The sequence below is a fragment of the Nyctereutes procyonoides genome, unplaced genomic scaffold (assembly GCF_905146905.1).
Source record: "Nyctereutes procyonoides isolate TBG_1078 unplaced genomic scaffold, NYPRO_anot_genome, whole genome shotgun sequence".
Lineage (NCBI taxonomy): Eukaryota > Metazoa > Chordata > Mammalia > Carnivora > Canidae > Nyctereutes > Nyctereutes procyonoides.
Genome location: NW_026575135.1, coordinates 8,504,612 through 8,730,522, shown reverse-complemented (window position 1 = coordinate 8,730,522; position 225,911 = coordinate 8,504,612). Strand labels below are relative to the sequence as shown.

General features: G+C 40.3%; 1 protein-coding gene across 4 annotated transcripts; it reads right to left on the bottom strand.

Moving 5' to 3' along the window:
• Positions 1-49,216: 49,216 nt before the first annotated feature.
• On the bottom strand, positions 49,217-181,337 carry LPAR1 (lysophosphatidic acid receptor 1). Of its 4 annotated transcripts, none has more exons than XM_055302735.1 (4): positions 180,634-181,337; positions 125,947-126,106; positions 104,439-105,186; positions 49,217-51,681 (listed from the first exon to the last, which is right to left on the bottom strand). In XM_055302735.1, exons 2-4 carry the CDS (start codon positions 125,989-125,991, stop codon positions 51,380-51,382), a joined length of 1,095 nt encoding a protein of 364 aa, XP_055158710.1. In that variant the 5' UTR covers positions 125,992-126,106; positions 180,634-181,337; the 3' UTR covers positions 49,217-51,379. The 4 variants fall into 4 exon arrangements, with proteins under 4 accessions (XP_055158710.1, XP_055158709.1, XP_055158712.1 ...); XM_055302734.1 differs by lacking the exon at positions 180,634-181,337 and adding an exon at positions 179,781-180,055; XM_055302737.1 differs by lacking the exon at positions 180,634-181,337 and adding an exon at positions 179,845-180,055.
• Positions 181,338-225,911: the final 44,574 nt, after the last annotated feature.

The following is a 225,911-nucleotide window of genomic DNA, read 5'->3' as shown; positions in this document are numbered from 1 at the left end:
GCCCCGGGGACCCACCCGGGACCCACCCACCCACCCAAAGTCAAGCTCGGAAAGGCAGACGGAGGGTGCGGTTCCGCCAAGAATGCCACGCCCCTGGGTCCCCGAACTGCAACTGCGGCGTCGGCGTCGGATCCAGAGCTTCGTGTTTCAGTTACCTCCTGGCCGTGGTGAGAGCCTGTGACTTTCCGGAGACCTGCAGGGACGGTGCAGCGCTGCGAAGGGAAAACCATGCATTGTCTCCCCACCTGAAGACGGGTGCTGGGGTCTAGTTTTTTTTTTTTTTAATTGATTTTTAAAAACACACATTTATGCATAATTTTATATTTGTTTGCATTCTACAGAGTTGTGCTTATACCTTACAGATAGGGGGGCTTCGAAGAAATAAAATGAGGAATCAGTAAGGCTATGTTCTTACTGTGATTCCAGTTTCCTTCCCTGTCTTGGTGCTGCTTCTCCTGTGGAAGATTTTCCTTCGTGTGCGCTTGTCATAAATTTAATCTGCTTCTTTTATTCCTACAGGTTTTCTGGGGGAAAAAAAATGTTACTGTCTGATTTTTTTTTTCTTTGAAATTTTTATTGGTATCTTTTCCTTTGCTTTAATTTTATCTCTTTCCCTTTCCAGGACTTTTTGTCCTTTTTTGGTTATGTAACTATTTTTTTTTCTTTTTACCTCATATATACAAAGAGGACATAACTTTTAGAGTAACATGTAGACTGCTATGTACATATAATCTTTGCAGAGTAATACCATTTTCTTCTATACTTGCTTCTGACGCTACGCATATCAAATTTGTCATCCATTAATTTATTGCCACAGTCTATTAAATCTCTTAATCCACAGTTTACGAGATGTCACAAGTTGGTCTTGTGGCTCCGAGTTATTTAAAGCTTGATGTTTTTGTGCATTCTGACGTTTTCTACTGCTAGAAACCAATTCCATGCGCAGTAGAGTTAATATAGTGTTGTTTGTTGACTTTTTGCAGGGCTATTAACCCAATCTTGTTACATTTTGATTCTTAAAAAAGAAAAAACAAAAAAACCTCTCTGGAACTCAGGTCCCTGGTGCACTGTTTTTCAAAGGACCTCCACATGGTATATCTTTTTCTAAGGTCAACGTGAATAATATGAATTTATTTCTGAAATGGCATGAACCCAAATTCTCCTGAAAAGCAAATAAACAGGGAAGGGAAAATTACAATCTACTGTAGACCAACTTACTTTAATTCAAAGTAATTGGTGGTTAGGACAATGGAGAAATGGTCTGAATTCCTAAAAGCAGATTTTCAACCGTCTGCTCGAAGAATCCACCTGAAATCTCCAAATGGGCCTTCATGCGACAACACCTCATCTTTGCTTGAAAACCTGCCATTTCTTGTTCCTAGCCCCTCCAGGCAACCAAGACAAAAACATAGGGATTATTCAGGACTTTGCCTTCCCCTTGCCCCCTGACATTCAATCCATTTCACTTTCTAAAACCCTCCTGCTCCTATCCTTTTGCTCTTAAGTCAACGGCCCATTATACTCAGACTCTATCACAACCTTCCTTCCATTTCGGGCCCCAGCAGATTCCATGGCTTCGACAATATGAGGACATGCTTATTCACAGTTCCCATTCATCCAGAGAAAAGTCACAATTTAGGACTGAGACCCAGAGAGGTGCTTTAGGTGAAAAGTCTTGATTGTAAGTCCACAATTAAGACAGTCATGCAAAGGGCTCGTTGGAGAATAAGGTTGCAGCGTGTGCCCAAGACAAAAGGCTGAGAGGCCAACAGAGCAGAAAAGCGAGAGAGGGCCAGGATCCCACGTGGATCTTTCGTGTCGATATCCATGGCATACTGTACGTGGTTCACACGTGTGTGTCATAGAGGCTCTGCAAACTTCTAAAATGTCTTTAGGTTTCCCCAGCTGTGAAAGTTTTATTATATATATAAAAAAGACACGTGGCTTGTGCTGCAGGAATCATGCTGCCCCTCACAGCCACGTGTCCGTAGCCTTTCTACCATCTGCCAGTTTGATCGCCTCTGGTTTTCTTCCTACAGCTGAAAAACTGCCCTTTACCTTTCCAGGCTCTTCCTCACGGCTTCCAGAGCCTCATGGATTCTCTGTGTGTTTTTTAGGCTCTGATAATCAAGATCACAAAGCAAATAAATCATAAAGATAGCAGGAAATTGAGTAAGCCAGTCAATATTATGGAAACCACTCAATCTTATTAAATACTTAGAGTAACTGAAAACTAAAACAAGCAGAAATCCCATTATAATATGGGAGGAAGAAAAATAATACTATCAGCCAGTATTGACTGTTTACTGTATATATTCTGAGGCCTCTAAACAGATTAATTGTAATTGTACAATATCCCTGTGATGTCAGTACTATCGCTATGCCCATTTTTAGGTGAAGACACAGGCAAAGGGAGATTGTGTAAGTGACCCAAGCACACTGAGCAATAGAGCCTAGTTCGTGACCAAAAGAGGCTGAGCTCGCAGTCACCGTACTGTGATGCTTCCGATGAGTATAGACAGCACAAGGGAATCTAGATGGCTCTGTGGAGGGGGTTTGTAATCTCCATGTGACTTGCATCAAAGCACACACTATACCCCTTATGCTGTTAACTTCCTCTCTAAATCTTGAACAGCAAACAACGGAAGAATATTCTGGAGCTGCAGATTTAACCAAAAAGGTAAAAAAAAAAAAAAAAAAAAAAAGGCATGTTTATTTTTTGTTCTTGTTGGTTCTAAGTACATTTTCAAGTTATGTAAGGTTATTTCCTCCACAGTCACAGTAAGGTTCTGTATCTCAGGAACAGACCCATTACTTACCAGTACCATTTTCTTTGTTAAATATAGATCCTTCCCACTGTAAAATCACTGTATAAATTCACCAGGAGAGGTGAGAGAAACACAGTACCATTGTTACCAGGTGCTGGGACAGGCACCAACAAGCCATTTTGGGTGGTTCAATATCAAATGTGACAAGAGCACCAGAGCGTTCCATGTGGCACCAAAAGAACACATTCCCTTGGTTTGTGATAAAGCAGAAAAAGAACACTTCTTTCCACATCGCAGTATTCTATAAACTGTTCCATGTCCTTAACTATTCTTCTAAAAGTCCAATTTAATTTCTGAATGATACTCCAATTTATGGCTATACCATAATGTAGTGAATTTAGTTTTGAACATTTGAGTTTTTTCTAATTTTCACTATTATGAACAATATTGTAATGGTCATCCTCATTTGCACATGTCCATAATTAACTCTTCATGGAAATTCTGAGAAAGGGAATGTCTAGGCCAAATGGCATGCATAGCATTAAGGCTTCTGTTATGTATTATCATATTATCTAGAAATATTGTTCCTGTCTGCATTGTACAAGTGATCTCATAGCCCTAAACATTTGCTGTCACAGAGAATTCTCTAATTTTTAGAAGACTTGTCTATTTGGTGATAGAAAAAGATTATCTCATTTTGATTTTATTTTTAAAATTACTAGTGAGGTTGAATTTTTCTTGCTCCTAGGTCATTTATGGTTTTTATTTTGGAAATCATCTATAGCCCGGTTTTCTGCTGTTGTTCATTTTTCTGATTGACTTGCAAGAGTCATTTTATGAAAGGAATATTAAACCTTCATCATACTTTAAACAAAAGGGAAAATATATGCATACTTTTACCTTAAAATAACATTTACTTTTTGTATTGCAAAAGCAATACTTGTTTTTTTTCAATATTTGCTATTTTAAACAAAAAATAAGCAATATACACTATAATATGCAATGTAGAGTAGAGAAAATGAAAAAAATACCAACCAGTGCTAATTAACATCATGATAAATACTGTTCCAATTTTTTTCAGATAGGTGCATAGGTAGGTAGGTAAAAAGATAAATGATAGATAGATATGTAGGTATAGAGAATCATTTTTAAATTAAAACAAGATCATACTATTTTGAGCTTTGTTTTTTCACTGAATGTATCATAAACATCTTCCATTTCAACAAGTATTCATGTGCAACATCACTTTTGATGAATAATATTCTATCATATGGACCTATAATATTTAATTATTATTCCATTGTTGAACGTTTATTTTTATTTTTCATTATAAATATTTTAATTATTAATCTTATTGCTAAATTTTGTGAATATTTATCTCAAGTGATTAGCTCTAACTTCTAGAAGTATAATTTCTAGATCAAAGGATATATATGTATATACTTTTAATGTTTTAATATATTGAAAAATTATCTTCCAGAACTGTTTTATCAATACAGACATCTTCCAACTAGATGAGAAAGTGAGCCTGTTTCTTTCAAATTGTCCAGTATTAAGCATTTTAATAGTTGCCAATATAATAGTTTAAAATCTTTATTTTGTAGCTCATGCTTACATTTCTTTAAATGAAGTAAGGTTGAATATTTTTTTAATGTTTTGGGGACAATTGATTTACTCTGTGACTTGCTTCCTATTATTTTTCTATTGGGTATATCTTTCTTGTTGCTTTGTAAAAGCACTTTATATATTAAGGAGTTTAATTTTGTCATACATGTTTCAACCACTCGTATCACATCAAAAATATATACCTCTATTTGTCTTTTACTATAAGAATTTATTAACTGGGAAAGAATGTTGAATTTTCAATCTATTGGGATGATTATGGCTTTTTCCTTCATTGGTCTGTTAATAAGTAGAAATGTATGAATTGATTTCCAAATGTTAAAATATCTCTATGTTCTGGAAATAAACTCTCTTTGGATGTGTCACATCAATCTTTTAATTTACTACCAAGCCTGTTTTGTTGACATTTATTTGCATCAGTATTTATAAGCTCATAAAATTAAATGTTTATCATTTTCTTCCTTGTTAGAATTTGGTATCAGCATTACGATAGTTTCAAAAACTTACGAGTTTCTTCCTCTATGATCCTGGTTAATTTTAAAATAATGGTTACTTAGTAATAGCAATACACACACCTATTTTTTAAAAACACTCCTAAGAAGGGTACAAAGAAAAAATAAAAGATCCCCTCTTCTGATTTATCTGTAGTCCTGGCCTAAGTGCAAACCACTTTACCCATTTATGGTTTCAGTTCTTTTAGTGATTATCACTGCAGAATAAATATGCTTACTTTCTAACAAATAAGCTTTCTGAATCGATCAGTTGGAAAAGTAATGCAGTATCTCCCTTCATAAAAGATGGCCAGTTCAAAACACCTTTACTCAAACTCAAGTTTCTGAGATATGTTGATTAACTTATTATCAGTTTATATTATTTTCATTTTACTTTTAAAAATACACTTAAAGATCCACCACTGATTCTGGACTATGTAAGAAACAGCTCCCACACTTCCACTGCTTTTTCCTTTCCTTCTGCACGCAGTCAGCTGTGCACCTGTTGCTGTGCAGTCCAGTGTCTATAATATTTGCATTTGGGTCTGCAACAAATTAAGATTTAGCGTTGAAAATAGGTTGATTCTAATCATGAAAACAATAAAAGCAATATCTACGATAATGTGATTATGTGTAAATATGTGTTGCCAGATAAATAATGATATTCAATTATTTTAATTTTATATTTCAATATCCATTAATTCTTCTCATTTCCTCTATCTACTGGATAAAATATTTAAATATCACAAAATTTTATGTGCTCTTTTGTTCTTTATATTATTTTTTTTCCTCCTTTCTTCTAGCCTCTCCTCTCTCTCGTGGTTTTGCTTTCCACAAATATCTGGTGATCATTGATTGAACACACATAATTACAAGTGGAGAGTTATTCTGATTCATATTGGTAGCAGGAGTGGGCTTCCTCTGCAGATCTGGTGGTCTGTTTATGCAGCAGGCCTCTCTTTAATGGGGTGGCCCCCTATGGGCTCTGAGGATGTGGCTCGTGGGGAGGCCACAAGCAGGCCGAGTTACAGCTCCCACACTCGCCAATGTAAGTGATGAAAAGCCTCTACTCTGAGGAGAGAATATTTCAGTATATTTCATTTCTGGGGCCAGCTGGTTTCCCTTTACTCCTTTTATCCCCTGTGAGAGTCTAAGCTTCTTCCCATATTCTACTGTGCCTCTCTACCTAGATTCAAAACTCACGCCAAGGGCCTCTCCCAGGCAAATCTTCCAATCTACTCAGAGAGCATTTCATGGGGCTCCAGCTGGTGGTGAAGCCTCTCAGTCCACCTGTTCTGTATGCAAGCCTCTCGCTCACCACCCTGATTGACAACCCACAGCCCATCCCTGCTCCCTGCTCGCTGTATCTGCTGACTCAGAGCCTGGAGTCTTTACTCTAGTGATCTCACTTCCCACCTCCCCTGACAGCTGGCTCAACTGTACTGCACGCTGCGGTTTACTGTTTCCTGTGCTGCGTTATTTATGAATCAAGAATATGAGATACCTTCCCGCCTACCAAATATTTGTCAAAGTGATGGCACTTAGGTTGGTTTCAGCAGGTTCCTGCAGCTGTATTCTTATTCATGTACATTTACTGTCACATCAGTGAAATTTGGGGATGAACGAAAAGGGTTCAGATCTACCATTGAGATCAAGAAGCCTTTCTGGAATGAGGTTAATAGCTCAGAAATCACCTGCTCCTCCTTCATCTTCTTTGTTGGATTTTTCTTTCCTCCCTCTTTGCCCAGCCTCTGAATATTGGAACATGCCACAGCCCGATCCTTGGGCAGCATCTCTCCCTCATCTGTACTCTCCCCCAGTGATCTCATCCAGGCCTCACATGCGAGGCTATAAATACCACAATATGTTGAAATTTTTATCTTTAGTTCCATCCTCTCTCCCCAGCTTCATACTCCTATTTCTAACTACTTGTTATAAATGAGCTTTAAATTCTTGGTGTCCCTCCCTCCCTGCTCTGTCTCTGGGCCTGATCTAGGATCAAAGCTGAAAACTGCTCCACAGTCTGTGATACTGCCTTTCGTGTCAGGGAGGAGTCTCAGAGGCCTTCCAGAATGAGTGCACACTCAGTGTCCCAGTGCTGAGGATCTCAAGAGGGCAGACCTGGCCTCTTTTAATGATCTCCAGCATCCTCACCTGTTCCCATTACAGCTGGCAGAAATGCACCAGTTTCTTGTATGAACCTGTCACCCATCCCTGATTTGCAGCACTGATGTGCAGCTTTCCTTTTTAAGTGGTGTGTGTGTCGGTCTGTGGGGATTCAGGAGGAGACCACTTGACGCTGTACTCAATTCACCTTTTTTTTTTTTTTTCCAATTTACCTCTTTAGCCACAGTCTACCTTCCTGTGGGAAGGATTTGCCTATGCTTGGCAATTCCCATCTTTACAGCAAATGTATTTCAGGCCACTATTCTTTTATTTATTTCAGATTTACTCAAGTAGCACTCTTCCCAAGATGCACTGATAAACCTTAACTTTGGTACAGATCACTATAGACATAAGTAGTTTTTGGTATATTATTTCAGTATATTATGTAATTATAAACAGAAAACATTAGCGTCTAGATATTTGCCTTACCTTCTAAAAGATCATGTCATCTCAGTATAAAGCAAAACAAAGGTGAAGAAAAATGATTGCATGACTTCTAAACCTTTACATGTCTTCCTTCATGAGTCCCTCTTAATTAAAAACTTCTAAGAGATTCACAGAGGCTGCATTTTTTCTTACAAGCTTCGTCATCATACCTGTAATTACACAAGTCACCATCATTACTCTTCTCTCAAACCACAGCCTCTGGAAAGTATATGCCATATTTAGAGTTGTGCCCTTAAGAAGAGGAACCACCTGCACTATCTAAGGTTATGTCAGAGAGATGTTAACCACAAAAAAACCCTGGACTTAGATAGACACTATCATTTTCTGGGTGTGCTCTTAACTATTTAGAGCTGTGATTAAAATTAGAAGTGTTGGCGTGACACCACTTTCTTTTTTAGTAATGTTAGCACCATGGTAGTGAGTATGATGCTCCTTATTTCAGTCGATGCTTTACGGAAGTGTGGACCAAACATATGATTTGATGTCAACTCCATTTTTGCTACCTTGCTTTTTAAAATTATTAGGATGTGTTACATTTGAGGATCTTAAGAGAGTCCGTTAAATGTCATGTATTCATTCACTTTATCTTTATTCTTTTAAGACACTCATTGAGTCTCTTAATGATCTGGGAAGGAGACTCTCAAGATAATCCTGTCCTGTATCCTTCTGTTCAGGTCACTTTGTTCATGGTAGCCTGAAAAAAAAGAATCACCCCAATTTCAGTCTATTTCCCAAGTCTTTCGGAAGGGATAGGCAATGAAGAATAAAACCACTGAAGAAGCAAGACCTACAAAGGAGTGACATTGAAAGAGCAAAGAATCATGAGTAAATTCAGTTTCTAAGAAGGCAAAGGAGACAAGAAATGCATAAGAAGTCACAGTTTTTTAAGATAATTTTTAATAATAAGTCTCTAATATTTTAAGGAAAACATACTTATCTCAGTTTCTATGGCTGACAAATCTAGTTTCCAATTATGAGATCAGTTTTGCAAAGCTTTATGGAAACAATTTTTAATATTAAAGTACTTATGACAATTTTGGAAGGAAATAGGTATTTACTCATCCGGTGTTAGAGAAATTTGGAGAAAATTCAGTTTTCCTGATGAAAGACCTCTTATTGCAGTAAATGTGAATTTATCTGGCACTTGCCCAGAACTTATCATTACTAGGTAAATCATTGCATCTGCAACACAATCAGCAAGATGATTCCAAGGCACCACAGCGCTAAAGGAAAAATCATGTATCCTCTGCCATGAATCTTTTACATTTAGATGCTGCACTTGAAAAATCCACATGTATAGGGGGACCCAGGTGGCTCAGTCAGTTAAACATCCTTCTCCTGGTTTCGGCCCAGGTCCTTATCTCAGGGTCATGAGATCAAGCCCCACATCAGGCTCCGCACTCATTGTGGAGTCTACTTGAGATTCTCTCTCCCTTTCCCCGTCTTGCTCATGCTCTCTCAAATCTCTCTAAAATAAATAAATGAATTTTTTAAAAAAAAAAAAATCTACACTTCTATTTTTCCTCCAAGATTGCCTTGTTATTTAGTAACTTGCCAGTGTTCCATTAATAATCAATTTGGAATATATTTTTATATTTTAAATATGAACGTTCACAATATTTTAATGGCTGTAGAATAAGCCATTGTATACATGTGACATAAGCATTATCTAGACTGTCGATAGAGTGGTGGGAGCCGTGGACCCAGGCACTAATTCAAATCCCAGCAACTGACTGAATCCCTCTGTGCTTTAGTTGTCCTCATTTAGAAAATGAGAATGATAATAACACTTCATTTAGGTTGTTGGAAGGATTAAATGGGTTACTATGTGGACATAGGTTAGGAAATGCCTAATCCACAGTAACTCCTTCCAAGGGTTTTGCTATAAAATTGTCCAATTTTTACTATGATATAGAAAGCTGCCATAAACCAGCCTATAGCTAGATCATTGCTCATCTCTTTTCCCTATTTCCTAAGGAAACAATAATAGAACTAAAATGTTGGGTCAGACTCAATAAAAATTTTTAGGAGTTTTAATGTATATTGTAAAATTACTCTCCAGATATTTTGCAACAGTTTATACAACCAATAGCACTGTGTGAAAGTATCCATTTCTCATACTCTGGCTAGCTGAGACTGCCATCAAATTTTAATATTTAGCCTGTTTGGTAAGGGAGAAAATTTGTGTCTTTGCTTTGATTTTTAAAAAATTCCAGAATATGGATTTTTTCACATATTTAAAAAAATTTTTTTTGTCATTTTGTGAATTGTCAAGTATATTCCCCAATTTCTTTCCCACTGATTGTCCTTCATCTGTTCAGTTCTGGTTTTTTGGAATCCCTCTAAGAATGAGTGTCACCAGATGGCCCTTCATGTTCAGTATCTTTACTATCACTATATTAATTTTATATAATTTCCCTCTGAGTTGGAATAAATGCCTTAATTGATTTTCTAATGCATTACATCATTTATCTAAAGGATCCAATCCATTTTTTACTGTTTCCATTGCATTCATTTTTATTTAATTATTTTAATAGGTAATATAGTCACTTGAGTCAAAATCCAAAGGTTATAAAAATCTATACAGCAGACTTCCACTTCCAGGAAGACAGAGTAGATGTGCTTTTCCCTGTACCCACTAAATACCTCTAAAACTCATGAACATAGTGTACAAAACCGACATAAAGAGATTATAAAGGAGAGAAGAAGGCAGATCAGCTAAGACAGACCCAAGGTCTAGGGGGGGCCTAGTTTTGCTTTTTGCTACAAGTAACTCAGACTTGGAGCTGAAAAAGTTGGCAGCCCAGAAACACTAATGGACATATACCAAAAAACAAAACAAAACCAAAAACAACCAAAATCCCTAAATAAAGCCTGTTCTTTTTATTAGCCAAAGGACCAGGAAAAGGGCAGCCTAGCAAGACAGAAAATGTTTAAACAAAAACTGTTCTACTTCAGCCAAACACCGCAGCAACACTGACCTCACCCCTCCCCAGGCCAGCAAAACCCAAGTGGAGGCCCGAACTTGCACCTTCACCGGTTCATAAGGAGGCAATCCCGCCCTGTCCAGGTGGTGTCAGAAAAGTCTGAGTTGCTGGGAGCTAAGGCTTTCATCCCCACTGGGTTCTAAATGTATGTAGAGGAAGTAGTGAAGGGAATTATACTATAAACAGGGGAGGCTAGACAGATGGAGGAGGTGGCAAAGCTTCTACACTTCATTTGATCTGGTGGGCGGTTGGCACCAGGAGACTAAGTTGCATACATACAATGTCATACCTAGAGCAACGAGAGCGAAGCTATACGAAGAGATATACTTAAGAACATTATAAGAAAAAATAAAAAGTCATAATTAAAATTTAAAAAAAACGTTATAGATAAATCAAAATGGGATTTTAGAAATTGTTCAGTTAGGGAAGTCAGGAAAAAGAAAACAGAAACAAAAAAACCAACAAACAGAAAGTAACAAATGGCATGGAAGACTTGAGCCCTAACATATTAATAACTACACGAAGTGTTTATTTTTTTTTATTACACGAAGTGTTATTATTGTGGGATCTTAAATGTTCTGATGAGCTTCCAGTTCAAGATGAGAGAGGGAGCACATGGGTTTGCTTCACCACCCGGGCCTCAGATTTTGATACATTTCCGGAAGCCAGAAAGTAGATGGAGTCACGTGGACAGAATATAGACAGAGCAAACAAAAGAATGACACAGCGGAAGTAGAAAGCAGTTTTCTTGGCTAAACCCTTGAGAAGCTAAACAGAGACTATTCCCTGAGATCTACTAACTGAAATGTTACCAGCTGGCAGGAGGGGGACTCCACACCCTACGGATGGTGATTGTGCGATTGGCAGGACCTGGGCCTTCTCAGTGACTATTTTGACCCCCACACCTAATAACCGATCTCCCTTTCAGCCATTCTTTCTTCCAACCCATCTATGAAAGTTTTACTCATTCATTTAGCCAATGGTCACTGACTAGCTACTAAATGCTAGGCACCGTTGTAGCTATGGGGAAACCAGAGTGAAGAAGGTGGACAAGGTCTCAGATGTGGTGGACTTTTCGTTCTGGTGGAGAACAAGCAAAAGCATGAAAACAAAGATTTAAACAAGATAATTTCAAATAGCAATGGGCGCTGTGAGGCCCAGACGTTGCACAAACTAGTGTATTTGCTTCCACTTGCTCACCAGAAAGAAATTCATTAGCAATTCTGCTGCTACCATACCAAGGGCTGTCCATGCTGTGCCCACCCCCAAGGGACAGGGTCCTTGCTGCTGTCACTGAGGGACCTGAGCCCAGGATCCCGTCCTTAGAGGATGCACTCCAAGGTCACTATTTGAAGTCAGGTTTCCTGGTAGCCAAGCCTGAGGTGAGGATGCCTGTGCCAGTGATTTGTTGAGGGAGTGTTCTTCGGGGAAGTCCTTAGGGAGGGAGGGAAGCAGGATTGGGCAAAGTGGTGGTTTCAGCTAAAGTGTAGCTCAGCTTGACCTCACTGGGAGTTCTTGAGCATGAATTATATCACACAGGTTGTCTTACCCGGAGGAAAAAGAGACTGAACTGGTAATGCCTGTGCTCTGGCCAGCCTCTGGCGAGGGGTCAGGGCAGGGGCAGTGGGGAGGGGGTTGTAGCAGGTAACTTTTCAGGCAGCACCATTTAAGACAGTTCCTGTCATTGGAGGACAGTCCCCTAGAGAAGGGTATTGGGTTGCAGCTGGGGATGGATTTCTGGGCCTGGGAAAGGGGAGGTGAGTGGAGCTTTAAAGCATCTACTATACCACTATCATCTTCAGCTCTGCCATTCTGGGTTAAAGGAGTCCACAGACTTCTGTGGGTTGAAGGCCTTTTTCTAACTGCTTCTTGAACAGTCTTCCATCATGAGCCATCAACCCAGATTCACCTACTCCTAGTTTACAAAAAAAAAAAAAAATCCTCAAAGTTTCTAACTTGTAGCTAATAACCTTCCCCAGTTTCCATTGCTAATACTGAGTTCCCTCTCACTGGATTTTTTTTCCAATGGACTCCATCAAAATATGGAACAGGGGAAGGCATGAAACGGTATGCTGAAATCACTGTCTTGAATTCAACATCTGAGTTCCTTGACTCTGAAATTTTCACCTTCAAAATATTCCTCATTATCGGGTGTTTTTGTGGCTGCAATCCACGTTAGAACCATGGCACATCAGCCTTTTATGTGGACCACCTCCCATAGGGCTGCTAGCAGATATGGCATAAATCCTGGTAACAGCATCCATCATTTTTGGTTGGTCCAGGACCCTGCCTTTTTTTTTTTTTTTTTTTTTTTTTGGTCAAAACAACAGCTGAACTTCAAGGAAAGAACAGACTCTCCAAATTCAATCTGAGCTGCCTACCAAAGAAATGAGATAGAAACCCCGTGTTCCATCTTTTCTCTAGATGACACTAACAGCACACATCATTCATTTTTTCATTAATTAAATCTTCCTCCCTGCAAGAAAGCTACTACTGATTCCTGGTCAGGGGGGCTGTACATTTTCCCAGGCTTTTGGAGCCCTCAAAGTGTCACAAATGCTGAGAAGAGACAAGGAAAGAGGAAGGAGAAGAGGCAGGGAGACAATCTTCTATCTTCTTTACAATTTACAAACCATAGCGTGTCCCTGATTTCTATCATGGGTGCAGGCTGGGTTCTCAGCACTTATGAAATCAAGTTTTTCCCATAGCTCTGATGAAGAATATTCCTGGAGGTCTATGCCTCCAATGTGCTGGAAATGAGAAAGGGAAATTTGGTAAACCATAATTCTTCCCGTTGTCAAGGACTTCACATCTTTGCTCACACTTGGGAATACCACTGTCACCCTCTCTCTGCCTCCCTTTTTCCCAGCCCCTGGCAACCATTAATCTGTTCTGCATTTCTATAATTCTGTCATAATAAGAATGCTATATAAATGAGATCATATTTTACATGACTTTTGGGGGTTGATTTTTTTCACACAACATTATTTCCTGACAGTCAACCAAATTGTTTGTGTTTTTGCATTTTGAAACATTTACATAAATGACACAAATGTCATAAATGTCATTTTTTTTAATGACACAAAATTTTGGTGACCAGTCCTTCAGGTGGTTCCCGTAATCACCATTCCCTTGTATTTATACACTTGTCTAATTTTTCTTGTGTGTAAGTTAAGTGAGAGCTGCAACTTGCTAACTTATGAAATGAGATTTTTAAAAAATAATACAATATATGTGATCATGTTAATGTGATTTTGTAAGAGTGTAACACCATCTTGTTATTTGTCAATCATATCCCAATAAAGGTGGAAAATAAAAAAAAAAAAAAGAAAGTTCTCAAAGCTGATCTGGATAGGGTGGGGGGAGCCAATTTGACAATATTTCACAAACACCACAAAAGGACTTGTTCAGCAAGGAAAATTCTAAGCTTGTCATTGTAATGTAATCTATCAACTGGCACCAGTGAGTCTCACTCATCATGAATAATCCACAGACCAGTACCAACAATAGACCTGGGCAGGAAGGGGCCCTGACTTAGGCCCCACAATTAAGAGGGCCTCACTCTGGTCCTTCTCCAGCAATTACTCTATTTATGTGATGAGAGGTCCCAAGGAGCCACAGAGACTTGCCTACCTAGGGCCTGTCCAGCTCCTCATAAACCATGTTAGAGTAGCAGGTACCCTAGAATTTCAGCACTGTCACGGACCCTGTCCTGAGTCCCTCTACCCCAGAGTGGACTGTTCTGGTATGCATACCTCTCTGCTGGGGGGCGGTTGGTCAAGGGGCACTGCAAAAGCATCTGTGGCAAAGGAAACAAAGCCCTTAAAACTGGGAACAAGATCGAGAGGGAAACTATCTTAAATATTTCTAAGTTTTCCAGCAGCAAAAAGAAAATAAGAAGTAATATTTCAATAAACCACCATATGGGCAGTATTTGAGTTGTTATACCTTTTGCATTATTTGCATATTTTAAATTGCAATATAAAAAATTCATTGTATATGTGCCTCTCTTTCCTTGAGATGAATTTCAACTACCAGCAACAGGAGATATCGCTTGCAGGGCCTGGCTTTGTTAAGCAAATGTAGAATGAGGTCATTCATTTCAAGGCTGAAAGGCAAAGGAGAACCTCTTGCCACTAGATGGAGTTTGCTTTTCCCAGAGACACCTTAATACATATACCCTGAAGTGGGCCAGACTAATTTCCAGAAAGCCAATGGTTTCCTGGAGGGAATTCAACTCCTGATGCTGAGATTCAAAGTTAGAGAACTCGTCAGAATGGATTATGCTGGTCTGACCAAGTTCTGCTCACAAAGAATAGCACAGCCCCACAAAAGCACTAACCAGAAGAAAGGGGAAGCGTGTGGGATGTGCCGGAGCTCAACACAGGGGTATGAAATGCGGTAGGGGAGAGGCTGGTTCTTTAACAGCATGAGGGTGAAGTGACAAGCACCTCTGGACCAGTGACCCATGCCAAGGCCTGTCGGTCTAAACCCACAGCACAGGGATGCATGTGGACTAGCAAAGACATCACCGCAACAGGGGACAAGAGGAATCAGATGTCTGACAGCAACAATTACAGCAGTAGGTCTGATGGACTGATTCATCCAGTTCCCGGATTCCTCTGGAAGGTTACGGCAGAGCCGGTCTCCTTTGACTGAGGTCCTTCCTTGGACAATTGAGGATATAGAAGGAGAGAACTCAAGAAGAAGACTTTGTGAGTGTTTAAATTAGCAACTGGAAAAACAAGAAACGTGAACACATTTGTATCTCAGTCTGGAGAAATAGGTCATTCAATACACTATCAGAGTCACGGATTTATCCACACCATAGTACAGAGTAGATGGAAGCTTTTCTACTGCTTCTTCATGTATTCCCACCTGCTGCATAGAGAGGAAACCTATGTTTTTGTTGACCACAATAAACTTGGTCCCCTAACCTTATTAATTAATTAATTTATTTATGTGAGATGGGGCGGGGCGGGGGGGGGGCGCGGCAGAGACATGGGCAGAGGGAGAAGCAGGCTCCATTCAAGGAGCCTGACGTGGGACTCGATCCCGGGACTCCAGGACCATGCCCTGGGCCGAAGGCAGATGCCAAACCACTGAGCCACCCAGGGATCCCCAGTCCCCTAACATTATTTAAACAGTCCTTTAGGAACTCCATCATCTCATCTGAAATTCTCTGGCTCTCAGATGGATTCACTCATCCTCAATCCCTTTCCAGGATGGGATCTGGGTAAGCGGCAAAGCATTCCGGCTTCATGGAAGTAAGTAAAGGGAGCCCAAGGTTACATACAGTGTCCCTGGATCCTTACTGGTCCCTACAGAAGAAAGCTTTTCTGTGGGTCTCCTGCACTGATGACCTCTGAGGCACACACAACTGGTTACATACTAGTGTATACAACTGAGACCATGGTGTAAGCTACATGGCCTCATCCCAGACTTTCTACCTTATACCTGTTGTAAACCAAAAACAAAACAACAACAAAACCCTCAACTGAAATAAAAGAGTTCAATTGGAAATAGTTCAAATATTGGAAAATACTGAGGGTGTGAGATTATCCGCAGCCGTGTTACAATGAGAATGTACGTATATAAAGGATTATTTAGTGTCCTGTATGGTTTTTTTTCCTCAGTGTGTACTGGTTCACTGGAGTTAATAAATTCCAAAACAAGCCAAAATGTTTCCTATTTAAGTTCTAGGAATTGTAATTATATGCTTTCATGATTCAGTGGGCAAACAAAATTCCAGCCAGAGATAAATTGCCAGTGTTCTGGGGAAAGAAAGGCACACTATTACGAACACCATTAGCACCATTTACAAGGACATTGTAAGCAGTCAGGATTTTCTTCTCATTTCCCCAAGCCAAAAAAAGAAGGCTCCCACCAACACTTCAAGGCAAAGAGATAAAAGAATTGGTCATCCTCCCTAAGTCTTAAATCTTAAAGCTGGGGGTAAGTAACTAGAGGTTTGTGCTGTTGGATAACCCCTGGCTGCTGACCAGGGTGCAGGGTGGGCAAGCTGCCTGAAGTACTTGTGAGCCCAGAATCTCTTGGGCAGAATCATTGGCGTGAGAACAGTGTATCTTCAGGAAATTTCTTTGCTGGGGGCAGGTGGCTTGGTGGGGAGGAAGACGAGGAGGGGAGGAAGAGGCGAGGGGAGGAGAGGCCAAAGGGTTTGGTTTACTTGCGATTTTTTTTTTCAGCAGAGAGATTTCAAAATAATCATTATTCATGTCTAAATGTGTCTTCCCCAGACAGATTAAAGACATTTCCAAGAGCCAAGGAGCAGTTTTAAGGGAAAGACTGTTCAGTTTAAATTAGATTAAGCCTGAAACTGCTTTGCATGATCTGGCCCTGGAACAACTAGCACCAAAAGGCAACTGAGAGTGGGCTTTATGAGAATGTGCCTTTTGAAAAGAAATCCTTAAAATTAATATCCTTTTTTTGTGACAAAGGAAAAATTGAACCACAAAGTGCTATAAATGATAGAAAATGGACATTGCTAATATAAATCAGTTTGCTTATATCCCTTAACTTGAGGATTTCATGTTTGGATATCTTAATTTGGGAAGGGTTTATGGTGAGGTGGTAAAGGTTTAGGTGAGCTTCCAGTTCAAGACAAAAGAGGAAACACGTGTGTCTCTCTCACTATCCGGGGCCTCAGTGGACAAGAGATTTGATAAACTTCTGGAAGATAGAAAGGAGACAGCATAATGTTGACAGATAACATGAGAGACAAGAGAATGACACAGTGAGGATAGAAGCCACTCGCCTTGGCTAACCCCTTGGCCAGGCAGAGGCAGGTACAAAGAAAGGGACAGAAAAATAGAAGTCTCTTTCTGCCAAGGCAACAGCTGCTCCTCTCAGCCATTTGCTCCTTCCCCAGATGCCTGGCCATGCAGAAGGATGGGTGGCACCAGCATGGAGCCTCCAACAAAAACTAGGGGCTATTCTCTAAAATAGCCACATCTAAATATGGATAGAATCAAGGTTGCCTGTGTGGATACTGATACCACAGAGTAAAGTGATCCTCATTTAGGTATTTGCCTGCTTTTATTCTCTAAATTAAAGTCTGCCAAGTACACCCAAACTGCCGGCAGCTCTCCCTTGCAGGGGAGAGGCCAGTTGGAAGAAAGACGTATTGGAAAAGCTCACAGCTGTACCATCTGTTAATCAACCCAAACCTTCACAAGAGGGAACAGAGATCCAGGCATCAGCAGACATCTGAGACAAATCACAGCACCGGTGAGAGGGACCAAGATGAGCATATTCTAAAAAAAAAAAAAAAAAATGACCCCTAAGGAAAAACCAAAACAAAAAAAAGCCACATTTCACAGAACTAAGAAAATCTAGGGAAAAAAAAATATTCCAATTTGTATCCTCCAAGAAGTTTAAGAAGATCCCAAGAGACTGAATCCAAAACTAGAAGAGCAGGTGGCTGTGCACATGGAGAGCGAAACTACAGTAATGAACCCATTTTTTATTTCACCTCTGACTTTATCCATCTCCTCCACTGTTTAACAGTGTGGTACCTCCCCTCTTGGTCTCTGGGTTTGTCCACGCAAATTCCTTCACCAGTATTGCTAGCAAATGTGGCAAAATCTGGAAAAACGTGTTCCCTTCCTTCCACTTCCACCATTGCCAGAGAAGTGCCTGAGCCAGGATTCTGGAAGTACCTGGAGGAGAGCCCCAGCCTGCAGCGTGCCAGCCCTGAGACACACTGTGGGGCCCAGGAGACATCAAAATTGCCTATTAGCGTCTCAGCTAATGCTTCCCCTCAGGGAGGCTTCCCCTAACCCCCCATCTAAGGAGCCCCTCCTTAGCAGTTAGAGCCACCCCCCTTTATCCACGGGGATGCATTCCAAGGACTCCCGTGGATGCTTGAACCGGGGATTGTACTGATCCCTACAAATAGTGTTTTTTCCTAAACATACATGCCTATGATAAAGCTGAATTTATAAAATAGGTGCAGTAAGGGATTGACAACAGCAGCTGATAATAAAACAACAATTATAACAATATGCTTGTAGTAAAAGTCATGTGAATGCGTTCTCTCTCCCTCAAAATATCTTAGTGTCCTGTACTCAGCATTCCTAGGTGATGTGAGATGACATGCCCAGGAGAGGGGACCAAGGGAGGTGAACGATGCAGGTGTCCTGACGTGCAGTTAGGCTGCTATTGGCCATCTGATGATTCGTCAGAAGCAGGTGTATCTGCCTCCCAGCCCCAGCTGACGTGGTAACCAAAACTGCTGAAAGGGAACCCACAGATAAGGGCGGGACCCCTGTACCTCATTAGGTTTATCCTGCCTTCACAGCACCCATCACTACTAAACCATCACGTCTACATCTTTGAGTTCGTGGTGATGGTCTGTTCTCTCCACTTGAATGTAAATGCCACCAGACCAGTTGTCCATCAATAGTCCATCAAAGTCACTCGTGTTTCTCTGGCGTCTACAACAATGCCTTGCACTCAGCAGGACAGAGGTTAAGTATGGGTTGAGTAAGTTTTAAAATGAATGAATGGGTTGGCAGAATGAATGAATGAATGAATGAATGAATGAATGAATGAACTGGAAAGAAGACTGGTTATTAGGAGTGATCATTAAAATATTTACCAACTGATGTGACCCAGGCACTGAGAGATTAGAAAGGTCGCCATCCAAGGAAGGCCTCCCTCTTGCTAGATGAGTAACACTTCAGTTAGTGCATCTGGGGAAGACCCGGAGGATCCTGGAAGTATTTTAATTTTTTAACAACTGGGTTGGCCCCTGGTGCTTACCATTTGAGGACCACTCTGCTGGTTAGAACAACCATGCAATGGGCAATAGTAACAGAGTCCCGTAAACTGGACAAATCCAGCAAGTGACTCATTTTTGAGTGCTCAGTAGTACCACTTTAGTGCCCCCACACCACACATTGCTATGGTTGGACTTCATATCTGTGCATCCACAGACTCTGTAAAAAGAGCTTGAATGTCAAACTCTCAGGCATCCTTCTGGCTTCATGGGATTGAAGTCATTTAAGGAAAAAGAATGAGATCACTTACACTTCTTAAAAACTCCGGGACTCTCTGAGCTTCCCACCAGCCCCACTCACATTTCTCTGAAGTCAGTGAGGCACCACTTCTGCTTGCCAACAAAGAGCTGCCCTCTCTGATTTCCCAATGCCCCCCTCCACCGCCCCCCCAGGCTTGGCCAAAATAATCTTTCCCAGACAGGGACATTCAGAAGGAATAGAAGTCTCCAGAAATGGGAGGAAGGGGTGGGGGTGGGGGGGAGCGGGGGGGAATCCCACAGAAAAGGCCCTGGCAGTGCTTAGTTAATGAATTCCACATTTGGCTAGGAACCAGCAGCTGACACACATATGAGACGATCGGGAGAGAATGTGTACTGGAGATTTCACCAAAACAAAAAAAAAAAAAAAAAAATTTTTTTTTAATTTCGGGCTATGGAGAAGAACACCAATTGAAAGAATAAAGCAGTTAGTTTTCCCTACAAAATAATCTGTTCACTACAGATGGCAAGTTAACGACTGACCAAACTAATCGACGTCATAAAATTTCACTTGTTTGGTTGAAAAAAGGAGGCCTGCTAATCAGAGCCAATGTTTAAAGAGAGAAATGAGTTTATTTCTCTACATGGCCTTTTAGTGAACAAATAAGGGTAAGTACTAATAGTCCTCTGGAAAACCTATTGAGAATGCATGAGAACAGTTTTAATGACTTCAAATTGTTCTATTCAGTTGCTTCTAGCATACATAAAAATAGATTATTATCATGGTATTAAGTGTCCGGTCTGGTTTCTCAGAGATATTTTCCCCCATACTTGTTAACATTTAAGACATCAGCCCATGCCATGGTATGGTGATTAAAACCACAAATAAGTTGGACATCAATTAATGAATTTTTCCATTTTTAGAAAAACAGAAGCATTATCCCAGAAAGGCATGAAAGAGTTGCAAATACACAGCTCTTAACCCTGCCTCCTGCTGCCAAGGAGCTGTTAAATATTTGTAAATAGAAAGCAACCATAGAAGAAAGGCTTTCGAATTAATGAGTTTCTCAGGAAATGTCCAACTTGAAAGATATTCTTTTCCCTGCCTAAAGCTGAAAAAGTCTCCAAACCCTCTCCCACTATAGTTTCGAGAATTTTTTAAATGGTTTTCCAGAACCACTAATAATTCACTAATAATTCAAGTCACTATCCTGTGACTAACAGGATATATCCCAGTGACACCCAGTGACATGGTGTCCAGAGAAGACAACTGTGGTAGTGATCACTCCACATTCAGAGTTTCACCTAATAATAAGAACTGGTAACTAACCATAGAGACATATCATAGATAAGCCTATGGAGAGAAAGGGGAATGGAGTAGCCAGTGATGACTAAGGTTAGTTTTAAAAAAGTACTACTCTTCATTCTATAGTTTGGATGACTCATTGTTTTATAAACTCCCAAGCTGAGTCACTTCATTATCATAAGCCAAGAAAGATGAAATGAGAGACTAGGCTGGCTTGCGTCCTTACTATCTTAGGGCAGAGACTGGCAGCCCCAAACCAGAATGATGCCTGAACAGGCCCTATTTCTCTTTCAAGTAGACCCCACACCAAAACTGGCACAAAGTGACTTACACACTTACCCAAATTATAGAGAGGGCCAGTAATTTTTGAGAGTCAATGTGCAATCAAAAAATTATTTAAAAAATCAATTATCTCCATGTTGAAGTAGGAATTCAGGCAGTTTATCTAGTGATACAATGTCAGATATAGCTTATTACTAAGGCAGTTGGAACAAAGCTTGAGACCAAGGTCAGACCAAAAAAGACAGAATGTTGAAACATCAATGTTGAGTAAAAGATGAGGACAGAGTCTAAAATTAAGAGGTCAGAACACCAAGGTGGCCATTGAGGGAAGCTTAAACACCATGGGCAAAGAGGCACATTCAAGATCAAGGACATAGAATTTGGAGATGTGGATAGGTGTCAGAAGCCCCACACAGTACCTCTGAGAGCCCAACTCCATGGCAAGAACAAACATGAATGACAAGCAAGTGCAGGTAAGAAGAGGAAGAGATGCATGGAGCGGGGGGCAACAGGGGAGTCAAGACCTGAGTCCTTAATGCCCCATGTATCCTGGTTCTCACACTGTTTTGGGTTTTTTAAAGATTTTATTTATCTATTTGAGAAAGAGAGCACAAGTGGGAAGGATAGGGAGAAGCAGGCTCCCCGCTGAGCAGGGAGCCCCATGTGGGACTCTATCCCAGGACCCTGAGATCATGACCTGAGCCAAAGGCAGCTGCTTAAACGACTGAGACCAGGCACCCCAAGTTCTTATGCTGTTTTAAGGCCCAACTGCAACTCTACCTTCAAACTGCCTGTGATGATGCCATAGTCTTTAAAAAAAAAAAAAAGGATGAAGTTTCTTATAAGTCAATTCAAGTTGCTTCCTGTTACTTACAAGGGAGGAATTTTAATTAACATAGCACTTATGCATTATAAAGATCTCGAAGTATATTGCCAAATTGTTCCCCTGTGAGTTCGTAGGGACTCATTTATACAACAACAGGGTCTTGTTTTTCTCCACTCCTATTAACTCTGGATATTTCCATTCTTCCAAATCTTTACAGATTCTCTTTCATGTTCTAATGGCTGGCATAGTCAGAAATAGCTTCTGAACACCATGGCTTTGCCACAAAAATATAGAAGGAATGGATAGCAGGAAAAGATTCTAGACGCAGAGAACAAGTGCTCCCATTGATATAAATTTGTGTTCTCTTCCATTGGGAAGATCGTGAGATCATTTGCGGCTAAATACAGGATAGTAAGATCATGCCAAGCAAGGGAATCTTGGAAAGAATGGCGGAAGCGTGGGTGAATGTGTGCTGCATCACAGTCTGGGAGGAATCAAACACAGAACATACCTCTTGATCTCAAGAAAACTGCCCAACCCATAAGGATTTCTTCTTCCCATGATCCCACCTAGATGATCCTTCAAAAGCATACCTAATCCACCATACTGTACTAATGATAACTACACAATAAGGCAAGATGTAGTGTAACTATTAGAAAGGAGGAAGCACCATCACTTTATAGATAAAACCAATAGCCTGAGTAAGAGTAACTAAAGATTATAAGAATTTATGAAAGAGTTCAGGAAGGTAGTTAAAAATTAAACATGTACAAATCAATATATTCCAGATAAAGCTAGCTAAAATCTACAATGCAGATTATGTCACTCTCAACCACAAACAATAGAAAATATCTGGGGACTGTCATGAAAATAAATCTGTAAGATCAATATCAAGAGCAGCCACAACAAAAAGCTGGATATAAGGACTGCTTAAGGGGAGAGACATAGGTTTCAAGATGGAACTATTTAATACTCTAAGATGTAAGTTATCTCCTGAATTCAATCAAAATTCAATGAAGATATATTTAGAACTTAACAAAAACACTCATCTGGAAGAAAAATTCACGAGGTTTATAAAATGTTGGACTCAGGGGCACTTATCCAAAAACATATTAAAGATTATCCTCAAGCAGTAATCAAAAAAGGGTGGCATTGGCCATAGAATAGAATAGGGGAAAAAAAATCAAATAAAAATAACAACGTGAGGCAGAGACACATGTGACCTGCCCACTGCCCTGGGTGTCCTAGAATCCTGCTATAGCCACAGATCAATAAAGACAGGAGACTAGGAAAAAATTTAAAAAATTTTTTTCTTTAAACAGACAAAGATATATATGAATATTTGGCTTATGATAAAGGTTACATTTTAAGTCAGTAGGAAGAGAATGGATTAATTAACGAACTATTACTTGGGAAAAATAAAGTTAGAACCATTATGTATCTATCACATTCAGTTGCAAAAACCCAGTATCTTCTCCAACTAGTTGAAGCAGAAAGGAATTTATTGCATAGTACTAAGATGCTTACCGAATCACTAAGAGGACTGGAAAAAAATAGGCTATCGGCTGAATTTCCAGGAATGACTCCAAATTGGTGGTCCAAATTGCTGAGTTGTTTCTACAGGATCTGAAAACATACTGGTTTCGGTAATTTCTGTATCACTGAAATAGAGGTTATATACTCTCTCTCCCCATTCAACTTACTGGCAAAGTCAAGTCTTTTTTTTTTCCCCCCAAAGTCAAGTCTTGCATCATTACACTCAGTTCACAAAATCTAAATCACATCAGTAATGTTCTTTACCTGACTGTGCAGGAGCTGCAGGTTTTAGCTTTCCTGCATGTGCAACGCAAGAAGGTACATTAGATCAGTTCACACAAACCAAAATAACCCTCAGATAAATTATACATAGAGAGCTGAATTACAGAGAACAAAATATCAATATTTGTAAGTATTCAGACTAATTTTAAATTATAGCCACATTTTGCGAATTATCCTTACAAATTGGGTTATATGCATTAATAGATATATGCATGTAATATACATATTTAATTTATAATACATAATGAAACACATATGTACACATATTTATCTGGGACAGAGAGAAAATGAGCCAGAAGCAAAAAGACTATGTCAAAATGATAGCAATGACTATCCCAGAACAATGGGATTGTGAGTTCATCTTATTTCTTTTTTCTTGCTTATAATTTCTTAAATGGATGAATAATAACATAATATCTCCTTTATTACAAGAGGTTATTTTTAAAAAACAAAAAGAAAACTATAATTCAGAATAAAGATTTTCAAAATCCTAAGTAAAATATTTACTAACAAATATTTTAAATAAAAGTTAACCCTTCCTGGGAACTTTCTCCAAGATACCGTTCTTAGTGCTTTAATTGTATTGATATTCAGGTATTCTTTATAACATCCCAAGAGGTAAATACCATCGTTATTTTCATTTTACACCGGGGAAACCTAAGATGCAGGAAAGGTTAAGTGACCTGCCTGAGGTGGTGCAGCGGGGAGGTGGAGGAGCTGGGAAAGGCAATCCTACTAGAGAACCCAAGCTCTCACTTGCAACATGAAATACTGTTATAATTATTAATATTATCAGTAATGTAAACTGGGTATCAACGTACCATACAATTCAGCCATTTAAAATGTATTATTCAGGGCACCTGGTGGCTCAGTTGGTTAAGCATCTGACTCTTGATTTCACCTCGGGTCATGATCTTGGGGTGGTGGGATCAAGCCCAGCATCAGGCACCTCACTCAGTGGGGAGCCTGGTTAGGATTTTCTCTCTCCCTCCCTCTGCTCCTTCCTGCCATTCATTCATTCTCTTTCTCTCTCTCTCTCTCTCTCTCTCTCTCTCTCTCTCTCTCTCTCATTCAAAATAAGTAAATAAATCTTTTAAAAAACAAAATGTACTACCCGATGGCTTTTTAGTATATTCACAGAGGTGTGTATCCATCACAATTAATTTTGGAACATTTTCATCACCCCAAAAAGAAATTCCACTCCTCCTAGCTGTCACCACCCACCCCTCCCCAGGCATCCTAGGCATCATACAAATACTTCACTGGCATAATCTATCCTGATAATAGCCCTATAGGGTAGGGGCTCATATCCTCACTGTAAAGATGAGGAAACAGAGGCACAGGGAGGTTAAGAAATGTGTGTAAGTTTATACAGCTAGTAAATAGGGGAACCGAGACTTAAGTTCAGGCAGTCTGCCTCCAAAACACTTCTCTTAACTACTGTGTTATCCCACCATCAACATGGTCTATCACAAAAAGGAAAACTTATGGGACACCTGGGTCGCTCAGTTGGTTAAATGTCTACTTTCGGCTCAGGTCATGATCTCAGGGTCCTGGGATCAAACCCTGTATCAGGCTCCCTGCTCAGGAGGGAGTCTGCTTCTCCTTCTATCCTCCCCCCCACAACCCCACAACCCAGCTCATGCTCTCTCATGCTCTTGTAAGCACGCTCTCAAATAAATAAATAAAACTCTTTTAAAAAAAAATGAAAACGTATGGCCAAGTGAGAATTATTCCAGGAGTTTAAAAATGGTTCAATTTAAATAAATGTAGTAATTTGATATAGGTTTTTAATTATAGTTAAAAAAAATCATGTGTCAAAAGCATTCAGGAACATTCAATATCTATTTCTAGAGGAAAAAAAAAGGTAACAAAAAGACAGGTGAAAAGCCCTAAAGGATAGAAGGATGCTGACACACCTACCTCAAATAGCGATAGTACATGACAGGGACACAGATGAAAGCTTACCTGAAAAACAAAGACAAAAACATGCCTATTGTTGCTACCTTAACCTGACTTTACTCTGGCACTTTCAACCCATGCAATAAGTCAGTAAAAAGGAAGGAAAAAAAAAGATTTTTTTTAAAAAGAAAATGCAAAGTAATTATTTCTCTGTAATAGAGTACATAAATAGGAAAATACTAGAAGATCAGCTTCAAATCATTTTCAGCAATACAACGTTCCAATAATCTAATAAATTGATTGAGAGACTGTGAAAAATAGAACAAGATAAAGGTGTGAGGGAGGAGCCAGGGGAGGGGGTGAGAGCCCAAACCCGTCTCTGAGGCCACACAGCCCCCATAAACTGGAAATCATTAAGTCTTGCTTCAGCTCCCAAGAATGCATACCCGTTAAGATTCTTTACATTCTTTTCCCTTGCCTATTTTGCCTGGAAAAATACTTGAAACCACAATATTGGACAGATAGTTTATTTTTGTGTGTCAGTATTTTAACTGGCAGGAAAAAGGGAGAGGACTTTTCATGGATCCTTAGGTTGCGGTGATTTGACACTTTATTACTTACAGGATTTATTGCCCACGTGGAAAAAGGAAGAACTTCCGCAAAAGGGAGGGTGGAAAAGCTAAGGACCAACATATTGTATCCCCTCCTTCCCCGACCGGGGCGTCAAAACCTCCAGTCGCATGGAATAAGAAGAAAGAGCCCCAGAGTCTTTTCATGTCCTCGAGGATGTATGGAAATTACAGAGTGGCCATGTCGCAGAGCATGTCCCAGGCTGCTGGGGTCACCGGGGACCAAGGCCGAAGGGGATCCTCAGTTTTGCGGATGCAGGAGCCCAAGTGTATCTGCTCTACCAGGGCCTAAAGGGATATCTGCGAGCTGTAGCTTAACAAACTTAGCAGGTACTTTTTTTCTACAACATTCTTTTATGCATCTTTACCCCCCTCCTACCCTCCAAGACTCTGGTGGTGAAGAAGTCCAGACATTAGTTTCTCTTTAGAATTGGATCAGTAGCTGAGAGGTACCAGAGGAAAACGGATGCGGGACAGAACCCCGGTCTGAACCCCGGATCACCCACATAAGGACTGTGCCTGACCTTGGTTGAACCACGCAAACCATCATTCGCCTGAAGTCGGCCTCCTCGATGTCGCCTTTAACCTGCATGTCCCAAGTCCAATAGACCTTTTTTTATTAAAACCTCACTTAACCTCTTTATGGCTTTGGTGCCTGCTGATTACGCTTCTTCGTTGGGCTTGCAGAACACGACCCTTCTGGGTTTCCTCCCACCTGGCAGGAATGGATGATTCTTCTCCTTATTCTTTAGCTCACTCCTTGCATCTAGGCTCTGACTTCAGTACTCAATTATTTGGTACTTCAGTTTTTTGGGTTTAAATCCCTTTCCATGGGTGGCCTCATCCAAACCTAGAGTCAAGATCCAGACCTTTCTCCTGAGACCCAGAACTCTACACAGGCCCTCTCCCCTGGAACAAGCCATAGAGACCAAAGAGTGATAGACTCCAAACCGGGCTACACATCTATCTCACCCCACCCTCACCCCCACCCCAACCAGAAAACGAGCTCCTCGTGTGAACTTGATACTATTAGTCTGTGCATCACCCTTTGAGAAGCAAGGCTTCTTTTCAGTTCCAACAACTAGATCAAGTTTGGTGGATTCTATCTTTTACGCCCCCTTTGTTCTCACCTCTGCTGCTTTCATTCCAGATCTTATGACATCACCTTCCACGGCCTCTCTACTCTCTCTACTGGTCTCCCTGACACCTTTCTGGACCATACCAGTATTTCCTACATTCTTCTCCCAGAATGACCTTTATCAAAGACAAATCTGAGACTCTGGGCACTCCATGGCCCCAAATTGTGAAAGCTCCTTTGCTTTGTATGCAAGGCCCTTTGTGGCCTGGCCTCATGCAATTTGAGACCTTCATCTTCAGTCACCTTCCCCCATTCCTCAACCAATTACTTCCATTTCCCCCAATACATCCTGCTGCTCCAAGTATCCTTGCCTTCCCCCTTCCCTTCTTTCTGCTGGCATGTCCTTCCAAACCCCTAAGCTTACTCCCCCTCGAGCATCCAAGGAGCAGTTCATTGGTCACTTTCACAGGAAGTCTTCCTTTATCCTCAGTGTGACCAGGTGCATTAGTGGCCACAATTCTTCGCCACTCTCTGCATTTCCATTTTTGCCATGGCCTTATCCTGAGCAAAGTACACTCACCCACACTTTAACTTTGAGGTTGGCCTTGTGCCTTGCTCTGGCCCCTAACACAGAAGCACAGAATGATAAGGTGCCAGTTCCAAGTCCCTTACATAAACTTCTGACATCACCATGAGGAGAACACATGATCCTCCCCCACCGCTGCCGCCACCCACCCCCAGAAATAGCATAAGACACTCACTGAGTACACCTTCTCCAGGGTTGAAGTTGATCCAGCTTTGACTAGCTCCCCCTTAGAAGACTCACAGGCATGTGGGATAAAGGCTTATTGGCTCAGTGGTTGCCGGGCAGGTGGCACACTGCCGATAAAGGATGCAGCCAACGTGGGTTATTTGTCCCTTCTCTGCCCTCCCGTTGCATCCCTGCATGTTGCCACCCAGTTTCTCTCCAAGGCAAATGAGAAAGCAAAGCTGGCATGTGTTCCCGCTGCTAATAATACTAAGCAGATCACAAACTTCAGTCATGAGGGTGTGGGGGGACTCTCCATTCTAATAAAGCAGTTTTTAATGGCAAGAACACTCTGCCCAGCACTATTCCCCCAAATAAATAAAGCTAGAGCACTTTCCTTTAGGTTACTCTCTAACCAAAACAAGTTTACCCTTGACTTTTACAAGACTGATGTCGACACGTTTATGTGAACCTTTTTGTACAGATGGCCATCATGTGAAGAAACAGGTTTTTCTGCCAGGAACAAGCTAACCTAAGTTATTTGAGGAGCCCAGCTCTCTTGAAGTCTGGAAGGGCTTTAAAAACTTTGAGAAAAAAAAATACTTTTCTGTTTCCAATGCTTTTATCTGAGGTTTTCTTTGTCACCAGCAAAGGTGCTGGGCATTGGGCCCTGTTGGGGTTTCAATATTCCAAAAGCTGAGGTCTTGTGAGGGTAGTGGTAGGTCAGAGATGTGTCTGTGAGAGCAGAAACCTGAAAGGCACGGTCTTGGGCTATGGTCTAAGTTCATCACTGAAACTGGATGACCAGGCAGGTAGAAAAACCCCTTTGTGGCTCTGGAGAAAGGCAAGTTGGGTGCCCACGTCCTATATTCACGAAAAGTACCTCTGCACCTGCTCAGAGAGCTATGCAGCCCCAGGCACAGGGGAGGCCCCTGCTGGCCCCAACATCTATTGTAAAACGTTTCCCGTGGTCGCACAGAAATTCTGTATTTCATTCTTTTGTGTTGTATCTCTCGACAAGCCTTGTGATACTTGTGCAGAGATATTAAAAGTGCTGATTGTGTGTATGACTTAGGCGTGTGGGACATGCTTCTGATAGGAGGGCAACCGAAAAACAGAAAACAAAATTGTTAAAAAAAAATTGTTTGCACACCGTTCTTATAATACATGTTCCTAGAAAAGCCTGGAAAAAAAAAAGACCTGCCAAAAATGGTGGTTAAGTGAAATTGAGTGATTTTTTGAAGTGTTTCTATTTTTTAAAATACTCAGTGTAGAAATGGAGCTTTGAGACGAGGGCAATAAATGTCTCGTATAAAATAACATCGACAAATAAAACCTGGAAGTTGAAAAAGAAAGGTTTCTCAGTGAGCACTGAACCAGAACAAAGCAGTACGTAAACCCCCCTGGTGTCTCCCCCAGAGAGATAATCCTATCTCGGGCTCCACTACTCATTCCAGTCTGCACGGCCCCTTCTCCAACTGGGCTGGAGATAAATGACTCACTCTTTGGCTCTCGGTTTCTAGACTCCACACAGACTACCGTCCTTCCAATACATTACAATTGAGAAAATTACTGTTTACTTCAATTATATGCCAGTTATATATTCATGCTTGGGTTTTCTGGATTAAACACGGGACGTACCTTGGTCTTTTGCTGAAGGCCTTGAAACAGTTCAGCAGCAGAGGTGTTCCACTTCTTTATGGAGTGTGGAGTGTTTACATACATAAAATAGAAGGTTCACTTTCATTTCACCTTCAGAGGATAAATTCTGAGGCCTCATCTCCAAAGCCAAGGCCGCCTCTGCTTGATGGCCCCACACTCTACAGCCTGTTCCAGTGAGTGAAAGAAGCTGGTCCCAATCCTGTTTATAGTAACCCTTCCCGTGCTTGAGGTTAAAACTGCCCGCCCACCAGCTTTTATTCAAAGGAACTCACCTGCTCTGTTTGACTTTACCTCTGAACTTCTGTTGTCCAGGAAAGAAGTGAATTTTTTCTGGATACTTGTGAAAATCTCTCCACTTGACTATCTCCCCACTGGAATTTAATTGAAGGTTTCTAAAAAGGATTTGCGATGTTGGTGCAAATATCCCCAGCACTGCTTTTAACTGTAAAGCAAAAGGCAGGGTCGGGGGTGGGAGGAGGAAGCAAGCGAAGATGTGTTTTCTATCATCAATTTATTGCATGAGGTGTCACAGGGACACCTGGAGTGGCTCAGTCGGTTAAGCGTCTGACCTTGGATCAGGTCATGATCTTGGGGTCCTGGCATCGAACCCGCATCTGACTTCCTGCTCAGTAGGGAGTCTGCTGCTCCCTCTGACTCTTCCTCCCCACCCCTTCCCTGCTCATACACACACACTCTATCTCAAATAAATAAATAATAAATAAAATTATTTAAAAAGATTTTATTTATTTATTCATGAGAGACAGAGAGAGAGACAGAGAGAGGCAGAGACACAGGCAGAGGGAGAAGCAGGCTCCATGCAGGGAGACTGACATGGGACTCGATCCCAGGTCTCCAGGATCACACCCTGGGCTGAAGGCAGTGCTAAACCGCTGGCCACCTGGGATGCCCATAAAATCTTTTTAAAAATAAGAAATCACAAAGACATATGATGCTATGTAGTAAATATTAATACAGTTTCTTCCTACCATAGAGCCAGATAGTCAGATGTTCATGTGCTAAGGCTTGGAGACCCATTTTAAGAAAGAGCCAAAATTCTGAATTTTGGATTAAGAATAGGCAGTAATAGGGATATGGGAGCAAAGATGAAAGCTGTGACCATTATGAATCTTGGGCAGCAGTGCTTCTGGGTGATGTCACATTCAAAGACACGCAGTCAAAACAGCCAAAGATAATAATTTCTTTTGAAAAAAATCCATCTTAAACATGCAATTCAAAAACCATTAAACGGTACCCAATTTGAAACCCTTGTCTTCCCTCTGACTTACACGAAGAGCAGGTTTGTATCTTTTTTTTTAATTTTTATTTATTTATGATAGGCACACAGTGAGAGAGAGAGAGGCAGAGACACAGGCAGAGGGAGAAGCAGGCTCCATGCACCGGGAGCCCAACGTGGGATTCGATCCCGGGTCTCCAGGATCGGGCCCTGGGCCAAAGGCAGGCACCAAACCGCTGCGCCACCCAGGGATCCCAGGTTTGTATCTTTTCCCCCCATCTCTTCTCCCCCTTCCTGCATCTTTTCACTGTTCCTAGGAGCAGTGGAGGCAGAAAAAAGTGCTCTCAGAGAGCAATGGAGGGGAATAACCAAGGCGGTAAAAGAGCTTTCTCATGTGGAAGGTGGGATGCTAAAACGATTTCCATAAATTAATCACTGTCGACTACGTCTCCCTGCCTCTCTGGTCAAAATTCGCCCCCCAACACACACACACACACACACACACACACCACATTCCTATGTTACATGGGGATCCCAGAAGCTCTTTTTATTTACAATCTAGATTCCCCCCCCTCTTTTACTGTGGTTATCTGAAGCCCTTGGATGTCTTTCAAGTCAGCAACTGTAGATCCCCTTTACCGAACTTAACTCTGACAGATGGACAAATTTCTTTTCTTTTTAAAGATTTTATTTATTTATTTGAGAGAGATGGGGGGGTACAAGCAGAGGCAAAGGGAGAGGGGGAAGCAGACCCCCCCCCCCGAGCAAGGAGCCCTTCATGGGCCTCCATCCCAGGACCCCGGGATCATGACCTGAGCCAAAGTCAGATGCTTTAACCAACTGAGTCAGCCAGGTACCCCTGGGTAGGAAAATTCCTGAGAAGCAAACACAATCAATTGAGAATTTAATCAAATGTCACCCCTGGAGCTCTGTCTCAGGTGTTTGGCATGGAAGTTGTATCTCTGGTAACAATCCCCCTGGTTGCAGACTACCAGTAGATGGCCCTCTTCCCCTTGACCTGAACAAAGGTGTCTCGACCCCAGCTGGGATCTGTGACCAGAGGGGAAATGAGTCTTAGTGTGGACAGAGCCTCTCCATGAAGAATGAGAGGCAAATCAGAGTCAGAACTTGGCTGTCTTGGAGATTCCCACTGGCACCCCTCCAGCAGGTGCTCTGTTTTAAGGAGTGGTCATGTGTCTGCACACTCAATCCTTGCCTCAAGTTCTGAATGTCATGATGAAATCCTGTGCCCCCGAAGCTTTAGATGTTGACTCTTTTCCTCCTTAACCCTATGCTTCACCAAAAGTGAGATTCATACAAGGTCTTCAGAGTAACTGTGAAGTTGTGTTGTGTCATAATTCCTGATTGTAAATTGAAACTGCATGAGTTCCAGAATCTCCATCCATTTACCATACCCAGAGAAAAGCTTGTTCACAGACTCTTCCGGTCAGTGGTAACTGGTCAGGTTGAGCCTTACTCGGGACACCAAAAAGTAGCACAAGTATTGCTAAAAGGCTCAGATGAGCTCCAATACTGATCAAGATGAAATAAATTTAAAATTTTTAAAAATTACATTAAATTTTAAAAAGATATCAAAAGTACTTTGCCATAGAGAGGATCACTAGCTTAGTACTGAGCTCTTCTTAGAAAAATAGAGTTGGCCAACATAGGAAAAGTATTTTTGAAAAATCACAGTGTGTATTGTCAGGGCAATTTAATTGACTTTAGGGATGCATAACACTTCTGTAGGGCGCTATGGGAAAACCTACAGTTAGAAAACAAAAAGTTCCTGTGGGGAAAAAAAAGGTGATTTATGTAATTTTTAAAAAAGATTTTATTTATTCATGAGAGACACACAGAGAGAGGCAGAGACATAGGCAGAGGGAGAAGCAGGCTCTGTGCAGGGAGCCCGATGCAGGACTCGATCCCAGGACCCTGGGATCACACCCTGAGTAGAAGGCAGGTGCTCAACCACTAGCCACCCAGATGCCCCTGATTTATGTAATTTAAAAATAAATAATAGAAGCCAAAAATAGTAGGATGAACATTGGACTGCTGAAAACAAGTTAGAGTAGCACCCCAAGAATTCACTTGCATGTTCAATAAATATTACCTAAGTCCCTCTTCTGTTGTCCATTCTCGCTCACATCAAGACACTGGGGACAAAACAAGAGGCAAACCAATCCCTGCTCACAATGGGCTTTCATTTTAGTGCGAATTATTCAAGAATTTGGAGCAAAAGAGACATTGATATAAATGATAAGAGGAATGGCCAGTAATATGTGTAATCGATGAAGCTGATCCTACATCTTCATAATTAGGTCTTCCAGAAAGAGACCAGAGAGCAAATGAAAAAAAAAGGAAATAGAAAATTTTTTCTCTGAACTGACTGAGGTTTACATTGCAAGAACTCACTGAGTCCTGATGAGAAAAATTAAAGAAGCATTGAATTACATTGATAGCAAATTTTAAGTATTAAGTTTAAAAGCACTATTAGAGGTAACAAGGACCACTTTGCATTATGGTAGGAGATTTAATTCACTAGGAAAACAATTTTAAACATAAGTACTCCAAATAAAATAGCCCCAAAATATGAGAAGTAGAAATTCATAGATCCTCCAAGGAAAAAACGACAAATGGCACCATCAAAGTAGATCTCAGGATGTCTGTCTCAGTTGTTAACAGGAAAAACAGAAAAACAGCAAAATAACAACAGGTGCCAAAATGCAATCAGTATGCTTGATCTAATGGAAACATCCAATTTTGCTTCCAGCCATTACTAAATATTAGGTCTTCTCAAGCATGCAAGAGACGTTTAGGGGGAAAATACCAAGTTAGAGACTTCTGATTTCTGAATTCCAAGATTAAATGCTACACTCTGAGAATGTGCCAGACTGGCACCATTTATCACTCCTGCAACATTCAACACTAGAGACAATTGAGCAATGTTAAAAATTTCTTAAGAAAAAGATTATTACCCAAGAACTATATACCGGGCCAAAAAATGTTCATGTGAGAGGAAAACTGAAACATGTTTCCCCACATACAAGCAGTCACAAAATATGCTTTTTGGACGAAAAAAATCATGCATGGAGGCCAAAAGAAAAATGATTCTGGGGGGTCTGGATGGCTCAGTTGGTAAAGCATCTGGGATGGAGCCCCTCACATGGAGCTCACTGCTCAGTGAGGAGTCTGTTTCTCCCTCTGCTCTTCCCCCCTGCTCAGATCTCTCTCACTCTCTCTGTCAAATAAATAAAATCCTTTAAAAAAAGAAAAATGATTCAGCATAAAGAGAAAAGAAAGAGGAAGATATGGCATAAAAAATCCTAACTGGCAAAATAATCAGCAGAGCAATCTAAGGACTTACTGGCATATGTTAGTAAAGATCCTCCAAAGAGAAATTGCATTATGAAAAAAGGATCTGAAAATAAATACGCCAATTTTTAAGATATATGAAGAATTTTTTGGAGGAAAGGGTAGGAAGGAAGTAAAACTGATAAATTTCTGAACTTGAAAAAGGGAAATACACAGAGGTGTTCTTTTTTATTGATAGAAGCTAAGCTATTTTTGGAAAATACTTCTTTAACTTAATTAATTTATTATTTTCAGGTGACAGCAGCGTGCTTCATCTTGTGATGCTAATAAGGTAGCAGCCTCTCAGATGTACAACCAGGTTGGATTTCTCACATGTTTCTCACCTGGTTTCAAATCCTATCCCACCGGGTTCATTTCACTTAATTCCACCAATTCCTCTCTCCAGGAGCAAACACTCCCATTTTTCTAAATTCTTTTTCATAAGTTTCAGGTCTGCAGCAGGCAGTTCAAGAGCCCAGGATGCAGACTCGGCAGGAACCAGGTGCTGTGCAGGATGCAGACACCAACATGCCCCTGAAAATATGTTTAAATGTGTTTCTTGCAAGAAATTGAAAAAATAATTTCAAGATGGAAAATTAGGACAAAGAAATTAAAGATACACAAAGGCATAATAAAGGAAAAAAAGAGAATAAACTTAGTAACTCTACCATACATATTGAGGAATAAATAGTAAAGCAAAATCAAGCTTTTGGCTGTTGATAAGCTATATACCTGAAACAAAATAATAGGGAACCAGAAGATGAAAACACAAAGACTTTCTTCTTCGAAAAAACAAAGGTACATCTCCACTTCTTATCATACTCAAATTGCAGTGAGATTGAATACTTAAACACTGAAAAAAAAAAAGAAACACAAAAAATAAATAGAACAAAAGTCAAATACATTTATAAAATGGAAGGGGACAAAGCATTTCTAATTTTGTTGTAAAATTCAGGAACCATAAATGAAAATAATATAGAATTAGGGGAAAATGAAGAACTTTTATGTGGCCAAACACATTGTATTCAAAGCTAGGGAAAACATTCACCATATATAAGAAAAACAAGGGGCCATTATAACAAATAAAAACATTCCAAAATAAAATGACCAAGAACTCATAAAAAAATAGAAAAAGAGTATGCAAAGAAAAATAATACACTTAGGAAAAAACTCTCAATCTCACCCAAAAAAAATCAAAATTAAAATAAAGAAGAAGAATAAAGACATACCAGTTTGGCTAAGAATCAAAAGATTGCTCAGTACCAATAGTGATGAAAGCATAAGGAAAAGGACTAATAACTAAAAATCTTCAAGGTCACCCAAGAAGTAGCATCAAAAATTGAACACGAAGAGTTGCTGTATAGGCAATTTCACTTCTAGAAATTTATCTTAGGGAAGTAATTAGACAAGTGCACAAAGATACGTGATTCTTATCTCAGCATTTTTTTGAGGGAAAAATTATAAACACTTTAATGTTCACCCGGCTTTATTTTACTTACAGTACATGCATGCCTTGGAATATCATGCAGCAATTTAAAAGTTGAGATATATGTGTATACAAATGTCCAGAATAAGGGGAGAAAAAGCCAAATTAAGACAGGATATCTATGCCAGGATCCAGTTTCTGCATGGGATAGTTAAAATTTATAGTTACATCCTGGAGGGATAAAAATGTGACTTTATTTTGTTATAACTGAATTCAATCTTTTGAGGTCTAGTTTCAATTATTTCAAAATATAGTTTATTGAAGTTTAATTCAGTCTCCTCTGGGAAATTCCTCCTTGTTCCATTTTTTTCCTTTATTTTATCTCAGAAACTTCTCCCTTAAGACATCTGGCTAGAGAAGGAAGCTCCAGGATACGCTGGACAGAAGAGGTGTGGTCTGAGAGTCACAAGGATTGCAGGCTGGTCCCACGTGGTGTCAGAGGACTGGACCTCGGGGTCTGCCCAAGGGTAGCGGGTCCTGTCTTGCTTTTGTGTGTTTGCAGCAGGCATTGCTGCTGTCTACAATTCCTGGCACGTCCTTATGCCACAAGCTCATGCACGTTCTTTCTCCTTTCAAGATTCTCAGCCTCTTTCCACCACCAGGGCTTTCAGCATTTGTTCAAAACAACATGGTTTGTTTTTGTTTTTGTTTTTGTTTTTTGAGGGGATGAGAGTGCTAGGTGGTCGTTATTATTATTTTTTTTTAGGAGAAGAAATCTTGATTCTCATAGAGAAAGAAAATGAAAACACGGCAAAGATTTAGTTTCACTCATTAATTAATAAGGGAAGCAGTAATGTTGCAACCCAGTTCAAAGAATTCAAAGACCAGGATCTGGAATTCTTCCCATCAGTGTTGAGCTGGAGTAGGACAACTGCCACCAGGAGGCTCCAAACTACAGTTGGGAGGGGATGGTGTTGGGCCCACACAGGCAACCCCAGAAATCTCAGAAAGTCACTGCTTCCAGTTTGCCTTAATCATCTCATTGACCTTTAAATAATGTGCCACCGGGTTTAACGTGATTAAATCTACCAGACTTCACTGATTGTATTATTGGTGGGGTTTACTATATTTGGTTGAATAATTTCTTGTTTCTCTAAAATCTAAACTTATTCATCAAAACTAGTGCAAACAGGTGACGACTTTCTTTTCTGTAGTGCCTTTCTGTGCATCATTTTATTGTAAATCAGTTTCCTTTTCTACATTTTCCATTATATTATGGCTACAGAATTACATAGGTTTTTTTTTAATTATGAATTAGGTGTATTGCATTATCTAAGAATCTCATTCCATGATAATAATTTTTTGTTTTTTTTTTTGTTTTTAAATTTTTTATTTATTTATGATAGTCACACAGAGGGAGAGAGAGAGAGAGGCAGAGACACAGGCAGAGGGAGAAGCAGGCTTCACGCACCGGGAGCCCGACGTGGGATTCGATTCCGGGTCTCCAGGATCGCGCCCTGAGCCAAAGGCAGGCGCCAAACCGCTGCGCCACCCAGGGATCCCCGATAATAATTTTTAAACAGAAAATTGCCAGTAAAGGTAGGTATTGGCTCTGGAGAGTCTTGAGTGCCACTGCATTGCATCATTCTGCTTCCTTCTTGAGACCTGTGCTATGGGCATTAAGGAGAGAAAATATCTCCAATGGAGACGGTGACAATTGGGCTTCAGTTGGGTTTGTCTTCCCTATAATGGTGAGCCGTAGGAGTCTTCCTATAAATGGCCTGCTTGGGGCTGATGCCTCATTAAAATAGATGATACTTGAAGTTTATAGCCCATTTCTGTTCCAATATATGTGTATAAATTAATGCAGTGAACACCGAGGGTACTTCTTAATGAGTATTATTTCCCAAAGCACTTCCAAAACTAAAAATATGTTTAGTTATCTGCATAATTCTATACTCTGAATATATCATTCCTTTCATTATTATTCTGTTTGAAAGGGTAATTTCAATTTTACATGATGGATTTTTTAAAATTTATTTTAGAGATAGAAGGAGCATGCATGAGCAGATGTTGGAGGAGAAGGAGAAAGAATCTTCAAGCAGACTCCCTGCCGAGCCCGAGTTCAACGCAGGGCTGGATCCCAGGACCCTGGATCATGACCTGAGCTGAAATCAAGAACTGGCCTCTTGTAAATTGCCCTGGGTAACATTGACATTTTCACAATATTAATTCTGCCAATCCATGAGCATGGAATATTTTTCCATCTCTTTGTGTCTTCCTCAATTTCTTTCAGAAGTGTTCTGTAGTTTTTAGGGTATATTTTGAGAACCATTTGAATGGTAAATGGTTCTCCAACCTTTTATTTTCAGGTTGTAGGTGTCCTTCTGTCTAAAATGAGTCTCTTGTAGACAGCAAATAGATGGGTCCTGTTTTTTTATCCAGAGACTTAGAACAAATTATTTTAAGATTTGTGTGGAATCAGAAAAGACCCCAAACAGCCAGGGGAATTTTAAAAAAAGAAAACCATATCTGGGGGCATCACAATGCCAGATTTCAGGTTGTACTACAAAGCTGTGTTCATCAAGACAGTGTGGTACTGGCACAAAAACAGACACATAGATCAATGGAACAGAACAGAGAACCCAGAAGTGGACCCTGAGCTTTATGCTCAACTAATATACGATAAAGGAGGAAAGACGATCCCCTGGAAGAAAGACAGTCTCTTCAATAAATGGTGCTGGGAAAATTGGACATCCACATGCAGAAGAATGAAACTGGACCACTCTCTTGCACCAGACACAAAGATAAACTCAAAATAGATGAAAGATCTAAATGTGAGACAAGATTCTATCAAAATCCCAGAGGAGAACTCAGGCAACACCCTTTTTGAACTTGGCCACAGTAACCGGAGAAGGACAAACAGTGTATGTTCTCATTCATTTGGGGAATATGAATAATAGTGAAAGGGAATATAAGGGAAGGGAGAAGAAATGTGTGAGAAATATCAGAAAGGGAGACAGAACATAAAGACTTCTAACTCTGGGAAATGAACTAGGGGTGGTGGAGGGGGAGGAGGGTGGGGGGTGGGGGTGAATGGGTGACGGGCACTGAGGGGTACACTTGACGGGATGAGCACTGGGTGTTATTCTGTATGTTGGTAAATTGAACACCAATAAAAATTAATTTATAAAAAAAAAAAAGAACTGGCCTCTTAACTGACTGAGCCACCCACACGCCCCTACATGATGAATTAATCTTTAAATTAAAATTAAAATTAAAAGTTAAGTTAAATTGAATAGATGCTTCCAAATCTGAATTTAGGATTCAGGGTAAATTCACATCTTTAAAATGTTTTGTGGGGTGCCTGGGTGGCTCAGTTGATTGAGTCCCCAACTCTTGATTTTGGCTCAAGTCATGATCTCATGAGAATGAGCCCCACGTGAGGCTCCACTATCAGTGGGGAATCTGCTTGAGATTCTCTCCCTCTATACATTCTCTCTCTCTCTCTCTCTCAAATCTTAAAAAAAAATTTAAAGACTTAAAAAATAAAAATGTTTTGTATGTGAGTAGAGCATTTAATTCACATGTCACAAAATAAGGCCAGGCTATCAAATAAAATGAACAAAAATAGAATCAAGAATTAAATTCAAATAGAAGAAGGTAGTAGGATGAATAACACAACCCAATAGCTATTGCTTGGAAAATATTAATGACAACCTCTACCAAAGACATAAAGGAAATAGTAATGCAGCAATAGTAAGAAGGGAATATAATTAATACAAAAGTGGTATCTTTTACATTTTTAACAGATTTGTACTTTTTTTAAAAAAAATGAAAGTTGCTAGTTCTGCTAGACCAGATTGAGCAATCATTATTTTTTTTTAATATTATTGAGGATTGGGATCCCTGGGTGGCGCAGCGGTTTAGCGCCTGCCTTTGGCCCAGGGTGCGATCCTGGAGACCCGGGATCGAATCCCACGTCGGGCTCCCGGTGCATGGAGCCTGCTTCTCCCTCTGCCTGTGTCTCTGCCTCTCTCTCTCTCTCTCTCTCTCTCTCTCTCTCTCTCTCTCTCTGTGTGTGACTATCATAAATAAATAAAAATTTAAAAAAATATATTAAAAAATATATTATTGAGGATTTCAGAGGGATATCACCAATAAAAGTCTAAAGTATATCAAGTATTGCCCCCAAAAGTGACATCTTTTAATAAGACAAACATTAACATACATTCAGTCCTGTGCTTCAGGAATAAACAAACCTCCTTGTAGAAATCCCAGACATAGCCACTACCAAACACACCTGCAAATGAACTCCTATTCTTCATCTTACCCTCACCCCAAATCTGTTCCTTCTCTAAGTTTTCCTATCTCAGTAAATGGCACCACTACCATGCAGTGGTTAAGTCGGAGACAAGAGAACATTATTATTCATTTCCCCTTGCAACACACAGTCCATCACATTACTAAATCCTGACTGCTTCCATCTCTTACGTACATCTAAAATATTCCCACTTTTGTCCATCTTTACTGCCAACAGCCTAGTCTAAGCGAATATCACTTTTCACATTAGTGCATCCTGCTGACCTCCTTCCATCCACATGTACCCCCCCTCTCAACTATTACACAGTCAGTAAGCTTTTGAATCAACACAGCCCATCACTTCTCTCCCTGCCTTGAAACCCTTGGGTGGCTCCCTGCCCTTTACTCAAAAGAAAAACTCAGCACAAATTACAGGATTCCACTTGACATAGTTCCTAATAATCATCTTACTCTGCTCCCCTTTTTCATGCTCCATGTACATAATATTTCAGGTTGAGGGTATGCCTTAAAACTTTTATGCATGATGTTCCATAAACCTTTCCTGCCTTCTTTTTCGTAGATGATGTCTACAGTCCTCGGCTATGAACTTTAAAGGGATTTTCTCAGGGAAACCTTGCTTGGGCTTCATCCCTACTCTCAGACAAGGTAAAGCCCCCTTCCCATCATATCCATCTCACTTGTAATCATCATTCTCCCAATGGCTTCTCTCCCTTCTGGATTATAAACTCTGTGAGGACATGCTACATCCTCCCTGTTGACCACACTTTCTCAAATATGTGCCATAATGTTTAACCCAGCACATGCTTAATAGGTGCTTCCCTGGAAAACAAAAAAAAATTTTTTTAAAGGAATTAAGGAATTCAGAACATGTAAGATGAAGTATGATCCTATTTTTGAAATGTTCACCGTTAAGTAGAGATACTATGACATGATCCAATGAATACGTAACTAGAAATACATTCAGCTGTGAATAACAGAACCCTGAAAAACAAATCAGGGCTTTCATTTTTTTCTTACATCCTGAAAACCCTTAAGGTAGGGAGTCCAGAGTCTGTGCAGCAGTCACAGATAAAAATTTAAGAGCTGTCAGCTTACAGATGTTTTTAAGATCATGGAACTGGATGACAGTATCTAGTAAGAAAAGATAGGAAAGGAAGAGAGAGGCACAGGACTGAGTTTTGGGGCATCCCAGCCGAAGAAATTATTCAATAATAGATTCCAGTAACACCAAAGAAGTGACAATGCGACATTTCCAAAGCTGGCGTCATAAATGTGATGCCCCGCCGGTGAAGACTTAACAGCGAAAGAAAAACAGTATTGGAAATTGAAGGCAAAGGGATCCTTTTAAAACAGGAGCAGAACGTTTAGAAACACTGACACCTACATCACAGGAAGTAGAACATGGACCAGTGAACTGGGTGGTTTAAGTACGTTTCCAGGTAAAGTGTTGGAGATTTTGCTTGTCTTCCTTTTGTCATTTATAGTAAATGACAACAAGGGACAGATGAGCTAAAGAAAGGACTGTTAAATATAAAGGAGCCAGAATTGTTTGAAACTGTCCATTTCTAAAAATGGCAAATGATGCCAGGCTTCCGGCATAGAAGAAATTGAGCGCACAGTCAGGAGAACATGATCGAACAATGAAGCTCAGCTTGTGACTATAAAATATTTTCCTCAGATATCAGAAAGATCTAAGTTGGTGCCTCCAAGGACTGTCTGAACAGCAGGGCTTCTAAAAAAAAAAAAAAAAACTAAAAAAAGTGGTATCTCTGCTATAAACTTCCATCCATGTGCAGAGTTTTTATGTGGACAGTTTTCAGTTCCTTTGGGTGAAAATCAAGGAGAGTGACTGCTGGGTCGTATGCTGAGATTAAGTTTAGTTTTGTAAGAAACCACCAATCTGTCTTCCCAAGTGGCTGCACCATTTTGTGTTCCTGCCAGCAATGCGTGAGAGTTGTGATGACTCCATAGCCTCAGCAGAATGTGATATTGTCAGTATTGTGGATTTTTGCCATTCTAATGGGTGTGTGGTGGTCTCTCATTTCTCTTTTACTGTGGAATTCCCTAATGGCAGAAAATCGGATCTTTTCATATGCTTGTGTGCTACCTACAGAACTTCTTTTGTGAGGTGCCAGTTCAGGTCTTTACCCCACTTTTAAATTGGACTAATTTATTGTTGAATTTTAGGAGTTCTTTGCATATTTTGGATGACAGTGCTTTATCAGATATATCTTTTGCAAATATTTTCTCCCAGTCTGTGGCTTATTTTTTCATGCTCTTGTGTCTTTTATAGAGCAGATGTTTTTAATATTAATGAGGGCGAGTTACCCATTCTTTCTTTCATGGATCATGCATTTGGTGTTGTGTCTAAAAAAAATCATTGCTGCACCCAAGGTCATCTAGACTTACTTCTCTTCTAACGTCTAGGAGTTTAAGTTTTGTGTTTGACATTTAAATCTTTGATCCATTTTGAGTTCATTCTTAGGAGGGGTATAAAGTCTCCCTGTGTCTGGATTCAGGTTTTTGCCTGTGTATATACTGTAGGACTCTAAACTGGTATGATTTTCTTTTTGGAATGTATTTTGGTATCCTCTACCAAAGTTAAAAAATTTAAATGTATCTTCCTTATGACCTAGAAAAGATTCGAATCCTAATATTCATCAAAATTTAATACTATTTGTCAACGTAAGTTAGGTTATGTGGCAGTAACAAATGAACCGCAAAAGCCCACCGTAGACACAGCAAGTGTTTATTTCTTGATCATGCTGTACATTGGGTATGAATTGGCAGGGGTTTTTCTCTGCCTCATCAGTCAAGGTCTCAGGCTGATGGGGACCTCAGTCTCTTCATGTTCATGTCTCCATGTTTGGCTTTCGGCGAAAAGATCTGGAGAGTAGCACAAGGGCTTTTTAGTTTCTCGGTCTAGAAATGACATTTGTAGCATCCACTCAGTCCGCTGGCCATTAATCACAAGGACTTGCCTAGCAGGTAGGTAGTTTTCCAAGAGCCTTGGAAGGAGGGGGAAATAAAATATAGATAAGCTCTAAAAATGTCTACTTCAATTACACGTTAAGGTAGATACATATTTACCAACCTTGGAGATTATATATATATAAAATCTGTTACCAAGTAAAAACCCCAAATATGTTATAGGTAGCTAACCTCATTTTGTTGACAAGAAATCTCTCCACTTATTCCTGGATAATATTTTCAGATATCAAGTTCTGCCCTTTTATTTCTCCCTATTTCCTTCCTTTTCTTTCTTTCTCTTAAACATATCAAAGACTCTGTGCTTCCTGGCTTGAGGAGGAATGTGGCTGGACGACAGCAGAAGACATCGGACTCTAAATCTGGATCTTCAGGCCAGAGGGGTACCCTGGGCTTCGTGTATCACATGGCCACTTTGCTACTGCATCGTTCTCCTTGGGCAGCTCATGGCTACCTCAAATTTTACTCATTATCGCTTTCCAGTAAACTTGCTCCTCATCTGTGTTCCTTACCTCACCACATCACATCCCCATCCATCTGGGGGCCAAGGTCATTGCTTAGGACCTTATCCGCACAATCTCTGGGGCCAAGCCCTCACAAATCCAGCCGCCTCCTCCTCTGCACCTCCATTACCACCTTCATCTTTCATCCCAGCGAGTGAGACAGCCATTGATCTTGTCTTTTGCCTCTGGGCTTCCTTGTCTTCAGTTTATTCTGAAATGTAAACCGGACTGTGCCACTCCTTAAATCCTTTAACCCATTCCCCATAATTATCAGGACACAATGACTCTCTAAATCGCTCAAGACATCATGGCTGCCTCCTGCCTTTCAAGCCTCAATCTCACAGTCTATACTTGCTCTTCTTTCCAAAATGATATGCAATCTCCTACCAAGCATTTGTGCATCTTGCTGGGAATTCTTATCTACCTATGCTAGGTGGGTGCCCTTTTTCTAATGGGTGGTTTGGGTGTGCACAAGTTCCCAGAGTGGATTCAGGTTCAGGAGTTTCACAGAGTCACACCTTTGTGCAACTCAGGCCCAAGGTGAGGATTTCGAGGGGACAGTTACTATACTAAGATGGAGCCTTTCTAGACTATTCTTTAAAAAGCAGTCTTGGGATCCCTGGGTGGCGCAGCGGTTTAGCGCCTGACTTTAGCCCAGGGCGCGATCCTGGAGACCTGGGATCGAATCCCACGTCCAGCTGCCGGTGCATGGAGCCTGCTTCTCCCTCTGCCTGTGTCTCTGCCTCTCTCTCTCTCTCTCTCTCTGTGTGACTATTATAAATAAATAAAAATTAAAAAAAATAAAAAGCAGTCTCTCTCCCTGCCGTCTTTATTCCTTTTATTTTCCTTTCATTTTTGTCATGCCAGAGTTTCCTTCACAACTCAATACAATTTGTAATTTTATTTTTAACTTGTGTCTCTCCATTTTCTCCCACATTCCTACTAAATTCTAAGCTCCTTTTAAAGATCTTGCCTATCTCATTCACAGCAGTACCATACGTGCCTGGTATAGGGAGGGTTCTCAAAGAGGCCTTGTGAACAAGTAAAGAATGAGATCATATCAACTATCACATCTAATTATGGTTTTATAGTTCTCAATAAAGAACGATTAAGTAAATGGCACCATCTTTGTAGTTTTGTTCCAGTAATTTGCATCATAAAAAGGCATAAAGTACAAGATGATCTCATTCCCAAAGAATTTATAATCTAGTTTGTGTTACAGTCATACCTGAATGCCTATACAAGCCTAAGCACCGCACAGAACGAATCATGCACCTGTTTATGACCTGTTACCTTCTATTTCTTTTACTGTGCCAAGTTCTTTAAAAGATAAAAATAATGCAATACATCTTACCCCTCAAGGAACTCAAAATTTGTTTGGGGAGCCAAGATAAGGACGTACGAGGAATTACGGATTGCCACATAGAATAGATGCAATTATGTTGAAATAATTCTTTTTTTTTTTGAAATAACTCTATAGACAACAAATATTAGGTCCCTGATTTTTCCTCTGAGACCCAGTTTCTTCATGTGGAAGAGGGGTTTTGCAAAGACCAAAATACAAATTATGTGTCTTCTGTAAGCTGCAGATCACATTACAAATCCAACGTATACCAATATTAAAAATCTTCCCAAAGCATGTCAAGGTAAGCTAAACAAGACACACTCAGAAAGCACAAACTAATATTGATAAAACATTAATTTGAAAGCCCGGACCTTGGTACTTCATTGTTCCTACTTACTTTTAACTGCAGCATTCTTAAATGGCAGGGAAAACCTTTATCAGGTTGTGGAAGGGGACACCTGGGTGGCTCAGGGGTTGAGCGTCTGCCTTTGGCCCAGGGTGTGATCCAGGAGACCTGGTCTCAAGTCCTGCGTCGGGCTCCCTGCATGGAGCCTGCTTCGCCCTCTGCCTATCTCTGCCTCTCTCTGTCTCTCTCTCTCTCTCTCTTTCTCTCTCTCTCTCTCTGTGTCTCTCATGAATAAATAAAATCTTTTTAAAAAAGAAAAAAAGATTCCTTTCCCGAAAGTTTCAAGAAATAAGATGCAAACCAGTTATAAACAATATTATATCAAAGCAAAATGAACTCTGGCTTCCCTGATGTCAATGCAAAGATACTGAAAGTTGTAATGAATATAAGATCCCTTTGTAAGGGTCTCTTTCTTAGGTAATGCAACAGAGATCTGTGGTCTCGCTTCCACCCGTGAGGCGAGATTTTTACTTTCTACTTGATCCATTTCTGTATTCCTTGAAATAGTTATGTCTGTGTAATTTTGATACTCACAAAACTCTGTCTCTGAACAAGTACACACATACAGAAGCTGTAGGGAAGTATCAGGCCCTCCAAGTTGCAACCATTGTTTTAAAAAAGTACTAGAAGTTTCAGTGGGAAAATGTTAAAATGTATTTGATGAATTGGAGAACAGATTAGCAGTTGCTAGGGGTCAGGATGCGGGTCAGGGAAAGGACTGTGGCTATAAAAGTGTAACAGGAGGGATCTTTGTGGTAAGGGAACCACTCTATACATCGTTATCAATGTCAATATCCTGGTTGTGCTTTACACTGGTTTGGCAAGATAGTACTATTGGTGGAAACTGGGTAAGGGATAAAAGGAACCTCTCCAGATTATTTCTTACCACTGCATGTGAATCTACAGTTACCTCAAAAAGAAAGCTTAATTTTAAAATGTTAGCAACATTACAACTACTTGAATAAAATTGGAATTATGAGCCCATACTGATATAAGTAAATAGGAGAGGACGAAACTTTTTCTTACAGTAGAAAGCTAACCTGAAATTCAGAGGAAAAAAAGATTTAGAAATTCATCATTTAGGGGCACCTGGGTGGCTCATAATTGAGCCCTGCCTTCGGCTCAGGGTGTGACCCCAGGGTCCTGGGATCAAGTCCTGCATCAGGACTTCTCCCTCTGCCTGTGTCTCTGCCTCTCTCTCTGTGTCTCTCATGCGTAAGTAAAATCTTAAAAAAAAAAATCATTTGGCAAACATCGCAGTAATGATTCATTCATCTAAGGAATACCGATGGATGCTAAGACTAGACATTAAAATTCCATGAGGAATAGAATATTTCTTACAAAATGCTATTACAAAGAATTTTAAAAGCAAAAAAATTAAAAAGTAAAAAAGTAAAAAGAATGGTTTTCTTCACAGTGGAGAAAGCTGACAGGCAACACTTGAATCAAGTAACCAAAGTTGATATCACCTGTAATGGAACAAATCAACGTCATGGCACTTGATAGGATGCAGTGAGAAGAACCACAGCAACACGTCTGTGTTATTTTTATCAAAGTAACATGAACCTAATCATAAAGAAATATTAAACCCAAATTCAGGGCCATTCTACAAAATGACTAGTGATCTTGGGTCATGAAGGTCAAGGAAAGACTTGGGGATTTTTCAAGATTGAAGAAGCCTCAAGAGTTGTGGTAATTAAATACAACCAGTGATCCTAGACTCGATTCTTCTGCTGCAAGGAACATTGGTGGAAAAATTGGTGAAACTTAAACAGGGCTGTGAATTAAATGGTAGTTTATCAGTGTGAATTTCCTGATTTTGATGGCTGTATTTGGACTGTGAAAGAAAACGTCTGCAGGACACAGCATTTGAGGATGATGGGGCATCATGTCAGCAACTTCCAAATGGTTCAAGAAAATGTTCTGTAAATTTGGCAAACTTTGAGATTGTTTCAAAATAATGTTTAGTATAAAAAATGCAATTGATAATCGTTTCTGCAGTCTAGAGCTCAAGAGATCATAGGATGCCCAACTTCTCCCTCCCCCTTCCAGTAAACAATACACTGTCAAATGAGGAGGGCAGCATGGGTGAAAATGAAATATCTAAATCAGGAGTTGGCACCGTTTTTCTGTAAAGGGTCAGAGAGTAAGCATTTTAGACTTCAAGGGATGATCTCTGTTGCAACTATTCAGTTCTGCTATTGCAGTACAAAAAATAGCCGGAAACGATATACTGACGAGGGTGGCTGTATTCCAATATAACTATTTGACACTGAAGTTTGAATTTCACATAATCTCCATGTGTTACAAGATAGTCCTCCCCTGTTCCCCAATCATTTAAGAATGTAAAGCTCATCCTTAGTTCATACAAAAACTGGTAGTCTGGCCAATGGGTCTTAGCTTGCCAATCTCTGCTTTAGATTTTAAGATGGCCTTTAGATGTCACACCATTAAACAGATTCGTAAATAGTCTGGAAGTATTTACAAGAAGAACTAGAGAATTTTATGGGGGAGACTATCAAGGTATAGGTGAATGAATGTTACAGAATGAACACACCGTGTTGGAAGATCACTGACCCATTTTGGCTCTCAGCTATACGCATTTCTTCTCTCAGGTGATGCCTACATCCAAGCCCACCCCAACATACATACAAACCCCCATCCTTTGGAGGGTTTGGGGTCAGGTGAAGCTCACTTGATGTTAAAAGTAAGTAATTTGTTTCAAAAGTCTTGCCATAAAAATGTTCTTACCTTGGTGTAATGAAGGAACCTGATACAGATGTGCTTCTACAGTTTTAATCTAGCAAGAATCACCAGTTGGGTTTTTAAAAGAGGGCTAGAGGAGCTCAGTTAGTTAAGCATGTCCTTTTGGTTCAGATCATGGTCTCGGGGTCCTGGAATCAAGTTCCGCATCAGGCTCTCTGCTCAGCAGGGCGTCTGCTTCTCTCTCTCCCTCTACTCCTGGCTCATGCTCTATCTCAAATAAATAAAATCTTTAAAAGAAAAAGGGCTAGAAACAATATCACAAAATTACATTTCAGAAGTTTAGGGACTAGTAGAATTAGGAGGAAGACAGAGTGGAACCTAATAGTTAATTGGAAAAGAAAGTGAAAAAACAAGTAAGACCCATTAATTGTATATCAGCTGAGGTTCGGAGTCTAGAAAATGATGGCTTTGCTAATTTAAAAAAGGCAATATGTAAGGGGTGGTTAATTTGTGAAGAAGAGTTCTAAGATACCTGATTTCTAACAATCTTAAAATCACCTAAATTTAAAGATTCAGAACTCTTCCAAATACTCATTGGGACATTTGAATAAATGTTTTATCTTCTCCAACATCTTAGCAATATATTTCAAAGAATATAATTGGCATATAATTGGAAAATACCTATGACTTTTGTTAGTAATTAAAATCAACAAGCATGAAGGGGTACCTGGGTGGCTCAGTCAGTTAAGTGTCCGACTCTTGGTTTCGGCTCAGGTCATGATCTCATGGGTTGTGAGGTCATGCCCCGCATGGGACTCTGCACTCAGCCAGGAGTCTGCTTGAGATTGTCTCCCTCTGCCCCTCCCCACCTCTCTAAAATAAATAAATAAATCTTAAAAAAAAATCAATAAGCATGAAGATCACTGTGACTTTATAAACTCCTAGTGAGAGTTTTTCATGAAGTCACCATAAGGTTTTCATAAAAATCACTTTTCCCTTTCTTTCCAAAAGAAACTCACACAAAGAATGAGACTTATTACTGACATTGGAAAGCAGCAGTTCTGAGGTGGGAAGCACATGGTGGCTTCACCTCAAGAGTTCAGAAGCCCTGGTGGCAGGGAAATTAAGTTGTTCACAGAAGAAAGGCACTATGCAACACAAACTGGAAGAGAAACAGCACTGACCACAACCACGCACTGCCAAACTCTGAAAATGAATTTATTAAGGTCCAATTAGTAAGTTTCTAATTTCAAAAAGTCCAGAATATACTCACATGAAAGTCCAAGTTCACTTCATTCACTTCCCACATAAAATGCTTTGTATTTTGTAAAAAGAATGTGCAAACACCTTTCTAACTGGCTCCCCATGTTCTTTTCACTGTGGGCACCTTACAAGTCTGCCCTCTGCTCAAATGCTTACTGAACGCACTTCTTCCTTCCTAGACAAAACAATTCTTCTGGACATCTTTCTCTTAAACATACTCCCAACGTTCCCATACCTGCTTCATGACTGGGACTTTACTGGTTACTTATTATAACAAATTGATGCAATAACTAGTTCATCTGGACAATCCATTGAACAGATATCACCTACGATGGTGGCAGTCTATTGGAGGTGATTCCGAAGGAATACACAGTATCCAGTCACATACCAACACACTCAACCCGTTTGCTACAGGAGGGTCTCGAGCCATTTAATATGAAGATCCTTTATTCACTTGGTGTGTTTCATTTCTTTGCATTGTCTTCACCTCTACATTACAGTTGTGGCTACCAAGAGCTGGAAATTGGCTCCTTGGACGAAATTTGGGATTGCTAGACATATTAATTAGGGCGTCCGAGTTATTTGTGACAACTGTTCCCAGTCCATCTGTGATATAAAAAGAAGTCACTCTCAACTCAAGTGACCACTGCATTTCCTATGTAAAAAGGCAACTTAAGTAGCTTTCCTCTCAACTGCCACTCGTGTGGTGCAAAGCAGGAAATCCCTTTTTAGAAAAGGTAAGAGCATAAAAAGACATTTCACATTTAAAAAAGAAAATCCTTCATGGGAATATGTCCTAAGTAAATAATCAATTATATGGACAAAGTTTTATGTACACAGAATTTCTGCAACATTATTTATAACAGCGAAAATTAGAAATGTCCTAAGTAGCCAACAATGTGGGAACGGTTAAATAAACGGAGTTGCATCCATTAAGTGGAATATTGTATAGCCATTAAAATTATGTTTTTATAGAATTTTTAATGCCATAGGAAATTGTGACAACTCTGCAGTGGAAGAAAAACACTGGTTATAAAATTGTTTACGTATGATGCCAATTACATAAAAAGGTATATAATATACATAGAGGCATACACAAGGGGAAAAGCTGTTAACGGTGGTTACTTCTGGGTTGTGATATTACCAGTAATTATTTTTTTCTCTTTTATACATTTCTGTATTTTTCAAGTTTTCTGCAATGACTATGTATTATTTTATAATACAGAAAAACACAGGCTATTAAAACATTCCTCTGATGTACTGATAATTAGAATGCACTTGGATACTATAAATATGTGGGAACAATAGTACTGCATTTCATCTCCGGTAACTTTTTTTTAGAGTACATATTCTTTGGGTAATAAATTTACATTCCCGGTTTTAGATGTGTTATAACACTTTGATAAAAAGGTAATATTAGAGCACTGTTTCAGAGCCTAAACAAATACTGGCTTTGACATCTAGGTTCTTCTATGTCCTAGAAGATTTAAAAATTTTAATACCCTTTTTAACTTTTTAAGTAAGGCATACTGCATACATACATTACATGCATGCTTTCTAAAAAATAATTCTAATTTACAGTTTCCCTACTTAAGGAAAAAAAATGGAGTTAATGATAGTTTAAAAACAGCCTATAGTCTTATCCATCACAAGCATGCTGACAGGCATAAACATGTTTATTAAATGAAATGTATCGTTTAGAAATAAAAAAAAGGGAAGCCTGTATGTAGAAGAAGTTGTGGATTCAATTAGTCAGAATTTATTCTGACTTGCACCAAACCACACAAAATCTTTTGAAGTCTAGTTAGTGTAGTCTAAATGGACACTCCAGAGTCTGTTTATGAATTCCATTGCAAGATCTTCACTTTCTACTTTCAAAAGGAAGGGGGATCAGGATGAGGGTGGTCACATAAGCTAATTTGCAACATCTCTCAAGTCTTGTTGGGTCTAGGAACAAATACTGCCATTGGTTAGTGTTTAAGTACACGAGTTTATTTTTCCTCTCTCTCTCACACCCCGCACCTTGCCCTGGCATCTGGGCGGGGGGAGGCTGTTCATCCCTCAATCAAGGATGGCTGGCTTCTCATCTTAGTTGCCTTTCTAAACCACAGAGTGGTCATTGCTGTGAACTCCGGCCAAGATGGTGTGGTTGAGGGAGGAAGCTGAGCGGTCAGAGCCTTCCGTGGGGCCGCTGGTGCTGTCACTGCGCTGGCAGCAGAGGATCTGTCTGAAGGTGGCGCTCATCTCCTTGTCGCGGTAGGAGTAGATGATGGGGTTCATGGCGGAGTTGAACTCAGCAAGCAGAAGGAAAAACTTCTCGTAGGCCAGGACATCACACTGAGGACAGCACACATCGAGAAGTAACAGGACCAACCCAGGAGTCCAGCAGATGATAAAGGCACCTACAAAGACAGGGATCAAGAAGATTTTCAAAAAGAAGAACAGAAAAAAATTCATAATTATGAAGCAAGCAACCGTAATGTGAAATGACTTCAGTTCAGTATAAAAATGCTGAGATTCAAAGCCACCGGATCATCATCTGAAATGAAATGCTAATTTTCGGGGTGGGGGGGGAGAACAGAAGAAAGTTTTAATGTTAAAATAATTTATAAAATCTCACTGATTCAGACCCTACTAAAATTTGAGTATTTACAAGACAATGATGATCATTACTTTGAGCAAAGCTTAGCAACTGAGATATGAATGACTGCATTGGGTATACACACCTCAACACCTACAAGGGTGGGGTTTTCAGCAGTATAAAGTTGTTTGAGGGCAAAAAGTAAGCCTGTGACAAATGCCCCTTAATGTTTAATTAAGGCATATTTTCTGAATTCAGGTTGAATGGACCCAAATCCTTGCTTTGTTATTTAAAAAACTGGATGATGGGGCACCTGGGTGGCTCAGTGGTTGAGTGTCTGCCTTTGGCTCAGGTCATGATCCTGGGTCCTGGGATCCAGTCCCGCATTAGGCTCCCTAGAGGGAGCCTCCTTCTCCCTCTGCCTATGTCTCTGCCTCTCTATGTCTCTCATGAATAAATAATCTTAAAAAAAATAAAAATAAAAAAATAACTGGGTGAATTTAGGCAATTATTTTCTTCCGTTTTCTGATGTGGAAAAAGAGAACTTATATTTAGCTCATCAGGTCTGGTGTAAGGAGTAAATGAGTGCTAAGAAAATAATTGCTAAGTATGTATTTTAGCGATGACAACAATAATACTGTTTTTATCTGCTCAGCATCATATTTCCAACAATATGACGGATGTTTACTTTTTATTCAACCATCCCTTAAAAGATGCTGTTCTGTATGCTTTAAAAATACTAACTCACTGAATCTGCACAACACCATATGAGAGAGAAACCATTATCCCTTCAAATGAAGGGACTGAGAAAACACTATGTTGCATTTCTGCTTCCTGGACTTCATAAAACCTAAATTAATTAATTAATTGATTAATTAATTTTAATGATAATTTTATTTTTTATTGGTGTTCAATTTGCCAACATACAGAATAAGACCCAGTGCTCATCCCGTCAAGTGCCCCCCTAAGTGCCCGTCACCCATTCACCCCCATCCCCCGCCCTCCTCCCCTTCCACCACCCCTAGTTCGTTTCCCAGAGTTAGGAGTCTTTATGTTCTGTCTCCCTTTCTGATATTTCCTACCCATTTTTTCTCCCTTCCCTTCTATTCCCTTTCACTATTATTTATATTCCCCAAAATGAATGAGAACATATAATGTTTGTCCTTCTCCGATTGACTCACTTCAAACCTAAATAATTTAAACCAAATTTTATGCTTTAGCTGTTTCATTACTTTAGATCAACTTTTCCTTTCCTCCGAACCATACTGAATTGTTAAGATCTTACTAGAACTGTCCAAAAGCATGGAAATACAGACTATATTCTTAATTTCAGTTCACTTTGTTCCTAAAATCACTCATTTGGCTCCCAGGGAAAATGGAAATTGTGAAACAGCACTAAAATCTACCTTGTTATTCCAGGATCTGCTGTCGGCCAGGAGGACACGGGTCAGCAGAACCGGTGGGCACCATCACCTCCCCTTACAGCTTCACCCCATATATATAACCAGACTCCACGGGGAACACACGGTGAACACGGATGACCACTGAAGTGCAACTGCATCTTCAGACTGCAATGGCATTGGCCTCGGTAGATTCAGGCTTGGACTGGGGTCATGGATTTGGACTAGCCTCAAGGAGTGAGTTTTGTAAAATGTAAACACATGAGATTTAGTCTCCAAAAACCGCCCCGTTTTAAATGCGAGCTTTCTTCCTTGAACCTATTCCGCAGGGAAATGAAAATAAAGGAGGAAAGTACCCTCCTCAAGCTCTTTGTTCGAAAACACAAATGTGTATTGGTTTTCAACTGCTGTTCACTTTGAAGACTGTCCAAGGTGCTTCATTTTCTATTAAATACAATACCTTAGACTTGCCTTAGATAGAAAGAAAAAAATATTTCAAATATCAGGAGATAATAGCCAAGGACCTATTTGAACTTCAAGTAAAAATGTTAATAAAGCATTCATTCCAAGTCCTTGAATTTCCTTGCTTGAAAATCACTCAGAAAGCTAAACATAAAGGGAAGTCAAAGGCATGCCTCTTGGGTTTCAGAAATAATGCATTATTCATTGAGAAGCCAGGAAGGGAATGATTCTCAGGGTGGAAAATGCTTGGATGGAAAATGCATGGTCCCATTATTCCATTTACTTGGAAACTAAAAACACGCAGGCCCTTCATGAATGGGAGAGCATTCTTGCAAGTTTCCTTTCCCTTTCTTTTATCAAAGCTCTAATTGAACTCAAAATCAGAGCTTGATTAGATACCAGCAACATGCATCTCAACAGATTTATTTTAAATAAAATGATCTTTTTCTCCTCCCGGGCAGCAGAAGGGAACATCCTTATTCTCATAGACTTTAAGTGACTGCATTCAGCTATGGGTCATTTGTTGTTTAAGAATTTCTTCCAGTTTTTAAATTAAAAAAGAGCAAGATCTTTTCAATAAAAGCCAGAGTCTCAGAAACTAACCCTTGGGTCTTACTTTTAGACCAAAATAAATAAATAAATAAATAAATAAAATAAATAAAATAAATAAATAAATAAATGAATAAATAAATAAATAAATAAAGGAGGCAAGAAGACTTGCTTGATCAGAGACAGGAAGTGGGAAACACCAGGCTGATACAGGAGCTAATATATGCGGACACTTCATTGAGGAACTTGGAATCATCTCCCTTCTTCACTGAAAGGAACTGTTTTTAGTACTGTGATCAAGCCCAAACCACAGTCCCAATACTCTGGTTCTTCAAGACTCGATTGAATCATTTGAGGCTACTCACAGTACAGGCCTCAAAAATCAACATCTAAAACCAATCACACAGTTTTCCAGTATTTTCTCTTCCCTTCTCTTTCACGGAGGTGCCAAGGACCAAACTGACCAAAAGTGAAGATGGACTACGGATATGGAACAAGGGTGCTGAGGCTTCTAAACAACAGTGAGTGGGGGTGCCTAGCTGGCTCGGTCAGTAGGGTGCAACTCTTGATCTCGGGATTCTAAGTTTGGGCCCCACGTTGGATGCAGAGATTATTTAAAAATAAAATCTTTAAAAAAATAGACAGTGAGTGAATGTTACAAAATCAAGTTTGCTTAAAGTGTGGGTTTACCCCCAGGCTTCTAAAACCAAAAACTACACAAACCCAAGCCCCTATAAGTAATAAGTAGCCAACCATAATTCAACTGGGTGATAGGACTTGAGACATGGATTATGGACCCTATCAACTTAATCTGTAGAGACTCAAGTGCATACCTGTAGCAGGTTAGTAAGAGTAAAAAGGATTTCCATCTCCGTGTCGGTAAAGTAGAAAAGTGACAGCACCCTGTCTACTCCACAGGGTGTGGTGAGAATCACATTAAGGCAAGACATGTAAAAGCTCTCTATACACTGTGCATCTACTTGACTATACTACCTATAGCCATTGTGGGTAGCATGAGAGAAGGCTGATGGAGAGCACACTACCAGAACAGATTTCCTCTAAGGGCAGAATGTGGAAACACATTTTAGACTGTAGATAACCTGGCATTTCAAAAGTTCTAATGACACCACCTCGACTCTAAGAGATTCCAAGGACTTGCTGTTGAGTATAAGGAGGATAAGAAGAAGAAAAAGAGAGGGAATGCAGAGAAGTATGGGAGCCCTAAATCACCTTGGAGGTTCTCATGTGTCAACTCAATGCCTATACCAAGATGGCAAATGAAATGATGTGATGCTCAGTGGGGACACTGCTTTCCAGAACATTTCTGATGGACATAGTCCCACAGACCAAGGCCTAAAACCAAGGTATCATATGCAATAGTAGGAAAGTAAGAGGAAGTATAAGTAGTTTATGGTTATTGTAACTTCTGTCATGAAGGCCTGTGTATCTGGCTAAGACATTTGAAATTTCTCCAGGGTGGCACACTAGTTCTCAGGCCCGGCCACATTTTGCAACAACCCATGGGAGATTATAAGAACCATCTCCACCTACTTCCCCCATAAGATTTTAATGTCATTGGCCTCACTGCAGAACACAATAATAGAATGGAAGAAGAAAATAAACTGGATTGGAATCAAGACAGAAACACTGGATGTTTCCAAATTCGAGAAGGGAAATGATGAAAGCCTGAATCATGGCAATGGCAACGTGGATGAGTAGGAAAGGATCAGTAGAGTATTTAGGAGATGGAGTGCATGAAATGGGTAAGGTACAAAGAGTCCCAATTTCCCAGGGGGGTGAAGGAAAAACAATGCTACCTTTCACTGAAGGAGGAACCACAGGAAAAAGGGCTGATCGGGGTTTCTGGGGGAAGATGAGGAGACTAGGGATGATGATTGTGAGTTTCCCCATCTGTGGTCTTGAGGCACCTGCCAGACTTCAGATGCAGATGCCTTAAGGGCATGGTAGGCTCATGGCAAGTTGAGTCCTGGAAAACTGTCTCCCAGCCTGCTGAACAAGAGTAGTTACATTCTGCACTATTTGTCCATGTTACAAGTAACTCGGGTAGATGGATACTCAAAAAATATCTGTGGGTTAGAATAAAATAGCTGAAGTTACTCTCCTCTTAGAACGAGCTTCATTCCTTTCTTACGCATCTGTCAAATCCATCTGTGAGGGCTCCGATGCCCACAAAGATGGAAGAAGAGGTGCTGGAATGTAGACGTGAAAGTCAGGGGGGAAGGAGGCTGTTTTGGAACAACAGGTCACAGCTGCAGAACCAGATCACATTACCACACCTTCCCTCAAATCTACACAACCTCACCGGCTGAATAATGCTTACCATCTGGTCCCACAATTAGAGCCTTTTTTTCCTAGAGTGACTTTTCCCTAACGAGCTGAACTTTGCTTACATATGGAACATAAGAATCAACGTAAAAGAGAGAAAACCTTTGACAGAGAAGGCGGCTAGGGAAAGAGCCCAAGTTTTTGACAAAGGAAAACCAGAAAACATTTCCAGTCTGGCTGGCAAATTTTGTGTTTTTACCCCAAAACCAGACATCCCACAGATCTAAAACAAGTCAAGGTTAATCCAGTCCCATACCAGGGTTGCGTTCAAGTCAACTTCTTCGTCGGCCTCTCTCTTCTTGTTTCTCCAAGGATCTAAGAAACAGTCTAATCTCAGAGGCTTGTGGTAGAGGCTGAAGGGGAAAATAAGTGTTCGAATACATGCACTCCTTCCATTGCCACTAAATTGTGCATGGGCAGTATCTTGGGATCCCCAAATTCCATCCAATTTCTGTAGTTATATTATGATTTCTGCTATTAAGGTACACATAAACAATATGGCTAAGAAATCCTTCTAAACTATGTATCATCTTAAAAGAGGCTGTTAGATAACAGACCACAGATAAAAAGGCTTATTCTGAGGTCTAGCAGTCGAGGGGGTCACTGCAATTGAGATGTAAACGACTTTCTGAAATTAAAGTTTTTTCTGAAAGAATAAACTCGACCCTTTATAAAATCCATTTCCTAGAACACCGAGAAGATAAAATTAATACACTTCTGCTTCTTCATGGTCAAAGCAAATGCTTCATACATTTAAAGCTGCATGATTTCATTCATCGTGCGAGGTATTCCAATGTTTCCTTCACTCCCGAGAGCAACATTTATCCTTTAAGGAAGGATATGAGCAATATACAGACCTCGGGGTGCCTGGCTGGCTCAGTGCGTGGAGCTTGCAACTGTTGATCTCTGGGTTATGAGTTCGAGCCCCACTCTGGGTGTAGAGGTTACACAAAAATAAAATCTTAAAAATAACAACAGCAACATATAGCTCTCAAAGCAGAATGTATTATTCATTATGTCTTCTTTTGAATATTGCTGGATAAAAGTTTTAGCTAAACTGTCTTTAGCAACACAACACTGGCTCTCCCATACACAGAGAATGCCAACACTGCTTCACTTGGAGTATTTTACAGTCTCCTTCACGCTAAACTACTGAGTACCATACACCTACCTACCCGCCCCCCCCCATCCTACAACAGACTGTCAATCTCATCCTGCAACTGGACATGGGAAAGCATATGCTGCAGCAGCTTGCATGCCAGTGTCACCTCTTACAGAAGAACATCTGTGCTTGACAACAGTGAGTAGAAACCACTTCTCCATGGCTACAACCCTAGCCAAGTAAGCAATACCTTTCATCTGCCTATTGCAACAGGCTCCTAACCAATTCCTCTTCCTCCATGTCTCTTCCCTAAAGCTTGCACAGAAGAGCCAAAATGATCTTTCATAAGTGTAAGTCAATTCATATTATCACTTTCCTGCTTAAAATCCTACGAAAGCTTTCTTCTTGAACCCCTTACCGTGACCTGTAATGCCCCATAGGACTGGCCGCTCATCCCTCATTGACTAGATTCTAATCACACATGCCAAGTTCATTCCGGTCTCAGGGCCTCTGCATTGACGCCTCCTTTACCTAGGAACACTCCTTCTGTAGATCCTCACATCTACTTACTTACTATTAAATATTGCTTCCTCAAAAGCTAACCCTGGTTATCCTAATGCTGCACACCTTCCCCACTACACTCTTTCCTATCTTGTCATCTCTGTATTGCTATCTATAGACCCAAAATTCTCTTATTGATTTAACATGTTTATTTTCTATCTTCCTTCAATGAGAATGTCAGCCTTGTAAAGGAAGTAAATGCCGTCTCCCTCACGTCTGGATCTCTTGCACCTAGAACAGTAGCTGCCTACGGTGGACAATCAATTTGTCTGTCACACAAAAGTCACATGTAACTGCCCAAGAGACGTATCCAAAACAAGGAAAATTAATTAGCAATAAGGTCACTGAGTAAGGTTTGGAAAATAAACACTGATGCCAACAGGATGCAAGGTCTTTCTCTGATTGGGTTCTACAGTGCATTCAAGAGGGAATGAGGTGGACCCAGAAGGCAAAAGTCTTACCACATATGCATTTGTTACTGTAGCATAAAACTAGTCAATTGCTAACAATCCTGATGGATACCAGATTATCTATCTATCTATCTATCTATCTATCTATCTATCTATCTATCTATTATCTACCAGAATCTTCTGAGTTCTGGAGAAACATGTTGGGTTTATGCATTGGGTTAACGCATTACCCATGTTGCTGCCGCATCAGACCCTGGATCCTGCAGGAGCTACCTAGAAAAAATCACTAATCAACCTGGCCCATCTTTGTGTTAATCCCTCAGGATTCAAAGTTCCATGTAGGAGCATAAGAGAGGCCATGATTAAGTCTCATACCCACACCCTAGCTATCAGGGAATAGGGAGAGAGAATATATTCTATCCCTTGGCATATAATGTCTTACTATCCTTCTTATACTTCTAATCACTAATCATCATAATCAGCATTCATGCATAATACTCAGTGTGAATATTCACAACACTTTTCCAAGTGTCATACCTGTTTTGGTGTGTTGTTTTCATATGTTTGTGTCCTCATAATTTATAACAGGCTGCTTACCTCAAAGAAGATCCATAATTTATGAGAGGATAAGGATAATTCTCATTAACCTAATTTTTCTTCCCAGCATGGTATATCAGCTGCTTTCCTTTCAGCGATTGACATCTAAAGAATGGTCTGAAGCTAATTCCTTGAATTATTACATCTTTTTTTCCCTTTATGGAAAGTTTGAAAAATGTAGAAAAATATAAATAGGAAATTTTAAAAATTACTTAGGAGTCCTGCAGTCTAGAGATATGTGATCTTGTACTTTTATTAAAGTGTTGCTTCTTTTAAATTCTAAATGTGTGCCTTTTTTTCTGATGGCATAGGAAATTAACATGGAATGACTGTTTATTAGTGATGGGGAAGCGAATTAGATCTTTTATCTTTAGGAACATTATTTTGTTATCTGATTGGTGTTTATATATAGTGATGTGCCCTAATTTGGTCAGTACAATGTCCTCTTGAATCTGTGAGAACATTAACTATAATTTATTTGAAGCTGTTTTGTGTTTCCTGGAATACATCTGTTTCAATGTAAGATACTGCAATAAATGCAAAATCCACTGCAGGGACACCACACTTCAGGGAATGTGTATTTATGATGCAGAAGACTTTCCTGAATAGGGGACTCCCTTGGGAAGTAAATTGCCATCAAAGCCAGCTTTGTCCTAACCCTAAAATACCCAGTGATGCCATCTAATGGGTAGGCTAAATACCGTGTTAAACAATCACATGGGGAGAAGCGTGCTTCTCTGAACGTTCTCATCTATGAACAGTGAATACGAGGTTGCAATGTTTAAATAATACAGAAATAGCATGGCCATCTCGTTAGCTCCAAATTCTAAGGAATCAAGAGACAGCTAGCAAACTAAAAATGCACTGAGTTATATGTCCTTACACATCCAAGGCCATAGCCATAGCCATACCCCACTTCCAGCTATAGCTAATATTCTCTAAGAGTAGTATACGACCCATCAGCACACAAAACAGGAAATGGTTAAATTTACTTTTAATAAAACCAATACATATTAAACTATGTTAAAATGGATCACCATCTCTCCCTTTCCTCCCTAAACATGTTTTCTGATTTTTACCCAGCTCTTTTCTGGAGTGAACAAGCCGAGGATAAGACTGGCTCACCAGAGCACTACCATAAACAGTGCTCCTCCAAACCCCTACCAAAGCATTTTCTTGTGAGTGCTTACTATTCTCAAATGACAGATTTTAAGCTTATACAAATATAATTCATAAATATGCACACATGTATACTATGAATGCATACATAACACATGTGTGTATATATGTGTGTGTGTGTATATATATATATATTCATACCCACATCCGGAACAGTCACTGCATTTTAGTGTCTTTAAAAAAAAAGAGAGATTTATTTTCTTTTAAACTTGAGACCCAAACAAAGAAGGATGCCACTAAACATATTCTTTACATTGAAAATAATTCACCATTCTCAGAACAGTGAAATCTGTTTTGCCTTCTGAACCTAATGGTTGCAAATTTTTTTAAAAAGCAAACTTCACCCCTTATTTTAAAAATAATAAATCTTAAATCTCACTGAAAATCAATGTTGTCAACTCCAGACCAACATCAACTAACTCAGAAAGTGATACTAAACATATCGCATGACTGTGGTCCAGCTGTTTCCAAGGTAATTTGAATAATATTTATTCCTTTAAAAAGATAAATAAAATCCACCCCCCAGAATCTTTCCCTAGCAAAAGTTCAACATAAACAAGGAATTTATAATTGGTTTTACAACATAAACAGGGATTTATAATTGGTTTTGCAACGTATTTAATTTTTAGCTATGAGTTAAGATTCTCCCAAAATGACGCAAGTCTGAAAAATGAGTACTAAAATCTGGTTGAAAATATTCACAGAATGTAGCTGATGATAGAATCCTATGGATTTTATTTCTTTACAGTTCATGAACTACTGGCACGGATCAGCAAGATATGTATTACTCAAGAGACAAACTCCGAGGACAAAGAAATGTAATAACAATTTCATTTATAATTCACTTCCTTACAAACAAAATGGGGGAAAATATTTAACCTAAAAGCAAATTCAGAAAATTTTGTGAAATATTCTTGCAACCCAAAATGTTTCAAAGTTATACGTATATATGGGCAGCCCGGGTGGCTCAGCAGTTTAGCACCACCTTCAGCCCAGGGCGTGACCCTGGGGTCCCAGGATCGAGTCCCACGTCAGCCTCCCTGTATGGGGCCTGCTTCTCCCTCTGCCTGTGTCTCTGCCTCTCTCTGTCTCTCATGAATAAATAGATAAAATCTTTTTAAAAAATTATACATGTATAAATATATATTGTATATATACTTTTTTTAAAAAAAAAGTCAAACAACATGAAAAGAAGAACAGCAGAGACCGTAAATATAATTGTTCTTTTTAATATTGGCTAGCCCTCCTACAGTGGCTGAATGTTCTGGATTGATATTTATGAAGCACAGATTCTTGGCAGAAGAGGAGGGAGACACAGTCTGTTCTGCTAGAATATGATAGCTGTGTGCCTATGATACCTCTCATTATCAAAAACTTTTAAGTCTTAAAAACAAGCTGTAAAAGCAATCACTCAATTGGGAAGCGGGTATTTAGGTTAAAGAGCTCCAGATTTAAAATCATAAGCATATTTTCCTACATGAATTTCAATTATTTTAACGACATATCCAGAGCAAAACATTGGTTGCTCGAAACTAACAAAACTAAGATTAAATATCACAAAGCAAATTCTAAGACATAAATCCCAAACAAAAGTTTATCAGTTCTAAAGCATTCAAAATAAGCTGCAACAGGGATCCCTGGGTGGCGCAGGGGTTTGGCTCCTGCCTTTGGCCCAGGGCGCGATCCTGGAGACCTGGGATCCAATCCCACGTCGGGCTCCCTGCATGGAGCCTGCTTCTCCCTCTGCCTGTGTCTCTGCCTTTCTCTCTCTCTCTCTCTCTCTCTCTCTCTCTCTCTTTCTGTGACTATCATAAATAAATAAAAATTTAAAAAAAGAAAATTTAAAAAATTCAAAATAATCTACAACAATATCACTTCTGGGAATTTGTCGCACAGACTTACACACAATTGCGCATGTGCAAGGAATTATTTGCAGCATTATTTTTCAGTTTAATTCCAGTATAGTTTGATTCCAATATAACATACAGTGTTATATTAGTTTCAGGTGTACATTATAATGATTAAAAAATTCTATACATGACCCAGTGCTCATCGTGGTAAGTGTCCTCTTAATTCCCATCTATTTCATCCATCCACACCCCTACACCCCCTCTGGTAATCATCAGTTTGTTCCCTGTAATTAAGACTCTATTTCTTGGTTTGGTTTGTCTTTTTTCTTTCTTCGTTTTTTAATTTCACCTACAGATAAAATCGTATGGTATTTATCTTTCTCTGACTGACTTCACTTAGCATTATACCCTCCACCTCCATCCATGTTGTTACAAATGGCAAGATTTCATTCTCTTTCATGGCTGAGTAATAGTCTATTGTATATATACACACCACATCTTCTTCATCCATCAATAAACCGATGGTCATTTGGGCTGCTTCCAAAATTTGGCTACTGTAAATAATGTTACAATAAACATAAGGGGGCATTCTCTTTTCAAATTAGTGTTTTCATATTCTTTGGGTTAATACCCAGTAGTGGAATTACTGGATTATGTGGTATTTTTAGTTTTTTGAGGAACCTCCATACTGTTTTCTGCAGTGGCCATCTCAGTTTGCATTCCCACCAACAGTGCATGGGGGTTTCTTTTTCCCCAAATCATCACCAACACTTGTTTTTCAGTGTTGTTTATTTTTAAAAATAAGAAATAGTCTAGGTCATCACAAGTAGAAAAGTAAATTATATTGTATTCATAAAGTAGAATCCTTTTCAACTTTTTAAAGTTATTAAGATATTCTATCCTGATACCAAATGATCTCCAAGATATGTTGTCAAGTAAAAAAAAAGATAAAGAAAAATATGTATAATATGCCATCAATTGTGCTTTAACAGCAACCAAAAAAGCATGTGCAAGCTCAAACACAGATACCCTATAATAAGATCCAATTAAAGCTACCAATAAATTTAAAAAGCATTTAGAACATGAAATTATAAAAATGATGCTTAAATGTTTTATTTGAACTCAAAATACCAATATGTATTCATTTGCCAATCCTTTAATATAGAGCCAAGACTTTAGATGTGAATTTGGGTCTGCTAATTGGAGCTCTGTAACATCTTCCACACAAAGCCACACCAGTAAAAGCATCACACATTACTTCCAAATTGGCTCCTTCAAAGTGGAGTCAGAACTTTAAAATTCTTGTAAAGCAGTTTGAGTACAAAAATCTTGCAGATTTTTTATGGTTCCTCCAAACTTAGAGTTGTTCTCATCAGCAAATCTAAAGCAATTTCTTTTTGCAACTTGCTGTCATTAAATATTAACAAAATATCCACCTCAGTTTTCCCAGAAACATCTTGTTGTATTCATTTTTATTCAATACTGTAATACTCAATTAGTTACACTATTATTAGAATTACTTGGCATAGGGATCCCTGGGTGGCGCAGCGGTTTGGTGCCTGCCTTTGGCTCAGGGCGTGATCCTGGAGACCGGGGATCGAATCCCACGTCAGGCTCCCGGTGCATGGAGCCTGCTTCTCCCTCTGCCTGTGTCTCTGCCTCTCTCTCTCAATCTGTGACTATCATAAATAAATAAATTAAAAAAAAATTCCCCCCTGGACTGTTTTAAAAAAAAAAAAGAATTACTTGGCATAAACAGCATCAGGAGCAAAAATGAATTGGAGCTGAATTACTTGGTTTTGAGGCTACAGTCTACTGGCTTTTTTATTCTATGTGTGCGTACTATATGCCAGGTACCATCCTTGGTACTGGGGATGCCACAGTGAATCCGGAAGAAAGAAATCTCTCCTCTCATTGAGCTTAGGTTTTAGAAGGGATGTGAAAGAAAACAAAATACACAAAATCGCTTATAGAGGGGGATGGCATTTGTAGACTGGGGGAGCAGGTGCGGAAGCAAGGGGTGCAGCTGGAGGCTCATATAGAAATCTAGACAAGAGACAATGATCGCTTTGAACATGGGAAGGTGATCACAGATGTACGCTGATGGTAACGCTTATCTATGTTGCTAAGAGAATGGATGCGGGATTGAGAGAGAGAGAGAGAGAGAGAGAGAGAGAGAGAGAGAGAGAGAGGAGTCAGAAAGCCTGCAAGCAACTGAAATAAAGGACTGAGTGCCAAGGAGGTCACTGATAATAGGTCAGTGGGTCTTGAGAATGGAAGACTGACTGGAGTAGATTTGAGAGCTAACAGGAGAAATTGGATATGGCAGGCTTAGACAACACTTTTACACAGTTTTGTTGTGAATAGGAGAAAAGGGACTGTTGGCATTAATATGTTTTACAAAGTTTTTGTTAACTATCATGTTGGTTAAGATGGAGTTACTGGGTCTATACTGTGTGTGTATATACATATGTGCATACCCACCCATATATATACATATATATACTCATATATATAAGCTCATATATGTACAGAGTATTTTTAGAATGCTACATCAAGCATTGATTACTATCAATTATATATAAAGAGTATGTGCTTTAAATATGTGCAGTTTGTTATATGCTAATTAGCCTTCAGTAAGGGGAGAAAAATGGCTGGGAAGGAGGAGGAAAAGTGATTGAGATTGAGAAAGAGATTGACCAAGACTAGTACTGACCATCTTTAGTTTCTTTTTCCCATCCACTGGCAGGAAGCCTATGTCTGGCCTGCTCAAGACCATGCAGTCACCTATGTGGCACAGGCTTCATCCCAGGGTGGCCCCTGGTGGTCCAGCACTGTCTGTGGCTCGGTGGGTGAGCTTTCTGATCCAGGAATGAAATGTTAGCAAGCCCTTCTGACTTCAAAACGAAAGCACATCAGTGTTAAATATGATGTTCTTATCTTAAAAAGAATAGCTAGCAGACTGGGGGAAGATTTAAAACCCTATTAAAGACGGGATGAGTAATAAATAAATGGGCACACCCATGCACTGTTGACAGGAAAGTCACTTGACAATCTTTTTGAAGGGCAATTTGGCAATGCCTAAATTTAAAATGTCCTCTTCTCTCTAACAAGTCCAAACTGTATCAACCAGAAATACTTGAAGCAGCAAATAAAACTGAATATTTGTGATGGTATAAAATCAGCAATTTTGACCTCCATCAATAGTATACATAAGTGGAGTAGTAAACAGCCATCACACAGGCATTGCTGCATGTAGGTATTTATCCACATAGGAAGATAGGCCAACTATACACCCATAAAGTTCTAGCACACTCTGTTCCATTTAGCATAAAGTTCCAAGGGGTACTTACGTGCATTCATACTCTACACACATTACAAAAGGTCTAGAAAGACACATGTCAAATTGTTAACAGCGGTTCCCTCGAAGGCTCAGGGTGGTGGTAGTGCAGATTTTAAATTTTAACGGAAATATTTTTGCAATTTTCAGGTTTTTTATAAGGAGCATATTTAATAATTTTTTTAAAAGATCTTATTTATTGATTCATGAGAGACACAGAGAAAGAGGCAGAGACACAGAGGGAGAAGCAGGCTCCCTGCAGGGAGCCCGACGTGGGACTTGATCCCGAGACCCCAGGATCATGACCTGAGCAGAAGGCAGACACTCAACTGCTAAGCCACCCATGCATCTTGCATATTTAATAATTAAGGGAAGAGGTGCCAATATTCAGGCTTATTCCCCTGGCACTCAAGAAGTTAGCTCTTGGGCAGGAACACAGATTGAAGTTTCTTTGGGATAAAACTTTTTTCAATCTCCCAGGCTGTGTGACTTGGAGGACCTGAAGGGTAGATACCCATAGTACAGTGGACAAAAGAGATAGGCTTGAGGTCGCACAGGGTTTCTTTCCCTGACTAGTGGTGTGATGTTGGGACAGCTTCTCCAATTTTGCAGAGTCTTAATTTCCTTCTGTGTCAAATGGGGAAAACTACTTTCAGGAGAACTGTGAGATCTGAAGGAGCCTGCCCGCCGACCAATAGGCCACTCTTCCTCCCTCCTGCAGGAAAAACCCAAGAAATAGAGATATTTGCAATGAACTATTATTGGTTCTCCAGGCCTGAAGTAGCAAAGTGGGGAGCTGCATCCCCTGTTACGTCTTCGCTGTAGCCAGAGAATGACCACCAGGCCAGAAGACCGTCACCCCCGTCCTCCTCCTCCTGCTTGAGAAATTTCTGAAGGCACCACACCACCATTTTTTAAAAAGATTTTATTTATTTATAAAATAAATAGTGTTCTCTCTCCCAAGAGCACAATTTCTTGAGAGAACACAAGCAGGGAGAGCAGCAGTAGATGGAAAGGGAGAAGCAGGCTCCCCATTGTGCAAGGAACCCAACTTGGGGCTCGATCCCAGGACCCTGACATCATGACCTGAGCTGAAGCCACTGACTGAGCCACCCAGGTTCCCCCCACCAGCATTTCTTGATAGGCTCTCACACTTTAGGGCCAGTCCTCCTTTTACTTTAGGTTGAAAGTATTTTCTTTTAGTTTCTTACTTTTAGACCCTATCTCATTTGAAAAAGAATCTGAGCTAAGAGACAAATGACTACAAATTAAAGGATCTTTGCTTTTACTGGGCTTCAGACAGAGAACAATGGCCATACAGTAAAAACAAAAAACAAAAAACAAAACAAAACAAAAAATCACCTCAGCCTGCTATGCTGTTCTAGGGTTCTGGAAAAAGATGAAATCCTGGCTCTGGAGAGCCTGAGAAGACAGTAAAAAAAAAAAAAAAAAAAAAAAAAAAGTGCTGTTCTGCTCTGAGCATGCTCAGAGCTCTGTTGCAGGGGCAGCTGCCTACAGCCCAGCCAGTGGAGCTTCTGAGCAGCTTGCTCCAAGTTTCTCTGGGGCAGACACTGGGGCCAGGTTACTTGACAGTGTGGGCCCACAGTCAAGACAAGCAGGACTGAGATGACCCCCTTTGTCACCCCCTCCACCCCCCACCCGCCCAGTTAAAGCCTAAGACAGAGGCCAGATTCCTAGCTGGGAAACTGGAGGAGACTGTTTTTTAATGACAGGGTCTGACCCAGCTGAGCAGTTTGAGGTAAACAGATAAGGCAGGGAGAGAACTTCTTTAGGGAGTGGACATAGGCCTCACATTTCTGTTTTCTCTCAGGTTACAGTTTGGGAGGGCATGGTGGGGACTTATTAGGCAGTATAAGCCAGGAGTGTGGTGCTTGGTGTAGGAGGTGCTCCAGCCCCCTCTGTGGGCTTGAACCCCACCCTCCTGAAACAGTCGGGGCGGCTGGCAGCGGGTAAGTGCCGAGGGAATTCCAGCCCAGGCTAGTTTTGGCTAAGGGGGGGGAGGGAACAGATAAAAAATAATTTTCCTAAGAGAGCAGCAGCAGCATCCAACCAAATGAGGCTGAGAGGGGGTTCATGTTCACTTTGTTGGGAATGGAAGAGAACCTTTGAACCACCCTGGTGGACCCTCCTCTTGTTCTTCCCACATTTACCCACCTACTTCATAGACATTTCTCAAAGATCCTAATCAGATAGGCTCACAGAGAGAATAATGCCATCAGAGAAGATACAAGCTGTGTCGATTCATTTGCCTACCTATAGCTCCAAAGAGTTATTAGTCAGATGTCTGCCTCCAGTTTACCCTGGAGAGAACAATGGGCTTTTCCAATTTAATTCAGGGACAGGATGCTAATGAGGAGCCTCAAGTCCAATTTGTAATTCGTCTTGTTACCACTTAAGATTTAAAACTCTGCGGATACCTTCTAGGGCCCTCCTTTTTCATAAATGTTACCAATCGCTTCCTGTTAATAAACCTTTATTTTTCAGACACCTGCTATATTTTCCGGTCTTTTGTAGTCTTCTGAGCTTAACTACGTAAAATGTTTGAGGTGCAATTATACCTTTTAAATGTATTTTTACACGGGATCTTTTATAATGCCTGATTGAACTTATGAGGAGCAACGCATGCATGGAACATTATAAAGGTATCTCAGAATGTGAAATAAAGTATTTTTTTTAATTCCCCATCGTGTACCATGGTACAATGTGGAAAGTAACTACATTTAGGCAGGGAAGAAAAACAAAGCAAAGTGTCTGCAAGAATTGCACAGTAAGATGGAATAATACAAGACTAGAAAGTTCCAAATAGATGAAACTATAATAGTAAAACAAGAGTGAGGTTGGCAGATTGAAGGCTTCTAGAGTCTACATGAATATTTAACAAAGACATAATACATTTAAACATGGCTTAGAAGTTGGGGGTTGGGTTCAGTAACTTGTATATCAACATGCAACTTTTTAATCAGGAAGAAACATTTTTCCCTACATCCCACCTTCCCATCCTATAACACCCTTAGCATGTTTACAAAGCACCAATGGATCAGAATTGCAAACAGATCACAGAGGGAGAAAACTCTGCATTAGTGCCATCTGTTTGAGAATGGAAGGTCATTTGGTTTTCTCTTCCATGTTATGGGCACCTGTGTTCTTCAATGGAGAGCATTACCATCACACTTTGAGAATCAGAAGACATAGGTAGAAGCAAAAGACAACTAGAGAATTAATTCTAGCAAGACAGTGACACTGAGGATACCTAGAAAGAAAAAGAACTTGGTATTCACTAAAATCAGCTTTTTTTCTTCTTCTTCTTCTTTAAGCAGATACCCACACTACACTCACCAATGATGCAATTTCTTTTTTTTTTAAGATTTTATTTATATATTCATGAGAGACACAGGGGGGAGGGCAGAGACACAGGCAGAGGGAGAAACAGGTTCCATGCAGGAAGCCCAAAGTGGAACTGGATCCTGGGTCTCCAGGATCACGCCCTAGGCTGAAGCTGGTGCTAAACCTCTGAGCCACCTGGGCTGCCCAGTGATGCAATTTCTATACCACAATTGTTGAATTTGACAACTTTAGAATTATTTCATAAAGATAATATAGAATCTTCAATCACAAATTTTTTGAAGGGTGATTTAATGGGGAGAAACAAGAGATTCAAGAAATCTTAATCAGACTTGTAGTCTTAGAAAAGCCATATCTCCCTGGCCTCACACATACATTTCAGAAGCTGAAATAACTGATAACTGATAACTCTTAATCACTTCTGTGACATCAACCCCTCAAGAGTCTGGTCAAAGCCATAGCCCCTATCCTCAGCAGGAATAATGTCCTAAAACAACATTTTGCTTATAAGTCTAGGCAATCCATACAAAAATCTCTGGACCAAATTATTTTTCCCAGTGCTAGTTACACTTTCAGGGATTAAAAAAAGGGGGGAGGGGTTTAGTTTTGTCTAGTAGCTGTCAATTGCAGAACTATGACATCAAAGAATTAATATAATTTGGCCCCTGTATTCATCTACATGGAAAGTAAAAATTCTTTAAGTTGATATGTGCAAAGAAACATTAACTTAAATCTAACTTCAATACTAGTATTGTAGTAAGGGCTTCCACCTCTCCACCTATTTACTCCTTGCTTCCCTCATCCCACCCCGCCACAGACAGAAAGAGTCCACAAGAGAGGCAGTATAAAGCTATAAAAAGAATATTACATTTAAAATGAAAATAGCTGGATTTAAGAGGTTTTAAGAGTTATGAGGCACTCCAGGATCACCGCACACTTATGAGATAAAGATAATGAAGTCTCCAAGAGAGGTCTTCAGTGTTGCCCTTTCCATAAAATACAAGCCAAAGGCCCTCCTTCGTCTTACTCTTAACTTCTCTGAGTCTCCGTTTCCTTATTTGCAAAAGGAAGATCACTTACAGCCTGAATAGTCTAAGGCTAATTAAACTCAAAGTTTAATTTTCTCCTTTTCTATAGAATTCTTATTTATGATATAAGCTACAATACTCATAATATCAGGCCTTCCATGTGGTGTATGTGACCTTAACTCCAAAACAACCTACGAATGTTTTCATCGCATTAGTGCAAAGAAAGAACAATTCCTTGTAGTCTTAACTGTCATAGAAAGTAACAGATTTTGATTTATACCAAAAAACCTGATAACCCTCAGGTGACTCAGACAAACATTAGGCAATTTTTTTTAATGCAACACAAATTATTCCATCACAACAAATGATGATTCTGGAGATGTTTGCAATTAATATTAAGAATGGAGAAGGTTGGGATCCCTGGGTGGCGCAGCGGTTTGGCGCCTGCCTTTGGCCCAGGGCGCGATCCTGGAGACCCGGGATCGAATCCCACGTCAGGCTCCTGGTGCATGGAGCCTGCTTCTCCCTCTGCCTGTGTCTCTGCCTCTCTCTCTCTCTGTATGACTATCGTAAATAAATAAAAAAAAATTTAAAAAAAAAAAAAAAAAAAAAAAAAAAGAATGGAGAAGGTTGGGGGGGTACCTGGGCAGCTCAGTTCGTTGGGCATCTGGCTCTTGATTTTGACCTAGGTGATAATCTCAGAGTGTTGAGATCAAGCCCTGTGTCTGGCTTTGCACTGAGTGTGGTGCCTGCTTGATATTCTCTCTCCCTCTTCTCTTTCTTCCCAACCCCTTCATGCACACTCTCTCTTAAAACGAAAAAAAAAAAAAAAAAAAGGAAAACCAGACACCTGAGTAGCTCAGTGGCTGAGCATTTGCCTTTGGCTCAGGGCATGATCCCAGGGTCCAGGATCGAGTCCCACATCAGATCAGGCTCCCTGCGAGAAGCCTGCTTCTCCCTCTGCCTGTGTCTCTGCTTCTGTCTCTCATGAATAAATAACATCTTTAAAAAAAAAATGAAAAAAAGAATGAAAAAGGTTTGCTACATTCCATTACAGAGAAAAATCTGAATATGGGATACATACATACATATGCATTCTCTTCTTCACATCATGAAATCACTAGCAACCTTCAATTCACTACGAAATTTTCAGTGGTTTGAAAAAGCTGGTTTTTTCATAGTTGAAACTCTAGGAAATGCCCAAATTAAATTATAAAGTAAAAGATGAAAATAGCCATTCTTCGGGTTGAAAGGAAAACAACCTACACTGTTTGGAAATTAGTTCAACAAAATTCAAGCCAGAAACAATAATACCAAGCAGCTATTTTGTGCAAGACGATGTGTTAAGTGTCTTTGCAGTTGGAATGCAGAGATGAAATAAGACATAGTTCTGGCTTAAAGAGCTTAGAAACAGAGGTTGGAAAGAAGTCATTTATGTGACTAAAAGAGAAGCAGCAGAGGGAGGAACATAGAAGGAGAAGAGAGAGGAAACAAGGAAGCAAGAGAAAGTCATGTAGCAGGGCACTTTTCAAATTTACACATGCATATGAATCACCTGAGAATCTTATTAAAATACAGATTCTAATTTAATAGGTCTGGGGTGAAGCCTGGGAGTCTGCATTTCTAACACCTCCCAGATATTGTTAATTTTATTTGTCCACATATAATTCCTTGGGTAGCAAGGGTCTAAAAGACCCTGGCACTCAACAGAACTTTCTGTGATAGACAAGTTCTACATCAGAGCTATCCAATATGGCAGCCACAAGGCAGTGTGACTAGTGAGCACTTGAAATATGACAAATATGACAGAGAAGCTATTTAAAATTTGTTCAATTTCAATGAATTTAAATAAACACATGCCTTATCAAACACCCTATTGGACAGTGCAGGTCTAGACTTAGCAGTTAATTTAGAGCAAACTGCATGGTGCAGCCTGCTTTGAGTAGGTAAATCAACCTAATTCAGGATTTCTCAACCTGAGCTAATAATATTTTGGATGGATAATGCTTTCTTGGGCAGGGGGGCAGGGGAGTGTGGAAGTGGTCTTTCCATTGTAAGATGTTTAGCAGCATCTCTGGACTCTACGCACTAGGTGCCAGTAGTATTCCCCAGTCATGAAAATAAAAAATCTTCAGACACTGTCAAATGTCCTCAGGGGGACAAAATCAGTGGTCTAGATCATGCTTTTATACAGAAATTTATAGAAGATGAACAGCAACATCCTTAAAAGTAACCCAGTATTTCTATTAATTTTTCTATTGCTGCCATGACAAATTACTGCAAACTCAGCGGTGCAAAATAACACAAATTTATTATATTATAGATCTAGAGGTCAGAAGTCTGAGATGGGATAAAATCAAATGGTTGGCAGGGCTGGCTATCTTTCTGGGGCTCTAGGGGAGAAACGGTTTCCTTGACTCTTCCACCTTTCAGAGGCCACCTGTGTTCCTTGGCTCATAGACCCTTTCTCCATAACCAAACCAACAAACAATCTAGCATGATTGCTTCCTTTTAAGGTCCTTAATTTAATCACAACTGCAAAATCCCTTTTGCCATGTAAGGGGGACATGTTTACAGATTCTGTGAAGAAGGGTATGGATATCCTTGGTGGGACACTTTTCTTACTACTATAGAACTAAAATGAAAGCTGAGAACATTAAAAATCTCATACCTAAAATAATTTAAGATAAAGTCTTCCTCTAATGTCCTACAAAACTGTGACTGTATTCTGTGCTGAAAACACTTTCCTATCTAGAAATAGCATTTTCTATTTACATAAAGATTTGTCGAAGTATCAAAATTTTCCAATATTAATGTTACAGTTCTCACATACTGCTTCATGCCTCCCTGACCCTGTTGAGATCATTAGTATAAAATTACATTTTTAATAACCAAATAAGTATCATTCACTTCTAAATCTGTGCATTATGTCTAGAACTTGAGAATTCTATTTGTGTATGTATATAGTTAGGTCTTAGTCCACTGTGACAAAATACCACAAGCTAGGTAGGTTGTAAACAACAAAAAATTATTTCTCATGGTTTTGGAGGCTGGAACTTCAAGATCAGGGTGCCAGCATGATTAGGTTTTGGTGAGAACCTTTTTCCAGGATGCAGATTGCCAACTTCTCAATTGTATTTTCATGTGGTAAGAGAGACTAGAGAGCTCAGTGGGTTCTCTTTTATAAGGGCACTAATCTCACCCATGGATGGAGGCTCCATCCTTATGGCCCAAGCACCTCCCAAAGACCCCACCCTCTTAATACCATCACCTTGAGGTGGGGTGGATTTCAACACATCACTTTGAGAAGGGCACATTCAAATTATAGCAGTTATATTTCCTACCTCTTTAAATACCCCTAAACTTTTTGTCATTTCTCTTAAAAGGAAAAGGAATATTTGGTTATGTGAACCCTTATCCAAAATGTCCATCAGCAACTTTTTCTGTATTTTTTAGACTTTTGCTTATATGCGCCAAGGGCTGGGGCATCTTCACTTCTAGAACAACTAGTGACTAAGGTAATTAGTTATCATTCATAAAAATTGTTAAACAAATCCTTTCTTCAATCTGTTCTTACAAATTGCTCTTCAGAGTAAAAGCCTACATCTGCTCAACTGTTTCTGAAATAGAGGAGTGGTGAGGAATAAACAAAGCCAGATGGCATTTACACTTAAAGTTTCTTTCCCTTCTTGAGTTTGATGTACAAGATTCAAGGAATTGTCTTTAAAAGCCCATTTTCCCAGGCTTGAGAAGTTAAGTGTGGTGAGGTCAACAAGAGGCGATTAGGAGGAAGGTAGAGGGAGAAGTGGTGGCCTAAGGATGGAGCATCTGCTGACTCACTTTCCCACCACAAAGAGTGGCCAAATGAAACTGAGGCTTCGATTTAACTGTTCTTCCACACTCTCAAAAGTATGAGAACTTCCATTCACAGAAGCCTATGATGGCAGCATGATTACAGAAGTGGAGGGGGGTGGAGAGAGGATAGATTATGTTATTTCATTTACAGGGAACCATGAGAGTCAGAAATGTAAAGAATAAAGTACTTTGGCAGAAATGAAGCCACTGACCAAATTCATTTTTTCTATTACAAGTAGTCTTAAGGGGTTCCTCCCAACCCCACAAAGTCCCCTAGTAAGACTTCTGGTCCGGACAAGGTGGCATACACAATTTTCTCCCTGTGGCTTCCAGCTAAGTATAAACACAAACCCTGGGGGGAAAACCCTAAGAGGCAATAATTAAAAAAAAAAGAAAACTAACAACAACAATAAAAAAAAAACACCTCTGAAATGCAGGAAGAGGAAAGTGAACTGGTTAGAGACCCTAAAATTGAATGGACTTACAACCTCCCACCTAACAGGAGAAAGCCAACCAAATCCAGGTTTTCCACAGTCCCAACCTAGCAACAGAAGGCAGCCCAGCAAGGATTGAACAGAGTCCCAAGGCCACCAAGCTAACCAGCGGCCCTGGCGAGGGGATGAATCAGAAGCTCCATGGACAATATAGCCAAAATGTCCATATACAATGAAAAAAAAATCACCCATCATACCAAAAACTAGGAAAATCACTACATGATTGAGAAAAGAATCAATGGATACCAACAGAGATTAATCAGATGTTAGAATTATTGGCATCCTTGTCAAAGCAGTCATCAAAAAATGCTTCGATATACAGCTACAAATTCTTTAGAACTCTAAAAATAGAAACATCACAGCAAAGAACTAGAAGTTATAAGAAAGGACTGAATTGAAGTTATAAATATGTGATAACAAGAATAAACTTAGTGGGTTCAATGGTAGAGATGACAGAGAACAGGTATCAGTGAGCCTGATAATCAATAGACTCTGCTGAATTTGAACAACAGAGAGAAAATAGACTAAACACAATAAAACCAATGGCAGGAACTGGGATAATAAGATGCAACATTATTCTATATCACGAGTCCCAGAAGGACAGGACAAAGAGAGTTTAAAAGACTATTAGAAGAATCAGTGGGGACGCCTGGGTGGCTCAGTGGTTGAGCACCTGCCCCTGACTCAGGGCGTGATCCACGGTCTCAGGATTGAGTCCCATGTCAGACTCCCTGCCTGGAGCCTACTTCTCCCTCTGCCTACATCTCTGCTTTCTCTCTCTGTGTCTTTCATGAATAAATAAAATCTTAAAAAAAAAAAAGAAGAACCAATGGTTTAAACTTTCCAAACTGCATGAAACTAGGAGAGAATAAACCCAAAGAAATACACCAAGACATTTCATCACTAAATTTTGAAAACTGAAAAAACAAAACAAAACAAAAACATGTTGACAATATCCGGAGATAAATGACATATTATCAGTAAGGCAACACCAATTCACATTACAGTAAATTTCCCATCTAAAACTATGGAGGCCAGGAAAAGCCACACATTTTCCAACTCCTAGGAAAAAAAATCATCTTCAAATTCCGTATCCAGCAGAACTATCCTTTGGAATGAAGAGAAAATAGAGACATCTCCAGATGCAGGAAAAGGAAAAGAATTTGTTGCTAGCAGACCTACCCTTAAAGAATGGCTGAACAACAATTTTCAAACAGAATGGAAATGGCAAAAGAAGGAATCTTGGAACAGAAGAAAGAAGAAAAACAAAAGGAAGAGAAATACGGTCGCATAAAGTAGACAATCCTCCTCCTGAGTTTTATGAAGCATATTAGGTATTTGAAACATCAGCACACCATGTTAAGTCACACATGTATACTGTAATAGCCAGACCAACCATTAAAAAACAACAACAAAAACCCAAAAAACAGACACATTCAAAAACACCACAAATAAATCAAGATGCAATCCTAAAGGCCCCGAATTTCTACTTGGGATTCTTTCTGCACGTCAGATAAGTACATGTATATCAAAGTATAGAGTCATTCAGGGAAAAGTCCTGGGCTAGATGGATCTATATCTGAATCTAACTGGGAACACAGATCACCAGAACTTACTGGGCCTCATTTTCCACACCCCTGAAAGGGAAGTGGCTGGAGAGGTACGTCTATTAAGACACATTGGGCCATTTCCACTGATAAAATTTGATTACTCTATAAATTATGAATTCCCATTCTTCTCATTTACTCTGTGTTATTCTTTATGATTCAGATGTCTCTAAAAGTGCTCTGAAAACCAAAACAAACAAACAAAAGGTATTTGTGTGGAAAATATTCTTAAAACATGCTTAAGAGGAAAAAATGGGAAAACCCCATTAGTCTGTTATTGGTTATTTCCCAAAAACAAATAAGCAAGGGACCACTGATGGGAGACTGAATTATTCAGAATAGGAAAAAAAGTTTAGCCTTTATCCACTGTAGTATAACTGTCTTAAAAGTCCATTTTAGCTTTTCCCTGAAATCAGAAAAGTGGTAAGGATAAGCCTTTCCCTTTTTTGATATGAAAATTTTAGAACAATTAAAGAGATACATGTAAATCAGAAATCTCAAATATTCTTTGAAGAGCAAGTCATTCTTCTACTCTCTGCATAAGTCCTGCTTTAATCTCTGAGTTATTATAATGTTGATTCCCTCCATTGTAAAGGAAATATATAATCAGCACCAATAACACAAATAATGCAGCTATTTGGCGTGGATGGCCCAGGAGCCAATGGTGGGCAAGGGTGAGTGGTCTGGGGTGAACTTCCCTTCTCTCCTCTCCAGAGTCAGTCTTCTGGAGGTAGTCAGCATCTGCTCTCTGGGGTGATTAAGGGTTTAATCACTGCTTAGGATTCTCTCCCTTTTTCTAAAAAAACAAAAAAAGTCATCTCTATAATTTTAGCCTGTAGTAGAGATGCAAGCTTATCTTCTCTTTTTCTAATACCAACCCCGTATACGCCAAAATGGTCACCTCAAAAATATTATCTAATAAAAGCACACATTCCAATCATTCTGTGGTAAAATTTTTTTCATATTTAAATATTTTTCTTGGATTTGACTTTTATAGCCTTTAGAGTTGTTAACCTATTATCAAGTACTTTAAAAAGTTTTCTTCTGAAAAAAAAAGTTTTCTTCTAGGACAACAGTTTTCAAATTATAATGCTTTTCTACGTATAATGTATAAATATATTCAGCAAATAAAAAACATAACAGATATGATATATAAATTATAAAAGTAAGATCAAAGTTTCTGTAGTGGTATTGGAATCACTTTAAAGGCCAACTCAAGAATAAAGGAAATTTCTAAAAATCATGATATGAGGAAATCTTTCACTGATGCAAAATAGATTTAGATTTTTTTTTTAAATTTTTTTAATTTTTATTTATTTATGATAGTCACAGAGAGAGAGAGAGAGAGGCAGAGACACAGGCAGAGGGAGAAGCAGGCTCCATGCACCGGGAGCCTGACGTGGGATTCGATCCCGGGTCTCCAGGATCGCGCCCTGGGCCAAAGGCAGGCGCCAAACCGCTGCGCCACCCAGGGATCCCAGATTTAGATTTTTATAATTTTGTAATTCAAGAAAATTAAGAATAAAACTTCTATAAATATCTATACAGTGTCTGTTACTACAATACAGACACCTAGTCACAACAGTGAATATGTTTGAAAATATTAAAAATGCACTGAACTTCTCCCTCTCACAAAGGAGAGAAAAGGAGAATACTAATCTAATAACTCTTATAATCTAAGAGATTAAAATATCATTTAAGAATTTGGTGGCAATGATGTCACAGACAACAACTGTTCTTGATAATACACTATCCAGTGAGTAACATCACAGAACTCAGGGAGTACTCCAGGGAGGGGTAGAGAGAAACTAAGACTAACAGACATGGGTGGAGAACCACCCAGAATGATTCACTGGAGACCTGGCAGGCATCAAGGCACTGACGGTTCTAACTCCCTTCACACTGAAAAAAGGTGAGGGGTGAAGGTCCAGGCTTCCAATGGAAAAGGCTCTCAGTTGGAAGAGAGTACAGAGAAAGGAGCATAAAGATAAAGAAAGACTCACACAACCACTAAGGCCAACAAAATAGATTATCCATAAAGGGAGAATAATCCGGTTGACCTTAGACTCTCCTAAATCAGGGTTCTTGTAAGGTAACATCTGTAAGCGTTTGCAGGAAATATCTTGATCTCTTCTTTATTCTCTCCTGTCATTCACATGCCAGGACAACAAAGTCCTTCTCAGATAGAGAACATGATTGTCTGCATGATGGGACTGTAGATGACTATTTTATTTCTTTTTCAGTATTTCCCAATTTATCTTACAATGTTATAATAATTCAGAGATTAGAGCAGAACAGGACCTACAGAAAACAGAATGGCTTGCTATTTAAAGAATATCTGAGATTTCCTATTTCTGTGTATCTGTGTAATTGTTTTAAAATTTTCATACGAGAAAAAAAAGAAAGAATCATCCTTAAATTACACACACACACACACACACACACACACACCACTTTTCTGATTTCAGGGAAAAGCTAAAACGGATTTTTAAGGAAGTTATATTACAGTGGATAAAGACTAAACTCTTTTCTATTTGAGTAATTCAGCCTCCCATCAATAGTCCCTGATTTGTTTTTAGGGAAATAACAGATCTGTGTTTTTTTTCCCATTTTTTTCTCCCTAAGCGTATTTTAAGAACATTTCCCATTTAAACTAGGAATTAAAGTACTACTTATTTAAAATATCTACCATTTAAATATTTAAGAAATATTAAGCTATTTTTAAATCTTTTTATTATTTTAAAATATTTTAAGGCATTAAATAATTTCAGAGTGAAAGCTATTTTTACTATTACACTTTGCTATTAAAATCCCTTAATAGATTAATTTCAATTATTAAAGCTTTGAGTTAGAAACCTCCTAGATAAATTAATGCTTTGTTACATAATATCTTTGAAAGAAACCCAGAGGGAACTATAAAGCAGAATAATAAATAACCTAAGTGGATAAATACGTTTTAAGCAACTGCATTGAATAGAACATTCTAGTCTGTCACAGAGAGACTCATTGGGTAGTCAGGTTAACCAGACACTCTATCAGTCTAAGGAAAACCTCGAAGGCCTAAGAAAGCCCAGAGTGGGAGATGTAGATGGACGGATGAAAAGCAACGGGGTCCCTGTGGACTATGGAAGGAAGAGAGGAAAGCACAGAAGCAAGGCAGAAATGAAATTGTTAAGTCACGGGTTTTAAATACTTAAAAGACGGTGGAAGGAAAAACTCAACTTCTTTCCAAACACAGCTTGCTCTTGGCCACCCACAAGGCTGGGCTGCTCCCCTGTGCTCCTCTCCTCCTGAAGGTGAGTACAACTCCCCATCCCAGAACCAGCAGATTGGAAGCTGGGAGATTGCCAAGAAGCTCCCTCTTTCCAAGGCGATGCTTGACTTCCTCACAGATGCAAATGTCTGATCCTAACCCCAGAGAAAGAATATAAAACCCTGAAAAAGGAAAACTCCTGTCTTTTAACGACAGGTTACCCAAAAAAAAAGGGGGGGATTAATAGAGGTCCAAGGCCTTTTTTTGCTGCCAACAGAGTTCTCCTTTTATTTCTAAAAGCAGAGATAGAAGAGGCAAAATTAAATGAGCTTCTCCTTTCACAATGAAACTGTTTTCAGATATTTTTCATTCAGAGAGCCCTGAAGTCTTATTAATGGAGCTAATGCTTAGATGCTCAGGTTTTCATCAACTATAGGAACTGGAATAGTCCAAATGTGAACCAACTATTGCCATACAGCCGTAATGTCTCTCATGAGGACAATGTCCCAACATCACAGTTGTTTTCATTATGTAGCCACCGTCCAGAGGAAAGGGCTGGAGATTCCATCCTAAATGCACCTGGATATTCCATCCTTCTTCACCCTCCCCATGAGAGGGCTGCTTTCAATGCACAGGGTGCTAGGATTAGCACCCTCCTGCGGGTTGCCTCGACAAGTGAAACCGGACTGAGCAACTGGTCAAACTTGGCATCATCAGATTTTCAGCCTCCAGGAGTTCTGGCACAGAAATGAGGCAAGGGAGTTAACAAGCACTGGATGAGGCCTTCACAGCAGACATCTTGCGTTTACCCTTCAACACGGTGTGGGAAGTAGGATCCGTTTTCCTGTTTCCCAGATGAGGAACCTCAAGTTGATGTCAATGAACTTGTCAAGACACCACTCACACTGAAGTCTGTGTTCAAGTCCAGGTATACCATTATATTCCCAGACCCAGGAATTCATCTAGCGTACAACAGGTGCTACCTGTCTTTTTATCTATCTGTATGGAAGTAATGAGGTAAACTACCTGACTCAAAGGTAGACCATGGTATATGGAAAATACAGACAGAGCAGCCACTACATTAAACATAAGTTTGTTCAAGTTGCCTTTACCACTATGCCACGTCAGTTCTAGAGTCAAATCAGAAAAGTCCATCCCAAGAAAGTCAGCACCAACTTGTCATCACACACATACACCCCCCCCACACACACACACACACTTGATTCTGTAAGTCTTTAAGTCCAAGTTTTTGCAAAAGTAGTGATGAAAGGTTTTTGTTAATATATTTTAAGCAAGTACATGCACTTTTAGCTTTAGCTATTACAAGCCCATGGAATCAGCAGACTGGAACAGCAGATAACAGCATGATCTGCCCAAGGATCAATAGCCCATTTTGGATGGAACACAGCAAGGAGAGGGGAATTATGGGGCCTGAGTCTCCAGAAGAGGCTGCAATGTGATTCTGGAAGGATGAATATGTTAGGGTAAGAGATTTCAGCTTTCCTTCTTAGGCAGTGTGGATCCATATGAATCACTGACTAGGAAGGTCACTGTGACTATCTTGCAGGACAGAGAGGAAAGGTAAGATGCTACAAGTGGAAGGAGTGGCTCTGACGTTCAGCTGGGCGCCTGCTATACTCCTCCCCGGGGAAGGCAGGCTGTTACTAGATAGTCTTAATGAGACGCGTCCAAACTTGAAGAGTATTAAGTCCTTTATCTTTGGCAGGAGATAAAGGACTAAAAGAAGTTCCCTGTTGCTTTTTCCTCTTGTTCCTGCCCACAGAAAATGCCATCATCTCACAAGTTGCCTCTTCCCAGGAGAAGGCAAGCGCCACACCCAAGAATTTACAAAGCTCTAGCCTTTTCCATCGCCACACCCAAGAACTTACAAAATTCTAGCTCTAGCCTTTTAGAATTAGCCATTCTAATCACTTTTTCCTTTATTTTCTTATGCAGGTATCTCCCTAACTTTTCAACTGTTTTATCATTACATATAGAGTGTCTTTAACAACTGTGCTTCTACCGAGCTTCAAGAACAATCTTGTTTGTGAGATGGTTTCCTTCTTCTGAGAATAGCACTCCCACTGTGTGCTTTACAAAGGAGAAAATTGAGGTTGAGAGAGCTCGAGAAACCTCTTTGAGCAATTCAGCTAACAAATGGTGGGGCAGAGGCCCTCACTCTGAGTCACAAAGCTAATGCTGCCACAGGAAAAAACACACAGGATAGAAATATGTCAAAATGGTGGTGGTCCAATTCAGGAGTTTTGTGTTCTTACTCAAACATTTCCATATGTTATAAAACATCCACACTAGAAGGGGTTTGCTTTGATAATCAGGAATAAATTAGGGATCCCTGGGTGGCTCAGAGGTTTGGCACCTGCTTTCGGCCCAGGGTGTGATTCTGGAGTCCCAGGATCGAGTCCCGCATTGGGCTCCCTGCATGGAACCTGCTTCTCTGCCTGTATCCCTGCCTCCCCCCTCTCTGTGTGTGTGTGTCTCTCTCATGAATAAATGAATAAAAAATTAAAAAGGAATAAATTAGTGGTTAATAAATAAATATAATACACAGTCCTTAGTCCCTTGTGCTACAAGACATCCTTCATTGTTATCCAGAGATCCTTGCCTTGGCCATGGGTTCTCCCTTTCCTTTCTTTGAAACTGAGTTGGAGCAGTTTCCAAAGGAGGCAGATGTCTCTTGAAGCTCCGCAGGTTTCTCTAGAAAATGTTAATTACCATCCCCGCCCACAATGTACACACATACACACAAAAAAAATCCACCGACTTCAACCAATCTATACTTCACTAGAGAAAAAAAGTGTCATATTATGGAGAAATATAATCTGAAAAAAAGACTTTAAAAGGGCTATGAAATAATATGCATGGTGAACTATGCCACTCAGTCTTCCACATAAGCTAAGATTAAAGATTCTTAATGGCTGCTGGGGAAAAAATCTAGACCATGTAGGGCTATGTGTTCATTCTCAAGAGTGTAATGACTTTACAGTTGGAAGATAAACCAAACTCACTTCAAAACATAATCCAAGGAATGGAAAGCAAAATTTTAAAGATTTCTTAAACTTTTGGGTGCTGGGCAGTTAAGTGTTGAAGAGACTAAGACGTACTGTGCTACATTTCATTCCAAATTGAGTCAACCGGTATTTTAGAAAGTCAAGCACCCTACAGCAAGGCTTTCACTGAATTGCACTTTGGCAGCAGGCCACCAGCCTTGGTGGACAAATATTATAAGAAATGGCCTATGGGCCATGGCACTCCACGTGAACACCATAAATTGTCCGGCACATCACACCATGGCCAACGTGTCCACCTCAGATAATGACCCACAGGAGGAAAGTCTCTTTGGGCTCATTATTCAGATGCGCCATTTCTCCTGATTTTCCCTTACCACCACCAAATCCTGAAGCTTTTGTGTTTACGTCTGCATTAACTGCTAGAAAGTTCGTCCTTACCCGACTCCACGTCACTTTGACATTGATTCGTCCCTATTTCTCCTTCTTGCTTATTTTAGGTTCAACTCTGTCCTCTGAACTGTATGCATCTTTTTAAGCTGCCTTAAATCCTTTTTCCCCCCACAAAATATAAACAAACACAGGCAGCGACTCTGCACACGTCTCTAAGACTGTTTATATAATACCGCTATTAGAACATTAAAACCACCCAGCATGAATGAAACCAGCATGTCTCCTACAGGCCAAAAAGGAGAAAATAAATTTTCATTTCTATTTTAATAGTGTGATCTAAACAAGCCTAAGGTCCTACCCCCACCCCCCACCCCCAAATCACCCCACCAGGCCTTTCGGCAGACACTCAGAATGCAACCTGACCCCAATGGAGCTGCTGGTTTAGCAGCAAGGTCACAATTACACTGTGATTATGTGTTTCTGCGCCGCTGCACAAAGGAAGTGGTCAGGGTGTAAGACTCCCAGCCATCCTCGAGGTGGGTGGACAAAGGCAACTGTCAGGTTAGAGGTGTGACATTGCAGGAACAGAGTGCAAGGAAGAAGTACAAGGGAAGGACTGCACCAGGAGGCAAGAGAACCAGTGAGGAGTAATTTCTCAGCCACCGAGGGGAAAGAAAAATTCAGTTCATTGATGGGCTCTGTAAGGATGTGTCGTCCCTAACACTGATTCCTTCTAAAATGGTGCTTTTCAAAAGTCAGTTTTTCTTCCAACTCTAATCCTATAAAAACACATGGCACATCTCTGGTGGATGCCCTCCCGAAGGGGTCCCCCAGTGCCCTCCCCTTATGTGTCAGAAGAGCCTGTGACTTGCTTCTGACAAAGAGAGTATGGCCACGGTTATAGGAGTCACTCTTTTGATTAGGTTCTATCATATGGCAAAGGTGAAGGGATTTTCCAGACATGATTAAGGTGACTTTAAGTTGATCGAAGGAGATTATCCTGGGTCAACTGCACCTGATCACGTAAGCTCTTTTAAAAAGAATCTAGAGAGACACCTGGGTGGCTCAGTGGTTGAGCGTCTGGCCTCAGCTCAGGTCATGATCCCAGTGTCCTGGGATCGAGGACCACATGGGGCTCCCCGCAGGGAGCCTGTTTCTCCCTCTGCCTATGTCTCTGCCTCTCTCTGTGTGTCTCTCATGAATAACTAAATAAGATCTTAACAAAATAATAAAAAATAAGAATCTAGAGGCCAGAGATTAGAATGGAAGCAGCAGGGACTCCCTCTCTTCCTTGCTGATTTTGAAGAAGCTGCCGAGCACTCTACAGACAAAGAGAGATGAGCTCTGCTCAGAAGTAGACCCTCCCCTAGCCCAGCCTCCTGAGTGGAACAGAACCCAGCCAACACGTTCACTTCAGCCTGGTGAGACCCTGAGCAGAGAACCCACGGAGGAGTGCCTGGAATTCTGATCAGCAGGAACTGTGAGTTATGAAATGGATGTTTTACCATCGAGTTTGTGGCAAGATGTTGCGAAGCATGGAAAACAGATCCATCATCTCAAGAGAGTCAGTTTGCATGGCAATTGCTTATAGTATCAGCCAAACCAAAAAACAAGTGGAATGGAGACTTTAGACTCTTCTCTCAAGAGTTTCTAGGTATATATCATTTATATTTTTTTGTAGCTTTAATGTTTTTTAAACCACTTTATTGAGGCACGACTGCCATCAGACTTAACTGTTCACACCATGTTCAGTCGAGCTCTTTCACATCAAATGCTGCTGATACTTAAACTAAAGCTGCTACCACCATGTCCATGACACTCGTCTGAAGACCACCACAGGGTGTCCCCCAAGAAACCTGCCACCAGCAGGCCAGGAAATGGTTAGCCTGGCCGACCTGCGACTTCCACAGTTTCCTAGGCAGCGATGCAGAGAATCAAGCTACGTTTTTATCTTACCATGATTCAGCACATTCAAGCCAATGCCTTCAAGCCTGAAGCTAGAAGACCATTTTTCCCTCCCTCATCTGCCATTTGGATGTGAAAAACACCAAACAAGCACAGAACCAGCAAACTTCTTACAGACCAGAGAGAGGGAGCCTGGGTTTTACTTCCACTTTAACACTGAAATCAAAACACAGCCTACCACCAAGCTATCCAGGGGAGACTTGGTTCTATAATAGCATGTTCTCTCTGCTGTGTGCAAAATTATACCCTGATGATGTATTTCCATGCCGCTGTGCCCAACAAGCGGTTAGGCAGCAATGGCTCTAGCATGGGTGAATGGGTTAGGCATGTGAAGATTTGGGAAAAAAGAAAGATAGGGAGAGGACAAAGTTGGTCTCTTTTTCTGAGGCATTTTTCTGTTGATCAGAAACTGAACTTAAATTTTTATAAAGATTTCATTTATTTATTTGAGAGAGAGAGAGCCCAAGCAGGCGGAGGAGCAGAGAGAGAAGATGACTCCCCACCGAGCAGGGAGCCCGATATGGGGCTTGACCCCATGACCTTGAGATCATGACCTGAGCTGAAGACAGCTGCTTAACCGAATGACCTACCCAGGCACCCCCCATATTATATATTTGGGGGGGGGGCGAATACACTATTTTTGGTATGCAGTTCAAAGGCCAAGCATTTTCTCTTCTGAAATTATTTCTAGCATCAAAGCATTGGTGATGTTCCCTCAAACTATCGTGATTCCTTTGCACCAATTAAAACCACTATCACCCAGAGATGTACTGGACACAGCAGAAATGGCAAATTTTCATTGCTTACAAAAATCATGAGTAACTATCACCTTTTTTCTTTCTTTCCTTCCCTCTTTTCTCCCTTCCTTTTCCATTTTTTTAACTTTTGAAATATTATCAAGAAGCAACAGGGGCACCTGCATGGCTTGGTCAGTGAGGTGTCTGCCTTCGACTCAGGTCATGATCCCAGGGTCCTAGGATCAAGCCTCGTGCTGCATTGGGCTCCCTGCTCAGTGGGAACCTGCTACTCCTTCTCATCCCTGCTCATGCTCTGACTCAAATAAATAACCTTTTAAAAAAAAAAAAGCAACATAACAAGTATAGGGCACTAGTTCTGAAACTACAAATCCCGAGTGAGGGTGTGGACTCCAGCAAACAGTGAATTACCTTCAGCAATAATGAGTGAATAATCTCTTAAGACTCCGTTCTATCACCTCTACAATGGGAACTATAATACTTGCACTGTCAAACCTATGACATATATATGTATAATGTCATGAGAATGTTTTTTTTTAAAGATTTGAGAGAGAGAGGGAGAGGGAGAGAAGCAGACTCCATGCTGAGGGGGGGGGGCTAGAGAGGGAGCTCAATCCCCCAACCCTGAGATCATGACCTGAGCTGAAACAGAGTTGGACACTCTTTTTTTTTTCCTATAACACCTAGGCTTTTTTGTCTGTTTATTTTTTTAAATGGGAGTTCAATTTGCCAATAGGACACTCTTGAGACTCTTAAGGGCTTATACAGGTTTATGAAGATATTTTACAACATAAAAACCAAACGTTACAAGAATGCAAAGTGCTTCTTCATTTTAATGACTGATGCTTTCTCTCAGAAAGTGGCAAAAAAGACAGTCACTAAATTTAAAAAATGAGTGGTTACTTCACCCCTAACAAAATCTGAAATATTTGGAAGTAAATTTCATAGTTACTGTTGGAAAAAAATATCAGTACTGGTTAACATTTATTAAGCATTTTACTAACATTTATGAAATGTCAGGCATTGCAGTAAAAGCACCACACATTTTCTCACTTGATTCTCATATGAATTAAGACCTATTATCATCTTTATTTTATAGAGGAGGAATATGGAGTTTCGGGAAATGGAGCAGTAAGTAAACCTAGGACACAAAAGCAAGCAGTGTAATCCAGAGCCCACAAGTAACCACAAGCAACTGTTTCAAATACATTTTCTGGGTTGACAGGCCAAGAACAGCAGCAGCGAGATGTGGTCTGGGCAGTTCTTTGTTGCTACAGAGCAAAGACTGGCCCTGAGGAGCTGGGAGGTCTGGTGCGGAGGGCATGTCCGCCCACACCAAGGGACAGTGCCACAGATGGACCCTGAATGATAAGCCACATCACTGGCCTGCATTTAGGCAGCCTACAGCGGAAAGGACGCTCCCCCGGGTTGCAAACTGAAACAGTCCTCTAAGGTTTAGAGACCCATGACTGACCTCAGCCAGCGACCAAACCGATCAGGACCTCCAGGGCTGCATCTAGGGCCGCACAGGGCCAGGAGCGACCACACAGACCCCTGCTGCCTGATGGGACACTAGACAGAGGATGGTCCTGTGCAAAGGGGAAGGAAATGAGGCAGCCAGAACCAAGAAATAAATAAAAACAGGAACTGGAGAACAAGAGGAGGCAACTAGCCAGAAACAAAACCGAAGTAAAAACCAGAAAACAGAAATACGGTATGGCCCTGGTTCCCAAACTGCACCCCCAAGGCACCTTAGGGTTCCACGGTTAATTTAAAAAGAGCACTGCTGGGGATCTTAAGTTTGAGAAAATCAGTGACACTCAACATCTGTCAGAAACCGTGTGAAAGCTGCCAGCTTGAAGCAGTTCACAGTTTCAACATTAGATGGCATTAAATTGCTTTCTGTGACGTTTTTGCACTATTGTCTGCTAGAATAAAAATCCAATATTGCCTAAAATTCACTGCGGAACAGGAAATGAGGATGGCAGTATTAGATCCGAGTCCAGGTTTTGAGAAGTCGCATGGTGCCCAAAAGGTGCACACCGCCCTTAGTGGTCGCTGTTACGAATTAGATAAAAATGATCTTTTTCTTTCAATTTATTCTTGCTGTTGTTGCTGTTTTACAAAATGGCTGCTAGTTTATTGGGAACTGTGCACTTTTAAAAAAAGATTTATGTATCTGAGGGTCACCTGGGTGGCTCAGTGGTTGAGCATCTGCCCTTGGCTCAGGTCATGATCCCACAGTCGGGATCGAGTCCTGCATCCCCACAGGGAGCCTGCCTCTCCCTCTGCCTGTGTGTCTCACATGAATAAATAAAATTTTAAAAAAAGGATTTATTTATTTGAAAGAGAGAGAGCACATACACACAAGCAGGGGGAGGGGGCAGAGGAGAGGGAGAGAATCTCAAGCAGACCCCCTGCTAAGCATGGAGCCCGACACAGGGCTCAATCTCAGAACCTGGAGACCACAACCCAGGCCGAAATCAAGAGTCAGCCATTTAACCAACCGATAGTGCCACCCAGGCAATGTACACTTATTAAATTGACTTCACTGCTTAATAAATTAAACTCTTACATATTTATTTGGCACTGAAAAAATAGGAATAAGGACACTGAGAAATTATGGGAACCTCTGCATTAGGGACTAAAGTCACTGAGGGATCTCAGAGCTGAGCTGTTTCCAGAGACTTTCAGGATCCCAGTCCAAGGGAAACCTCTCCCACTGAGTCCCAAAAGCACAATGGGTCCTGATCCTTCTGCTCTGCTGCTTCTTCTCACAACATAATGAATAAAGATCCACCACAATAAGGATTAATCCAGGGACTTTAGGGTTCAACACAGCAGTATGATAATTCTATACAAACACCAAGTTATGTATTTTGTAAGAGTATCTACCACATACATTCCTGGCATCTTATATAATCATCTTACTTAATCTTTTGAGCCTTTTTTATTTTTGCCCTACCTCCCATTACACAGACAAGGAAATGAAAGCATGGGGCAACTGGATCCATGACCCAAGTTGACACTGCTGTGTAGTAGGGTCAGGATGAGAATCCAGGCAGTAGGCCCTTTACAGGTAACTTCATTATCCCTGTGTTATACTGTTCAGTTATGCCTTCAGGTTTCTAGAGAAATATACATTAGACTTTTATGGGGAACAAGGTACTTCAAAGTGGTACAGATACCTAAATGGGACTAAATGCATTCCTATTTTTGTTTATTCTTAGTTTCTCAATCCTGGAAAGGCTTCCATTTCTTTTCCAGGCCTGCTAATGTCTGTGCTCGTGAATAAAAATAACGTAAACGGTTCCAAGATGGCACCATTCAGAGGGAAAAAAAAAGTCCAGATACTGGCACGAATGTAACAAAACAGTCTCACTCCTTTGTGTAAGAATGAAAATTGGTGCACCCTTTATGGAGAACACTAGTAATCAAGATTCATAAAGTCCCAGTGAGGAGAGTAAAGATTCACATTAGAATATATTTATCTCAACGTTATTTATCATAGCAAAGAGAGACAGATAAAACCTCAATGCCCACTGATCCATCATGGGATGTCTGAAGTCCGTGGAGAAAACTCAGGTTGTCGTACAGATGACCCAAACACACGTGAAAAGATGCTCAACATCACTCATCATCAGGGAAACGCAAATCAAAACCACAATGAGATATTATCACCTCACATCTGTCAGAATAGCTAAAATGAAACACACAAGAATAACAAGTGTTGGTGAGGATGTGAGGAAAAGGAACCCTTGTCCACTTTTGGTGGGAATGCACACTGGGGCAGCCACTGTGGGAGGCAGTATGGAGGTTCTTCAAAAAAATTAAAAACACAACTCCCATATGATCCAGGAATTCCAATACTGGGTATTTACCCAAAGAAAGCAACAACACTAATTTGAAAAACATATATAGACCCCCATGTTTACTGCAGCATTATTCACAATAGCCAAATTATGGAAGCAACTCGGGTGTCCATGAATGAATGATGAATGGATAAAAGAGATGTAGTTTATGTGTACGCGCACACCCACATACACGCACCCTCGAATATTACTGAGCCATAAAAAAAAAAGAATGAATCTTGCCATTTGTGACAACATGGATGGACCTAGAGGGTATGATGCTAAGTGAAATAAGGTAGAAAGGCAAATACCATATGATTTTACTCATACACGGAACTTAAGAAACAAAACAAAGAAAAAAAGAAGACCAAGAAACAAGACCAAGGGACAAAACAAAACAAAACAAAAAACAGACTCTTAACTACAGAGAACCAACTAAACTGTGGTTGCCAGAGGGGAAGTGGGTGTAGGGGTGGGTGAGATAGATAAAGGGGATTAAGGGTATACTTCTCTTGATGAGTGCTGAATAATAAATAGAACAGTTGAATCACTATATTGTATAGCTAAAAATAATAGAACACTGCATGTTAATTATACTTCAAATAGTAAGAAAAAGAAAACTCATGTTTTCAAAGATTACTTAATGGCATTAACAAGCACAGGGCAGTTTTTTCAATTGTGCACAAAACTGTACCATATAATCACAATTGTAAAGTACTCATTAAAACAAAGAACTAGAAAGAAACTGTATTCATTTTAGTATTTTGGTTTTTCTCTAAATGGTTTCGAATTCTAAATTTTCCTAATTTTGATTTTTTAATTTTCTTAGTCTTTCCTTCTTTCCCTCCTGATGAGTATGTTACTTCGGTAATCAAGAAAAAAGTCATAAATTTTAAAAAGGGATTCAGGATCTAAAGAGGTAAATGCAGTCCAACAAATACCTCAGTCCTCCACCATCACCTACACTGGAACATACTCAAAAAGCTCATTTACGTAAAGTTCTCCTGATTATACTACTGATTGGATTTTCTCCTTTTGCTCAATTTTTAGATAGCTTTATCTGTACTCCTTTTTTGGTATTTTTGTCACTTCCTGCCTTTTACAATTATCACCTATATATACATGGAATTTTTCCTATTGACTGTGGACTTTAGGATGGCAGGGCCATATTCGCTTCATAACTGCATTTGTCATCAACTTTACTGCCATCCTACCCTGTAGTTGGGTCATATTGTTAAATGGGTAGGGATTATACATCTTGGTATTTGTTATTCCAACACACAAAAGGCAACACAGGTCATTTGAACTGAATTGGTTTATACCGAATTAGTTTGTAGTGTTCTTTATAGCACTAAGGGGAAATAACTAGATCCAGTGAGAGGTACCCCAGAAAACAGTTCCATCCCAGAGTGTGAACTAAATATCTGTAATAGTCCATCTATATCTGAGGACAGACTGGTCTCTATAGGGACAAAAGCCTTCTGTGCGTCTAAGATGTTTGAGCAGAGGCTGAAAGACCACGTGTCCTTCCAGCTTTAGAAGAGGATGTAAACACCATGATCCTATATAAGTCTCATTCCACACCAAGATTTTAGGATTCCATATTCATTGGTTAAATGAATAATTAAGGGATGCCTGGGTAGATGAATGAACAAACTGATGGGCTGAATCCCTATATAAGGCTCTCAGCTCCATTTCTATGGGTAGATAGTAGGAAAATGATAATATAGGCCTATAAAAGCAGCTATGTGGCTCCAAGGAATGACCATGATGGGAAAACAGTTCAAAAGATTAACTGCTGCCACCTGTGGCACTTTCATGAATGCAGAACAATAGGTAGAGCATGCTCTCTCGCAGAAGTGCCAGACAGCATTTCTAAGCACTTCATGTATCTCACTTTATTCTCAAAATAACTTCCCCATTTGAGGAGCGACAAATAATTCTCTCCCCCCAATAGTGAACAGAAGCTGTGAAAGGTCAAAAAATATTGCCCAGGGTCAAAGTTTTTATGTCAGCTGAACTGGGATTTGTAACCCATGGACAAATCAATCCTAATCCCACGCTCTTTATGCCATGCTGCCTCCAGAAGAAAATGAAGGAACAGCAGGCACAGAATATTCTTTACGTAGCCCATGAACAACTAAATGATCAATCTGTCCTTCTCTATAAAGGTCTCCATGTAGACACACACAAAACTGCATCAGGTTAACCACCCAAAAAAGAATATGGCTGCCCTATTGCTTCTCTTGGGGGGATAAAAATTTTCTCCTTGGAACAGAAAATTGCATGCCTACCTGAAAAAAACATCTTAGACATGCCATGATTTCTCAAGGGAACTTTATAATAAGTCAGTTGCATTTTCAGCCATAAATTAAAGGTGACAAATTTTCCTTGGGTGATAACAGTTAACTAGTGTGGATATTTCAAATATTTTGAGAGTAAAGTCTATTTAGTGCAAAAATACCAATCATCTTTAGAGTGAGCTTTTCAAGAGCCAAGAGTCTTGTCTTGGGAATACCATTTTCTCCCTAACTCCAACTTCTATTACATTTCTCTCCTCATTCTATTGCTCGCTTTGCAATAGAGACAAACACATAATGTGGGGGCAATCACCAGTCTTAACCCACTGTGTAACTGGTACCCATAATGTGTCTGTTTTATGCAGGAAAGGTGAAAAATAGATTTTAGAAATGAGCAAGGACAGGTTTAAGGCCAGGTCCATGTGACTCAACTATGGGTGACTGGATGCCACACAGAGATTCCTGCTTCAATAGGTCTGGGCTGGGACCCAGCCATCAGCCTGTTCAATAAGCAGCCCAAGTGATTTACATGCTGGTGGTCCTTGAGACACTGACACAGTGAGGCCCTTCATGGTACAGAGGAAGAAATGATCATAACGGTTAAGTGGCTTGCCCAAAGTAAGTGGCAAATTGGAAGTCAGAATATAGTTAATGCCTTTGCAACCACACTACATCGCATTTCTTGCTTAGCATTCCAAACTTTTTTTTTGGTCACTGCTCTATATAAGCAGCAGCTGCAAAAACATTCATAACTTACATTTATGTGACACTTCCTATAAAAAGAGCTTTCACAATCATTATCACATATGATCTTCACAAAAATGTATTATACATATTTGCCAGATGAAGGAATTGAAATTCAGAGAGATTAAGATTATTGCTTGAGATTTTTATATCATATATATTTGGGGCAAAGTAGTAGGATTTCATGAGTCTTGATCTAGAAAGCCCTCAAATGTTAACCATTATTATCATTGTGGGTTTTTTTTGTTTGTTTGTTTTATGGGCTTTTTTTCTTTTTTTTAAGAAACAAAACCATAAATATTGACTCAGGAAAAGTTAAAATTGGTAAAAAAAAAAATTAAAAATAAAATTAACAGCCAAGTGTAATAACTTATTACTAATTAAACCCCTCCAAATATTTTTTTTTAAAATTTAGCTATAAAGTAAGGCTGAGGATAAATCAATGTGAGAGCAAAAATGAAAACTCGAAATGGTAGACATTTTGTTACAATCTGAGATGTTCAAAAAAGCTGATAAATTAAGTCGTTTTACAATCTATACAAAAACAATTGGTTGTCCTAAAAATTGAAGATTTTGAGGGATGCCTGGGTGGCTAGTGGTTTAGCACCTGCCTTCGGCCCAGGGCATGATCCTGGAGACCAGGGATCCAGTCCCATGTCAGGCTCCCTGCATGGAGCCTGCTTCTCCCTCTGCCTATGGTCTCTGCGCCTCTCTCTCTCTCTCTCTCTGTCTCTCATGAATAAGTAAATAAATTAATTAACTTTTAAATTTTTTTTTAAATTGCATATTTTTAAATCTGAAAAAAAGTAGCAAACTAGAAATGCTTTAACTGTGCTATACATTCAATTGTTGAAGGAATTAAAATGGACTAGTTATATGCACTCCAGAAAATACCTTCTCAACAAAAATGTTACTCAGATTTAAATATCTCTATTTTTAAAGACAGTACAAAAATGTCCTTGAGGTCTACACAAAACGATGGGTCAAAATATCCCATAATCTCAGTAAGTTATGAAGTAATAAAGCCACCTCCAACGCTATTATAAAAGCTGTTAAGTCTGAATGCTGAGGGACATGCAATGTATTACACTGTAATAGTTAGATCACTTATTATGTGATGTATTACAGACAGATCAACATATAAATTAATGTACTTTCTAATTCTGTTTTTAATGTTTTCTGTTCCTGCTTCTAAATTTACGTTAAGGCATTAGCCTTAAAAGAACCAAATCAGACTGAACTACGATATTAAGAAATTCCATTATAGAATTATAGCAGTCTTATTATCTTAGACTTACCACTCAAATTTAGTTTCCACAGCATTCTCTTGTGTTTTAAGTAAACTGTTGTGATGTATTGGTACTTGCAAATAATGCTAGAGTACAAGCATGGTACTTCGGAGATGATGTGTTGTTGCTGTTGGTTTTTTTTTTTTAATGAAAATATCTTCGCTTGCCCCTCCCCCCAACTAAGACATCACAATTTGCCAAATTAAATAAAGCCAGCGCTTCTAATCTCTACAACTTTTGTGTATTTGATCGTTACATGTGTACTCTGTAGAATGTCCAAACACAGACTCCTGTTTTTGTTCCAAAACTCACTAATTCCAGCTCCTCAATTTATAGCGCAGCTTTTCCTTTTCCTTTGGGGCTGGGGTAACACAGAAAGGAGCATTCCAGGGCACCACGTGCTCAGCAAGGTCCCAAATCCCTGCAGCATAACACGGTGAATCACTTGCTGGCTGCAGCAAAGGCTTGTCAACTTTTCACTTCATTCAGTTTCCTGGGCAGGTCCTGCAAGGCTGGGCCCCTAAGTGTATCTTCCCTCTCCTAAAAGAAAGGAAAATAACTCGAGCAAATGAATTCATGCCGGGCCCATGAAGAGAAGCTTTTTGAAGTGCAGAAAAACCCATTCAGAATGAACTCATGGAAAACCCTGCTTAAAATGCAGTGTTCTTTGTGTCAACAAAGGTCTGCTTGGGCGGGATAAATAGGTGAAGCCATGAATTTCCAGTCTCCCGATGCCAGATTAAATCCCACTGCTTCAAAAAAGACCCTGTTATTGCTGTGTCACCCTAATAGAACTTCTTATTTGCTTTGGATCATCACAATAACTTCTCTATTGGCGGAGGAGACCTGCCAAGGTTTAAGTAAAGCCATGACCACACTCAGTCTAGACACTATCATCTTCACTAAAATACATGAATAAAATGTAGCTTCTCAGAGGCATAAGGCAGGCTGTAATTTAAACCTCAAAGAAAAAATACCAAAGGTACAAACACTAGAAAAAAAAAATCCTTTGTTTATATGGGAAAACAAACTTCGTTAAAATACTTTTTTCAAAGAGCGTGATGAAGAATGTGTAAAAAGAGAATAATTCGGTTTAGAACTGGATGTATGTAGTACACAGTATGTTCATAAACCTATGTAACTTCTGAGGCACAAATATAAGATTCTATAAGCCAGACATGTCCCTTTATTTTAGACAACTCAAAATAAAACTCAGAGAAATTAAGTAAGTGAAACCCTTCATGTACTTCAATTGATCTCAGGATAAATATGGAAACCCTTAAGACAGAGGAAGAAAATCTACACAGAGCTGATTGCCATCTAAAATGCTTTACTTCCCATCCACCACTGTGTGCCAGATAAAATAGATCGTGCCCAGTTGAATTTGACTTTCAGATGAACAATGAGTACTTTTATTAGTACGTCCCATAAAAATTATTTTTATTTGCTAAATCTGGCAATTCCCATGCACGTATGTGTGTTTATTGTAAGTGTAGGTGTCAATATTTCCTGGCAAGAATCTTTCAGGTCCTGAAACATACATGTCACTACAGAGCCCTTCTTATTTCCCCTGCAAGATGTTAATCTGCATATGTAGAATTTTTTTCTTTTTTGCATATGTAGAAATTCCTCCGTTTCCTTAAAGGTCAGTAACAAGTCAAACTCATTTACTTCACAATTTGATGTGAAACTGCTAATTGTGGCCAATTAAAAAAAGTGTATTTTATCAGTGCAAAAATGATGGCAAAAAAATGATAAGCACAATATTGTCTTAAAATTATGCAAGCCTTCTCTCACCTCCAGATTTGCAAGCCTAATGGGAGTTATTGTCCTATCTAAGTGACATGTTAATTGCAAAACATGGAGGTGTTTTGAGGGGACTGAATATTTAATTCAGAGTACCAAGACTTACTGAAATTATCTCTTTGCCAAGGTTCACATGGCAACTCCTACAAATCATCTAAGATGTAATTCCTTATCATCATCATGAAGCCTTTCCTGATACTGCCCAATCAGAAGACAGCATCTTGCATATTTTATTTATCATACTATATTGCATTTATTTAATCTATCCTGATCCACTAAAATGAGAGTTTCTTGAGAACAGGATCCATACTTTCACTGATCTTTGCATCCCTACTTCTTAACAAAGGGCCTATGAGACATTCAATACATGTTTGTTGAAAAAATAAACTATTATTAACAAGCTCACACTGGAACTCAGCCTAAAAAAATGTCCTTGACAGGCAGGATGTGGAACTGCCTTATTATAACCACCTTATAACAAATACTCCTTTGAATGAGGCTCATTATTAAACTACGTTGAATTTCAAGCTCTACAGGTATATTTCTATTGTTACTAGAGAGCCTGTAAAATTCTATCCAGAACATTCATTCAACAAATATCTAGAGTTTGCTAAGTGCTAGGCCCTATTCTAGGTGCTGGGAAATAAGACAAAGACCTGCCGCTGTGGAATTCCTATAATGATATTCCAAGGAGACTGATGAAGTAGTAGGGAGAGATTAGAAGAGGACCTAAATATTCTTTATCCTTTTCTTTCCAGGTGAAGAGTGATGAGGCCTCAACCAAAGTAAGCATAGTTGGTCACACTGTAAAGCTGGGACCAAACAGGGAATAGCAATAAGGTGTCATGACCCCATCCTCTGGCTATTTTTCCATTTATGACCAAACATGGTCCTTCATTGTAGGTCAAAAGCAAACAGAATGGTGGCCTAAAAGGTGGTTGGGATGCCAGCTGTGCCCTAGAACAGCAGATCCATTTGAAGGACCTGAGAAGCCTTCTGTAAGATTTGAGAAAGAGAGAGAGAGAACACACAAAAGCGTGCAAGCAGGGTGGGGGGGGAGGGAAGGGGTAGAGGGGGAAGGAGAGGGGAGGGGGAGAGATTCTTAAGTAGACTTTGCACTGAACTTGGAACCTGACGCGGGGCTCAATCTCACTACCCTGAGATCATGACCTGAGCTGAAACCAAGAGTCAGATGCTTAACCAAGCCATTCATGCACCGCCTGATGACTCTTTCTAATAGATATCAGCAGAGTCACCTGTTCCATTTCAAAATTCATTTTTTTTTCTAAGTTCATTTTAATGGTTAATGCCATTTAATCTTCAGAGAGTTACCAGGTCAGAACTGCCATTACTGGGATGCCTGAATGGCTCAGCGGTTGGGCATCTGCCTTTGGCTCGGGGCCTGATCCCAGGGTCCTAGGATCGAGTCCCACATCAGGCTCCATGGAGAGAGCCTGCTTCTCTCTCTGCTTGTGTCTCTCCCTCCCTCTCTCTCTCTCATGAATAAATAAATCTTTAAAAAAAAACTGCCATTATTTTTGATGCTAATGGGACTTTCAATACATAGAGCTGAGGCTCAAGAAGGAAGACGCAGGCCACTGTGCAGTACAGATGTATCTTTGGAAGAGAAAGGACCACCCCGAATAGAAGGTACAGCCCCTTAATGGAGGAGCCAAAGCTGCTAAAACACAGTGGGAATTTTACACCACATCATAAAAAGGAAGCACTACCTCAACCACTAAATCCACTGTTGTACATATGCTTGTCTGTGGGCATGTCAGGAGAGAAAGGAGGCAAGTGCATCTGCTGACAAGACCTAAAAGTAACAGAAATTTGCTACCACGTAGCATTTTACATTAGCCAGACCCTGTGCTATCTTTGCTTCACCTGAGTCAGCTCAGCAAGTGCTGCTGATCACTCGAGAAAGATGTTAACATCCTATTAACTCTGAAACTGAGGGGCGCCTGGGTGGCTCAGTGGTTGAGCATCTGCCTTGGGCTCAGGGCATGATCCCAGGGGTCCTGGGATCGAATCCTGCATCGGGCTCCCCTCGAGGAGCCTGCTTCTCCCTCTGCCTGTGTCTCTGCCTCTGTGTCTCTCATAAATAAATAGAATCTTTAAAAAAAATTCTGTAACTGAGGCTCAGAGAGATTAAATCATCCACCCATAGTTATGAAAGCAGTGAGAGTGGAGTCAGAACTTGAATTCTAAACTCTGGTCTATTGCATTCCAAATCTAAGCTCTCAGGCCCTAAGCAACAGTGATTCCCAGTGGTCACCACACACCATTCAAGGAATCTTTGCGATCTTTTAGGACCTTCAATGATAAGGACAAATGTCTGTGCAGCATTCACATGGGGTCCGACAGGAGCGTCAGAAATATAGTCTGAAGCAGACCTAAAATAAGAAAGAGCTTCGTGTTCTGACTGTTCTGTTCACACCTCACAAGAAACTCTGTGAGGTTAATGCGGTATTTTTGTGTGTTTTTTTGTTTGTTTGTTTCTGTTTAAAAGTCTCTTCTGAGTAAAAATATTTGAATGAAGTTGGGCAACAAAAGGGCATAAAGAACTGGTATTTGAAAGTTGTTTTTGCTTTCGACCAGGGCCCCGGATTCGGAGTCTGGGCAGCACTGTGGGGTTCCTGTCGAGTGTCTCTCTTGACCACACCCATGGTGCCAAGCCAACCTCATGGCTGGCCAGACAATCGGGGCTCTCATGAATATTCTCTTAGGTTCCACCTCAAAGAGGTCTTAACAGGGATGCCACAGGGACCTTAGGAGACTTGGGGTGGCTCTGGTTCCTCCACAGAGCAACAGGATGTGCAGCTGGTCACCAGTGGCCAGGGAATAAGAGCCTCTTGTATCCACTCCTTTTTTTTCCAACAGTGGGGAAGCCTTCTCTTCCTGTCACTGAGCTCTCTATGGGAAAATAAAGCAAAACAATTTATTTGAGATTATCTTCTATAAATGTGCCACTCCCTTTAGTGGGGAATATATATCTAAAGCTAGTCATTAAAGAAGCTGATATGGAGAGAGCTCATAAGCCCTTGTTATTATTCCATTTCTATGTTTTCTACTAGAAAATTCTACATGGTTGACCCATGATGGTTATGTCCTTATCATTTTATTTATACAGAGTAATCAGCAGAACTGTAATCTTGGAAATCATATTAGCCTCCTACAGATGAAAGTACAGAGAAATGAATGCATAGAGAAAGTAACTTGCCTAGAATCACCCAGATGGTTAATGGCTGAGTCAGAATAGATCCCAGAGGCATTTACCTTGATGAATATTAATTGAGAAAACACACACACACACACACACACACACTCACCCTATTGGTAAAATTAACTTGATAAAAACACAAAGACAAATGAGAAAATAATACAATTACTGATAAGAAAGCAGACAGGATGCTAATATGTGTAAAAATTATATACTATGAAAAAAAACTACATACTGTGCAAGTAATTCAATTTCCAATGACTTTTGTCAAAGTTCATGACAGAGGTTACCAGGTGGTTATAGTTGAGGCCAAATTCAAGGTGGCCCCTTCTGTGGGTGCCAAGGTACCTTTACAGCCACAATGTTTACACCTATCCAGGCTAATCACATAAATACATGCTGATGTTCAAAAGGAAGAAAATGGTGGAAATTGTGGATGAGAATGAACAGGATGGAGACATATACAGGAAGAACAGACCCTTTCTGGAAGTCAGCAAACGCGACTTGGGCCACCAGATGACTCTGATGGCCTTGGCTTGGGCCACCAGATAACTCAGATCTAAATTTCTCAATGAGTGTGGGAGTTTCAGTCCCTTTCTTTGTAAGGAGAATGTTGAATGGTGTAATTTTTTTGGTTCTAGTTGTCATGTACAAGGACTCTTTTGGCTCTAAAATTCTAAACCTGGACAGACCCTTGCTTTAAAACAAAACAAAAACAAAAAGAGAAGTTATCATCTATATAATGGATCAAATACCATCTTGAAATGTGCTTTTGGAAATCCAAAAGAAAATGTAAAAAGAATATAAACAAACCAACAAAAAGCAGAATCTAGAAGTAGATGACCACACATCCTGCATTGACCAGACTTGGTTGCTGCCTGTTGCTCCTGTGCCTGTTTTCACTACCAAAGCATCTTATTTTGAATGATAAATTATAGGGTAACTCCTATAAGGAGTTGGTGTTCTTTATCTGGGGGGAATCCCTCACACCTTTGATCACCTACAGGCAGAAGCCTAAGTATTAGGCTTTGGTATATTAGGTATATTAGGAAGGCTTTGACCCTCCAGTCAAAACTCTCCAGCATCGCCACCATATGCTAATCACACCTGCCTATTCCAGTTCCCCAAAGGTGAGGCGCGCTGCTCCCGCTATTGCTTAGCTTCTCCACCCCCATCCTACAGAATGGTGAGCTCCTCCACATGTATCAAGACGTCAGCTCGGTATTGCCTTCTCTGGGAGGCCTCCCTGCCCTCCACCTGGGATCACTCTGCCCATATCTCTCCTGGCACATGAACCCAACTGTTTCCATAGCTCTTTCTCTCCTCTACAACACCCTGAGCTCTGTAAGATGGAGTTTACCATCTTTGTCTTTTTATCCCTTAGCATATATAATTAGTGCCATATAAGTATTTGATGTGTTTGTTGAACTAAATTGAGAAGTATATAAAGATTTGCTAATGGGATATTAGCTGAATTATCTTCCATCGGAGTGAAAAACAATGGGCTTCTACTCATCTGGCCACCATCACTATTATTATCACCAGTAACAGTTTCTTGTATGGTGTGTGGAGAGCCAGCGTCCTATGATGGTAGGTCATGGTCTGCAGCCGCCTTACAGCTCAGTTCCACCTCTGCCACTTACAAAATGAGTGATCTTGAACAAGTTCCTTGCCCCATATTAACCCTGTTCTCTCAGTATAAAACAGGGGAAATACAACTTTCCTTGGTGTAATACGGTGCATGAAGAGTGGCGTCAAGTATTGACCCTGGCACAGGGGACACAGGTAATAAGTAGTAATCTGGCTTCAGAGGTGATCACTTCCAACCAGAGCAAATGGAATTAGAAAAACCATGACTCCTCCTTGTTCCCCAAAGAGATAAGCCCCATCTGGATTTATTTTGCTTTCTGTCCCTTACTTTCTCCCAGGACTAAGATGCAAAGGCCTCCACACAGTAAATATTATTCACTTTGCTTTTCTAATTGTCCCCAACACAAGTGTCAACACGAGGCATACAGCATGAAAGGCGTAGACTTAAAACTCAAGATAGACTGTGGTCAAATAAGGAAGAACTTCTTGACCGCCACTGATTCAACTATGGGACGCACTCAAAAGGAATTCTTGGCAAAATGTCAAGTAAGGAGAGCTCAAGCCCAGGGAAGGATGACAGGGCTTCTTGTTGGAACCTCTAACTCTCAAGTTAACTACACCTTAAGCAAAGCACTCCATCAATCAGAAGCGCTCGGTGACTGGTACTCCCAACACCGAGCAGTGGAAAGGGGCTAGTGAAATGAAGGAAAAGGAGGAAAAGAATGTTCCCTTGGAGATTTCTTCATCACAGGAAACAAGGCACAGGCAGCTAGGCTGTATCAGTGGCAACAAATGGGATCACAATGTTTCAATTAAATACCAGAGCTGTTGGAACTTTTCAACAAAATACAGTTTATGCTGGTAGTTGTTTTTATTATGGAGAGGCAGGATTGCACCCGAGGTAACAGAACAAAACAAAAACAACCCCAGAAAACCACCAAAACACATGGGCTCTGGAACCAGAGGGCCTGAAGTGTATTTTCTAGCTCCTGTCCTTAACTAGCTGTGTGACCTTGGGCAAGTTACCTAATCTCTCTGTTCCTCAGGTTTCACCTCTGGAAAATGAAAATAAACTGATAATTAGGTACCATTAGTAGGTAATGAGTAGATACCTACTCCGTAGGGTATTGGTAATAGTATTTACAAATACTGATTTTTCAGGTAGAGTAGTGCTGGGGACATGATTAGTGCCATATAAGTATTTGACAAATAAAAATATTAAGATCCAGGACTCAACTCAAAAGTAGCTTACAGACAACCTTGTGCTGAGAAATGGCTATGGGTATTGCCATGAGAAATCTCAAAGATGTCGTTACGTTGGCTCCTAGGAGTCTGACTTGTTGACCAGCATATCGTTTGCTGATCATGGGAACTGAACAGGTCTGAGCACAGAGGTCATTCTGACATGGCAAAATGGAAACTGGAGGTTTTTAACAAAATTAATTAAACCTTAATCACCCCCACAGTAAATGAAAGTAAAACAAACATATTATTGAGGCATTTCCCAAAACTGTTGTATTTGATCAGAAGGTCCATAACGTGATAGGAGTGTAGGTAGGTGTGGCTTCAGCCACAGAGCTCAACACAGTGGCATTAACTTAGTGAATTCACTGTGGCTCTATCTGCTCCCCAGTTTTGAAGGCTCAATGGCTTGGTTTGGTATCACTCATTCACTCAACAGTTACTCAATCAGCACCTACTTTGTGCCAGATACCAGGACAGGCAATGTGGACCAAACAGACAACAAGTCGCTACAGCCCCTGCCTGCCTCCACAAAGTCTGGCAGAAAAGGACAATGTTAAAAACCAGATGTGCACCCACAAAACTTGACTGTCAATAAACTAACTTACAGCAAGAAGAGTTTCAAGTAGACTGCATTTGCTTCTCTAAGACCAAGTCACGGCTTTCATGCAATAGTTATGACTACCCAAGATTCCAGCAGAGGAATACATGGATGGTATGTGAATTCCCTATTCTAAGCTTTCCAACCACCCATGCCCTCACCTCACCCATTCTCCCATTCTTGCTGCTTTTCTCAAGAAGACTACAATCCACTTATTTTATTTCTCCTTCCCCTATTCCAATCACACACACACACACACACACATCTTGCTTCACCAAATTTCTTCACCTATTATTCTGATTGCAGTTTTCCATGTTCTAAAAGTTCTTCCATCACACACATAGAGAAATAATGTTACTTATTCCAGAGATAGTTACCCATATTCAGTCTTTACAGAGGCTACTAGTTTAAACCTCAGAGGGCAACATTATTTCTGTTATTTTCACATTTGGGGTTGGCATGGTGGGGTGGAAGGGGCTCTGAAGGGCAGATCTACCCTGAAACTGTTGCCCCATAAACCCTCAAAATAATTTTCATTTAACCTGTAAAATATCCAATGAGGCACAAAAGTTAATTTTATAAAGATTACTAAAGCTCATTACATACCAGAATGTGCTAGGCATTATACAAAGGGCAAAATTAAAACAAGAACTTATAAGGTTCATGGCCCAAGGTCAGCAGTCATTCTTTACTGGTGTTTCTATGAACTGTAAGCAGCACTTGAGATAATAATAGAAGGTGCAACCATCAGACAAGTTTTAACCAACATTCAGAACATCACTAAATAAGCGAATATTTCAGTCAATGCATAAGTAAAATAACTCACATTATTTAATTTCACACAAACATAACATTCATGGTAAAGTAAGACAGGGCTTCCGTTGTACAGCAATTTCAAGGTTCTGTTTTTACTCTTACAGGCCTACCACAGGGTCACAAGCAGGGTACTCAGGTATGATCTCTTTGATGCATTCAATCTAGCCAAAATGGATGAGACTGATGTATCAACCAGAATGTTAGCTTATTTAGCCATAATTAGGCCTCTCTTTCCAGTGACTCAGATTAATCTAAGTCCCAGAGTTTCTGAGGAACCACACAATCCAGGTTACATTCATTCAACACTACTCTACAAACTGATGCAAGGAGCATTAGAGGAACTTTCCACTGAATTTCCCTGGGAAAAAGGTGAAATGCTAAAGATTTTTTAAAATATTTTTAAATTGTGATCAAACACTAGTCCGAATGTAGTCTACAGAGAAAATGTAATTAAATACGGTAATTATTTTAACAAATTTTCACTGGGTGAACTTTTATTTTTTTAAAAGATTATTTATTATTTGGGATACAAAGAGAGAGTGAGAGAGACCATGAGTGCACGGGGGTGGTGGAGTGGGATGGGGGGAGGGACAGAGAGAGTCCCAAGCAGACTCCACACTAAGCATGGAACCCAACACGGGGCTCCATCTAATGCCCCCAAAAATCACACCCAAGCTGAAACCAAGAGTCAGATGCTTCACCAACTATACTATCCAGGTACCCACCCTGGGTGAACTTTTAAAACAGGAACTCTAAGCTCAAAAAGAAATGTTCTGTGCCTGTCCTCTTCTTGGGTACCTCACCAGGAGTCAGCAGAAGGCCTGGAATGTATTAGATGCTCAGAACTATTTTCTGGGTACATAAATGAATAAATATCTTCCCCTGATTATTACCATGGGTTCACCTCTAAGAAAAATAACAAAGGCAAAAGTTATCTGAGTGTATATAAAATAAAATCTTGAAAAAAAAAATCTTGCTCTTCACCTTAAAATATGAATTTCCACCACTAAAAACATAAAATTAATGAAAATATAAGTTTCCATAAAGATATTCATAGAATTCTATTAATTCCAATCCATTTTGCACAGCAAATCTATATAAAACCATGGTACTATTACCTTCATGTACGTAGTAACAACTACAGAATGTGAAAGATAACTTATTTAGAAACAGTCTCATAAAAATAACTATACATGAAAACATTCATATTATATAAAAGCACTTACTATCTGAAAATCTGTAATGAAGATTTCTAAGGCAAAAGTAACACAATTTGGGCTGTAAGGAAACCTTTTGAAAGCTGGTATTTTTGATACTTGATAGCTAAATTCATTAATGACCTCTTTCACATCATCATCCTTTATAGTACATCACTGAGACATTTCTCCAAAACCAATCTATGATGGTAGGAAGACTTGCATGCTGACTTCTTCACAGACATTTGTTATGAAGTGCCTCAAGCCCTTGTAATTTCTGCATGTTCATCGGTTGTCTACCACCGATTCATATCATAAATGAATATGGTTTATATGAAGACACTGATAACCCATAAAGTAAGTTAACAGTCAAGACAAAACTTACCAAGCACAATGACCACAGTCTTCAGAAGACTCATCATGGTATCCCGATTCCGCCGGGGTCCAGAACTATGCCGAGACATCCTCATAGTCCTCTGGCGAACATAGCCAAAAATATGAGCATAGAGAACCACCATTACGACAAAGGTCACCAAGTTGAAAATGGCCCAGAAGACTAAGTAAGAGTCACTGTAGAGGGGTGCCATGTTGGAACAATTTTCGATATCACAGATGCAGTTCCAGCCCACACTGGGTATAGCACCCATAACGATGGCCATAGTCCAGATGACCACAATCACCACCACCACCCGCCGGTTGCTCATCCGTGTGTGGAGCTGCATGCGGAAAACTGTAATGTGCCTCTCGATTGCAATAGCCAGTAAGTTGGCCACAGATGCCGTCAAGCTGGTGTCAATGAGGCCCTGGCGGAGGAGCCACGTGCTGACAGTCAGCCTCCGAGTGTTGGGTCCTGTGTTGAACATTAGGTAGAAGTAAGCCAACCCAGCAAAGAAGTCTGCAGCAGCCAGATTAGCCATTAAGTAATAAATAGGAAAATGGAAGCGGCGGTTGACATAGATTGCTACCATGACCAGTAGGTTGGCCAACATGATGAAGATACAGACAGTGATTCCAAGTCCCATCACCAGCTTGCTCACTGTGTTCCATTCTGTGGCAAGATACTTTCCACTCCGGTTATAAAAGAAGGCAATGGACTCATTGTAGAAGCACTGTGGTTCATTCATGGCTGTGAACTAAAAGAGAAAGGAAGAAAGATGAAAAAGAAAGAAAAGAAACCCACAGATCCAAATTTAAAGATGTATAGTATGGTAAATGTGGCAAAAAAAAAAAAAAAAAAAAAAAAAAAAAAAAAAAGCAAAGAATCTGAAAATCTGATCCTGCATAACATTCTATTATTATGTTGAAACCCCAAGGCTTTACACTGTATTACTGTCCTCAAGATTAAAGACAGTTGGAGTTAAACAAATGACAAGGTCTGTGCTTGGTGGTTGCATGTCACTGAGGTCTACTAGAAAAGCCACATGGCCCAGAAATCTTGCTTAAAATACATGAGACAGATGAAAATTTTGCAGAGAATTGCAATTGGAATATTTACCATAGTGATACCTAATTTGACCTGTTATTTAGGGAATCCGTAAACACAGTTGGTTTATGGATGGGGTATTATTGCTCCATTATTCTGCATTTCTGTTCTCACATAGTATGTTCGATCTGTGACAGTTTGTAGTGCAAATCCCCACAAGGACCATCAGTACCAACATTTCAAAGAGGTCACTATGCATCAAAGCTTCTTTGCCCAAAGCCAGCATTTGCTGTTCGACATTCCTGTGGTCAGCACTGTCTACCCCCATGACTCCTTATCCCCAGAATAGCATTTGTTAACCCACCTATGACGTTTGAGAACTTTTTTCTCTTTGGAGGACATAAGAAATACGTTACCTAATGTAACCTCCGAAGAGCAGTGGACACTTTGGCACTGCTCTACAAAAAAAGTGAAGTGTACTTCAAGTTTTGCTAGAATGTGAAGTGATAATGTTTTATTATGTGTTTTCTTATTTTTCAGCATCAATTAGGATATACTCATTTATTAATTATACTCACTTGAGTCCAAAAAGGACTGAGCAAGTTTACAACAGAATATAGGTGCTCAATAAAACTCTTTAAAATAAAATGAGGAAATAAAAATATATAGAAGAAATGAGAAAATTTCACATCAAAGAGAATAAAATAAAATCACTTTTCCCAAAGCCCTGAGTGTCTGAGAGACTCCTAAATCAGAAATTTAAGACTGCTCAGATCCTTTTTCTTTTTATCTTGTATGTTTAAATCGATGACTTAGCAAATCTAAGTTTTAATCACTATTTTTGATCAAATGTTCTATTGAATATCCATAGGTTGTATGTAAATGTTTATCAAACACTGAACCTTCCCAAACAGTGTGAAATGCTTATTAAATGGTTAGTCTCCTGACTTGTCCAGACATCTAGTCTCTCCTCATTTAGACTCTAAGAGCTTTTGGATTATGTTTTTATCATTACACTTACCATGAGCATCATTATTTATCAGCTGTCTGTTCCTTAAGGAGATCATGGCCCAAGAAAAGAGTGAAGACCTTGTCTTACACATCTTGGTATCTTTTGTACCTTCCAAAAAGTCTCATTCTTTGGAGATCTGAGAACCTGGGTTGTTGCATCCCATTCCACCCCAAATCTTGCCAGTCATCTAATTTTCTTGCCTCTCAGTTTCTTGACCTCATTTCTAATGACCTTCTATTCCATTACAACTCAGCTGCCCACTCCCGTGGTCACACCCTGAACTTCGTAACCACTCAGAACTGTCATCCTTGGAAATAAGTGAGACATTTTAATTACTCACCACACTTCCCATTTCTCCAATTTTCTCATTTGATCCCCAGTACATCAGTTCTTTGAAATCACCTATTTCCATAAGCATCCCACTTTTCCCCCACTGGAGTGCTCTCCTCATCTTCCCCTTTTTCCTTATATAGCTTAGATTTCATAGTTTTTGGTTCAACCTCTTTCTAATACAGGAACACATTCTCTCGAAGATTCTGAGGTCAGATCCTTCAGAATTCAATTTTTTTCTGGCCTTAAGAACAGTTACACAGTAGATAATCCTTGGAAAATGTAATATCTCCATCAAAATTTGGAGCCTTGTTCTATAATCATACACATTTTCTTTAGCAAAATATATTCATATATACACTGAATCTCATAAATACATTCTGCACTGGTTTTGCCACTAAGTGAAATATGAAAAAATCTTCAGTTTTCAGACATTGAATTTTTTGACTTCAGATAAGGAAGAGGGCACCTTCCTCTTTTCGTCTACTTGTCCCACTGTACTTCCATGACAGTTTCTTAGAATAACACCAGTTTTGGATGAATGCAGTTTGTTGCCAATTCCACACTGACACCAAGGCTAAATTCATGATGTCTAACCTCAACTTCAGGACTTCTGGAGCACAAGGGGTCTGGTTTTCCCATACTCTCCTTGCTAAGCATCTACTCAACTGGTCTACTTTATTCCACCTTCATGGCCACCAGAATTATTACTATGGTGGTTTCTTAAGTGTTCTTTCTACCCAGCACCAAGCTCCTCTCTCCAGCAATCTTTCCAAAAGACAAAGTTGACCAAGCTATTCTACTGAAAATGCTTCAATGGCTTACAAGTGCACTTAAGATAAAAATCTATACTCTTCAACCACTTTATCAGGCCTCACCTGCCCTCCAGCCTCACCTCAAACTCTTAATGACTCCCAACTCTCCGCTTCAGCCCTACACAACGTGTTGTGCTCTCCCTCATCTCTGGTTCTCAGAACAGTGGTTTCCTCTACCAGGATCACTTGAAGGGTTTCTAAAACACGGATTTCTGGCCACATCCTGAAAGCTTCTGGTTCAGGGGATGTAAGATGGGGATCCACGTGACACTGATGCTGCTGGTCCAAAGACCACACGTTGAGTCCCACTGGCCTAGAACAACCTTCCCTCAATTTTCACCTGGCTCCCCTATTCTCATTCTTCATGCAGTTGAAAGGTTATTCTTTATAGTCAGTTTCATAGATATTCTCAAGTCTAAGCAAGGTGTCTTCTACTACAATTATCCCACAACAACACTTAGCACACTGCATAATAATTGCTCAATTAACACTTCCTATGAGAACAGAGAGTATGACTTTCTTGTTCGTTGTTGTATAGCATCCAATGGTTAGATTAGATGCTTACTATATATTGGCTACATTAATAAATTAATTTCCAGAAATGTTTAGACTTTACAAGTTTCCTTTCTCCAAAGGATATACATACAATATACCCAAAAAAATGTATTACCTATAAATGTAAAACTCTCTTCTTTCTTTTAGTCCCTATAGCCATTTACTTTCTCTGAGCAAGTATATCTTTAAATCAAATACCAAGCACATAGTTTTTCACAGCATTCCAACTTCCAAACATCAACTGCTAACAAAGTTAAGAGATGGCATGTGCAGCTTCTTCACTTTTACCAACAAAGAAAAACTAACCAGTCAAGGGTGAAAACATAAAAGGGTAAATGGTCTTTTGAAGCCACAATATACCAAGAAGAAGAAAACTGATGGATATTCCCTGGTGGTATCCCATATATTGCATCAGCAAGTGGCAGGTGTCCAAGCCCTCTGCCATCTCTTATCTCTCAAAAACCTGAATAGTAAACACCATGCCACATTTAATGACCTAACTCACATGATTGTCTGAACTCCAGTTTTGTCATCTGTGAAATGAGAAAATTGAGCTAAATTGTACATAAGGTTAATCTCATTTAAAATTCTAAACTAAGAGAATTCTGGGTAAGGACGTTATACTTCATAAAAATTGCCAGCGCAATACTGAGACAGCACGAAATATGACCCGAGTGAAAACAGCAAGGGTAGGATATGCCTGAGAAAAAGTCAGAGGGATGTCAGCTAGATTGAGCGTTAACAGGACTGAACTGAAAGAAGAATAAAATCTCCTCTCTTTTTATCTGCTAAAAGCAGCAGGCCTGGAATATAAGTGAAGGAGACCCAGGCAGAGCTGCCAACTACCCTTTCCTCACTTCTTCAGGCCCCAAGGGCCTTAGGCAGAAACCCCAATCAAGCTCTGGGAGACTCTAACTCAACTCTGATGGACTATAACACATTCAGACAGTCTTGCCTATAAGGATACAGCAACAGAAAAAAAAAAAAAGATCGAATACAATAAGACAAACATGCAACCTCAAAAGGAGAGGACCATTCTGAAGAACAGGAAAACACCTCCCCTTGAGCAGATTTATTGGGGGGGGGGGATAGAGGGGAATAAGGTAAAAAGAAAAAGATTAAATTATAGGATATTTCTGATTTGTATTTTCAAATGTACATTGTTAGGGTACAAGCAGTGAAAATAGAAAAAGCCATCATAAACAAACAAAAAATAGCCAGTAAAAGCTACATGGAGATTGTAATAGTTTCCTAACGCTACTGTAGCAAATTACTACACAGCTTAAACATAAGTTTATTAATTTTTTTTGTCCTGGAGGTGAGAAGTTCACAAGGGGTCTCTCACTGAGCTAAAATCAAGGTGTTAGCAGAGTTGTGTTCCTTTCCAAAGGTTCTAGGGTGAATTTTTCTTGTGTTTTTCAATTTCTAGAGACTGTCCACATTCCTTGGTTCATGGGCCCCTTCCATCCTTAAAGCTGGCAATAGCCAATCATGTCTTCCTCATATTGCATCATTCTAATACTGATCCTTCCTGCCTACTGCCCCCATTTCCACATTTAGGGACACTTGTGATTACACCTGAGCCCACCTGGATAACACAGGATAATCTCCTCACGTCAAAATCCTTAACTGACTCATACCTTGCCCAGTAGAGCAGCATATTCATAGGTCCTGGAGGTTAAGTAATGAACATCTTTGAAAAACCACTCTTGTGCCCACCAAAGAGATAAAAATACAACTTCTGACTTAAACATAGCAATTTAAGCAATGAAATAAAGTGCAAAAATTCCAGAAAGTTGAAATGGCAAGTCTAAGACATACTGAAGAAATTCACCCAGCACTCAGAAGAGGTCAGAGATGAGAAGGATAAAAGGAAAGGATGCACAGAGATGGAAACATCTAGGAAACCAAGAAAGATTAGGACAAAGCTTCTTGAAACGTAAGTTACTGCTTAAGAAGAAGGATCTCAGATTACTGGCTTGCGTTTATATAAATTACAAAACAGAGTTAATTAAAATTAAAATTTTACCTAAATTTTAGGTATATAGCTTGGTTAGATTTTGGAATCTCAAGGGTGAAGATAAAAATTCTTTACATATTAAAAAAAAACAAACAAACAAAAAGCAAACAAATCAAATATCTAGAGAAAGAGAGACAACACAGGATATCACCAAGCCCCTGCTATAGAATTCCAAAGGACAGAACACAAGCAATCAAAATCTCCATTAAAGGGACGCCTGGGTGGCTCAGTGGTTGAGCATCTGCCTTCAGCTCAGGGTGTGATCCCAGGGTCCCAGGATCCAATCCCGCATCAGGCTCCCTGCATGGAGCCTGCTTCTCCCACTGCCTGTGTCTCTGCCTCTCTCTCTCTGTCTCTCATGAATAAATAAAACCTTTAAAACAAAACAATAGAGCAAAAACAGTGGCAACAAACATCAAAACCCCCAAAATATAGACATCTAAGTAACCGCTCTTCATATGGTTCTAAAACTTAAAGCAAATATCAAAAATTATTCTTGACAGTATACTTATAAAAATAACTTAATGGAATTAAAATCACCTTATCAACAAGATCTTGAAATGAGAAGTATATAAATGTTCATTTTCTCTTATTACTCAAGAATCAAGACACATTACTTCAGTTACAACAATACTTCTCAAAAATTTTTAAAAACCACCTCATCGAATAATTATCATATTCATCATAAGAAATCTGGGGAAAACAAACATGTAATCAGACAAAACTCAACACTTTTTAGAGGTTTGTTATGCTTAAAATCCAAATCACTGTATTTTGAAATTTCTCTGTAATAAAAGAAGTTCCAGAATTCCGCACTGCCCGAGGAACAAAGATGTAAATAAAACAGGATTATTCCAAAAATATTGTCCTCGATGCTAAAAAGAGAGGTCCACACGCATGCCCTTTTCACATCCACCAATTACATCTCAGGATGATGGGGCGGAGGGAGGAGGCCTCTTGGCTGCTCTGCAGAGCAGATGTTCCCAATCTGCGAAGTTTACCTCACCCATCATGTGATCTCGGGAGAAGTCATAACAATTCCACCAAACCTGAACTCTAAAGAGGCACATACGGTGTTCATCTTCACTATGCACTTCATTTATTTGTGCATTCACAATTTACGGAATGCCAGGTAGGGGAGGGCATCGCACTACACATCTCGGAGGGCTCCCAAAATGATACCCCTGGTGCCTGCTGCAGATCCTCTCACAGTCTACCTGCTGTGAGTTTTGATCTCCTGAAAGACAATAATATAATTCACTGGCCAGGTGGAAGAGAGAACACTTGGCAAAAGCTCACAGCCTGGTAATTAAAGCTTTGTGATTTAGTAACTAGATTTTTTTAAAAAAGTAAATGTGTACGCAGCTGACATTCTAAAAGAGAGATTTTACTCTCTGCTGGATAAAGGACCAGTAATATGATATAAATCAAGTGTAGTTATCCCACTTCTGCTAAAGTCCAACAATGGAGTGAATGTGTCTTCCTGATTCTGGTGCTGGGGACAGATAATTGGTCTTCAGGTAAGGCCCCCTATCTGCTCGGGATGGTGATTTTCTTATTTGCGAGGTAAGGTATGAATGTTAAGGCCCCTGGAAATCAAGCTCCTCAACTTAAATAATCAGACCTTCTCCACATTTCTTCCCCCTTCCCAAAAAAAAAAAAAAAAAAAAAAAGGAACACAGAATTCAATGCCACAAGTCTCTATTGAGAAAAAAAATAGTTCTTATCCCATTTAGAGCCTTAAATGAGAAACAAAAAAACTGAAATGATCTGCTGCTAGAACTAGAAAATGGGTCACAATGCTGATAGAAACTACAAATGTTTGAAAGCTAGTATTCTTTTTGGGGGGAGAGGGGAAGGGGCAGAGAGGGAGGGAGGAAGGGACAGAGAGTGAGAGAGATAGAATCTTCAACAGGTTCCATGCTCAGAGCAGAGCCTGACACAGAACTCCATCTCCCGACCCTGAGATCATGACCTGAGCCAAAATCAAGAGACAGATGCTTAACTGACTGAGCCACCAAGGTGCCCCTAAAAGCTAGACATCTAACCATACGTGGAGAATAGGCAACAATATTTTCGAAAGTTCACCTGAAAAGGGACACAAAATGCTACTTCTTATACAGTAACAATGTATGTGAATAGGATGTAGACACATGTAAAGAGAAACTATGAAAAGCAAACTGCACACCTGTGAAAATACTTTGTAGCTGCTACAGCCCCTGGCAAGGAGCAGAGATAAACTGGGCAACGTCATATTTATCAAATTTCCAAAGAGAAAATTTTGAGTTGGTCCTAAGAGGAAGGAATGAAAAAGAAAAAAAAGTCACTAAAAGGATGAAGAGGTTATGAGAAAATGTAATCCTCTTCTCAATGCATTCTTGAGTTAAAAGGGAACCCCAAGCCAAGGCAATGGGCTGGCCTGGAGGCACACTGTTAGATTATGGGGACAGGGCATTAAATATTACTGGGAAGAAGAGGAGCTCTGAGCCTTGATGGGGGCAGTGGGCTAGAGCTGAGAACAATCTAGAAGTCTTGAAGATCTCCTTATTAGTAAAAGAGGAGACCAAGAGAAAAAAAAAAAATCTATCCAGTTGCCCTAGGGAAAACAAGGAAGTCTGTCTCAGCTTAGGCTCCAGGCTAGGAAACAGATAAAAGTCTCCCTTCGGAGTCATGACCCCAAGCCTATAAATCATATACAGTTGCAATCTGAAGTTCAACTACCTGTCAAGTCTGTGAAGCCACAGAAGGGGAATGACCACAAACCATGGTCCTGAGCCTGTGATATCTGCATCCATTTCCTGCTCCACGTTGCCTAGCACTAAGGAGCAGCAGACCTCTCCAGAGAGCTGGACCTCTGTGCAGCCCCAACCAAACACAAACTCACCGCCTGAAAGAATAAGGGCACACCAAATACCGCAGGTGAGAACCAGCAGAACAGTTGGCAGCAGGAGCAGCCCCAGGGATATCAATGATTACCAGAATGTGAGATTTAACATGCATACTTGACGTGAAGCCTCAGGGTGACTCTCTTTCCTTGATGCAAGCTTTCACTCCAATGTCTCCGCTCTCCTCTTAAATGCTACTGATCCTCAGCACTGTACCTTCCATTTGTTTCCAAACCTCCCTAAAATTACTTGATATTACTGTTTTGTTTTTCAGAAACTTGAGAGGGAGAGAGAATATGTGTACCTGCAGGCAGGAGAGACAGAGGGAGAGAAAGAATCTCGAGCAGACTCGGTGCTGAGCATGGCATCAGATGCGGGGCTCGATCTCATGACCCCAAGATCATGACCTGAGCAGAAACCAAGGGGTGGACGCTTAACCAAATGAGCCAGGTAGGCACCCCTACTCCTTCGGTTTTATATTTTCAAAGTTTATTTGGTTATCTTTGTTTGAAGGCAACATAATTATATTACAAGAACAAACAAGGAAATTAAGAACAAAAGAAATTAATAGCCGATTTTTTTAGGAATATAAACAAGAGCTCCTGAATATATTACATATCCATAATATATTATACATTTATATATTTACATATTATAATTATATTGGAACACTTATGGAATCTACAAATATAATTTTATATAGTAAGACTAAATAGGGTTTAATTCAGAATGCAAAGATGATCTAACACTTAAATATCTATTAATATAACTCACCACACAAACAAATTCAAGGAAAGAAAAAAGGCCAATGATCATCTCAACAGACATGAAAACTGTTTGGCAAATTGTAGTGTCCTTTCACGTTGATTTGGCAATCTAGATTTTGAAGAGAGCTTCTTTAACTTACTAAAAGATTGACAGCAAGTGTCATTGTTGATGGAAGTATTTCCTTTTAAAACAGAAATGAAACAAATTGCCAATTTTTTGGCATGCACTGGTGGTGATGGCCAAACAGTAAGAAAAACAAAAACACAAAAACAAAAAACAAAAAGAATTGGAAAAGAAAAAACGTATTGTTTTTCACAAATGAGATAATCAGTTACATAGAAAATACAAAGATGACTGTATGAATAGAGTTTAGCAAGTCTGCTCGATGAAATATCAAGTCACATGAATCAACTGTGTTCCTACAGAAATACCAATAAAAAAAATTTTTTAGGTCATTATTTTAAGAACAATTCATTTACAAGAACAAAATCTCTAATGTTCCTAAGTCTAAATAGTCAAAGCTTACAAGAAAACGCAGACAGAGAAAATATTTTAGGGGTAGAGAAAGATATTAAGATGCCAATATTCCCAATATTAATATATTAATTCACTGCAATAAAATCAAAAAGCCCAAAGGGTTCATCATAGCGTTTTGGCAGGTTCCCTGAACATTGATATGGAGGTATAAATGAGTCAGAATAACTTGAAGAACAAAGAACCAGATGCCCTATAGAATGCCACATTTTATTTTAAAATCATAGTAGTTAAGACATTGTGATATTGTCACGGAAATACTTGAGTGGCCCAAAGGAATAGAGAGCCAGAAACATGATGAGAGACATGCTTTACCCAGCAATGGGGAAAATGGCTTAAATGTTCATCTATATGAAAAAATAAATTGATTATCTATGCCACATACACAGAAATCAACTTTAGGTAATATAAAGACATGTGAAAAATAAATCTCTAAAACTTTTAGAAGAAAATATAGCATATATTTATAACCCATAGATTTTTTTTTCCAAACAAGGCCAAAACAATGACTAATTAGAAATTTGAGACTTTTGTGCTGCAGAGAACTTAGTGAAAAGAAAAGCTGAAGACTAGAAGAAGTTCTGGCAATGCACACATAAAAAGGCTTACAGCGAAACGCAAAAAACTTACTACAAGTCAAAAAAGGAAAAGCCCAACAATCCAACAGGCAAAGATAAGGATGGGTAATTCACAGAAGAGGAAACCTGAATGGCCAATAATCACATGAAAAGATAATTATCCTTAGAAGGAATTGGAGAGAGTTAAATATCAACTGCAGTCAGATACAACTTATCTCTACCAGGTTGGCAAAAATTAACATGTCTGAAAACATCAAGAGTTTGTGAGGACGGTCATTTGGTGTTTGGTGGGAGGAGAATTGAGTACAACTGCTTTGAAGAACAGTTTGGCCCAAACCACTAAAGTCGGACACGTCCATACATGGGATGGAGAGATTCTAACCCTAGAAAAACCTCACACGTGTGCCCAAGGAGGCATGAGCAAGACTTTTCATTGCTACTCTTCTACGACACTGAAATGTCAGAAGCAACATCATGATGATATTCACCAAGTAGAGAAAGGGAAAACTGCAACATAAACAGGAAGGCACAGCAGTTAGAAGGAACAAAGGAGAACCTTCTGTGGGCTGATGGCTAAAGCAGTTTGTGCAGTGTGACACAGTACACCAATCTCGGGAATGTTAAAAACTTGCAGAAATACTAAATATTGTTTCTATATTCCCACGTACGTGTACATATCCACCAACACATGCAGGGACATGACAAATATCAACTTACAACCTGAGCCAAGAGGGAGGTGTCCAACACTGGCCAAGACTACACGGGATGTCGGCTTTACCTGTAATTATTTGTTTCATTCATTAAAGACCCAAGGATTTTGAAATGATTACATCGAAATGGTCAAATTTTACAAAACTGGGTAATAGATATTTCACTGTTTTACAACACTCTCTACACACTTTTCTGTATGCTTGACATATTAACACACACACACACACACACACACAGCTAATTGAGTCCAAGTCACGACCAATGGGTTGTGTTATCAATAAAAGAGGGAGTAGAAGGAGGGAGGGGGAAGGGTAGCAACAAACACTATTGCTAGACTTCACCAGGCCCAAGAAATGAATAAAGAATAAAATCTGGGGGACGCCTGCCTGGGTGGCTCAGTAGTTGGACATCTGCCTTGGGCTCAGGGCATCATCCTGGAGTCCCGGGATCAAGTCTCACATTGGGCTCCCTGCAGGGAGCCTGCTTCTCCCTCTGCCTGTGTCTCTGCCTCTCTCTCTGTGTCTCTCATGAATAAATAAAAAAATAAAATCTTAAAAAAAAAAACAACCCTGGGTATGGATGGGCTGATACTTCATTTGCAATTTCCTATTTTCTGGGAGATAGGGAGGGTATGGAAGGTGCCATCATAGATAAGTAGCAGCCATTGAGCTTATGAGGCCTTAGAAGTGGTGAGATCTGAGTTCAAATGCCAATTATTTAACACACTCCCCTCTCAAGGCCTCAGTTTTCTCATCTATAAAATGGAGACAAAAATGTCACCCACTTTTAAGGATGGAGTGCTTATTACTCAGTCTCTGTAACATCTGTTCTCTTGAAACTTTTAAATTCAATAACCCAGAGAGCATGACCTTCATAAACCAACGAGCACCTTCCAAACACAAGTTTCTTGAACTCACAGATGAAAATAGGAAGTCATTCATCCATGAAAAAAATGAAAAATTCTTTTCCATTAGCCCCTTTTTTTGTAGTCTAACAGCAGAATGTTTCCATTCTTATCTTATTCCAATTAAATTTGTTTTTCTTCTTATAGTGATATGGGTGTGGATTGGTATCTATTTCTTTTGATGCTTTATCTGTCCCTACACAAATTCCCTACTGCTTTAATTCAGTATAACTTTATAATAAATTGTGATATCTGGAAGAGCAGTTTTTCCCACCTTGTTCTTCTTTAAGATGAAATCATTTATTTTTGACCTTTCATTTTTTTATTAAGTGTTAGAACTAACTTGTGAGGTTCCCCCCCCCAAAAAAAATTAAGATTTTTATTGTGATCACATTCAATCTAGAAAATACGTTTGTAGGGAACTGACATCAAATCAATGGATCTTACAATGCATTGACATGATGTCTATGTAAGTCTTATCTAATATCTACTAAAGTTTGATAAATAATCTCAAAAAACTCTTACACCTATTTTATTATTATTCTTAGATGCTTGATACCTTTCATATACTTACACATTGCTCTTCTGGATAATTCTTTCACCTAACAGTCGTTTCTTTTTTTATTACTGAGATATAATTGATAATATTAGTTTCAGGTGTTCAGTTTTTAAAACTAGAATTATTTACCTATTTAAGTCTTTGCTATTTTCTACTACCTACACTTACATACTTTCATTCTTACAAAAAGTTTGCTCTTCTGTGTCTAGTTTTGAGAAAGCAATAAGATGTGTAACCAAAAAGCAGCATTTAATACTTTATTTTTAATAATTTTAAGGAAAATATGCAAAAGAATTCTAAGAATAGATATTCCTGATACATCATCTGAAAAGCTCCAACCATCATCCTCTGTTTAGCACCAACTATCATCCTCACAGATTCCCCATCATACCACCTTGTTTCTTCCACCTTTTTGTGTTCTGCTGTCGCAGAATTGAATCCCCATCTGCAAGCACAGTGCTGCCCTAGTTTTCCAAGTTAATCCCAAATGAGACAATGGGTTGATGAGCAGCTGAGTCTCCTCCACCTTGATGTGTCCCACAGAGGTAATAGGATCTTTGCCTGACCATGACTGCCGAATCCTGAGTTCCCACTGGTCACGCACATATAATCGAGAATGTCAGAGATAAGTCCAGAACACAAGCCACAGGGCTGGGATTCTTCTGGGTCCTCCCCTGCACTGTTTTTGCCAGATTTCTTTGGTCACCTGATCAAATACAATTAGGGTCATGCTAAATAGAGTTCCGGAGTGTGCAAAGCCCTTAAAGTTGGAGCTCAAAGCTGAATCCAGATGAATGGATCTTCTTTCCAGGCCTCCACTAAGGCTCCCAAACCTCCCCATGCTGACTGGTAGGCATTCCAACTAAGTGCAAATATTCTGACATCAGGCAGCTATCTAGTTCAACCAAATCTCTAGCCCTCTTCCTGCAAGACTGGAGGGTTCTTGCTCCCAAAGAGGGTCTGAATCTTTGAAAGTTACTTTATTGCGAACCCAGCCTTTCAAGATCTCATCTTCTCCATGACCCTTTCATTAACATCTTATCTAACGCTAAGAAGCAGGCAACAGTCCACTATCACTTCTCTCCCAGCCTGAACCTGCCTAGGAATGCCATTTATGAAATGGGCTAAGTTTAACTGAGGGGCAGTTCTTAAGGGATGCCATGCAATTATGAAATAGCAGCATCATCACACGCAGCAGATGAAGGGCAGATTTTTTTTTTTGAAGGGCATTTTTTAAATGACGGTCTTCTTATATATAGCAAGGTATGGTTCTCAAAAGACAGAATTCTCCTGGACTCTGTGATTATGCTCTCTTCCCACTGGGAAACACACTGGGCACCACCCACCATAGTGTTTATTCCAGAAAAGCTGCAATGAAGGTTCAAAGAAAAATAGCTGGAGAAGCTAGGCATGCAAAAAGGAAAACAGGCAAATGGCATGAAAATGCGCAGGAAAAGGGAGAAAATCACATCCCCTCTGAAGGATAAAGAAGTAGCTCCATTAATTACTAAAGACTAAGCTAATTAGAAAGAAAATATTGGAAAGAAAAAGAAGCAAATGTGAAAGGTCTGATGTTTGTCTTTGTACAATTTTGTTTTATGAACAGAAAATCCAAAAGGTGTCCTCATGTAAGTGAGTGGGTAAAGAAGATGTGGTACAAATCTACAATGGAATATTACTCAGCCATAAAAAAGGAATGAAATCTTGTCATTTGCAACAACATGGACAGATGTAGAGGGTATGATGCTGAGGTCCATCAGTCCAAGAAAGACAAATACTATATGATCTTGCTCATGTGTGGCATTCAAGAAACAAATGAGCAGAGGAAAAAGGAGAAAGAGACAAACCAAGAAATAGACTCTTAACCCTAGAGAACACACTGATGGTCACCAGGGAGGAGGGGTGAAATACGTGATGGGGACCAAGGAGGGCACTTGTCATGATGAGCACTGAGTCATGTACCGAACTGCTGAATCACTGTTATCATACACCTGAAACTAATATAACACCATATGCTAACTATAATGGAATTAAAACTAAAAACGTAATGAGTATATTGTTAAACATTTCCCAACCACAACTGCCTGGACCCGTTCTAAATAAAATCACATGGCCTCGGGGCGCCTGGCTGGCTTAGTCAGTACAGCACAGGACTCTTGATCTCCGGGTTGTGAGTCTGAGCCCACACTGGATGTGGAGATCACTTAAAAAAAAAATGTTAAAAAAAATCACATGACCTCTTGTCATGTGAGCTAATTAACTCCCTTATCCCTCCTCCCTCATCTTTATCTTACTTAAGTTAGTTTGGGGGAAAAAATGTGCCCTCATATTCTGAAATAAAATATCCTCTCAAGATTTATCTGAGCGTATAAACAAAGGGAGAACGGATGAATTTAAATTGCAATATGAGAACAAATTTTACCTCTAATAGAAACATGGTTCAAGATAGAGTAAGTCAGAAATCTCAGTGTTTATCTATGCATGCATTTATTCCTGGCAATACACTAGAGTTTTCCATAGACTGTTTATCTAACTCGGCTTTCCTCTGATGGATCTTCTGGCATCCTCCATAAGCACATCATATACACAGACCATATGCAGAGGTAACCACCTTCTCCCTGTAAAGAATGCTCAGAATAATGATGGCGGGAAAAGTAATAAACGTCACATATCTAACCGATAGAGTCCTTAGCAGGTATTTTGCCATTTAAGCAAATAAAGGACTTCACAGATATGTTGACCTTTAAACTTGGGAGTGCAGTGTATATTATTTGAATTCAGAGATTGAAAGAAATAAAACTGAAAGAGATGACTATATTGAAACATGCCCTAGGTATGGGACTTGAAGCAAAATTCACTTACATGTAAGCCCAGGAATTCTCTTTTCTCGATTCCATGTTAGATGAAGCCAGACCACATTGTGTCTTCACTGCGTGGCACTGGAAACGTACTTCATATTCCAACTATTCACACTTTGGTCTAAAAGCACTCTCCAGCTATCTGTGATCCCTCACTTTAGAGACTGACTTTTTTTTTTTAATTCTTCAGTGATGAAATATTCTGGCTAATATGTCAATCTACCTCCCCCTTAAAGGGAGGAAATGGAACTGGTTTTTAATCCTTAAAAACTCATCGAATAGTCTTATAGAGAAGAGTAAACTGATCTGATCAATGTGTCTAAAGGAAAACATAACTGCAAAACGACTTTTTGGAAAAGCAATTGGGGAAATCAAATATGGATAAGTATAAAATGATATTAAGGGATTTTTTTTAGTTTTGTCAAGTGTGATCATAGCATTGTGGTTATTGAAGCAAGTTATTTTTAGAGATGCATATTGATGTACAAGGGTCGAGGTGAGGGGCCATGATGCCAAGCATTTGCTTTATAATGGTTCATCTCCCAAAATGGGAGGAAATGAAACAAGTATGATGAAATACGAATACCTGTTGAATCTGGGTGATGGCTATACTGGGATTCATTACATTTCTTTTTATTTTTATTAATGTTTGAAAACTGCCATCATAAAAAGTTCTTTAAAAAACAAGTCTTTCAATCTCAAAATACACAACCCATTTAATACAGAATTCAACTGCTTTCATCCAACAGTATCCAGTCTCTAATATCAGAAATAAAACCTCTAAAACACACATTTTGGAAATACGGTAGATTTAGTTAGAGGAATCTAATGGTAATGATGTTCAAAAATGCCTGTCTTCCAGCAGACAAGTAGAGACCTACTTGTGTTACGTCAGAGCAGTGGATAAGAACCAGAGGAGCAATCTGTTAAGACACTGAGTACTTACCTACCCCAATTCATATCTTTAATGAAAGCTACAGGAAATCACTTGGCGAGATCAAAATCTTTGTTTCCTGGGCTTAAAACCAAGATAGCCGCTTCACAAAAGACAGAATGAAACCTTGTCAAATACTGAGAGAACAGAGTCCTCTCTTGCTGGAATCCCAGGTGTGAGGCTCTGAATACCTTTGAAAGTCTCAACACCAGTCCTGCGTTTGAAAGAGGCCAAACCATTCATGCATGTAGTGAACTACTGACCCTTCCATTCAAAAGGAAAATGAAACTTGTGATCTACCGTCATTGGATGCAACATAATTCAAGAAATGCTAAACAGAGTTCTGGAAACAGAAAATTGGCCATGAAGAGTGGCGAGACTTTGATTTTTCTATCCCACCCTCCACCCCACCACCCTGTGCCCATATCTGCGGGATACGAACACACAGATTTAACCTAATGGTGAACATGTTCCTGTCTGCAGACACATCCCTGAAGCTTCCCTTGGGCAAGGAACTTTCTATCCATGCCTGGATGAACAGGGCGGTAAATGAGCTGCATATGGTCTTCCTGCTGCTGCTTGTACAGTTTCACCTTGGTCTTCATCTAGCTTCATAAGAACAAGGTGCTTTCTCAACATGAGAAAACAAAATCCACCCCACTGTCTGGTCAGGAGTAAAGCGGGGAATACAAACGTGTCCCACTTCAAAGCACAAGGCCTATCTTTCACTAACTAAGCAGCAACCCCAGCCGGGGTGACAATGGAAGCTTTCGTCCCTATTATTGTTTGAAACAATCGCAGGCTATTTGTTCATATTAATTAGCTTCTATCTAGTATTAGGCAGCCTTGATTAGAAAAGTGCTCTTTGTCACCAAATGAATAGAGGAAAGCAAAACCAAAAAGCTTTTTTTTTTTAAGTTGTTGTTTTTGCCTTAGAAAAGGATGGTCAGGCCTCTCACACTCGAATGTGGGTTTATCTCTATGCAGGTCCCTGAATTCACTCTAAAAGAATGTGAGTGGACGTGCCAGAGCCAGGCTGAGGCTGATGGAGTGAACTGCTTAGTTCGCCTTGCCTGCGAGATGGTGGATTTAAACTATTTTTACCTTCTCTGAACCCGGAGAAACCTTGATAATAGGAGAGTAGACATCAATACAGTGTCGGAGGCAAGGCAAGGGCAAGTCAGCCTTGGGCTAAAATCTGACACCACAAATTACATGTGAAGAACTAACCCTACAGATAATCAGAAGGCCCGTCACCGAGCAGAGATAGGGACCTAAGTGACCCAGGAGTCTGCACCTCTGCAGGAGAATCAGCTCCCTCTCCCTGGGGCCCAATGCCCTAGTTTACAGCTGACTCCTTCCTTCCAGGTGGGCTTGGGTTCCTCCCACAATCGGAGGCCACTGTTCCTCAGCGTATGTGAATAATGGGACTTGCTACCCTCATTGAGATGGATTAATGAACTAGTTCAACAAAACGGCCCAAAGTCAGGTTTGGAACCCAGCCCCCCAGACTCCAAAGCTACGTGGGCCTCACGATTAATGTTAAATTCCTCAACGTAGTTGGAAAAGCACTGCGAGAACCTTCTCCAACCTTGTAACCTAACCCATCTAACCTCCTCTACAACCTGAAGCGTGCTGATAAATATCTAACAATGGGCCCTTTCGGAGTAAGGGACTGTGTTTGCCCAATTCCATGGTTAAATACTCCACCCTGGCTGACTGCAGGCTACAAACATGATGTCCACTGGCTCACACAATTCCTGGAAATTTAACAATCAGATCTTGTGGGCTGGCAGGGCTGGCTCTAGCATGTCTCTGCTTACGACCCCAGCCCCCAGTGGACTACAGCTCTCCTGAACGAACATCTGAATGTTATGGTCTCGCTCTCCCCTTGGGACATTCAACATTCACACATGCTGTTTCTCTTCCCTTGCCAAAGGAAGGACACATTAGCTCCCAGCCTGGTGGTCTTCCTTCTAGCAGCCTTCTCGGATCCTTCAAGTCTTTTCCTGGGTGCCCCACTTGACTCCTAAGGTCCCCATATTACTGTCCTAGCAGGTGTGACACAGCTCTCGAATTTTGTTTCCTCATCTGTATGTTTCCCACTACATTTCTAAACCCTGCAGGCCAAAAGCCTTGTTGATCTTATTTATCCTCAGGATGCTCGCTGAACAATGTACTGAGCAGTACATGCCAGATTTTGTTCTAAGGTTTATACATATTATCTCATTTCATCCTTAAAATGATCCCATGGAGTTGGCTCTATCATTTTTATGTTCGTCTGGCAGATGAGGAAACTGAGGCCCTGATGGGGTGGGTACCTTTCTCCCCAGGGCAGAGTGACTACAGAGCCCTTGTACATCCCGTCCAGTGTTTGACTTCTCTTCTTTCCATTGGCGATTCTCAATGAGAAAACTTTACTTACGTTTCAATTCTCCCTAATGAGAAATATTAAATTATTAAAGAATAAGATGTCGTCAGGTAGGGTTAAACTTTAGAGGGACTTTTTTTTTTTTTTTTAATCTCCCAAGATCCAATTTTTGCCCTCTTGGGGAAATCATCATTCCCACTGACAATGTATCTTCTAGACCTTTCACTATGTGCTTACATTAATGTACCATACGTTCATCCCTAAAAACTTATGGTCTTGTTTTATAGTTTGAATGACATCCTCCTGAATTAGTCTGCATTTTACGTTTTCCTCTACCAGGTATCTTAGAGCTTAGAGATAGAGCTGTGTTGAGATATGTATTTATCTTTTTTTTTTTTTACCTGCTGCATGGTACTTAAATGATATCAACATGCCTGAATTTACTGTCATTCCACTATTGCATATCCTGGCCTCCAACTAATGCTTCAGTGAATATCTTTATGCATGTCTCTTGGGGCTCATGTACAAGTGTTTTTCTAATGTAGTTACCGAGCTAGGAAGAGGGTATATGCAAAGGGATATAATTTCAATAGATATTATCAAATTACCCTCCAGAGTGACTGTACCAATTTACCTTCCCACAGAGGATTTACAAGAGCACATACTTTCCCCAAGTGTTTATATTAAATACAATCTCTTTCTACCTTGGGCAGTGTTAAACATTTTAACTAAATGAGTCATTGAGAAATATTCCTCTTGCTTGCCAGCTGATAGTAGCTTATTTAAGAGGAAAGAAGCACACAGATAAAATGCTCCTACTGGAGATGCTGACAAATGTCAGCATTGTCAGGTGCTGAAATCCTTGCCCAGAAAACCTCTGCTAAGGCCTACCTCACTTCGCCAAAGGCTCAGAATGGCTGTCACATGGGGACAGCTGCAGAGGACTCTGACGTGGTGACCTCAGTAATGGGCATTAAATCTCATTACCCACTTATGAAGTCTCTGCAGCACCAAAAACCCTGTTGAGGGGAATGGAAACCAAAGAGCCAAAATCAATGAGATACTGAAAAAAGCAAGATCCATTTACCAGAAAGAGAAATACACATGATGGCGGTAACACTAAACTTTCTGGAAAATATCAAACGCTTTAAAATGTTGAATAACGTGGATGGAACTGGAGGGTATTATGCTGAGTGAAGTAAGTCAATCGGAGAAGGACAAACAGTGTATGTTCTCACTCATTTGGGGAATATGAATAATAGTGAAGGGGAATATAAGGGAAGGGAGAAGAAATGTGTGGGAGATATCAGAAAGGGACACAGAACATAAAGACTTCTAACTCTGGGAAATGAACTAGGGGTGGTGGAAGGGGAGGAGGGTGGGGGGTGGGGGTGAATGGGTGACGGGCACGGAGGGGGACACTTGATGGGATGAGCACTGGGTGTTATTCTGTATGTTGGTAAATTGAACACCAATAAAAATTAATTTATAAAAAAAATAAAAATAAAAAAAAATAAAATGTTGAATAATAGGAGGACTTGATCTATATGATCAAATTCCAAGGTCTTTTTTAGAAGAGACAAAAAAGCATTTAGATATACATGAAGTAAAAACGCTCTGTTCTCCCTCCCGCTCTTTCTCCCCCTGCCTCACATACCCCTAACTTGAAATACATACAGCATCTAGTAGCCTGAAAAATGATACAGGACCACAAAAAAGTGTGCAAAAACATTCTGCATCATCAATAAATTTCAAACAATATGGCTCTTTTTCAAAGGTATACTTTTTTCTTGAACCTTGACTTAAAAATTATCATGAATGAGATGGGGGAGGTCACACTCTAAAAGGAGGGGGAGAAAATGCGGCAAGAGCAGATAGAAAGCTGTAATTTTTGTGCACCTACTATGTGCTCTGCATATTTCCTATCATCTACTCCATACAACCATCCCACGAAGTGTGGTGACATGAGGAGACACTGAAGCTGAGTGAGGTTAGCATGACTAAGGGCCATCCAACAATCAGGATGTGACTTCAGGCCTAATGACTGCAAAGGCTGTTACCACACTATCTGCTAAAACTGAAAGAATCCAGTTAATACTCTAATAGATCAGATTGTAAAATAATCTGAAGGCAACATTCTTGCCACGTAACTGCTCTTCACTGGACAGAAAAAGCAACTTATGACTATTGTTCACAAGTTTCTGGAGTTGCATCTGCTGTTCAAAGCTCCTAAAACAGGTCCAGGCAAAATAGTAATTATAGGAAGCAGACAATGAGACTACATTCAGAAAACGTGTAAGATTAGATCTGTTCTGAGATATTTCATTAAAACCCTAAAAAAGCCAAGAGAGGGAAAGCACAGGATTTACCTTTGTCTTGACTGGTAGTAACAGCCAGACATTCTAAGCACTGAAAACCAAGACCCCTATGCACAGAGGCTGCTCCACTATCATTACGTTCTCATTGTTCCAGCTGCTTCTTAAACTAAATAAATAGCACCTGCCTCACAAAAGCACTGTTATCCAAACGCCCACCAAATGATAACTAGAAGTTTACATACGCACCTTCTGAAACTCAATGTAAATATCTGACAAAACTAAGATTACCCCAAACTTATACCAGGTTGAATCACTTACCTGGGGTTGTGAATTTACAGGGGTGGAAGTGGGGGCAGCAACCATGGCAGCTCTGTAGTTGTGGGCAGTGACCAGGCCCCAGCACAACAGCGCCAGACACAGGAGTCAAGTTACGTTAGCTATTGATCAGATCACGGTCATGCTAGGAGGAACTGTGTACCTGGAAAAGGATGAGAAAATACACATTTAGCCTGAAAGGACTAGTGCATGAGAGTGAAGTACCACTGGCCAAAGAAAGCAAAAATCGCCGTACAACATATCAACTAGAAGTTTAAAGAAAAGAAGAACCCAGAAGGGAGCATCTCGCATTTCTGAGCCAGGATTCCCATACCACTCACCCAAATCATGTTAGGTTGATATATTTTCAGAAGTCTGAATCCAGCTATTCTTGCTAAGTTAGGTGTTTTGAGGAGGCATTTTCAAACTGTAAGGTTGGGGACAGTGGGCCCAGGGAAGACCCCATTCTATCGTTCAACAATAAATGAATTAAATGACCCACAATCGATAACTGCCAGTTTAAATCCAAAGGGCAAAGAGAATAATACCAAAACATCAAGTGTCTTAAAGATCAGCCAGTTCAAGTGTACCCAGTTGTAGATGGTAACTAAGGTGTGGAGAAGAGAAGAAACTATAGTCACACATTTTGTTAATGACAGAACCAGGAGAGCCACAATCAATTCCCAGTCTAGTATGGAACACAAGACAGTGAGAATGTTCCATGTTTACATTTCTTCAGGAAACTTAGTCACCACAAAGATTAAAGAAAGGCAAGGCAACCCATAGTTATAGGAGTCAGTTACAAGAATGAATCAAGTACTCCAACGGGTGGGGGGCAGAAGGAGGGTAGTTTCATTAGCCAGTCTTGCCTATGAGTGGGGAAGAGTGCGCTTCTACAGTCTTTTTCACATCCTCGGAGAGAGGATGCTAGATAGGCACAAAATATAAACGCACCTTCTGTTGCTAACATGTTCATTAAGAAAACTCAAAAAGATGAATTCTCTGCAGTAAAGTGTGGCCCAAGTTCTGGCCAAAGACTGATGTGATTGTTTCCACAATGCAATTTGATCCAGAGGGAAATTTTTTCATTTTAAGAATTTATGAAAATTCTTCCCTTTTAAGAAAAGTTCTCATTTTTAGGTTGTTTTCAGACCACCTAATAATATCCTTTCATTTATTCAAAAGATATTTATTGAACATCTACAGTGAACCCAGGAGCATAATGGATAAAACTGAGCCAGCCCCTGACCTCAGGAAGCTTTTGTCTGGAAATATAATTTCAAGTTTCACCAGCATGCAAGATGATATCTGAACACTTTTTAACTACTGGAAAAAAATACTTTTCATTATAGTAGCAATAAAGATTTAAGTCTTGAGCTGGACATTTTATCCAAGCCTTCTGAGCCCCGAATCCTCTGGCACTACTCTGCGCTGGCTGGATGATGCCAGGCAAATCACAAAACCTCACAACTGTTTCCTAAGAAATAATCTAGGTTTAGCAGCCACTTCTATGAACTTAAAGTTTTGATTTTTATCCTGTTTTTGCATATTCTCCTTCATACTATGGTTTCAATCACTTTAAGTTTTGTTTAGAATGATGGCTTCTTCCTACCTCCTTCTTCCTTCCTACCTTCTTCCCTCTGTTAGAGTGATTCTAGTTATTAACAGCTAAGGAGTAAAGCTGTCAAACTATTTTGGCATAACATTCAACACTAAATTCCTTAGGTGCCCTGATGTTCTCATTAATCCTCACTTTGGGGAGGGGAGGGAAGACTGGTTGTTTATCAATACCACAAATTTAAGTGAACAGCCTGGGAGAAAGGTATATGCATACTCCCATGCCTTTTTGCCTGAATGCCAAGCCTACACTGAGAAAATTATAAGATCCTCTTGTTGTACTGCTTTATACTGAACGAATTCCTGGCATCATTTTGTGCCCGCCCCTTTTTTATTCTTCCTTTTTCCTTCTCATGTATTTATAACTCACACTGTCTTACTCTATCATATGTAGGGTGGACAGATGAATATGTAAATAGCATGATAACCAAAAAACAAAACAAGCAGGCAAGTGAGATTCTATTCTTAGACTCACACTATGTGCTAGGATCCAATAACTAAGCTAAGTCATTAGGCAATATAACCTTAAAAGATTTTCAATATTCAGAGCACACAGAATTGCCTGAAAGGTGAATAGAGAGCAGCTAGCCTGTGAAGTGGATGTGACAAATATTCCAGATGGTATCACTGCTAACAAGCAAAGGGGGAAGGTAGGAGACTGGGATTTAATAAAAGCCTACAAGATGCTGAGCAACTCATTTTGCATACAGTTTGAGGTGGATACTGTTAATTCGTTTCGTGGACAAAAACCCTGAGGCTTTAAAAATTTGTGGAGCGTACACAACCAAAGACACACAGCCCAAAAATTAGGGCGCTGACACCTGAACCAGGCCCCAATCCAAGGCTGTGCTCTTTCCACAGACTAGCCCCCTATGTGAACACAAACTAAGGATAGAAAATGCTTAGGGTTTGAGAAAAAAATTCAGATCGTCCCGAAAAAAAAAGCAGGATGGCAGTCAGAGGTCCTGCAGGATAACTAATTTCCTCAAACTCTGAAACAAGAGAATCCTGTGCTGCTGCTCTCATCTGTAGAAAAGTGTTATGTGTTCCCAGTTTTGATTTATGTTACACATCCTTGAGATACATAAGCGATAGCGCAGATTGTTAGTTTCCTATCTTCAAGAAGCAAGCAAGAAAATAAGGCAGGAAATAAACTGCCTTCTCCTAAAGCATTTCAGACTTACCTAATTAGGAGGCCTTTGTTGAATCTATTCTTACATTACAGGAGCCCTTTATGAAACAGCATATGGTTTCTTAACTCTAAAAATACAAGGGTTAAGCAATACTACCACAAAGGGTATAAATCAGCTCTCTTGTGGGAGTGAAGTCCTAAAATTACATTTATAAAACCAATTACATACATAAGTACATATGTACTTCCCAGCGTCTTTAACAAACTGCACAGATCATGGGGGAAGTAATAAACAAGATGACATCCTAAATATTGCCATTCAGTCCCTAACCAAGTAAGCCAGCTCACTGTGACATACCAGTCCCCTGCTTTCCCAGAGCCTCGTAATGTCAACCACAGGACTGCACCACATTTCTAAAGAAATGCATCCCTCTTCAAACTCTTCCAAGTATCTGGATGCCTGTCCCATAGTTCTTCCAACCCACCATCAATCCAGCTCTCCATTTCCTTCGCTTGAGCTGGAAGACTGTGCTCCAGCTACAGGAGCCACGGGTCAGCTGGCCCCACTGACCCCAGCCACCCTTGGGTCATTACTGTTGCCCCTCTCTCTCTGTACTTCTCTTCATTCTCCATTGTAGGCATCTCTTCTGATCTGTACCATTCTTCCCCAAACCACAAACCACCTCTCACGCCCCTCACTTGCAAAAGATCAGCCATCACTTATTTATTTACTGGCCCATTTATCTATTCCTCTATAGTCATTGGGTATGAATTAATTCATTATTCCCCCTACAATTCAAAACAGATGTACAAAATACAATCCACAAGTAAGAAAGCCACATAGACTCCTTCCTCTGTGCCAGATTACTAGAGAAATAACCAATTGAATATAAGAATAAGAAATACCCTGAATCAGCCCTAGGAGCCACAGATGGAATCCAGCTATTTCTAGTATACTTTTCTGAAAATTCAAACAAGAATCAATAAGGGAAAGATTGACAGAAGGACTAAGGTACAACATCCCCCTCATGCGAAACTGCACTACATGGGCAGAAAATAAGCAAATGAGACCCTAATAGATTCCTGATAATACTCCTAATTCAAAGGCATGAGGGGTGGACAATGAAGCCAAGAAGCACTGGAGTATAGTTAAAATACACTCACTCCTTAAAAGGGCTTCCTGGCTTCAACTAAGTAAGTCATTTCTGTCTGTATTTACTTCTGATTTACACGTGGCCGTGATGACTGCCCCCAGAAAACATGTGGGGGAAAACTCTACCAGCTGGCTTCTGACACGGGCAACCTTGCCAAGTGACAATGACCTTACTAATTACTGAGGACCACACCAAATACCTAAAAGAAAGTCTCTGGTTTTGAGGCAAACTCCCCTTCGTTTACTTCTCCAGCTGATGCTGGCTCCTTCCCTAGGTCGCAAACGAAGATGAATTTCTAATTGGCAAATTAGTCTACTATTAATATAACCATTTTCCTCTATCTGGACTTGAATCGAACAGTGACTCATTTTCAGTCTCTTGAAAGAACACAGGGCAATACTCGATACTGAATATGCATAGACTTCCCTCTCCACGGATAACAGAGAAAAATCCAAATCCACCAGGCAAATGAGAAATATTATAGCTCAAGAGAAGATTCTAGGATCAAAGCAAATATTTACATAAGAAATAGGTGTACTACATTAAAAAAAACTTTAAAAATTATGAGGTCAGAATGAGTCTGCATTAACCAAAAAAACAGAATCTGAATTATGAACTTGAATGTAGTCGATAAAGCAGAAAACATAATAAAAAATAAAGCAAAAGATAGTTATCATAAAACAGTAGGAAAACTACAGCTTGGTGGGGGGAGGGGCTTACATGGGTAAAGATTTCAAAGCTGCATCCCCAAAATATAACAGATGAATGAACAGTACTAAAGGGGGAAAGAAGTCATCAATGCTAAAATGAGGAAAGAATAAATGTATCCTCAAAGCTTTAGAAAAGTATCACATATAGAGCCTTTCCAATGAAGTGGGAAAAAAATTCAGATCTGAAATCTGTGTATCCTTCTGCAGAGCTCTACAGTCTGGCAGAAACCAAGTAGGAAAAAAAAAAAAAAACCTCTGAACCTCAAACCTGGAGGCACAAGAAGATGTGATATAGGAAAATCAGAGCTATGGCTTATTTCTTGTTTCTTAGTATTTATTCCCCCTACCAGTGCTGAACAGCATCTGAAGCCAGCCTGTATCATCTAAGGACTAAGAGGCTTCTCTTGAATCTAAGCAGATGAAAGCACTTAACCAATAATGACACCAGAAAGATAACACTGCACCCCTTGAAACAAAAACAAAATACTTTGCAATGCTAATTCAAATGTCAAGTGAAAAAACTTGCCCCAAATGTAGAGGAAAGAAAAAAAGAAAAAAGGAAAACAGAACAGTAAGGAAAAAGGTAAGGCCTAGTCCAGGAGATCCAATGGCTCAAGAAAAGCAATTCCAGAAAGAAAGAATAAAGGAAATAGGGGAGAGGGGGTCCATTTCCTAAAATGTTAAAGTCATAAATTTGTTGGCTATTAGGGTCCACTGGGTGCCTACCTGCCCACATCAAGCACATCATCATGAAAATTTTTTAAATGGTAGGCATAGACAAAAAATCCCGTAACCAATTAGAAATTGGGGGCAGTTGGGGGGTGTGTGTGCGAATAAAGAATTCATGATCAGAAAGTCTCTGGACTTCTCAACAGCAACCAGGAAGCCAGAAGATAATGAGGCAATGAAGCAAGTGATTTATAACCTATAATTCTATTGGAGGATGTTCTTCAGCAAAACAGGGAGGAAAGTAAAAAAAAAGGCATATAATACAGGAATAGTTCAAAACAGGAGAAAAACACAAGGAATTTCTGGCATAATTAGAAAAGAGATCCCTGGATGATGGGTAATGGGACTCAAAAAGTAGCCTTGATAGAATAATTCTGCATCTGGATCCATACATGGAGAGCAGACTTTTAGAACAGACAAGAGTTTGGGTTTGAATGAGTACACAGAAAACAAACATTAAAAAAATGATTAAAATTTCCTTTTTAAAGAATCTGCAGAAGAGCAAAAGGAGTCATGGAATTCTCGATAACTCCACTATTAACCACATTAACAAGGTCATGATGGCATGAACACTGAATAACGAATGGCCTAATCGAAATCATGACCTAACCATATAAGGATGAAGAGGTACAGGATGGGAGTGTGTGTGTCACCTTGGACATCTAGAAATATTTCAAACTGATATATCAAAAAGTATGAGTAAAGATCCCAAAGAGACAATGAAAATACTGAACAAAGCAATTAAAACAAATGAAAATGTTGGCCATGGTGAGGGTAAAACGGTAGGGAGAGAAGAGCTCCCTTTCTTAAGAGAGCCGCATACAGCTACTTGACACTATTTTTTTTTTTACTTACTTACTTGCTTATTTATTTATGAGAGAGTAAGTGAGGGGTTGAGGGAGAGGGAGAAGCAGACTCCCCGCTCAGCAGGGAGCCTAACTTGGGACCCCAGGATCATGACCCGAGTCGAAGGCAAGACGCTTAACCAACTGAGCCACCCAAGTGCCCCTACTTGACACTTTAAATTACAAACATGTATAACTTAAAAAAATAAAATAAAAGCAAAAAAGAAAAAGAAAGAAAAAATAGTATCACCACTGACGCTAAAAATTTTAAACTACAGCAGGCAGGAGTGCCACTACAGAAAACCAAGTTGATGCCATGGAAGATGAGCTTGAGCAAATCCACACATACTTATACTAATGGAATTTACTAGACTGACTAGACATTATGGGTACAGAGCACAGAAAGTAGAGAGTCAGTATAAGACTAATTGGTATGTTTGAGGACTAATGGCACAATAGTTAACAAAACTTTTCTTAAAAGACATTAAAGAAGACTGAAAGAGCTCACCACAACACAAACAACAACAACAACAAAAACAAAAACAGATAAGATGCACTAAATCAAAATTAAGAACTTCCATGCAAAGGACACACAATCAAAAGTGAAAATACAGTCCATGGAATGGGAGAAAATATGTGCAAATCCTAAATCTAAAAAGGAGTTAACATCCAGAATATATAAAGAACTCCTACATCTGAACCATGAAATCAAACAATCCAATTTAAAAATGGACAAAAGACTTGAACAAACATCTCTCCATATACAAATGGCCAAAAGCACATGACACAATAATGCAAGTCAAAACCACAATGAAATACTATCTCACGTCCATCAGAATAATTGCCATCAATGGGACACCCGGGTGGCTCAGCAGTTGAGCGTCTGCCTTTGGCTCAGGGCATGATCCCAGGTCTGGGGATCGAGTCCCACGTCGGGCTCCCTGCATGGAGCCTGCTTCTCCCTCTGCCTGTGTCTCTGCCTCTCTCTCTCTCTCTCTCTCCCTCTGTGTCTCTCGTGAATAATAAACAAAATCTTTAAAAATAAAAAAAAAAGAATAATTGCCATCAAAAAGGCAGAAAAATGAGTATTGGCAGGGATGCGAAGAAACTGGAATCTTTATTTTACTGCTGGTGATACCTTATGTACTACTGGTAAAATGGCTCAGTTGCTATAGAAAACAGGATGGGGGTTCCTCAAAAAGTTAAGAATGGAATCATCATAGGACCCAGCAATTCCACTGCTGGATGTACAACCAAAAGAATTGAAAGTGGGGCCTCAGAAGACATATTTGTACACCCATGTTCACAGCAGCATTATTCATAATCACCAAAAAGTGGAAGCAACTCAAGTGCCCATCAACAAGTGAATGGATGAACAACGTGGTATATAACTACAGTGGAATATTATTCAGCCTTAAAAAAGGAAGAAAATTCTGACACATATTACAACATGGATAAACCTTGGGGACATTATGCTAAGTGAAATAAGTAACAAAAATATAAATACTTAGTGACTCCACTCATATGAGGCACTAGAGTAGTCAAATTCACAGAAACAGAGACTAGAAGGGTGGTTGCCAGGGTCTGGGGGGAGGAGGACAGGGGGAGCTGCTGTTTCATGGGTACAACATTTCAGTTTTATAAGATCAAGAGTTCCAGAGATCTGCTTACCAGCCATGCGAAGATATTTACCACTGCTTAAACCTGAAGATGGTTAAGACAGTAAATTTTATGTTACATATATGTCACCACAATTAAAAGGGGGGAGAGACCTCGCCACATTCCTGGGAAAATATGAAATACTTGACCTGCGACCGAAACACAGGTCTGTTAAGTTGCTAAACCGCAAGAGTTAAAACAATCCCCATTAAATAAAAATCAAGTGAGGGGAAAAATAAGTCAAATCACAAGGGGAAAAAACTGGGCTGGACATAGTCGCCATCCTGACCACAACAGATGAGGAGATAGGAGAAACTTTCATGATTTCATCAGAAATATGCAATGATTCAAAAAGTATACATTCATCCCAGCTGTCCTTTACGAGCAATAGCAAGAACAAAGTGCTTTTATTAGATATTATCAGGGCGTATCTCACCCTCAAAAATCTACTCGATGGCATAATGCAACTGATTCTATGTTAAATAAAAATGAGGTGCTCAGGAGAGTGTCAGCACGAGTAGCCTGTAGCCTGTCAATGCAAACAATACCTGTGATCATCACAGGACCAAAAATGCAGTTATTATAACTACTAAGAGAAAAACAACATAGTTGAAGTGCATATAGCTGTCATGAACTAAGATAAAAACTCCAGAAAATCAGGGCACCTCAGTGGTTCAGTTGGTTAAGCATTCAACACTTGGCGACTCAGGTCATGATCTCGGAGGTCACGAGATCGAGCCCTGAGTCGGGCTCTGCAACAGTCTACTTACCTCCTTCCCTTTGCGCCCCCTCCCCAACTCTCTCTAAAATAAATAAATCTTAAAAAAAAAAAAAACCCTCCAGAAAATCACAAGAAAAACATTCTTCACCTTTTGAGACTCAATCAATACTGTTCTATTTCTAAAGTCAATAAGAAGAGAATTTCAGGCTCAAAGAGCCTGAAAAGGAAAAGTAAGGGGGGGAAGACGGGTGACTACAGACACATGCTACATTTTTTATCTTAATTTCCTATGCTTACCACTGCTTCCCATAAAACCGGTGAGGCAAATGGTCCAGCTGGGATGAAGAAAGCTGTGATCACTCTCAGGGTCCATTTGCTTCACATGCAGAGTTGGAACAAAGAAATCAGAAAAGCACTTAAGAAACCAAATCATTTCCTCATGTTTTGTTATAAAATACCAGCTCTACCTGCGGCAGCAGAAACTTTCCTCTCTTCTTCAAAGCATCAGGCCCAAGATCTTGCTTCAATATATTCACTGAAGACAATATATTTCGTGTTCTTAAATCTTTTCTTTTCCTACATGTAGGATCAGTTTTTCCATTTGCTTCTCCAGCTTTTCAATCAGATCTTTCATTCTACATTTGGCCTAAAAGTCTATCATTCTTTCCATATGGCACTCAGCTGACGCATTCCAAGGAAAGGAATACACGCTGCCTGCCCAGGGAGAAACAAAAGCACCACCATCGCCCTATTTAACACATCCCTTATCTGTTCAGAGTCCAGTATTCTACAGGACTGAAGAAACTGGCCCCAAAATTATTTAATTAAACTCACTGTTCTGATTTAAAATAGTGCGTTGACAAGCATACAGTTTTCACTTTTGAACGGCGCTCTTGACCAGGAGATACACTATCCTGAAATGTGGCAAAATTACCAGGAATTGTTAGAACACAATTGGCAGAAAAATCTCAGAACAGTTGTCATTACTAAAGGCAAAAGATATGTTGGCCATACTCTGTAGTCTCAAACTCAAGCTAGTTTGTGTTATACTGCTAAGAAAACGGGGGAGACGGGTTGTGGTTTAGTAATAGTGGCTCAGGAATGGGCTAGAATTACAGATTTCAGAGTTAGAGAATGATGAACAAGGGAGTGTACTCAATCATGATGGGAGAGAGCAGGGGTGAAGGGATGGGAATGAAGGAAGAAAAGTCAAGTCAACTAAAAGGACTGAGAAAATCCTCCTGAAATGTAGGACGAAGTTCTCTTTGGATAAAAGACAGATTTACTACTGCCCTGTTTCTTTCCACGGCCCACGTCCACATTGTCCAATCTCTTGGGTGTTCTTGGTGTCTCACACCATGACCCTAAGCTCTCTGCATAGGGACCCAGAGCAGTGCAAAGACTAATGGGACTTAGGATTTGCACCTAAGTGAAGAGGTACCCTGAAGCATAACATGGGTAAGTTTTACTGAGGGATGTTTAGGGAGGGAACCTCTGAGCCATGCTGGAGTATTTGCAGTCCCTCAGTTCCAAGACGAGGAGAATTACTACAACCTCTGTAACCAAGCGACGGGCTAAGCTAGACTCTGCTAATCACAGTCAATGGAGGAGATGGAAGATGGTTCCTTCTAAGAGCAAGTGCATGTTTCCAAAGCCAGAATTCCCAAATGGCCTACAACCAAAGGAATATGAACATGCATATTCATCCTAGTGGAGGTGAGGGAAGGGACAAGGAGAAGGAGAGAGAGTAAATGGGGGTGGGAGCAAAGTATCCAAGTAGATGGCCAGAATATAGAAGTCTATAACTGTGATAAGAAAATGATTCAGCCCAGTGTCCCATTAACAGAGGCATCTAGGAATTTAGGTAAAGAACTAATACTAAGGGCAACGATTTTGCTACAAGGATGCTTAATGCATTATCACACATGACTGGCAAATTTTAGAAACATTCTTAACATGTGATACTACAATACTTGCCAATTGAGTTATTAAAACTATGTTTCATACAATTGAATTTTATATAATAAAAACTTACACAATTTTTATACAATAAAATTGTATTGAAATTGTGTATCTCTATGTCCCCCCCCACACACACTTTGGAGAAGCATACAAAGACAATCCATACATATTTATTAAGCCCTGAGGTGGTACATAGTATCACTCAGAAAATCTTATTTTGCCAGAAAGACAGCACTCAAAGAACTATGGGGCCATGTTAAAAGAACAGGGAAATTAGCTGAAAGGCACCCCCTTGGCCAAGAATAAAAAGTTTTGAGTTTCAAAATAAATGACAGTAACAGCTTTATAACCCTTTAAATAAAACAGGAATCCAGGAGTTCGTTTTGAAATAAATTAATAAAAGTTTGGCAAGAAATGGGATAGTTATATAAACCCAAATATTTTCCCACAAAATCCATATTCATTACAAAGGGAAAACAGTAACTTTACAGTGGAGAAGTCTGGAAGACACCACCTTAACTCAAGTCATCCAAGTAAACATCACAGGAAATTCGAACAAATTGATGTTGTGTGCCACCTGACAGGATGCAATGATAAGAACACAGCATCACTTCAGTGATTTTCCTGTCAAAGTTCAAAACCTGAATTTAATCAAAAGGGACATGGGTTCAACTCAAATTGAAGGTCATTCTGCAAGACAACTATCCTATAATCTTTAATTTTTTAAAGTTTCATTTATGTAAGTAATCTCTGTACCCAACATGGGCTCAAACTCATGACCTTGAGATCAAGAGTCACGTGCTCTTCCAACAGAGCCCCCCAGGTGCCCATCCTATATATAACCTTTAAAAGATCAGGTCATACGAGGAGAAAAATATTGAGAAACTGTTCCATGTGAAAGGAGACAAGAGACATGACAAATTAATACAATGCAAGATTCTGGACTGGATCCTTTACTATAAAGGAGATTATTGCAACAACTTGGGGAAAGTTCAGTAGGATCTGCAAATCAGACACAATAATGATGCTCATCTCCCAATTCTGATGGTGGTTTTGTGGCCATGTGAAGAACGTCCTTGTATATAGGAAAGATACTCTAAACTATTTAAGGGTGTCAACATCATGTCAACAAGTCACTCCTAATTGGCTTGGTGAGATTAAAAAGTCCCTTCACACTTTTGTACTCTACTTACAACTTTTAAGTTCGAAAGGGGAGGGAGAGTAGGGGATGAGGAGGGAGGACGCAGGGGCGGCAGGAGCCCCACCATCTAAAGGAAAACACGTTTAGTTGGAAGGGAGTATTCGTGTGTCACCATTTAACATGCGAATACACATGCCCGAGAATAAATTGAATTTTACAAAATTTAATCTGGTTAGGAGTTACTGTTACAAATTACGTGACTACCCCAGACACACATGCGCCTGATTTTAGAGAAGACAGGAAAAGATGTCTCAGACAAATGGCTGAGTGTAAGAGGCATGTTGCCAAGAGTCAAATAGGTCTTTTGAAAAAGGAGAAGTCTGGACCACAGCACACAGTGCAGGCAGCCTCATACCACCAAGTTGTGCTTTATTTTCAAAGCTCAAGAAGCATCATAGTGCCAGAAACATACATTTGCATGCGACACAAAACAAAGGAAAAGGCAGATGTCCCAGCAATGTGGCCTTAAGACGTCTTCTGTTTCCAGGAGATGGGGGAAATGGGACAAGGTACCACGTTCTTTGAAGATGGTGGATTATGAAATTTCTTCTGCCTACCAGTGAGAATAATTTCTTCCAGATGTTGTTTGGCCCACAATGTGCTATTCAAAAATATGAGCGTTTTATTTTTGCAGTTCAAGAGCCAAATAAGAAACCTGGTTTCCTTCACTAATCTCTAATTAAACTGGAGATAAGTTACCTTCCAAAAAAAAAAAAAAAAATCCTGTACTTCCTAAGTCTAGACGCAGGCATCTTATCCAATGTTTTGAGGAGGGAAAAAAATAATAATAATACCTGTTGAATACAATTCTGGTAACCTTCCTTCCCATAGGAAAAATGGGGCGCTTAATTTAATTTCTTTCCCTGCTCTCAACATCCACCACTTTTCCTCGGTGAAGTCCCTCCTGGCAATAAAACCTCTTTAAAACAGACTTCTTTAGAACTGTAAGTAGGGAGAGAAATCTAAAGAACACAGTATTGTGCTACAGCATGAATTATTCCCAGCTGGGCGGAGGATATGTAAATACCATCGTTTCCTGAGAATTCACATACATGCTTTTGCCAACTTGAAAGGTCAGTAAGGAAAGACTGGCCTCGTTCATTAATATAACAATTTCATGAGTAACATTTCAAACATTATCATCCCTGTTGAAGAAATTAAGAATGTGGAGCAAAGGGAATTAAATGACTCTCCTCGTTCACAGTGATTTAGTAACTATGAAAACAAACAAACAAAAGAAGGGCCCCTCCCTAACTTACTTGAATGGTATTCTAAGTCTTGTTTTTCTTTTATGAAAGGATTTTAAATGTGACAGTGGATATCTTTTTAAATGATTGTTGAAGCTGTTTATCAGGAAAGCAGCAGAAAATGGAAAGGCGGAGAAGCCTTTTTGCAAACTGCAAAGAGATAATAAAACCACAAAGTAGCCACAAAACCCCTAAGCTTGAGACAGGACCTAAAAACCAGCTGGAGACCTAAAAGCAGCTGTGAGACACCACTTTAAAGACTTCTGACCATCTAATCATCAGTCTGAAAAATGCTGTCCTACTTGTCCAGAAAAATCACAGGGGGAAATCCAAGTATGTAAAGAATGGAGAGTGTCCTACAGGAAAAACAGCTCACTAGTGTGAAAAGATATGTGACTAAGCCAAAGAGGAGAGAAAGCATTATACAATTAAAAAGGGAATTCTGGTATAAAAGCGAACCCGAAAAAGAAAAGAAAAAAAAAAAAGTCTTGCTAAACCGATGTTACCTGAAAAATCTGGAAGGAGGAAAAACCACCGAACAGACTCAGTGGCAGCAGTTTCTACCTGACCGAGAATTTCCTGGGGCTTAAAAGGAAGGAGTGTGCTGTAGGGCTGGGGTTAGTGTGGTTGTCGTTTTAAGCCAAGTCATGCAGATAAAATAAGCAGGCAACAGATCTATAAATCCTTTGTGTTCCAAGATTTCTTCATTTTACACTACTACGGTTCTGGGTTCCAAGAAACTGAAGGTGGTGTGCTCAGTCCACTGCAGAGAAGTGGATCCAGAGGGAAGAGGAAACAGTCACCTCCCTGAAGAGCCATCCCAGCTTGAGTGGTGGCTGTGGAGGTGACCAGGATGACAAGCAAGGACTCTTCTCCTGCTGGGGCCTGATGGTTTCATTTTGGAGCCTGATCTCAGATCCATGTTACATGAACTCCTCTCAGCTGGAGTTCATAGCACCACACTGATTTCTTTTGGCCCTAATCCTGCATTGCAGCTGTTTGTACTTATTTGAGGTATGGTGTATTTTGAAACAAAATGAACCAGATTTCCCCTACTGCCTATGTCAGTGCCTGGTAATGGAAAACATTAACTCTTTCACAACCAGGATACTGACAGTTGTAGTACGTCCATTATATACAGGAAGACACAAAGGAGACGGGGATCCAGAGCTGGGAGAGGTTCTCCAAATGAGCTTATTTCAAAGCAAAGGGCAGATATTTCACCTTCTGCATAGTTTCTAGACTCTGTCCATCTCCAAACAAGTTTCAGCCAGCTTACAGAAGGTTTTACAAGAACAAGATATCATGAGTTTGATATGCCAACAAACTGGACAATCTAAAAGAAATGAATAAATTCCTATAAGCATACAACCTACCAAGACTGAATCATAAAGAAATAGAAAATCTGAGCGACAGCCATTAAAAATGACAAATACCCACCATTTGCTTCAACGTGGATGGAACTGGAAGGTATTATGCTGAGTGAAATAAGTCAATTGGAGAAGGACAAACATTATATATTCTCATTCATTTGGAGAATATAAATAATAGTGAAAGGGAATAGAAGGGAAGGGAGAAGAAATAGGTAGGAAATATCAGAAAGGGAGACAGAACATAAAGACTCCTAACTCTGGGAAACGAACTAGGGGTGGCAGAAGGGGAGGAGGGTAGGGGATGGGGGTGACTGGGTGGCGGGCACTGAGGGGGGCACTTGACGGGATGAGCACTGGGTGTTATTCTGTATGTTGGCAAATTGAACACCAATAAAAAATAAATTTATTATTAAAAAAAAAGAAAATCTGAGCGATCAAACACAAGTAAGGAGACAGAAACAAGTAATCAAAAACCTCCCAATAAGGAAAAGGCCAGGACTAGATAGTTTTGCTGGTGGATGTACCAAACATTTAGAGAATTAATGCCAATCCTTAGCAAATGCTTCCCCAAAAAACTGATGAGAAAGGAATACTCTCAAAATCATTTGTAACCTGATACAAAATCCAGATAAAGATACTACAAGAAAACATAAGCCAATATCCCTGATAAAAACACATGTGCTAAGGGCCCCTGGGTGGATGGGTTGGTTAAGCATCTACCTTCAGCTCAGGTCATAATCTTGGGGCCCTGGAGTTGAGCCCCACATCAGGCTCCCTGCTCCGTGGGGAGTCTGCTTCTCTCTCTCCCTCTGCTCCTTCCCCCTGCTTGTGCTGACTCTCTCTGTCAAATAAATAAATAAAATCTTAAAAAAAAAAACAAGCGCAAAAATTCTCAAAATTTTAGCAAACCAAATTCAATAGGACATGAAAAGGATAATAAACCATGATCAAGTGGGATTTAACACTGGGATGCAAGGATGGTTCAACACACACAAATCAGTAAGCAAGATACGACGACATTAATAAAGGATAAAAATCTTATGATTCTCTCCACAGATGTGGGAAAAGCATTTCACAACATTTGACATCTGTCATAATAAACACTTTCAACAAATTGGGAATAGAAGGAACATACCTCAAAATAATAAAGGCCACATACAACTCAAAACTAACATGCTCAATCAATACTGAGAGGTTGAAAGCTTTCCCACTAAGATCAGGAATGAGGCAAGGATGTCCACTCTCACACTCCTACATACAGTATTTGAAGTTCTAACTAAAGCAATTAGGCAAAAAATAAATAAATAAAAGGCATCTAAACCAGAAAGGAAGAAAAGTCTGTTTGCTGATGATATGATCTTATTGATAGAAAATCTCAAAGACTCCACCAAAAAAACTGTTAGAATAAATTCAATGAAGTTACAAGATATAAAATCAAAATACAAAAATCATTTGTTTCTATATACTACCAACTATCTGAAAAAGAAATAAAACAATCCCATTTATAATGGCATAAAAAACAATAAAATACTTAAGAATAATTACTTGATGAAGGCAGTAAAGACAGATATGCTGAAAACTAGAAGACTGATGAAAAAAACTGAAAGTCACAAATGGAAGATACCCTGTGTTCATGCATAAGAATATTGTTAAAATGTCCATACTACCAAGAGCCACTCACCAATTCAGTGCATTCCCTATCAATATTCCAATGGCATTTTTCATAGCAACAGAAAAAAATCCTAAGATTCATACGGCACCACAAAAGACCCCAAAGAGCCATTGTTCCTGAGAAAGAACAATAAACCTAGAAGCACCACAAGTCCTGATTTCAAACTTTATTACAAGCTAATCAAAACTATACGGTATTGACATAAAAACAAACACATGAACAACTAAAACAGAATTGAGGCTTGAGAAGTAATACCAACATATATGACCAATATTTGACAAGGGAGCTAAGATAGGGAAAGGATAGTCTTTTCACTAATGGTGCTGGGAAAACTGGATCTCCATGTGCAAAAAGAATGAAACTGTATCCTATCTTCCACTACTCACAAAAATTAACTCAAAATGAATTAAAGACTTAAATACAAGACCAAAACTATAACACCACTGGAAGAAAACGTGACAATGTCCTTGACAACAATTTTTTGACCATGACACTAAAAGTGCAAACAAGCAAAAAAAAAAAAGTGGGACTGTATCATACTAAAAGTCTCTGCACAGCAAAATAATCAAGAAAATGAAAAGGCACCTACAGAACAGGAGAAAAACCATCTATCTGACAAGGGAATTATATCTGAAAATGTATAAGGAACTCATACAACTCAACAGCAAAAAAAAAAAAAAGTGATTTTAAAAATGGGCAAAGACATTTTTCCAAAGACATACAAATGGCCAATGGATACACGAAAAGATGCTCAACATCACTAATCATCAGGAAAATGCAAATCAAAACCACAATGAGATGTCACCCCACACCTGTTAGAATGGCTATTATCAAAAAGACGAGATAACAAGTGTGTTGGTGAGGTGATGAAAAGGGAACCCTTGTATACTCTTGGTGGGAATGTAAATTAGTGCAGCTACTGTAGAAAACAACATAGAAAAAAACAAGAAAACAACATGGAGGTTCCTCAAACAAAAACAGAAATACCCTATGATCTAGCAATCCCACATCTGGGCTTATATCTGAAGGAAATAAAGTCATTATCTCAAAGAAATATCTGCACTATTTTTATTGCAACATTAACAATAGAAAAGACATGGAAACAACCTAACTGTCCGTGGGCAGATGAACAGCTAAAGGAAATGTGTGTGTGTGTATATGTATATATATATATATATATACATATACACACACATATATATACAAAGGAATATTATTCAGCCATAAAAAGGGGAAATCCTGCCTTTTGTAACATTGACAGACCCTGAGGGCATGCTAAGTGTAGTAAGTCAGACAAAGAAAGACAAATATTGTATGCCCTCACTTGTATGTGAAATCTAAAAGAGCGCATTCATAGAAATAGTGAGTAGAACAGTGTTGCCAGGGGCTAGGGAGTGGGGGAAATGGGGAAATGTTGGTCAAAGGGTACAAAGTTCCAGCAATAAAATGAGTAGTTCTGGGATCTGTATAGCATGGTGACTATAACTAACATTCTGTATTCCACACTTCAAAGTTAAGAGATTAGATCTTAAATGTCATGATCATAAAAAAAGGTAATTATATGAGATAATGGTTATGTTAATAAACCTTATTGTGATCATTTTGCAATATATACTGCAACTCATGTTGTACATCTTAAACTTAGACAATGTTATAGATCAGTAATATCTCAATAAAGTTGCGGTAGAAAGACTCATGGATTTTTTTTAAATTTTTTTAATTTATTTATGATAATCAGAGAGAGAGAGAGAGAGAGGCAGAGACACAGGCAGAGGGAGAAGCAGGCTCCATGCACCAGGAGCCCGACATGGGATTCGATCCCGGGTCTCCAGGATCGCGCCCTGGGCCACAGGCAGGCGCCAAACCGCTGCGCCACCCAGGGATCCCAGACTCATGGATTAAAGCGGACAAGGGAAATAGGGATTTCTAAGCTGAGTGCAAAATTTTACCAAGCTCTCTGGTAACTAAAGCAACAGAGAAAGTGAAGCGTTGCATATTAACTATCAGGAGAGAGAGAAACTATGTTCTTCTACTAAATGTAAGAGTCAACATGTAGTACACACAGAAAGAAATGTTAATATGGCCATTTCTTCTCTACCAACCCTCAATGAAAGTAGAGGACAAAAAGCCATAGTTCTTAAGAGATTTGCAAATGACGTATCTAATACAGGGTTAGTGCCCAAAACATAAAAAAAAACTTACACAATTCAACACCAAAACCCCCAAATAATCCAATTTAAAAATGGGCAGAAGACACAAACAGACATTTCTCCAAAGAAGATATACAGATGGCCAACAGACGCATGAAATGATGCTCAACATCCCTCCTCAGGGAAATGAGATATCACCTCACACCTATCAAAATGGCTAAAATAAAAAACATAAGAAACAGTGTTGACAAGGATATGGAGATAAAGGAACACTCTTGCACTGTTAGTAGGAATGCAAACTGGTACAGCCACTGTGGAAGACAGTTTGGAGGTTTCTCACAAAGCTAAAAATAGAACTACCTGGCAATCCAGCATCACACTACCGGGTGTTTACCCAAAAAATACAAAAACACTAATTCAAAGAGATACACGCACCCCTATGTTTATAGCAGCATTAATCCTAATAGCCAAATTATGGAAGCAACCCAAATGTCCATTAATAAAGAAGATGTGGTGGAGGGAGATGTATGTGTTTGTGTGGATATACACATTAAAGAGTACACTTGTCCTGAGCATCACCAAGTATATACAGAACTGTCCAGTCAATCAGTATATTGTATACCTGAAACTAATATAACACCATATGTTAACCATACTGGAATTAAAATTAACAATTTAATAAAAACAAAGTTGTTTTAAAAAAATCCATGGCTCCCAGAGGGCTGAGAATCTTAAACGCAGAACATACATAAAAATGAATACCACTCCTCACCCCTAACCAGAGCTTTTGATTTAGTAGCATCCAGTCACCTGTATTTTTAAAGTCTTCTTAAGTAAACCTCTGATTCTAAACCATTGTCTTAAATCAGAGTTCTATAAAGACACCTGCGTAGGGATAAATGCATTATATTCCACATGTATACTATTGAGTGACCTAACAGCACACAAGGTGAGAGCAGAGGTTCCCAAAGCAGGTTTTCCCAACAGAATATAAAAACTTTGATTCCTAAAAAAAACAACAACAACAACAACATTGATTCCTGGGCCCTACCTGAGGCCCACTGAGTCAGATTCTGTATGGATGTGAACCAAGAATCTGTATTTTTTTTAAAGATTTTATTTATTTATTCATGAGACACACATGGAGAGAGGCAGAGACATAGGCAGAGGGAGAAGCAGGCTCCCTGCAAGGAGTCTGATACAGGACTCGATCCCAGGACCCCAGGATCACGACCTGAGCCAAAGGCAGATGCTCAACCACTGAACCACCCAGACGCCCCAAGAATCTGTATTTTAATGAGTGCCCCAAGTGAACCGAGGTTGAAAGCCAGATGTGTTAACTAGTGCATTGGACTAGTGGTTTTCAAACTACAGCCTACAATACCCAGATGTCATTGGAGGGTTTGTTCAAACACCAGAAGGCTGACTGCCGCCTATGGAGATTCTGATTCAGTAGGTCTGCAATGGGCTGACATTTTGCCCTTAGTAACAAGTTCTCAAGTGATACTGGAGGGGCTGCACCAGGGACTACACTTTGAGAACCGCTCACTAGACTGTTCTTTTAATCCATCAGTTACCTCAAATGGCCTTTGATACAACTAGAAAGTAGGTAACTCAGGACTGCAGCCCCTGGTAAGTGTCTAAGTGTTAATTGTGCAAGACTATTGAATAAAAACCAGTCTCATGTGTTTTTTATAATGGCACATAAAAAGCAATTTTGGTCTTTTCTTTAAAAAACAGAAATATATTACATTGTAATCCAAATTGAAGGCAATCTTACCTATTCAATTATAAGGATTTCCAGAATTTTTCTTAGGAAGGAGGGTTAGAATTAGTCCATAAGGACCAATTGAAACTCACGGATGAGTGATGAAAAGATTTGAGGGCAGGTGCTGCCATTTATAAGTCCTGGACATGAACAAAAACATACTTAGTAAGACTGCCAAGAGCGTTATTTTCGAATAGGACTCAATCGCAGTGTGCGTCCACAAGAATAAGAGAGCTGAGAAATGTACCCGCCGCACCATTATATGAATTGACCTATGGAATGAAGAGATTTAATGCTGTCCATCTGAATGGTGAAACGTGTCTGCCAAAAGCAACAGCTTTCATACAGATAAAGTCAAGAGCAAGCTCTCCTTTAAGAAAAGGATCAGCCAACAGGTCTGAGGCTTCTTAAATTCATTTCCTGGTCATGAGGATAAGATCATATCACTGTAAAGGAAATAGCTGGTTCATATAAAGGTTTAGGCTATTAATTATAAATTTAAAAGAAGGCAGAGGGATAGGCTTTAGGCCACTTGGAAATGGAATTTGATTCGTCTATCGATAATTCCTATATACGACAGATTCTCAGGGAGGCTGTATCCACCCTCTTAAATACTAAAGTCTGAAACCTTTGAGATCAGTCAGTTCAACTGAAGAACCATTTCATTAGGATCAAAAGCTTTGGTTTAAATCAATAAATCACGCAAATGGTCATAACCTGACTTCTGAATAAAGATGACATCAGCCCCAATTCCTTGATACGTCTCCACCCAATTTCCTGTTAAAACACACATAAAGACAAGCAAAAACCTCAACATGGCTTGAAACCAAGAATAACAGCCTGCCATTAATAACTTAAAAAAAAAAACCTGGCAGTCATATGTATTAAGTACAGTAGATTGTCTATGAAGTACAGTGAAGGTGGAGCAGAGTTAAAAGCAATGTCTCATGAATGCTTTGCTGAAAAAGAACAACTAAAACGGAGAAGGTTCAGACTTCCTCCACTCTACCTCCTTTTCCAGAATAAAAGTGGGTACCAAAGAGAACAGCAGGGAATAGCCCTATACTGCACAGCTCTGCCTTCTGAAACAACCAGGTAGCAATCCACTATTCAGCCCCTTTTCCCCATCACTCTCGGAAATTCTGTGCAAGGAACTTTTGTTCATGAGTCAGTAAGCATGATAAAGAAAACACTGGCGGGCTCAGGGCCTCCTGAACATGAAGGGACACAAGACAAGTCTATTCTAAAGAGACCTGGGTACAGAAAGAATTCTAACACTTACCTATCACTACACCTGAGTCTCTTAGTATTGATTTGTGACTCGCGATACAATAGGCCCCACTTTGAGTGGGGAGACTTCTTTGAAGCACAGGGCCAGGGTTTTATCCCATGTCAGCAGTCAGTGGTGCTGGGGGGAATCATCCTTGCCAATGGCGCCATTTGCTCACCACACAAGAACACGAGCTAAAGTGGGAGAGGCAAGGCTGGAATCCCAACAAGCACTGTACCACTCACTGTGGAGCTGGGCCTGCCCAAAAGAAAAAGCCTGCTGAAACCAGTGGAGGTATACAGCTGGTAACGGGATGGTTTTAAGTCCAAAGTCAGGGCCTGAGCTGTCCAAGATGATAGTCATAGTCATATGTGGATAGTGCAAAAACAGAACATCTCCATCACTGCAAAAACTTCTATTGGACAGTGCTGGGATGCTGTCCACCAAAACTGTGAAGTAGAGAAAAGTAACTTTGTCACTTTTTAATTAAAAGTGAAGTAGGATGGGATGCCTGGGTGGCTCAGCAGTTGAGCGTCTGCCTTTGGCTCAGGTCGTGATCCTGATCCTGGGATTGAGTCCCATATCGGGCTCCCTGCATGGAGCCTGCTTCTCCCTCTGCCTGTGTCTCTCCTTCTCTATATGTCTCTCATGAATAAATAAATAAAATCTTTTTTAAAAAAAGTGAAATAGGATTATTCCCTTCTACAAAAATGTAGTGTCCAGAGAGTTCTCTCATTTTGCAGTCAGAATGAAATCTAGCTAGAACAAAGTACACGTTAAAGACAGTTAGTGATAATAAGCTCATAATTAACTATTTCTGTTGTGTTTCCTAATTTTTCCTGCATTAAAGTCAAATAGGTGGAAACACTGAGCTGCCCTAAGTAAATCCCTTAAAAGGAATGGGATTCAAATTACATATTCATTCATATTCCTCTATTATGCTGTCCTTGTACAATTCCCTTGAGAAATCAATTTTCGAACTTACTTCTAAGCCACCTCACTCTGCACACGAAATAGTAAACCATTGTAATACTAGAGTGAGTATTGTAGCTATTTTTAGGCAAAATAAATAAGCTTAATTTATCAGGCAGTATTCATTGTGTGTCAAAGTTAATCAAACAAAACCAGAACATATTTCAGAAAGAACTTATCTTCTAAAATGGAGAAAAGTGTCACACAGTGTCAGCTAACAATGGGAGAAGAGTGAGGATAAATGCAAATCAATATCCATCAGCTTTTGAGAGCCAACTAAATGAGCATTCTCTTATCCCTAATTAAAGTTAAATAAACCAGAGGATCTAAAGACATAAATACAGATAGGATTTTTCCTGCCAAGGCTAACTGAACAAACTGAACAAACTACACAACTCAAACAGGCAGGAAAGAGGAATATGAGGGCCAGGCTCTAGAAAGGTGCATCCACCCAAAGTCTAAAGTATGAGGAGTGGCTGAGTTCTCTTTAAAATATTGGAGTGTTGGTTACACTGATTTGCACACCTAGATCAGAAACTCTGGAAATCCGAGGAGGTCACTGCGAGCCCATTTGTAAGTAGAATCCCTAGGTCTCATGGAATCAATAGAAAAGTATTTAAACCACAGAGATTCATTATTTTTTTTCTTTTTCATGTCTATAATTTTTTGTGTTTTTATTGGAGTTCGATTTGCCAACATATAGTAACACCCAGTGCTCATCCCTGTCAAGTGCCCCCCTCAGCACCTGTCACCAGTCACCCCATCCCCCCGCCCACCTCCCCTTCCATTACCCCTTGTTTGTTTTCCAGAGTTAGGAATCTCTCGTGTTCTGTCATCCTCTCTGATATTTCCCACTCATTTTCTCTCCTTTCCCCTTTAATCCCTTTCACTATTTTTTATATTCCCTGTATGAGTGAAACCATATAATGTTTGTCCTCCAATTGACTTACTTCACTCAGCATAATACCCTCCAGTTCCATCCACACTGAAGCAAATAGTGGGTATTCGTTGATTCTAATGGCTGAGTAATATTCCATTGTATACACAGACCACATCTTCTTTATCCATTCATCTTTCGATGGACACCGAGGCTCCTTCCACAGTTTGGCTATCGTGGATATTGCTGCTAGAAACATCGGGGTGCAGGTGTCCTGGCGTTTCATTGCATCTGTATCTTTGGGGTAAATCCCCAGTAGTGCAATTGCTAGGTCATAGGGTAGTTCTATTTTTAACTCTTTGAGGAACCTCCACAAAATTTTCCAGAGTGGCTGTACCAGTTCACATTCCCACCAACAGTGCAAGAGGGTTCCCCTTTCTCCACATCCTCTCCAACATTTGTTGTTTCCTGTCTTGTTAATTTTCACCAAACTCTCCCTCTTCACAGATGACATGATACTGTACATAGAAAACCCAAAAGACACCATCCCAAGATTGCTAGAACTCCTAAAGCAATTCAGCAGTGTAGCAGGATACAAAATCAATGCCCATAAATCAGTGGCACTTCTAGACACTAACAATGAGACTGAAGAAAGAGAAATTAAGGAGTCAATCCCATTTACAATTGCACCCAAAAAGCATAAGATACCTAGGAATAAACCTAACCAAAGAGATAAAGAGATAGACCTATACCATAAAAACTACAGAACACTTCTGAAAGAAATTGAGGAAGATACAAAGAGTGGAAAAATATTCCATGCTCCTGGATTGGAAGAAATAATATTGTGAAAATGTCAATGCTACCCAGGGCAATTTACACATTCAATGCAATCCCTATCAAAATACCATGGACTTTCTTCAGAGAGTTGGAACAAATCATCTTAAGATCTGTGTGGAATCAGAAAAGACCCCAAATAGCCAGGGGAATATTATAAAAGAAAACCAGAGCCGGGGCATCACAATGCCGGATTTCAAGTTGTACTACAAAGCTGTGGTCATAAAGACAGTGTACTACTGGCACAAAAACAGACACACAGATCAATGGAACAGAACAGAGAACCCAGAAATGGGTCTCTATGGTCAACTAATATTTGACAAAGCAGGAAAGACTATCCACTGGAAAAGGACAGTCTCTTCAATAAATGGTGCTGGGAAAATTGGACAGCCACGTGCAGAAGAATGAAACTGGACCATTCTCTTACACCATACACAAAGGTAAACTCAAAATGGATGAAATACCTAAATGTGAGACAAGATTCCATCAAAATCCTAGAGGAGAACACAGGCAACACCCTTTTTGAACTTGGCCACAGCAACTTCTTGCAAGATAAATCTATGAAGGCAAAGGAAACAAAAGCAAAAATGAACTATTGGGAGTTAATCAAGATAAAAAGCTTCTACACAGCAAAAGAAACAGTCAACAAAACTCAAAGACAACCTACAGAATGGGAGAAGATATTTGCAAATGACCTATCAGATAAAGGGCTGGTATCCAAGATCTATAAAGAACTTATTAAATTCAACAGTAAAGAAACAAACAATCCAATCATGAAATGGGCAAAAGACTTGAACAGAAATTTCATCAAAGAAGACATAGACATGGCCAAAAAGCACATGAGAAAATGCTCCGCATCACTTGCCCTCAGGGAGATTCATTCTCAAACAGAGAAGGACAGACTATGGCTGCCCCAATCTCTAGAACTTAGTGGGCAAGCCAGATTACTCCAAGGTAGAAAAGAGTTCACAGGTACACAATCACATCTCAAGTACTTCAGAGAAAGGCTGGCCTAAGTGCAAAAAGGAGGATGGCATCCAAATCATTCTAGAATTCATCCTCTGGGGAAACCCAATATAAAATTTGCTTAGAGGATGCCTGAATGGCTCAGTTGTTGAGTATCTGCCTCAACAGAGCATGATCCTAGGGTCCTGGGATCGAGTCCCACATCAGGCTCCCTGCACGGCCTGCTTCTCCTCTGCCTGTGTCTCTGCCTCTCGATCTGTGTCTCTCAGGAATAAATAAAATCTTTTTTAAAAAAATAAGCAAAATAAAATTTTCTTAGTGGTAAATGCCTTTGAATGTGCAGGCACTTCTGAGAATGCCTAAAAGAGTTTTCCCACTGGGAAGAAAAAGTTCCTTCTGTTTCGGGGGGATGGAGTAAGGTGAACTATTATTTGGGATTCAGAGACTCAAAAAAGGTGACAGCAATCATGGAATGAGCAGAGTTGCCCAGGTGTCCATGCAACGTGGTAGGATCAGGAGCCTCCTTCCTTCCCAAGAGTACCAACCAGCTGAAGGCATCCATCTGTGAGATGGAGTATGAAAACTAAACCAGTCTTTATGGGAGTGAAGGCAAGATGCTGGAGCCACATATCTTCACTATCCCCCAACACCTCTAACTGTACTTCAGGTTCTCCTGGCTCATAGAAATAAGAATGTAACGGAAACCAGCATTAGGCTAAGCAATAATTCAAGAGTACCAATCTATTTACATGTACCTATGAACATTGTGCCAACTGTTGGTTTTATACAGCGTTCTTATATCATTAGCAGCGTCAAAGTCCCATTAATGACTCCAATAAAGTTTGTCCCAACAAGTCAGACCTAGGAGGAAACGGCCAACTCATCATTCCATGAAGACATCATCAAGGCTCTGTCATACACCCAAGACATAGCTCTTCGTGCCCATAAACATTTGTAAAGCCTATGCCTTGAAAACCTCCACCTTCCCATGATAGAAAGAATCACCAATTTTGGCCAACGCTGATTTTGCAAGACATTTCCCCCCATCCGTCCTAGTCCTCAACTGGCCATATCTAGTTTTGAACTAAAGTTTGTTTCATTCTTCTCTCTCTTCTGTACCTTCAGCTTTGTTCTCTTCACCATCCCTAGCCCTCAGAGTGAAAACATCCTATAATTCCTATTTTTAAAAGAAAACAGAGCAGTACTCCCTTAATCCTAATGACTACTTCTTCCTCTCCCCCCACCCTGTCCCCTCCACCACCCTAAGGCCAAGAATATTGAAGTAACTGTGTGTTCATCGCTTTTGCATCCTTATATGATGCATCATGGCTTCTGTTCTCAAAATTTTGAGAAAAGACCACTTTCCTCTAAGTAAGGACATTTCTCTGTCCTTATCTTACTTGACCCTTCAGTGGCGTTTTACATTGTTAATCACTGTCCTTCTAAACTAGCCCTACTCGTGACATCATGCTCCCTTGATTCTTAGCCAACTTTCTGACAGCTCTTTCTCACACATCTTGGCAAGACCCTCTTGCTCTACTCATCTGGAAATATTGGTGTACCCCTGAGTTCTTTGTTCAGTCCTTTTCTGTTCTCCTTTTGCTCACTCTTCCTAGGCCTGCTTATTCATACTGAATGGATCCCACAGACATCTGCAGCTGATGTTTCTTCAATATGCATCCCATTCCAGAATATTCTCCCACACTCCAACTGACCCATCAATAATTTAAAGACCTCCAATTTTAAAAATCCAAAATCCAACTTATTATTTTCCTACCTTGAGCATGCCACTAAATCCTGTTAGCAATACTTTCCAATAGATTCTAATCCATTCTCTCTCCTCTAGCATCAGTCACTACTTAGTTCAGGTCATCTCCCCAGGACAATTGTAAGAATCTCTATCACTAATCTTATTGCACTTCTCTATCCCTCTCCAACTTAACCTGCCATAGTGATCTATCTGGGGGAAAAAAACTGTAGAAATCTTTTCACTTGTTAAGAATTGGGAAGGAGGAGACAAAAGATTCATCTACATACTGCACAAGACCTCCCATAATCTGGCCTCTTCCTCATGCATGACCAAGTCTTCCATTACTTATCAACCAAATTACTTGAAGTTCCTAAAACATTAAACCATATTATTTTAAGCCTTTTCTTGTCTATTTTCATGGTTTAAAATGCCTTCTTTCACAACCTTTCCACAAAGTAAACTCCTCTTTACCTTTCATTACCAAGTCTCAGGAGTCTCCTTCTTAGTCACAAGCACACACACCACCACCACCACCAAGTTCGTGTGCCCTCATATATGCCATCATCTCTGCACCTTGCACACAAGAGATAACATTCATCACAGTAAACTCTATTTATGACACAGCTGCTGGACTTTGTGCTGCCTGAGGACAAAGTCAGCACCATAATTATCTTTTTATACTAATGCCCAGTGTTCCTGACAGTCCCCAATAAAGCCTTGTTGAGTAACAAGAGGAAAAATGAATGAGGACATGGCCACGAGAAACGAAGAATAAAGAACTGATCTACCCTAAAGTGCAAAGTATTTAAACACAACTATATTTCCTAACCAGGAATCTCCCTTATTCATTCATTCATGCAACAAATGTTTATTGAGCACCCACAACACACAAAAAGCCGTACCACACAAGAAACAAAGTGCTGGTAACAGAATCTTCTCAGCTTTTTCAAATCACTGCAAACCCTTGACAATACAAGAGTCTTCCTGGTCAATCCCACACATTCCCAGTGGTCACTAGGAAGATAAAGAAAAAATATATATACAAATTGGTAGAAAGATGACCCTATGATGGTTAAGCATGATACTTAACCTTCTTCAACACATCCCTTAGCTCATTCCTTCTTCCTTAACACACTCACCTGCTTTTTTCATCATGAATTTGGAGTTACCACTGTCTGTATAAATATCTACACTACCAATTCCACATTATGCCAATTCTATTTCCAATTCTATTTCCGACTGGGTGGCTCAGTCGGTTAAGCATCTGCCTTAGGCTCAGGTCATGGTCTCAGGGTCCTGGGATCACAAGTTTCAATATGGAACAAGGACTCCAGGCTCTGTAAAGAGTCTGCTTCTCCCTCTCCCTTTGCCCCTGCCCCCTGCTCATGTGCTCGCTTGCTTTTTCAAACAAATAAAATTTTTAAAAAATGTTTGATATGTTCCTAAGTGAAAAAAAAAGGCAGTATATTATGCTCCATTTTTATTTCCTAAGAAGTGTGGGTTTACAGACGTGTACATACTTGAAAAAAACTGGTTTTTAAAATGGGTAGTATATGCTTATTTTTAAGTGGAAAAATTTCTGTCAATTTTTGATTTATGCTTTTTAATCTTTTCCAGTTATTCTGAATTGTATATGTATCACTTTTAAAATAAGAAAAGTTACCAAAACTTTTTAAAATAATGCTGAACATATCTGAGTATATGAAGACACATACCAAAATGTTAACAGATAATAACAGCTAATATTTCTAGTTTGTAAGCATTTGAAGGATTTTTATGTATAGTTTCTAACCCATGATTAAATAAGTTGTATGAATACAGAATGAAAGAGTTCGTATTTTAAAACATTAACAGTGGCTTTACTATATATCCTAAGTTACTACATGATCTATAATTTTTATATTTTACAAGTTTTCATTTGTTATTTATTGTTAATATTGTTCACATTTTCATTTGTTTCAAAAATCAGAAAAGATTAACATATTCATATGGATACATAGGTCAGTTGGTCTTAGAATTATGGGTAGAACTTTGTGCAAGAAAATCTCATTCTAAAGTCATCAAAATTTAGAATACAGAACATACCCACATATCTACATACAATGTTTTCAGAGACTCATGATGTTATGGGAAAGCGTTGCCTTTAAATGTTAAAATTTTAAAGCACACAACAAAAATAAATGCAGATCTCATAAGCAATCTGCAGGAGGATAGCAGGCAGAAATAAGAGAATGCTAGCAGTGGCCGTCCCTGGTGGTGCAGTTTCCTTCTTGCATTAATATCAGGGGAGGGAGAGAACAAGAGGGCTAGTCAGGGTTTCTCAATGTTGACACACATCTGGCCCCAATTTTGAGTCTTGGGAATCAGAGCAGTGGAAACAAGAGAACCAGGAAAATAAGACAGGAACTAAAACCACCTATCTTAAAACACATTAAAATTTAGAATTATTGGCACTTAGAGGGGGAAAGTCAACATTTACTAGGGCCTTTCAACAGAAAGAGAAAAGACCAATGAAACCAAGAAAAGGGGCAAAGCTAATAATGCGTGGCGGCTGCCATTTCCCTTTAATGACATCAAAATCCACATCAGATATATGATTTGTGTGTTGGTATCTAGTATCCTCGAACTAGAAACCAGATTTTAATCTCTAATTTATTCAAGAATAAAAATTCAGGCCACAGGCAACATACTTTCGTGAGACTCTAAATATGCATTATTATTAGCTAATGACAGGAAAACCTTGCGTTGTCTAGTTGAGTTCACACAAAATTTCATGACTCCCCTCTCTTTCTACAAGCAGATCCCTAGCCAAAGAACAAGAATACAAAGTCTCAGAACAAAACTTTTAACTTACTCTAGTCTTCCTCTGATCTCTAAAGGAGTGATTCTGCAGTGCTTTCCAAATTCACAGCAGACCTGATGTATAAACATCAAATCATCAAAGACAGTTCAAGAGAGCACTTTGCTTCCAGAAACATTACAAGCGAAAACTAAGAGCTTCTACACCTGCAAATAATAAACTTCAAAGGCAACCCCAAACTAGCCTGGCATTTATCATCAGTGCACATAAGTGTGTGTGTGTATATACTCAGTTGACCAACTATAGTTTACCTAGCCTTTAGCTTGGATTCTTGTATAGGGTCCTAAAACTTAACGGTGCTGTTCATAAAATTAATAGCATCTCCCAAATGGAAGGAAATTTCTAGTCTAGTTCTACCTCTTAACCAATGCTTTAATCTTGTCTACATTCACCAGTAGCTGCTTGGAAACTTCCAATGATGGGAAGCTCACCACCTCCCAAGGCCAGCCATGAAGTCCTCAAGCAGATTACTCACTAGAAATTCTCAGATGTACTTCAAGTCATACTGACTGAGAAGCCCATCCACGGGGCCCAACTGCTCTTCTGTAATTAAATAGAATCGCATCCTTCAAACACTTGAAGGTAGAGTAGGCAGATGAAGGTAGCCGTCAGGTCACCCATTTCTTTCTTCATTTCTCACATCCTTCAGAGAACTTTCCACCCTCCACTCAGAACACAGCTACTATTCTCAAAGGGTGGCACCTAAAACAACCAACAGTAGAGTATCCTGGCCGGATGGTTCTGCCCAAGCCAAAATACTGTGGAACCAACCTCTCATTTGCATGCATGTTAATTTTCAATATGAGGTGTGTAGAGAACACCCTGCAATGAAAGAGTTTACGATTCGGTGTAAAAGCCATTTCAAACAGGCCCAGCTTCAGAACATACTAGGACAATGAAGCTGAGAATTACAAAAATTCAAGTTCTGAAATCCACGGTTTCTCAAAGAGATGCTTAAAAATGCTAAGCCCTGGATCCTTCCCAAATTGCATCAATCAGAACCTGGGACCTTGCATTTTAAAGATGCTCTCCGGCGACTGTGATGCAAAGTAACAGGTGAGCACCAGCGCCTCACCTCTTGATGGCTAAATTGTTGTTCCTTTACCACACACAAATCTCCCTTGCCCTCTCCCTCCATCTCCTGGCAGTCCACCAAGGCAGAAATGCGATGACCAGTACCATCGAACTTGGGTTTCAATTGATGGCTCAACTGGGATTAGAACCAATAATAGTAATCACATCTTTTGGTTCCAGTCCAAGCTTGTCCCTAAAAAGGAGAACAGTATCTGGGATGTAGCAGGAGGAGGAGAGGGATCGAGTATTACAGGGAGCTAAATTTGGGGAAATAGCCTAAAGCAATTATTCACGCCAGCTCCTTGGAAGTAAGTGGTAAAAAGCTGAGAAACTGTTCATCGTGGAGGAATCTGCCAAAAAGAGGAGAGAAGGAAGGAAATCCCAGGTGACAGAGGAGAATTCTTACAGCTGAACAGGACCCACCTGCTGGATTCAGCCCGTCGCTTTGTGAAGGTTCTGCTGTTTCACTCATAGAACTTCATCAAGTTCTCTTGTATTCAAACTAAGTTTTATGGGTTTTAGAACACATTCTTCCCCAGGTAAGCAAACTCAGGATCAGAGTCTATATTTGCTACAACAAGAACAAAAACCCAAGAGTCACTCTTTTATATGCAGGGATGAGCATCAGAGTGATTTCCTCAAATATCAAGAAGAAATCCTAACACTGAACACAAACTGGGCCCATACAATTCCCTGTTGCTTTGGTTCCTAGTTTTTAAAACGACACTTCATTCTCTTGCCAAATACAGATGCAAACTGCAGACAAAACATCCTACCACAAAACTAAATCTGAGAATGGCCAGGACCAACAAATCCACAAGAAAGGGGGCTAAATTCCAAACCCAAAATGGTAAATGTAGTAACGATGACCCTTACCCTGTGGTCAAAGATGAATCCAATTAATGTTACCTTTAAAAGAATTTCAGTAACTCCTCTCTTCCTGTTGTAATTGCCCATGATAGGCCTCCAAAGCCAGCAGCTTGGTGGAGACACTTTCTGACCAGCATACTCCTTCACCCTGTGTGAACTCTACGAACCAAGCATTAATGGATCCCATAATCTGTCAAACATTTACAATTACAAGGGGATCAATAAAAGATGGAATTGTCATACAGTTGCCGTCTAGATTGCTCCGATTCCAAAGTGACAAAGAAAAAAAAAAAACAGACGGTGACTCAAAAAACGACATCTGTTAAATCACGAGGGCTGGAAGGGACCTTAAAGGTTACTCTAGTAAATCCCTCTAACCTCTAGTCCCTCCTCCAGACAACCCAGTCATCAAGTAAATCATTATCAGGGCAAGTGCAACGTATTCAAAAGTCTGACCTCTCTGCTTAGCCCCCTCATTAACCAGAATCGCCCTGTGCCACTTCAAAATCCCCCTTTCCAACTGGAACTGGAATCCATACAGCTGTTGTCACCCACATACAACATATCTGCCCCTGGATATCAGGTCGCCTGGCTCCCCATGCCTCCATCTCCCTGGCTCCCCGGCCTTGGCCAATCAAAATGCCACACAGTCCACCCCTGAGCTCTCCACACACCCATATGTTCCCACCCAGGCTCCTTTTTTACCTTAACACACCAATTCTGAGCAAACTCCAAACTGCCTGTTCTGCTCCCATTCACACAGCCTCCGGGGGTCCCATGGAGAAAACTCAAGGACAAGATGAAGAGGCCACTGCTCATCCTTGTATCCTCATCTCAGCAGAGCCCACAATGGCAGCCCTTAATGCCATCACTGCTCTCTTCCATTGCTCAGGGCATTTCTTCTAAGTGTATAATCCTTTCAAGGAAGCTCCATAACTTTCACATCCATCAAGGAAACATCAGTAGGCATGGGGCAAGAACCTCTAGGTGCCACGCTACCCCTCCTGCTCACCCCTACTGTCCATCACTTGAATAATCTGGGCCATTTTTTTTTCACCTGTCTTCTCTGGCTCACCCACCACACACAGCCTAGACCACTCCTTTCAAGCCTGGATGCTCACTAGAGTCCCCAGGTAGCTGTCCTGTTATGGGCTGAACCATGTCCCCCAAAGATTCATACATTGAAGTCCCAACCCCTAGGCCTTCAAAATCTGCCTTCTTTGGGCATACAGTCCTTTAAAGAGCTAATGAAGTCAAAATGAGGTCCTCAGGGTGGGCCCTCATGCGATATGACCAGTGTCCTTACAAGAAAAAGAAATTCGGACACAGACCTGCACACACAGAGGAAAGATGTGAAGATACAGGGAGAGGACCAGCTACAGGCCGAGAAGAGGGGCCTCAGAAGAAACCAACCCTCCAACACCTTGACCTTGGACTTCTAGCCTCCACAATTATGAGAAAAATTTCCATTGTTCAAACCACCCAGGCTGTGGTATTTTGTTATGGCAGCCTTGGCAAACTCATACACCTCCCCCTGCCCACCTTATTCTCTCCAACTTCTCCGTCCTGGTGAATGTTTGGTGATTCCATTATTACTCCTCATCCTCCTAAATATCTTTCACCTCTGCCTCCTTCCCTCTAAATCCACGGCTACTGCCTTATTTCAGGGCCTCATTATCCCCCCTTTGGATATTCCAGTCACTTCCACTTACCATTTCTCTTTGCTGTGTGGAGAATCATCTTCCTGATGAGAATGTTACCATGCCAATTCTGTTTTTCAAGCCTTCCCACAGTTCTCTATTCCCTCCAGTCTGACCTCCTGGACAACAGCATGCATAGTGCCTTCCAGTTACTTCCTGCTTTGGCCATAACCTGTCTTGCTCCTTGAGCTCCCTCACTTTGGATCCACCTGGAACTTCCCTAACACATAATGCTGATCCATGCAACTAACTGTCCGTAGGCATTCACTTGGCTCAAGGAGAATAGCCTCTCTTGTCCAAACTCTATGCCTAGCGAACACCCATGGCATCCTTCCAGTCTTAGCCTCAGAATCACTCAGTGAAAACTTTTATGAACCTCCTCCCCACCCAGGTTAATTACTCCCTGTTCTGTGCTGCCTCTGATATCAGGCTTACTTCACATTACACTGTGACCATACTTCGGCAGGTGTCACTGTCACAAATACCCACAGGACTGACCAGACATCATAAATCAATGAAGTATCTAGTGGAAACACATCTTAAATTCGAATACAGAAAAACCATGCTTGTGCTAGAACCAACCATACTGCCATGGCTGTCTTATCGTTAAATAAAACCCTGCACTTAAATAAAATGCCTATGGAGCCAAGTTCATCTAGCCAGAGGCACACAATGGCACGGCCTTCATTGCTCTTCCCTCTACTTCTTGAGGTGAAAAAGCTACAGAACACACCTGTGGGTATTCTCATAGCCTGACTAGCTGTAGTTCATAGACTGACTCATGTTTGCACTACCCTCAACGGGACTGACACTGAAGGCACATGGATACACACTTCACTGGTTACAAGGAAAGGACTCAGTGTTGAGTTGAGCTCACTTGGCTCAATTTTTACCAAAAAGACTTTGTGAGAAGTAACATTCACAGGCAGTATCTCGAAAGGTACCACGCCCTTCATTCCACAAGCAATGTGGAAGGTCTATCCTTGGACAGAGCCATGCCAGCAAAGAGCTACTTGTCTGAACGATCTTTCTTTGATGCCCATAGAATTGCTTTCCTGAGATAAGCTTTGGCATTTTGCCCTTGACCCATACTGAGTAACATTATTTTAACCCCACGGATCTATTCATTATAAAAATTGTGCTTGGAGACACTGTTAATTATACTAACATATCTAATGTTTCAAGAATCACAGATGAAATCTGTTCTCCTCCCAGTGCCATGAAGAGCTGTACCCTCTCTTTAGTCCTTGTCCCCACAGCCATCTGGCTCATAGAGTGAATTGTGTCCCCTCTTGGTGTCAATTACTGGGAAGAACAGCAGAATGTGTGGTCCTTTCCATAATACACGCATGGGATCCTCAGGTGGGTGTCCTGTCTTGGTCTTTGGTTAAATTCACACTCTCTTTTTCTCTCCACATTTCCTTCTTGTGCTTATTACATTTCTTTTTCTTCAGGAGGAAAATGCACAAGTAACCAATGCACTATTTTCAGTGAGTCCCCACCTCTACAGTTTGTCAGTTTCTTAAAGACAAGACCTCCCTCTTAGACTCATTTTGTATCTACAGAGTCAAATAAGCAATCATTTATTGTCAAATGTAGTTACATCATATGTGATTACTTCTAATTATGGATGAAATGGTAAACCACTCTCTTCTTAAGGAAGGTCACTTCGTTTCCCCAGAAGAATAAAGGTGACCCCCCTACCCCCGTCCTTAATACCAATAGCATCTAGAAGGCATTATGGAGACCAGTTTCAGGAAATCACAGTTAAGTAAGTATGGTTATAAATATGACATAATTTTTCATTATTTGCTATCCATTTTTAGAATATTTGTTCCATCTGCTAGTAGTTAACCAATTCTTTTGTAGGAGCCTACTAACCAGGAATATTCCACAATCAGTTGATAGAGTGAATGGAGTTAAAACCAAAATATTTTATGGCATACTAAAATCTGTGCATTCAAAGAGTCCAGGACAAAGGAAAACCTCAGGAAGGTGTTCTCTGTTAGAATACAAAACTGTGAGGCAGTGAAAAATACTACCACAAAGGAGAGAAACATATCCACCAGTGAGGTCAGATCAGTTCCACTCAGCATCATCCAGGACCGATTAGTAAAGCTCATTGCTCTAATCATTTTCCAAGTTCTATACATCTATACAAATTTCAATCTTCCAAATTTTTTTGAAATTCAGCTGGCTAGTAGTGTGAGGTGTTATCATTGTTTTGGAAATCGATTTAATAATTTCTCATCACTAGTCGTAAAAATCATCCTTACTTTTTGAGGCAGCAAATTCTCTAAGTAGGAACTTAAAGAAATCATCTGAGGGGTGCCCGGGTGTCACAGTCAGTCAAGCCTCTGACTCTTGGTTTATGCTCAGGTCTGATCTCAAGGTCTTGAGATCAACCCCCTGTGGGGCTCTGCACTCAGCAAGGAGCCTACTTCTTTCCCTCTTCCTGTGCCCCTCTCCCCTGTGCATGCGCCTGATCTCTCTCTGAAAAAAGAAATAAATCTCCAAAAAAAAATCTGAAATGCAGAAAGAGCTGTGCACACAAAGGTGTTTCACTGAAGTGAGAGGTAGAGCTACTGTTGGAATTAAGGTCACTTCTAATTATGATATACTATTATGACAAAGGACAGGATATTCATTGTACCCAATAAGATTTTGACCCTATAAAATATGTGAAGACATTAGAAGGTAATCTCTCATAAAGAGTTGACAATTGGATCTCCAGGTGGTAACTGTAGCTAGTTTTTCCTGTATACTTTTGATTTCTACAATAAACACATATTATTTGTGTAATTTTAAAAGTTTTTTTTTAGAAAACCATTTTTAATATACTTGGAAGTCATATAATATTACTCTCTGATCCCGCTCTTTATTAGTCTCAGAAAATTAAGTAAGAAGCTATTGAGAGCAGTGTTCTTTTAAAATAGCAAAGAAATGAGAAAACTAAATGTCCAAAAATAGGACAATGGTCAAAAGAAGAGCAGTTTAACAACTTAATCCAAATGGACTACTATGGATATTAAAAATATAATGACTCAGACTATATTGCCACATCTAACAGTAAATAGAAAACCATCAGTAGAGGCACACAAGTAGACACATAGATCAAAATAACAAAACAGAGAGCCCAGAAATCAACCTATGCTCAAATGTCAATGTATTTATGACAAAGGAGACAAGAATGTACAATGGGGAAAAGATGGTCTCATCGACAAATGGTATTGGGAAAACTGGACAGCTACATGCAAAAGAAGACAACTGGATCACTTTTTTTTTTTACAGCATATATAAAATAAACTCAAAATGAAGACCTAAACTGAAACCTGAAACCATGAAATTCCTAGAAGGAAACATGAGCAGTAAGCTCTTCAACATCAGTCATAGAAACGTTTTTCTAGAGAGGTCTCCTGAGGCAAGGGAAACAAAAGCAAAGTTAAACTATTGGGACTTCATCAAAATACAAAAGCTTCTGCATAACAAAGGAAATAATCAACAAAACAAAAACAGTCTATTGAATGAGGAAGATATTCACAAATGACATATCTGATAAAGGGTTAGTATCCAAACTATATAAAGAACTTATACAACTCAACACCAAAAAAAACAAGTAATTGAACTTAAAAATAGGCAGAAGATATGATTAGATATTTTCCCAAAGAATAAAGATGGCCAACAGACACATGAAAGATGCGTAGTGTCACTCTTCAGGGAAATGCAAATCAAAAGTATAATGAAATAATCACCTCACATCTGTCCAAATAGCTAAAATTAAGAACACAAGAAATAACCGTTGGAAGACTCTGGAGAAAAAGGAACCCCCCCATGCACTGTTGCTCGGGATGCAAATTTGTACAGCCACTGTGGAAAACAATTTGACGTTCCTCAAAAAATTAAAAATAGAACTACCATATGATCTAGCAATTATACTGGGTATTTACCCAAAGGAAACAAAAATACAAATTCAAAAAGATATATGCATCCCTATGTTTATTGCATTTTTTTACAACAGTCACAATATGGAAGCAACCCATGTGTCCATACATAGATGAATAAAGATGTGGTATATATATACACACATACACACGCATAGAATATCACTCAGTTACAAAAAAATTTTAAAAAAGAATGAAATCTTGGCGTTTTCAACAACATGCATCGATCTAGAGGGTATAATGCTAAGCGAAATAAGTCAGAGACAAATACCACATGATTTCACTCATCTCATATATGGAATTTTAAATACAAAAAGAAAAAGACAAAACCAGACTCTTAAATATAGAGAACTGGTGGTTGCCTGAGTTGGGGGGTGGGGGGGTTGCAATGGGTCAAAAAGGTGAGGGGGATTAAGAGTCCACTTATTGTGATAAGTACTGAGTCATGCAGAAAAAGGTTGAATCATTATATCATACACCTGAAACTAATATTACACTGTATGTTTACTTGAATTTTAAAAATTAATTTTTTAAAAAAAGAAAATGGTCAGTAGAAACAAAAACACGTTTGTTAACTCTAGGTAGAAGTAGACCATAAAATAGACCACAGTGGAAATAGGCCATAAAATTAACATGATTAAATGAAAAATATACTACATTAGGGAACTGCAAACATGAGTGGGTTTGTTTATTTAAGTATTGCCATAATGCAATGGTTTCATAATGTCTGGTTTCAGAAAATTTTTAAGCATTTTAAAGAATATTCAAATCAGTGTTTTTACATTAAAAACATTTTTTAAAGGAGTTGGAAAGTTGTAAATACTTTAAGATATGTTCATTGAAAGATTTTTATTAGCTGAGTTATTCCACCATTAAAATGGGACGGTTGAGCACCGCCTTCGGCTCAGGTCGTGATCCTGGGGATCTGGGATCGAGTCCCACATCAGGCTCCCCACAGGGAGCCTGCTTCTCCCTCTGCCTGTGTCTCTGCCTCTCTCTCTGGGTCTCTCAGAATAAATAAATAAAATCTTAAAAAAAGAAAAAACATAAATACTAAAAAAAAAAAAAGACCATAAATCTAAAAAATAAAAAAATAAAATAAAATGGGACGAAAAAGGAAAGGACCTTGGTAAGTAAATGATTAGGTCGGTGCTTTCTCCCTCAATCAGAATCAGCCCCAAATAGTCCACTAACCTCTGTCATCACAGCAATGGACACGCTTAAAACTTTTTTCCCAAAATTAATGGAATGTTAAGTATGTCTTACAGTAACTGTTACAGGAATAATAAATATATTTAGACACGAAACCTGAGCTAATTCTTGCTCCTAGAGAAGGTATTCAATGATGTCTCTAATCCCTGAATCAGATAAGAATTTGTGGTTTGTGGTCCTCCACTTTGAGGTGGCCAAATGCTTGAAGAGTTGCCAAGACTGCATTTCCCAAGGTCATGGTGACAAAGCCCTGCTTGAGGGTTGGCATTCCCTCAAACAAGCAGAGATGTTCAAGTGATGCTCCTAACTCTCAAGATAAAAATTCCTCCAGGGAGCTTTAGCTTTTTGTCTACACAACCTCTCTCCTAGAGCTATCCAGAATGCCTTTCCTTAGAACATTAGGCAGTACATGAGAACACCCTGTGCCTCTTCCTGGCTTTGTCTGCCTTGAACTTAATCTAACCCCATGACTCCCACCCTTCTGATTCACTTATGTCTAGTACTAGCCTGAAGCAATACCTGTGTCTCTGACCTGCCTGAACTTAGGCCCAACCTGGATCCCAAACACCAACTGTACGACCTGCCTTTGCCTTGTCCCAGATCAGGAGCCCTGAGGTCCTGGCCAGGTTTCCACATGGTGTCGGCTTAAGGAGAAGATAATTCAACAGCAAATAAAGGAATATGAGCTGATGAGTCAGCATCAAAACACATAAAGTAAAATACCCACAGCTACCTGAATGTCCTGAATAAATATTTATTATAAATGAGAAATCAGAGAAAGCTCTAACAGAAAAAGCATGCATCTTTTTTCCCTTAAGTATATCTTACTCAAAAATAAGAACAAGTGAAATAAAGCACTCCTAAGTGAAATAGCAACTTAAATTATTTTGAAATTACCAAAATAAAAAAGTCCTTTAATCAACTGATTTAATACTCGTGTAAGAAAAATGGAGTTGTCAAGTCCTTTCCATCTGTTCCACATAAGACCCATTCTTTATCAAATATTCCTTAAACTTGGAACAGTCATTAAAACTGAATTAGTCCTCCATGTGATTCCCTAGTCCTTTAAATCTCTTTGAAATAACATCGCTCACTGTTCAATGGGTTTTTATAAAATGTGGATTATATATAACTTAGATACCGTACATTTCCCCCAAAGCAAATACTCAGAAAATACAAAGGTAATGATTTTTTCATCTTCGTGGACTCTCACAGGTTAAAAAAAAAAACAAATTTAATTTCAAGGTTGGGCAAACTGCAAGCCAGGATGGTAAAGCCGTAAGGATCTGCTCAGGAAAGTCCCTGTTACCAAGAGAAGTATCAGCTGTGTCATCCACAGAACCTTACAATACACACGAGGACGTAAATACCTGGAGTCTCCTGCATTTGGCTGGAGCCTGTCAGACAAAATTGTCTCAATGGCATGGGGTCATCATTTCTTTGAACATTCAACAGCCAGAGCAAAGTTGAAAATAAAAACTGTAGAGTCACTGAATACAGTAATGATTAGTGCAAACTGATTCCAAGCCCTTGATTTTTTTTTTTTTTTTTTTTTTTTTTTTACTCCAGTACAGCAGACAAAGCTACATCAGTTTCAGTACAACAGAGTGATTCAATTTCTCTCTAGGTGACACTCTGCTTGCCAGGGTCACTACCACCTGGCACCATACAGTGTTATCACAGTATCATTGACTGTATTCCCTCGGCTGTGCCTTTTATTCCCGTGACGTCTTCATTTCATAACTGGAAGCCTTTACTCAGTTTACCCATCCCTCCACCTCCTTCTCTCTGGCAACCATCAGATCCTTCTCTGTATTTATAGGTCCAATTCCGCTTTTGTCTGTTCCTTTGTTATTTAGACTCTGCTTCTGAGTGAAATCAGATGGTATGTGTTTTTCTCAGTCTGACCAAGCCCTCTATTTTAAAACAAGGACCTGAAGGCCTGGAAAGTGTGGGTAGGCTGACAGGTCCCCACGGGCAGCAGTGGCAAAACTGGCACTTGACTCCTGATCTCCCATCTGTCTCATTTAGTTACAAACTTATTTTATGAATTTCCAATTTAAAATATTTTTTTAAAAATTCTTCACACAGCTTAAAAAAAAAGGCGAGGGGAGAACCCTAAAATCTTAGTATGGCAAAATAAGTTTAAAAAAAAAAACAACACTGAGAAGCTATGAAACACTCACCTACTCACCTGGTCTTCACTTACCAAGACTTAATTTCAGTTTTTCCTTTCTCCCGAATTATGCATAGTTAATAACTTAGTAAAACACTATATGAGTATTTTTTTAATCCAACCGAAACTATATCTCGCTATCCATGCAGAATTTTGTACAGTTCCTAACACAGAGCAAGGCTTTAGTAAGTACTAGTTATTTTTAGCAATGCACAAAAATTGCTATAATGAACTGCTTCAACATATACCTACACCTATTTCCCAAAAATATCCTTTCTATTCCTACTTGAATTTCGTCAAGTGGGAGAAAAAAAAAGTCACAAATAGGAAGGCCCACTAAGTACCACAAAAAAAAATTGCCAACTCATCAGACCAAAAGGCTCACTTTCCATCTGCCATTCATTTCTAGTCCTCTATTTTGCTTGTTACTCAATTCTTCCGTGACTCTATAGTCCCATGTGTACACAACCCACCTCAGCCCTGCAGAGTTAACCCCGTCTCATTCTGCAGATCTAGTCAAATGTCACTTTCCCAGGGAAATCCTGATTCACTCCTAAGTCAGATAAGGCTCCCTCATTTAACCTCTTTTGAAACTCCCTGGGGTTTTTCCCCCCTTCTAGTACTCATCATATTTTACAAATATATGTTTGAGTGATCATTCGGTCAATATCCTGCTTTCCACTAGATTCCATGTTTCATGCCTCCAGTGATAACAACTGCTTTATGCACTATTCCCAGCTACCAGGATGTGGTATTGCAAAAAATAAAGACACATCGAATAGTGAATGGCCCTAACTCCACACACAACAGCAAGAGACCAAATTACTGTTTTCAAAATTTCTTAGTTATGATGAGCACTTTTTAATGAAAATAAACATAATAGAAAATATAGGAACAAAAAGTATTATAGTTTACTATTTATAATTAAGCTACATGAAACTTGTTTTCTTCACGTATACAACCATTGCTAACCTTGGGGCATGGTCAAAGAAAAAAAAGGTTGAAAGCCACTAAGGCAGACGTCCGAATACACCTCCTCCCAACTTTCCATTAAAATGCTCAAGAAGGCATACAAAATGGCAAAAATCAGCAACAGTACTAGAGGGGAAAAAGCCAAAATCAAGCCGTTATTTCCACCACACTCTTTGAAAGATGGATAAGCAGTACATTCTTGGACCACATAAATCTGAAAGATGCACACTGCACCTTTTGAACTTCAACAAGACACATGCTCTGATGAATGTAGGAAAAATCCTGAGTCTAACTCAGGAATGCAGAAGATGCCATTGTCCGGATAAATATGACCCGACCACACGGGAGACCTCTTCCAAGCCCGCTAAAGCAAGGGGCCTCTATGGCCCCCAGAGCTAATTAGGGTCAAAACAGACACATACAAAATATACTGGCAGATTTTATTGCAAATAGAAGACAAAAATCTGACGTCTATTTAGGAGGTAAAACATATAAATCTATGTATTAAATGTATAACGGAAATTGAGAGGGGGAAAGAAGGCAAGAATAATTAAGGCATAGTAAGTTCCTGGATGTGCAGAGGAGTAGGATCAAAAGTAATTTAGTTCTTTGATTCTGAGAACCAAAGAAATCCAGGATTTTGCCTCTGGAAAACAGAGGCCATCACTTGTAAAACTGAAAATTAGGCTTGGTCATTTCAAAATACTAGCGTACTGAAACAAATCATACACAGAAAGCAAAAAGAAAGGCAGGAAGCATAATATTAGACTGGAAGCATACAAAACCTGCCACTTTGGTAGGTCAAGAGCAGTCAACTACCAACGATTTCACATGACTGAACCTAACAACAATGAAAATAGTAAAAGCTAACACATTCGGAGCATCAAGCATTTTTATACCATCAATTCAGGATTTGTGTGTGTGTGTGTGCATGTGTGTATTGTTCTTTTACAAATAGAAATCTGTAGGCGTGGAATGCCTGGGTGGCTCAGTGGTTGAGCCTCCGCCTTAGGCTCATGGCAGTGATCCCGGGGCCCTGGGATCAAGTCCCACATCGGGCTCCCCATGGGGAGCCTGCTTCTCCTTCTGCCTATGTCTCTGTCTCTTTCTGTGTGCTTCTCATGAATAAATAAAACCTTTAAAAAAAAAAAAGAAATCTGTAGGCTTAAAGACATTATGTAATTTATGTAAGCCCACGTGGCTAAATATTGGCGAAAAAAGGCAAGCTAGTACGTTTTATTCAAGGCCATGGCACCTTTGATAACAAAGAGAAAACTTAAGGGTAAGAATGAAGTTCAAACGTGTTGGTTGTAACAATAAATGTAAAAGCCATACGTTTCCTGTGAGAGGTATGTTAAAACAAAATCCAATTAAATGTCATTTACAGGCAAAAACATTAAACAAAATGACACCAAAAGTTTAAAAATCAGAAGGATGAGGGCAGCCTGGGTGGCTCACCAGTGTAGCGCCGCCTTCAAGCCCAGGGCCTGATCCTGGGGTCCCGGGATCGAGTCCCACGTCGGGCTCCCCGCATGGAGCCTGCTTCTCCCTCTGCCTGTGTCTCTGCCTCTCTCTCTCTCTCCTGTGTATTCTCATGAATAAATAAATAAAATCTTTTTAAAAAATAGCTAAAAAATAAAAATTAATTTAAAAAAATAAAAATTCAGAAGGATGAGCGAAGTCTTTTCAGACAAGACAAAAAAGATCGGCAACACTAATCCCAGGAAAACAGTAGGATGTGGTTCCAAATGCACAGAGGATTATTTTACATTAATAAATACATAATAGAGGCCCAATAGGAATCTTTAATATTTTGCTAACACAGAGAAAGCGCTATAACCAAACTGACAAAAGCCCATTTGTAGACAGAGACTAAAAGACCATTATCAGGCTATGACAGCTCCAGTACAGAATCAGGGCACAGAAAATGTGAATCAGATTATAGTGGCTGACTTAATAAACATATCATCTGTACGTGTCACGGGGAGAAAATCCTGCCCCTCTCAAGCAGCACAACACACAACCCTCAATTGACCAGAAAGAGAAACTGTACAAATCTCACTTAGTTACCATGATAGATAAAACGAAGTTTATGCAAAAGTTTAAGTGTGTACAATAACGCAATAATTGGCCGCATCATACTGACCCACCAGTAGCATTCCCAACAAAGTCAGGTATTCACAAGAATGTTTGCTTTGCCTGGATTGACATTTTCACAACCTTTTTATTAGCACAAAACAGAATTTAAGCTAGTTCCATTTAAAACGTTGCTACTTTCAGGGCAGCCCGGGTGGCTCAGCGGTTTAGCGCCTGCCTTCGGCCCAGGGCGTGATCCTGGGGACCCAGGTTCGAGTCCCACGTCGGGCTCCCCGCAGGGAGCTGCTTCTCCCTCTGCCTGAGTCTCCGCCTCTCTCTGTGTGTCTCTCATGAATAAATAAATAAAATCTTTTAAAAAATAATAAAATGTTGCTACTTTCAGATTGAATATTCCTCCTCCCTCAATGACTGGCAAAATTAGCGACAAAATACTGTTTGATAATTCAGAATTATTGAAAATGAAGTACTATATATCAAAAAGGCCAAAAAAAGCTGATGGATCTCCATCCTTACATAATTCCATCGTTTAAAAAAATGACCTAATTTCAACCAAAGACGACTCTGACTTTTGCTTATTTTCTTAATTTTTTTTCTAATCACATCAGCCCTTCCTTTTCTTTATCAATGTTTTTTTCTCCTTCTATCCTCACCTTTCAGTTTCACTGATTCAGCTCATCCTTCCAGCCTCAGTAAAAAAAACCACTTTCTCAGAGAAACATTCCCCACCTGCCCCGCCCCAAAGCTACCCTCCCTCTTACTCTCTTCCAGGACACTCTGCTTTTCTCAATAATTCCAATCACATGTTGAGTTACCTGTTCAAGGCTCCCTCCTTCCCTCAGTTGTAAATCCCGAGCACTCAATGCTACATACTACAACATGCTCAGTATATTAATTTTTTTCATTCAAAAAAAGTCTGGCCAAAGAACTTTTTTATTCAGAAAATCGGAGTTCTACTATGTGCAAGGTACTGTACTAAGCACTGGGAATGTTAACAGCAGTAACTAGAAGAAAATTTTTAGACCACTTTCCCTCATTTCAGAAGTCAAAAGAAAATACAGCATAGGAAAAAAAAATCAGGCAAGCTGAATAAATGGGAAAAGTCACACAATTTTAAATGTCGTAGTTAGGGAAGGCTGCATGAAGGTGGTGGTGACATTTGAGTTGAGACCTGAAAATGGAAAGAGAGTCAGCATACAGGTACCAAGGGAACAGAGAACTCCAGGCAGCAGGGACAGTCCAGACAAAGGCCTGGAAACCACAGTCCACTGTGTAGATAAGCTCATCCATGGAGACTGTTGGCGGAAGGCTGGAGCTCTGGAAACACCAGCACCTAAAGATGGCAGAGAAGCACACATCCTTAAAAAAAAGAAAAAGAAAAAGAGAGAGAGAGAGAGAGAGAGAGAGAGAGAGAGAGAAAAGCAGCAAGCAGAGACCAGAAATAATGAAACATGGTCCATATGAAACATTGTGACTATCCTGTTGTCACTGGAAATTAAGAACCAAAGATTTTAAGGGCACCTGTACTTCTGACAGGACACAGAATGCTACCAAATATTCGGTGAGACCATTTAGTTTTTAAGACTGCAAGAAATTAAAATATAAAAATTAAAAAAAAAACTGCGAGAAATTATCCCAAAATGGAATGAGGAAGTTATTCTTGAATGGCAGCACTATGGCTAAGTCTCCTGTACTTTCCAACTTCTAAAATGAGCGTGTACTGTTTTTACCACCAGATGGGAAAGAGTGTAATTTTAAAGAATCACAATGGCCTTGAGAGAAAATGACTAGGGATAGGTTTATCTTTGTTCTAGCTCATATGCAAGCAGCCATGCCAACATAATTATACAAAATGGAAATACATTGTTAATCAGAAAAGGGGTTTTGTTTTGTTTTAACCAAGTAAACAGCCCAGTGACACTGTATCCTACTTTTACCTTAATCAGGCAGTGGCAACTTCCATGTCCTGGACCAGATTTTATAAATCCCCATGACAAACCTGTTGGACTTTCTGCATCTGGTCTTTAGGCAAGTGGGCCTTCCAGAGTTTTGCTGAGTGTCTCAGCTTGTCTTTTACTGTAGCAACGACAGCAATGGGACTTTCACTGCCGTGAGCCCTGCAGTGAATTAAAACTGTATTTTGCAATTCCTCTCAGCCCCCAAACCACCACCAGTCTTCTAATTAGTTTCAGAACTGTCTTTTCCTTCACCGGGATGGACGGTTTCAGGAGCTTTTATGCACCCCAAGGAACATTGAGCTGGAACTCCATCCTCTTTGTGGCATCCCAGGGCCAGCTCATCAAGAGAAGCCATCACGGGTGCTCAGTGAATGTTTGACAGCCTCTAAGACTATTGCAATCATGTGCCAGGAAGAGAAGTAGCCCACAGAATCAAAATACATCTTGTCCCTGTTAAAACACCAAGTATGCTGGAGGTGGGGGTCCCTTTTACAATATATATGTACATCAAATCATCACATTATACATTTCAAATATCTTACCATTTTATATGTCAAGTATACCTCAATGAGGCTGGGGGGGTATATTTTTTAAAAAAGCACCAAGTATATGCCATGCTTCCTTCTCACTCTGAAAGTTCTCTTCAGCTTATCCCATAAATTTCACTAGTATTTACCCTGACATACAGCACTTACTCCCCAATACTGCCAAGCTCTGACCTCTCGGCTAAGCTTCAAACTCAAATTCCAGCTACTAGCTGAAAACCTCTGCCTAAAGCCAACATGCCTCATTGGAAGAATGCTTAAACTGTCATGTCCCATCTGTTAATGGCATCAACGTGCCCTTTTCTTTTCTCTTTTTGGTCCTCAGTGGCTTTGCACCCCTCTGTTGGCCCTGCAAGGTTGACCCAAAGCCTACCACCACTCTGCCACAAACCCTAACCTGTCACTCACACGCAGAACCTGGGCCTTCTAGTCTTCCGTGTAGAATTAGCTTCTCAGCCAACTCATGCGCTGAGGCCAGAATCCGGCTGCAAATCCTTCCTCTACTCCGAGGCAGAGTTACTCTCTCCAGCCTCAGATGTTGAGTTGGGCACCTTGTCTAAACCTCCATTCAAAACATCTATCACTATCGGCCTGACCTTAGGCATTTGTTTCCATGGCTCTCTGTGTTTATGAGCTATTGAGAGCAGGGCCCATACTCTCCTGGTGGGTTGCTGTTGTTGTTGTTGTTATTAATATTATTATTTATTGTAGTGTCCTGAGCCAAGCATAAGGACTTGATTTCAGCTGCGTGAAACCAAACCGACTGGGTCTCAGGGAAAGCGAGGAGAGAACAGATTCTACTGAACTTGGAAGGCAGTTATCCTTGCCCTAGCCTTTGAACCGTTGGGTCTCTATGTCTACTCCAAGGACAGCAAGCAGTTCTGTATGGAGCTACAATAAATACTGAATACAGAATGAATGCCTCCTTTTCTTGACAGGACAATAACCCCTCTTCCAACACACCACGGCCCAAGATGGCAAAGCAGCCCCTTCACAAAAGGCAATTCTGTTTCAGCTGCGAGGCTCCCTTAGCAAGAGCCCTCCACCCTCGCCATCTGATTACCAGCTTCGAAGGGGGTCCTCGCTCCATACTCGCCCCGCGACACCTGCCTAAGTCACCCCACCTGGCTCCTCTGTTCCAGTGCTCCCTGGGCCTACCACAGACGCCTTGTTTCCCACCTAACAAAAGGTTTGCAGATGCCAAATGCCTGCCCTGCAAGGCCTGTCCTCCCCTCACCCGAGGCCCAGATGAAGCAGAGTCATTGTGAGGATCACATTCTCTGCGATGAGATTTGTTGTCTTGGTTGGTGACGCAGCTTGTTCCCTGCTCCTAATGGCCAGACGGTCATCTCTCTCTGATAGAAACTTCCCGAAGTCACACACTAGTGCACGGATTCAAGAGCCACGAGGGCTGCCGGGGCTTCAAAGTGCTGAGCCACGGTGGCAGCCTTAGTTACAGACTCTCCAGGACAAGCAGGGGCAGGGGCGAGCGTGTGCACACACAGACACACACACAAACAGGTATCTGGGGGTGTGTACATATAAACATATCTGCATGCACACATATAAATATATACACACGTTTGTAGGTCTGTACAAGCAAAAGCACAAGTATGGAAGGCTACGTAAGTGCTGACAAGGTTGCTGAGGGAGGTCACTACGTTTACTTTAGACACATCTATATTGTTTGAGTCATTACAAAATCCACGTCTTTTTAAGAAATGAATGCAGCTCCCTTGTTCTGGTTAGAACACCTTCTACCATGTTCATTCCCTCAGTGATTGAAATAAGTAGAATGCGTTAACAGCAAAGTACTGTCATAGCGTGACCTCAAAAATAACTCTGACTCCCCCAGAAACACTAGATTTGGATCATTCTAGGGAGTCAAACTGAACATAGAAACTCAAACACAGGCTGGGTCAAAATGAAGAGTATCCAAATGAGGGTCCCTGGGCGGCTCAGTCAGTGAAGCTTCTGCCTTCGGCTCCGGTTGGGGCCTCAGGGTCCTGGGCTCAAACCCCCTGCCTAGCTCCCTGCTCCGTGGGGAGTCTGGTCCTCCCTCGGCCCCTCCCCCCTGCTCATGTGCACACTCTTTCTCTCACTCTAATAAAATCTTGAAACAATAATAAAAAGGATATCCAAGATGAGATGGAAGCAAGCCAAGATTCCAGATAAGACACAGCTGCATCTTTCTCTAGACCTGACACAAACAGGTAAATCGTGGCTAAACATTTCCAAGTTTATAAAATGACAATGAGAAAACCAGGCTCTGTCTCCTTCTTCTCCTGTTTATGAGGGAAAAGCTAACTTACCTGAAGCCACTGGGACTCAAGAGGAAGAAGAATTCAATATACTCCATATTTGAAGCATTTCAAAAGAACTCCCATTAAAGTGATAGAATGGGAGCTCCCCGAAAAGGAACCTCACACATCTTGTTTCCTACCGTTTCCCAGTATACAGTAGGTGTGCAACAAATATCTACTGACAATGGAACAGATCAATGAACAAATAAAAGATGAAATTAAGGGACAACTAAATGAAAACTAGCATTAGCAGGCAGACAATGTCAGTTCTTCGTCCCATTTTACAGATGCAAAAAGAGAGAAACTTTGAGTTACCCAATAATAGCAAATCTGGAAATACAAAGCCTTTTGATGCCCTCTATCCTGATCCCCTTTTTTTTTTTCTATTTTAGGTTCCTAGGATCCTTCCAAATCCTAACCCTTTGGCAGTCTTCCCTGACCGCCACCACCAGGCCCCTGAGGGTCAGGTGAGCCGGTCCTCCCACACCTTATCTTGCTCATCACACTTCCTACACTGAAGCACTTGTTACACTGAGTCTGTTAACAAGTCTGTACCTCCTGGAGGGTAGGAGGCCCACCCAGACTCCCAGCCCCCGAGCACCTAGCACAATGCTTATTAAATGGCAGGCAGTCAATCAAGGGCTGCTAGAGTCCAGAGAACTTGCCTCCTCTGCCCTTGAATCATTTCTCCTTCCAAAGAGCCAGACACATCCTTCTGTTGGGGCAGAATTTTAGAGTGAAAGCAGCTCTGAGATTGGTCAAGGAGAACCACTTAAGCATAGAGTAAGAAAACTGAGGATGACAGATGTACATGAAACCAAACCTAGCCTATTGTTTTCATATTTAAGAAAACGGACAAAGGGAACCTTGCTACAAAGAAAGGGTTCACAGTAGGTAGCACTCCCTGCAAAGCGAGTCCTGAAGCCTTCAGAAGCATAGGCAGCCGTGATGACCATAAGGAACAAAATTCCCTTTAACAAAAGTTTCAACCCGGGAAATCCCACCCCAAAGAGGCCTAGGACCAGGTGCTATGGGTCAAACTTTCTTTTTCTCTTTCAGATAAAGAGGCTGGTTTCAAAATTCTTTTCCCTTATCTTCATATTAAATACAACAAACAGTCTGGTCCACCTCCTTCAGGCTTGTACATGTTTCTTGTAGCACTGGGCTAAAGTTAAGAGCTGCCCTGTCACGCTAGCGCTTTTTAAAAGCAGTACTATAGAAATTTAAAAAAAAAAATTATAACCTAAATCCATGCACACAGTACAACAATCCTCTTTCAACTCTGAAAGAAATTCGAATTTTACATGAACTTTGAGGTTAAAGTTTCTATGGCACTGATGAGGGGACGGGAGCTAAGGTCAAAGCATTAGGACAATCTTTGCCTCATCCCCATAAGTCAGCATGAACCATGCTACTTTGAAATCATACTAAACTGCAGGGAAAAAAAATGTCAGGGCACTTAAATAAAATCACCATCACCACCACCCTCTCTTACATCCCTCCCTAAAAACCAAAGAAACAAACAAAAAAAAAAAGTATCCTTCTAAGAAACAGAGTATACTAACCCTGGAATCTTTCAAATTAACTAATTAAACGTGCCAAATCCAAGTTCCCTTGCAAAAAAAAAAAAAAAAAAAAAAGATTAAACAGTGGTGGGAGGATCCTTCATTCAAATTGTATCCAGAAGATAGTAAAAAGCAGCTGACCTAACTAATCTTTTATTAAGGCTCCCAAGTAGCCCAGCATCTCCAGGTTGAAGGTAATTAGAAGACTTGGCCAGACCAGCTCCACCTTTGACATACAGCTTAAAAGCCACCTATTCCCACCTGTGACACGGAGCTATTGTGGTACGAGAAGAAATTCAGGGGGCTGAATGTCTCTCTCTCAGATGGACCCCACAGGGATCCTTCCTATCTGAGAGGTTACGAACTAGACACCTTAGCTCTCGCGATTAAGGGAGGGAAAAAAAGCAGATGATCAGAAAGGAGGTTCTCGAAGGATTTGTCTACACCATTAAGCTACTTCTATTAGAATTACATTTAAAGGCTTTTCAGGGTTGGGTCAGCCCTCCCTGCAGTACCCCACCCAACGTACTGCCCTCTCCCCACCTCCTCCCTGTTTCATTTCCGCCTACCCTTTACAAGGACATTAGCCCCATTTCAAAACTAATAATAATTCTTCCTCTTCTGTACTACAAATATTCAACCACTGTGGTTAAATACTCTGTATAAGATAAACAGGGTCAAGAATGTTGGTAGCTATTAGAGTCATGTTTAAATTAGCATTAACTAGCAGGCCCTTCCCTAAACAAAACAAAATGCTTTCTTGGTCAGCTCTGTGCCTGGAGAGTGACTTTAACTCACATGCTCAGAAGGCCTCCCAAGCATCATTAATTTTTGCTAAAAGACCACTATCAGCTCGGGAGGATTATGCAGGAAGAAATGACATATCGTTTATGCTATAATTTTTATATAATCTGGATAAGCTGGAGGCAGTGCCCTAAAATTCACGAGCCATGAGTTACAACGAAATGTAAAGGAATCAAAGCTTAGTTTTTCCAAACATTTCACCCCTCTCGATGCCCCAGCAGACGTCACCATTGTCTTCCTGCATTTTGGAGGCTAATAGCCCTTCCCAACCCCACAGTAGCACAGCTTCTTAAAATAACACCCAAGCCCCCCTCCTAATTTACCACCTGGTACCTTTCCAGCCTTCATTACCCCAGACTCCAACTGCATCATTCTCCACCATTCATCTTTTAAGAGATGCATCATGTTCACCCTTTAAGACCCTCCTGTGAAGCCTTCCCCAGAACGAGAAGTTCATTTTCCATTCCCTAGCATGCCAAGGGTTCTTGGATTCTACAGCTGCCACCTAGTTATGCAATCCAGCTACTATGCATTGAAGAAGCTGGCTGCATGTTTTCCCTCCGCACTGCAGCTCTTTCTAGAGCCTCATTTTTATCATCTTTGTGTCTGCCTCTCTAGGCGAAATTCAGTAATTGCTTATTCAATTAAATTTTTCTTTTCTCTCAACTTTGTAAGACATCCGTAATAGTGCTCCATGAGATTTTTTAAGTAATAACACAATAGGGATTTGGGGAAGGGGTAATATGATACGTAAAAACCAGAAACCAAATAGTGTGATGCTGAGTTAACAAGACCAGAGCAAACTTTGAGACTTTAAACCAAGAGCTTATGTCTCACTTTTATTACATCACACTTCATTTTTTAAAATAAATCACGTTCCTCAAGTATGTATGCCTACAGGCACCAAGAAACACTAAAGGAAGACACGCCACACATTAAGCACGAGCATTAAAATCTTGACCTCGGGATGACTGAGTGGCTCAGTGGTTAAGCATCTGCCTTTGGCTCAGGGCATGATCCCAGAGTTCTGGGATCGAGTCCCACGTCGGGCTCCCTGCATGAAGCCTGCTTCTCCTTCTGCCTGTGTCTCTGCCTCTGTGTGTGTGTGTGTGTGTGTGTGTGTGTGTGTGTCTCATGAATAAATAAAATCTTAAAAAAATACTTTATAAAATCTTGACCTCAAACTACATTTTAAGTCTTGTTATTTGCTGAACACTTGGAGCTTCCCAGTGAAAATGATACAGTGTACTCTGCCCAGATTGCAACTTTCCTTACTAAGCATTTGAAATAAGATTCTTGGCCCTAAAAAATCACTAACTTCAGACTGAATGTCATTATGCATCAAAAAGACCGAGCGAGTGAGAGGTCCAGCGAGTGAGATTTTTACTTTGAATCTTCCAGTCCGTCAAACAGGACAGATTCAGTACAGCCTTGACAGATCTATGGTATAATTAAAAAGAAAAAGAAATTTCTGTTTGGTAAATATTAGCTTCAAACAAAAATAGAAGTTTCCAAACATCAGTTGTTGAAAGGGCTGCCCTTCCCACCTCGGTATTTTTCCTCCTCATTCACAGGGATACTGAGCTCCTCTGAGCGCCCACAGCACTGGGCAGCTGGGGAGCCCAAGAGACACCCATGCATCAGGTCCCACCACAGGGATCCCCCTCACTCCACATGGATTTTAAGGCTCAGCAGGCTCACTCACTGTGATAGAATAATGGAAGATGAAAGGGTGGGGGTTGTATTGATGCCCCTGTGGAGGAGGAAAGAAAAAATAGAGGAAAATCAACGCCCAGATGGAGGTCCTTTCCCCCTCCAAGCATCTCCCTCTGACCCTCTTGCCCTCTCACCTCCCTTCTGGGATAACCCGCTCACAGGTGACTCTCCCTACTGCTCCAGCACGGGACAACCACACGCCGGGTTCTAACGACTCGGGGGAGCTGGGAAGAACAGAACAGCCAAGATCATCAAATCCGTCCATTTTCCAGATGAGTGCCCGGAGACGAAGGACAAGCTGCTGAGCTGATGGGCTAAGGTGGCACCGCTAGGGGACGCGGCGCGCGTGGGCTCGGATGATGCCAACCCCTCTTCCCGCCTGCGCCTCCCCCCTTCTCTTGTTTCTTTGCTTCTTTAGCCTCAAAGTAAACGGCGGGGAAAACCCAGCCTTAACACACTTAAAATGCTGATCGTCACTCTCAAGTTTGCACTGGAGGCAAATTTGCTCACTCCTACCGGATTCGGAGAACCAAGGGCAGAAACAAGTGGATGCGAGTGTGTGTGTGTGTGTGTGTGTGTGTGCACGCGCGAATGCAGTTCACTCGGGTCCAGACAGCCCTAACTCCAGTTACACCCCTTTCCCTCCTCGGGGCTTAGGCTTCCGTCTGACCAGGGGATCGCTCCCTAGGGGAACCGAGCAGCTTTCCCAGCGCTGTCCCCCCTTTAACCAGAATCGCAGGCTTTGCATCACGGACCACTCGCCTCCCAGTTGTGCTCACGCTGGACAAACCACACTTATGCAAATAGGTGAAAGACACGGACTGTTAGAGCCTGAAGGAATAGAGGATTCTACCCCGATAACCGCAGTTAACCTGCTTCCCATATTCGGGTTTGCACACAACGCGCCCATCCCAGTGGGAAACGGTGCAACTTTAACAAGCGAGCGCTCGCTGAAGACCCACGTTCATGAAAAATCCACAGATTTCAACAAACGAGAAAAGAAAGAGAAGCAGGGACACAGAGCAAGAATCTCAGGCCCCAAAGTGAAGGCAGCAACAAGTCCTGGATGCCGTCATCCCTTAAGCATCAAAGGCCCAAATGGCAGCAAAGAAAAAAAAAAAGAATAAAATTTAAATCCATTCACAACAAACTAGTCCGACACAAACCAAACGAGCCTGTCGGTTTCAAAACCACCAAGTCCAAGCCAGGTCCCTCCCTTGCCTTCAGTGTCCCAGTTACTTGCTAAGCGTGTTTACTGGGCGGCTGCACCGACACCAAGTTTAAAGTCCGCAGCCCGGGAGCGCGAGGAGTCGTCGGGGAGACGCGGGGTGCGCGAGCTCCGCGCGGCGGGGGCACCGCGGCGCTCCCGTGCCCCCGGACCCGGCTTCGGGGTCACCTCGAGCCCCCACCCAGACCCAGGTAACCCGACGCCACCTACGTGTCACTTGGGCGGGTCCGGGCCGCGGACGCGGCACAAAGCGCGGGCCCCGGGGCGCACCGACCTGGCCGGGGAGGGGGACGGAAGGGCCGGCGGCCCGGGCGGCTGCGGCAACTTCCCTCCCGGGGCGCGGGCGACTGGCTGGTGGCGGAGGCCGGGAGAGCCTCGCCTGCTGCAGGCCGGCTCGCGGCGCGCACGCCCACCCACAGCCGACACCGGCGAGCGCGCGCGCGCGCACACTTGCACCCGCTCGCACACTCGCTCGCGCAGCCACAAAGCCTGTCTGCCCCGGGACGGCGCGAGCCGAGCGCGCCGAGCGGCTGCGCAGGCGACGCGGCGGCCCCTGGCTCCGCGCCCAGGGGGCGCCGTCCCCCGCCCCCTGCGCCCCGCGCCCGCCCGCGCCCGCCCCGCGCCCGCCCCTTTACCTGCGCCCGCCGCTGCCCCCCCGCCCCCCGGGCTGGCCTCCCGCCGCGCGGCCGCCCGCCCCCTCGACGGCCGCCCCCTGCGCCCCCCCCCCCGCCCCCGGGAAGCCGGAGCCGCGCTCGGCAGCCGACGCGGGAGACGCAACCCGGGGAGCGCCGGCCGCCGCTCGGGCCGCCAACTCGCGCTTTGGCGCGCTGGCCGGGGCGGCGGGGTGGCCCGGAGCCGGCGCGGCCGCCAGCCTCCGTCCTCCCCCTCCTTCTCGGCCCGCTCCACGTAGCACGGTCGGGGATCCCGCACCGCTGCTCCCTCCCCCTGGCTCGTCCCGTCGCCTGGTGCGACGCCCCCCGGAGCCCCCCGCAGCCCGCGCGAGCCCCCGGCGGCGGGAGACCCGCGGGCTCGGATGCTCAGCCCCCCCCCCCCCCGCGCTCACCTAGCGCCCGCCGGCTCGCCGCGCTGGGTGGGCTCCCCCAGACGGTGCCTTTTCCTTCTGTCGCTCTGCTCTTCCCACTCGGAAAGCTCGGGGAAGCATCGCGGGCCCGCACCCCCCTGCAGGAGGGCCTCTCCCGCAGTCAGCGGCTAAACTCGGCGAGGACCCCGGGTTCCCCCGGGCACGGCCTGAGCTGGAGAGGTGCTCCCGCGTCCGCGTCCGGGCCCCCCACCCGCGCGGTCTGCAGCCCGAAGCCGCGGTGCCAGCGCGCCCCCAGCTCCCCAGGCGCAGGGCTGCACGCTCCTCTTCCGCTTTCCCAGGGCAACTCTGCAAGTGCCAACTCTCGGCGTCCGGAGGGTAATTAAGGGCGGGGAATGCACACCTGGAGGTGTGGGCGGGCGCGGCGCCGCGGGACCCGCGCCCGGGCAGCGTCCCCGGGAGGGTGGCGGCCGCTGAGGTTCGCGCGGGCCCTGCGCGGCCGCCGGTCGGTCGGGGGCTTTCCGGCCGCGCCACCTCTCCCCCACCTCCCGCTTCCCACCCCCGGCTTCCCAGGATTTCCGGACTCGGGGCACTTCTCTGCCGCTCGCTGCGCTGCCAAAGCCGCCACGCATCCCAGGCAGCTTCTGAGCAGGAGGGGAAGCTGGGCGAGCCCTTGCCGGGGGCACCCGGGAGGCCCGGGGAGCGGTGCTGCAGGGGGGACCCGCGACCCGGGCGGGGGGGGGCCGCCCCCGGGGGGGGGGCACGCGGCGATCCTGGGCTGCTCGGAAGGGAGAGGTCCCTTTAAACCGCAGTGGGCGGGGAGGGGAAGACTTCTTGTAAGGGATGGAAACTTTTCCAGCTACCGGTTAGGGACGCGTTGGAAAGAGAACGCGCGACCCTGTCCGCCCGGCGCTGCTTAGAACTTTGCGTTGGCCTGTGGTTTCTACGGGATGCTCAGGGCTGAGAGCGGTCTGCGAGCCAATTACTGTCTGAAGCGGTTTCTTTTTGTAAATAATCTTTCAAATCCCTCTGGTTGGTTTTTGTTGTTGTTTTGGGTTTTTTTTGTTTGTTTGTTTGTTTAAGTAATCTCTACATCCGATGTGAAGCTGGAACCTACAGCCCCGGAGATGGAGACCCAGGCTCTAGGGACAGAGCCAGCCAAGCGCCTCCCTTTTCAAGAAATCAACTTGAAGCGATTCCACTTTCCCTCCTTTCCTACCAAATTGTGATTTATTTTTACAATAATCTACTTAGAATGTGAAAAAAATAGAAATGTTGATGCAGGCACAGCGCCTATTATACTCACGTACACTACAGAGATGCATGTGCATATGCTTATCTCAAATACTGAGAGGTGTTCACCTTAAACTCTAAAAAAAGTTGGACAAATAGGAAAATATCCACCGTAAAGTCTAATACAAAGTACATACTGATGAGAAGAGTACGTGCTGAAAGGGTCTTGTTTTCAACCACAGCTCTACCCAACTCGAAAATCACTTAGCTAATTTTCCTGTCTCTTTGTTCCACACTCTTTATTTCCTGCTAGGTTTCCTAATGCCAGAAATTTGAATATCTAGCGAAAAGAAGATTTTATATTTTTATTTAAAATAAAGTATTATCTTAATTTTATTAGTAAACATTAGATTATTTAATTTAAAAGTCATTTCGGTGTTTAGCCCTTCCTCATAAGTCAGAAGCAAAGTGTCAATGAGTTTCTTGCCTACTACTCCCCTTGAATATTTTCAAATATATTGATCTTATCTCTTCCCATCTTAAGGAATATGGTTGCTTGTGCTTTGATTATACCTTAACTGCCTTAATATATGACCACCTACTCTGTGGTCCTCACGTCAAATGGGGAGTTCTGTTCACACAAGACATATGAATGCATATGTAGTTCTAAGTTATTTGCTGTACAACACTTTATTTCCTCCTTAGCTGGTCTACTGTGGCCTAAAATGAAATGGAGAACAAAATTCAAGGTCAGCCTGGACAGACCTGTCTTTCTGACAAGTGTGGACCTGTCTGCATGAGACTGCTCTGCAGCCAGCTTTAGGACAATAATTTGCAAGTCAAGTGTAGGTTGGATGCCCAGCGTAAGAGAAGAGAGAAAACGAAATCTAAGACAGAATTCAGTTCACCAAAACTAGTACTTTGCTCCAAATGAGCCAGTTTCCTCCTCTGTAAAATGGGATAGTAATACCAGGATAGTCTATTTTATTGGGTTCTGAATTGTCTTTATCAAAGTAAGTAATATCCTTAAACAGGCTTCTTAAAACACTGAAGTGGATAATGTTTCAATAGAGATGAAAGATACTGTGATATGCTTTCTTCAGTTTTTTTTTTTTTTACCTGCCTGTGGCCTTCTTGCCATTCAGGCTCTTTTGTTTCCTGGATAGTCATCCAAATGCTTTCTGCCCTAACCCTTCTCTCTTATCCGCTGCCAAGCAGTGTTTCTCTAGATTTGTTTCTTCTAATGACTTCAGCAGAGCCGAAGACTCAAAAGACAGCTAGTGCTGTCAAATATGAGAAAAAAAATATTTTCAGCAAAATGAAGAGAATTCCAATGAGGAATATTTCAAATATAGTTTATATTATTATCTGAAAGGATACTATAGACTTTGTTAGATTGCGGATGTTATCCAGAGAGTGGTCCAAGAGCTATAATTTATGAAGCATTTAGGACAGAAAAATTGGCTGTCACTGCATTAGGCTCTATCATTTGTTCAGAAGGGTTTGCTGGTCGTGCCAGTTCTCTGCCTCCCCATGTTCCCTTCTGTCTGGCACAAAGGCTTTGAAATTTTCTACAAGAGAGTAATCAAGACTATCAACAGAAAGATCTGTTGGAAACTTTCCCTCTAGTCTGTTAATGTAGAGACTGATTCAGAAAATATATTTTGGTGAAACAATACCCTCAGAGAAAACAGCATGCCTGGGAAAGTTTTTCAGGTGCCTCCAGGGCACAGGTTTCTTCCTTCTTAAAATGGGGCATTTGTGCCTCTCTGGTGTTTTTTCCCTTGGCTAGAAAGAAATCATTCTCCTTAGGAAACCTTTCTATTTTAAAAAGCCAGCAGCAAAGGTGGGTGAGGCAGCCCAATTTAGTTAAAACAAAAACAAAAATAGAAAACAAAACAAAACAAAATGCTCTTGAGGGTAGAAGTGCATAAGAAGTCTCCAGGAATGGGGAGGAGACATTGGGATTGTGTGCACAGCAGCCTAGTGTGAGGGCTACCTTGCAATGAAATGAAAACCCTTAATGTGGTGCCTCTGTGCTCACCTGCTTCTCACCACACATTTCTGCACAAATAATCTGGGTAGTGTGAAGCAAGCAAGGCCTAGCAATTGCTTTCCCGTGGTCTTCCTCACCCAAGTAAAAAAGGCTTTGCTAGAAAATAAAAGGAGAAGAAAAAAGCAAATGAAGAAGAAAAAAGACGTGTTACATGTATAATTTTAGAGCTAGCAATAGACCTTTATACAAAGAAGTCATAGAAAGGGTCATAAAACAAAAATAAAAATAGGTAAATTGGTTAAAAAAAACATAGTGGAGGAAAAAATAAGACTATGAATGAGACTATAATTATAGTTTCAGTAGAATTTTTTTAATTCTAACAGAATAGTATAGTAATACATCCTTTCTGAACATTAAAAACTTAGTGAAAATAAATATTTCTTACCAAAATATAAATTATAAAAACTATTGATTCAAAAAAATTAAAACATGAATATATTTATAACCATTAAATAAACTGAATTCCCATTTCTAAATCTACCTATAAGAAAGCTCAAAGATTTAGTGAGAAAGGTTTATGAAATCTTCATAGACACTCTCTATTTCAAATGGTTCAAAGATAAGAAGGAAAGCGTCTCGATGATTTTATGAGCTAATGAAATCTTGATACTAAAATCAGAAAAAAAATATAGAAAGGAAAATTATTAGCCAATCTCAAAAGGCATTAAAAAATGTTATTCTTAAATACAATGTTATCCAACCCAGTTCAGCATTGGTTTTAAAAATATATACTTCATAAGCACATCAGTTTGACACCATAATATAAGGACGATTTAATATTAGAAAATACAAAGGAATTTGCCATTCATTTATTTTTTTTAAAAAAATCCTAGCAAACTAGGAAAGGAAGAAATGTCCTAAATACAATAAAGAGTTGCTACCAATAACCTATTTCTAGAAACATTATTCTTAATCTTAATTCATTAAACATTAAGGACAGCTTTACCATCTTTACCATTTCTACTCAGCATTGTACTGAAGCCCCTTGCAAAACACACACACACACACACACACACACACAAATGAGAAGCTATAAGGGTCAAAAAAAAACAAGAAAATATGATTTATTGATGATGTAGTTATCTGCTAAGAAATTCAAGCAAATCTAATGAATTAATAGAACAAATAAGAGAGCTTAGCAGCATTGTTGAATAAAAGGTCAATATACAAAGAAGCCATAGCCCATTAGAGATTATAAATTCTTAAAGGTCTCATTCATAATAGCAACCAATCTTAGAACTTGAATAAAAACTCATAGTATCTGTGGTGAAAATTATAAAGCCTTATTGAAATACAGAGAAAAGCCTAAATAAATGGAGAGATACATCATGTTCATGGATGAGAAGACTCCATGACCCCAAAACAATTTACTCCAAATTATAATATAGGATCTTTCATAGACCCTGACAAAAGTGATTCCAAAATTCATGAGGAATTGGAAGAGTCCAAGAATGACCAAGACGATTCTGGAGAAGCATAGGGAGGGAAAATTTTCCCTTTGGATATCAAAAGCTTCATATTGTAAGAATGTGGTATTGGTACAGTGATTGGTCTATAATCTAATGAACAAAAAAAGGATTGACCTGAGAAAAGAAGAAATTCTGATGTACTGCCTTCTGGAGTGGGCATTCTACAATAGTGGGCAAGTTAGAGATGTTACACCTGTGCCCAAACTCTGCTTGATGAAGCACTGGTTACATCATACCAAATGCCTCTGCCAACATATACTCTGCCAGAAGCAGAGACACGGTAAATTCCAAAGGTCTAAAAAAAAAGGACATGGTTGGAAGATGAGTGAGTGACATCAAGAACAAACTCCTGATATACACAAAAATATGGATTAATCTCAAAAACATGCTGAACAAAAGAAGACACACACAAAACAGAATCATATTGTATGCTTTCATTTCTGTGAAGTTCTAGAACAGGCCAAATTCCTCTATAATGTTAGGAACAGAACAATGACGGAATAGAGATTGAGTGAATTCCTGGGGTGAAGGAAATGTCCTATATCTTGCTTTGGGTGGTGGTAACATGGGTGTATTTAATTGCCCAGACTCATTGAACCGAACATTTAAGATCATTGTAATTTATTGTTTGTAGATTATGCCTAAATGCTATATTTTTACATGTACGTGAAATGATTTGAATCTATCCACACAATAATATTCCTAAAACAAACATGGAATAATGCTCAGCCATCACATCCTCTGGGAGCTACTATTGTGATTAGATACATATAGGCACTACGACACCTGAGAGCAGAAAGCAATTATGCTCCCGTGTAAAACCAAGACACATAACAAACGTGTCCTAAGAAAAATTAACTTTATAATAAGTCAGTAGATTATTCCTATGTATAAAGCCTGTGATATTTCCACAGCTAGTATCTTAATTCTGTGTGACCATGGAATATATTTCTATAATTAATAGTGTATAGTTTCTTCTGCCCTTAGTGGGATATGCTAATTATATGACAGGACCACATTTTAAGATTTTTATTCAATGTTTTCTTCTCTGCGCTCATTGCCCAGGAAGGTGTGCAGAACAGAGAACAAAAGAGCCAAAAATCTTTGCAGAGAGTCTAAGCTCTTAGGATAAAAAAATTTATAGGCATAGAGTGTTATGTATAGGCCTGAAAGAAAAACAGTTCTCTTGGGGTAGGAGAGTGACAGAGAAAGGTTTGTGTATCCCAAGAATAGAAGGCACCTCTGCCCTTCTTCCTAGCAAATTTTCCAAGCAACACCCTTGAAAAGAAAAGACTTCAAGATGTGCTCAGGTAGATAAGATCTAGAACAGCTTAGTAACAGATGCTCATGTCTCACGGGTGACACAGCAACAGAGGACTTTGGACAAAGGAAGTCTTAGAGGCAAGCTCTAAAACCAAATGGGCCTTAGGTAGATGAGTCCCTGCAACACACTGACATTATACAAAACTCTGGAAGGATGACTGAGCTGGATACATGTGTATAGTTCATTCCCTAAGAATGGAAGAAAACTCCAAAAGAACTGAGCTCATGCTTACCTGGCAACCCTGAAGAATGGGAGATCCAGAGTAAGAATTTAATCTGAAATATAGGAAAATACTTCTTGAATATCTAAGTTCATTGATTGAGATTCACATCCACTATATCAGGTTGTTGGCAGTGCCAGAACAAAGTAGTATATAGTGTTTGTGGCTTAAACAACAATAACGTGTTGTTTCACTGATCTGGAGGCTAGAAGTTCAAGATCAAGGTGTTGGTATGGTTGTTTCTTTGAGGTCTCCCTCCTAAGCTTGCTGATGACAGTTTTTTCCATATGTCTTCACTTGGTCTCCCCGTAGTCTGTGTGTGTCTGTGTCCTAATCCCTTTATGAGGACACTGGCCTTTTTGGGCCAGAACCCACGCATATGAACCTCATTTTACCTGAGTTATCTTTTTAAAGGCCCTATCTCCAAATATAGTCACATTCTGCAGGGTTGGTACTTCAACATATAAATTTTGGGGAGACACAATTCCGCCCACAACACCAACTAAGGCTGGAGCCCTTATTCATAACTGCTAAGAATCCTTGGCCACCTCATGTGGGCACCATGGAAAGATTACAAACCTTAGAATAGGAACCAATTTGATATAAGATGTGGCCACAACCTTGGGAGGATTACTATGCAGACAAGAGGTAACCTCGCAGGAGTCGCTGCTAGTTTGCACCATGCAGATGGACTATAAGGAGTTTGAAACAGTAACACAGAACACTTTAAAACTCCTGAGACAGTGCAGTATGATCAGAAGAAAAGGCCATTGAGCCTTGATAGAATTTGCTGATGAGGCTGACTTATCTCTAATTCCCAAGAAAAGATCTAGAACAATATCTATGAAAAGTTATCTTTAAAACCCATTTCTTGGGGTAACTGGGTGACGGGGCACAGGGGAGGGCACTTGATGGGATGAGCTCTGGGTGTTATACTATAGTTGGCAAATTGAATTCAAATTTAAAAATGTAAAAAAAATAAAAATGAAAGAAAGCCATGAGCAAGGGGGAAATAGAAGCACGAAACAAGACAAGAGTAATAGGCAGTTGCCAGATCATTATGCTACTCTTGTAGGCTGGTAAGAATTTCAGTCTTTATTCTAAATAAATGAGAACCATTCAAAGATTTTTTTAATTAAATAATTAAATAATAAGGCCCATTTCTGAGACTTCAAGTTTCTGAAAGGTTAACAACAATAACTATAACTGGACTTCATCCCAGAACAAGATCAGGACTGACTTGTAGAAACTTAGACCTGACCCATTAGGGATAGGTTTTGGCAAGTGTAAATTACACTCAACATCATAATCTATTCCAAGATGAAGTTGAATGAACATGATCCTCCTCCTTCCATAATTCTTCTGACTGATAAAGGAGAGGGAAGAAGTAGAATTTCCACACTTCTCCACAAGCAGGAATGCTGAGCCAGCCTTTGTCAACAGCATAGTGGACACATGAATGAAGGGGCCACCATGGCAGAGAGGGAGGCTATAGACTCCCACATACCAAAGCTGACTTTTCTGGTGCTGCTCCTAAATGTCCAAAATGCCAGCTACGGAGACCTCCTCCAAGCCCAAGTATGGACATAAGCATGGACCAACTCAGAGCTCCTAGTACAGACCATTTCTTGAGGACACCAACTGGCAACTTAGTGGCAAGTTGACTAGGTTGAGCCTCTTCCAAGCTAGAAGGGCTGTGGACTATTCCAAGGAATAAACATCTATATGGCCATTGCCATTCCTGCCCTCAGGGCCTCAGCTAGCATCACTATCCAGAACTTATGGAATGCCTGAACCACAGGCTCGGAGTCCCATACAACATTCAACCAAGGCATTTAGTTTACAGTGAAGAAGGTGCATCACGTGGTCTTGCCAGAAGCTTCCTGTGAAGGGATGAAGAAGCTGCTGAAGAACACAGCTGAAGTACGAACTTGGAGACAGGACTCTGCAAGGATGGAGAACTCTCTCAGGATGCAGTCTCTGCATTGGAGCAGAGAACTTAATGTGATGCTTTATCACCAACAGGAAAAACACACAGGTTCCTGAAATTAGAGGGCACACAAAGTGACCCCACTTACCATCACTGTCAATGACCCACTGTGGGACTTTGTGCTTCCCTCTATACAATTCTGGGATCTCCAGCGTGGAAGAGGTTCTGTACTCTCACCAGGCTAAGGATCTGAGTCCCACCATGAGTTGTGTTACCAAGACTGGTGGACATATTAGCTGAGGGTGAGGGGATTTAGAAGGTACAAGGGGGAGGAGCCAGAGGAGTGGAGGAGCAGCTGGGTACCAGTTGTGGCCCTAAGACAAACCGTAGTGATAACAGTTCTAGCCAGCCCCCCTCATCTCCCTCTTCAGGAAAAGAGGCCCACCCAATACCTGGAGGTGCTGCTGCCTAGAGTCTGCAGAAGAGAACCCACACAGAGCAGGTGCTCTACAGCACGAGTGAAGACGTCCCATCCAGATTTGCTTCAAGACAGAACTCACTGGCCAGTTGCAAAGATAATCTGAGGCTTGTAGCATTTCCAGCGTCCTCTGTGGCTTTTGAGATGAGGCCACATTCTTCCTACGACATCCCCTTCAGCCAACCAAGGAGCAAAGTGTTAGTCAAGAGTATGCTCGTCTCACAGTGGCCCATGGCCAATGACTGAGCAAGGACGTGATACAAGTCCCAATGTGGATCTTCTCTAATGGACTGGCTTTGGTCCCAAGACCCATGTAAGGCCTGCAAAAACTTTGTTGGTTCTGTATCATGGTCTGATGGCTCCCCTTGCCCTATCCTGCTTCTCCACCTTTTCTTTTCATAGATGTTCCTCCCCAGCAAACTCTTTGTACTCCCAGCTCAGCCCCAGCATCTACTTCCCAGAGAACTCAGCCTGTAACAAGTATATTTCATAGTTACTGTCTTTTTAAAATTAAGTTACGGGCAGCCCTGGTGGCGCGGCGGTTTAACGCCGCCTGCAGCCCAGGGCGTGATCCTGGAGACCCTGGATCGAGTCTCATGTCAGGCTCTCTGTATGATGCCTGCTTCTCCCTCTGCCTCCCTGTGTCTCTGCCTCTCCCTCTCTCTCTCTCTCCCTGAATAAATAAATAAAATCTTTAAAAAAAATAAAAAATAAAAAAAAATTAAAAAAATAAAATTAAGTTACTACTGATCTTTAAAAAATTGTCATGTAATAGTCACTTTGTTGAGATTTTAAAATTGCTTAGACTGGTATTGTGAGGGTATTTACCCCTTTGTTTATCCTAGTACTATAAATTAATATTTTCTTTTTTTTAATGATTTGCTTTGCAGGGCACCTGGGTGGCTCAGTGGTTGAGCATCTGCCTTTGGCTATCAGGTTGTGATCCTGGGGTCCTGGGATCGAGTCCCATATCAGGCTCCCTAAGGAGAGCCTGCTTCTCCCTCTGCTTATATCTCTGCCTCTCTCTCTGTGTCTCTCATGAATAAATAAAAACTTTTTTTAGAAAATTATTTGCTTTGCTAAAGCTTTTTCTTTTTCTTTTTTCTTTTCTTTTTTTTTTTTTTTTTTTTTACTTTTCATTTAAAAAAAAGATCCAGGATCTATTTATCAATGCTTTCATTTTCTGCTAAGTATCTCATTAAAAGTATTTTGTTTACAGTGAAATCCTTCCTACTGACTTCCTTTGGTTAATTTTATAATTCTCTTTAGTTTCTAGTGCTGAATGCTTAATTTATTTATTTTATTCTTTTCTTTTAATAATAATTTTTAAATGCTCCCAACTTGGTACAATACTCAGTCACTTGAACCAATTTTTACATTTCTCATCAAGGCTTTAAGGGTGGTATATGCTCTAGTCTTTGCATATCTTTGAATGTTTTCTGTTCCCTCCCCAAAAAGAAAAAAGAACTACATTATAACCTCGAAACCCCTTCATATCTACAAAAATAGATTTTTATGCAATAGGTTTACAAATAGGTTTTCAAACCTTTATAAAATAAGTTCAGGAAAGTTTTCTTCTACTACATAGTTAATTGTGCTTTTGCTGCTGCTGCTTTTTTTTTTTTTTTTTTTTTTTTTTTTTTTTTTGTCTCTTCTCCCTATCCATACACTGGCTCTTTGTTCTCTATTCTCCATTCACTTGCTCTCTTATCATTTTTATCTCTTTGCCTTTTCTCCCTTCATCCTAGGAGAGCTTATAATGTGTGAAATTCATGTTATTGATTCCATTATCCGTAGCATTTTTTTCTCTTTAATCACTCCAATATAAATTTTATTTACATTGAATTTTAAATTTTCTTGCATATCTCTCTTGTCTTCCATCTTCTTTTTCATCTTACCCAATTATCTTTGGGAAAACAAACAAACAAAAAACTCTCACTGTTAACATTTTATATCAACCTGCCCTTCTCATAACCCACCAGTTTCCATTTCAGAGAGAGAGAGAGAGAGAGAGAATGCCCATGCAGGGGCAGAGGGAGAGGGAGAAACAGACTCTCTGCTGAGCAGGGAGCCCAATGCGGGGCTCAATCCCAGGACTCTGGGATTATGACCAGAGCTGAAGGCAAATGCTTAACCGACTGAGCCACCCAGGTGCCCCCCTGTTCCCATTTCTTAAAAACTCATCTTTTTGCACTCTGTCACATGTACGCCTAACTCAGTATCTAACACTTAGTAAATACTTGTTGGATTAATTAAGTTTAAGTAAATGAATGAACCTTTGACTGTAGGTCAAGTTCCAAAGCAAAGGGGGAAATAATACACTAACAAAATCGGCAGTTCACTCAAGTAAAAAATGAAATGTCATTAACTTCTACTTCCAGTTTTATTCAAAATCAGTTTTTAAGGTACATTAAGAGAATTATCCAATATTTAATTTCAATCTATTTGGAAGCGATAACTGATCACCTAGATTGTATCTAGCTTATGTAACTGGCCACCTCTTTTTTAAAAATTGCCTTGAAGAAAACTTTATTTCTGAGATGTTGAAATCTGCCCACCCTCTTGTGCTCTACAAATATATTTGCGGCTCCTTCTTTTTGTGTTCTCTCTCCAAAAAAAAGTCTGAATTTGAAACATTAACAGTGGAACAGTTAAAAAAAAAAAAACTCTTCTGGTAATATTAACCAGCCACAAATGGCCAGGGTAAACTTCCTTCATGAAAGCTTCTTGCCTAGGAGTGGGACTGGGTCATTATGTCTGCACAATAACCGCCCCTGCAAACAACATATGAATGCCAGATGGTTGGAACTGTTCCATTAAGAAACTGATGTTTTCATTGTTTGGAATTTGATTTTGTAGCTTTCTCCATATAGTGATTTGATTGCAGCATTTAGAAGCCTTGAGAGCTTTCCCATAAATTATTCCACTCCTTGAATATGAAACTAGGGGAGGCTTATTAGCCTGTTTTTCCATTAGTATGTCATTCCCACTTTCTTACTCAGATGTGGATAATTTAGGCAGGATTCATAAAACGAAAATGTGGGTTTTGTGCTTTGGTTGTTCTCTTCAAGGAACGTGCTACTGAATAATGCTTCCCTCACTTTGTTCCTTGAATATTTAGAAGTGAATATTCATTTAAAAATTAAATAATAATAGCAAACAAAGCTCTTACTGTGTACCTCCATGGCTCTTACATTACTTTTGCAGTTTTAACTATCCTATACATTTTATACATATTAACTCATATAAGCACCACATCAGCTCTGTGAAGTCAATATTATTATTATTTCTATATTATAGATGAAGCAATTAGGGAAAAGTGAAGTCAAGTAACTTACCTAAGGTCAAAAAAGCAGTGGTAGAAGTAGGATGTCAACCTAGGGGGAAAAGTCTGAGTCTGTGCTCTGAACCACTTCACCCCACATCACATCATTTAAGTCCTAACTAATCTAGCTTGTTCCAAGAGAACAGTGACGAAACTAGATTCCCTGCTCCATATTTAGTCTTCACTAATGTAAACAGGGTCTTGCTATGATTGTGGCATATGTCTTATCTATTGCAAACCTTAGAGAATATGCCAGTGTGTTTAACAACCTATCAACAGGACCAGTCAAACTATATTTGGAGAGATCTATTATTCTGTTTAAGAAATAAAGGAGGTTTTCTTTCCTGAAATCCCTTACATATTACTCTTTTAAGCCATTCATTTGCATTAGAAATAAAGCGCAGCATGAAGTTACAGAAAATGAAAATGGACTATAAAACCAAAACTACAAGGAGTTACAATTGCAAAATGGCAATTACTGTGATACAACTCATGATCAGTAGGTCCTGGTGAGAAAGCATATGCCTCCCCTCAAGGTGAAAGGACATGGACATGACAACGACAAACATTTGGAGTATGGCACTGTAAGAGGAAACCAAGGTACACTACAGGGAAACCAAGTAGTTCAAAGGGCTTTAGGAAAATATCCTTACTCACAGGCAAGTATTTAAAAATCATCCTAAGACTAGTTCTGATTCATCAATGCCATAGGAAAATGGATGCAGTAGTAGACATCTGTCCTCATTTTGTTGCCTTTACATCCATGCTCCCTTCTGCTAACAACACCTTGATATTCATTTCTACTGTTTTGTGTTGACTTAACCTTTTCCTCTGATGTGGTCCCGGCCATTGAAAGAATTCAATTCCACAATCACATTGATCAATTCAGAGATGAGCCAATGATCCTATCAGAGCCAATGATGTACAATCTTGGGTACTTTTGCTTGAGCTGATGAGAAAGGAATATATTCTCCTTTCCTGATACAATTGGAGCTGTGAGACTGAATACCTAAAATGTCAGAGGCCACCACGAATGAGAACTTGCCAAAAGGGTAAGCCAACACTCAGAAAAGTAGCATACAGGGACAGAGAGGGAGTGAGATAATATCCTGCAGACATCATTTGAACCCCTGGATCAAGGTGTACCTACAGTCTGTCCCTCGATGTTTTAACTTACAGAAGCCAATAAAGTCTAATCTGTATTTAAGCTTTTTGAGCTGCCCAGGGAGTTCTGACAGAAGGAAAGCACTAAGGGTCCCCGGCCCCTTTGGAGAGTTTGCTTTGTGTTCCTTTGTGCGGGGAAACAATGGAGCCCTTGAAGAAGGCTCTGGAGAAAAACAAAAAGGTTGGGATTTAAGGATATCCCTGAGCAGAGCTAATCTTTCAGGGCATTAAAAGAGAGGGTCTAGATTGCCCTTCCTAGAAAGGCAAAGAAAATGTTCTGTACTTTCACACAGAATCCTTGGGGATAAAGCTGAAAAGAAAACAATTTCAAAAGGTAGCAGCTAAAAAGTTTCATTTATGTTATTGTGACAGATTTCAGAGACTTACCTTTTACACAAAGATGCTTTGTGCCTTAGGGAAAGGCACTGATCTGAGTTTCTCTACTTTCCACAAAATGTGTTCCCTATATAGGGATTAGCCTGGTGTGGCAGGCGACCAGTGGCCACCAGAAACCCTCAACTTTTCTTATTCCCAGGAGTGGCATTTTAGCTGGGTACAGGGATGTTCAGCTAGAGTCTCTGCTTCCAAGCCAACTTTGCGGTCAGTTACAATCATGTGATTGGTTCACACTAACGGAGGTGGAAGAGTGTGTGTGGGAGAGATGTGTGCAATTTCTACATCATTTGCTTTAAAGGACATTGCTCGCTCTCCATCTTCTAGCTTGATTCGATTTCAAACAATCAGCAAGGACAACACCCTAGGGACCAGAGAACCAACAAGATGAAAGAAACAGTGTCTTTGAATGACTAACTGAAGACAGGAGAGCTGCCCCACCGACCTAGGCCACTCAGCACTAGACTGTCACGTGACAGGGAAACACAGTTCTGTTATCGAAGCTCCTATATTTTGGGTTCTCTCTTTTTTATATAGCAGCTTAACCTCACTCGAATATTTCTATTTTCTGAATCTTACTGTTTCCTCTTCCACTCTTTCATAACAGATCATTTCCATTCCATAATGTTTCCTCAATCACACTCCATCTGGCCAGGATCTTTGATCTTCAAGCTTCACCAACTAATGCAGCCATCACCTTAGTGCTTTGTCCTCTAACAACAAAGCTGAAACTTTTATCAAACAATATTGAGAAAATATCTCTGCTTAAATATGAAGAAGGAAGCCCATCAAGTATGAGAACTTCATTTTGGTTCATTTCTTGGACTTGACTGCTTAGATGTTATCAGGAGTAAGTCTGTGTCATTTGGGTTCATCAGGAGGATGGCACTCACTCTGCTAACAATTCTCCCAAATATTTCAGAACAGGACACCATATCTCTCCCTACAATTTTTATTATTTATTTATTTATTTATTTATTTATTTATTTATTTATTTATTTATTTATTTATGAGAGAGTATTGTGTGTCTATGTGTGTGTGTGTGTGTACAAGCTGGCAGAGCAGCAAGCAGAGGGAGAGGGAGAAGCAGGCTCCCAGCTAAGCAAGGAGCTGGATGTAATGACTTGAGTGGAAGGTAGATGCTTAACCAACTGAGCCACCCAGGCACCCCTCTCCCATGCATTTTAAGTGCATCAAGAAGAGGGGGGAAATGAAAGTTGAGAAATTTTTTCCCATAAAATATCTAACACTTTTCTATTTTCTCACCTTTGGAAGTGTGTGTGGTTTGATGGTTAAGAACCCAATCATTTTCCCCCAAAAGTCAGAGGCTACGATTGTCATAACCACATCTCAGTCCAGGTGCAGTCTGCAGCTGTGAGAGATCTCATGAAGATGGAGCTGGATCTCTGGGAGCAGCAGGTTGTCAGATACTCTAAAGCACACCTTTAATGTGACTGAGTTGTTGTCACAATGTCTGCTCCTGCTGTGTCTTCTTGCTTTTCCTACAATCAACTAAATTCATCACCCTTGATGATAAGTCTTTTATTTAAGTAAAATGTTTTCTGCTTCTTTGTAACTTTAAGTTGATGATGTTCCCTGAACATCATCATTTCTTCTGTTCTTCCTGCCACTGCCTGATTCTCACCCTATTTCACTTGAATTCTTGAGAGTGAGAATCCGATTGGCCCAGCTAATCCCTATTTGGACAAACTTTTTGTTTCAGGCCTTCTTACAGGACTGGCTACGTTTGGGTTAGATAACCTCTGTCCTTCCTGACAACTAAAATGTAGTGAGATAAAGGGGGGGCTCCTAAGCTGTAAAACACACCTGGCTTTCCCCTTCATTTGTGGGGCATAATATAGGACAGAACAGTTTTTCTTAGATAGGGCTATGGAAGTGGTAAGCACTGTGATTAACCATTATACTACAGTAATGAATATAAAGTCCACTAAACTTGAGCCCCTCATACAGAGTGGCCAATTCTGGAGTGTATTTCCAGATTTCATGTGGTGAGGACAGCTCAAATAAATAAAATGGATAATTCTGTGTAGCAGGCTTCTAAAGTAGAGTGGAGTAAAAAATTCTGCTACATGAAAAGACAACCTACTGGGTGGGAGAAGATATTTGCAAATGACATATCTAATAAAGGGTTAGTATCTAAAATATATAAACAACCAATACAATTCAACACACACAAAAAACAAATAATCTAATTAAAAATGGGCAGCAGACATGAACAGACCTTTCTCCAAAGAAAACATACAGGTGGGCAGGAGACATGTGAAAAGGTGGTCAACATCACTCATCATCAGGGACACACAAATCAAACCCATAATGAGATGTCACCTCACACCCGTCAGAATAGCTAAAATCAAAACCTCAAGAAACACTAACTGTTGGTGAAGATATAGAGAAAAAGGGACCCTCCTGCACTGTTGGTGGGAATGCAAAGTGGTGCGGCCACCGTGGAAGAAAATATAGAAGTTCCCCCCAAAATTAAAAATAGAACTACCCTATGATACAGTAATTGCACTAAGATATTCACTCCAAGATTACAAAAACACTAATTTGAAGGGATATATACACCCCTATGTTTATTGCAGCATTATTTACAAAACCAAATTTGGAAGCAGCCCAAGCATCCCCTGATAGATGCGTGGATAAAGATATGGCAGCTATAGATATAGGGACGCCTGGGTGACTCAGTGGTTGGGCGTCTGCCTTTGGCTCAGGGCGAGATACCAGAGTTCTAGGATTGAGTCCCACATCGGGCTTCCTGCATGAAGCCTGCTTCTCCCTCTGCCTATGTCTCTTCCTCTCTCTCTCTCTCTCTCTCTCTGTGTGTGTGTGTCTCTCATAAATAAATAGAATCTTTAAAAAATATATAGAGATATAGATACAGATATATAGGTATATATAATGGAATATTACTCAGCCATAACAAAGAATGAAATCTTGTCATTTACAATAACATGAATGGAACTAGAAAGTATAATGCTAAGCAAACTAAGTCAGTCAGAGAAAGATAAATATCATATGATTTCACTCATATGTGGAATTTAGGAAAAGAAAGACAAATCAAAAAACAGACTCTGGACTATAGAGAACAAACTGATGGGGAGGGGAGGTCGGTGGGGGAATGGGTGAAATAGGTGAGGGAGATTAAGAAGACACTGTCTTGATGAGCACTGGGCAATACATGGAAGTGGTGAATTGCTATATCATATACCTGAAACTAATACAATGCTGGATGTTAACTATACCAGAATTAATTTTTTAAAGATTTATTTATTTATGTATTTATTTATTTATTTATTTATTTATTTATTTATTTAGAGAGAGAGAGAGAGGCAGAGACACAGGCAGAGTGAGAAGCAGGCTCCATGCCAGGAGTCTGACGCAGGACTCGATCCCGGGACTCCAAGATCGCGCCCTGGGCCAAAGGCAGGCGCCAAACCGCTGAGCCACCCAGGGATCCCCTGAAATTAATTTTTTATTTTTTTATTTTTTTAAATTTATTTATTTATGATAGTCACAGAGAGAGAGAGAGAGAGAGAGAGAGAGAGAGGCAGAGACACAGGCAGAGGGAGAAGCAGGCTCCATGCACCGGGAGCCCGACGTGGGATTCGATCCCGGGTCTCCAGGATCGCGCCCTGGGCCAAAGGCAGGCGCCAAACCGCTGCGCCACCCAGGGATCCCTGAAATTAATTTTTTAAACTCTGCTAAATAAAGTTTCCACCACAAAACTACATGGGGGTAGGGGTTATGGGATAGCTCTGTATATCAGTAAAACCTCACTCATGCTTAGTCACCATGGTAACCCCTTCCTGCTTCCCAGCAGCAACTACATTTTTTAAAAATTTTTTATTTATTCATGAGACACACACATATACACACACACACACACACACACACAGAGAGAGAGAGAGAGAGAGAGAGAGGCAGAGACACAGGCAGAGAGAGAAGCAGGCTCCATGCAGGAAGCCCAATGTGGGACTACATCCCGGGACTCCAGGATCATGCCCTGGGCCGAAGGGAGCCACCCGGGCATCCCAGAAACTACATTTCTAACCAGATGTCAATGTACCTGGGATCCCATGAACAAAGATTAGGTGAATAGGCAAGCTGAGGATCGGTCAGTCACCAGAGAGCAAACCACAGGATGTTGAAAGCATACCTGGAGTACCCTGTGTACCTTGTTTTACCTGAACTTCGCTTGGGGCAAGTAATAAAGTAAACTGGGTGGGGTTTTGGCACCCAAGAATTCACTAAAAGGGCAGTTCTGAGGGCATTCTTCAGGTCTGCTTCTATCTTGAAAAGATGAAATTTTTCTAGCCCAGGCCAGCCAACTCCCTTCATCCAGGATCCCTACATTTACCTGCCCTACCCAAGGAGGGAAGTGGAGGGAAAAGAACTACCTAAGGACAGTAAACACGATCCAACAAGATCATTAACAAAACCCATGTGGCTATTGCTCATCAGTCTAACCCTCTTCATAATAAATGGAGAGTGAAAAATAACTAAATAAAAGAAAAGAAACTGCCACCCAAAAGAAGAGTGGCAAAAAGATTTTTCTTTTGAAAAATCAGAGAAAATGGCCTCGGGTAACAATAGTAATGGTGAAAACTAAACAGAACTTAAAAAAAAAGTTCTAATTGATATCTTCAATGAGATGTAAAGGAGAATGCACAGATGAAATGAAAACAGACTACTGTTCAATTGCATTAGAAAGTAGCAAGTGGGGGGGAGTGCTGGGTGGCTCAGTCAGTTGGGTGTCTGCCTTCAGCTCAGGTCATGATCCCGGGGTCCTGAGATTGAGCTTCATGTTGGCCTCCCTGCTCAGTGGGGAGTCTGCTTGAGGTTATCTCTCTCCCTCTCACCCTGTCCCTCCCCCACTGGGGCATTCTCGTTCTCTCTCTGTCTCTCAAATAACTAAATAAATCTTTTTTAAAAATTGTAATTCAGGTTGGCAGCTGAAAATAAAGAAATTCCATGTGCACACTTTCTAAAGAGAGACACTAACAAGTGGGGCCAGACTTAATGATATAATAAAAGATGTCACAGTGGCCCCTAGCCATTAACAGCACCCTTTTCCCCAACCCCAGGACATAATAGGTGAAAGTAGAAGGGTGAGGATTTTCAGAGAGTTGACATAAATGACTATATGTGATTCTCACTGATGATATGTACTATCTGGTGAAACTGCTATTAAGCAGTGAACATAATAGAAGCAGCAGGGACAGATAACCTGTTGCACCTGATTCAGTCCAGTATATTAAATGGAACCTGAGAAATGTCAAGTGGGATGCTATCAGTGAAGAATACCATTCATTGTCAAGTCCAAAGGCTCTCTCTGACAACTTGGAGAAGCTTAAGTTGGGGGAATGGATTAAAAGATACAATAGTAAGGGCGCCTGGGTGGCTCCATCAGTTAAGTATCTGCCTTTGGCTCAGGGCATGATCCTGGGGTCCTGAGATCAAGTCCCAAGTTGGACTCTCTGCTTTGCAGGGAGCCTGCTTCTCCCTTTCCATCTGTCCCTCTTCCTCTCTCTCTCATTCTCTCTCTTTCAAATAACTAAATTAAACCTTTTTTTAAAAAAAGATAAATTAGTAAGAAAAAAACACAGGGGTAGAGGTAGATCTTTAGACTTAACAGAACTTAAGAGACATATTGACCCTTTGTAATGTATAAACCATAATTAGATTCTGATTCAAACAAATAAATTCTGCTTTAAAAAATTACACATTTGGGAAATTTGTACTGGGACTAGATATTGAGATATTAAGGAACTATTTTAAATTTTTAGGTGTGATAAAAGTATTGTGGTGTTATAAAGGGTTATTTCTTTTAGAAATAAACATTGAAGTACTTAAATATAAAATAAAATGTCTGAGAAGTGCTTCTAAATTATCAGAAAGCATGTATGGGTATAGTTATTGATGAAAAAAATTTAGAATTTTTTTTAAGGTTGAGTGTTTGAGTAAAATAATAATCATCTGCTGTTTAAAATAAGCAGACCAAAACAAAAAGAAAATAGAAGTTTGGAAATAAGCAAAACGAGAGGACACTATGCAAATGATAGTTAAAAACTCTAGTAATATTCAAGGAAAAAATTAAGTGAGATTAAGATGGACAGTTCATATGAATAGATGGTATAATTTATAACAAGATGTAGCAATGAGACTTTGTGTTCAAACAATTTTGCATTAACTAAAGCAAAAATTTTTAGCAGCACAGGGAGATTTTAATACAGTAAAAGAAAGAACAAATCAATTGGGCTTATAAATATAGGTGAAAATATTCTTTTTTTTAGATGAAAATATTCTAAAAGCAACTATTATGAGACAGATGGCAATAGTGTAAGTTTTAAAATAACTACCTAAAGTTACTTCTAGGAGTTTAAAAATGATTTATAATTTCTTTTTTTTTTTTTTTAATGGTAACAATACAGAGTATTTTTTTATTTTTTTTTTAATTTTTATTTATTTATGATAGTCACAGAGAGAGAGAGGCAGAGACACAGGCAGAGGGAGAAGCAGGCTCCATGCACCGGGAGCCCGATGTGGGATTCGATCCCGGATCTCCAGGATCGTGCCCTGGGCCAAAGGCAGGCGCCAAACTGCTGCGCCACCCAGGGATCCCAGGCTCTTATAATTTCATTCATAACTCATCCCCAAATGAGGTCAAAGCAGAAAAAAAAATGCATCTTAATAAATGTGGAAGAGTCCCAAGCGAGGCCTTGGGGGATGCAATAGGGAATAAAACATAGCTCTCCCTCAAGGAGCTGACGTTCCAGTGGGAGGAGACAGAAAAATTAGCCAATAAATAAACTACACATCAGGTAGCAATAAGAGCTCTAAAGAAGATGAGAGAAAAGTCAATGCAGAGTTGTTACAGGAGCACCTAGCTGAGATAGAAGAGTCAGGAAAGATCTTTTGTAAAGGTGGCATTTGAACAGAGACTTGAGGAAAGCAGACAAGGGGGTGGGCAAGGGGCAGAAGTGCATGCTCCAAATAGAAGGGAAGACCAGTCCAATGGTCCTGAGATGGCACTTTGCTCCCCTTATTCAAGAAGGGGGTTACATACCAATTTAAAAGGCCCACAAATAAAAACAAGCAACACTTAAAAATGATAAAATGGGTGTATATTGGTGAAATATGACAAATATTTTAATGTGGTTTTCCTTTTTTGAACATCCATCTAATCTGGATGACGGTCAGGGGTAATTAGCACTGTCAACAGCAGGAATGCAAGAGAAACAAAACTAAATGTTCAGCTTCTGACTGTCAAATGGCTTTGCTCAGAGAGAAAAGGATTTTCCACATTCTTTGAGTGCTCACTTAATTGCTGACTTGATCAGAGTTCTGCTACAAGTATAACACAGGAAGAACTCAGGAAGCAAAGGCCCTGCCACAGAGGAAGGAGCGAAAGTCCATCCTTTCCTTTTGCAATGGAGTTTGGAGAAAAAGAATAGGTACGATGAAACTAGGTGACGGGGATCTCACTCTTGTCCTTCTAGTGTAGAGGTCAGGAAAGATATTGTGGACACTGAGGTTCCTGGAGCTAGTGGACTGCTTCCCTGGATGCAGGGAGGCCCCCTCGATACTTAGCTCAATGTTCAATAGTGTATGAGAGCTATCGTGCAGCACTGGTACAGGGAAGTGTCTAGAAAGATGGCTTCTCACATCTTCATGTGGATGACCCAAGGACACTGAGTGGATTCAACAGTGAATGTCTGCTCTTGAGACAAAGAATCTACAGTGGCAGAAACGTGGCACTTTGCTTCATTTCAGGGTGGGGTATCCACAGGTTATTTCAAGGTCTTTGTAGTCAACTGAGTCCCCTCCAGAATGTAGGCAATAGTTTATCAGCCTCTTTCAGACTTATGTTTTCATTCTCTTTGTGGTTTTATACATATTTTTGTGAGGCCTTATGTGAATCTGCTTCAGGGAGTAGCAGCTTATATTACTGGCACACCAAAAAAGAGACTGGGATGGCTTTAGCCACCCCCACCCTACCACCAATAATCTCCAGCCCCCTTTATTCTTCAGATGAATGGTTGCCTTTCTCAAACTTACACGAAGTGCTACGCAAACCCAACTTTGGGCTTCCATCCAACACCATAATGGCCTCCAACTCGCTTATATGAAATTTTGTAATCATCAGTAGCAAACCAAACCATTTTGAACTCTCAACTCTTAAACTGGGCTCTTGAACTTTGAGGTTTTGAAGTGGTCTTTTCTGAAGCAAGGGATAGCAGGCTGCCATCTATCTGTGGTTTCAAATCCTATCTCTTCTAGATCGGACTTCCTTGCAGTTACTTTAAAATTCCATCTTCCTCTCTCACAAAAGGCAGGCACCAAAGCAGAACTTCTGGGAATAAAGGGCCACAAATTCAATCAGTCATTTATTCCTGACAGTAGTTTCTTATGATTTCCTTATTGGGCAATAAATATCTCAAAGAGAAATGTTGGGACATATGACTGACCAAGCAATCAAGGAACTTAGTTATGAGTTTTGGCTAATTTAATTGATGCAACTTGGTCCTCTTCTATTTATTCTCCTTTTCCTGTCTTGTGTTTCATCTCAAGAGGCAAATCTGGATGTTATAAGCTAAAAAGAATCTCTGTAACTACTCACCCCACCTTTGGAACCCCCTTCCCTCATATCTCATTAGTTTCATTTTTGACTCATTATTCACTTCCCTGCCACGTTCCCCCATTCCTTCTGAAATGTCCCTTCTTCCTCCTGCTTCTGTGGCTTTGTCATGTCCACATAGCCCATCTTCTAGCAACATATGCAGTCCCAGATACCTGAGAGGATCTGCCTTTTACCATTTTTGCTATTATTCCACATTATGGCTATTAAGTTGTGTCTTGTTGAAATGCAGATTCCTGGGCCTCTGCCAAGTCAGAAACTGTCAGCAAGTCTTGGGATTCTTTATTTTACAAGCTTTCTAGGTGATGATGATGAATGCTAAACCTTAGGAAGTTAAAAAAAAAAAAAACAGATAAAGCCTTCGGTCCTCTCAATTCTTCATTTTTTGGCTCCTTCCTTCCTTCCTCCCTTCCTTTTTTCTTTCTCTGGAACTGAATATAATACAGTCCACTCACTTTCTAGTTTTTAGTCTTCCTCCTTCCCTTTTATTCTTTCTTTATCCCTTCTTTCTCATTCTCTCTCTCTCTCTCTCTCTCTCTCTCTCTCCCCCCCCCCCCCCGCCCCATACTGCCCTGTTTTGCTCTGGCATTTAAGTGTATCATGGCACTATGCTGAGCAATACAAGTATCTGTTATTCTTTACCAAAAACAGGGAAGGGGATGGGAGGGGAGGAGACAAGAGGGGAGGGGAGGGAAAGAGAGGAAAACCATGCTGGGCAAGAGCTGCTGGGCTGAAATCTCCCTTGAGCTTTGGACACGTAGACTACAAACTACAGAATGGTAAAAAGCCAGGAAACCCAAAAGTAAGCACAGCTGGGATCCATAAAGTCCCCTCCCTCTTTGATTTGGGGAGAGACATTTAAACAGCTGACCTATTGCTCCAGCGTTTCTTTTCCATCCTATGGAATGTGTGATAAATAGATATTTAAAAGCCAACATTGTCCTGCCCTCCTTTATCCTTTACCACAATTTCACTAATTGCTTTTCAAGAAAGTTTCCATCCTATGGGCCTTATATAAAAAGGCTTCTTTCTTCCATATGCTTTTAGAGTTCTGTGTTAGTAGAACAGGAAAAAAAAATCTCTTCAAGACCTGTTGCCTGCAGAAGTGAGTAATGCAGGCAGTCTGTGGTGGTTGTTTTATTAAAAACAAAAAGCTAAGAGAATACTGCTTAGAAATTTATTGGTTTTTATTGCAGTCAAGGTTCCTGAAGAGTTGCCTATTAATTAAATTATGGCTAAGAACATGTATTTAAACTATACCTATTCCTTGTCTGTAATTCATTTTTTTAAATTTTTTTCCTTGTATGCAATTTAAAGGAAATTTGCAGGAATTTTTTGAATCAAATAATGACTTCTTTTTGCTGTGCAAATATTCATCTTATTTTGCTCACTAAGGTCGATACAAAGCCATTTTCCTTAAAGCGGAGGCATTTTTGCCTCCCTGAGTGTTTTGCTTTAAATGTCAGGCGTAGCAGGAATGCTATACCCATGTTTACCTCACATAAGAAATGCTAATTATATGTAAGTTAGCTGGTTAGTAGAATTGTCTCAGATGACTAGGCTTTGTGTCCGGGAATGAGAAAAGCTTTCACTTGAAAAAAAAGATCCATTTTATCGTCATGGGTTGGTTTTTAAAATAACAAATTCTGTTTTATTTGCAAAAGTCCACAAAGAGACCTATTTGATTTGCTGAATTTAAATAACTTACAGATAACTTTCCTCGAGATAGGAAGGGGGGATGTAACAGCAGCGCCCACTGAGTATTAATCTTCCAAATACCGCCTCTGAGTCTGGACTCCACATCAAGATCTGGTGGGGACAGTCCTTGAATATTCAGCTCTCTGAAATAATCACAGCCTGCTGTCAGTCACAGATTTTGCCATTGAATTAATACACATTTCTCCCTTAACACAGCAATCTCCCTTTAATTCTTCTTGTTCTCACTTATTTTTATAATAACTTGATGCATTGGTGCCTATACCTCGCTCGGCTGTACAGATTCCCAGCAGGAACCATCAGTAAAGGGATCCAGGCTGGTGGGGATAAAGACAAGGATCACTTCATAAGAAAATGAAGTGATGGAAAGAGAGGACCAAGCCCCAGCCCCCGAATGGCTTCAATATGCCCATCCCCAGTCCGATAAACATCTCTTTCACATTAAATATTGGCTGGAAGTACTTTTACATAAAGGAAAAAGAAGACCTTTTTTTTTAATAGCTTTGAAAGGTGAGCACAAGATCAAAGGAGCCAGGATCGGAGTTTCTTGACTGGAATTCCACCAACACAGATGGAAAACCCATTAAAAAAAAAAAAAGTCAGATCTATTCACAAATAAAAATTAGCCACTAGGTTTTAAGAGCTGTGGCCTGTTTTCTGTGGATCATTGGGAACGAATGAAATGGCTTTCCCCTTCTTGTTTATCCTAAATAATAGGGTCTTTTCCCTTCTCTGATTATACCACCTTCATGTCCCTGTGGCAGGGGTCTGCTCTTTCATTGCCATTAAACGTCTTCCTCCACAGCACACAAGAATTGGTAAAAGCCTGCATTTTATCATGTTGGGGTTGGGGGGTAGCGGGTAGGGGGTGGAGAGCTAAGCAACTATCTTATATCCTGTAGTATTTTCTTTTGCCCCCAAAAGACAGCTGCCAGTTGCTTAATAGCTGGGTGCATTTGTACGTCGAATCACAATATCCAACCATTGACAATGATTCTGTTTTTCATTCACTTAAACTTTTCACCTCCCTCCTAAGCTTATCATGGAACATATTCTTCATGTTCTGCTTTTAGATTTCCATTTTTTTTTTTTTGGTTTGTGCACATGGTTCAGTTCTGAGAGGATAGAGAGGTAGGCTTAGTGCCTTATTGTGAAATATAGACTGTGACATGACATCAATCCTTCCAGTTACCGTCTAAGAACAGGCCACTCCGCGGGCCTGTTTCCCGTCTGCCCACCGAGACCACAGCCCCCAACAGAGGGTACGATGTCTCATGTCCACACATCAACAAATCTACATATCTGCTCCCAGGGTGTGTTCCTAGGAGCAGGGTGGGTATTACACATTGGAAAGAGCTACCAGTTAAGTTTGGAAAACCACAAGTCACATGGCTCTTAGCCTGTACGATATACAGACACGGTCATCCTTGTAGATTTTGCCATAGAAAACAAATGGGGAAAGAGAAGGAGCTTGGACTTGTGCCCTATTAAATCTCTCCAGAGTGACTAAGACAACTGGGGAGGCTCAGAGTGCTTAGGTAGGAGCGGACAAGGACCTCACAGGGTTTTTGGAACTTCTGCTCCCTGCAAACCCCAATCAGTGAGTTCAAAGTTCAGTCATGTGTCTTGTTAATGTCCAGATAATTGTGCCAGGAAGTGACAGAGGAAATACTATCTCAAAGTTGAAAAATAGCTTTCATCTTCTGTCCACAATAACCAAAAAGCTTTTCCTTACTAAATGCTTGCACTGTTCTGCTCGGACCTGCTGAGTGCCTGCCATCACTACTCTACAGTACCTCACAGTTCCTTTCTAACCCAACCACAGGATTCAAGTATGTACCTTCGGGGACAGTTGACTGGCCATCTGCCTTGCTGTCTCCACAACAGTGCTGCTTTTTATGCTTTTCTAGGAAACAGAAAGGAGTAGCTGCCTTCCTAGAAACTGCCTAGTGACCTGGCATCACCACATGCATCCAGGTTGCCTAGTAGAGGTCATTCAAATTTGAGTGGTGACCAAGTGTAACGGGAGGGAAAAATCAGACCAGGGAAAAGGAAACCTGATTTTGACCAACTCTCATTATCAAAGTTGACACCTAATCTCTAAGTCTCCGTGTGCCCCACTATCAAAGGGATAGCAGAAAATAGACAGTCACAGAGGAGCCACAATATTCCATGCACTTCACTGAACTTTTTAATTTGTATTCACACAAAACCCTTCCAAAGGAAGACTTTCTCTCCCTGTGTTTTACATGAGGAAATCGGAGCTCAGGAAAGTTAATTAAGGGGCACCTGGGTGGTTCAGTGATTGAGTGTCTGCCTCTAGCTCAGGTCGTGATCCTGGGGTCCTGGGATCAAGTCCCTTGAGTCCCCCATCAGGGTCCCTGCAGGGAGCCTGCTTCTCCCTCCGCCTGTGTCTCTGCCTTTCTCTGTGTGTCTCTCAGGAATAAATAAATAAAATCTTTTAGAAAGAAAGAAAAGAAAAAAGAAAAGAAAAGAAAGAAAAGAAAAGAAAAGAAAAGAAAAGAAAGAAAAGAAAAGAAAAGAAAAAGAGTGAGTTAATCAATTTGCCCAGGATCACAAAGCAAAAAAGTGGCAGAGTCCAGATTTGAATCTACGACTAACTAGCTTCCGAGCTATCGCCGTCCCTGAAAATACACATAGGAAAGCATTATGCTTGGTGCATAATTAGTGCTCTGTTCCCTTTCAAAGTCCCTTCTAGCTTTAAAATACAGATCCTATTATAGATTCCAAGCTTTAGGCCTATTCATTTATGCAACTCACATAGCTCACTGCACACAGGGTCCAACACTATCTGCTTCGTTCCCCCTTTTTAATTCCATCAGGCTACTTCCTTATGATATCCTCATTTCTTTCAGGCTAAACTTCTTGCTACCCTCTTATTCCAATGTCCCCACATTCCCATCTTTGATGTCTATCAGGTTATGCTCCACTCTCCAGTACCATTTGTCAACTTCTGACCCTTTTCTGTGTGCTAAGAGCTCTTGAAATCTCAGCCTTCGTTAAAGACTTTTTCAGAAAAAGTTAAAATAAGCATAGTAATTTTGCTGACTTAGTGACAATTGAATTGCATTAAACAAATTGTTTTCAAGTGAAAATATACCGTATATTCAATATGTATATTTTATACAAGGTACAAAGAGTATACTCTATATTTTATATATATAATATATACTATATATAATATATATCAGGTATAAAATAATATATATGTCATATTACATTATGTAGATATAGCCTGTGGATAACTGTGAAAACACACACATACACACCCACTTCATGAGAATAACAAATAGCTTTCAATAACAGTGCAGTCCAAGTCATATTTAGAAAAGCAGTATTTTCCTAAAGGAAATAAAATCTGCAAAGATTAAACTCTGCCCACAATGAAGTCAATCTTTTATAGGAATAGCAGAGGACTTTCGTTCCTGGCAACCCATGTTCTCTCTCCTTTCCAACCCAAAATAAGGTATTTGTGGTGGTCTTCCAAAAACAAAGGAATGTCTCCCCCACCTCACTCCACCTCCACCCACAAAAAATAAAAAATTGCTGAATTCTGAGCTGACAATGTTTTAGTTAGGAATCAAGCTCCAGAAGTATGAGATGCCCTTCCCTCGGCAGTCTTTCGGCAAGATAGAATTTTAGCCAAGCACTTGGCATGGGAAAGGGAGATGAAGGACCAGACGCCTTCTCTCTCCTTAGGTAGGAAATCCTGGAGGTCGTGATCTTTTCTCCCTGTTTAAATTTATTCTCACACCAAGACATGTAGTTCCCCACAGTTTCTGAACTTCTATATTTTTCCAACCCCATAGGATGTGTGAGAAAGGTAACTTTCTCAAATTTGACCTGAGTTATGCTGCTGTGCTATTTGGGGGTTTGTGTTTGAACAAATTGACTTTGAAATGTACCGCTTATTAGAATGTAGGTTAAAAGAATTGGCAGGTGCAAGAGAAGGCAGGAAAGGAATACTTCAGGTAGGATGGACAAGAAAGCCTACAACTCTGTACTTCTCACGAATTGAAAGTTTCCAAAAGATGTCTCCTTTTGGTTACTTTTAATTACCGTTAAGGATTCTGTATCTGTGGCCTAAAGGTAGTAACACTGATAGACTCCTAAGATTATTATTTCCCACCCTGAGCCAAAGAAAGGAAAGGAAAACAAAGGAAATATGGGACCTGTCATTCTTTCTCCTCATCAGCTTTTTCTCTTACTCACTTCCTCTTCTAGGGACCGCAGGGACTGGTCATTGACTAAAAGAAACCACCTCAGTACTATGAGCAGAATCTCAATACTAGGGTCTCATTAAATTTTTAGAGCGACTTATAAAAGCCAAACACTGTTTTTAGTGTTAGGCCTCCTGTTTCCTGGTGGGGGAAAAATGCTACATTACACATGAGAATGAACCTAGTCCTAAACAGATCCTCAACATGCTTCCACAAAGCTCCTTGGCTCCAGGGAATCAGATCCCATCTTTCTCATCCCCAACTCTGTTCTCTCAGAGGCAGATGGTAGGGAAATCTGGCTCCAAAGCAGAAAATCAGGACACATCGAAATCCTACTGGTAGAAGACTTTGGTGGGGCAGCTGATTCTCTGGATATTTCCCAGCTTTGGATGAGTTGGGGATCAAGGGAAATGGTTTCCGGGAATGTGACCAATAGCATACTACTGGAAGGGAACTACGGCACTCTCTATCCCACATGTGTCCTTGCACTAACACCCTGATAGAGGGTGGGACGTTGTGATCATTAATGCCTTTGTCCAGCGACAAAGGAAGAAGCAAGAACTTCAGGGAATGCCAGACTATCAGTCACAGGAAAACTCTATTTAGGGATGGCTGGTAGACAGCAGTTACTGAGAAAGGTGTCCATCCAGAAACAAATGGTGCGGCTGTGGAACCCATCTCAGAGGGAAATCTTTCCTTGAAGAGAACACTTAGTTACCTATCAGTTTAAGCATTTATGAAGAGATATAGATAAGCTAAAAAAGAAAAGAGTTAATTTAATGAGAGAGTGGTTCTGGAAACTGACCCAGGCAAAGGGCAGATGCTACAGAAATGGAAGATACAAACTTGGTTGTAGGGGTAGGGTAGCTTTGAAAAGCAAGCTGATTGCATATTATTCATGGCCTGGAGGAAAGTAAAGAGGCAAACTTGATGTTTGTAGGTAAGAATTTTGTGAGATAAAATGAAAAATGCCTACTCCAAGGGACTTCTTTTCAGAGGGTGATGGCATGGGGGCCTGAATCCTGCTCTTGGGGGGATATTCTGCTGGCCTCCGGCCAATGCTGAGATCACTTTGTCAGACTAGAAGTTATTTAGAGAAGGAACCAGTTAAAAGAAGAGCCTTAGGGGTCAAAGATCCCAACCCCCACCTTCCTAGAGCATATGGAGGCAGAGAACCTGAATGCCTTGGCCCACATCTCTCTCATTAGGCTAAATTTGTTGAGGTAAGAGGGTAGGAGTTGTCTCCAAGGTAGGCCAAGTACCTCGATGGATTTTACAAATTGGTATATACCCTTCACCTGTTCTTGATTGAAGCGGAGGAAAGAGACTGAGCTCACTGAGGCCACCATATGTGACCAGCAGAAAGTCCTTGGGGTGTGGTGGGAAATTATGGGAAATCTTCACTGAACTATATGGTTTCCTTAAGAGTTCTAAAAAACACCTTAAACCTTAAATGATTCTAAGATTCTGGATCAAGAATCCAGATACGATAGGGAATACGCTCGTGTTGAGGGCAGGGAGGAAGGGAAGAAGCATAAATTTTATATTAAAAATTATTTTAATACATGGGGAGATCATTTGAATCATCAAAAAATTTTAGACTGTTTCCAAGTTGGCATTTACAGTGCACGAATCCAAGCTTATCAATAATTGCTCCCATTATGCCAAATTTACATTCTCCATCTTGCTTTGTCCACCATACTTAGTCCCTTACTGAACTGATGTTTACTTGTCATCTACCAAATCTTTGCTTATATAAATTTGCTGCCATCTCCAATGGAAATAGTCCACAGGTTTCACAGAAGGCAAGATAACTATGTTAAACGGGATGATACAAGATGGTTATTTCTAACATTGACTAGTCATGTGACCTCACGTAGTTGCTGTGAGAATTTACTGACGTGGCAAGTATGTGACACTAAGTCACCTAGAAGATCAGCTCAATGAATGGAGTTTCCTTCCACCATGTCTGGGAGGTAGGCCCTCTTGAGACTCTTCTGTTTCCCACTTAGCATCACAGTGGGCCACCATGGGATGGATGTGTTATCTGACCTCAAGTCCCTTTACCCACTTCTCCATTCTCAGATCTAGAAATATGCCATTATTCCTCCCCTGAAGGAGTAGGGGAAGAATCTACAGTTCTTCTCACAGTTTCTTGAAACTTTTGCTCCTGGAGCACCTGGGTGATTCAGTGGTTGAGCATCTGCCTTTGGCTCACGGCATGATCCCAGGACCCTGGGATCGAGTCCCACATCTGGCTCCCTGCATGGAGCCTGCTTCTCCCTCTGGCTGTGCCTGTGCCTCTGTGTGTGTGTGTGTGTGTGTCTCTCATGAATAAAAAAAATCCTTAAAAAAAAAACAACCACCTTTGCTCCACACCATTGCACTGAACACTTTCCTCAAGTTCCTTCTGCCCCCCAACTCTATGCCTTCTTCTGCTGGCCACATTTTCTAACTCAGTATTTTTTCCCATCCTCTTTTTAAGGGTTTACAGCTTCTTCCCAGAATCAGTCTGCCCTGTATAGCATTCACCTGTTACACCTTCAGTAGCTTTCTCTGCAGTCTAGCTTCGAGGGATTGTCCAGCTCTTGAGAGATTAAAAACATAAATAAATAAAAATAATGAAAAAAGGTGATATAGGCATTTAGGAAAAGCTAATAAATAATTCTATGTGGTTGGGGAAAGCCTACATGTTGGGAATTAAATGCAGAATTCATGGAGAACCAAGACACCTGGGTGGCTCAGTGGTTGAGCATCTGCCCTTGGCTCAGGGTGTGATCCTGGGATTGAGTCCCACATCAGGTTCCCCGCGGGGAGCCTGCTTCACCCTCTGCCTATGTCTCTGCCTCTCTGTGTCTCTCATGAATGAATGAATGAATGAATGAATGAATGAATAAACAAACAAACTTTAAGGAATAAAAAGGAGTTCATGGGGAACCAGGAAATTATCTTCATTCTCTACCTCAGGTTCTTATCCAATTTGAGCAATATAAAACAGCACTTTTTGGGTTGTTGGTAGATGTTAGTCACAGAGTGTTTTATATAGGTCATCTCCTTCCATTTTTAAACATTTTATCTCTAAGACCTCTACCCCAATGTGGGACTTGAATGCACAACCCCAAGATCAAGAGTTGCATGCATGCTCTACTGACTGAGCCAGCCAGGTGCCCCCTATCTTGTTTCATTTTTAACAATTTCTGTAAGTGGACACATTTATTATCATCATCCTCATTGTATGGATGTTGAAATTGAAGCCTAGAAAGATATTCAAGGTCACATTCTGGCTCTAGGGCTCACTGCTCGACTAGGGCTCACTGCTCGACATGAAGGGGTTCAAGTCTACAATGGTTTTCAGTCTAAGAGAAAGTAACCATTTCAGCCTAACCCATTTTAGGATTAAGACCTTGGACCCTGATTCTCTTCCTGATGGATTTGATAAGCCTGGAAGAAAGGATCTGACAAAGATAAAAATGTTAATGTCCTGCTCTAGGAACTCCAGAATTTTCTATAATTCCATATTTATAGCAATAATAATAGCTGTTATTGAGCCATCACTGTATGATGGTGCTACATTATGAACCTTCCTTACTTTAATTCTTAAAATGATCCTTCTAAGTATTATTATCCCTATTTCATAACCAAGAAAACTGAGGCTTAAAATAGTTAAGTGACTAAGTAAGGAGGTAGGATTTAGTTCAGGTCTCCTAGATTCCAAAGCCCTTGTTCTTTCCAAGATACTGTCTTCCACTTGTTTTCTTTACTTTTAGAAAAAGCATGTACGGTGATCTTCTCGCCTGTAGTCTCTGACCTATGACCATCTTTAATTCTGCATGAAAAGATTAAAGTGATAAAGAGATTAAAATGATTCAAGTAATCAATTTCTGGTTATCTCAAGTTGCCAAACAAAGCGAACTTATCCCATGAGCCAAGACCTTTCACCAAGAAAAGGAATAAAACAAACACATTATTTTATCTTTCGTTATGTGGTTTGTGACTCCCAGTGAAAGGAACTCGGCTGTAAAATTAAGAAACAAAAACCAAATGGTCACAATGAAGTTCTGGAATCTATTCTCTTTAACAGGTAAGGGAAATGGAAAAAAACAAAAAACTGTGCTAAATAACTAAACGGATATTGGAATGATTGTATTCCATGGAAAGAACACGAGGCTGCGGGTAACAGTCCCTATTGTGCATAAGCCATGCATTTTTTAATTAGTCACTTTATTTCTTTGAGATACAGTTTCCTCATCTATAAAATGGGGCCAATATCTGCCTTGCTTAACCCAATAGATTGATGGAAGAATTAAAATAAAAGAAAGTACATCAAAGTGCTATATAATTTATAAAACCTAATTACATTGCTCTGTCATCCTCATTGCCTTTGGAGTCAAATGAGTTAGGGTTTAAATCCTAATTCAGTCCCTGACTATACCTGGGATGTCAGATCAGGTCACCTAACTTATCTGTCCTTCAACTTATCATTTATAAAAAGGATGTAGTGAATATTTGCTAATTGCCTACCCTAGAATCCAATCCCCACCTCTGTCACCCTAACATTATCCATAGTTTTCATTCTTGAATATACTCCTGCCCCATGGATTTCAAATACTCTAGAGGTCACCAGACTCCACCTTCAGTTTCAAGGGTGAGTCTTGATTGGACTAAGGAAATCAAGAACTAAGGCCACCTCGCCATAGCGATTGATTTGCAATTATCATAATCTGATAACAAAAGACACTGGTTCAGAAACAAGCAAATTTATTACCCCACTATGACTAATGAGAGGCATTGGAGGTTTGCAGGTGAACTGAGCTTTGGGAAAGAAGCTTCCTAGCTCTTATGAGATAGTACCTAAAAAAAAAAAAAAAAGTTATATTTCTACTTTCGGTAGAAAAAGTGCCTTTGTACTGTAAACAACTAGCAAACTGGACAAAATATATAACAATTATTTCTAGACAACATACAATTGGCAGCACAGGATTGTGACACCTGATAGAAGAAAAATAAATGAGTTGAATCCTATGATCATCCCAGCTTCCTATATGGAGGCATTTACCAGACAGTTGACAGAAGGAGGAGGAATCTAAGCAGAGTACAGTGGTCTTAATAAGGTGAGAACCCAAAGACTAGAGTTCAGTGAGGCAAAACTGGCTAGAATTTTTATGGAGCACCAGAAAGGAATGGGTACATAGATAAATCACTCCATAAATCTGCATGTGGATTGTCTTGAATGTCTGACCAAATAATAAGCTGTGCCTTTAAAGCATAAGACTATACAAGAGTAGTTACTAGGAAAAGATACTTATGTGAAGCTGTAAGCTGAACAACTACCAGAACCTTCACAGAGGTAAGCAACACTTCAATCTGACCAACCAAAGTGGAGAAACCTCACTGAACACTCAAGGCATTCATTAGAATCTGCAAAAGGCTGCACCTTAAGAACAGGGCTTAGCCTGGAAGCAAAGGCTACCTTACATATGCTCTAACGGAGCTTTTTTTTTTAAGATTTTATTTATTTATTCATGAGAGACACACAGAGAGAGGCAGAGACACAGGCAGAGGGAGAAGCAGGCTCCATGCAGGGAGTCTGATGCAGGACTCAATCCCAGGACCCCGGGATCACGACCTGAGCCAAAGGCAGACGCTCAACCACTGAGCCACCCCGATGCCCCTCTAACAGAGTTTTAAAAGTACCTTGAAAGGACCAAAAATACCTAGAAGTAAATTAATTACCTTCCAGAATAAAATCCAACACAGATTAAAGGAAGGCAACAAAATCTAGACACTCAACAAGGCAATCATCACAATGTCCAGAATCCAATAAAAATGATTATACATGTGCAATGTTATTAGGAATTAGGTAGATATAAATAAAAACTTGAGATACTACTTCATACCTACTAGAATGGTCATAATACAAAAATATGGAAAATAACAAGGGCAAGGATATAGAGAAATTCTCAAGTTGCCAATGGAAATGTAAAATGGTACAGACATCATGAAAAAAGTGTTTGGTGGTTTTTCAATGGATTAAACATGGAATTACTATATGACCTAGTAATTCCACTCTGAGGAATTGCATATACAAAAGAGAACAGATGTTCAAACAAAACTTGTACATGAATGCTCATAGCAACACTATTCACAGTAGCCAAAAGGTGGAAATAACCCAAATGTCCATCATTATCCATACATGGATAAACAAAATATGGTATGTCCATTCAATGGACTATCACTCAGCCATAAAAAGGAATGATGTACTGATACACGCATGCTATGACATGAAAAATTGCAAACATTGTACTAAGCCAGACACAAAAGATCACATATTGCATGATTCCATTTATATGAAATATTCAGAATAAGCAAATCCATAGAGACAGAAAGTGGATTATTGGTGGTCAGGGGGTAGGGAAAGGAGGAAATCAGGAGTGACTGCTTAATGGATATATGTTCCCTTTTGGGGTTAAAAAATTGTTCTGACACTATATAGAGGTAACAGTTGTACAATACTGTGAAAACATTACTACTGGATTATACACTTTAAAATAGTTAAAATGGTAAATTTCATGTTATGTATGCTTTACCACAATTTTTTAAAATTATTATTATATGTGTCAAGAAGTAGGAAAATTCTTGAGTTCCCCGCCCCCCTGTTTGGAACTTTTATTATAAAACAGGAAGAAAAATCAGACAATAGATGCAAATCCATGGATGAAAGATGATGGGATAAGCAGAAAAGGACTTCATTATTATTATTATTATTTTTTAAGTAGCATGGAACCCAATGCAGGGCTTAAACTCACAACCCGAACATCAAGTCCTGAGCTGAAACCAAGAATCAATTGCTTAACAAACTGAGACACCCAGGTGCCCCCCCAGAAAGGAACTTTAAAACAGTGATTATAACTACATTAAATTATTGCATTAGCTATCTATTGCTGTGTAACAAATTTACCCAAAATTTAAGAGTGTAAATAGCAAGCATTTATTATCTCATATTTTCCAAGAATCAGATATTCAGGAGTACATTAGTTGGTGCTTCTGACTGAGAACTTAATGATTCCTTATGCAAGTGATATGATAAATTTGGCAGTAGATATAAAAGACAACAAAATACAAAGGGCAGTAAAACTAAACATGGTAAATACAGAAGTAAAATGGCAACTGTAGCAGTAAATATTAAAAGGCCTTTTCTGTTTTTTAAAATTTCTTTAAAAGATAACTGGGAGAATTCCTCTTGTTGTGACAGAGTAAGTCCCTTGCCCTTTGCAGAGAACAATTATAAAACTTAAATAGGAATATAGTGCTGAGACCTTTATCCCAAAACAAAAACCTGGATGACTCAAAGAAAGCAGAAAGCTTGTGTGTCACCTCCTATAGGAGACACAAAAGTCACCAGGTAAGGCTTCCCTGGTTATGTCACATGTTAGAATAATCTCAGGAGAAAAGCAATAGGGTTCACGTAAAGAACTTAGATTAGACCCATCTTAGCACACACTGGGGGAAAAAATGAAGGTCGAATGAACTACTGTTGGTATATGACTTTATTTTTAGACTTGTTTGCAAATCAAAAACTATTAGATCACCAAGAAAAAAAGTGAAATATCTGTCCCTATGGAGTTGAACATGGAGCAAAATTCTAAAATTCTCTATCCAGCAGCTCTTCTATGCCATCAAACTGATCTTCCCGCCAGTTGGGATGCTCCCAGCAACTGATAACCAAGAGCCACTTGAGAGCTGTGGGAAGTCTCCCCAGACAACTTTCTTAGACAATGTCACTAAGCTTCCTGTTTCCATGAGCACCAATTATTTGTTTTAAAAAGATTTCCTGTGACCTCACATGTTTTTAAACTGGAAGGGCTTTTCATGTCTTATTTAGAAAAACAGCACAGCCCATGTCTAACAGAATAACTGGGTGCAAAGCTCACCCCAGTCATGCTGGGGACCAGGAAATTGCAGAAGCATGTGCTCACCATGAAGGTGGAACAAGGCAGGTGCATGGAGGTAAGTGTGGAAATCTTAAGGGAGAATAATTTTCCAATAAACCAAGGGAAACCAACTAAGATTTAAAAATTCAGTGATGCTAGATTGTGACAAAACCAAGTAAGGGTTAAACGTCTTCTGCTCTTGGGGGGTCAGTGCGGTTAAAACCTCCTGCCTTCTTTGGATTTAGATGTATTTACTAACCCTCTCCTGCACTGATTCCCAGCCCTTGCTGTACAATGGAATCACCTGGGAGGTTTCAAAAACTACTCAGTCCTGGGACCCATTCCCAGAAATTCTGACTTAATTGCTCTGGAGTGAGCCTGGGCATCAGCTTATTGTAAAGTCCCCTGCGGATTCTCAAAATGCATCAAAGTTTGAGAACAAGGTCTCTACTGCTTTGTTACATACAGTGTGGTCCGAGGAGCTTGCTAGAAATGCAAATCTCAGGCAACATCTGGATCACAAAATCAGAATCTCCACTTTAATAAAACCCCCACATGCCTCAAACACAAACTCAGTGTGAGACATCGCTCGACTTCTCTGATCCCCCTTCCATTTTTCAGAGCAGTAGTTGTCAACCCGGGCTTTATGTTAGAATCATCTGGAAAAGCCTTTTAAGAAACATGGATGCATGGGTCCTCCGTCCAGAGATTCTGATAGAGCATGGCCCAGGAATGGTCTTTTGGAGTTTTGGATTTTTAATTTTCATTTAAAAACAAACAAAAAAACCTTCACACAGGATTTTAATATAAATTCAGGACTAAAAACATCAATATAGGGATTTTGTTCTTCTTTTAATTCAATAGCCTTTGCTGTAGTGACAATTTCTGTTAAAAAAAATAAGTTCCCTGGAAGATGTAACACTATAGACTATTTTTCTATTATTTTAAGATTTTATTTATTCATTCATGAGAGACACAGAGAGAGACAGAGACATAGGCAGAGGGAGAACCAGGGTCCTGCAGGGAACTTGATGCAGGACTTGATCTCAGGATCCTGGGGTCATGACCTGAGCCAACGGCATATGCTCAACCACTGAGCCACCCAGGCATCCTTAGACTATTTTTCAACATCGGTTATGAAATGTTAATGTGCAAAGACAACTACTCTGTTCCTTATTAAATAAAAATGCAGATTCCCAGCATCTCAACTTCAGGAATGGGGCCCAGAATATGCAATTTTTACAAACCCTGGTTGGAATTCTGACACATGTACTCTTTATATCATAGTCTGAAAACCACTGCTTTAGCGTAGCAGAAGAATCAGAGAGTAGACTTTGATGGGGATAAGGAGAGAAAGAGGAGCATGTAAGCGCCCAGAGTACAGGGTGAGGGAGCAGAAAGAAGTAATTCAAGCAAAGCAAAAGATAGGGCCCCAAAGGTCACTAAGAGAAAGATGGAACCATATGGCACAATTCCTAGGAATGAGCTGGAAGATCAAGGCTGACTGTACAGGCTACTTCCTGTCTGAGCAACTCCCTGTTGCCCAAGGAACACCAGCATGCCTAACCAGAGTGAGCACCTGCTTGGAGGCCTCAAAGGATATATCAAATATATCAGATGATATTTTGATTCCCTATGCAATATCACTAAGGATCTGAAAACTGCAAATCAAAACCAAAATCAGACACCAACTCGTACCTGTTGTCTGTCATCAAATTTTTATTTTTTATTTTATTTTATTTTTTGTCATCAAATTTTTAAAAAATTTTTAAAGTAATCTCTACATCCAATGTGGGGCTCAAACTCATGACCCTGAGATCAAGAATCACATGCCCTACCAACAGAGCCAACCAGGTACCACTGGACATCTATTATCGAAAAGATAAGAGACAAATGTTGGTGAGGATGTGAAGAAAGAAGAACCCTTGTGTACTACTGTTAGTGGAAAAGTAAATTAGTACAGCCTTTATAAAAAATACTATGGAGCGTCCTTAAATAATTAAAAATGGAACTATCATATGATCCAGCAATCTTACTTCTGAGTATATATCCTAAGGAAATGAAAAAGGGATCTTAAAAAAGATATCTGCTCTCCCACATTCATTGCAGCATTATTTACCATGACCAAGCTATAGAAACAACCTAAGTGTCTATCAATGAATACACGGATAAAGAAAATAGAATATTATATGGCCATAAAAAGGGATATCTCATCAACGACCACAAATGCGGTCATTTGCAACCGCATGGATGAACCTGGAGGACATTATGCTAAATGCAATAAGCCAGACCCAGAAAGACAGATACTCTACAATTTCACTTATATGTAGAATTTTAAAAAGTCAACTCCCAGAAACAGAGACTAGATGAGATTGCCAGGGACTAGGTAGGAATGGGAGAAATGGGGAGATGCTGGTCAAAGATAATAAACTAGTTCTAAGATGAATAAGTTCTGGGGATCTAACATATAGCATCATGACTATAGTTAATAATACTGTATTATAGACTAGAAAGTTGCTAGGAGAGTAAATATTAAGTGTTTTCACCACCCCCACCCCCACACAAAGGTAACTTTGTAAGGTGATGGATGTATTAATTAGCTTGATTGTGGCAATCATTTCACAATGTATACGTATATCAAATTATCATATTGTATACCTTAAATACATATAATTTTTATTCATCCACTATATCTCAGTAAAGCTGGTGGGAAAAATCACTACAGCAGGGGGAAAGGGCTTACAATTTTAAAGAACCCCCTGATAAATTCTGCTTATCTGATCTACTTAATGAAGGACATTTATTTAATATTGACAGTTCCTAGGGTTATTACTGGATTAAGTGGGAAGTTTCATTTAAAACATTATGATAGTCCCTGGCACACAGAAATTTTAAAAAGATGTTAGATATTATGTTTACTATAACGATGGAATTTGTCTAACGTATATCTCAGAAGACCTATCCGTTCCACGTCGGGGGTCGTAATCAGTCCCAGGAGGCTTAATGAGACTTATGCCTATTATACAAGAACTTGCAGACAGGAATACAGTCAGGCAAAACCACAATCTGTCAATGATTGACCAAATGATAACTCCTTAGAGACGGTGTAAGTGAGTAAAACAACAGTGATTTCATCCTCCCTAACAAATCCATTCATAAACCAATTGGTCTCATTCAATGAGAGCTTACAACGAAAACACATGGGTTTAAATCTCATTAGATTCCTAATTGTTAGTCCACTTCACTGATGGGAAACGTCTAGAAAGGGACAATGCAACTACTAAAATCTGGGTCTGTCTCCCTAGACCAGATTGCAACCACTCTTTTACCTTCCCCTTCCTAACTGTCCCAACAAATGTCCACCGTGCCACACTATCAGAACAAAGACAAGTTGTAAGGTGACACTCAACCATAAGAAAAATGAGACCTCTATCCCCTGAAACAACCTCAGATTACAGAATGTAAAGCTCTTTTTCTTAAAAAAGTCAGATTCCAAACAAGAAGTTGGGAAGATAGCAGCTATTCATTCACTCAGGAGCTCCAGAGACCTCTCAATTCAGCTGAGCCTGATTTACCTGTTTATGGAGTAACCTTCCTCATGATGATTTGGGATGTCAGGCAGAGCCGGAAGACACTAGCTCACCCACTGGAGGATTCTATTAACAGTCTGAGCCCTTGTCCTACCACCTTGAACTCACACCTACCTGCCGTCCTTGCCCCTTGGCACGGCGTGAGCATCTGCACACCTGTGGACTGCCCCAGCGCTTCTTCTATGAAGGGCACACAGCCACAGTGTGATGATGTGTGTGTATACATTGTCAAATGGTCACTAGAATCAAGCTAATTAACACATCCGCCACCTCACATAGTTACCTGTTTGTGTGTGTACATGTCTGGTTGAGAACATTTAAGATTTATCTTCTTAGCAACTTTCAAGTATATAATACAGTATCATTACCTATAGTCACCACCCTCTACATTAGATCCTCAGAACTTGTTCCTCTTGTCACTGGCAGGTTTTACCCCAGCCCCTGGCACCCACCATTCTAGTCTCTGTTTCTGCGACCTGACTTTTTTTATTTTTATTTATTTTATTTTTAAAGATGGTATTTATTTATTCATGAAAGACACACACACAGAGAGAGGCAGAGACACAGGCAGAGGGAGAAGGAGGCTCCCTGCAGGGACCCGGATGTGGGAATCAATCCCAGGACCCCAGGATCACCTCTGAGCTGAAGGCAGATGCCCAACCACTGAGCCACCCATGCGTCCCAAGTTGACTTTTTTTAGATTCCACATATAAATGAGCTCACACAGTCCCTCCCTTCATTCTTAGTCATGGCACCCTATCTTGTATTTGCTGCATCCCAGATTTGAGGTTGGAGGCCCTCGTTGTCCTTACACTCATTGTCCTTGTGGGTGTTCTCAAATACAGGAGGCTGACATTTGGTGGGGATCTGCACCCAGAGGAGGACCACAAAATGACATCAGCAGAGCCAAGTAAACCAGTCTATGATTGGAGCACTTAAGGAAATGAAATCCCAGCAGGATTCTGATTTTCCTCCTTAATTAGCTTCCTCCATTCCCTGAGGCATTTGCTCCCTTAGCAAGATCCTACCCGGTAAACTTTCTTTTGTCTTGGCTCCCGGGTGTGTTAAGTAAATACCTGGGAGCCATGGCCTGGAGCTTGAGAGGCTTTTTGCAGTCCACAGCAGGCTCCCTGCCCAGACAGCCTCTGCTAATGCTAATTGGACTGCTTGTGTCACACTTTCTGTCCCCAGGAGTGATGCTGCTCTGTCTGCCTGAGTTCTTGCCAAAGGAGCCCTAGACTTCCTGCTCTAAGAACTCCCATACATGTGCATTTACTCCCAGCCAGTCTCCAGAGGGGTCAGCAAGTGTTCATTTTAGCCTCCTGAAAGGACTTGTTTTTCCGTGACCTCTAGGTGTTCTGAAATGGAAAGGTCAAAGGACAAACAGAATATACTGTTCTGATATACCATAACTGTAATAATATTAATCCCATTTTTAAAAGTCAGATTAAGGCAACTCAAATTGTTAATCCAATGGAACCAATGTTAATTGTAGAAGTAAACATTATAAATCTCATCACCAGGTTAAAGTTAAAATCACACATAAGATAATAACACTGAAATCTAGTGATCCTTAGAATCTTTCTGTTTCTATCACAATAGCTTCTCCCTCTCCTGAACCTCGATGGCTCCATTGCTCTGTCAGGCTCTCGCTGTGTTAATTTTTTAAGGAAGAAAATGGGGCAAGTTCAGAGATAGGAGAAGAGAAATGAGGAGAGAAGAGGTATCTTTCTACTTTTTCTATATTAGGGAATCTGAATCTATTTCTTTGGCTGAATTCTGCTTCCAGGTAAAACACTGCTGGATGATATAATGCAGAATGCTGCAGTTGAAATGTCTATCTTTGTTTTCTTCATGTTGGATGAAGCTAGGAATTCATTCATTCATTCATTCATTCATCAATACGTACTGAGGTTAGGATGCACATATATATGATTTATTGTCCAAACGAGGATAATCTAGAGAATGAAAGGGATGCTTTATTATTTCTACCCAGACAGGAGGACATACCAGGACTATTCTGAAACAAAATGGGAGGTATAATCACCCTAATAATTGAGCACTTCCCACATACATGGTGTAAAAGCAGAAAAGGTCCATGGAGTGGGTAAAGGTGCTATTTATTCTTCATTCCTACATTCAAAAATCAGTGCTAACTCCCACCTTTTCTCAAATTACCAAAAGGTTCTGGTAAAACATATTGGTTCTTTCACGTAAAATAAAAGTAGTATTCAGGTTTTTCAACCACGGATTTTTCAAACTTGAAACAATTCTCTCGACTCAAATAAGACCCAATTTTTTCTGAGAACAGGTTGAATTTTGATAGGTCATTCTATATTTAATTACACTGATAAACAATGAGCAGTTCACTGAGATTTAATCTTACCCAAAAAAACCTACTGTTCTCCCTCAAAAATGAGGAAATTTCTGTCTCACCATTCGAGGGAAAATAGTCAAGGAAGACAAAGTACAAACACACACATACACATGTATACAAATACAAATACATACATTCAGTTTTGGAAAGATTTGAGCACAACTGATATTAGTTCATAATTCATGTTTTCACAGAACAGTATTTATAGTTTAAAAATGAATTTTGCCCACCTGACCACAGTTGTTGATTCTCACAACAGCTGGCTTAGATAGAATCACTATCCCCAACTTACAGTTGAGGAAATTAACTACTACAGATTGACACAGACTGGCACTTAAAGCTTCTGACCCTGGTTCCATCATTCTTCTTACAATGAAATAATAACTCATTACAGATGTTTAAGTGACAACGTCAAAATCTCTTCTACTTCCATCAAACTTAAAACTTTTCAAAGCATTTTCACATTGACTCAATATACTTAAAGGGACTACCACGTGCCATGTCCTGATGAGATGCTGGAGGCACAAAGGTGTATAAAACTGTCCCTGAGTATAAGGAACTGGAAATCTGATATATATGACAGACAAGGAAACTAGCCCAGTTCCGTTGATAAGTAAAATGAAGGAACTGCAAAATATGCAACATATTGCAAAATATGCCAAGAGCCACACAGCAAAGAGTACCAAGGCCAGGCTGTGGGGACCACACAAGGCGTCCCCAGGAGGTACTGCTCGCAAGAGAAATGGGACTTTGTCCTGTTCCCTGAGGCTCAGGATCTCAAGCCAGGGAATATTAGGTTATGTTAAAGCAACAGTAAGTTGTTTGTAAATAGTTGTAGCAAAGGATGTATTTCATCCTTTGATGAAGGATGCTGGGTAATTGGCGAGGCACAGGATGGGAGCCTGGAATGTTTGGATAAGAAAGTTGAAATTCATGTTATAGGCCAATAAAAGAAAGAAATGATATGGGAGACAGTGAGACACCCAGGAAAGCAAATGCACAAGGCTTATTTGGGACCTAAATTTAAGAGAGTGAGGAGGAAAGCAATGCCAGGATATAAATGTGTTTAAGACAGAAGTCAGTAGGATTTGGGGTCTGGATGTGGAAGATGAGGGGTGAGGATAAAGCAAATGTACCTCTAAATTCTTTAAGGAACTGGGTGGTTAAGTTTCATGAACCAAGACAGGGCACTAAGAGGGATGAGCAGATTTCTGAGGGATGCTAAGAGTTTTGGTTTTGTATATATTGAGTGTATATACTGAGTATAAGGCCCATGAAGCTGTCAAGTGGCAAGACCTAGGGGAAACTAAAGCTCAAGAGAAAATTCTAGACAGTAGTTTCAGCTTTGAAGGCCATAGGTGAGGCAGGTACAGAAGGCCATTCACTGAAGACAGAAGCAGAAGAATCTTTCCACTGGGGAGAGGGAAGAAGTTTAAACACTGGCGGGTTATTATAGTGTTTTGTGTTATTAGAAATGATTTAGTTGGAAATAGATGTTTTAATCAAAATGTCGCAAAAAACCTTCCCCCTCCCTTTGCTTTATTAAGAGATCTACACATACCTCCATAATATTTCCCCCTAAAAATCTTCTCCTCAAAAAAAACTTTGAACCACATATATGGAAAAACAAGATTGGAGGAAATCTTTCTTCCATGATGTCAAGTTGATGAATGTGTGATGACCTTTCAGAGGGAGAGATGCACTAGGGGAAAAGGGGGCATATTTCTAGAAGCCCCAGAGGACTGACCTTCAAAGTTTCCTGACAGTTCCAAGACACTCTCTGAGATCACAACATTTCATTCAGCTTCTCCATGTACTTGTATCTAAACAAATGGTTGCAACTTCCACCACCCATGTTCTCATCCCTTTCAAATATCAGATGTAGATTTCCCCATGGCCAGCAAGAAAGCCAAAGAATGACTGAAACCCCTAGTTAGCTCTGGGAAACAGGCCACACAGTAAGGAAGAGGGAGGTTATTTCCCTAAGCGTCCTGTAGTGAAGTCACTTTTGGCTCCATTCTGATTGTACAAATGGCCTGTGAGATTGGATCCCATCATCTCAAGAAATGGCTTATTACAGTGTGAATATGGTTCTGACCTTGGGCCAAATGACATCCACTGCCACCCTCACCTCCAAAGTCATAGTTGAAGTTTTAATCTGCCCCCCGCCAAAGAATGTAACTGTATTTGGAGACAAGGTCTTTAAAGAGGTAATTAAGTTAAAATAAGGTCTTTAGGCTGGACAGTCATCCAATATGACTGATGTCTTTATAAGAAGGGATTTGGACACAGATATGCACAAAAGAAAGATAATGGAAGATCACAACAGGAAGGTGGCCACCTGCAAGATAAGAAAAGAGGCCTCAAAAGAAACCAAATCTGCCCACACCCTGACTGACCTTGGACTTCTAGCCTCCAGAACCTTGAGGGGGGGAAAAATTTCTGTTGTTTAAGGCACCTAGTCTGTGGTACTTTTGTTATGCATGCCTAGAAACCAATACAGGCAATTATAAATGTGGTATAAAATGTGTGCCAAGGATTTCCCAGATGAAGTTAAGTGGGAAAAAAAATCAGGCTTATTTTACAATTAAGGGTATTGATGATGCACAACTGTCTTGTGTAAAAACGTGTTAATTGATTTATAAGTTCTAGAGAAGTCTAACCATCCAGGAGAGAAGCTAGCCTGTGGGTATTTGAGTTTTGAATCGTCATTGCTACAGGATTCACTGACAGGGTTTCATGGAATTACATCCCGTCTGTGGCTCAGACAGGATTTGGCCTGTGTCTGTTATACCTTAAGATGTAGTAAACTGCTTTAGGTAGGCAGACTGTGTTAACTTGATTCTGCAAAACTCTTAATATTTGAAACAAAATCCTGAATATAATATGACATTTCAAAAGCAGAAAGAAAAAATTGTGGATAATGTCTCTGCTTGTGTGACAAGTCACTTTTTTCCCCTTCAATTTGTTCCCAAGTCCGACGGACACAACATTTGAAATTGGCCTCATGTTGGTTTTCCCACCCATACTGACTGTGACTGCCTTCATCCAAAACTGTATAATTTCTGGCCCATTCTATTTATCCACCTAACTAAACTTTTTGGAGAGGGTACAACATTGTGTAAAGGTTAAGGGGCATTGTCTCTTGAGTTAAGAGTCCCAGCTCTGCCCTTGACAAACTGTAATCTCACTCAAA

What these genes read in the sequence shown, in the direction of transcription:
- LPAR1 (XM_055302735.1), bottom strand. Translation starts at nt 125,991, where the DNA reads ATGGTTGCTGCCCCCACTTCCACCCCTGTAAATTCACAACCCCAG. An exon ending in CTGTAAATTCACAACCCCAG is followed by an intron (nt 105,187 to 125,946) that starts GTAAGTGATTCA and finishes TTTCTCTTTTAG; the next exon opens with TTCACAGCCATGAATGAACC. An exon ending in GACTGTGGTCATTGTGCTTG is followed by an intron (nt 51,682 to 104,438) that starts GTAAGTTTTGTC and finishes CTGTCTTTGTAG; the next exon opens with GTGCCTTTATCATCTGCTGG.